Source organism: Lepus europaeus, chromosome 15 (genome assembly GCF_033115175.1).
Source record: "Lepus europaeus isolate LE1 chromosome 15, mLepTim1.pri, whole genome shotgun sequence".
In the NCBI taxonomy this organism is placed as follows: domain Eukaryota; kingdom Metazoa; phylum Chordata; class Mammalia; order Lagomorpha; family Leporidae; genus Lepus; species Lepus europaeus.
The window spans coordinates 20,536,767-20,825,124 of NC_084841.1; the positions used below are offsets into that span (position 1 = coordinate 20,536,767).

At 37.3% G+C, this 288,358-nt stretch overlaps 1 pseudogene; it reads left to right on the forward strand.

The window, feature by feature from the left end:
* Positions 1 to 29,139: 29,139 nt before the first annotated feature.
* On the forward strand, positions 29,140 to 202,707 carry LOC133774255 (chromobox protein homolog 3-like; annotated as a pseudogene).
* The last annotated feature ends 85,651 nt before the right edge of the window (positions 202,708 to 288,358 follow it).

Genomic DNA, 288,358 nt, shown 5'->3' on the forward strand with positions numbered 1-288,358 from the left:
TGTATCAGCTCAGCTCCGGCCTTTTCAGCCAATTGGGCAGTGAACCAGCAGATGGAAGACCTCTCTCTCTCTTTCCCTTTGCCTCTCCTCTCTCTGTGTAACTCTGACTTTTAAATAAATAAATAAATCTTTTTTTTAAAAAAGGGAAATGTGTTATGGATTTCTCTACATTCAAATTTCATGATTCCCAGATTTGTTTGTCGTGCTGTGATGTCATTCACTGCGATTTCTGTATATATCTTCATCTCACTGCTATTTATATAACATCCAGTCATGATGTTGTGAGGTTAAAATTTCATGTAGTTTTGCTCAAGAGTGAACATAATTCACTTGTTCCTTAACACTGTGCTGAGATAGGCAGAGCTGGGTTGTTTGCTGTCTTGCACATCTCTGCAGCTGCCTGCCCGTCTTAGTGGGGTGGGAGAAATACAGAACCCCCACAAATTAATTCAGAATACAGTTGTCTTTATCATCTCAGACTGATACTTCTTTCCCAGAGTGCCACTGGCATTCTGTTATTTTTTGTTTGTTTCCTCCATTTCTTATTCCTTACCATATAGTACGCCCATGAAATAGGCTCTACTGGAACAATTTTCTTAAAGATTCTTTCTTTCTTTCTTTCTTTCTTTCTTTCTTTCTTTCTTTCTTTCTTTCTTTCTTTCTTTCTTTCTTTCTTTCTTTCTCTCTCTCTCTCTTTCTTTCTTTCTTTCTTTTTCTTTCTTCCTTTCTTTCTTTCTTCCTTTCTTTCTTTCTTTGACAGACAGAAAAGACAGTGAGAGAGAGAGACAGAGAGAAAGGTCTTCCTTTTGCCATGGGTTCACCCTCCAATGGCCACCGCGGTCGGCGCGCTGCGGCCGGCACATTGAGCTGATCCGAAGCCAGGAGCCAGGTGCTTCTCCTGGTCCCCCATGTGGGTGCAGGGCCCAAGGACTTGGGCCATCCTCCACTGCACTCCCGGGCCACAGCAAAGAGCTGGACTGGAAGAGGGGCAACCGGGACAGAACCTGGTGCCCTGACTGGAACTAGAACCCAGTGTGTCAGCGCTGCAAGGCGGAGGATTAGCCTATTGAGCTGCGGCACCGGCAAAACTTATTTATTTCTTTGACAGGCAGAGTTACAGAGAGACAGAGGCAGAGAGAGAGAGAGAAAGGTCTTTCATCCACTGGTTCACTCCCTAAATGGCCACAATGGCTGCAGCTGTGCTGATCTGAAGCCAGGAGCCAGGAGATTCTTCTGGGTCTCCCATGGGAGTACAGGGGCCCAAGGACTTGGGCCATCTTCTGCTGCTTTCCCAGGCCATAACAGAGAGCTGGATCAGAAGTAGAGCAGCCTGGACTGGAACCAGCGCCCATATGTGATGCTGGCACTGCAGGGGGCAACTTTATCCTCTATGCCACAGTGCCAGCCAGCCCCTCTATTGAAACATTTAATATCTCCTAAAAGTTATCTTTGATAATTCTACTTTTATTTGTGAAATGCAAAGCCAACATTTTATTGTCCTTCTCTAATTCAATTCTCTGATTCAATTTGTCACTTGGAAACATGACAGATCCTAGTCTTTTTGGTAGGAATGAAACAGAAGGAGAAAATATAAATATGCATTATTAATATTTCAAAAATTTAAGATGTATAATATTGAGGTTATTAACTGAACTTTATTTCTCATCAGATGGTAAAACTATCAGAAAAATCATATCTTTATGTTCCTAATATTTGCAAGTAGTATCCCAGAGCTGCACGACAAATAAATTTTAGAATTTAGTGATAAAACATAACAAAAGTAGAGAAAGAGAAGAAATGATGATAAAATAAAAGTATCTTGGCATAGAAATTCCCAAGGATTACTAAAATACCTTCTCTTTAGCGTATGTCACACAACTTCAAAATCAAACAGGTCAGTGCTTCTCAAATACCAAAAGCACCTTCCATTAATAAGTGTTTCTATGAAGTTCTCACAATTCTGCCATTAAATTTCACATTTTTTATTTTTAAGATTTATTTATTTGTTTATTTGAAAGACAGTTACAGAGAGGCAGAGAGAGAGAGAGAAAGGTCTTCCATCTGATGATTCATTCCCCAATTGCTGCAATGGCTGGAGCTGCACCAATCTGAAACCAGGAGCTTTATCTGGGTCTCCCACGAGGGTGTAGGGGCCCAAGCACTTGGCCCATCTTCTGCTTTCCTTGGCCATAGGAGAGAGCTGGATTGGAAATGAAGCAGCCAGGACTCTTAACAGCGCCCCTATGGGATGCCAGCACTGCTGACAGTGGCTTTGCCTGCTATGGCACGGCGCTGGTCCCTAAACTTCACATCTTGCTCTTTTATTAGAGGTCACAGCAGCCACAAACATCATGCTGTGTTCTCTCTTTAATCATTTCCTTTAGCTTATCCACTCCTCACTGTCTTCTCCCATGAGTTCTCACTCTACTTTATGGATTTTGGTGGGATAAACAGTAAGAAAAATCTAAAAAATTTCTCTGTCCACTCTCCTGATTGAAAAATTGTACTACCTTGAGAATGTTTGTCCTGCAAACATCCATGTGAAAGGTTTCCATTTTTTCTTTTAGTTTACATTGTGGGTCTCACAATCCTTGGAGTTAAAGTTAACATGGGCCTCCTCGCTCTTCAGTGATATTTCTAGAACATTTTTTTTTCTACTTTTAATTATACAACCACCTAAACTACAAGAACAACAAAGCACTCATTCTTTAAATTGCATTTCAAGAAATACCCTTTTCTTCTTCACCTTCTCCCCCTTTTTATTACTAAATTATGATCAATCCCTATCATTCTTTGACCCTAAGTCTTTTCAGAAAATTTATTTACTCATTTAAAAGGCAGAGCAACAGAAAGAGGAGAGAGGCCGACACAGAGGCAGACAGAGAGATCTTCCACTATTGGTTTACTCCCCAAATGGTCAAAATAGCCAATTCTGACCCAGACTGAAGCCAGGAACCTGGAACACTATTTTGGAATGCCACAAGAGTGGCAGGGACCCATTCTTAGGCCATCTTCCACTCCCTTCCCTGGCACATTTGCAGGAAAGTGGTTTAGTAGTAGAGTAGCCAAAACTCAAAACTACACTGTGAAATGCAATGTTGTTGTCCCAAACCATGAACTACTGTGTCAGAATGCCAGGCCTTCAGAGTTCTTCACTGCCTGAAATGATAAACTCCCAGACAATTACACTTGCATACGTATGGGGACGGACATTGCTTAGCCAAGCTGTATCAGGATCTACAGAACACTAATGATATTTTCTTTCTTTTCACCAAAGACACTTTTATTTTAGTCTGGTTTCGTTTTTCACTTACAATATGTAATTATATTTGCTTTTTATTTATATTAGAAAGGCTGATAAACACACACACATGCACACACACACAGAGAGAGAGAGAGAGAGAGAGAGAGAGATAGAATTGCCATATGCTGTTTCACTCCCCAAATGTCCACAATGGCTTGAGTGAGCCATGATCAAAGCCAGACTCAATCGAGGTCTCTCATTTGGGTGGCAGGGGTCCAATCACCTGAGACATCAATCCTTCCTCCTTAATTCTGAATTTAGTGGGAAGCTGAAATCAGGAAATGGAGCCCAGTGTTGAAACCAGTCTCACAGGTATAGGTTGCAGGCATCCTAACAATCTAATCAAATGGTCTTCCTCCAAATTAAGTAACTAAAACCTGTCCACTGTGTCCCTTTTGGAACAGCTACCCCTATGGCATCCTTTCAATCATCAAGTTTTCCTTTTGTAACTTTCCTCTTGGTCTGGCAGAGAGCGTATGGCCTGTCACTATAATGACTAGTTTCTAAATACCTCAAACTTATTTCTTCTTTCTGTCAAATTTGCTAGAAAAAAAAAAAATGCTCTGTTGTTTTGCATTGATATCACATTTTAAGTGTAGCACACACATCTTTTGTCTTCACTCTGAAATTAATGCATTACTTATAAATGATCCTTGACTGAAAAATACAGCTTGTTTTACAGAACTATGATTCAATGCATTTTAGTAAACACACAAACACACACATGGACTTTAAACTTTGTGGGAAAATAGATATAAAATATGATAATTTGATTCAAATATTTTACACATAGTTTTTCATAATACACACTTTTCATGAATTTTTTAAATCCCTCTTGTGTCTATACATGCAATAAATATATATAATATCTAAAATGTCATTTAAATTAACATAAAATTATACTTAAGGATGAATAAAAATTCTAAAATACATGAAATATACACTTATTGGATAATAAATATGAGATGACAATTGACAAAACAAAATAGGTTTCTAACTAAGTTAATAAATATATCCAGTATTGATCTTAGATGCATTAAGCAAACAAATCAATTACATTTTAGATAGAACAGTTAACTTATATTAAGAAATGCTAGTAATTCAACTGAAAATCTCCTCCAGTAAACAAAATGATTCGTGTTGATGAATTGTGCTTGTTTATTTTCTCCCAAACTTTATTTTACTGCTTTATAATTCATAAATTTATGTTTCTTCATGGCTACCGCCACCACCACCACCATTTCATTTCCTTGTAGCCAATTCTGTCATTCACATGCATAATTGCATATTGAAAATTCTCAAGCCATAACAAGTGTAAGATTATTAGACTATACACATGAGTTTTAAAAAATACTCTAGATTGGCTAATTTGTCAAACAGTCACCACTACTTTTCCAGTTGCAGATCTCAGCAAAAACATATGCAAATGGGAAATCATCCATTTTCATGAGTAAATAGCAAATGCAATGAGATCTCTTACTGTTCACTCCTTCTCTTCCTCATCACCTCAATGCTATCCTTCAGCATTTCAAAGATTGCTCTGCACCACACAGCTTCCATCACAGGAGCACGTAGGAGACTACACTGGAACAGAAATAAGGTGAACTCAAAGAAACCGGTGTGTAGGAATCATTTTTCAGTCATTTGCGAGTTTTTTTAAATTGAAACATTGTCTGCAGATGTTACTATTAAAACCCACAGACAATATCAGATTACAAAACATGATTGCTAATATATATTGATTGATTTAATAAGTGCAAAACATAAAATGTATACATAAATAAAACATATTATAGTGCAGGAAAGGCTATGTGTTTCCAAATACTCTCTTCATTCATTCATCCTTTAACTCAAAAAACTTTGAATTCATATGCACTCTTCCTTTTGTTCTATGCTGTGCTAACATAGAAATAAACAAGGCTTCAAGTTCTGCCTTCAAAGGGTTGACAATCTGGAGAGATCAGCACAAAGCCATAAATTCATGTTATGAATTTTAATCTTAATAAGAACTTTTATTAGGTACTTTCTTTGAGTTCAGCATGTTTTTTTAAATGTTTATAATACTGCTTTAATTTAGGTACAATTTTCATCCTCATATTTCAGAAGACACAATTAAGACACAGTTTCATTTTCCAAGAGTCACACAACTGCAGATTGAAAACGAGGAATTGCAGGCAATTCATTTAGAATTTAAAAATATGCACACAGCAATATATATATTAGTATATATAACAGTGTACATATAATATCAAGTTATTGGAGCATATAAAAGCAAACTACCAGGAGAGCTTGTGATGAATGAGGCTAAATGGGTCAAATTCCCAGAAACGTCTGAAGTAAGAGAGTTAACAATGGGAAGAGAGTCGAGAAGAGCTTCGAGGCTGAGGAAACAGCATGAGGGAAGCTGCTGGAGAGAAAGTCAAGCAATTTAGAATCATTGGAGTATAGAAGTAGAGAAATGGAATGAAGGCAGGAGAGGGGGAAATTCTGTCAGAACCGGATCTCAAAGTTTCCATTGCCCAGATCAAAGAGCTCAGCACTACCTTGAAGAAAATAGGGAGCCCTGAAGTGTTTTGTTTCAAGAGGAGACACTGTCACACTGGGATTTTAGAATTTCAAACTGGCACTTTTGTGAGATATTTCAAGGAACATAAGAGAAAAAAAGAAAGCCTTTACATATTGTTGTGGTAGCCCTAGGACACAGGAACATGGAAACTGGTAATGCAATGTAGGACATGGATTGAATGTGGATAAATTTAGAGGTGCCAATTGTGAACCTTATGAGAACATGTATTTTCACAACATAGTCATTAAAATAATTTCTAAGCTTTTTTATGATTCAGGTATAATCCCTACAGCTGAGATTAAGACAAAAAATTGTGCTCAATATATGGGGTTCTGAGAAGAAATAATTCTTCCTTCTTACATGGAAGAATGGCACTCAAGGGAAACAATAATCTATACACAAAAACAGTGACCTCATTGTGGGCAAAGATCATATAATAATTGGGCAAACACTGGAAAATGACATCTTTTTTTCTTTAAATAGGAAGTAAACTAGGTGTGGCTTAGTGGGAAAAAGGAATGAAGAAAAAAAGACATTGGAGATAGTTCTGTCAAGATACATTGTGCAGAATGGATAAAGGTTTGCTACCTCATTAGGGAATTATTGTATCTATCCAGTTATTTCAGATTGTATAGTTTCAAGTAACTAATACAAAATATTTGGAAATGTCTAATTTATTTGTAAAGATTTATTTATCTATTTATTTATGTAAAAGGGAGAGGGACAGAGAGAGAAAGATGTCATTTATCTGCTGGTTCACTCCCCCAAATGACTGCAATGACCAGGGTTGGTGCCAGCCAAAGCTAGGAACCCAAAATTCCAACTGAATCTCCAACACGCGTGGCTGGGACACAAATACTTGGATCATCATTTGCTGGTTTCCCAAGTGGGGCTCTGGATCAAAAGCAGAGCAGATGGGACTGGAACCCATATGCCAATATAGGATACTGGCACTGCAGGCAGCAGCTCAGCTCTCTGGCTCACTCACCAGTTAAATTTGTAAGAATAATATCTTTTAAAAATTATTTATTTATTTTTTCTTCTATTTGAAAGGCAGAATGACAGGAAAACAGAGAAAGAGGAAAAGATTCCCCTCAAATTCACCCAACAACCTGGTTTGCGCCAAGAAAAGTAGATGCTAAGCACTCAAGTCATCAGCATTGCATCCAAGGGCACTTTAGCTGAAAGCTGGATCAGAAGCAGAGCAGCCAGGACTTAAACTGGCCCTCTGACATGGGATATGGACATCACAAACAATGACTTCCTCCACTGGGTCACAACATAAGCCCCTAAGCATAATTTTTGCATGTTAAAAAATAAAAATCACTTTTTGTAGAATAGCTAGAGATCAAGAATAATCACAATATATATGCAAAGCTGTAATTTTCATTCTGTGTGGGAGATTTTATATTTACTACAAATAAAATAAAACAAAATAGTCTACATATGAAGGCAAATTAACATGTGAACAGTAAATAAATGAGAAAACTCTTATTTACATATATTTCATAACTGCCCATATACTTAGAATAAAAGCAAAAAAAAAAACCCCACAATATTCATACCATGATGGAATGATAGGTTCCAATGGAAGATGATACTTGAAAGTGAAGGGATAGCTAGATTCTGATAGGAAGCCAACCCAATGGGGTGTCATTGCCTCACTGGGAAGGTGAACAGTTAAGCTGAATGATGGAGGATGAGAAGGATTATGCTATACAAAGAATGCAAAAATATATACTGTTAAGCAGCTATTAGGCAAACATGCGAGAGCCCTAAAGTAGAGAAGAGATTGGCATGACCATGGGAGGGCAAAAAGACCTCTGAGCATGGGGCATGGCATCAAAATGTAGAGGAAGCAGAAGGTTGGGAAAATGGGCATGGGGAGAGATTGAGAACCTATATCCTATATAATAGCCAAGTTTTTAATGTAAGGGGAGTAACATTCTCAAAAATCTTATATTTGAAAAGAATCAAGGGGTGTAGTGAAATTTCCTTGACATAAAGCATAAAAAAATTGTCATCCATATCATAGTTAGACTCAAAGGAGGTGCTATGCATTCTCAAAACTAACAGGCTATTTTTGTTTAAGTTATCATTCTTTTTACTTATTAGTTTTTTTTGTTTTTTTTTGTAATTGAGATTTACATATGACATTTTCCCCTAGGTGTGACTTTCATCTGTTACTGGCTTCATGCCAGACAATCAGGACATATTTGTGATGTTACAGCAATTATTGTTGGCAAGAAATTTCAAGAATAATGAGCTTCAGCTGAAAAGTAAAAAGTTTTGATGATATATCATTTTACTTCTTGTTATTTAACTAAAACCAAGAATGAATGACCACTTTGAATATAGTCATCATTACTCCAAAGTAATAGCTTCTCCAAATATTGTTTTAAAGTTTGGAATGACTATGATAAGATTGCCAAGAGCTGCATTTCAAAATCAATATACTCATAATCCAAAATTTTGTAATAACATATTCTATTCATAAATTTTCTCATTGTAAATGATGAGGTTTTTACAGTTTAAAACGGTCATAATTAAATCTTACTTCTCTAAAGTGTATTGGCTCTATGAAATTCTCCTACTGAGCATGACAGCAAAGGAATAAATCTAATTTCTTAAAGTAGATTAAAAATAATGTTTCCTAAGTTTTATTAGAGCTTTATACTTGCTAAGTAAAATTGTTCTGTAAGTAAAACGGATATTATATTAAAATAATTTACATTTTAATAACACAATCTTGAATGTGTTTTATTCCCTTGACAAAAGTTATTTTCTTTTTAAAAAGTTATTTTATTTATTTATTTATGATACAAAGATATAGAGAAGAAGACAAAGAAGGGAGGAGTAGGGGATGGGAGAGGGTGAGAGAGATAGAGAGATGCCGAGAGTTTCTATCTATTGGTTCGCTCCCCAGTATCCATAACAGCTCCCAGTTGGTGCTGAAGCAGAGAGCTAGGAACTCAATTTAGGCCTTTCATAAGGATGTCAGGAACCAAAGCGTTGAGACATCACCACTGCCACTCCAGTTCTAGGAAGATACTAAGAAGCTAGAGTTATGAGTTGGAACTGGACATAAAAAACTCACATATTCCAGTATAGAACATAGGCATCTTAAATAGCATCTTAACCAGCAGGGTGAGTGCCCAACACCTGTTTTTAAAAAAGTATTTTTTCAAAAGATTTATTTATTAATTTGAAAGCCAGTGTGACAGAGAGAGAAAGAGAAGGAGAAAGAGATCTTCCATCTGCTGGTTCACTACCCAAATGGCAGCAATAGACAGAGCTGGATCAATCTGAAGTCAGCAGCCAGAAGCTTCTTCTAGGTCTCGCACATGGGTTCAGGGACTCAAGTACTTGGGCCATCTTCTGCTGCTTTCCTAGGCACATTAGCAGGGGGGGTAGATTAGACATGGAGCAGCCAGGTGCCCATATGGTATTTAAGCGGGCTTTACCTGATATACGCCACAGCACGAGCCCCTGAATTAACATTTTTTGTAAATGTGTTCACTTGATAGACATATAGAGAGAGACACAGAGTCATTTTCTTTTAGAGAATATTTTGTATATTTTGGTATAGTTAACATTAAAGGTTTTTTTATGTATATGTCAGTTATTTAATTCTAATTGTGAGAAGATAACAAATACTTCCAAATAAGCATATTTTGAAGGTAGTCAACTATCTTTAGGAGAGAAAGAGACAATGTAGATCTAGCTATTAAATATCCCAATGGATCATTATAAAGTCAGCACATTCTAATTAGATTATCAGATAAAAATGTTTTCTATTGGTTAAACAAATGTCTTATTAATTACCATCATGGATATTAGAAATGGGTTTAAAGGTTCAATTGTGAGCATTCAGGGAATATGGATTAACTAAAATAGTTTAGAACAGCCTTTCCTCTAACTTTCAGAAATAGAGTGTGTAAGTCGGCACAGATAGATTTCCTGACCCCTCAGGGAAACTGCCTTAATTGGTCCAGTATCAAGCATTTTGTTTAAGCAGATTTCAGATTTGCGTTTTATGAGAGTGAATGGATCTGCAGCCATTGTCTCAGGTCAGAATCCTAATCTAAAATCATTTATTAAGGAACTTAGAACAGCTACTGGCATAAAAATGAATATTAAAATTTAATTAATTATTTATATTAATGATTACAAATAAAATGAGTAACATAATGATTTGTAATCATTTATTGATGGTCCTACTCACTACAAATTAGAGTTTTATTGCAAAAACAATTGAGTATTCAAACATACGAAAACATGTATAATTTGGTCTGATTTTTTTCTTCCTCACATGCATTTTTTCCTTACTACATTTCATGTAGGCATTCATTTTCTTTTCACATTCTGCTTTGTTCAGTTTACTATGTTGAAAGAAAGAATTAGCCTTTGCTTCCTGCATCATGAGCCAAAATGCTGTAGCATAAGAAGACTTAACTTACCTAGATTAAATTTAAAGTCTACAAGTAATGTAAAAAAATGAAAAACATATTAAAGACCAACCTGCTGCCTTTTTTGAGACATATGAACTGTAAAAAGAGTAACATTTCTTTCTTTCTTTTTTTTTTTTTTTTTTGACAGGCAGAGTGGACAGTGAGAGAGAGACAGAGAGAAAGGTCTTCCTTTTGCCATTGGTTCACCATCCAATGGCCACCGCAGCCGGCGCACGGCGGCCAGTGCTTCGCACTGATCCGAAGCCAGGAGCCAGGTGCTTCTCCTGGTCTCCCATGCGGGTGCAGGGCCCAAGCACTTGGGCCATCCTCCTCTGCACTCCCGGGCCATAGCAGAGAGCTGGCCTGGAAGAGGGGCAACCGGGACAGAATCCGGCGCCCCAACCGGGACTAGAACCCTGTGTGCCGGCGCCACAGGCAGAGGATTAGCCTGTTGAGCTATGGCGCCGGCCAAAGAATAACATTTCTAAGGCTAATAGACCTAAGGACAGTGATCACCTCTGAGGAAGTGGGTTGTTAATTCAAGGTGGCCCAGGGATTCAGTTACAGTTTTGTTTCTTGATTTGGTTACACGTTATATGAGTGTGTTCTCTTTAAGGAAATTCATGTATCTATACCTTAGCATTTTCTATATGCTCTTAATATAATTTTAAAATAAAAATACAGTGGAGAATAAATGATTTAACCTGTGGGCTTGGTTTAATAGTATAAACTTAGACATATAAGTATGATTTTTAGGGGCTGGCACTGAGCTAAGCAGGTTGAAGCTCAGGCCTGCATGACCAGCAACCCATATGGGTGCCACTTCCAGTCCCAGTTGCTCCACTTATGATCCAGCTCCCCGCCAATGCATCTGCGAAAGCAGTAGAAGACCCATGAGCTTGGGCCACTGCACCCACGAGGAAAACCCAGAGGAACCTCCTGGCTCCTAACTTCAGTCTGGCCCAGCCTTGGTCATTGTGGCCATTTGGGGAGTGAACCAGTGGATGAAGACCTTTCTCTCTCTCTCTCTTCTCTCTCTCTCTCTCCCCTTCTCTCTGTAACCCTGTCTTTCAAATAACTAAAATAAATCTTAAAAAAAGAATGATTTATAAAATGTGGAAAATATAATTGTAATAAATGTAGCAAAATGAAATCTCTAGAATCAAGACAAAGAGGTATAGTGTGTGTGTGTTCAGATATGCAGACATTTGTATAGGACAACCACCCACCCAGGTTTCAATTCAGAAACCTGAGTTTTGGTTTTCCACCTTTGACCTTACCTTTATTAATCAATCCACCCTCAAATTTCTCTTGTTTTTTTCCTTAATATATCTTGATATCTCTCTACACACTTCTCTCAATCCCATTTCATTTCTGAAGTATGCTAATGCAATTATCTAGCACTAGGAGTTGCCTAGAGATTGTATGTATCCAACCATTTCCTGTCTTGCTTTCTGTTGACTCATTCTGAATACTCGAACCAAATGACAACTGCAAAGTGGAAGTCTAATCATATTTCTAAAACCTGTTCAATCATGCTTATAGCTCTTGTCAAGAAGCCGTAGTCTTAATGGTAAGGTTGGAGTATCCTTTACTTAGCCTTGTTTCATTCTCTGGGGGTTGTGTCCTTCTACATCTCCCTTGCCCATGCTACTACCTCTGCTTTAGAAATGCCCCTTCTCCTGGCTATGGTTTTGGCTTCACCTGTTTTCTTCATTCTGGGATGAAATGTGAGTAAACGATCCGTTTGATAACTTACCAAATTTTGTGCCCAGGAGAAAATGGCCATAACCACAAATGACTTTTAAAACCTTTACATGTATAGATTATCAGCCACCTCTGCTGAGTATTTTGATTCCAAACCTTGCATAATTTTCTCATAGAGAAAGGGGTAGAAGAGGCCAAAGAGACAATGGAATAATACAAAGCAACACAATGTCATGTGTGAGTATGATTTGAAATGTTCACAGAACAGGGAATTTAGAAAGGAAATTTATTTTGGTGCACATTTTCAAATCCATGCACAGTTTGAACATAGCATGCATTTTTCATGAATCTTTTGAAAATCCTGCATATTTCATTCCACAAGCTTTATACCTCTGATTTGACCAAAATGTAGCAGATGATTAGAGAGAGATATGAGATGTCTCTACTCTTTGGCACATTAGTAATTTTTCCTTACCAGCACCAAATTAATTGATTGATTTTGACTGTTAGGTATCAAAAGAGAGGGACAAACTTAACGGACTGCCAATCTATTTATTTCTAAGACAAGACATGATCACACCATCATTTTGATGGTGCGATCAAAAATGATTAGATCACCACCATGAGTCCATTTTAATTATTGCAACTCACACTAGCTTCTCTAGCAGATAAAAAAAGTGCCTGCAGAAGACCTCAACAGATGCTGAAACGTTCTCCCACTGAAAGTATGTATCAGAACTTTGGTAAAGAAAATATTTCCCGGTTCATTTTGAAGACAATACTTAGCAGTTAATTGAGCAGAACAAACATTTTCAGAAAACATTTCTCTTTTCTAAGACATTTATATTATTCCTTTCTGCCTTATGGGATGCGGCATCTGTCATTGTGTGTGCTGATATTTTAATTACCTTAGTCCTACCTTGTGTAGCTTGGAAGGGCCTGGTCCCTGGGTTGATCCTCCCCAGCTGTAAGCTGTGCTTTCTAGTTAGTCTAGGATGTCATATTAACATTAATACTTATGTTTTAACATGAATTGAAAGGGATTGAGAAATATGTCTCGATGATTAAAGGATATTTCTTCATATTTATTTATAATGTACATATTAAAGTCAGTATTTTATTAACCAAAGTTATAATAAAAATCATAATTGGGCAACTTACCATTTGAGTATCTGTATGTGACTTCCAGTTATTCAATCCTGAAGAGGTGAAAGGTGTAGAAGTTTTTTTTTTTTTTTCTTTCATAGAATATGTTTTAGGTTTGCTCCTAATTTGAACTAATGATGTTGTAATTTATTTTATGTGCGTGTTTGTGTGTACATGTTTGATCTTGGGTTTGCTCTAGAATGAAAGACATCATCAAAAAAATTTATTGAGTAGCCTGCGTTATAGGGCAGAGGTTAAACAAACACTTGTGGAACTAGCATCCTATTTGGTCGTTCAGTTTTAGTGTCATCTGCTCAGCTTCCAATTTTGACTCCTGCTAATGTGCCTGGCAAGGACATGGATGAAGGTCCAAGTACCTGGGCCCCTGCCGTATTTGTGGGAGACGAGAATGGAGTTACTGGCTCCTATAGTTGGCCCGGTCCAGCCAAGAATGAACTAGGAGATGGAATATGTCCCTCTCTCTCACTGTCACTTTGCCTTTCAAATCTTAAAAGAAATAGCCACAAGAAGAAGAAGGAGGAGGAGAAAAGAAATAGTCACTAACATACAGACTCATGACTCAAGGGGCCACTGTTTCCAAATGATCACAGTCAATACTAAATATTTCCTGCAACACGGAGTACCATGCTCATCGAATTTCCTATCCTGACATACTAAGAAAGTGCGTATAATCTACCATCTCATCTGAACAATTTAATTATTTCTAGATCCTCTGTATTCCTTTACAGTTCCTTTCCCAAAAACACACTCTTTAATTGCTACTTATCTACCAGTACAATTATGATTGTAAACTATATGATTTCCAATATTAAATAAAAAAGAGACAAAGAGAAGTAATTTAAAGTAAGCTGAAAGGTAGATGTAGAAAACAAAAGGTGTTTGGAAGAGGTACCATTACAAATTCCAGCTACACCCCAAGTGAGTGTGTCAAATAGTTCATGGGATGAATGCAATGACGAAAATTAGCATTTCATGTGTCAATGCATCACCTGTTGAATTTAATCTACCTTCCAAAATTTCCTATACTATGGCTTCAAAAATCCCCATAATTCAAGATCTTAGAAAGAAAGAAGTGGATTAGTAGTGTCCTTAGAACTTACATGTTCCCTGGCTACCATGGGGAGAAGAAAGAAGTGATCTAACTACTTGGGACCATTTAAAGAGCAGCTGAGCTATCCTTCATGAGAAGAGATACAAAATGAATATCTAAATAAAAACAAAAGAGAAAGAAGAGCTGTGTTCTCCAAAGCAAAAACACCAAATGCAAGCTGACTTTAAATTAAATGCATTTAGTGTTTTGATGTACAAAGTATATGGCATGAATTGGAAATCATGATTATTTTAGGACAAATATGGAGAAACAATCAAAGATGAAAAATTAACCTAATTCAAAACTCTGTTTATTTGTGTGAAAATCTAAGATACCCATGCCATGCCAGAATAGTCACTTGGGCAATAGTTATGAAGCAGGAGGGAGGAAGTTAGTAGTTTAAATACAGCTTAGAAAAATACAATTTGGGAACAGAAGGTAACTGGAAAGTCACTTTTGTAGTTGGCTGTTTATTGAAGCATGATGTCTTTTGTTTTGGTATTTTGCCAAGCTTGGTTATGTTTCTCTCTGTCTCTGTCTCTGTCTCTGTCTCTGTCTCTCTCTCTCTTACACACACACACACACACATGCACATACATAAAAAAAATTCTTTGTACTCAAAAAGTCAAAAGATCCTATGGCAGCCAAGCCTTTGTATGTAAGTTCTTGTTTTAAGCTCAGATTTTTTTCTTTATGTGACCAATCAATTAAAAAACTTATACATGTATCTAGTTTATTTTTATCACATGAGTTTAAGCCACTTTGTTTATTTTAAAATATTTATTTTTTATTTGAAAGCAGAGTGACAGAGAGAGTAAGAAAGAGAGAGATCACTTTCTTTGCATTAGTTTGAAATGTATTCCACTGTATTCAAGGATATATAAATAAACAAATTGCTTTTGCATTTTACTTGACAACAAAAAGTCATATTTTAAGTACATTTATTTCTTTGATTATTCTAAATTCCTTTAGACAATTGCTCCTCATTATCAGGTTCATTACTTTTATTTCCAGAGGTAGTGAATTATTTTATTGTCTTTTGTGGAGTTATAAACAGTTTCATGTCATGATTAAGTAAACATTTTCTTTTTACTGGCTCTTTGTTTTTATTTTACATTTCTCCTTTCATTAGTTCAATATTGCATAGTGATACCAGTTTATCTGATGAAATTAGAGCGTGCAAATCAGTAAATATAAAAATGAATTTCTCCACCACATATACTCATTATGGAAGGCTCTTGTCGGATGCTTAAGTGTTTGAAAGTGCATGGCTGTGTGTGGATATGAGTGTGTATGTGTGTATTCGTAACTATGCACTGTTCTACACCAGACAACCAAAGAATTTCAGTGACAAAACTGAGGTCTATGTTTAGTTCATGTTTTTAAAAAAGTGGGATTTTCTGTTCCAACCATAGGTTTATTGCACGGGTCTAAAGGGAGATTCCCAATCCCACATGTGCTAGGTGCAGTCAACAGACGGCACACTCTGAAGGAAGTTGTAGTCAAGGCCTCAGCTTCCCTGGCAGGCATGCTTTTTCACAGGTTTGCATTTCTAGCCTACGAAAGCATTATTTCTACTTCTCTGAGATCCTGGGCCAAAGCTTTTAGATGCTTGTAGTGAGGACTCCTTATAAGAGAAGAAGGGAGAAAAATCAAATAATTTTCCCCTCTCTGAATCCATACACAGTATTTTTCCACTGCTAGCTCTCCCTCTTGGAAATTTACCCAATCCTCAAATCCAAAAATCTCTTAGAGACTGTATTTTGGAACTTCTCTACCCACATAACTTTTCATGAGTTAATATGAAACAGGGGAAATTGGTCTCAGCCTCTTGCTTACTTTCTACACAATTCTAGACTTTACGGTTACTTTCATTTTCATTCAATCTTGCTTTTCTTAGCTATTCTACAACCCAGTAGCTCGGCTCTCTCCAATCTCCATTGAGCTTTTTGACTCTGACAAATCAGACTTCTTGATTTATTCCAAAAAGGGAGACTGCGTATTTGAAAAATTGAGAATTTCTCATGAAGCAAAGGAAAAGCATAGTAATAATAGGATTGAGATGAAAGATTCCTTATTTGAAATTTAAATGGAGAAATATTTTGATGGGACAAAGTAATAAAAGACTATTTTATAAAGGGTCAATATCAAGTTTAGACTATGAAGTAAACTCAGTGTACTACATACTTGAAACAACACAGTTGAAATTATTGTGGACTATTTTGTGCCCTTGAATTAAATCAAGGTTAATTCTCTGTGTTGATGTGACCAAGATCCTCCAGGCTAGAAAAGGGTATTTCAGTTTCATGAACAAAATTAGAGACGTTAGTATTGCTGATCACCATTAATTTATAGAAGAGATCACAGTGATGTAGAATGTAACAAAGTCTGGACATCTGATGATAGCTTATAGCCATAGTGTCTTGAAAGAAACAACATATGTATATATGAATCATGTTTATGTCTCTATGTGTTTTTCATATGATTTGATAAAACCAGGAATATCTTTTTTTAAAAGATTTATTTATTTACCTGAAAGTCAGAGTTACACAGAGAGAGAAGGAGAGGCAGAGGAGAGAGAGAGAGAGAAAGAGAGAGAGAGAGAGGTGTCTTCCATCTGCTGGTTCATTCCCCAGATGGCTGCAATGGCTGTAGCTGCACTGATCAGAAGCCAGGAGCCAGGAGCTCTTCTGGGTCTCCCACGCGGGTGCAGTGGCCCAAGGACTTTGGCCATCTTCCACTGTTTTCCCAGGCTGTAGCAGAGAGCTGGATGGGAAGAGGAGCAGCCAGGACTAGAACTGGTGCCCATATTGGGTGCCGGCACTGCAAGTGGCGGCTTTACCCGTTACACCACAGCGCCGATCCCCCAGGAATATCTTTCCATGCCAATAAATATACATTATTACGTGTTTGATAGACTATTGTAGAAAATGGCTGTTTTAACTTACAGTTTTGTATATTTTTATATTTAAATAGGAATTCCTCTATAAAAACATTTTATCCTTTTCATTGATTGCAAGAGATTAAATTTCTAGAGTTAGAATGGGTGGAGAAAGCATGCATGTTGCTAGTTTATGGCATATATAATAAAGTGAATACCAGTTTACATTTCCCCCAGCACTTTTGCACTTGTGCCTTAATTTGGTTGTTGTTGTATTTGCTTATTAGTTTTGATGTGGCTGGCAGAGTAAAGCTTCTGCATAGAGGCCCACATCTTACTTCTCCAAATATGTGAATTTGTTACATGATAAACAAGACTTTGCATATATGATTAAGTATTGAACTGGGAGATTATTTTACACTCTCTGAGTGGGTCACATGTAGTCACCAGGGATTTATTTAGAAGAAGGAGGCAGGACTTTCAGAATCAGAGAAGATGGAAGACAAAAACAGATGTTAGAAGGATGGAGATTCAGGAACCCAGGAATATTGGCAGCCTGTAGAACTTGAAACAGATGGGAAATGCAGTCTCCCCTAGAGTCTCCAGAGGACACTCAGCCCTGGCCAGCCATTTTAGATGTGTGGACCATAGCACTGTAAGATAGTCCATTTGGGTGGCTTGAAACCATTAAGCTTGAATATATTTTGTAGAAGCAGTGTAAAACTTACATGAGACTAAAATGTTCAGTATATCTAGAAACCACATGGTTTATGACATGTCTTCAATTTTTCTTTTTAAAACTTGGCTACCAGGGTCTGCGCCTTGGCTCACTTGGTTAATCCCCCACTGTGGTGCTGGCATCCCATATGGGCGCCAGGGTCTAGTCCCGGTTGCTCCTCTTCCAGTCCAGCTCTCTGCTGTGGCCCAAGAGGGCAGTGGAGGATGGTCCAAGTGCTTGGGCCCCTGCATCTGCATGGGAGACCAGGAAGAATCTCCTGGCTTCAGATTGGTGCAGTGCCAGCCATAGCGGCCATTTAGGGGGTGAACCAATGGAAGGAAGACCTTTCTCTCTGTCTCTCTCTCTCACTGTCTGTAACTCTACCTGTCAAATAAATTAAAGAATAAAAATTAAAAAATGGCTACCAGCATAACTAATATAATTTTTATCCATGTTCTTAATTATTTGTCCTTTGATATATCATCTTTAACATATGTTAAATTATTAAGATGTGAATCTGTGTACATTTGACATATCTTTTTATTTGCCATCTTGCTAAAAGGAAATCATGATAGAAGAAATTATTTATTAAATTGCAAATTTCTAACTAAGTTCAACAGTCAAATACCACCATTGATAGGAGCATTCCTACTGATAGCTAAAGCAAAGTTTAAACTACCGCCATTCATTCATTCAATACTATGCATTAGTATGGAAGTGAATAAAACAAGTATCAGAGATGTGAAAATGTGATCTCTAAATGCAATATGATTATTTCCCTGGAATGTAAGACAATCACGCTGATAGATGAAGTTAATATTAGAACATTACTAATTTTCCTAAGAACTTGGGTCATCATCTAGTGCTTCCCATATTTGATGGAAGCTGGATCAGAAGCAGAGGCAATACTCTGTCCTAGCTACTCTGCCCGTCCAAAAACAAAAAACAAAAAAAATACATAAACCTAACTTTGAATCTGGATATTTTACTACTTTACATTGCAGTAATCAATCAATTTGCTAAGTAGCATGTATTAACTTGCATTCAGTCAGGGCTGAATGAAATATTTCTTTTTAGCCCATGGGAGCAAGAATTTGAGGTTGTTTATTTCAAAAAAAAACTATTCCACAATGTGAATCTGCAATTTTTTTGATTATGTTTATCCCTGTTCAGATGGGCCTTGAGACCCCAGAAATGAGAGACCAAATAGACTCCATCTTAAAAACTTTGCTCCTGATTAAAATCCACCATTTCAAGACCCCTCGTAGGATTCAGTTCCCACCAGCCTAACAGAAAGAGTCCTCTGAAAGACATAAGAATCCCTTCCCACAACTCATCACACGTCCCCCGCCCAGCAACTACAGCAATCACAGCAGAGTCCAATCAGCCTTAGCTCCCTCCGCCTGTAGAAACTAACCTATGTAAATAACATAAGTCCCCCTAGGCTTAGTCTCTGCTAACCCCTCTTTTGCTGGGAGATATTCTATTCTTCTACTCAAATAAAGCTTGCTTTGTCTTCTCACCTTTGTTCATCAATCTTCCACATGTAATAGCCAGAGAATGCACCCTGGTTCATTACTTCTTTCGATATAATAAGGAAAGAAAGAGTCTGGGTCGAAATGAGAGTTTCTTATTAGGCGAGTGAGAGAACAAAGGAACGCAGGAGAAAGCAAGAGGAGAGGAGACCCTAGCGCTGGATGCCTGGTAGGGGAGTGATTGCCTAGGTCTTTATTGGGAAATCTAACTTACCTTTCATCTATGTTACCTAGTGCGGTAACCCTAGTGTGGTAGGTCCGGTCTTTGATTAGGCTGGGATCTGCCGGGGATTCCAGAAGGATTTGGGGCCGGAGGGGTCCAGAGGTTCCTGATCCCTTTCTGAGTGCAGAAGGGGGGCGTTATTGGTCAGGTCCTAGTGGGTGAGCGATGGGAAGCGTGGAAAATGAGGGAGAAGAGAGGGGGTTCCCCAAGGATGTCTGTCCCTGCCTACACACTGAAATCCCTACACACTTCTGGATGAAACACAATCAGAGCTCCTCTACACTGTCAACTCTAAATGATATTAAAGACCATTGGACTGTTAACTCTCACATCTATTCAAAGGACTTTAACAACAAATGCATGCTTCCAATGGGTTTCCAGTAGAATCTCTTTTAATAACCCGGTTGTATCACTTTTATGGGAAACATCAGAAACTGAACAGTGATTTGTGAGTCTTCAAAGTCTTTGAATTGGAGATTAATGTGAAAATCACTTAGATTGGTACAAAATATATCAGTCTGATTTTGTAATATAAATCAAATATTCCTTATGAGCATAAAATAGTGTTTTCTTTTAATTTCCATAAATAAAAGAAAATAAATGCATCAAAATATAATCACAGAAAAAAGGATATGATATTTAAAAGTTCACGAATGGGCCAGCGCTGTGGCTTAACAGGCTAATCCTCCGCCTTGCGGCGCCGGCACACGGGGTTCTAGTCCCAGTCGGGGTGCCGGATTCTATCCCGGTTGCCTCTCTTCCAGGCCAGCTCTCTGCTATGGCCCGGGAAGGCAGTGGAGGATGGCCCAAGTCCTTGGGCCCTGCACCCGCATTGGAGACCAGGAGAAGCACCTGGCTCCTGGCTTCGGATCAGCGAGATGCGCCGGCCGCAGCGGCCATTGGAGAGTGAACCAACGGCAAAAAGGAAGACATTTCTCTCTGTCTCTCTCTCTTACTATCCACTCTGCCTGTCAAAAAAAAAAATAAAAAAAATAAAAAATAAATAAAATTTCACGAATGAAACTGAAAACCTTTGGCAATTTTTTTCAGCAAAGGGAGTGAGATAAGAATCGTGATAGAAATCTAGATTCGAATTTGGAAAAACAGAAATATTATGTTTGTTAGAACCTATTGGGCCGCTGAGGCCTGATGGAATCTCTTAGGTCACATACTTGAACCACTAGGCCCAACGATAGTAAACACAGATGACATTCCCTGGTGAGATGTTTATTGCTCAAGAAAGCCCTGCACCTGGGATAGAATGAAATGAAGAGAAGTGGCATCAAAAATTTTCAAAAGCAAGAACCAAAAGTTGGCTCAACTAGCAATTTTAAAGTACCTATTTAACCTACTCCTAATTAACCAGGGAAATAAAGTGATCAATGCTACTCTAAAAGTTTCTTAAATCTGTAGGTTAACCTGAGTTCTGGGGAAAAAATAAGTCTAATTGAGTACACTTAAATTGCTATTTAATAAAAGATCATGAGAGAAATAAAGTTAGATAAAACTTGACAAAGCAAGAATATTAGGGAGGAGATGGAGTAAACTCAATTCCAATTCTGAATTATGGTTTGGAGGTGGGAGAGTCTCAATGACTCAGTCTTATTAAAACAAAGTCAGAAAGGAGGAATTCTCTCTCAGTCCACCTTTTGTTTTAGTCATATCTTCAGGCATGAGATCTACCCATAATGGGCGAAAGGGACATTTGCTTTACTCAGAATATTTATGCAAGCACAAATCTCATCCAGAATAACTCTCATGTACACTCCCAGAATAAATTTATCCATGTGTCTGAGGACCTCATAGAATAATAAAATTGAAGCAGAAAATTTACTATCACCAACATTATTTAATATTTAGTATTTTAATTTCCACTTATTTCTTTGAGATGCTGAGTCACAGAAGTGGGAGAGAGAGACATTGAGAGAGAGAGAGAGAGAGAGAGAGAAAGAGAGAGAGAGAGAAAGAGAGTGGGAGAGAGAGAGAACTGGTAGTTCCCATCTGGTTTACTTTTCAAATGCCAGCAAAGTCTACTGGCTGGACCAAACCAGGGGACTAGGGACTCAATTCAGGTCTCCTAAGCAGGAACCCATTAACTTGAGTCTTCACCACTGCTTTCTAGTTACTAATCATTAGGAAGTTGTATTCAGAAGAGGAGCTGGGTATTAAAATCAGATGTGTAAAATGGATTATGGGTATCTTCACTATTAAGCTAAAGGCCCACCCTATCATCAACATTTAAGTAGAGTGGTGAATTTATTTGATGAATTTATAATTAAACAATGCTTTGAAACATTTTATCATTTTCCTGAATTTAAAGGTAGTTGTGATAGGCTTCAAAGCACTAGAAAGGCATTTCCCAAAGTTTCATAGATGCTTTATTTCCTACTTAGTAGAAGTTTACTTACTATTGAATGACCTTTAGAGATTCAACAGCAGCAGAACAAAATATAGAAAAATCCCCCATGTTTTTCTCATCACAAAGAAAAAAGTAAAATGCTAATTGTGCTTTTAATGCAAAATGTCTTACAAAATATGAGTCTTGACATTTAAAAGCAGCTGAATGAATAGCTTAATGCTTGCAACGTACCTCTAATATTATAACATTTTACATCAAAACCATGAAGAGATATCCATATTTAAATATGCATATAATCATTTACTACCACTGTATTTTGAAAACAAAAAAATTGAGATATAGAAAAATAATTTTTTTTTGTGGCTGGCGCTATGGCATAGAAGGTTAAGCCTCTATTTGCAATGGTGGCATCCCATATGGGCGCCAGTTCAAGTCCTGTCTGGTTCACTTCCCATCCAGCTCCCTGCTAATGCACCTGGGAAAGCAGCAGAAGACAGCAAAAGTACTTGGCCCCTGCACCCACGTGGAACGTGTGGAGGAAGCTCCTAGCTCCTGGTTCTGGCCTGGCCTAGCCCTGGCCGTTGCAGCCATTTGGAGAGTGAACCAGTGGAAGGAAGATCTCTCTTTCTTTCTTTCTCTCTCTGCCTTTCAAATTAATGAAAGAAATCTTTTAAAAATTATTTCCATACCAAATAAAAACAAAATAAAGAATGTCCTCAATAAAGCTTTCCAAATAATAAATAGCAATTATTTCAAAATTATTTCTATTAGATAATTCAAACAATCAAAAATGTCAAAGGAATAAAAGTGAGTAGAAAGTTTCTTCATTTTGTGACACTTACTGACCTGAATTTTAATTTAACAACTCAGTTTAAGGTACTTTTAAAATCAAAACTTTAAAAACTAACAAGTCAAGCATCATCAGGTAATCCCAACACTGCTGAAATATCACACATCGTTTAGGTCCTTGAGGTTCTCTTGGAGGAAAGTAAACTGGGAAAGTACTCTTGAGTGACATTTAGTAATGATTGTCAATGTCCACATTGAACCCATCTGGCATTCCTCTTGAAATCATCTCTTAAACACATGCCCCATATGTTCATTTCTCGATTTCTAATATTATTATTAATTTATGCTAAAATATTTACTGACATCCATTGTCATAAGTGTTTTTTTAGCTGCACTCCTTCTTGCACTGTTTTCCTGCAATATGAAGCTGTTTGTGAATAACAGACTACTGCAAAACTTAGGAAATTTAATAAAAAGGTGTTTTTTTTACGCTCATGAGTCTACCTAACTTCGAGGTGCTTCTGGCAGTCTTGAGTGGACTTTCCTGAGAAGTTCTTGCTCTTGGCTTTTGCTCACTCCCACGTCTGACAGTGAGCTGGCTGCTGGCTGATATGAGTTAAACTCAACTTGACCACTGGCTCTGTTTTGTGTATCCTCTCATCTATAGCAGATTAGCTTGGGCAATTTTTCATGGTGACCTAAGGAGTCCACATTTCAGAGAAAAATGTAAAATGTCTCATGAAGGATGTGCTCAGATCTGAAATGCTTTCACTCCCACCATATTCTAGCAGCCAACGTTTCCAAGGACCACCCAGATTAAATGGATGTAGAAATAGAAATGATGAGCATAGCTCGAAAATCACATTCCAAAGGATGTCATATAAATCAGGAGGTTATAAGATGGGGTGGTGTGTATAGAATGAAATTAGATTTAGTCAGTTGCTCAAAAATTCTAAAATTTATTTCAAAATTATGTCCAGATTTATGTTTTTATAATATAAATAATTTTATTTCTCAAGTAAGCATAGTGGTATATTATTATGCTTATCAATGACTTATATTTAACATAGTATAATATTCATATATATATTATACATAAAACATTTTCTAAAATATTATTGTACTTAATAATTTTTAATATTACAAATAGATAATAATTTCTTTAACATCGTAACAGATTTCACAAACCTTATTAAGGCCTACAATTTCCTTTTGTGATATTTCTGCCTTTGATTTTATTTTCTACTACAATTAGCAAGGAACTTTCTTCTGAATTTATCAATACACATATTATATATACTTTAAATATTCATTAATGTTTGCTAAATAAATGAATAGATAAACAATTAATAATACTGTTACAGTTAGATACCACTAGACAAATGCAGTCTAAAGTGATGGAAAGCATACTTCAAGAGTGTAGTAAATCCTCAGTCTCATAATGACTTTCCTTGGGGTTAGAATGTGGATATAAGTATATAGGGGTAAATATAAATGTTGGAATATAAGCAGTCTGTATTAATATTTTCAACTGTGGCTTTCAATTTTTCTTAGATTAAATATGCATCAAATATGTGCTTTTGCACTTCACAGATACAATAGTAAAGCAATTTATGACAAATTTTTGTGAATTGAAATCAATCATTGCATGCATAATTTTAGTTTAATTTTACTGGTGATATAGAGGGCAGCTTTGAAATTTTATTTTCTGTTTATCATCAATCTCTTTTCTGTAGGTCTATAACTAGCATGTGGCATGTTTTTATTTTCCTGGCCACTTTCCTCAACTTAGATGCTTCTCTAGCATCATTATCTGTCTTATATTCTTTCTTCTTTTGTCTAGCTTTATCATGTTCAGAGACTTCCTTAACCTATATCATATTAAAAAAAATTTCCTTTATCAGAAAGATTCTACCATTAACCCCTATGACCCAAATATAACAGGAGGAACAGTTGGGAAGCCCAGCTTGGAAGTAAAAATCATATATTGCTGACCCAATTTTTTTTCTACAGGTGATTAGAGTGAACAGCATGACACAAATGTCCACTTGATATGAAGATCAGATATAAACACTTTTTGATCCTCAACTGAGGGAACTGGAGCAGAGCAAGATAAAGTGCCTAGTTTTTATGCCAAATCAAGATGATGTATAGCTGAGTCAATAATAGAATTACTGGTATGTAACATATGTGCCCAAGGCATCTTCTGACCCATAAGAAAAACTTTGAGTTTAGCCTATGACTCTTACAATAAATCTAAACATATGGCTTGTATTCAGCCATAAAGCTTTCACTAAGTAGGGCTTACCTAAAAGAAAAAAGAATCTACTTGAGCCTTAATGTGGTGTTTGTTTTAATTTTCCCAATGTTTTAGTTTTTGAAATGTATAATTAATTAACATGTAGATAGTTTTCTCTGTAATCTTGCAAAAATTTAGTAACTTTTTTTAAAGAAAAAGGTATAATTGACAGTATAGTTTTAAAATGATTTTTAAATCATCATGGTGTCTTTTATTTAGAATATACTTATCATGGTTATAATATTAAATTGTATTCAATATTTCAGTCCTGTAAATTGTATAATCAAGGCTTTAGTTCTCAAAATGGTAACTACTTCTAATTGTTGAGATGTACAATTGCAATTACAAAAGCATTGAAAAACCAATGGTTCTCTGAGACAAGAGAACATGTGTTCTGCAGTTTTAACTATACTGTCAAGAAACAATATGGCACTCAACCTACAAACAAATAACTGGATAGCTCACACTATTCTTGATCCTCTTTGGTTGTGAAACTGGGAAACTTTTTTAAAAGATTATTAGAAGATAATCAATATGAAAATATGCTTCCAAAGGTCCATGGGAAGGCCAAAGTTTTTTTTTTTTAATGTTCTATTTATTTATTTTCATACTACTTGAAAAGGGAAAGAGAGAGAGGGGGAGAAGGGAGAAAGGGAGAGAGGGAGAGAGGGAGGAAGAGAGAGAGAGAGAGAGAGATCTTTCGTTGGTGAATTCACTCTCCAAATGCCTGCAACAGCCATGGCTGGGCCAAGCCAAAACCAAAACACAGAAAATAAATCCAGGTCTCCCACATGCATTACAGAAACCCAAGCACTTTAGCCATTATCTGCTGTCTCCCACAATGCGTTAACAGGAAGCTGAATTGGTAGTATGGCAGCTGGCCTTTGAACTGGACACTCCAATATGGGATACGTACATACATCCATGCCAAGTGGCAGCTAAACCTATTACAACACAACTCCTGACCAAGCTAATGGCCTTTTCACAAGATAATTCTTTTAAACTCTTTGAACATAAGACAAAATGTTATTGGGCTCTGCTAAACATAACCAGGATTTCAATGGAAAAGTAAAACAAGTACATGTTCTGGATCCATGGTTGTGAAATGACATTGTCTTCACTGAGAGTTGATTAATTTGGAATTGTGTAATCACAATATATTTTTTAATTGCTGGAACATGACTAGATGTTGGGAAAACAACAGATTAGCATTTGAGTTTTATACCTTTTCTGAGTTGAAGATTGTAGACTTTACCAGTATTTATCAAAACCTGGTGCACTTCTTCTAGGAAGCATAGAAAACTGTGGTTTCAAGGCCTGTTGCATTTAGGTAGAATCTATAATTTTTGCCAAAAATAACACAAAACAAAACATTATACAGAAATGACAAGAATGACTTCAAGGCTGAGTGATAATTTCTTGTTTTCTTGCAATGCTGAAGTGATGTGGAAGCTACACCTTGCAATGATATTGCCATATTATAGAAATTGACTGAGTTTATGAGTCCCTGCCAAAATAACTATCTAAAAGTGCTCCTAGACGGCAGATTTTGTCAGATCAGTGCACAATCCTTTGCTGTGTTAAATCAGTGGGGCTTCTGGTCAAGGTCACTCTGGTGTAAAATAGCGAACATTGAATAATGTTGGGACTTAAATCTACTAGAAATTTATGCAAGATAAAATAGGGAAAGAATTAAATACAGTGCTTTATTTAAAGCTTTAAATACATGGATGCTATTTCCAAAATCAGGGACTGCATTGTTACACAATGGCTTAAGCTGCCACTTCTGATGGTAGCAACCAACATCAGAGTGCTGACTGAATCCCAGCACTTCCATCTCCTACAAGCTTGTTTCTAGAGCGCCTGGGAGTCACCAGAAGATGGCCCAAGAGCTTGAACCCTGCAACCCATGTGGGAAACCAAGATGTGTTTCTTGGCTCCTGGCTTTGGCCTGGCTCAGATCTGCCTTGTTTGGCCATTTGGGAAGTGAATCAGCGGAGAGGAAACCCGTCTTCCCCTTCCCCTTTCCCTTTCCCTCTTTCTCTTACTCTCTATTTCTTTTTCTCTTTCTCTTTCTCTTCTCCCTCATCTCTCTCTCTCTCCCTCTCTGTCACGTTGCCTTTAAATTAAATAAAATATTTTAAAATAAATTATGAAATAACTGAATAATAGGACTAGATGCTTGGACATAAAATATATTTGACTTTTCAAAAATGACCAGAGAGAGAACTAAAAATTATTATTATCTGACAAAACAATCTTATTTCTTCCATAGACGTGCTGTTTGGTCTGACAAAAATATATCTAATGGTTCATCTTTACTTCAGAGGCTGCTAATTTTAGTACATTCACAAGTTCTTAAAATATGAGTCTCTGTTTTTGGATGCCTTTATCACAAAAACATGCTTATTATTACTTTTCAAAAATACGTGTATTTTTTTGTTCCTGATTGTAAAATAGGGATATCAATTTCCCATATTGGAAAATTGTTTTAATATTAAATGAATTATTGCATGTATTGCTGGTTGGGTCCCCTTAGTTGCAAACTCTGAGATAAAATTTAGCTTGTATGATGTTTTAAGGAATGTTAGGTTCATTGACTAAGAAAGGGAGGAAAAGGAAGCTGAAATAGCCAAAGCTTTGTGCCCCACAATAATCAAGTCCCTTGATGTGTCCTCAAGGTATAAGAAGACAGGAACTGATGCCCTAACCTCTTCACACTCCACCAAATGGGAAAAGTAGTTAAAGCAGTGCTAAGTACATCACAAATGTTATCTAACTTTCATAGAGTGAGAAAAAAACATATAATATCCATATTCTATACACTTATTACATTAGATAGCATGTATTAAACAAATTAATTGCATTTTTGCAAATATTATTTGTTAGTGATTTTAAAAAATCCTTATTCTCACTAGAAATGAGGAGCATATAGCAGAGATGTAAGACATTATAGTTGCTTTCTTCTGCTTGTAATTCCATGAATCCCTAAACTCACTAGTTGCCTTGGTAGTCGCTCTTGTGTTGTGGGCAAGGGAAACGTATTTTAGAACAAAAGGGACTAAAATACACACACAGTTCATGTGCTTAAAGTTTAGCTTCAGGACTATTTCAATGAAAGAAGCATGAGGCTGGTTTTTTCACCTGTGGAAACTTCAGTGCTCTGGCTTGATTCAATCCCTTTGGATGTCCCAAAAGCAGGTACTCAAGGCAGGGTTCATCTCATCTTGTTGACATCCCAGTTTTCAATACACCTTTGCCCCTGTTTCCGGCAGTTTATCCCAGAGATAACTTTATGTGGTAATTGTGCCCCTCCAGGCAAGACTTTGTGGCCACATACTTTTAAAAGTTTACTGTCACACTTGGCTTCCAGGGATTTACGTAGGTATTGGAAAAACTCAAGCCTCCTGGCATTGAAAGCTCTGAAACTACAGGTCCCAATTCAGTGCTCTCTCTTTTGATTATGCTGTGTCAACTCCAGCCAGCCACTCATGTTTGGAAGCTGTCGGTTCTGAGATGTCAAACATCATGTAAGAAAGGCATTCGTGTCTCTAGCTTCGGTGTCACGTGCCACCCTCTTCACGGGTTTATAGTTGTGAGAACAAATGCCACCCTTACCATAGGAGCATAATATGAAAGAAAACGTGCTTATCTATGTCTCCTATATACTGAGTTTGATAAGAGTGAAACCATTTTGGAGACACTTTTCATAGCTGTGTCTTCTCTTTATTTTAATGATTTCTTTATATATTTACCAAAATACGTTTTTCTATCACTTAAAAAATTAGCCTGTGATATATACTTTCAGCAAAAATGGTAAATCTACACACACACACATACAATCTATTTATCAGTCTACACAGTTTTTCAAAATATACAATTTTGATGGACTTTTTAAAGACACATGTGTGTATCAATGTTCATATAAATTTGAATAAATGTTCTTCAATATTTTTGACATTAGATAATGGCAAACAATAAATTCTGACAGAAATGAAATAACTGATGTGACTGCATGATTTTTTTCCTTGTGAAAGTTGTTGGGCCATGATGCCGGCAGGGAAAACCCAGATGGAGTGGATCTGTATTCATGAGGTGAAAAGACAGAGCTGTCGAGGTGTGGAGGTCAAAGCAGCTGGAGATTACAGCACAGTGTACGAGGATGAGAGAGCTAAACAAAGCGAGAGCTCCAGAGATCCAAACAAGGTGTCTTTATATGAGTTTGCAGCTGATGTTAGTCAGAATGTAGATGTGAGACACTGTCTGAGAATAAGGCAAAAAAGAAAAATAACACCCAAAAAAAGGAATGAAACCAAACCCAAGGTCCGCATGGGACTAGGAATAGTGCTTGTTTCATCAACAAAAGCTAATAAATTTATAAAGCATGGGGCATTGGGTAGTGTGCCTAGAAGAGTTTTATTTCAGTATTGGGCAAAGTTCATCTTAAAATAAACACCTATCTCATCCAAGCTCACACGGCAAGCCTCAGAAGAAAAAAAATTGTTCTGAAGTAGCTTAATTTTGTCATAGAAAACACTAAGAAATACATACAGGAATAAAAATACATATTGCAAGATAAAATATATTATGTAAGATATCCAATTAATATTACCAGGGATGCAAAAGTGAAAGAACATATAACTACTAATGAAAAAAAAAATAGTCTCTCAAGATATGCTACAAATTACATAGATAAGGCACTTAATAGAAGTTTTTAAGGGTCCAGTGCTGTGCCCTGGCAGGTAAAGCTCCTGCCTGTGGTGTCGGCATCCCATGTGGGCGCAGGTCCAAGATCTGGCTGCTCCACTTCCCATCCACCTCTTTAGCATGACCTGGGAAAGCAGTGGAAGATGGCTCAAGTGCTTGGTATCCCTGCACCTGTGTGGAAGACCTGGAAGAAGCTCCTGGCTCCTGGCTTCAGATAGGCCCAGTTTCAGCCACTGAGATCATTTGGGGACTGAACCAGCAGATGGAAGACCTCTTTCTCTCTGCCTCTGTTTCTCTGTAAATAAATAAATAAACCTTAAAATAAAAGAAAAGCTATTAAAACAATTATTACAACTTAATTAACTATTTTCAAAAAGTCAGAATAAAGATGAACCTGTTTACAAATATGGGATGCTTTAAAAAGGAATAGAGCTTCTGGGTAATGAAAGTGACAGTGTTTGCAACAGAAATTAATTGATAGAATTATATATTACAGGAGAAATTGTTAGAAAACTCACTGATACAGCAATATGAACCACCTTCTGTGGAGCACACAGGGGAACGAACACTGAAAAGTTAACAGAGTCTCTATGACTTCTTAATTAACACTGCTAAGGAAAGCAAGTAAGAATATAGACCGAATATTTTACAAGCTTGACCAAAAAAACTAGAATTCTACATATCCAGAAACTCAAAGAATCCCAAAAACCAGAATCATACTAGATCATACGTTGTATCATACTAGATACAAAGGCACAATATAATCAAATTTCTTAAAAATACTGTTAAAAAAGGAGAAAAAAGATAAAAACAGAGAAAAAGAACACAGTAAGCACTGAGAAAAAGATGAAATTGCCATCAGATTTCTTATCACGAGCAATGCAATGCAGATTCAGTATCAATTTTATTTTGTTTTGTTTTGTTTTGACAGGCAGAATAGACAGTGAGAGAGAGAGACAGAGAGAAAGGTCTTCCTTTTCCCTTGGTTCACCCTCCAATGGCCGCTGTGGCCGGCTCACCGTGCTGATCCGAAGCCAGGAGCCAGGTGCTTCTCCTGGTCTCCCATGGGGTGCAGGGCCCAAGGATTTGGGCCATTCTCCACTGCACTCCCGGGCCATAGCAGAGAGCTAGACTGGAAGAGGGGCAACTTGGACAGAATCCGGTGCCCCGACCGGGACTAGAATCCTGGGTGCCGGCGCCGCAGGCGGAGGATTAGCCTAGTGAGCTGCGGCACAGGCCCAGTGTCAATTTTTAAATAACTATAAAGAGGCCAGTGCCCTGGCTCACTTGGCTAATCCTCCAGATGCAGCGCCAGCACCCCGGGTTCTAGTCCCAGTTGGGCGCCGGATTCTGTCCCGGTTGCCCCTCTTCCAGGCCAGCTCTTTTCTGTGGCCCGGGCGGGCAGCGGAGGATGGCCCAAGTGCTTGGGCCCTGCACCCCATGGGAGACCAGGAGGAAGCATCTGGCTCTTGGCTTCGGATCAGCGCAGCGCGCTGGCCATAGTAGCCATGGTGGGGGGGGGTGGTGGTGAACCAATGGAAAAAGGAAGACCTTTCTCTCTGTCTCTCTCTCTCACTGTCTAACTCTGCCTGCCGAAAAAAAAAAGGAACTGTCATTCTGAATTATATTACCGGGGTGAAGTGGGAAAACATAATTGAAATTAAAGCGATAAGAGCCATTTCAGACTGAAAATTGGTGGAAAATAATTACCTAATGAACAAAGCTATCAGAAATATTAAAGATAGTCCTTCAAGCCTAATAAAATAGTATCAGTAAGAATTCTGGATATTCATAAAGGAAAAAATAAAACTACAATTTATGCAGATAAAAATAATAATTTTTTTTTCTTATTGTATTAATCTATTCAGACATTATCATAGTCTTAGAATCTTTCAAAACTAAAGGAATGCAAGAAAGATTAATTAATGTAATGTAGCATTCTGGATTATATCAAAGGGCAAAGCAGACATTAAATAAAAACTATGGAAACCTCAAGAAACCTTGGAGTTACTACTAATGGAACAACATGGATTTATTCATTTCTACAAATATATCCTAGGATAATTTTTAAAAATTTTTTGTCAGAATTAGACAGTGAGAGAGACAGAGAAAGGTCTTCATTCCGTTAGTTCACCCCCCAAATGGCTGCATGGCCGGCGCGCTGTGCTGATCTGAAGCCAGGAGCCAGGTACTTCCTCCTGGTCTCCCATGTGGGTGCAAGGCCCAAGCACTTGGGCCATCCTCCGCTGCCCTCCCGGGCCACAGCAGAAAGCTGGCCTGGAAGAGGAACAACTGGGACAGAATCAGGCGCCACAACCGGGACTAGAACCCAGGGTGCCGGTGCCGCAGGCAGAGGATTAGCCTAGTGAGCTGTGGTGCAAGCCAGAATAAAAAAAATTTAATAATAAATGATATTGTGTTCATGACAAAAACTTTTCAGTTTTTTCCAATATTTCTGTAAGTCTAAAACTTTTACAAAAGAGTATCATATCATAAAAGAAGACATAAAGCTATCCTGTACTTTATATGTTATTACTGTTGATATAAAAATATTCAATTCAATCTACAACAAACCTCTTAGAACTAAGAAAAGGAGGACAATAGAAGGATATACAACATTTGTGAAGTTTTAGGATATAAGAATAATATAAACATCCATTGATTTTTCTGTTCTCTCACAGCAAAATTCAAAATTGAAATTTGAGAATGGCATTAAAATATGGTAAAAAGAGGCAATACTAAGTGACCAATCCACCAAAGCACTTATAAAAATGTGGAGGATCATCCCAGGGCATGCAGTGGAGTGGGACATGCCCTAGCTAAGGGCAATGCAAATGCCCCAGTTCTGCCCATAAAGGAAAATCACCCAACAGGAAGAACCCATTGAACCACAGAAATCTCACTCTATGAATAAGCGGTGGTTGTAGGTACACCTGTCAGATTGCAGTCCACGTAGTCCCCTCTGGTTGCCCTGCCTGCTTGCTGTTCTCTTGCTGTGTGTTCAATGAATCTAACACTGTTCACTTTATCTGAATGTTCTAGTGATTCTTTCACCGCCAGTGATGCTAGCTTCAATTGGACACTTGCCCAATAAAACATCTCTTACAAAATTAAGATGACCTAGATAAGTGGAGAGAGATAATCTGTCAATGAGTTGGAGAACTTAATATTTTTAGATACCAGTATTTTCTCCAATTTATATAGGTAGTGCAGATCTAACAAAATAACATCCAGCTTGTTTGTAGAAATTGACAACTTTCCAGTAAAATTAAATTATAAATAAAACAAAACTAGATTAGCTGAAATATTTTTGAAAAAAGAAGGTGGAGAATCATCTCTACTTACAGGAGTTATGTGACCTCAATATTCAAGATAATATGTTACTGTTGCCAATTGAGACACATGACTTAGTGGATCAGAATTATGAATCTAGAAATAAAGCAATTTACAAATATTCATTTGATTTTCAGTGCAGTTACAAAAACAATCAAGTGAAGAATATATGTATGCACACATATTTATGCACACATACATATACATAAATATTCAAAACATTTATTTATTTGTTAATTTGTAAGGCAGAGAGAGGGAGGAAGAGAGAAAGACAGAGACAGAGAGAGAAGGATGCTGAGTAATATCTTTCATCTGTTGATTCACTCACCAAACGGCCCCAACAGCCAGGTCTGGGGCCAGGCCTAGGTCAGGAGTTAGGACATCGTACTTTCCTGCATGGGAGGCAGGGGCCCAAGTACCTGAGCCATCTTCTGCTGCCATCACAGGCATGTTAGCAGAAGGCCCAACTGGAAGTAGAGCAACAGAGACTCAAACTTGGCACCCTGATATGGAATGAGTGCAAGGGGTGGCTTAACCCATTGAAATACAATGCTGGTCCCACGAAGGTTTGTAATCTGAACAAATTGGAGTGAACATCTGTCTATCCATTTGCAAAGTAAAGAATTTGAAATCATAACTTGCATCTACTAACTATAGCTATAAAATTCAAAAATATAAAACTGTATAGAAGAAAACACAGATAATGGATTCCTAAAGTATGAAGTGGAAAGGCCAACTCATAAAATTATCAGAATTTACATATTTGATTTCATTAAAATTGGGAATCTCTGCTCTTTGGAAGACACTGCTGAGAGTGAACGAAAAGAGAAAAAAGATATGTGTAAGTCACATACTTGATAATGAAATTGTATACAGAATATATAAAAAACTCAACAGCTCAAATTAAAAAAAATAATGCACTAACATTTCAGCACACACTTAGCAAAATCTACAGATGCAATGTAAGCATATGGAGAGGTATTAACAACATTAATCATCGCAGTCAAAAAATTTAAATGGCAATCAGATGCCTTCATCTACCTATTGAAGATTTTGTGGAAACAATGATATCTCACATAGTGTTTCAGTGCTACTTGGCTCACTCAAAGCAAGGTGATCTTGAGGGTCTGGCATTGTGGTGCAACAGGTAAAGCTGCCACCCACAGCACCCAACATCCCATATGGGTGCCTGTTCATGTCCCAGCTGATCCACTTCTGACCCAGCTCCCTGCGAATGGCCATGTTCCTGACTTTGGCATGGCCCCACCCAGGCTATTGCAGCCATCTGGGGAGTGAACCAGTGAAGTGAAGAACTCTTTCTCTCTGTCTCTCCCTTTCTGTCTCCATAGCTCTGCTTTTCAAATAAAGTAAAACATTTTTCTAAAGCAAGGTAGTCTTGAGAATCCAGAATTCTGATATGGTGGCTCCACATTCTGAACATTTTCCAGCAAAAAGGTGAAAGCTCTATCAACATTTATGAATGAACTTTGAAAGTCAGTCTGGTTACCACCATAGTCTAGTGATCAAAGCAGTCACAAGCCCACACTTCCACCAACGGAAAGTGAATTAGACACTACCTATTAATGGGAGATTGGCAAGGAAACTTTGCACAAAGAATACATGTGATCAGAGATAATGTTGCACCAAATCTTGAAAAAATACTATCTACTACAATGGAAACTGCATATTCCTGGCTACTGTAATATTTTCCATACAAATTATTTACAATTGCAGAGGAAATATCTGCCTTTGAACTTGGAAGATGGATATAAATGCCTACCAAAGAGAAGCGGTTAACAGGCCAACCTCTGTATACAAATCACAGTTCACCAGGCAAAGATTATCTTTTCTTATTATGCAAATGTGGGAATAGGGACAGGTAATATCCTTGAATTATGAAGTTACAGAGAGGTTAAATCTTTTGTTCTGATATATGAATATATGTGGCATACAAAGAGTGTTCTTGCAGAAGAGATAATTTAAAATATCTAACTACAAATCCCCATTCCCTTAATACCAAGTATGACACTATTTTCTCTCCATGCTGCATATCTTTATACATAGATAAGCTATAAAGCAATACATTACTGCCTTTTCCGTTGGACTTGCAATGTCACCTCTTTATTTGAGGTGAGCATCCAGTCATTTTCTTCCCTCTCTTTACAAGTCCATTTTTACTTCAGTTGTCTAGATAATTACCTCTTTCTCTTTTATCACTCTGCTTTTGGCTGAGTTCCACATCACCCCCAGTGTGAGGTAATATGAACTCCTAAGTAAATGATAGTCTTGAGAATCTTGACCAGAAAATTCTCCAAAATTAAAGGAGTTACAGAACAGCAATGCCTTAGTAACTCCCTTGATAACATGAAGAGTGCTAAACATGAATGCTTTTATTTAGGAAATTTATAAACCCTGGATTATACTTGTCATTCTGACAGAATCAAGCAAGGAATGATGCTCTATTTTTTTTATGCTACACATAAGATCAATTCCTTCTCAAGGCTATCTGTTTTTATGAGCTTGGTTTCCAGTCAATCTTGCAAAATAAGTTTAAAATGTTCTTTGTAATTTTCTAATTCCTCTGAATAGATCACTGAACTAATTAAATGTAAAGATTTCATTTACAAATCCAGGTGAAAACAGGATACAAATATCACAAATCACACTTGACAATTCAAGATAATATATTTTATAGGAACCTAATGTTATATATGACCAAAATCCAGATTAGGTCATCTATACATTGAGGGTATGGTAAAAAGAGATGAAGAAATTAGAAAGTTGACACTGGACCGTGCATTTGGCACAGCAGTTATTTCATACCTTGGGATGCTGACATTTCATATCAAGCCCTTGGTTTGAATCCTGGATGCTGGCTTATGATTCAGCTTCCTGCTAATTCACATCCTGGGAAGCAGTAGTTGGATCCCTGCCACCCACTTGGGAGACTCAGATTGAATTTCAGTCTCATGACTTTAGCATGGCCCAATCTTAGCAGTTATAGTCATTTGGGGAGTGAACCAATGATGAAAGTTCTCTGTTTATACCTCTTGCTCTCTCTTTCTCTCTATGTTTCAAATTAAACTAAAATAAAACTTAGAAATAAAAAAGTATGATACATCTTTCTTTAAACATGAAGAAAATAAAAAGATAATATTCCATCTTATCTAGGATAATAGAATAATGATTATCACTTGTTAAAAATCATTTTAGGGACAGAGATACAACAAGGAGACTGAAATGTTGATGGGGTGGGGAGAGAGAGACAGGGAAGAGGGAGGAAGATAGAAACGGAGAAAGGGCTCCCATCCTCTGGTTGTCTCACCAAATGATCACAATGTCTGGAAATATGCTAACCAGAAGCCAGAGATCAAACTCAATCCAGATCTCACAAGTGAGTGGGCAGGAACCCAACTGCACTATGGATGCCTTCTGTGGCCTACCTAAGCAGGAAACTGGAGTCAGGAGCTGCAGTCAGGTTTTGAACCTACATACTCCATGATGTGGGATATGAGCATCTCAAGCAGCACTTTAAATTCCCAGAAAAATATAAGCCTCAAAAGCAAGACCATTTCTAAATGGCATTGTTGAAAGTTTTGGTGGTGGATGAAACAGATTTGAAAAAATATGGATACAGAAATATTTACAGTTCTAACTGGACACATCAATAAGAACCTGTATCTTTCATAAGTTTTTCTCCAGTTCTGTCTGTGTGTATTATATATTGCTGAACATAACGGTTTTTTGCTTACTACCCATCACCTGCTGCCTCACAGCACAAGCACTAGCACAAAGCTGGAATCAGAGGCACGGCCAGAACCAGAACTCCAGACGTCTGTTGATATGGAATACAGGTGTCCAGAAGCAGTCAGCCACTCTGTCAAATACCTGGCTCAAGTTACTCTAATTTTGATACTGAGGATGTTGCTCCACATAGGGCTTTACTAATATATTCTAAATTTCTCATATACTTTCCATATTTTAATATGCTTGGTTGATATTGGAAATTACATCTCAATATTATTTTACTTTTCATTGATCCACATTAATTCACTTTTTTAAGAGAAATACTGTCCTGTGAATTTTTCCATATGTTAATGGAAAAAATTCTGCTTTTTAATCCATTCTCTTTTAATTCCCAGTCACTATCTATTACTAAAGGCCACCTATAAATGTAACCTTTTTCTAATATTTTCCCAATGATTGATCCTTTGTCTCTTGAGTTTTATGTAGTCAAATTTATCAAATTCCCTTTCTATTTTCCTGATAGTAGGCTGCACTTTAAATACTTTCTCCTATAATGATTATAAATCAATGTTAGTCTATTTTCTTCTAATAAACTAGTGTTTTTTGTTTGTTTGTTTGTTTTTGTTTTTCCTGACATGCACATTCTAATCCCTTAGGAATCTGTCCTGGCTAACACTATGAGGATTGGTGTACTCTTCTATCAGTGTTAAAGTGACAACAAATGTCTAAGCACTATTTACCAAACAGTCCATTTTAGGATCCTGACTTAGGATAGCTTTTTGCCATACAATAAGTTTCCTTATTTATTTGGGTATTTTTCTAGAATTTCTATTCTAGTCCATTGTTCATCAGCTTAATCATGTTATAGTATATTTTCTCTTAAAAAAAATCTTCGAAGTTTTAAAATATCAATATTTGGCCAGATTATTCACTGTTCACTATGCCTTCTTTATAGAAATTATATATCTTATTCTTAACAAGTATTTATTTATGGGACTAGAGATGTGGCATAGTAGGCAAAGCCTCTGCCTATTGTGCTGGCATCCCATATGGGCGTTGATTCTTGTCCCTGCTGTTCCTCTTCCGATTCAGCTCTCTGTTATGGATTGGGAAAGCAGTAGAAGACGGTCCAAGTGCTTGGGTCCCTGCACCAACACAGGAGACCTGGAAGAAGCTCCTGGCTCCCGGCTTCAGATTGGCCCAGCTTTGGTTATTGAGGCCATTTGGGGAGTGAACCAGCAGGTGGAAGACTTTTCTCTATGTCTCTGTCTCTCTGTCTATAATCCTATGTCTCCAATAAATAAATAATATCTTTAAATATATATAGAGAGACATATTTAAAAAGAAGAACAAGGGAGAGAGAGAGAGAGAGAGAGAGAGAGAGAGAGTGAGAGAGTTAGTTTTCCGTTCAATGATTCATGAACAAAATACCCACAATAGCCAGACCTGGTTTATACTGAAGCAAGGAGACAGGAACTCCATCCAGGTCTCCTGTGTGAGCAGTAGGAGCCAAAATACTTGGGATATCTTCTGTTACTGTCTCAGGCTCATTAACTGGATGTTGGGTTGAAAGAGGAGTAACAGGGACTAGAACTGGCACTCTGAAAAGGGATGTTAATATTTCAAGTGGTGGTTTAACCTGCTGTGCAACAACATGCCTACGTAGATGTTTTTTCAATGTATTTCTTTTCTTTTTTCACTCAGATTATTTGTATTGTTGATGTTCTCTTAATAAAACCAATAACTAGTGCATTTGTTTTCATGTAAGCAAGCTGATTCATTGAAATTTCTTATAGGAATGTGGCTGCTAAGTCATAAATAATTATGGAAAGAACTTAGCCACAGAAATGCTTAAGAAAATATAACATATAATGTTAAAATTAGTTTTACTTTTTATCATAAGTTATATATTTAACACTCATTTTTCTAAGGTAACATAATAACATTGAAATGGGGGCATTTTCCTTTGTTTTCAAGACATCGTTTATATTTAAAAATCAACATTTGGGAGAAATGGATTTTTCTTATAAATGTAAATTATTCAGCAGCAAACAAAACATACCTTTGGCTCTAATTGCTAGACATGAACCTACTGACTTACACCTTGATTTGCATTTCTCAGTTAGAAATCTTAAGGACAAAAGAATATCTGAGAATAATGAGAAGCAAAACTGTACACATGAATTATGGCTTAAACCTTGTCATGTTAATGAAAGGTGACAGGAGCATATTATGCTGCTAGATGAAGCTTCAGCATTTATTACATGAGTTGATTTCATTGAGATCTATGGAGATAAACAAATATTTAGTGACAGGCAATTTTTTAAAATCATCTTCTCCTCAGAAACAGATCAAAGAATGCAGATGTATAGTTTATTGTACCTCACATCATAATATAACTTCTGAATATTTGCACAATTGAATCAGTTTCTTAGTTTCTGCAGTTATTTCTCTATTAAAATTAGCAACTCATATACTTAGATCAGCAAAACCTCCAACAAATACGTAAATATCCTTTGAGTTATAAAGGGTATGTATATGCCATTGAAAAGTAAGCGGGACAAATATTTTACTATGTACTGCCTCCAGCACAAATGGAGTTAGTATTCTACCAATATGTCCACTTTACTGTATTCATGACTCAGCTTTAAACATCTGCTAAATGACACCCATGGCATTATAGTCATGATATTTCATTGATTTTTATCTTGGGTAGTTCTGCTTATGTATTCAATATGTATTTAATTTCTATTTTTTCAAAGCCAGGAATATCCCATTAGTAACATGACAAGAGTGACAACCTATACTTCCTTTTCAATATTCAAAATTATTAAATAGAAAAAAAGTTCTTCCTCTTCAAACATGAGTCATAGGATTCTGGGCCTGGAAAATTTTTTAAAGAATATCTAATATAATTTTAAAAAGCTGGCTTCAAAATCAGATAGAAAATATTGCTTTATTTCCATATTCATTAAATTTAAGTTTAAAATTCCTTTCTACTCTAATGTATCTATACATCAAAATGATAGGGCCACCAGAGTGCCTGGAAAGGAAAGGAAAATACAGGAAAAAGACATGATATACCTCTGCAGGAGCCATGAGGGAGGGAGAGGCTGGAGATGGAAGAAACATACCACATAATCTTCAGGTGTTGTTGAGTCTGCTGAATGGACTTGAGTGAACATGCTTCACACTTCCATACAAAACAGGTTACTCTAACGTCAGTTGTATGATTGGTTCAGATCACATACCCTACTAGCATATATAGGCCAATCAGAGAGAACTTCCTGCTTCAGGAATCCATGGAAGTCTGAGCCAGTCATATCTGTGAAGCAGCTCAGAGCAGGGAGTCCTTTGGGCCAGGTCCTCCTGGCTGTCAAAGAGCTTTCTCACTCCACCCTTGTCTGTGTGCCTCTGTGTTCAAGAGACAAAGACTCAAGTACAGAAGCGAAGCAGCAACACAGAAGGCAGCAGTATTCCTGGGCAGAGTTACCAGAGAGGAGAAGCTACAACTTAGAGGGTGGCAGTCATCAGTGAACCTGGCAGAGAGGAGAAAGCTGCAACGAGAAGAGCTATACCATAGAGCTGTGCTGCTCTTCCAGAATCCAGCGAGATGAAGAAGATGCAGACCTGAGCCACTAGAGTAGTGAACCCTTCCTGTCTTACTCGTGTAATGACTAATTTCAGAACACAGGTAACGTATTCGGAGACTCAACTAAGATTGCTGGAGGGATGAGCAAAAGCGAACTAAGACATCATTACTAATCCCTACCTGATGATTGGTTGTTACACTGGCCTACTGATGGTTGAATCTGTTCTTGTTTCTCATGGAGGTGCCAGAAAGAGCCACTTTGTATATAAAAAGCCTGCATTTATGAGCTTCTATGGCAACTTCTCCCTTGGAGCCCCCCTCCTCACTGTTGTGTAAGAAGGTTTATTCTTTCTTTCTTTTTTAACTTTATTTAATGAATATAAATTTCCAGTGTACAGCTTATGGATTACAATGGCTTCCCCCTCCCATAACTTCCCTCCCACCCGCAACCCTCCCCTCTCCCGCTCCCTCTCCCCTTCCACTTGCATCAAGATTCATTTTCAATTCTCTTTATATACAGAAGATCAATTTAGTATAAAGATTCAACAGTTTGCACCCACATAGAAACACAAAGTGAAACATACTGTTTGAGTACTAGTTATAGCATTAAATCACAATGTACAGCACATTAAGGACAGAGATCCCACATGAGGAGCAAGTGCACAGTGGCTCCTGTTGTTGACCCAACAAATTGACACTCTAGTTTATGGCACCAGTAACCATCCTAGGCTGTCGTCATGAGTTGCCAAGGCTATGGAAGCCTTCCAAGTTCGCCAACTCTGATCATTTTTAGACAAGGTCATAAAAGACAGGGTGAGGATAGTAACCAATGATCCTAAGAGTGGCATTTGTTTGAACAATTACACAGCATTAAGTGGGGAAGAGGACCATCAGTACACCCAGGTTGGGAGTATAGCCACTGGTGGTAGAGTAGAGGTTATGATTACAAAGGAATGAGGCCCAAGTGCACTAGACAGGGCCTAGAACAAAGGACAGAGTGATTATTAGAGGAGCTAAGAAAGGTGCTGTCTAAGCTACAAGTAATTTTTCTGATTGAGAGGCAAATAGAACCTGATAGAAGGGGCTTGATAATAATCTGGTGGGCTTTAGGCCTTGTAAATTCAGAGGCCCAGACCTATCTATCTCTTCACATGGGGTATGTCCTAAGGGAGGTGTGAACCTCCTAGGGGAAGGCACTCTGTTGACTTTCATTACTTGGCTGGCCTGGGAGGAGAGCTGGCCAGGTAAAGACAGGGGGCATCTCTAACAAGAAATTTACAGTTCTGCCTGCAATGTTGCTGACCCTACTTGACCATACCCTCAGCTTCAGTGGTCACTTTGGAAGATGGGCTGAGTGAAGGGCTTTTCAGCTTAGAGCCAATAAGATCTGTGGCTCTGACCTGGGCATCCTTCGACTCCAGAGCAGGTCCATTTCCAGTGATCCAACTCTTGGCAGAGCTGCCAGGGCTCGTCACAAGCTGACTTCTGCTGAAGCCCAGGCTTATCACATTGAAAGCCACTGCAGTGGACTGGCCTGTTGGGTCTCCTTGAGGGCAGATCACTGTACAGATCAGCTAATAATAGGTCTGCCACCCATTGCTTCTGATGCCTAGCTTTCTTTTCCTCCTGGTTTGTGTTAAAAAAAGACCAGAGGATGCAAGTAAAGGGAGTGCCCGTGTCCCATCTCTAATCTTCAGTGGCCTGAACTACAAGACTATAGTCACAGGCATGTTCTGTAGTCGTTTTTCTAAGGTAGACAATGCCCATGAGGAAAATTATATTCTCACTTTGAAACTTTCTTTCCCTTTGGTCTGAAAGGGAGGTTTTTTTCTACTTCCTGTTTACTTCGCTGATGGCAAAGTAAATCTAGCTATTTGATTATAATTTAAGCTCTTATTTTGGCTATGCTATTACAGAAAAATGTTAGCCATCTCTTTTATAAGGTCTAAAGATTAAATTGTGCGTCCCACAGATTCCTTGTAATAGAATTAGTTTCCTACCTTGAAGAGAATAGAGAAATGAAAGAACAAGTTGGGCTTAGAATAGAGAAATGAGGGAGCAAGTCCTAGATTGCTTGCTGACAATAGCAATATCACATGAATACTTAGCAAACAGTTTCACCCATTAGATAACAACTTAAGAAAACATTTACCAGAAGGTCCAATGCCTTCTATAAATTTTAAGAATCATGTATTTGGAAACACCTCTTAAATATCTAACATGGTATAGTTTGTTTAGCCAGTAAACTTAAGCACAACCATCTAAAATGTTTTTAGTTTCTTTCTACCAACACGTTTAAAACATATGATACACAGATTCAGGTCACACAAATTAAAATGTATCTTTGATTGATTTTAGCAGCTTAAATTTATGGACAATCTTATCTATAAGCCATTTAAAATAAAACTCTTAATAAAATTTCCCCATGTGGACATACAATATGTACACACATATAACATAGCATAATAGACCAATATAGCAATTTTAATAATAGTTTTTAAAATCTTTAACTCTTTTTGTAGATTGCCAATTAATTTGAATTGCTTTTTCTTTTTAGTAACCTCAGTTAACCATACTTTCTCTCAGTTGGTACTGTTAATACATTATTGGCTTCATCTGTTTACAGAGCCATCCCAAAGTACTGAATACAATAGAAGTGGCTGGAAAAAGTCCATAGGAACCTATAGGAGGACAGCTAAACACAGAACCAACAACGCTTTAGTTTTATGAGCAGCACATCATATATAACTATGGTTGACAAAAGACTTTAAGTCGCCATGTTTAAAATTATAAACTCCTCAACCAACAAGAGGCACTTGCTTACTTCACAGTATTTTTGAAAGCACCTGTAGGATTTTACAAGTATTTAACCCTTTAGGCCTCTGGGGCTTTCTCATTAAGATAAATATCATGTCTAGTAACACAAGATCATTAGACTTTTTAATTCTCAAACATTTATATTAATAGCATTTTCCATTATAGAAACTTAAAGTCTGGTACCACATCACATCTTGACAGTCCTTCTAATATAATCCAAATAGACTGATTAGTTGGTGTCTCTATAAGATGAGAGACATAGGTCCTTCGATTTTTTCAGTTGGGCCCAAACGGGAAAACCAAAGTCCAGGATTTACTGGAAATTTTAGAGACCAGATTGTTTGAAACTTTGATTTTTTGAATGCCTGTCAAGAATGCCAAGAAGGCTCAAAATCCAAAATATCTGGTTGAAATAAGATTCCTTAAAATCATGACATAACATAGACCAAATTTGATCATTGTTACAAGGTGATTATTCAAATCTTAGAAAATAAGCACATATTTAAATAACCCATAGCTCTTAATAAAAATTCAGCTGTTTTTGAACAATTAGAATTTAACAGACATCAAGAGAACCTAATAGATTACTTTAACACATTGATCTAACAGAGCATCAGAGTTTAATTCTATGTCAAATAGAAATTGAGCTTCCTGTGATCTTTTGCTGTGAGGTTTCCTTCCTTTACCTTCTTTCATATTGGTGACCATGTTTCTGTGTTTCTGTGTGTAAGACATCTTTAAGCATCTTTTGCAGGGCAGGATGAGTGGCAACAAATTCTTTCAGTTTCTGTTTGCTATGAAAAGTCTTAATTTCACCTTCATTCACAAAGGAGAGCTTTGCAGGATATAGTATTCTGGGCTGGCAGTTTTTCTCTCTTAGTACCTGGGCTATGTCTCGCCATTCCCTTCTAACTTGTAGGGTTTCTGATGAGAAGTCTGCTGTGAGTCTAATTGGAGATCCTCTAAGAGTAATCTGATGTTTCTCTCTTGCACATTTTAGGATCTTTTCTTTATGTTTCACTGTGGTGAGTTTGATTACAACATGCCGTGGTGAGGATCTCTTTTGGTCATGTTTATTAGGGGTTCTATAAGCTTCCTGTACTAAGATGCCTCTGTCCTTCTCCAAACCTGGGAAATTTTCTGCTAGTATCTCACTGAAAATGCCTTCTAATCCTTTCTCCCTCTCCATGCTTTCAGGAACTCCTAGAACCCGAATGTTGGTTTTTTTAATAGTATCCTGTAGATTCCTGACAATATTTTTAGATTTCTAATTTCTTCTTCTTTTCTTTGGTTTGCCTGTTTCCTTTCCTGTTCTCTGTCTTCTAAGTCTGATATTCTCTCTTCTGCTTCGCCCATTCTGTTTTTAAGGCTCTCTAATGTGTTTGTCATTTGATCTATTGAATTCTTCATTTCATTATGATTTCTCGTCACTATCACAGTTTCTTGTTCCACTAGTTGTTTCATTTCATTTTGATTCCTCCTTAATATTTCATTTTCACGAGAGAGATTTTCTATCTTGTCCATTAAGGATTTCTGTAGTTCAAGAATTTGTTTTTGAGAACTTCTTAATGTTCTTATCAATTTTTTGAGATCTGCTTCTTGCATTTCTTCGATCTCATCATCTTCATCATCTTGAATTGGGGTGTCTTTTTCATTTGGGGGCATCATAGTGTCTTCCTTGTTCTTGTTAGCTTGGTTTTTGTGTTTGTTGTTTGGCATGTTGGAGATATTTGGTTTCTTCGCTGTGGTGTTTTTTCTTGTTATACTATGGCTCTATATTAAGTGGACTGTCTGCTTTCAGTGGAGCCTTAGAGGCTTGAGATGAGTGTGGACTGAGAGCTGTGTTTGGTTCCTCAGGGTTGAGGGTGTGTCAAAGATGACACTCCCAGGTTAGGTGTGGTAAATCTCTCTTTCTTTTTTTGATTCAAAAGGGAAGTAATTCCGCACAGCTGAATGTAATTGGAGGTAGTTAGCAGGCAAATGATATACCCACAGGAGCCAGAGATTGGAAGCTCTCTCCCAAGGACCACACAGGGAATCTGTGCTGCCCTCAGTGTGGGCTCCAATTCTCCTGCAGTCTCCCACTGGGTTGCCAAGTTAGATGCTAATCTCCTGTTATTTCACCCTTCCCCCCAGAGTCAGGTTTTTCTGCTAGGCTCAGGGCTGGTGCAGACCTGAGGTCGCCCTGCTTATGACGTATGTCCAAAATGGCGCCTGCTCTGTCTTGCTCACCTTTGAGAGGTGAGCGGAGAGAGAGAAACTTGTGTCCGTATCGGTCACTTTTTTTGTTTTTTTCCTCTCTCTCTTCTAGTTAGCCTGGTGAACTTTTCCCCACGGAGTTTCAAGCCTCGTTCCCTCTAGCCTCCTCTTTCCGTTTGCCCGCTGGTGTCTCGGGCTATTGAGGTTCAGCTCACCTCGCATTCCAGCTCTGGTGTGTTGAATCTGCCGCTGGTGTCCCGAACTTGGGCTCCCATGCTCTCCACGCAGGTATACTGTGAATCACTAGTTCCGGAAGCATTTCCTCTGCTGTTTCATCCCCTACTCTTCCTTGACCCTGCAGTATCTCCACTTATATTAAACTGTCTCTCCCCCGGACTAATAGTGTGCTCCCTGCCTATTCCGCCATCTTGCCGCTCTCTCTCGAAATCAGAAGGTTTATTCTTTCAATAAACTTTGTTTTGCTCACTGTCATTGTCCACATGAAAATTCTTCAAAGACAAGAATTGAGGGGCCAGTGCCTTGGCACAGTGGGTTAATTCTCCACTTGTGGTGCCGGCATCCCATATGGGTGCCGAGTTTGAGTCCCACTGCTCCTCCTCCAATCTAGCTCTCTGTTATGGCCTGGGAAAGCAGTAGAAGATGGCCCAAGTCCTTGGGTTCCTGCACCTGCATGGGAGACCGGGAAGAAGAACCTGGATCCTGGCTTCAGATCAGTGTAGCTCTGGCCATTGCGGCCATCTGGAGAGTGAACCAATGGAAGGAAGACCTTTCTCTCTGTCTCTTCCTCTCACTGTCTGTAACTCTACCTCTCAAATAAATAAACAAAATCTTTAAAAAAAAAAAAAAACAAGAACCAAGATCACACTCCTTGTACCACAAGAGACTTAACATTGCGTCTTTTCCTTTCCAATGAATCACTTATTTTCAAATGTCCTCATGTAGCCGGCGCCGCGGCTCACTAGGCTAATCCTCCACCTTGCGGCACCAGCACACCGGGTTCTAGTCCCGGTCGGGGCACCGATCCTGTCCCGGTTGCCCCTCTTCCAGGCCAGCTGTCTGCTGTGGCCCGGGAGTGCAGTGGAGGATGGCCCAAGTGCTTGGGTCCTGCACCCCATGGGAGACCAGGAGGAAGCACCTGGCTCCTGCCATCGGATCAGCGCGGTGCGCCGGCCGCAGCACGCCTACCACGGTGGCCATTGGAGGGTGAACCAACGGCAAAGGAAGACCTTTCTCTCTGTCTCTCTCTCTCTCACTGTCCACTCTGCCTTTCAAAAAAAAAAAATCAAATGTCCTCATGATATTTGTCATTTCCTTGTAAAATACTACATTCTTACTTTCTTGTGAGACTAGAGACAAAATTATGTCCAAGGATCTCAGAGATGATCACAAGATTGATCCACATACTACTGCAGGAAACTGGATGCAGAGCAGGAGCAAAAAGATATGTGATACATTATGCAGTTGATTGAAATTGGTCTTGCATGACTGGGTTCCTTCTAAAGCTAGCTGGAAGATATGTAATAAAGCAGATATATGCTTTCTCAAGAACTGAGGAGCAAGTGATGGGAATTGACCATATGCTGACCCCACTCATTCTCAGTGCCTCATGTACCCTGCAGGTGCTATCATTCTTGTCTCTTCTAGATTCCATATCTTACAAATCAAATAAAATACAACATGTTCAAAATTGCACCACAATTCACTTCCATAACATAATCCATATTTTTGATTCTTCTTGTGATGGAGTCATAATGGATTTCAGGCATCATCAGTTCCTACTTCATCCTGTCATCTATGTTCATTCTTACATCTTCCTAAGGCTTTTAGCTAGACTTGAGCATAGATTTAGAAACTAGTGAATTAATAAATTTACATTTGTATGGTTCATAATTTAAGACCTGGTATAAGCAAAAATAAATTTCAGCATCCTGAGCCTGGCAGGAAATGATGCAAATGGACTTTGACCTTTGATTCATCCCATCTTGCCTAAGAACTCAGGAGTTTAATGGATCTGTTAGTACTCAATAATATCTACCTAGTGAGCTGGCTGACATGAAACTAATGACTTAGATACTATTGGCAGGTATCAACAAGTTAGAAAATACATATGATAATGGAAAATGTATTATCTCATAGGACTTTTATCAGGCAATTCCTTTGGCTTCAATGGTTCTTCATGAGGAATTGCAAGCCAAGAAAGCACATATCATGAAAATACTACTGTGTAAGACTTTTGTGGAGCCAGCTATCTTCTAATGGTGCATTATAGCCTCACTAAGTATGAAAGAACTTATGTACTTTGATTCGTTCTGCTGTTTTTCAATAATCACTCTCAGCTCTGTAATACTCCTTCACCATACATGTAGTCAACATCAGTGAAGTAAATTCAAAGTCTTTTTTATTAGTTCCATCTTGTTTTTTAATTCATTTCATGGATTGAAAACCAAACTAAATAAAAGCAATTAATCTTTTGCCTAAAAGGTATTTTCCGGATGAGTTTCTTCCCATCTTTTTTTCCTAGATTATCTTATGAGATAAGGAGATTCTACTTTTATTACATCAAACAACATGGAAATAAGAAGTGGGACAGGTAACATGTAAAATGATGCTTTAGGACCCAGTGTTTCAGTTAAGAGCCCAGTTAAGATGACTAGGTCCTATATCAGAGTGCCTGGTTTTCAGTACCCATTCCACCCCCAATTCCACCTTACTGCTATTGCACACTCTGGAAAGCAAGACATAATAACTCAAGTACTTAAAGTCTGCCACCAATGTGGGGAATCTGGATTGAATTCTTGGCTCCTAACATCAAACTTTCTCAGCCACAGCTGTTGTGGGCATTTAAACAGTGAACTGCGTTGTGGATGCCTGAAATGCCAGCATCCCATATGGGCACATGTTCGAGTCCTTGCTGCTCCACTTCCAATCCAACTCTCTGCTGATGGCCTGGGAAAGCAGTAGAAGATGGCCCAAGTCCTTGGGCCCCTGCACCCTTGTGAGAGACCGGGAGGAAGTGCCTGTCTCCTGGCTTCGGATCAGCGCAGCTCTGGCTGTTGCAGCCATTTGGGGAGTGAACCAATGGACGGAAGACCTTTCTCACTGTCTCTCCCTCTCACTGTTTGTAACTTTACCTCTCAAATAAAATAAATAAAAATTAAAAAAAAAGCAGTGAACCATGGGATGAAAGATATCTTTTCCTCCCCCTCCCCTCTGCCTCCCTCCCCTCCCCTCTGCTCACTTCTCCTCTCCTCTCCTCTTCTTCCCTCTATCAATCTCTCTCTCTTCCTACTTTCTTTCCTTCCTCTCTCCTTCTCTAATAAATATATAAATTTATTAAAAAATTAATTTCATACTTTACCCTCCATACGGCAATTATATTTTCTCCAAATGGTAACAATTATATCTCCAGTTTTCTATTTTTTTTTAGGATTTTGATGTTTTGCTATCAAATGATGGAATACAGTATACTTCAAAAGTTTACAGACGCTAGAATTAAAACACAAGTTTATTTTGATGCAAACATTTTTGAAATTCATGCATAAGTTGCATCTTAAACAGTTAATAGAATGTGTTACTTATTTTCAAAAAATCTTGGCACCCAAAACTCATTTTTTAATTTCATTTTCAATAAATTTTGGAAGCACCTTCATACATGTGCCTTGCTTTTACACTGTAAAAGAAGTGATAAAATACGTTATCTGAAGATAAAATGTAATACACTTATTCCTGGTTCTCTCCCAAGCTGCTCACTTTTGAAAATCAACCACCATGGTGTTAGGAAGCCAAATACTCAAGGAGGTGTCATATCTGACAGTCTTTTTGTGGAATCCCAGCCACCAGCCAGCATCAAACCATCAGACATGTGAACGAGTGAGCAAATGGTTTCATTCACCAGCTTTCCTTAGAGTCAACTTTGAGGTGGTGCTACTCAAAGCAAAACAATATATTCTCCACTGATCCCTGCTGTAATTGCAAACTTATAGTTTAAAAAAAGATTGTCATTGGCTTATGATTCTAAATTTCTGAACTTATTTGTTATAAAGAGAATGCAGTTTTCACAGGTCATTACACCCAGCTGTAAGTATATTTCTCTGTGGGTTAGTTAACTCATACTTTCTGGTAGTCAATTTTGTGGTTATTCCAGTTTTGTTTTTATTGTTGCACCATTTTATAATTCTAAATCTCCCTACCATCACAAGAAGCAAAAAGTGACCAAAACCATACTTTGTTTCCAACAGACTATCACAATGGTTGCTTTGTCTTTCTTATGTGGTAAGATTGATTGCTAAAAATGTTCTTAGATCTGAATATGAATATAGGGTTCAAAGGATTTCTTCATTAGGCACACAGCATTAGTGTACCCTAATAGAAAACTCTGAATAAAATATATGCAGTAGAATTGGAGGGACATTTGAATAGTCTGTTTAAACTCCTTGACAAATAGTCCAAATTCACACAAAGTAGTTGCTATATAAGTGGATAATTTCTTGGATTTTTATCTGTTACAATTCATCTACATTTATTTATCTAAACATGGAAAAACTATTTAGATATTTTCTTGATTAAAAATATATCCCAGTCTTCAATATTAGTCTGTTCTGATGTTAGACTTTTTTTGGGGGGTGGGGGGGACCTCAGGAGTATATTTAGAAATAGGGCTTATGGTGCCATAATGATAATGTTACAGAAACGTCAAAGCAGTGTCATGGAGTTTTCATCCTTTCCATTTCACACTGTTTAACCCTTGTCATTGACCAGTGCTGAGGTTGACAAACTTTCACTGCAAAAGGTCAGATGGAAAATATTTTCAGTGTTGCAGTCCATATGTCTCTTTTGCAACTATTCAACCCTACTACAGCGGAACAAAAGCAGCCATGGACAATACATAAAGGAATGGGTCTGGCTGTGTTCCAGTAAAACATTATTAATAAAAGCAGATGGCAAACTGGATGTGGTCCATGGGCAGCAGTTTGCTAAACTCTCTACCAGAGAGGAAGACTATAGAAATTTTTCCATTAAATCTTTGGCATCTCAGCTAAGTCTGTGCTTATTTATTATATTAGCATTCACCATTCTACTAAGTGGTTAAGCATTAGGATATTAATTAATATTTTATAAGATTTTAACAGGATATAAATGATACTTTTGATGAATAAACATTTAAAAATTCATAAAAACATTCTATAAACTTGTAACAAACATTAAAATCCATAGGACTTAATAAGACTCTGTATTGATAACAATTCAAAGATTATTCCTTGAGTGATGGTATGAAAGTCCCTTAAGCTAAACACCTAGATTCATGAGGGAGAAAAGCAACTTCATTTTGCAGACAGAAAATGCTTTCTCTGGGGTTTAGTTCTAAATAGGCAGAAAATATTTCTGAACTGAAAGTACAATATAGGTATACCCTGACTTTCTAGACTACAAATAAATAATAAGATAAATTTCAAAATAAAGTTAGTGTCATTCAAAATTTATTACTCCAAATAAAAGATTTTGTGATGTATGTTCATTCTATGCTGATTTCCAATTCAGCACACTGTGTCTTGTGATACAATTTTTCCTACTTGCAGTAGTCTGTGACACAAAGCATTCACAAAACAAATTAAGCAAAGCCACATTATTACTGATAGACAGGAAGCAAGAATGGAAGTAGTCAGATTCCCAATCAGTTGTTCTTTCAAGATTCAGGACAGCTGCCCAGGGCAGATAAAAATCCCATCTGAAAAAAACCCCATTTGACTCTAAAAACAGGTCATCTGAATTTTATACCATGAAGCGAACAGCAGATGATGGGCTAACTGTCCTAGAACATCCTGTTATAGGAGATACTGGAACGTATTCAAGTTTCTCCTGATCTCAGCATAGTGCACTTCCAGCACATTCTACAATGGTTCTAGACTGCAAGTGAGCAATCGGGGAAGAAATGGGTCACCAGGCCAGTTGGGGACTAATCATACAAGCTGATTTCTGATGTTTAAATATAGTTTCAAGGGCAACTGTTATGGTATAATCTCATTTCCCACGAGAATGCCTGCTTCTGATCCAGCCTCCTGCTAATGCACACCCTGAGATGCAGCAGATGAAGCCTGAAGTTCTGAGGTCCCTGCCACCCACATGAGAACTGTGAGTGGAGTTTTGGGATTCTGGCCTTGTCTTTTCCAGTACTGACTGTTTTGAGCATTTAGGGAGTGCACCGCAGGATACAAGATCTCTCCCTGTCTTTCTGTTTTTCAAAAGTGAAAAATAGATAAATAAAAATGTTTAAACAATTTAAAAATTAAAAAAAAAAATTAAACATATATAGTTCAAGTTCTTAATTGATAACCACAAAGGTATTTTAGGATCCAAGTATAAATAGGAAACCAAGAAAACATAAAATATTTGAGTTTCTTGGTACAAAAATATTAATTAAGTATAAGAAATGGTGGATAATTATAAATATAAGACATAAAATAAAACAGGGTGAATTTTCAAGGATTATGGAGAGGGAAAATGCAATTTGAAGCTGAGTGTCATGAGAAAACCTGAAGAATGTTTAATGACTCTGAATTGGGGAGCTATGGGAGAGTTTTTGTTAGTTTGTTTTTGTCCTTGTTTTTAAGATTAATTGTACGTGTTTGAAAAGCAAGATGACACAGAGAAAAGGAGAGACACAGAGAAAAAGAGAGTTTCTATGTGCTGCTTCACTCCCCAAATGGCTGTTATAGCCAGAGCTGCATCAGACTTAAGCCAGGAGCCAGAAACTGCATCGTGTCTCCCACATGGGTGGCAAGGACCCAGGCATTTGGGCCATGTTCCAGTGCTTTCCCAGGCACATTAGTGGGGAGCTGGATTGGAAGCAAAGCAACTGGGACTCAAACCAGCCCTCTGATATGGAATGCAAGCATTGTAGGTGGCAACTTCACCAGTTTTGCCACAGTGCTGTCTGCAATTGGAGAGTTTTGGGTGGAAAACTGAGATAACCACTTCCCTCAGAAAAATAGATCAGGTAGATTGGAAAGGGTGAGGAGAGCAGGGAACATGGGGAAGTTGAACGATGGATACCAAAACACAGTCAGAGAGAAGCAAAAGTTCTAGTGTCCCACAGTACAATGTGGTGACTTTAATTGACAATAGTACATTACATACTATAAAAAGAACAAGAAGATAGGGGCTGATAGGCTCCAAATACAAAGAATGTATGAGGAAATGAAAACACTTGCTGCTTAACTTTGATTGACTTACACTTTTATATTTGTTGAAAATTTGCATTGTATCCCATAAAAATGTATAAATATTACATGTTAACATGAAATACTTAAAAATAAGATTTAAAATTAACTTAATGCAATAAGCACAATTGGTTTCTAATTACTCCTATGTTTGTCTATCGCCTTAATACTTTGGTTTTGCTTAGACATTCTTTGAAAAAAATTCTTAAAATGGTTGACAGTCTATCACTTACCAGCATATATTATTTTTTAATGAGCTAAGTATTTAAGGATTTTCATGTCCCTCTAACCCAAATTTTAGGGCATCTCACAAATATTGATATGCCACATTTTCCTAAAGTTTCGTGTTTCTGATTCTGGTTTCCTTTTGACTCTCAATTCATTTTGTAACTCATTTTAAAGCATACCATTTAGCTTTCAAATACTCAAGGATTTTCTATTTATCATTAATTTCCATTAAGCAATATATTTTAAAATCTCACATAATGCTTGTAAATTTATTTATTCCTTTACTTTTCACAATATTTTGTTTCTAAAGCTTGAATCTGTTCAATTAAGTATATGAAAATTTGAAAATAATTGAAGAATTTTGTAGAGATAATCCTTTTGTTCTTTTTTTAGCAATTAGCCTCTTTTTTATTTATTTATTCAAAAGTCAGAGTTACAAAAAAAGAGAGAAGAAGAGGCAGAGGGAGAGAGAGAGAGAGGGAGAGAGAGAGATGTCTTCCAACCGCTAGTGCACTCTCCAGATGGCAGCAATCGCTGGAGCTACACCAATCCGAACTCAGGAGCCAGGAGCCTCTTCTAAGTCTCCCATGTGGGTGCAGGGGCCCAAGGATTTGGGCCATCTTCCACTGCTTTCCCAGGCCATAGCAGAGAGCTGGATCAGAAGTGGAGCAGCCGGGATTTGAACTGACTCCCATTTGAGATGCCAGCACTGCAGGCAGCAGAGGCTTTACCGGCTACACCACAGTGCTGGCCACTCCATTTATTCTTAGGAAATTTCCCTTTTATCTATACATAACCTCCTTAGAGTCCAATTTTTCTTTTTACTTTTTAAATCCATATAAAGGAACAAACTTCTTGTATTTCATCTATATAGTTTTTTTTTTTTTTAACTTTCATTTAATAAATATAAATTTTGAAAGTACAACTTTTGGATTACAGAGGCTTTTCCTCCCATAACCTCCCTCCCACCGGCAACCATCCCATCTCCCACTCCCTCTCCCATCTCATTCTTCATCAAGATTCATTTTCAATTATCTTTATATACAGAAGATGGTATATACTAAGATTTCAACAGTTTGCACTCCCGCAGATACACAAAGTATAAACTACTGCTTGAGTAGTAGCTTTTTTTCCAATTTTTTTTTTTTTTTTTGACAGGCAGAGTTAGACAGTGAGAGAGAGAGAAAGATAGAAAGGTCTTCCTTTTTTCATTGGTTCACCCCCCTCAAGTGGCCGCTAGGGCCGGCAGCACATTGCGCTGATCTGAAGCCAGGAGCCAGGTGCTTCCTCCTGGTCTCCCATGGGGGTGTAGGTCCCAAGGACCTGGGCCATCCTCCACTGCCCTCCTGGGCCACAGCAGAGGGCTGGATTGGAAGAGGAGCAACCAGGACAGAATCCAGAACCCCAACCGGGACTAGAACCCGGGTTGTTGGCGCCACAGGCAGAGGATTAGCCTATTAAGCCGTGGCGCCCGCCTGAGTAGTAGTTTTACTATTAATTTGCCTACTACAACACATTAAGGACAGAGATCCTACATGGGGAGCAAGTGTACAGTGACTCCTGTTGTTGATTTAACAATTGACACTCTTATTTATGACATCAGTAATCACCCGAGGTTCTTGTCATGAGCTGCCAAGGCTATGGAAGCCTCTTGAGTACACAAGCTCTGACCTTAATTTGACAAGGCTATAATTAAAGTGGAAGTTCTCTCCTCCATTCAGAGAAAGGTACCTCCTTCTGTGATGGCCCGTTCTTTCTGCTGGGATCTCACTCACAGAGATCTTTCATTTAGGTCATTCTAGGTGGTTTGTTTGTTTGTTTGTTTGTTTTTGCCACAGTGTCTTGGCTTTCCATGCCTGAGAAACTCTCACGGGTTTTTTAGCTGGATCTGAATGCCTTAAGGGCTGATTCTGAGGCCAGAGCGCTGTTTAGGGCATCTGCCATTTTATGAGTCTGCTCTGTATCCCACTTCCCATGTTGTATTCTCTCCTTTTTAATTTTATCAGTTATTATTAGCAGACACTAGTCTTGTTTATGTGATCCCTTTGACACTTAATCCTATCATTATGATCAATTATGAACTAAAACTGATCACTTTGACTAGTGAGGTGGCATTGATACATGCCACCTTGATGGGATTGATTTGGAATCCCCTGGCATGTTTCTAGTTTTACTATTAGGGGTCAGACAGTTTTAAGAAACACAATGATATTTTTCACCCCAGCATCCCCCTCATTTCCATCCACCTTCCTTCTTGTTATTTTTCATTTTTTCACAACCACTTACTTTCAGTTTACTTTATAATCACATGTTGTCACAACCTTCAAACATGACCTTATTTTGGAAAATTTTGAGAAGTTTTTTTTCATAATGTCATTAAATAGTTTTCTTTTTGATATACCTAGGTTCCATCTATGAATATTTATTTGAATTATGCTCCTAATGTATTGCAACTTTCCTCAAATATATTAGTGAATTTTGGATATTGTCAGTTATGGTGTTATCAAATACTTATTCTAATACAATCAATTCCCAGTTTTTCTTTGAAATTTTTGTATTATGTATCTTACACATTTTGCATGTATTTTTATCATTTTGATCTCTGTGATTCTGATTAAGCATTTTCAATTAACCTAAATTTTATTCAACTAAAACTCTCTCTTACTGTGTTTAATAAATGTTTCACCTGTATTTTATGTTCTTAATTTTAAGTATTTCACTTTTAAGTTTCATATTTTAATTTTAACTTTTCCTGCAATTTTGGTGGTTTTTGTAATATTCTGCAATATTTTTATTTTTAATGAATAATATTTATGTTATTTACAATTTTAAAAGGGTATTAATAGATCTGCTTGTATTTTTTATTTGTTTGCTTGAATCTGTTTCATATTATCTCTTTAAATTAAAAATCAGACATTTGTTAAAAACTGTGTTGATTTCAATAGGGCTAAAATAATCAAAGCAAGTAAGCTTAATTTAGTCAAAATCTGAGTTCATTGGAAGACAGAAATTGTTGTTCAAAGCTCTTTTTCCCTCTGCTTCTTCCAGTTTCTACAGTGTGCTGATTAATTCATGCCTCACTTCCTTTGAGGGTCATGAAATTTGATTTTTTAAATTCTTAATCCCCTAGGACTACAGACAAATCATTTCTGATGATCACAAATTTTTTGTTAAGTTATTCATCTCTTTCTCAAGAAGAGTTTAAGAATTCAGTAGATGCTCAAGAGGGAAACGGTGTTCAGATTCTTTTTTTACAACTAACCTTCGTCTTTGGAATCTTGGTCCCTTTTGCTCAGCTATTATGGGAGACTCAAACTCCAAATGCTTTTCTTGCTAAAATCTTCGCTGTTTTCATCATTAGCAGTGCACTAATATCTGGAGTTTCTGTCTCTTGTCCTTCATTGATAGTATACAAACACAAAGTACTTGTATATTCTTGATGTAAACGGTAAAGCTACTCAGTGAGTATCATCCTCATCTCTTTCAACAAAACTTCCTGTTTATTCTGTAGTCCCTTATTTGTGTGTGCCATCAAAACTCTCAAATGCTGTCACAGGGAATGTTTTTAATATAATGCCTAGGTTTCCACATTTTATCAAAGAAACTTACTATGCCCTTGTATTTACATGAAGGGGTTATGTTTCCACAGGAAGTCAATTGCTCAACATAGACCTTAGAAAGAAAATCCATAAAACAAGAGTAAGCACATGAAACAAGAGTTTTGGTGTAATACTATAAAATACATTTAAATAGTGACTAAATAAAACAAGTAGTCATTAACAATAGAGCATGAAGGAAATATATCAGTACAAGAAGAAATATAAAAAATATAAAGGGAAGAGTTTGCAGTGCAGGATGAGATATGTTTGAGGTGAGAGGGCTTCTAAAAAGGCAATATCACAATTAAAATCTCACTGTTTATAGAATTATGAATGAAAAAGAACCGCGGCGGCCATTGGAGGGTGAACCAACGGCAAAAGGAAGACCTTTCTCTCTGTCTCTCTTTGACTGTCCACTCTGCCTGTCAAAAATTAAAAAAAAAAAAAAAGAAACGTGATACATTTGACAAAAACAATTTCTAAAATCAAGAAGTTAAAAGAAAAAAATCTATGAGATACAAAGCTTGATGAAACTAGGAAAATAAGTAAAATAGGAACAAAATAATCATGCATATTTTTCAAGAAAAAGAGCTGTATCCTGATACAAGTAAAATCTAGAGGAAGGTACACCCATTTTCAGATGGAAGAAAATTTCTTGAATTTTAATGGTAAAATAAGCATCTGATTTATAATGATCAAGATTTATTTAGCTCAACAAATCTTGGCAGTTTTTTTATTTTTATTTATTTATTTATTTTTTATTTTTGACAGGCAGAGTGGATAGTGAGAGAGAGACAGAGAGAAAGGTCTTCCTTTTGCCGTTGGTTCACCCTCCAATGGCCGCCGCGGTAGCGCGCTGCGGCCGGCGCACCGCGCTGTTCCGATGGCAGGAGCCAGGTGCTTCTCCTGGTCTCCCATGGGGTGCAGAGCCCAAACCCTTGGGCCATCCTCCACTGCACTCCCTGGCCACAGCAGAGAGCTGGCCTGGAAGAGGGGCAACCGGGACAGGATCGGTGCCCCGACCGGGACTAGAACCCGGTGTGCCGGCGCCGCAAGGCGGAGGATTAGCCTAGTGAGCTACGGCGCCGGCCCAAATCTTGGCAGTTTTAAATTCATTAGTGCAATGAAAAACTCACACAGAATTTTGAAGTCTGTATTTTTGTGGCTCTGTAATTTATAGAAATATTTTTTCCTATTTCTAAGATTAAAATTTCAGATAATAAATTATTATATTTGCATTACACTTACAATATCTTAAGAAATAGCTCTTGAATATGTGTGCACAAAAAGGAGAGAAAAAAATGATAATTTTAAAGCTTTAAGTAAAAACATACCAGTGACAAATGCCTGCCAATAAATATTTTTTTTTAAATTGTAAAAACCAGAAATATTCTGGAAAGAGATGATCTGAACGCAGAATGATTATGCTGTAAATCCAGAGAAAATTACCCAATCATTTAAACAAGATAGACAATGGATGGTTAAAAGGAAAAACTACAAATGCACCACATTTATTTTATAAAACAGGTGATATTCAGAAAGTACTAGGGTGCTCTATATTTGAGAACTGCTGAAAACTATATTTGAGAATATATAAGAAGTTCAGATTATGTATAAAGGAACATTTTTAAGGTTTCAAAGTGTCAGTTAAAAAATGAGAGAGGAGAACAACTACATGAGCCCCAACCAGTCATGTGGGTCAGATGATCAAGAAGGGAACATGATTATTTTATATATGTGTAAATATAAACTAGCTAAAGATTATCTAATTTACTGCCGTTTTCTGACCTGTTTGGTGCATGAGCGAATCTGGCTATTTAAACGGACATGATTAGAAACTACAACCCTGGCAATGTTTGGTTCTTTAAAATAATAGTATCTGTGCCATTTAGTATGGCTGCTGGCTTGAATTTTTAATGACTACTTTTTGCATGAAGCATTCATCCCAAGGATTTTCACTAGGGCCTTTTTGTTATGGGTCAGGGATTCAATATGCACTCCAGCTGTTGAAGACGTCCTTTCAGAAATATGCTGCAGGACTGAGTTAGCAACAGTGAGAAGGGCAGTCAGACGGTTCTATCTACTGCAGCAGCATGCGGCCTGTTAAGCATGACTCTCTCTGCCTCTGCTGTGCCTCTGGAATCATGCCAGACCTCTCTAAGACCCAGGCCTTGTTTCAGCACCCCACCCCCGCTTTAGTTTCTAACAACAGTTACCCCTGTTGCAGAGACAGACACATTTCCCAGTTAGTAGAGCCTTCCCTCCCCATCAAATTTCGCAACCTTTTTGAGGGGATGAAGTCCTCCTGGCTTGTCAATGCTGGGAGTGAGCGAATTTCACATTTACAAATCTCCTCACATTTTCCTTATCCCTATGCATGGTACACGCACTTTGCTCTAGGCTGACATTTCTGGATTCCTGACTTTGTAAACAACAAAACAGTAACACTGAGTGTATCATATAGAAGATAGAATTTTTAAACAATTTTGTAAATATTTTCATGAATGTCAATATTTGGTAATTTTTACAAAATCAAGAATATAGTTTCCTGTTTTGTAAGAATTTGGCAATATAATTTTCCAGAATGCTGTGATTTTCCTCAATATCATCCTTTATATTGTTTTTGCAATTAGTTTTTGAAATAGGAATCCATATACCTCTCAAGAAAAAGATTAATTCTTAACGACAGCACAATTTCCTTCTTAAAGTTTTGCCTTTATACACTTTCTTCCCTAAAGCTCAAGAAAGATGGTTCGATACAAACAATGGCTGTCTAAAACCGCAGGTAGTACTGAATTCTACATAAATATTAGGCTGCATTCTGAAGCATACAAAGTACTTCAAAACATTCATTGAAAAGTATATTATAAAAAGCAAGGATTTGGAGGCCAGAGTTGTGGTGTAGCAACTAAAGCCACCACTTGCGATGCCGGCATCCCATATGGGCACCAACTTGTGTCCTGGTTGCTTCACTTCCATTTTGGCTCCTTGCTGATGTACCTGGGAAAGCAGTGGAGGTTGTCCCAAGTGCTTAGGCCCCTGCACTCACATGGGAGACCCAGAAGTAGTTTCTCGCTTCTAGCTTCAGATCTGCCTAGCACAAGTTGTTGCAGCCATTTGGGGAGTTAACTAGGAGATGGATTTCTCTCTCTGTCCCTCCCTCTCTCTAAAACTGACTTTTAAATAAATCTTTAAACAACAACAAAAAAAAAAAAAAGAAAAGAAAGCAAGGATTTTAAACATTTTTGAGACAAAATAAAACCAATAGGCCAGCGCCGTGGCTTAACAGGCTAATCCTCCGCCTTGTGGCGCCGGCACACCAGGTTCTAGTCCCAGTTGGGGCGCCGGATTCTATCCTGGTTGCCCCTCTTACAGGCCAGCTCTCTGCTATGGCCTGGGAAGGCAGTGGAGGATGGCCCAAGTCCGTGGGCCCTGCACCCGCATGGGAGACCGGGAGAATCGCCTGGCTCCTGGCTTCGGATCAGCACGATGTGCCGGCCACAGCGGCCATTGGAGAGTGAACCAACGGCAAAAAGGAAGACCTTTCTCTCTTTCTCTCTCTCACTATCCACTCTGTCAAAAAAAATAAATAAATAAAATAAAAATAAAACCAATAAATTAAATTCTATTTTCCATGAACTTTTTGAAATATTCACTTGCATATATATGATAAAGTTGAACTTATCATTTAGAGCAATTATAACTAAATACTGCAATGCAAATTATTTGAAATTTACAAATTATGTCTTTGTTGACTGCTCCATTTAATATTCCCAGTCTTCAATTGATGGAAGTTAACTGAAAATGCCAGAAGGGAGATGGTAGATACATAGAAATTTTAGAACAATAGAAAAAAAAAGAAGGGATATGAAAGCATCTGTTTAAAAAGAAAAATTAATTTTCAGAAAGTAGAATAGGGTGAGTGCTTGTCACAGTGGTTAAGACAGGTTGGGATGCCTGCATTCCATGATGGGATGTCAATGTTCAGAGTCCAGCTCTTTTTCTATTCCAGCTCCCTGCTATGCATATGGGAACTAGTTCAAGTACCAGCTGTTCTACTCCCCCATCCAGCTCTCTGCTAATGTGGCCGGAGTGCTTGGTCCCCTACACCCAAGTGGGAGACCCAGATGAAGCTCCTGGCTCCAGGCTTCAATCTGGCTAGCCCTGGTCTTTGTGGCAATTTGAGGAGTGAACAACCAGATGGATGATCTCTCTCTCTCTCTCTTTCTCTCTCTCTATGCCTCTGCCTCTCCTTCTCTGTAACTCTGCTTTTCAAATACATAAATAATTCTCTAAAAAATGGAGCGCTTGGGACACTCAAGATCAATTCTCTCTCTCTCTCTCTCTCTCTCTCTCTCTCTCTCTCGTGCACACACACACACACACACTCCCCCCACCCACTTCATTACTCTGTTTTCAAAGAAATAAAAATGAGTAAACATTTTTTAAAAACAGATTTATTTAATTCTGGTTGGGGAACATTATATTAATGTAACTCAAATATATACATCATCAATACCTGCTAAGAAGACAATAGCAAGAAAAAGTAATACTAGATAAATACAATAAACATTCAAAGTGTATGTTTTTTGGTTACATCACATGTGTTTTAGTCTTTTAAATGAATTATATGAGATTCCAAAACTCTTGAGAGTAAAATTTCATGTAGCATGAATCCTCAGATAACAACATAGATGGTGCAACTTTAGGACATTTTCTATTTTAAAAGCATTTCAGAGATTATTGGGCAAGGAGTGGGGAATCCTCAGGCTTCTTCAGATTTACCCAGTCTATAATCCATTATCCATAAAAACCGTGTAATGGCCTGACTCAGCCTCTTTAATGATCTTAGTTATTCTCAGGGGCTGGTGCTGAATACTGAATTTGTTCTCTATTTCACTACCTTTCACATCAGTGTTGTATCACTGCTCTGCATCATGTTTTAAACTATACATTCTCTTCAACATTCAGTTTCTACTCATAAATACTTTAACCTTATATTTTGCATTTTCAAAGATTTCTATGAATATTTTCTGCACAATTGTATATACACTATCCTTGATATTTATCGGTTCTCACTATGCATCCATGAGTACCACTGAGGATGTTTAACTTACACAAACAAGAAAAGAAAAAATTTGAACATGTACTTTTTTTTAAGATAAGGAGTTTTCAATCCTGAATTTTTATTAGAAAAACATAACAGACTTTCAAACGTACCGTTGCTCAGGCTCAATCAACCCACTTAAACAAGTTCTGCTGGTTTGGGGCAGGCATTTTGGTATAGTGGGTTATAAGCCGCTCGCTGCCTGTGATGCTGGTATCCCATGTGGGTACTGGTTTGAATCCTGGCTACTCCACTTCTGATACAGCTCCCTGTAAATGCGTCTGGGAAAGAAATGGAGGATATTCCAAGTGATTGGACTCCTGCCACCCACAAAGGAGACAAGAATGAAGCTCCTGGCTCCTGGCTTCAGCCTGGTCCAGCTCTTGGTTTCAGCCTGGCCATTTGGGGAATGAGCCAGGGTACGGAAGATTTTTCTCTCCCTCTCTCTCCATTTCAAATAAATAAATAAATAAATATTTTATGTATTGAGCCTTTCCACAGTATTTTCTTCTTTTTTTGTTTAAATTCCCAGTGACTTTTAAATGGAATATTTTCTTTGTTAAATTTACTTAATTATTTGAGATGCAGGGAAATGGAAAGAAAGGGAGGGTGGTACTCCTTTCTACTCACTTACTCACCAATAGCCCTCAAGTTCTGAGGATAGGTCAGGCAGAGGCCAAGAGCCAGGGACTCAATCCAGATCACCCACCTTGGTGGAAGAAACAAACACGTGCTGTCTCTTATGGTGCAAGATAATGAAATGGGAAGATAAGTCAGAATTCAAAACCAGGGGCCCTTTATGGGATGTGGGCTTCCAATTTGATGACTTAATTAGTAGGCAAGCCTCCTCTGTATGTGGAAGGCTATCTATTAAAAGCTCCCTCATTGGTTCTTTTTTTTTTTTTTTTTTTTTCTATTTTTTTTTTAAGAGGAGCAACCGGGACCAGAACCTGGCGCCCATATGGGATGCCAGCGCCGCAGGCGGAGGATTAGCCTAGTGAGCCACGGCGCTGGCCCCGCTCATTGGTTCTTATATGCAGCTATGATTAGAGCCACTGGCATAGCAATATATGCTCTGACTTATTTCAGCAGTTGCACGCTCTTTGGTCTCAGAGTCTCTCTGAACTCAAACATTAGACTCTTAAAGGGCTTTCATTCAGATGAGTGCTACAGATTAGTATTTACTGTGCTCATAGATGAAAAAATGATGATAGACTCATGGGATATATTAAAATACATTAAAATTTTTATTAGTAAGCTTCATTTTATCATACTTGTATCGTAAAATCATAATTTGTATACACAGCTTAATAAATGAAAATATTTAATAGTAATGTTTGCTTTTATACTATGCATTCTTTTGTATTAAAATTTCATGTCATTATTCATTGATTAATTTATATTCTTAGAGTGTACTACTTCAGCAATAATTTTCCTTGTTGAAAGGATAACAATTTGTTTGCAAAGGACTTATTTTTTAATTTCGTAAAGTACATTTCATAGTAACATTATGCTGACTCTCAATTACTTGACTTCAGTGATGTATAATCCATGATCAAGTATTTTATGTAAGCTACCACAGGTAGCACTGATCTGATTTGACTTATTAGGTAATAAAAGTACTAACATTTAACTTTTTGGGCAAAAATAATTTGGCTAAATAACTAAACATACTCTCACCAAGAACTTAGATTTTTAGATAAGGAAACTGAAGAGCAGAGAAATAAAATAATTCATAGAATTGGAAGGCTATGTTCAAGGAAAGATGAAACAAAATGCCAGGTTTCTGTCTTGTGCAAATGCATTCCTTAGAAAACTGTGGTCAAAATTCCGTAGGCAGCCCTGCATTGTAACTGCTTATCAGGGTTATTAGCATGGATGTATTTCTTCCAGAGCACTTATTCACAACTACAATTGAATAAAAATGACTACTTCTATTCTTGTTTATTTAATGCTGACTTAAAAGCTGCTTGAAATTAAGAGTTCCTTCTTTCTCATGTTTTTAAAATATCTCCTTTATTATTGGTAATTAATAAATTGCTACTGAGTTAATTAATTGATTAATTAATTTACCAATAACAATGTGAGGAAAATGAACATAAAGCCTTGCCTGCCTATTTCTTTAACATTGTGTCATACCCTCCTGCCAGCCACCTGTCAATAATGCTCTCTCCAGGCTGAAGGAAATTCTTTTCTTTGTCAACATTAAATAAGAATGCATAATTAGAGAAGTGTTCAAGATGTCACCAAGGACTTCTGTTTATTACTCCAAATGCATATTTTGTAGTTTGGAAAATTTTGTTTGTGGATTTTTCAATAAAAATATGTTCAAAAATTTGAATGTTGTTCAAAAATCAGGATACTTTGAGCATGATCACTCACAAATGTTGTTTGTTCATTTTATGAATTAAGCCTTTAGCTTTTTAAAATGTATATGAGAGATGAAAAGTTTTGGTTCAATCAGTTATTTATCTCCTAAATAGCCAACATCCATATAGGGACTCTCATTGCCTAGATGCAAGGAATCTTCAAAAACTTCATGAAAAAATGTATTATATATATATTTAAAACCTGTGTGAGATTCCAAAAGCCTTTCTGCCAAAATGACCTTAATTTTAACTCAACTTTCCATGAACAATTTGAAGTCATAACCTCATAGTTTAATGATCATTTTGCTTCATTCTTACATTTTTATTACTCTAACACTCTTATCAATTGCTGATGGAATAAAGAGTGGTTTGTTTTCAGTGTGAGAACTTTCCATGTTTTATCATTAGTTAAACTTATGACACTTATAATTATTAGAAAATAATACTCAATTTGTGTTTACCAAACTCAGTTATAGAGTATGTTGTAGAGCTCCTTAGGAATAATTGAGGGGTCTGCGCTGTGGCATAGCAGGTAAAGCTGCCACCTGCAGTACCAGCATCCCATAAGGGTGCAGGTTTGAGTCCTGGCTGCTCCACTTCCAATCCAGCTCTCTGCTATGGCCTGGGAAAGTAGTGGAAGATGGCCCAAGTCCTTGGGCCCCTGCACCTGCACGGGAGACCTGGAAGAAGCTTCTGGCTTCAAATTGGCATAGCTCCGGTGGTTGTGGCCATTTGGGGAGTGAACCAGCAGATAGAAGACCTCTCTCCCTCTCTGCCTCTTCTTCTCTCTCTTTGTAACTCTGACTTTCAAATAAACAAATCTTAAGAAAAATAGTAATTGAGCATGAATGATTCATTGCTTTTCTCACTGAAATATAAAAGCATATGGATAGTGGTATGATGCTTATATTTACAATCAACATTCATTAATGCTAATGTGAAGATAATTCCATCAATAGCAATATAATAATGTGTATTAAATGTATACAATGTTAAGATACAATTAAGCTATTTAAGTTTCTCTGATATAATTTTATTTTAAATAGTAATTTTGTTTATTTGCTCAAAATTAATGTTTATTTTTGAATCTAATACAAATTGCTGAGATTTTGTGTTATTCAAAAATATTAAAACTAATCGTGATGTGTTCATGCTGTCATTCTTTTCAATTAGTATTTTTTTCAGCAAAGAAAAAGTCTACCATGTGAAAAAAAATGTTTAGCTATTCTGCTATCACCAACTGCTCTAATTTCTTAGTCCCAGAAATCTGACATGTAACAATTTTATAAATTGTGCTTAGGAACACTTAGTTGATGTAAACTAATTCAGCATCATCTTTTATGCTTTCCTCAGAAGAGCTTAAAATCATTAAATGAAAATTGATTCACTAATGAAGAAAGACATTGAAAGTGAAGGTTTATTGTACTTTTAATTTTAATTGAAGCGATTGGCAATCTCTAGCTACTAAAATTGACTTTTTTCACAGGAGAAAAATGTTTTCATGTCAAGTTAAGTCTCTGAAAGGCGAATGTCAGATTCCTAATGCAATAAGAATCAGATTAGGGTTGCATAACTCTTAAATAAATTCTAAGCAAGGTAATGCATAGAAAAGGACCAAGCATATTTAAAAGACATATTCAATATATAGGACACTCAGTCATTCAATGAAAGCACTTGTCTTTTTGAGGCACTTCTCTTGAAAAGCAACAAAATAAAGGTGACCTAAGAATTCTCTTCTAGTTTGTTTTAAAATTTTAACTGATTGATAGTAACTGACAGCAAAACCAAAAAGAAGTTCTAAGCGATTTCTCTATAAAAATAAGTGCACCAAGATTGATGTTTGCTGTGAATTAAACTTGTTGAACTCCCTGACATTGTTTTCCTACAGTATGTATACAATATTTATTACTGTTGAAATTATATTAAAGAAAGCCTGAGTATTGTATTTTTCTCACTGTTACTTAAACAAGTTCATGACTACTCCAGTTGTGACACAGATGGAGTTGTGGAGTTGTTTATTTTTCCTACATGAATATAAAATGTCATTGATTTTATGTATACTGCCATCTCTACACAACCTTAAAGAATCACAGAAGGCTTTATTTATTTTTTCATATGAGATAGTATAATTCTTCCACTGAAAGTTGCTTTTAAAATAAATTCACAGGGTCAAACGACTGTTCCTACAAAGAGCTGTGAAAAGACAAGGTTACAACAAATACAGTTACAGACACAGTTGACTTTTAATTTCAGTTCATGGTAGGGCAGCTTTCACTGTATAGAACAGAATGTGAGTCCCCAGTGGACAATGGGAGAGTAGGGGCCTGGGTGAGGTGAGGATGAAGAAACCCAACAGCAAACAAAAGCATCCGGATGAGAGCCAGATTTCTTCTGGTTATTTATTTGGTATGGGTTAAAGCAGAGAGTTATCTTATTTCAGACTTGGGGAAACTGGATTCTCTACGTTTAAGGAAAAGTTAGTCTGTTAAGGGATCTATCTGCTTCTTTAAATTTTCAGTTTGATTATACGGCATGGAAGATGAGTGACTCCACTTGGTTTTGCTCTGGTCTAGAACAAAAGCTCCGTCCAAAACAGCGGCCTCCCATAATTTTGTACGTGATTTTTACCACACGATTTTCCTAAAGTGTTCCATTTGAGAGAGAGAGAGAGAGAGAGAGAGAGAGAGAGATTCCAAAAGCTTGCTGAATACGTAGGAGAAGAACCTCTTTTGCTTTATCAACATTCCTACCATCTGCAACAATTTTGCATCAATTCACAATTGGGACTTATTACTATAATTAAAGCCATAAAAGATGTATAAATAGTTATTGACCATTTTTAGTTTAATTATACAAAATAGCTATTATACAGAACAGATAACCTTGGTAAACCCTACTTTGACCTGTAAATAGTTCATTACATTATTTTTTAAAAAATAGGGAATCATGAGTGAGGTCATCAAATTAGAACGCTTATCAAAATTTCCTTCATCTTCTTTGAGTCAACAGACTGATATCCATGTGCAAAACAGAAGAAACATATTTTTACTTGTTATATTAAAATAATGACAAATATAGGGATAATGCTGCAGATATAATGTCTCTCCTTAGCATTTTTAAGGAAAGAAATATTACTATTTAATACTGCATCCCAACTGTGACAAAAACATAAGATCTTTCTCCTTGATATTAAGTATTCTTAATTTAATGTGAAAAGTATTTTCTGTCAGTGAAAACATCATTAAAATCCCACTGCTAATATAAATATATATTACAGAAAAACAAATAAGCTATAAAGCTAAAATGGTCTTAAAATAAGAATCCCCATGTGCTTGCATTCCAAGTCATAACCTCCTGTTAATACTAGATTTATGATGTATATGGACATGTATATAAAAGATTTATAAGGAAAGAGGGGAAACAAAACAATATATTTAAATGGAAGGCAATGAATTTGTAGAACATGCATTCCCTTGCATTATAAAAAGTAAATTGAAGTGTTTGATTTTGGTATGTTTGCTAAAATATTATCAACTAATAACAATAAAATAACTCTATTAAAATTATATAGAGACCTTAAACACCATCTTATGTTTTAAAAACTGTAAAGTACGTACTTTGGTCACTCTACAGGTGTGCCGTCATCTTTGGCGTATTCTAGAATTAATTTAATTATTGTGACTCTGTCAGGTAAGGCATTCCACTTTGCAGATCAGGAAACTAAGGCACGAAGAGTTTCCCCTCTGAAGTTATAAAATCCCTCTACAGCCATTGGAGGGTTCAGCTGGAAATCTAGTCCCCGAGCCTCGCTTCTGCTCACTACGTACATCATCTCTAGTTATTTTATATGATATTTTTTAGAACTCAATATGACTTGAGTATGCTAAAAAGCGCATTTGAATTTTTATAAGACCCAGAAATAGGTAAATAACATGAGAACATGAGAATTTATAGATGATTAACATTTACTCTCTTAGCCAATAAAATTAAACAAGATAAAAATATAGAAAAATTTTTATTTCATTTCCAACTAAATCTTTTTATTTATTTATTTATTTATTTTTTTACAGGCAGACTGGACAGTGAGAGAGAGAGACAGAGAGAAAGGTCTTCCTTTGCCGTTGGTTCACCCTCCAATGGCCGCCGCGGTAGGCGCGCTGCGGTCGGCGCACTGCGCTGTTCCGATGGCAGGAGCCAGGTGCTTCTCCTGGTCTCCCATGGGGTGCAGGGCCCAAGCACTTGGGCCATCCTCCACTGCACTCCCTGGCCACAGCAGAGAGCTGGCCTGGAAGAGGGGCAACCGGGACAGGATCGGTGCCCTGACCGGGACTAGAACCTGGTGTGCCGGCGCCGCAAGGTGGAGGATTAGCCTATTGAGCCGCGGCGCCGGCTTCCAACTAAATCTAACCTTTACTCACCTAAACAGTAATGAATCCATGAGGGATCTAAAGTACCCAATGTGCAAGTATAAAAATGACCATGAAGATATTCAAGTCTCCCTTACTAAAGACAGATTCCTCTATTAATAAACAATGAAGAGCAGGTCAGCTTTGTTTAGATTTGTGTTTCTACATAAATAATAAATGTATTGTCATAATGTTTAAAGTTTAAGAGTTGACTCAAACAAGGAAGTTGAGGGAAGTCTTGTTCTTGTTATTTCTCAAATTTTGCTTTCTTTATGTTAATGTATACATTAATATGCAACTTTTCATCCAGTGCCTTCACTACAATAGGATGCGGGTTTGTAAATAAACAGGCATAAGTTTTGATATTTACGTGAAGTGTTGTTTTTGTAAAATTAGTGTCAAGGAGCAGGCATTGTGGTATAGCAGGTAAAGCTGCTGCTTGCCATACCAGGATCCCATATGAACTATGGTTTGTGTCCAGGTTGCATCACCTCCTAACCATCTCCCTGGTAATGGACTGGGAAAGGCAGTGGAGAATGGTTCAAGAACTCGGGAGGGGCTGGCACTGCAGTGCAGCAGGTTAAAGCCCTGGCCTGAAAACCGGCATCCCATATGGGCATCAGTTCGAGACCCGGCTGCTCCACTTCTGATCCATCTCTCTGCTACGGCCTGGGAAAGCAGTCGAACATGGTCCAAGTCCTTAGGACCCTGCACCTGCATGGGAGATCTGGAAGAAGCTCCTAGCTCCTGGCTTCGGATCAGCACAGCAACGGTCATTGTGGCCAGTTGGGAAGTAAACCAGCTGATGGAATCTCTCTCTCTCTCTCTCTCTCTCTCTCTCTCTCTCTCTCTCTCTCTCTCTCTCCTTCTCCTTCTCTCTCTGTGTAACTGTGACTCTCAAATCAATAAATAAAGTTACATTGTGTTTTAATTCTTTTTTTTTTCAACAGTTTTCCCCCATATAGCAACACAAAGTGAAAGAAAAATACTGTTGGAGTACTAGTTATAGCATTAAATAAGAGTGTACAGCACATTAAAGACAGAGATCCTACATAATATTTTTTTAAAAAATTAATTTTCTATGCCATTTACAATTTAACACCAGGTTTCTTTTTTTTTTTTTCATTTCCAATTATCTTTATATACAGAAGATCAATTCAGTGTATAATTAGTAAAGATCTCATCAGTTTGTACCCACGCAGAAACACAAAGTGTAAAAATACTGTTTCAGTACTAGTTATAGCATCACTGCACATTAGACAACACATTAAGGACAGTTCCCACATGGGATGTAAGTACACAGTGACTCCTGTTGCTGACTTAACAATTTGACACTCCTGTTCATGGCGTCAGTAATCTCCCTAGGCTCTAGTCATGAGTTGCCAGGGCTATGGAAGCCTTTAGAGTTCGCTGACTTTGATCTTATTCCAATAGGGTCATAGTCAAAGTGGAAGTTCTCTCCTCCCTTCAGAGAAAGGTACCTCCTTCTTTGATGGCCCCGTTCTTTCCACTGGGATCTCACTCACAGAGATCTTTCATTTAGTTCTTCTTCTTTTTTTTCTTTTCCATGGTATCTTGGCTTTCCATGCCTACAATACTCTCATGGGCTCTTCAGCCAGATCCGAATGCCTTATGGGCTGATTCTGAGGCCAGAGTGTTGTTTAGGACATCTGCCATTCTATGAGTCTGCTGTGTATCCCACTTCCCATGTTGGATCTTTCTCTCCCTTTTTGATTCTATCAGTTAGTATTAGCAGACACTTGTCTTGGTTGTGTGATCCCTTTGATTCTTAGACCTATCCGAGCCATTGAATGTGAACTGAAATTGATCACTTGGACTAGTGACATGGCATTGGTACATGCCACCTTGATGGGATTGTATTGGAATCCCCTGGCACATTTCTAACTCCATCATTTGAGGCAAGTCTGATTGTGCATGTCCCAAATTGTACATCTCCTCCCTCTCTTTTTCCACTCTTAAATTTAACAAGGATCACTTTTCAGTTAAAATTTAAACACCTAAGAATAATTGTGTGTTAATTACAGAGTTCAACCACTAGTACTAGAACAACAACAACAACAACAAATACTAAAAAGGATAAAGTATTACATTGTACATCTAAAGTCAGGACAAGAGCTGATCAGGTCATTGTTTCTTATAGTGTCCATTTCACTTCAACAGGTTTCCCCACAGAATGGGAAAAAATATTTGCAAACTATACTACAGATAAAGGGTTGATAACCAGAATCTACAAAGAAATCAAGAAAATCCCCAACAACAGAACAAACAACCCACTTAAGAGATGGGCCAAGGACCTCAATAGATATTTTTCAAAAGAGGAAATCCAAATGGCCAACAGACACATGAAAAAATGTTCAAGATCACTAGCAATCAGAGAAATGCAAATCAAAACCACAATGAGGTTTCACCTCACCCCTGTGAGAATGGCTCACATCCAAAAATCTACCAACAATAGATGCTGGAGAGGATGTGGGGAAAAAGGGACACTAACCCACTGTTGGTGGGAATGCAAACTGGTTAAGCCACTATGGAAGTCAGTCTGGAGATTCCTCAGAAACCTGAACATAACCCTACCATACAACCCAGCCATCCCACTCCTTGGAATTTACCCAAAGGAACTTAATTTGGCTAATAAAAAAGCCATCTGCACATTAATGTTTATTGCAGCTCAAGTCACAACAGCTAAGACCTGGAACCAACCCAAATGCCCATCAACAGTAGACTGGATAAAGAAATTATGGGACATGTACTCCATAGAATACTATACAGCAGTAAGAAACAATGAAACCCGGTCATTTGCAACAAGATGGAGGAATCTGGAAAACATCATGCTGAGTGAATTAAGCCAGTCCCAAAGAGACAAATATCATTTGTTTTCCCTGATCGGCGACAACTGAGCACCAAAGGGGAAACCTGTTGAAGTGAAATGGACACTATAAGAAACAATGACCTGATCAGCTCTTGTCCTGACTTTAGATGTGTTTTAATTCTTAAAAAAAAGAAAAAAGACTCAAAAATTTTTTGTTTCATACATTTCAATTTTTCCACAGTAATTAGCTAAAGCAATCAATATATTTTCTATTTATTTATTTATTTGACAGGCAGAGTTAGACAGTGAGAGAGAGAGACAGAGAGAAAGGTCTTCCTTTTTCCTTGGTTCACCCCCCCATGTGGCTGCTATGGCTGGCGCGTTGAGGCTGGTGCGCTGCGCCGATCCGAAGCCAGGAGCCAGGTGCTTCCTCCTGGTCTCCCATGCGGGTGCAGGGCCCAAGCACTTGGGCCATCCTCCACTGCCTTCCCCTGCCACAGCAGAGAGCTGGGCTGGAAGAGGAGCAACCGGGACAGAATTGGTGCCTCGACAGGGACTAGAACCCTGAGTGCTGGCGCCGCAGGCGGAGGATTAGCCTATTGAGCCGTGGCGCCGGCCAAATTGCTGTATTAAACGTGAATTTTAATTTTGACTATGTAAGTGAAATTAAAGGATTTTGTATTTATAATAGTAAAGATAAAAAAGTTCCCTTTAAATGAGAATAGCTGTGTATGTGTGTATGCATATAATATGTTCAAACACATATGCACACATGCATGCATATATATAGACATGCATTCATATGTACACAAATATATTTTTAAATTCAAGCACTGAAGCTATTATTACATTTGAATTTATGCCAGTATGGATTTCACCCTAAGCAGTCAACTTTCTGATGCTTTAAAATTAATTAATAACCTAAGTAAGTTCATTATCATTTAAGTTCTATTTTAGCTACACTTTTTAATATTCTGTTTTTGTTTCAGAGCTATTTAGACACAGCCATTCATGGATAATAAGTCATTTATTCCTCATTAACTGTTAGGATGGATGTAGATATTCATTACAGCCAGACAACAGACTCATTTAACTGCATACAGTGTGTGATTATACACTACATCGATGACTGGAATGCAAATTCCAGCTCACATTTGTTTCATTTTACTTAAGTGCTTGCCAATGGCTCAGATATTTTCCTTTATGAATTTTCTTCCAGGAAAAAAATAATTGTTGAAATTTTATTTTTAAAAGCAAGGAAGGAAGGAGAAAAAAACGAATGGTGTGAACAGCAAGAAGTGTATTATTCCGAAGGATGAATCTCTCTGTGGTGAAGCACATGAAATTTGTGTATGACATCATGCTTTCCCTGGTGTAAATTTATGCCATAGTCAACTTAGCCTTAAACCAGTTGACTTTCAACTTTTAAATACAGAAGACCAGAATAAATTATGATAGAACTGGTCAGAGTTGGGACTTCATTCAACTTGCAGTAACTCGTAGATAATTTGCTGTCCCTTATCCCAAAGAAACCATATTGTTTTAAACTGCAAAAAAGAAAAAAAAAGAAAATTATATCTGCAACCGATTTTAAAATTATCATTTACATTTAAATTTTCATATTATTTTATTTTACTATATAACTATGCTGCCCTTCCTCAGTTTTATCAATAGCTAACTATTTTGCTAGCCGAATATGCTGAAAATACAGTTAACACTGTAGTTTCAAGTTTGGAGTGGTTTTATAGTTGTGTAGCTTACATATTTGCTGGAGTAACAAAGTTTATAAGGAGTAACAAAGTTTATAAGTAATTATGGCAGCGTATGTATAATTCAATTTTAATTCTATTAGACAGCATACTTAACACACTAGTGTGTGGGATTACAAAGTCATCAAAGAGAAAAATGCGAATAAAATCTTCAGTGTAGAAACTACATTATAATGAAGATTGAAGGAAATGTAAAATATGCAAATATAAAAGGAAAAATCCAAATAAAGAACAGCCTCAATACAATTGAAATCAGTGATTCGCCATAACCTGGTAAACAAGTTAATCACCAGACTATTTCTATGTCTAATGACAGAAACTTATTTTCTAGTAGAATAGGACAAGTTACAAATAAGTAAATATTATTTCAACAAACCTTTGCCTAATATGACTCCTCTTCATTAAGATGTAAAAGTACATTTAGGTCTAATTACACCATCAACTATAATGAAGAACTGAATGATAGTTATCGAAACCATTCTAGGTATTTTAAAATCTAGTTTGGGGGCTGGCATTGTGGCACTGCGTGCCATGCTGGCATCTAATGTGGGCACCAGTTTGAGTCCTGTCTGTTCTCTTTCTAATCCAGCTCCCTGCTAATGGCCTGGAAAAAGTCAGGTAAGATGTCCAATTGTTTGAGCATGAGCTACTGGATGAAGCTCCTGGCTTCCGGGTCCTCACCTCAGCCTAACCATCACTGGACATTGCAGCCATCTGAAGAGTGAAACAGCAAATTAAAGATCTCTCTCTCTCTCTCTCTCTCTCTCTGTCTCACCCTCTCTCTGTGTAACCAGATTTGCAAATAAACAAATAGATCTTTTAAAAAATATTTTTATGTCAAATATAATTCATGAACAAATAATTCTTTTGTAACAGAGAATTCTCTCATAGTTTAATAAAAATATCATCCTTGCAGGGATGAGGAAACTTTTTCTGCAAAGGGTCATCTGGATACTTATGACTTCATTCATGGGCCACACAAAATTACCTTATCAACTTAAAAAATCAGCCTGAGTAAATTAATTGAATTTTATGTCCTGGCGTGGTTGCCTTGGCAGTGCCAGGCCAAATGATTTTCTAGTCCTATGTGTCCTGTGGGCTGGTTGCTGCCCACCCCTGTATGTGTGTGGGATTGAAATAGAAGAGATAATATTGGTACCATTTTTTTTTAAGAATTCACTTATTTTATAGAAAAATCTTGACAATGCACATTGGACATTCTATGTTTGCTGGTAAAAGAGATAAAATTCAGACCATTTAACCCTTTCACTCCTTGAAGAACGCAAAATTATTTCATTTTGTTTCATATTGATCCAATAAATGTTGTCAGAGTTTTTCTTAATTCAGTTATTGACAGTCATTAATTAATTGAACAGAGTAAGCATATGGACTGAGACCTCTATGCTGTGTCTTCTCTTGAAAATGTATCTTATACAATGTTGATTAGACATACTGAGACAACATCCTTGTCATATTCCTGGTCTTAGGGAAAAAACTTGGTATTGTATGGTTTCCAGTGTTCTTACTATTGCTGAATTCTACTGTTATTCCATTGTAAGAAAATTTACTCAATATGATTTTCACCTTTTAAAATTTGATGAGACTTGTCTTGTGGCCCAACATATGGTCTTCACTGGAGAATGTTCCACATACTCTTGAGAATTATGTGTGTTCTTCAACTATTGGATAGGTGAGTATGTTTAGCCCATTTGTTCTCTATCAAAGTTTCTTTCTTATTTTTTTGGTAGTCTCTCTATTGCCAAAGTGGGGTGATGAACCCTCCTTGCAGCCTTGTATTGCTGTCTTCTGCTTCCTTTCTTGTAATGATATTTATTTTAGATATCAAATATTACTGTGTATTCTTATTTCCTCATTTTTGGAGTTTAAATCAATGCAAAGATAGAATATGTAACAACCTTTGCAAAAAATATGGTTAAAAGGTCTGTGTGCACTGTTACCTCACAAAGTAACCCATTCACTTTATGAATATACCACAATGTACATTCAAATTATATTGATGGTGATCAATTATCTCCAATTTGGGGCTTATCAAAATTTGAATACTTTACAATCTTGACATAATTGTTTGTATTTAAATATATATGATTTTTTCTATGTATCTAGAGGTATATATCCTCAGTCATAGCTATTTATGTGTACATCTTTAGTGTGTAACTGCCAGCCTGTTTTCCAAAATTCATATGTCAAATATACTTCAAACAATATAAAACAGTTACACTTGGTCAATATATTTAACAACACTTAATATTGACATTTTTGCTGCACATTTTGGATTTAATTTGCATATTCCGTATAACTTTCCTTTTCATACTTATTGACCATTTTAATATTTGCCTTCTAAACTCAAGGTTAAAGAATTTTCCTAGGTCATTAACAATTGACAAAATGACAATTTCTTCATTGTCATTGATTTGTAGAGCTATTTATATTCCAGGTATCTCATATTCAAGTATACATAAATTCATTGTACTATACCTATATTCACCCACAGTATGGTTTGCCCCTTTTCTCATTTTAATGGTAACTGATTAACAGTCTTTCTTAATTTTAACGCGGTGTCATCTGTCATGTGCATTTATAGAGTTTATCCGTATAAAATAGTATTTTTTAGTTCTTACTATTTCTGTTACTGCACACAGCTTGATTTTCACTTTTTATCTAGGTTGCCATGGGTACATTTGTTATTATATGAACATCTTGCATCCAACTGGCTTTTATTTCCCAAGATTGCATCTGGTTGCTTTTCTGTTACAATAGAATATAATGAAAGTACTTCCATTTGTCCACTTATAGATGTGAATAAGTTTTTTGGGATAGGTGATATACCCCTTAAAAATGGAAATGATGACTTCTTTGGTGATTTGAAGAGTTGATTTGACTAATCCTTGCTGGATTATATTCTGGGATGACCATATCATGTGCACTTCTATCATTATGATGGTAACCATTTCCCAAGAGTTTATTACTAGTTTTGTTATCCATCTATTTAGTTTTGCCAATAGAAAAATTTTAAAATTTTATGTAATTTTATGATTTTGATTTTCAGTTCTAAAGCTGAATATGTATACTTTATCATGTTAGTTACCCTTTTGGATTTCATTTCTTTTAATTTCCATATTTATACATTTATTTTTTATCTAGAGTTCTACATTTCTCATTTTTTAAAAATCTTTAGAATGATTTTACTGCCGGAATATTTGTGAAGGTAGTATAAAGACATTACACATAACTTTATACCATGTCTCTTAGACTACTTTCCACCTTTATGACATAGTCGTTATAGCCAATGAATAAGCATCATTTGTTTCTCCTATTATGAGCATCTTCCTTTTGAATGATATATTTACAAATTTAATGACCAGATACTAGCTCTTCATTCATAATTGAAGTATATATGTTATCTCAATTTTCTTAGTTTTTACCTAATGTCCTTTTTACTTCTGTTCCAAAATCCCAAGTGAGATTCCAAATTTTACTATTAGTCAAGACTTCTTACACTTAGCTGTGATAGTTTCCCAAATATTCCCTTGATTTATGTTCTCACAGTTTTGAGTCCTGGCCAGGTGTTTTGGGGAGTATCCATCATTTGTGATTTATATGATTATTTTGTCATTATTTAACCAGATTTACATGGTTAGAAGAGAAACATCACAGAGGGAAAGTTCCATTTTTATCTCAATATATCATATCCATTTGCTGTCAATAAGAGTTATCCTGGTGAGTGTGGTATTTTATTTCTTAGCTTAATTTTGTACAGGGTTTTTCCATTGTGCAATTAATCTGACGTTCCTTTTTCCAATTACAGTGTTTGGAGGAATCATTCTGTGAAGCCCACATTCAAGAAGTGCAAAATTATGTTCCATCTTCTTGAGGGTATATCTACAAAAACTATCTGGAATTTTTCTACCCAGTAAATGTGCCTATCTTTCAACATTATTTGAATTTGCATCAAGGGCTTTTTTCAGTAAATTTATTATTTTTTAAAAAGATTTATTTTATTTATTTGAAAGAGTTACAGAGAGAGGAAGAGACAGAGAGAGAAGTCTTCCATATGCTGGTTCATTCATCAGATGGCCACAACGGCCAGAGCTGCGCCGACCAAAGCCAGGAGCCAGGAGCTTCTTCCGGGTCTCCCACGCAGGTGCAGAGGCCCAAGGACTTGGGCCATCTTCTACTGCTTTCCCAGGCCAGAGTAGAGAGTTGGATTGAAAGAATAGCAGCCAGGTCTCGAACCGGCACTCATATGAGATGCTAGCGCTTCAGGCCAGGGTGTTAACTCGCTGCTCCACAGAGCCGGCCCAGTAAATTTATTATTATTTTAAATAAATTAATTATATTTGAAAAGCAAAGAGACAGAGCGATCTCACATCCTCTGGTTTATTCCCCAAATGTCAGCAATAGTCATAGCAGCATCATGCAAATTAATTCTCTCATCAACATTATGACATCATTTAGTCCAAAATGTTATACAAACATAATCTAGATAACAGAATGGGAAAACTCAAAATTCATATCCATTGCAGTAGGACATGACATCTGAAATAATATCATTGGAAAGCAGTAAGAGACATAATTTATTTCTATATGACAGTAGTAGTTCTGAAAGTTACCAATTTTCTTCATAGTGCTTATACGTGGTTGCAATATCAGGTGGAGGAGTAAAAACGGATAAATCCTGCCAATTTTAGACTCTAGTAAATATTATCTCAGTAATAAATAAAAGTAAAGGCAAAAGAAAAAAGAACCTCTTCTATACAAGTTTCTAGCTATTTGAAACTATATCAAGATATTATTCTGACCTGTTAAATATAGGCCTTCATAAAATTTAGTGAAAGGAATTTATCTGACCTTTTGTGAAACAATATATTATGACTTACAAAAGAAATTTATTTATAATAGATTAAGTTCTGCTGAGTCACAACATTTTTTTTTTTTTTTTTTTTTTGGACAGGCAGAGTGGACAGTGAGAGAGAGAGAGACAGAGAGAAAGGTCTTCCTTTGCCGTTGGTTCACCCTCCAATGGCCACCGCGGCTGGTGCGCTGTGGCCGGCACACCGCGCTGATCTGAAGGCAGGAACCAGGTGCTTCTCCTGGTCTCCCATGGGGTGCAGGGCCCAAGGACTTGGGCCATCCTCCACTGCACTCCCTGGCCACAGCAGAAAGCTGGCCTGGAAGAGGGGCAACCGGGACAGAATCCGGCGCCCCTACCATGACTAGAACCCGGTGTGCTGGCGCCGCAAGGCGGAGGATTAGCCTGTTGAGCAACGGCGCTGGCCTGCCACAACATTTTAAAAATATAGAAACGTACTAGTAAGTGATTTCCAATCCATGTTTTAATATTTTAGCCCCCTTTTGCACTTTTACTCTGTTTTACTTAATTATCTTTTGAAATAATGAATTTACTTTTCTAAAAACACCTAAAAGAAGTTTTATCACTGTTACCGAATTTCCAGACCAAATGAAAATGTGCAATTATTTCATCTGCATATATCTAAACTTAGTGGGAATATTTTCAGAGAATTTATTAGGTAACAAGTTATTTTTTAATTGATACTTTAAGTTTCATCTAGTTCTTCTTTCTGTCATTAATGTAGAGCAGGGGCCGTTGCTGTGGCATAGCAGATAAATAAATACGCTACCTGCAGTGTTGGCATCACATATTGGTAGCAGTTAGAGTCCCGGCTGGTCCTCTTCAGACCCAGCTCCCTGCCAATGTGCCTATGAAAGCAGTGCAAGATAACCCAAGGCCTTGGACCCTGCACTCACGTGGAAGACCAGGGAAGAATCTTCTGGCTCCTGGCTTCAGCCTGGCCCACCTCCAGCCACTGTGGCCATTTGGGGAGTGAACCAGAGGACAGCAGATTTCTCTTTTTACCTCTGCCTCCCTCTAACTTGCCTTTCAAACAAATAAATAATTTTTTTAAAATTAGAGCAAAACAGTAATTTTATTGCTACTTTGAGATATGAGTTTTGAACAATACAAAGAAGCCAATGAGCTCATGGCATTGTTAATGCTAATTATAATGTGATAATCTGCAATATGGATATAGATGGAAAATACATATTGTAAAAAAAATGCTTGAACAACGAGAGGTAAAGAAAAACAGAAAGATAGAGATTTAGATTTGCCATGTGCTGTTTCCCTCTCCAGACACCCACAGTATCCAGGGATGGGCCTGGCCAAAGCCAGATTCAGAACTCAATCCAGATTTCCCGCAAGTGTAGCAGGGACTCGACTACTGGAACCATTACCTGCCGCCTTGCAAACTTCACAAGAGCAGGAAGCTGTGATGAAGAGCAGAGCTGGGACTTGAATCCTGGTCTCTGATCTGAGGTGCAGGCATTCCAGAGGCTTCTGGATCACTATGCCAAATGCCCACCCATGTACAAATAGTGTTATGCTAGTGCTGATCCTTATGTGTTTAACATTTTTAAAATTTTTATTTATTTGAAGACAAAGTGATAGAGACAGAGAGTGAGAGAGGAAGAGAAGTCAGAGAAGATCTTCCATAAGCTCTTTATTCCCAAACATCAGCAATAGTTGAAGTTTGGCATGGCGAAAGCCTGAGGTCAGGAACTCCATCCATTTCTCCCACACTTGGTGGCAAAGAATTAAGTACTTGATACATCATCAGCTGGTCTCCCAGGGTGTCCATTAGCAGGAGTTTTGATCAGAAGCAAAGGCAGGCATCAAGCCAAGGCATTCAATTATCAGACACACAAGCCCAAGCTGTGTCTTAACCTGTGCTGTCACAATGCCTATCCAGCTTATCTTCGTCTTTATATAGTAGTAGCCATGGTAGAATTGTCTTAATACTGTAATACCAGCACCATAACAAACAATTAGCATGAGAATATTTCATGACACTTTAATTTAGACATGTTTATGTGTGTATTAATAGAAAATAAATGAAAAATATTCAAAAATTAGAAAATAACAGTGTGGTTTAAGAGGAACTGTTCTAATAGTATTTGCATTTTAAGATTCAATTTGGGACTGATTTCTAACTAAGATTGAATCAGCACATTTTATGCAAGTAAATTCTCAGGGGCAGTGTTGTAGTGAAATGATTTAAGCTGCTGCTTCTAATGCTGGCGTCCCATGTCAGAGCACCAGTTTGAATTCCCGCTGCTAAGCCTTCCAATTCATCTCCCTGCTACTACACCTGAGAAAGCAGCAGAACATGGCCCATTTGCTTGGGTCCTTGCTACCCACATGGGTGATTCGAATGCAGTTCCTAGCTGCTGGCTTAAGTATGGGCCAGCCTGGCTGTTGTGGCCATTTGGGTAGTAAACCAGTAGGTGGAAGATCTCTCTTTCTCTGTCTTTAAAAAAATCCTACATAAAATTTGAGGTGATTCTTTTGTATTAATATGATGAAAATGATTCTGTACATGACAAACATACACATAGGTTTTTACCTTCTAAAAATAAATATAATGCTATACTTTAACATTGGTATAGTATGAGATTTCCTTGGACTTTGGTTCACAATTTTATATAAAATTAATTATAAAAATAATACAATTAGAATGACTGTATACTGTAATATTCTCCAAATTCTTCCCATAAAAATGTCAAATCTTTCAAAATTCTCTATTCTTCTTCATTTTTAAATAATGTAAGTAGTTCTCTACTGTTATATTTACCTAGGCTGTCTTTGTTACTTGAATTTTATATTTTAAGCAGTCATATTCTGATGATATTCATATATAATATATTTTCTATATAAAAATAAAATATTTGAACTACAGTTATACATGGTTATATGCATGTGGGAGCATATTTTCGCTTATATTTGTTTTTTTGTATATATGTTTTTATTTGTGTGTATAAGTGCATCTTTATTTTATTTCCATGAGTTCATTTGGGCAGGATTTTCAAAAAATGTCTAATTTAAGGAGTTTAACCTAGATATCATCTCATGCCACCAAAATTAAAGACATCAGGAAAAATATAAGAAAAAACTTGGACCTCCAGTGATGGAAGCATCAAAGCAAAGATGAAAATTAACTTGAATTATCAGTCGTACTTCATTTTTTTTCCAATGATGATTTTTTTCATTCTTTTTGCTGACAGGAGAAAACGTGCTTAGTTCCAACATTAAAGAACATATTTTATTTATAGCCAGGCAGCCTCAAAATTCTTCATTTTAAATCCCTGCTGAACTTTAGAGAAACCTTTAAAAACTCAATTACATTTATACTAAGCTTTTACCCCAGCCTTCAGAGTCCAGAATTCTAATGCTTAGGGAAAACTAACCAGCCCTAAAAAATCTACAAGCCCATACAAAAGTCTTAAATGAGAACTGTAGTTAAACTTTGATGGCCAAAATATGGACATTTATCTTGGGAGAAAATGTTGGATGTTGCTCTAATGAAATTGGTTACTGATTTTTACCACATGAAATAATTCTCTATTGGACTCTTTTAGTCAATTTTAAAAAAAGTTGAGTATTGAGAAGTCAATTAATCAGATTAGGGTTTTTTTGTTTTGTTTTGTTTTGTTTTTTATGTCTGTCCTCAACAGAATTAATCGAATTAACAGTATGGGAGAAAAAACTTAGTAGCTAGTTTTCTATGTTAAGTATTTTGTAAAATACTTCCTATAGCCATAGGGCTGTGTAAAGGTATATATTGTAATTTTATTGTATTTTTAACTTAGAATATGAAAAATGCTCCTTAGTGATCTTCCAAAGAATGTAATTAATTACACAACTGGGCATTCTTTTCAAGATTTTATACACTACTTGTTGAAAATGTTAAGAATCAGTTATATTTATTTTGCCTCTAAACACAGTAGACAAGGCCTGCAATGTCTGTGAAACAAAGAGGTGTAAATAAATAAGCAGTAATTAAACTCCTGGAAAATAAATAGTTTATCAGGAGAAGACATGTTATTTACTCAGAAGATACATCTATGCGCCGGCATAAGTTAGTTTTATCAGGTGTTTCATTGTAGTAATGAAAAGCTGAACAATACCAACCAGAAAATCGATGCCCAACTCCAAAACAGAAAGGAAATTCAAAACTTCTACGTTTTGTTTAGTTTAACCACTCAAAAGATTGGATGAATCCCACTCAAGTTCGGAGCACAATAAGATTTGTAAAATTTGATTAAAATGCTAATCTTTTCTGGAATCACTTGGGAAACACACACGGGGAATAATACTTCACCAACTATTTGAAAATTCTTTATTCCAATGAACTTGACATAAAGTTAAGCACTGAATCTTGATTCATTACTTCATGAGTATAAGTAAAATTTTAACTGTATGAAAAGCATTGATTTTAATCACCAGGTTTACTTCAATTAATCTTAATATAAAGGGAGATTAAATTATACTCATATTAATTTTTTTCCTCAAAATTAGCAATCAATATTATTCCTGATATGCAGTTTTTATAATTTGATTACATATTCTTTTCAGAAACAGACAACCTACAAGGATCAGGCATTGAGTAATTTAGAATATCAACTGAAATGAAGCCTATCCTCAATAACCTATGATTCTGATAGATAATCAAGGTACAGTTTTTTAGGTACAATTTTTTGGTACATCCAAAGAGTATCTGAAGATATCCCTCTGGAAAAGTGAACAGAGATGTGAAAGGGTATCATGTTAGTAAAGGTACGCAGTAGAATGTGAAGACATAGATGTATCTGCAGAGATTAATAGGATTTGGCTTAGAAAAATATCAGACAGTTGAAGTACTACAAAAGTCAATTTATGGATTTGAGAAACAAAGAAGTGTATAGAGAACTAAAAGTTGTCTAGTGTGAGAATATAAAATGTCCGAAAAAGTTTTCAGAGATAAATCAACAATTGTGGGTAACAAAAAGTTTGTCAGACCCTTGTTTAGAATGCAGTTAATCCCATACTTCTCAAGAGACTTCTGGAGAATATAAAGAGAATAAAGTTATTTTTAGAATATTAATTTATTCCTCTATAGCTACTCTAAGGATGGTTATTTAAAGGAAACAAGAAAAAAGAGAGAAATTTTTTAAAAAGATTTATTTATTTGAAAGAGCCACAAAGAGGAAGAGCCAGTTGCAGAGAGGGAAAGGGAGAGAAAGAGAGAGAGAAAGTATTCCATCTCCTGAGTCACTCTCTAAAATGGACATAAGAGCAAGGGTTGAGCCAGGCTGAAGCCAGGAGTCAGGATCTTCATCAACATCTCTCAGGTGGGTGCAGGAGTCCAAGATCCTGGGCCATCTTTCATTGCTTTCCCAGGCACATTAGCAGGGAGTTGGACCAGAAGTGCTGCATCCAGGACTTGTATTGACATCCATATGGGATGTCAGTGCTGCAGGCAGTGGCTTTACCCACTGTACCACAATGCCGGACACAGAAACAGAGGACTGATCAAACAAAAGGTATGTCTTTACAAAGGGTAAATGAACCACATTGGGAAGTCTTAGAAATGGAGAATGCACATTGTTTCCGAAGTTATCCATTACACCATTCTCTTTTCAAAGAACTCAATGTGATTTGAGCATTTGAAAAATTTAATTTCATTGGAAATAATATTATTTACTGAAGTATAATTTTATCTTGATGTAATTGTGGTAGACATTGTCAACCAAATCACCCAATTTTTTGGCAGGCCTTGCTATATAGTATAACTTTATACGTTACAGACTTTGTATTTCCAGAATTTTTCTACAGATAGTCTTCATGATGTGATTTGGATTCTATCACATTTGATTCTCCATGAGAATTTAATTCAGGTCCAGTTCATGTGGAATGTTTGGAAAACATGTGAGAATCATCTTTTGAGGCTGGAGGAATTAGTTTTGGGTCCAAAACACAGCAGTGAGTATCACCTTCAAGATTATAAACACCTCAAGGCCAGAGGTTAGCTAAGCGAATTCTGATTAAAGCAGAGTAGTATTTTATTTTGCAGGCTGTTGATCTGAATATTGTTTTGAAGATCATCTCAGAAAAGAAAGATAATACCTAGTCCTCTGGAATCTGGTTATTTTTATAAATAAAAAGTCATCTACATTAAATCAGTATGTCTTATTACAAAATAAACAAAATAGTTTATATTACCCATAAATGGATCTTGAGTAACATGGTGAAGCTAGGTTTTTCTTTATAAAATGAATTCCAGGGGTCAGCTCTGTGGCATAGCGGGTAAAGCCAGCATCTCCAATTTTGGCACCAATTTGAATCCTGGTTGCTCCATTTCTAAAATCCCTGATAATATACCTGTTAGGGCAGCAGAAGATGACTCTATAGCTTGGGCCCCTATCCTCACATGGGAGAACCAGAGGAAGCTCCTATTCCTGGCTTCTGATTGGCTCATCTACAGTGACTGCAGCCATTTGAGAAGTGAACCAGTAGATGAAAGATCTCTCTCTCTCTCTCTCTCTCTCTCTCTTTAGCTTTGCCTTCCAAATTAAAAGTAAATCTTTAAAAAAATCAATTTTATTTGCACTAGCATTGCATCCAGCTTTAAAACTATGAATGCAGAAATACAATTACCATAGGTTCTCTCTTTGTCTGTGTATGTGTGTGTGTGTGTGTGTTTTCATGTTTGTTAAAAATGGTTGATTTGAGCAATTGAGATTAATAGAGTGATTAATAGAGTTTGGGAAGGTTGAAGAGAGGTTGTATGGGGTTGGACATTAACTAGCAATAAAGTAGCAGTGCAAGGTCAGATGTAACAAGGTCCATTGCTGCATAGCATAGCAGGGTAACTATAGATCCCAATTAATTATTACTTACTATATAACGAATTGGAAGAGAGAAGTTGCTTCTCTACATACTCAAAGTAAAGAAATGGAAAGAGTAGTTGTGTTGTTTGATTGGCTTATGCTGGGTAATTGTATTGAAGCACTTTACCGTAATCCATAAAATATAGAGTATTCATGTCAATGAAAACAATTAAAAGTAAAATAATTTTAAATGTCCCATTTTTTTAGCCTCCCTTGTAATTATGATAGCTCTGTGATATGATGTAAGCCAATCAGGCACAACTGCAAATCTGCTGAGAGACTCAGCAGAGTTTTGAGATCCTAAAATACCTGTCTTCTTTCGTTATGTAGTTTAACCTCTTCTCCTACAGGAAATTTTATCTTAATGGCAGGATCTGTAACAAATGTCAGGTGGCCTCACAGGAAAAGGCTAAGAGAAATGCAGAAATCTGACGGTGGCATCTTGGGGTCACTGAATCAATGTAGTAATCTTTTTCCTCTGCAATTCTTGTTGACAGCAGAGTGTGTGTGGAGGGACAGGGGCATAGTAGTTTTTAACCCAGAGTTCTATACATTTCCAGATTTTCTATCACGCACACCTCATAGCAAACACAATTATTTAATGGATGTCATATTTTTCCAACTGATGCATGCCCCTATTGAAAGAAATTGATCAGAAAAGGAAAACAAGTGGATGAGAAAATTGTGACAAATGGAAAGCAAGCTTCAGAAACTATGCTTAAAAAAAAAATACAAAAATGGCTAACAGAAAACACTGATGTTTTTGTTTGCCAAAGACAGTGTTTTGTCAAGTACTCATCTTGAAACCCACAGGATACTAGACTTTTATTTGCCAAAATCAAGGCATCATCAAAATCAAGTTGATCATCATCTACACCAAATGATATGAAGACTGTATCAATTGAATCATTTTCAAACTTAAATTTGGAGTATTTCCAATGTGAGAGTCTTCTGTTAGAAAACTAGCTGACAATGATTCCAGGAATTTCTAATTCTGGGTTTTACTTTAGTATTCAAGGCCATAAAGTTGTGAATTTGTCAGTTTAAACTATATCCATTCATCTGTGTATTAGAGACATGGTAGATATTCATGATATTATTTATGATTCTTTTACTTTAGATTTACAATAATTCTTGTGATCTGATTTGTTTTTAAGTTAAGAATAAAATACTTATTATTAATTCATGGTCTTAAAAATAATATTTGAAATCTGTTTGTAATGCATATACTCGTAAATTATGAGAGAAACACTCATCCACATAAAAATGTATACATAATAAAAATGAACACAAAGATCTAAACTCTTAGAAAAGCAGTATGATGTTTCAAGCTCTTGGGTCTCTGTCACCCATGTGGGAGACCTAAACTGAATTATGGAATCAAGGCTTCAGCCTAGCATAGCTCTTGTATGCTGTGAGCATTTGGGGAGTGAACTAACAGAATCTCTCTCTCGGCCGGCGCCGCGGCTCACTAGGCTAATCTTCCACCTTGCGGCGCCAGCACACCGGGTTCTAGTCCCGGTCGGGGCACCAATCCTGTCCCGGTTGCCCCTCTTCCAGGCCAGCTCTCTGCTGTGACCAGGGAGTGCAGGGGAGGATGGCCCAAGTGCTTGGGCCCTGCACCCCATGGGAGACCAGGAGAAGCATCTGGCTCCTGCCATCGGATCAGCACGGTGCACCGGCCACAGTGCGCTACCAATGGCAAAAGGAAGATCTTTCTCTCTCTCTCTCTCACTGTCCACTCTGCCTGTCAAAAATAAAAAAATAAATAAATAAAAGAAAAAGAATCTCTCTCTCTCACTCTATCTCTGCCTTTCAAATAAAGTAAGACTTTAAAAAGTATTGAATATTAAAAAAAAAAAACCAAAGAAATAATAAAATTTAACTAATACGTAATTGAATTTTCATTGGTGACTTGAATTCATTATCAACCAACTCCATTAAGTTAGAACCTATTGGGATAAATATAGGAAGAAAATAGTTGTAATAATTCTTAAATATAGCATCGCTCATGGAAAATATTGATCATATACTATGACCTCAATCTGAAATAAGAGGATGTGGTTTAAACGTAAGAGTTGGCTTAATGTTGATAAGGAAATGAATACATTCACATGTCTAGTTAAAATATATTTGAAATACACATTAAATAGTTAGAAATAAAGATTTGTAGTATAAGCTTTATATATCTCTGAATACATGCTGGTTTAAGCAACATTTTAAAGTCCCATATTGAATGATGATTTGATCAAATAAAAATTTGCTCACTAGTACTATCAAACAGCAAGTAAAATTGATATAAATTCCCCCAAATATGATGCTTTTATATTCATGTTTGATTGAAATACTTAAGATTGCTAAAACCTATAATTATGTTAAATGTTTTTTCAAATGTTTTTATTTTTAAATTTTACTTTCTGATGTTACTATTTTAGGGATTTAAAATTTTCCCAAACCCAAGGATTAATGTGAGTTAACATATTTAGCCATACACATTTATGTCACAGGGAAATACCATCCGAATGTATGTTTTGTATGTAGTCTTATAAAAAATGGCCTGGAATAAAAATATTTGATGTGGAAATTTGAAGCTAATTTGTCCCTTATAAATATACAGTAGTGGGTTCTTTTAATATACCCCTAAGGAAAATTTCTAATTTGATTGGAGATACAATTTTACTCTAACTTTGTACCAGCAATGAGTTTCCATCAGTCAAATATCAAACTCCTCAATTTTTTTTTTCGATAAAAAGGGCACATCAATATGACTATTTATATATAAATGTGAGGATACACTTTCAAGAAGCAATCAACAATATTAACTGTACACAATCTCTAGAGAGTCACATCAAGCCTATATACTTTGGATTCTATCAGTGATGCTATAAAGGTCACATCATATATGCATAGAATTGTACTTTATGATTTATCTCCCATCATTTACCCTCCAATCTCAACTTTTGCCTGATGAGGAGGGCATATTACTACAGTGTTTTTATTTATTTATTTATAGTCTTTTTAAAGATTTTAATTTTTATTTGACAGGCAAAGTTACATAAAGAGAGAGAGACAGAGAGAGAAAGAACAGGAGAGGGAGAGACAGAGAGAGAATCTTCCTTCTGCTGATTCACTCCCCAAATGGCTGTGAATATGGCAAGGTCAGGACGAAGCCATGAGCCAGAAGCCAGGAGCTTCTTCCAGGTTTCCCACATGGGTGCAGGTGTCCAAGAATATGGACCACTTTCTATTGTTTTCCCAGGCATGCTAGCAGGAAGCTGGATCAGAAGTGGAGCAATTGAGACTAAAAATGGTGCCCATATGGGATGCTTGCGTCACAGGCAGCAGCCTTAACTGTTACACTGAAATGCAAATCCCATGATTAAAATAATTTAAAAATAATATTTAACAAACATGTATATATTTATGAATCGAATATGTTAGTTTAAGGTACATGAAATTACCAAATATATTAGTTTGAACTGTATGGAATTACCAAAAATCAAAGATTAAAACATATAAAAAGTAAATGTATATTTTTGTGCTTCCTTAATATATTTAAGTGACATTAACTTTTTCTTCTCCTTAAAGCTGTGTGCTTTTTAATTTAAAACTATTTTTGATTAATCAATATCATATATCTACTTATTTAGAATAAATTCACATGTTTTGTTAGCTATAAAAATTATTTTTGCTACATAATACTATATAAATATATATTATTTATACAATTGATAATTTATGTACATTTATGCTATTTTATAATTCTTTTGATATTGGAAATGGTTCTACAATTATCTTTATGCATGCTAATATATGCACATATGTGTAAATAACTCTAGGGTATTTCAAAGAGACAGAATTGTTGCAAATACTTAGTGCTTTTTTAAATTGTATCTTTGAATTAAGTTTCACCAACAGAAGGCTACACATCTGGTTTGTATAATTCCAGCCCCCTGCAGAATCACTTCACTGAATTATGATTACTCCTTGTGCCCACTGTTAACTTTACTCTCTAGTATAAAAAAAAAAAGAAAAAGAAAGATGTAATACATTGAGTCATCCACTGTAAAAGTGTTGTCCATTTCTTGAATTATCTTTGATAACAATGCATAAAATTCTATAACAAACTGAATATTACTTCAATGGTAGAAAAGATTTAATTTAATTGCTTCCCTTTTCTTTGCCAATCAAAATAACAATTGGAGTTGACTTAGAAAATTGTGACACCTGAGACATATATTTTTCCTTTTTGTTACTGCTCCTGCCTTTACTTTTCTTACCTAATTTATTATTTTTGTTAAATCCTTCTGTATTTATAGAGTATTATAAAAAGCTAAAAAATAATTGATAATTCCTGTTTTTGAACAAAGTCTTTATTTTATAATTCTTTTTCTTTTCTTCAAGTCTTAAACAGCATTTTATGCCTATTGAATATTTTATATATATATATATAATTTAAGTGTAAAATAAGAAAATGCCATTTTACCATGAAAATAATACTGAAAGCAATCAACATAGATGAGTATGAGCAACCTTCCTGCATGCATAAATTCACCGCAAGTGAAGTGCAGCAAATGTGTCACTAATGAGAAGGTCTTGTACTCCAGTCTTCTCAAAGATTCATCAAATCTAAATGTAAATTAATAAAAATGAGAAGGATCTTGGAAATAATTTTCATTTAATAACAACAACTATACTCCCTGACATATTCATTTCAGCCTAAATAATAGAAAATTCAAGACAAAATTTGAATAACAACTCCCCAGCTTTATTTAAAGGAAAAAGACTCTCTGAAAGACAGAAGAATTTTGAACATTAGAAGTATATGTTCTCTCTCTCTCTTTTTTTTTTTTTTTTTGGACAGGCTGAGTGGGCAGTAAAAGACAGAGACAGAGAGAAAGGTCTTCCTTTTCCGTTGGTTCACCCCCCCAATGGCTGCTGTGGCTGGCGCGCTGCGGCCGGCGCACCGCGCTGATCCGTAGCCAGGAGCCAAGCGTTTCTCCTGGTCTCCCATGCGGGTGCAGGGCCCAAGGACCTGGGCCATCCTCCACTGCACTCCCGGGCCACAGCAGAGAGCTGGGCTGGAAGAGGGGCAACCGGGACAGAATCCAGCGCCCAACCGGGACTAGAACCCAGGTTGCCGGCGCCGCAGGTGGAGGATTAGCCTGTTGAGCCATGGCGCCAGCCAGAAGTGTATGTTCTCAAGCTCTCCATGTTTTCCTAAGAAAAACTTATAACAATGAACTCTTCCAAATTCAACTATATATTCTGAGTACCTGAAAAAGCACTTCCGAGTATTCAAAATTGCATAATTTCAATTAGTGGTAGAATAATCTTAAAAATGGCAATGTTAATTCTAATTAAGTATAAAAACAACCAAAATAGAAACAAAGACAAATTCGATATCAGATATTAATGAACTGATCAATACAAACATTATAAAGTTGTATTTGTTATTTTTATTTATCTGAAAATTAGAGCAATAGAGAGAGATGGAGAAACAGGAAGCCACAGAGAGATACAGAGACCTTCCATTTACTGTTTCACAACGCAAGTGCCCACAACAGCTGAGGCTGTTCCAGGTTAGGCCAGGAGCCTGAAGCTCCATCCAGGTCCCTCACAAGTTGGCAGGTTCCAAATATTTAAATATATTTGCTGCCTCCGAGGTGCACATTAGTAGGAAACTAGATCAAAAGAACAGAGACTTGAACCCAGGCACTCTGAAGTGGGATATGGGTAGCCAACACAGCATCTTAACCTCTGAGCCAAGAAACCCGCTCCTCATATACATGTTGTAAGGTTGACCTTATATATCTGAAGCTAATTGATTTACACTTCTGAGTGTCAGACGTTGTTTAGAAAACAAGATATAGGACTGAAAAAATCAAGGAAAACCTATTCCTTGGGTGGGCATTTAGTACAGCACGTACTATGACACTTGGGAGGCATGCATCCTATATTGGAGTGCTCCAGTTGCAGGAGTCTGCCTTTTAACTGCTCCGGTTCTTGTCCTGTGATCAAAATGAAAGAGGAGCAGGAACAAGAAAATACAAGCAAAGAAGCAAAATTCCTTGGAACAAGCGAGAGCTCCCACATGAGGGAGGGGTCTTAACACAAATGCCTTTAATGAGAAGTTGCCCAGGGATTTATTTTCTAAGGGCTGTGTGGAACCTTATGCAGACCCGAGTTTCGTATCTCTTGTGCCCTTTGTGCTTCTCACTATCTACCTCAGGTCTCAAGGAGGCATTTTCCTATCTCTATCAATTCCCCCCTCTCAGCAGGTAACTCTAAGTGCTATTAGAGAAAAGGGATAAGGACCACTTCAGCTGTTTTTGCCAAGAAGGAGTGGCAGAAGGACCCTGGAAAAAGGGACTGTTTTCTTGTGGGTCTGGGTGCATTTCATTTATAGCTGAATCGTCTGTAAGTGAGAGGAAATAAAATGGGTAAGCCAGTTTACACAAGCGCCAAAAAGCAGAAGTATGAACATGGTGGCCAGTGGTCTTAAGAGGAGAAACGGCCAGGAAAGCTGAGATAATATAGGAGATGTCTTTCACTCTTTATTGAGAGTATGTAGCCAGGTGGCCTGTTTATAGATCTCTCTGATGTTGGACTCAGCCTGTCTGAATTGTTGGTTTAGGAGCAACAGTTTTTATTCATTGCAGGGCAAACACCCCTTACTCTGTTAGTTGTAGTCTATGGGGAGGCAATCATCCATGACCACTCCTTCCAAGAAGTCTAATGATCAACATTGTCCAGTGAGAGCATCTCCAGTGCTTTGTGATGTCCATTCTAGAGACTGAGTTTGGGCTTGAAGAGTCACTTCAGGATATGTGACTTCCCTCCAGGGTTAAGGAAAAGGGTGGCTGTCATTGCTCCAGCTGTGGGCAGGCCAATGGCCATCCAGATCAGTAGTGGCAGTTAAATGACAATGCCTCTTGGGACTAACTTCCAAAAGATGAGTCTCCTCCTGCATGAGAATAATTGACACAAACACTTCCTGGCACTGTTTGGTCCCATTTTCTCCTGTAGGATTACATTTCAATGACTTTTACCTTTGGGGCCCAGGGCTGACTTTCTGAGCAGGGAAAGCAGCTAGTGGCTTGGGCAGCACAAAAGCTCTTTCCCTCTTTGGGTCAACTCTGTCCTATTGCTATTGTGTCCTATTCACAATTCTTGACTTCTGCACATGAAACATCAGACATTTACATAAGAACAGCACATATTGGTCATTGCTCTGTTTCCAAATGTTTAAAACACTTGGTTAAAAAAGTTAATCATGCTTTAAACAAAGCTGTGAGTCAGATCTAATTAAAGATATCAGACATTTTTAAATAGGCAGATCATGCTGACCCCTTGAGGACTCAATTAGCACATGAGATTAGCTTATGCTAAGAGGTAGAGAAATATTGAGTCTTGTTTTATGTATACTTAGTTCTGGAGCAAACTTTAAAATAAGTTCCTTCTATTCTCATCTATCCCACAGAATTTAACTCCCAGAAACCTTCCACAAAATACTTTTTTCCCCTCATTTTTATCTTCCTTAACTTTCCCCATCAATAATACATTCTTGGCCTGAGGCGTGGCTCACTAGGCTAATCCTCCACCTGCGGCTCTGGTACCCTGGGTTCTAGTCCCTGTTGGGGTGCTGGTTCTGTCCGGGTTGCTCCTCTTCCAGTCCAGCTCTCTGCTGTGGCCCGGAAAGGCAGTGGAGGATGGCCCAAGTGCCTGGGCCCTGCACCTGCATGGGAGATCGGGAGTAGGGGCCTGGTTCCTGGCTTCGGGTTGGCGCAGCGCGCTGGCCATGGCAGCCATTTAGAGGGTGAACCAATGGAAGCAAGACCTTTCTCTCTGTCTCTCTCTCTCACACACACACTCTAACTCTGCCTGTCAAAAATAAAATTTAAAAAAAATTAAAAAAAGAATACATTCTCATAACTTTCTCCACAACTTTTTTTTTTCCTACCTACTGCTTCCTTTAAATTATAGCCTGCAACTGTCCTCAAACATTGCCGAATTAAGTGAAAAACATATTTTATAACATTTTTACCCCTGGTTTGCTTTTGCTCCTGTGGGGAAGTTGTTACTTGGGACAAACAGACCCAGTGCTTGGAAATGTTTTGTACTGAGAATATAATTTGAAATGTTAACCAGGGAGTTAGATCTCCTGGAGAAATCTCCTGAGAAGGAGCAAGCATCAACAACTACTGTAAGAGGACACAACTCATCTGAAGGTATTAAGAGACTAAGCCCAAATAAATTCTAAATATCTGACTAGGAGCTCCCCTTAGATGCCTCTCATAGTGATGCTCATGAAAGAGGAGAGACCCAACCCAGGAGGAAACCAACTTCCTTCTCTTCAACACCTAGGACCAACTGGAATTCCTGACTGCTGATAGTCTGGGTCCTAGGAGGTTGTAGGGGAAACCCTGGGCCTCTTCAGGCCTGTTGGGTTGTTCAAGAAGGCGAGCCTAACCCTAGAGGCCTTCATCGTCAATGGCAGTCAGCCCTCCAATGAGACCCATTGCAAACTGGACAAGGTCAAGGGGATTTTTTTCCTGGAGATGGGGATGTGAACATTTCTTCTTTTTTTATAAATAAGATTCTTTGCTATTTTTTAAGATTTATTTGTTTGTTTATTTGAGAGATAGAGTTATAGGGAGAACGAGAGAGGGAAAGACAGAAAGAAAAGTCTTCCACCCACTGGTTTACTCCCCAAATGGCTGCAACAGCTGGAGCTGGGCTGACCCAAAGCTAGGAGCCTCCACTTTTTAGTCATCTTTCACTGATTTCCCAAGCCACAGCAGAGAGCTGGATTGGAAGACGAGCAGCCAGGACATGAACAGGTGCACATATGGGATGCTGGCACTGTAAGTGGAGTCTTAGCCCACTACACCACAGTACCAGCCCCAACATTTCTTCTTAAAGGATCCTATCTGACCACAGCCATAACACTTTGGAGACCACAAGAGATCCTCAGGTCAGTGTGGCCATAAGGCAGCTACCAGGGTTGTGGTATTTTTCTTATCTCTTCTCTAATATTGTTGATTGTCCTCTTGGTCCTGATTGTAAAAGATCAAAGTGGACACCTCCAGGAGATTTCTAAATGTATTTATAGGTCCAATAGCCTGCTTGTGGATTTTTATTCTAATATATGAGACTGAGTAATGTAGTTATCCTTTAGGATTGTCTGTCCTTCCACTGATGTTAGGAGATGTATCTCTCTTAGTCTCTCTAAGATGGCCAAGGGATTTTGTTCAGGGCCTTAGTATATCATGGGTAAATTGGAGTAATTAAAGTGCTTGCTCCTGGTCCTCCCCAGTCCCTCCAAGACACAAACAATGAAATACTTTTGCTTTCAGCCTCTATAGGATCACAGGTTTCATAGTAGTACTTTGTTTCCCTTGTCAGGTAAGGATGTAAAAGTCATAAAAGTTCATCCCCAAAAGTTTCTGTAGCCTGGGGAGCAGACTGTTTTTCTGTTCATGATGGAGTCTGATGTAGAAGCAAAATTGCATCTCTCTAAGGAGGATCATAGGCTTGAGTTAAAGTCTCTGAAGCCTCTGTGTCCTTATCAAGGTCATCTGAAAATCTGCTCAAGTTCACCTTTGTCTATCTAAGGTGCTAGAGAAAAGTTTGCCTGGACATGCGTGTGGCTCTGGGAGCATACCGTCATGAAGACAGGAGCAGAGCAGAAGTGATGGTCTTACCTGTACCTCCATCTCTTCCCTTAATTCTCTGGGGTGTGAACATGCTTTCTATGTCCCTTATGGTCTTCCATAACTGGAATCTAGGATCTGAAACCAGGCCTGCCAAAAAAGTTTTTCAACTAGGAGTCTAACAGCAAAAGTTTTCTAGGAAAGTGAGCTTCCTTTGTGTCAAAGTGATAGGACCAGCCTACTAGCAGTAGTAGGCTCTCAGTAGGAGGAAAGAAAGTAGTCCTAGTGGGCTGCTTCTAAAAGGTGGGCTATAAAGAGAACCTACCAGATGTGGGTCCAAAAATAAGACCAATGCCAGACAAATGCCACCCAGCAGCTGACAGAACGAAAGGGTAAGTACAGTCTCCCATATCTCCACAGAGTTGGGAGACTGGCGTTTCCGAAGACAATTCAAAGCAACGAATCATCTAAGCTTACAGGGTGGACACCTGAAGATTTGTTAGGGGTAAATAAGGTGCCTCAGGGCAGCCTGATTAAGAGAAGGATGCTGGATCATGAGAACTTGATGGAGGAAGAGTGGAGAGGTTGCAGGGCACAGGGAGCCCCCAGAAGCCATGAGGAGAGAAAGGCTCAGAGACAGGAGTAAAAGTGTGAGAAAGTTGTCAGGTAGGAATGAGCTGAGAGAGAAGAAAATGAAGGTTGCAGTAGGATGGGCAGTAGGAGTCTGAGTCCCATCTGTGACCCTTCAGGCCATGCCAGTGTGAGGTCCCATCTGGAACCTTCAGCTGCTTCTAGACTTTATCCCAGTCTTATGGGCAGAACAGATCTCCATGACAAGAAACCGAGGCAGAAAAAGAACAGTGTTTGCTATGCCAGAAGGCAGAGAGTGATTAATCAAGTCTGCCCCAGCAAGCCTATCCTCTGAGCCATTAAGACTGGCAGTCATGCTAGCTGCCTTTAACTGGCTGCCAGAAGTCCTGTATTTTTAATTGATAGAGGGCTGTGGTGGAAAGAGAGGAGTTCTGAAAAAAAAAAAAAAACAGACACGAAAGCTGTCTGTCTTTATACATTCTTCTGACGATCACAGATGAACCATTGAGATACATTGCAGTAGTTTGTAGTTCAAGCCACTTGGCTTGCCCAATGAAATTAGTAGCATCCTGAGATTGAACATAATAAAATACAGAATTGCTATAATTTTTCTTAAAAATATGTATAACACAATGTTTTGTACTCCATTGCTTTTGGAATTCCATGATTATATTTAAAACATGAATGTGATTAGTTCATTCATGCAGTAAATATTTATTGAGCATTTCTATGTCTCATTTTCTGAATAAATTCATTGTACTATAGATTGGCTCATAAAGTAAACTTCTTAGCTGACCACATTCAGATTTTAGAAATAGATATACAGAAAACAAAAAATTCCACAATGATTATTAAAGCTTATTAAAAATCAAATCATATTTACTAAAAATATATGTCAAAGCCATAATCTACAGTGTCTCATAGTGTTACCTTTGTTGTAAATATGATTTTTGAAGAAGTAATCAATTAAAGTCACATTATTAGAGTGGATCATAAACTAATATAGCAAGGATTCTTTATAAAGGAGAAATTTGAGCAAGAATAAGACATATAGAGAAGAGGATTTGTAAAGAGACAGATCTCGGTGTGAAGTAAGACAAAAGGCAGAGATACTGCTGCTGTAGCCAGGGGGTGTTGGTTCAAGCAGAAGCTGCAACAATGAGCAAGGATACTTCCCTGTCATACATCAGAGGGAGCATGGCCTACTGATGCCTTGATTTTGGAATTCTGGACACCTGAACTATGAAATAACAGACCTTTACTATTTTATACCACCCATCTTTGATTGCTTTGCTATGGAAGCTCTTATTGTAATAGAATGCCCCATTTAAAAAGACAATCTTACTTGTTCCTCTAGATGTGAATTGACACACTGTTATCACATTACTTCATGAGATATAAAACATTAATCACTAGATTCAGAATCTCTAGATATTTGCGTAATTTCAGCATCAGAATGTACCCATCTGGGCGGTCAATATGCAGCATTTTTTTTCTTATTTCTATTTATTAATTCAGAGGGAGAGAGAGACTGGGAGACAGAGACTGACTGATTTAATGCACATTGTATGGTGGGAACTTTTCCAGATTTGGGAGAGAAAACAGAGAACGCAATAATAACTATTATTGTTACTATATTGCAATTATGAAGAGTTAAGGATTTTTGGAATCATGGAGCTTTCATTAAATTTGATTCAATGATAATCCAAAAGAGATTTATAACCAAGATGGTAAGTAAAGTAAGGACATGCTATTTAATTTTTGTACTGAATATACATGAATTCTCTCAATTCCTGTATATTACTCCTATCTCTACTTAATTTTTAAAATACTATATATATATATACATATGTATATATATATTACATGTATATATATATATATATATATATATTCAAAAGGAAGAGTGACAAGACAAAGGAGGGGGGGAGAGAGAGAGAGAGAGAGAAACCTTCCATCCCCTGGTTCTCTCCCTAAATTGCTGCAACTGCTCGGGCTAGGCCAGACCAAAGCCAGGAGCCAGGAGCTTCATTCAGGTTTCCCACGTGTGTGCATGGCCCCAATGACTTGTGTCATCTCCCACCATTTTCTCAGGTGCATTCTCAGGGAGCTGGATCAGAAGTGGAGCAGCCGCTCGAGCCAGTGCCATACAGAATTCTGCTGGCATTGCAAGCAGCAGTTTATGCGTTATTCCACAAAGCCAACTTCTGCCAATAGCAGTTTAAAATTGATTTTTTCAATAATCAGAAACTAAATTTACTCTGTGTAATAGAATTGCACTAAGATAAAATGAAAGTAATTTTAAGAATGAAACACTAGAGACAACCAGAAATCATGTTTATGCCATTGTGAACTAAATACATTTATATTAATTTTATGAAATCAAAAGCACATGACGTAATCCATGTCTAAAATGTTAAATATAAGCAGAATTTTCAGTTACTTTTGTATGTCTAAAAACAAATTTTGTTTTTAAACTTAGGGATATCTTCCTTAGACGTAAACAGTTCAAAATTTTTCTTTTAACATTTTAACTTAAGACAATGTATTCTTTTTTATGACCTCTGATTGATAACATCTTGGTCAGTAGAAACTTTAAATTGTATTATCAAATTAGATAGTACTTTTCATTCCCTCCCAGTCACCAGGCATTATCCATTGCAGTGTGTGTATGTGTGTGTGTGCAGGCAGATGGGTGTTTTTGTTCATATTAACTTCATGTTCAGATGACAACATGCTGTTTTATTTCTCTACTAAATTAAATACTACTTGTTTCTCTTCTAAATGTCTTAGAAAGAGCATAAAGTTGGCTTTCCCACTATGGAAATTACTTCAAAATAATTCCTTCTAAATAGAGGGAAATAATAAACCCTTCTTTGTTCTTCTACTATAAGAAGGAGCCAATGTTTATATTTGATAGAAGTTAAATATCATGATGGCTATTTAAAATATATTTTCCTTACATGATACAGGAAAATAGCTTTCAATAAGTACTATGAATGAAGTTTTAAATGTTCTGCCAAACAAAGCCCAAGTGCAAGAAAGCTATTCCTTTTTTTTTTTTTTTTTGTAGAATAGGAATATCTTCAGTTAGATTTGAATTCTATTTCCAATAATGAAATGTGTTTTTTTTTAACAAAAAATATATGTATCTATTAATGGCATGGCTTATATTTCAGAACTCACTGTGACAGGTTCAATTATTTTTTGTCAGAATAACTTAGGATTTATCATAGCATACTTCTTTTACATTCCAATCATGGAAAGGCATTTTTATAATGTGTCTATTTTGGAAGGACAGTAATACTTGACATTTTACACTTCCTAGGCCAATATAAATAAATATCAAAATTGATTTTTATAGTTTTCCCTTATAGAAATTTGTTTCTTGTCAGTGAGAAGCAGGTCACATTTAGAGTTTAAGTGAAACTTCTAACCTGAGGAAATCTATTTGATTAAAAAGATTTTTGATTCACCACATTTTTTTTTACCTCTATCTTTCTCACAAAATGGGAGTTTCACTATGTATGTGTATTTATATATAAAATAAACAGAGACACCTGCAAAGTCCATGTGAATTAAATATGAAATCCTTCTAATAAACCTTGACTGGGTAGGAAAATTAATCTGTTCCTTGAAAAATTAGAAAACGAGGTCTTGCATTTAGCCTTGTGACTATGCTTCTTTGCCTTTTTCCCAGGTAAGAGAGCCAGGACTTGAGACCCAGCTCTGCTTCTGAATCCAGCTTCCTGATAGTGTGGACCTGACAGGCAATGGTGATGGTTCAAGGAACTCTGCATACCACGTGAGAGACCCTGGCAAAGATCCAAGCTCACAGCTCTGGCTTGATACATCTAGGGCTGTTGGGGCCATTCAGGGAGTGAACCAGAAGATGAGAGATCTCTCTCTGTCTCACTGTCTATGTGTCTAACTCTCTGCTAATGTAATTCAATAAATAAATGAAAAATGTAGAAAAAGATAAACCAGGTTACGTAGTACACGCGATATATTATACTTTCTGTCAATATTAGAATTGAGTCAAAACATATACTAAGTACCAGTACTTATGTGCCTGTTGGAGTTACATATTAAGAATGTAAAAAACAGCTTTTCTCATACATCAATTCAATCTCTAAATGCTAAGGAAATACAATTGTTTAGATACTGAAGAACTATGGGGAGAAGCCCATCATGTTGATATCCAAAGTGTAGGTAAAATGAGGAACAGGCTATGATCAGACAAAATTTCTACTTGGGCAAAAATAAAATAGTTTAGGTAGAATTCATGGTAAGATGGAGTTGACGACTGAACAATTGACACCTATGCAGGAGTTAGAGAAGATGCACCTAGAGAATAGGAAGAGAGATTTTAATATGGTGCCGTTGAGAAACAATAACAACAAAAACAACAAAAAAATCCTATACTCTGTTGCTGATATTTGAATAGCAGAACAAAGACTTTGCAAAATTGAATCTTGCCCTGAGGCTGTATAATTTGCTGCTGCCATACCATTGTCCTGGATTATATATTGCCATTTTTTTTAACTTTTATTTAATGCATATAAATTTCCAATGTATAGCTTATGGATTACAATGGCTTTCTCCCGCATAACTTCCCTCCCACCCGCAACCCTCCTCTTTCCCGCTCCCTCTCCCCTTCCATTCACATCAAGGTTCATTTTCAATTCTCTTTATATACAGAAGATCAGTTTAGTATATATTAAGTAAAGATTTCAACAGTTTTCACCCACATAGAAACACAAATTGAAAAATACTGTTTGAGTACTAGCTATAGCATTAAATCACAATATACAGCACATTAAGGACAGAGATCCTACATGAGGAGTAAGTGCACAGTGACTCCTGTTGTTGACTTAACAAATTGACACTCTTGTTTATGGCATCAGTAATCACCCTAGGCTCTTGTCATGAGTTGCCAAATCTATGGAAGCCTTTTGAGTTCACCAACTCTTACCATATTTAGACAATGTCATAGTCAAAGTGGAAGTTCTCTCCTCCCTTCAGAGAAAGGTACCCCCTTCTTTGATGACCTGTTCTTTCCACTGGGATCTCACTCGTGGAGATTTTTCATTTAGAGTGTGGTTTGTTGTTGTTGTGTTTTTTTTTTTTTTTCCAGAGTGTCTTGGCTTTCCATGCCTGAAACACTCCCATGGGCTTTTCAGCTGAATCCGAATGCCTTAAGGGCTAATTCTGAGGCCAGAGTGCTGTTTAGGACATCCACCTTTCTATGAGTCTGCTGTGTATCCCACTTCCCATGTTGGATCTTTCTCTCCGTTTTTTGTTCCATCGGTTAGTATTTTCAGACACTAGTCTTGTTTATGTGATCCCTTTGATTCTTAGTCCTATCATTATGATCAATTGTGAACAGAAATTGATCACTTGGACTAGTGAGATGGCTTGGTACATGCAACCTTGATGGGATTGAATTGGAATCCCCTGGTATGTTTCTAACTCTACCATTTGGGGCAAGTCAGCTTGAGTATGTCCCAAATTGTACATCTCTTCCCTCTCCTACTCCGACTCTTATATTTAACAGGGATCACTTTTAAGTTAAGTTTCAACACTTAAGAATAACTGTGTATTAGTTATAGAATTAAACCAATAGTATTAAGTAGAACAGACAAAAAATACTAAGAGGGATAACATATTAAGTTGTTCATCAACAGTCAGGGCAAGGGCTGATAAAGCCAATGGTTTTTAATATTCAGTGATTCTGTATTAGTAAGATTTAGCACAGTGGCAGGGCAACAAAGTCAACAAAATTAGTGCTAAGAGCTTAGGTGTAGAGTCAGGGGTGTTGACTTTTAAGAAAATCTATCAGTAGGAATTTGACACAATGAAAAGTTGTTAGTGCCTAATATGTCAGTGAATAATGCTTCCTGCTTCCCTAGCAGTAGCTTTCTACATGCTTACCTTCAGAACTGAAGGGACATACTTGAGAGGTGTCTATATTGCATTATAAAGAAACCGAATTATTTTATGCATTTCCTTCATTTGCATAGTGAATTCATGCCAGTCTTATTTCAAAATAGCATTTTGATTAAAATATAAATGAATATATTCACATCTCAAATATCTTAAGGAGCAATATTTGATGTTATATCTTGCTGTAGAAGTAATAGTTAAAACAAATACATTTTAAATACACTTTTAACATTTCATAATTGACAACTTGATTAATGTGCATCCATCACTATGAATGGCAACATAAATGCCATGCTGCAAGTCCTACAATTACTGTGATCTTTCTTACAAGAATTAGAATGAAAAGAAAGCTGACAATTTTCCTCCGGAGAAACTTGAAAGTGTAAGATACATCTTACCAGATTCAAATTTGGATAACATGATTGTTTGTATTTATTTAATGATGGATTTATTTAATGTGATTCACAGAACAATACAGGAAATATTAATATATATCACCTTTTCAGAATATATTAAAATATTAAGATATTTAATAATATTCAATTTTATTATATTAAATAAAATAAATTCCATTTGTATTCTAAACTCAAGTAAGTGGAGAACAGAAATTAAATTCAGATGTGTTGATAATACAAGTATAGTGTGATAGGTAAAGATTATTAGAACTAACATAATAATAGTGGAAATACAATTACTCATAGAATTTTCTACAATAAGTACTATTGCTATTCTAATATTTTGAAAGCAACTAATATGTAATCTTAAAGACAGATACTTTATCTTTGAAGATGGGAATCTAAAATAACATTAATCACAGAACAAACAAAAATTAAATAATGGTTACTAATGTTTAATTTATATTATTCTAACAACTATTCACATTATTTCCAAGTAAATAATTAGATTTAGTATTATTTGTGCTCAAATTTTGCTGTAAGGTCTGAGTATACTCTACAGTATTTAAACTCAAATTTCCATATTATAATCAAAGGAATAAAAAGCTTAATACCCCAATATTCTTTTTCCTTTCTTTTTCTTTTTTTTTTAACTTTTATTTAATGAATATAAATTTCCAAATTACAGCTTATGGGTTACGATGGCTTCCCCCCTCCCGTAACTTCCCTCCCGCCCGCAACCCTCCCCTCTCCCGCTCCCTCTCCCCTTCCATTCATGTAAGGATTCATTTTCAATTCTCTTTGTACACAGAAGATCAGCTTAGTATATATTAGGTAAAGTTTTCAACATTTTGCCCATATAGCAATACAAAGTGAGAAAAACTACCATTGGATTACTAATTATAGCATCAAATAGCAATGTACAGCACATTAAAGACAGAGAACCCACATGATTTTTTTTTTCAAATTAATTAACTTTCTATGCCATTTCCCCTTCAATACCAGGTTGTTATTTCTTTTTTTTTCATTTCCAATTCTCTTTATATACAGAAGATCACTTCAGTATATCATTAGTAAAGAGCTCATCAGTTTGTGCCCACACAGAAACACAAAGTATAAGGATAAAGTATTACATTCTATATCTAGAGTCAGGACCTAAGCTGATCAGGTCATTGTTTCTTATAGTGTCCATTTCATTTCAGCAGGTTTCCCCTTTGGTGCTCAGTTAGTTGTCGCCGATCAGGGAAAACAAATGATATTTGTCTCTTTGGGACTGGCTTAATTCACTCAGCATGATGTTTTCCAGATTCCTCCATCTTCTTGCAAATGACTGGGTTTCATTGTTCCTTACTGCTGTATAGTATTCTATAGAGTACATGTCCCATAATTTCTTTATCCAGTCTACTGTTGATGGGCATTTGGGTTGGTTCCAGGTCTTAGCTGTTGTGACTTGAGCTGCAATAAACATTAATGTGCAGATGGCTTTTTTATTTGCCAAATTAATTTCCTTTGGGTAAATTCCAAGGAGTGGGATGGCTGGGTTGTACGGTAGGGTTATGTTCAGGTTTCTGAGGAATCTCCAGACTGACTTCCATAGTGGCTTAACCAGTTTGCATTCCCACCAACAGTGGGTTAGTGTCCCTTTTTCCCCACATCCTCTCCAGCATCTATTGTTGGTAGATTTCTGGATGTGAGCCATTCTCACCGGGGTGAGGTGAAACCTCATTGTGGTTTTGATTTGCATTTCTCTGATTGCTAGTGATCTTGAACATTTTTTCATGTGTCTGTTGGCCATTTGGATTTCTTCTTTTGAAAAGTGTCTATTGAGGTCCTTGGCCCATCTCTTCAGTGGGTTGTTTCTTCTGTTGTTGTGGATTTTCTTGATTTCTTTGTAGATTCTGGTTATCAACCCTTTATCTGTAGTATAGTTTGCAAATATTTTCTCCCATTCTGTCGGTTGCCTCTTCACTTTCCTGACTGTTTCTTTCGAAGTACAGAAACTTCTCAATTTGATGCAATCCCAAATGTTAATTTTGGTTTTGACTGCCTGTGCTCCTGGGGTCTTTTCCAAAAAGTCTTTGCCTGTACCTATATCTTGCAGGGTTTCTCCAATGCTCTCTAATAATTTGATGGTTTCGGGCCGTAGATTTAAGTCTTTAATCCACGTTGAGTGAATTTTTGTGTAAGGTGAATGGTATGGGTCTTGCTTCAAGCTTCTGCATATGGAAATCCAGTTTTCCCAGCACCATTTATTGAATAGACTGTCCTTATTCCAGGGATTAGTTTTGGGTCTTTGATCAAATATAAGTTGGCTGTAGATGTTTGGATTGATTTCTGGTGTTTCTATTCTGTTCCATTGGTCTATCCATCTGTTTCTGTACCAGTACCATGCTGTTTTGATAATAACTGCCCTGTAGTATGCCCTGAAATCTGGGATTGTGATGCCTCCGGCTTTGTTTTTGTTGTACAAGATAGCTTTGGCTATTCGAGGTCTTCTGTGTCTCCATATGAATTTCAGTATCATTTTTTCCAGATCTGAGAAGAATGTCTTCGGTATCTTGATTGGTATTGCATTGAATGTATAAATTGCTTTTGGGAGAATAGACATTTTGATGATATTGATTCTTCCAATCCATGAGCATGGAAGATTTCTCCATTTTTTGGTATCCTCTTCTATTTCTTTCTTTAAGGTTTTGTAGTTTTCATCATAGAGTTCTTTAACGTCCTTGGTTAAGTTTATTCCAAGGTATTTGATTGTTTTTGTGGCTATTGTGAATGGGATTGATTTTAGAAGTTCTTCCTCGGCCGTGGCATTGCCTGTGTATACAAAGGCTGTTGATTTTTGTGGATTGATTTTATATCCTGCTACTTTGCCAAACTCTTCGATGAGTTCCAATAGTCTCTTAGTAGAGTTCTTTGGGTCCCCTAAATAAAGAATCATATCATCTGCAAAGAGGGATAGTTTGACTTCTTCCTTCCCGATTTGTATCCCTTTAATTTCTTTTTCTTGCCTAATAGCTCTAGCTAAAACTTCCAGAACTATATTGAATAGCAGTGGTGAGAGTGGGCATCCCTGTCTGGTACCAGATCTCAGCGGAAATGCTTCCAACTTTTCCCCATTCAATAGGATGTTGGCCGTGGGTTTTTCATATATTGCTTTGATTGTATTGAGGAATGTTCCTTCCATACCCAGTTTGCTTAGAGTTTTCATCATGAAAGGGTGTTGTATTTTATCAAATGCTTTCTCTGCGTCTATTGAGAGAATCATATGGTTTTTCTTCTGCAGCCTGTTAATGTGGTGTATTACGTTGATTGTTTTGCGGATGTTGAACCATCCTTGCATACCAGGGATAAATCCCACTTGGTCTGGGTGGATGATCTTTCTGATGTGTTGTTGCATTCTATTGGCCAGAATTTTATTGAGGATTTTTGCATCTATGTTCATCAGGGATATTGGTCTGTAATTCTCTTTCAATGCTGCATCTTTTTCCAGCTTAGGAATTAAGGTGATGCTGGCTTCATAGAAAGAATTTGGGAGAATTCCTTCTTTTTCGATTGCTCTGAATAGTTTGAGAAGCATTGGAGTTAGTTCTTCTCTAAATGTCTGGTAGAACTCAGCAGTGAATCCATCTGGTCCTGGGCTTTTCTTTGTTGCGAGGGCCTTTATTACTGCTTCAATTTCTGTGTCAGTTATGGGTCTGTTTAGGTTTTCTATGTCTTCCTGGCTCAATTTAGGTAGGTTGTATGTGTCCAAGAATCTGTCCATTTCTGATAGATTTCCCTGTTTGCTGGCATACAAGTCCTTGTAGTAATTTCTGATGATTCTTTTTATTTCTGTGGTGTCTGTTGTTATGTTTCCTTTTTCATCTCTGATCCTATTGATTTGGGTCTTTTCTCTTCTTTTTTTAGTGAGTTGGGCCAATGGGGTGTCAATTTTGTTTATTTTTTCAAAAAACCAGCTCCTTGTTTGGCTGATTTTTTGTAATGTTTTTTTGGATTCAATCCTGTTGATTTCTTCTTTGATTTTAATTATTTCCCTTCTTCTACTGGGTTTGGGTTTGGTTTGCTGCAGATTTTCTAGATCCTTGAGATGACTTGAAAGCTCATCTATTTGGTGCCTCTCCAATTTCTTGATGTAGGCACCTATTGATATAAACTTTCCTCTTAACACTGCTTTTGTTGTATCCCATAGGTTTTGGTATGTTGTGTTGTTATCCTCATTTACTTCCAGAAAATTTTTGATTTCTCTTTTAATTTCTTCTATGACCCATTGTTCATTCAGGAGCATGTTGTTCAATCTCCATGTGTTTGCACGTGCTCTGGGGATTCCCGAGTTGCTAATTTCCAATTTGATTCCTTTGTGGTCTGAGAAGCTGCATGGTATGATTCTAATTCTTTTGAATTTGCTGAGACTTGCTTTATGGCCTAGTATGTGGTCAATCCTAGAGAAGGTTCCATATACTGCTGAGAAGAATGTAAAGTCCTTAGATGTAGGATGAAATGTTCTGTAGATATCTGTTAGATCCATTTGAGCTATAGTGTCATTTAAATCTGCTGTCTCCTTGTTGATCTTCTGTCCTGATGATCTGTCTATCTCTGAGAGTGGAGTATTGAAGTCCCCCAGTACTATTGTATTGGGGTCTAAGTCTCCCTTTAAGTCCCTTAACAAGTCTTTTAAATAAGCTGGTGCCCTGTGATTCGGTGCATATACATTGATAATTGTTATATCTTCCTGTTGAATGGATCCCTTAATCATTAAATAGTGTCCCTCTTTGTCTCTCCTGACAGTTTTTATGGTAAAGTTTATGTTGTCCGATATTAAGATGGCTACGCCTGCTCTTTTTTCATTTCTGTTGGCATGGTATATCTTTTTCCAGCCTTTCACTTTCAGTCTGTATGGATCATTGTTGGAAATATGAGTTTCTTGTAAGCAGCAAAAAGATGGGTTTTGTTCCTTAACCCAATCCGCCAATCGGTGTCTTTTAACTGGACAGTTCAAGCCATTAACATTCAATGTGACTATTGAGAAGGAGTAACTTTGCCCTGCCATTTGCCAAAGATATTTTCTGATATCTGGTTTGAGATTCCTGTGTTCTTTTGTTGTGAGGTTTCCTTCCTTTACCTTCCTTCATATTGGCTACCGTGTTTCTGTGTTTCTGTATGTAATACATCTTTAAGCATCTTTTGCAGGGCTGGACGAGTGGCGACAAATTCTTTCAGTTTCTGTTTGCTGTGAAAGGTCTTTATTTCACCTTCATTCACAAATGAGAGCTTTGCAGGATATAATATTCTGGGCTGGCAGTTTTTCTCTCTTAGTACCTGGGCTATATCTTGCCATTCTCTCCTGGCTTGTAGGGTTTCTGATGAGAAGTCAGCTGTAAGTCTAATTGGAGATCCTCTGAGAGTAATCTGGCGTTTCTCTTTTGCACATTTTAGGATCTTTTCTTTGTGTTTCACTGTGGTGAATTTGATTATGACGTGACGTGGTGAGGTTCTCTTTTGGTCATGTTTATTAGGGGTTCTATGAGCTTCCTGTACTAGGATGCCTCTGTCTTTCTCCAAACCTGGGAAATTTTCTGCTAGTATCTCACTAAAAAGGCCTTCTAATCCTTTCTCCCTTTCCATGCCTTCAGGAACTCCTAGAACCCGAATGTTGGGTTTTTTAATAGTATCCTGTAGATTCCTGACAGTGTTTTTTAGATTTCTGATTTCTTCTTCTTTTCTTTGATTTGACTGTTTCCTTTCCTGTTCTCTGTCTTCTAATTCCGATATTCTCTCTTCTGCTTCACCCATTCTGTTTTTAAGGCTCTCTAGTGTGTTTGCCATTTGATCTATTGAGTTCTTCATTTCATTGAGGTTTTTTGTCACTATCTCAATTTTATGTTCTACTAGTTTTTTCATTTCATTTTGATTTCTCCTTAATATTTCATTTTCACGGGAGAGATTTTCTATCTTGTCCATTAAGGATTTCTGTAGTTCAAGAATTTGTTTTTGAGAATTTCTTAATGTTCCTATCACTTTTTTGAGATCTGCTTCTTGCATTTCCTCTATCTCTTCATCTTCATAATCTTGCTTTGGCGTGTCTTTCTCATTTGGGGGCGTCATAGTGTCTTCCTTGCTTTTGTTACCTCGGCTTCTATGTTTATTGTTTGGCATGTTGGAGATAATTTATGGTTTTTTTTTGTTTGTTTTTTTTTTTGACTCAGTTGGGAGTGGAGTTGAGGGTAGTTGAAATCTGGCCTCTGTGAGTATTCGTTTGATCTACCTCTGGGACCACACCAAGAGTTTATTCAGCCCTCAATGTGTTCTCCAGTTTTGCTAAAGTTATTGAGTTTGGCTGCGCTTTAGATATGTAAAATCGCAGTGCTCTTTGTTTTGCTTGTTGAGTGAAGGGTGAGGCCTCTGTTTCCCTCCCCCCTCAATGTCTTGGATTTCTGAGGTCTTACCCTCCTCCGTTGGTTCCCGCGCTGGCGATGTTCTGTGGCACGGCTCCCGCCGCACACGGCTCCCGCCGCACACGGCTCCCGCCCGGCTGGCTCCCGCCGCACACGGCTCCGCTTCCGCCGCCCGGCTGGCTCCCGCCGCACACGGCTCCGCTTCCGCCGCCCGGCTGGCTCCCGCCGCACACGGCTCCGCTTCCGCCGCCCGGCTGGCTCCCGCCGCACACGGCTCCGCTTCCGCCGCCCGGCTGGCTCCCGCCGCACACGGCTCCGCTTCCCTTTTCCTTTCTTTTTCTACATGAAATCAAGAAAGATCATTGCTTGCATTCCCTATCTCCAAAAAAAAAAAAAAGAATAGATCAACTTATACCTGCTAGCTGAATCTTAAATTAATGTTTATCAAAAAATTAACAAAATTCTTAACATAATATATATTTATGCAATATTTTATGTTAAACCCAAAAGAGGAAATAAAGACCCTAAATTATTTTTTAAATGACTTAATACTTTGGGAATATTAATATGACTTCAAGCTGCTGAAGTTAGAGAAAAAACTGACAAATTATATCCATGAAATGAAATTAGTCACATCTGTAGATCACATTTCTTACCATAACTCAGTCACATTAATGGTGAGGATATTATGAAATAATTTGATATCATTAATGTATGTTAATTGTTCTTGAAAACTACAAATAAAAATTGACAATATGGATTTTATATATCTTTGGGAACTCAAAATATAAATCTGAGCTAGAGCTAAAACTTTTGTATATTCTACGGATGGTTAATAGTTGAGGTTGTGTACAAACATAAAGGTATTAGAGAATAAAAAAATGAGGTGCATATCTGAGTCTAGGTCCTGAATGGCATTCAGTGCTCTGGAGAGGAGATTGAGCTGGTAAAGGAGACTATAAAGGAAGAGTATCAGTAGGATAATTTGTTAGGTGAATACATTGAAGGAACCTGTTTCAAAAGAAGACTAAGATCAACAAAATTAAATGTTGATGGTAACTACCTAAGTTGAGAAATGAAAAAAATAAAAGTGTGTTATAACATGTGTTGCATTGATGTCATTAGAGAAAGAGGTTACAGTACTAAAATGAGTTTCAGAGCAAGAACAAGTGCACTAAATCAATGCAGATAATTGGTTAATCAAGTGATGGCAAATCAGAGGCCAAATGCAGTGGTGCCAACACCAAGATATAGAAACCAGAATATTGCTATCATCCTCAGGCTGCAGGGAAAACATTGTGGGGAGAGGGGCCAGAGGATGCTTTCCTGAGCTACAGAGCAGGGTCATATGGTGGAATCACGAGCCCAATCAAGGGCTTTTCTGGTGAGAGCTAAAATGATGGAGAAGATAGCCACTGCCAGGTTCCTTTGTGTTGGTGTAGAGGGAACACTATCACTCTTCTCTGGCTGGGTACCTCGAGGGATACACAGTGAGACACATGCATGTCTTAGATGGACAACCTTGGTGAATGGATTAAGGATTGTATCCAAAAGATAAGAATTCCAGAAACACTCTTTAAAAGTTTCAAGAGACCCAGTAATCTCTCTCTTTCACTGAAGCGGTTACCACCATAACATGAACTTGGGCAGGAATTTGATATAGTGTTTAAGATGCCACTTGAAATGCCCACATCTCATATCCAAGTACTTAGTTTGAGACGTGGCTCTGCTTACAATCCAGCTCCCTGCTAATGTGCCCCCTGAGACAGAGACAGATGATGGCTTAATTGCTTGGGTTGCAGCCATTCATGTTGGAGACTTTGATTGAGTCCCTGGCTCTTGGCTTCATCCTGGCCCTGCCTTGGCTGCTTTTGTGGATATTTGGGGGAGTGAATTAATAGATGGAAGATCTCTCTCTCTCTCTCTCTCTCTCTCTCTCTCTCTCTCTCTCTCTCTTTCTCTCTCTCTCTTTCTCTCTCTCTCTCTCCCTCTCCTCTCCCTCTCCCCTCCTTCCTCCCTCTTTCTCCCTTTTTCCCCTTTCTTCTGCTTTCAAATAAAAATTAAAATAAATAAATATTTTTAATATATACTTAGTTTGCTTTATCTTTTCTGTTGTTTCTTCACTCCTGCCTCCTAGAATATATTCACAAATAAGCTATTTGCTCCTAAATATATGATCTGCTTCACATACTACTCTGTTTTTAGGGCAATTCAAATTAATGAAGTGCGTGCTAAAATCAGCCTGAGAGAAAAACTCTCAGGATAGAATCTTGCATCTGAGTCAATAATGGGTCAAGAATCCCGTGGGTGCTGAAGTGCTACTAACCCCTGGTCTGCTGTGGCATCACTATGATTATTTACATAGGGCATTATATCATGAATCTGAAGCACAGAATGTGGAGAAAAATCATGTCCAGATGTTGAAGCAGTAATAAAATAAATGTACAAACTTGATAGGTTTCTATAGCTAAGATTAGAGCTCTGAAATGGAAAGCTTTAGAATCCTCCTTGCTGGGTTGAAGATTTTTGAATGGATGCCCCTTAGAGCTTGGGAATTCCTCACATATTCCTAAATTTCTGAGACATGAGAATGAGCTCCCTCCCCTTGCTAGAGATCAGCCTCTCCTTGCCTGACAACTCTGCAAAGGTACAACCCCAAGTCAACAGAGTTCTTGATGTTAGTCATCCATCTACTCTCATGACTGCTAGGCAATAATTACGGAGCAGTTTGAGCATAACATAAGGATACAAATGTAACCTGATGCACAGAAAAAATAGTTGACAAAGGCAGAACATGACTTGGCTAATATTACTTATGGAAAAATAATCTGCATAGAATCAGATGTTCAGGTGTTAGATTGAGATAAAAGCTAATTGAATTTGGTAAATAGGAAGCAGTAAGTCGAATTGGACAAGATAATTTATTGTCCACACATGGACACAGGACACCATTTTTGTATTATTCATTTAATAGCTGATAATGTGGTCTATTATATAGTTGAGCCTAATAACTAATTATATTCAATAATATTATAAAAGTAGGTTTAATTCTAAATAAAATACAAACACTCACACACAAAAATATGTTCCATGTTTCAGTATGTATCTGATTCAATTAAATCGAATGCATATATTATGAATGAAATAAAAATATGTTGACAGAAATAATTAAATTATATATTTATTCCTCACATATGCATGCATGCAATGTATATTTATCCTATAATTTCACTAGTGTTTTCTGAAAAAAGAATCATTAATGTGGTCTTATTTCTAAATTTATATTAATATCATCAATATTATTCTTGAATTTGTAAGTTAAAATCAAATTGCTCTTTTCTATATGTGTATTTTAAAATGAAGAACATACTCTTAGGGTACAGAGATACCATGTATGCTGAGAGTAAATTTTGTGACATGGAGAGTGCTTATATTCTCAATTCCAACATTCTTCATATTGAAATGTTTAAGCATTTAATTTGATTATTTCCATAGAATTTTCTTTTTATCTCCATTCGCACACTTACAACAATTTTAAGTATGTTTCTTTAAAGAAAACTCCTGAAATAAATTGATAACATTCTATTATTTGATTTTACATTCTACAAAATTGTACACATATCCTATTTCATTCAATGGGAATTAGGATGAATGTATTCAATTAAAAGAGCTCCAACATTAGGTTCTCCTCATAGGCAATTTATTTCAAAACACAATTATAAATTTCATTTAAAAATACTGTACCCTGTTACGAGTTATTTTAATTCATCTCTTACCAAAAAAGTATGTATCTCAAGCTTTGTTTTATTCTGTACTCTTTAAACTTTTCCGTATTAGTTCGGATGCAGCACTTCTGATTTCCAACTCTGTTTTCATTTGTAGTTTTTCATTTTTTTTAATTATGTTGTCAAATGCTTACCTCCTGTATTTTAAAAATAAACCTGCTGCTGCATTTATCTTCTATTTTGTTTAGATTTATATTTACCACTACTGTGTTGTCAAGGAAAAGAATATGAATCATGCATATAGTGCTTTGGGTAGCTTGGGTTGTGAGGTTATATGACCCTAGGATATAAGTCCATGAATAGTAGCATAGTGTCTCAGTAGATAAAAGTGTGTCTCTTTTAAATCCTTAGAGGAACAAATAGCACATGAATTATACATAATGTTAAGCTCTTTTGCAGAGATATGAATAATTGGAAAGCTGTGAAAGTATAGCAATTGATACCTTGCAAGTGTGAATATCTTCAGGTTGTTTCATATATTTGGGTAAATTTGCCTATAGTTAGTTCCTCTTTTCTGAAGGATATAGAGGAAAGGGGTTGCATTGTATCAGACTGAACATTTTATACCTGTAGCCATATTTTTTTAAGATATATTTATGTACCTTAAAAGTCAGAGTTACACAGAAAGGGGGAGGGGAGAAAAATGAGAGAGAGAGAGAGAGAGAAAGAGAGAGAGAGAGAGTGTTTCCATCCACTGGTTCACTACCCAGAAGGCCATAATGGCAGGGGCTGGACCAGACGAGGGCCAGGAGTCTGGAGTTTCTTTTGGGTCTTCTGAGTCTCCTTCATGGGTGTCAGGGACCTGGTATTGGGTTATTTTTAAAAAAAAGTTTATTTATTTATTATTTGAAAGGCAGAGTTACAGAGAAGCAGAGGTGGAGAGAGAGAGAGAGAGAGAGAGAGAGAGAGGTCTCCCATCTGTTGGTTCACTCCCCAAATGGCCACAACGGCTGAGCTGGGCTACTCCGAAGCCAGGAGCCAGGAATTTCTTCCGGGTCTCCCACATGGGTGCAGGGGCTGTTTTCCACTGCTTTCCCAGGCCATAGCAGAGAGCTGGATTGGAAGTGGGGCAGCCAGGACTTGAACTGGTACCCATATGGGATGCCAACACTGCAGACAGCTGCTTTACCTGCTATGCCACAGCGCCGGCCCCAAATGGCTTTTTCCAGGCCATTAGCAGGGAGATGAATCTGAACATGAAATGAACTGGTGCCCATACGGGATTCTGGCATCACAGGCAGTGGCTGTATCTGCTATGCCACAATGCCAAGCCTGTCGTCACATATTTTGAGCTTCGTTGGACAAGGCATTTGCAGACAGAATCTGAAGATGCTTATAAAAAGAGTCATTTAAGATACAGTTGGGGAAAGGAATGAAATCTGGGAAATGAAAGCCAAGAGGATTTACATAGGCCATTCAGATGATAGCACATGGTATAGAATAGAGAGAGAAGTCCATTTCCTATATACATAGAAAACAGCTAGACTGGTGGCTTAGTCAGCTTTTTTTTTCACTATTACAAAAACCTGAAAGAATCTATTTAGGGATGAAGTAGGTGTATCTTGACTTTGAGTTCTGAAAATCCAAAGTCAATGATCGAATAGCCTCATCCATATGGTGTTCAATGACTGACCTAGGTAGGGAAAAACATGCCAAGGAATGATTGCAAGGCAAGCCAGGAAGCAGTTGGGCCAACGATAATACTAATCTGCATCTATGTGTTCTCTCTGATGTGTTAACTCTGTGTAAAGTCACTATGCGCTGGTGTTGCAGCAAGTAGATTAAACTGTACTTTATTATGCTGACATCCCATATCAGAGTGTCAGTTTGAGTCTGGACTACTCTGCTTCTTATCCAGCTTCTTCTTAATATGCTTGGAAAGCAACTTCAGAGGGTCCAAATGGTTGGGTACCCGTCACCACACACAGGAGACTCATATTCAGTTCCTGCATCCTAGCTTTGATTTCATTTGACCAAGCTCTTGTGGCCATTAGCAGAGTGAACCAACAGATGGAAGATATCTCTCTTTCTTTCCCACCTCCCCCTTTCTCTCCTTTCTCTGCCACTCTGCCTCTCAAATAAATAAATACACCTTTATTTTTTAAAATCACCATTATTCAATCATGGGGATTCACTACAGCAACCTAAATGAGTCTAATTACTTCCCAAGCTCCCACATTCAGACAATATAATTGTATGAAGGTTTTACCATTAATTCCTTAAACATTAATATTGATCCATTAACTGTCAACACTAAGATGTTGGCAATCAAACTAATGCTTGGACCTCTCTGTGAGACACCCAGGCTCATACTGATACCATAGCATCTAACATCTCAAGGAACTTCAGAATTAGTTTGTAGTGTACAATAATGAACACTGTAGGAGAGAAACAAATATATATATATATATATATATACATATATTTGAAATATATGAAAGAGCAGAGAACTATAGTAAGTAACACAGAAATCCAGGAAAGAGCAAAAGTGATGGTCAATACATAATGACACTCTTTTATCAAAAGTCTTTGGAACCAAAAACAAAACAAAAATTAACAACAAAAGATAAAAATGGAAGGAGAAATTGCAAGTTACTTGCTAGCTTAACCATTGAAATGAGATCTTCATCATTCCTTCTTCAGTTTGGCCAATGTTTTAGTTAATCTAGCAACTTCTTTGATTAACACAGTGTGGCAGAAGCAGTGCTAAGTGACATACAAAGAAAGGTTAGAGAAGGCCTTGTAGCTTTTTTGTCTGCTGGCAAGCCTGCATAATTTGTCTCTGGATGGGCTTTTGTGATGTTCCTTCTATGGCTCCTTTGCTAGGGTATGAGATGTCCAAGCCATATAAAAACACCGTGTAGATACCCTGACTGATAAGCCCAGCTATGTCAAACCTGAGAGTAATCACAACACAAGCTCAGAAACATTAGAGAAGAAGCTGTTGGTTATTTCCAGGCTCCCCTGTTTGTGTACTTCCAAACATCTGAGGTTTCTCAGATACAAAAGAGCAGGTGCATATGCCCACTGTTGTTTCTTTTCTAAGTTCCTGATAAAGAAACTTCATGGCCATAACTGTTCTGTTTTCTATCCTAACAGAATGGAAAAGTTTGTTATTCAACAAATGATGGCCAGAATGAAACTCACAAACAAACCAGGAAGAAATAGGCTGAAGGTAGAAAGTATGAAAGAACAGGAAATCTGCATTATTAGTTCACATACTAACACTCTTTTATCATGTTTGTAATTTTGTGATATGGGTAGATAGATGAGTAGATGTTATGCATAAATATGCATAGACATGTATATGTATACACATACATAAATATACAGCAATATTAACTCTTTGCATATTTACATGTAAAATAAATAATTTGTAATATATTAATGTGTCAAATATTTGCTGTCATGTATCCTATAGATATTTTTATTTTACTCTATGTGATAAAATCGAAAACCAAATGACAATTTCCACTTAGGAAGTCATTAGGTATTTTAAGAAAAAATGATAAAAATCTGCTGTATTCCTTTTATTTAAAAGTGCCAGAAATAGTGCTTGCTCAAGAAAAACTTTATTGTGTATGTAAATGTATTTTAGTAAATAATTGTCTTTTTTAACAAAAAATAATGTAATATATTAACATTGTGAGTAGCTTTAAATAACGTTAAAATGTTTTGGCTATTCAATAGTCGATTCAAATATATATTTAATTTTATTCTGTTGTTTTCATAATTTCATTAAAGTAATTTAAGTAGAGGCCTGGTGCTGTGGCATAGTGGAAAAAGGCGCCACCTGTGGAGCTGACATCCCATATGAGTGCTAGTTTGAGTCCCAGCTGATCCACTTCTGATTTAGCTCCTTGCTAGTGCACCTGGGAAAGCAATGGAAGATGGTCTATGAGCTTGGGTACCTGAACCCATATGGAAGACCCAGAAGAAGCTCCTGGCTCCTGGCTTTTGATCAGCCAAATTCCAGCCATTGCAGCCATTTGGAGAGTGAACCAGTGGATTGAAGATCCCTCTGTCTCTCTCTCTCTCTCTCTCTCTCTCCCTTTCTCTCTTAGTAACTCTGCTTTTTGAATAAAAAAGTAATGCTTTAAAAATAAAGTACATGTTATATTACACATGAATGATACTTTAGTTTTATTCATCTTTTGCATTTTCAAAATTGAAAGTACCTCATTATCATCAGTAAGTGAAGAGGCAGATTTCATCCATCATCCCAGGGAATTCTTTCATTGTATTTTCCCATAAATGTCTCCACCATCACAGATAATCATTTACTAATTTCAGTTGGCATAATTAGTCTGTTATTGTATGTTAAATAAATGGAATTACTGGTATGGCAGACAGCCTGTAACAGCGACACTGTTGATTTCTACCCTTTCATATTTGGGCTCTGATATAATTCCCTATCTTTGGTATGTGATGGACCTAGTATTTACAGCTAGAATATGGCAAAAGGGGGTCATTTGCAAAAGCATGTTATTAAAGAAAGACTATGGTTTCTATATTGTGAGCACTCTCACCTCTCTGGAAGCCAGCTGTAACATACTAAAAGACCCTTATGGCAAAGAATTGAAGTCACAGGAATGACGTGGATGAATTCTGCACTGTGGTTGGAATGTAAAGTGGGAAACATAATGGAGTTTCCTCCACAAAGCAGAAGTACAACTACCAGATGGCCCAGAAATTCCATTTCTGAGTATATCCAAAACCCTAGATTAATATCTGAAAGAGATATCTGTACCCTAGTATTCATTGCATCACTATTTATAATACCCAAGATATAGAAACAGCACAAATATATATCATCGGATGAATGGCCAAAGAAATATACACTATATGCATACTGTGGACATTATCAATTCTTTAATAAGCAGGAATTTCTCATTTGTAACAACATTAGATTAACACGAAGGACATTGTACTAGTGGAATGATGTCGTCAGAGCACAAACAGTGGAGGACTTTATTTACATGAATTTGCTAAAGTAGTTGAAGTCATTTAAAAAGAAAACAGAAGGCTGACTTCGGAGGCACAGAGGAGGGAGAAATGGGGATTATTCTTCAGTGTAGATAAAATTTCTGCTACACGAGATGTTATGGACTGAATACATCTCTTCAACATACATGTATTGAAAATTTTTAAAAAGGATTTGTTTTTATTTACTTGAAAGGCCGAGTTATGGAGAGAGGAGAAGGCACACACACATACACACACACAAACAATAAGAGAGAGAGAGAAAGAATCTTCCCTCTACCAGTTCACTCCCTAGATGATTGCAATGGCTGGGGCTAGGCCAGACCGAAACCAGGAGCCAGGAGCTTCCTCGATGTCTCCCATATGGATACAGGGGCCCAAGCATTTGGGCCATCTTCTGCTGCTTTTTCAGGTGCATTAGCAGGGAGCTGGATCACACGCAGAGCAGCTGAAACTTGAACCAGCACCCATATGTCAAAGGTAGAGGCTTAACATGCTACAACACAATGCCAACTCCCATGTATTGAAACTTAACCACCAATAAAATAGTTTTAAAAGGTGAACTCTTTAGAAGATGGTCAGGTTATAAGACTGGTGCCCTTGAGTGGTATTAGTGACTTCAGGGAAGAAGTATGAGGAAACTGGATCTCCTCTCTGCCCTTCTGAAATGTGAGGCCACAGAAACTAGCAACTGTCTTGGAAGCAGGGTCGGGGGCAGGGGAATCCTCAGACACAATCTGCTAACATACTAACCTTGGACTATCTGGCCTGCAGACCAGTGAGAAATAATTTTCTGTTATCTATAAACAACACTTTCTGGCATTTTACTCTATCTGCAATAGTGAGTTAAGATACAAGATGAATAAATTCTCAAATGCACTGAACAACATAGCAATTATAGTCAACAATACAGTGCTGTGCAATGTAAAACACATTTAGAAGACAAATCTCCAGTTAATTGATCTTAGCCAGACAAAAGAAGCCTACAAAAGAGCACAGGTAAATTCTGAAGCTGATTGATATGTCAGCTTTGCTCTGACCATTCTTTTATTTGTTTAAGATGTGGTTTTGTTTTTGTTTTTTTTTTTTTTTTTGAAGGGCAGAACGAGAGAGAGAGAGAGAAAGAGAGAGAGAGAAGGAAGTATTCAAATAGAGATCTTCCCTCTGTTGGTTCACTCATCAAATGAGCACAATGGGTGGGGCTGGACAAGCTGAAGCCAGGAGCCAGGAGCTTTATCTGGGTCCTCCATGTGGGTGGCAGAGGTCCAAGCACGTGGCCATCTTCTGCTGCTTTTCGAGGCACAGTTTCAGGAAGCCTGATTGGAAATAGAGAAGCCAAAACTCGAACCAGTGCTCATGTGGGATACTGGTTGGTATCAGAATCAGTGGCTTTGCCCACTATGGTACAAAGCTGGTACCCCAAAGCTGTTCTATGAATGCTAATCAAAAGATGACTTTGTTTTCACAAAGTATTTATTTATTTGTTTATTTGAAAGAGTGATGGAGAGAAAGCAGAAGGTGCAAAAGGAAAGGGTGAAAGAGAAGGGGAGGGGAAAGATGAGAAAGAGGGGGAGAGAGAGAGAGAGAGAGAGAGAGAGACATATTCCATTTGCTAGTTTATTCCCCAAATGCCTGTAGTTTCCAGGAATAAGCCAGGCCAACACCAGGAGCCAAGAGCTCACCCAGGTTTCCTCTGTGGATGTCAGGAGACTAACACTTGGGCCATCCTCCACTGCCTCCCAGGAACATTAGCGGGGAAATGGATCAGAAACACAGAGTGGCCAGAATTCCAACGGGGCGCTCTGATATGGAATTCAAGCACCCCAAGAGGTGACTTAATCCACTGCAGCAAAAGCATCAGTCCCAATGAGTTTATCCTTAATGACCAAGAATTTCTTATGGTCACATTATTTAGATTCAGAACTAATATCTTTTCCATTTTGTGTAATTTTGGGTAGAAAATAATTTGGAATGTTAAGTTTGGTCTTCTGTGTCTGTACAAATATCATGATCTTCCTTCTGTGTACTTTTTTTTTTTTTTGATTCCTTGAAATAAAGGAAAAAGTTACCACTTTAGAAATTCCATGGACCTTTCTCTCCTGCTCCGCTATCCAATCTGGACAGAAATATACTGTCATGTAATATGCTTTTCCAGTCCAGTATTTTTTTTTTTTTTATTGACAGGCAGAGTGGACAGTGAGAGAGAGACAGAGAGAAAGGTCTTCCTTCTGCCGTTGGTTCACCCTCCAATGGCCGCCGCGGTAGGCGCGCTGCGGCCGGCGCACCGCGCTGATCCGATGGCAGGAGCCAGGGGCTTATCCTGGTCTCCCATGGGGTGCAGGGCCCAAGCACTTGGGCCATCCTCCACTGCACTCCCTGGCCACGCAGAGAGCTGGCCTGGAAGAGGGGCAACCGGGACAGGATCGGTGCCCCTACCGGGACTAGAACCCGGTGTGCCGGCGCCGCAAGGCAGAGGATTAGCCTAGTGAGCCGCGGCGCCGGCCTCCAGTCCAGTATTTGAGTAAGTTTTTCTTTTTCTGATTCTCATCTTCTTGTCATGTGGAAATAAGACCGTGTTTGGCATCAAATTCTTATTTGCCTTCTGCGCATTTTACTTTCTGCACAGTGCACAGAGGAAACTAAATGTTTCCACAGAACAGAGAAGAAGGTGTCAAAGTAAAGATATTAGAAACACAACATATTATACCAGTGACAGTCCTTCACCATAAATCTTCTAGCTACTAATAGAAGTTCACTTTTAGTGTGCCTTCCTCCACAGAGAATCTTAATTGTGTTTGTTGTAATAGTAAGGTTTACCTGTGAAACAGCATCATAGTAAAAAAACAAAACAAACTATTTTCTGCAGTCTCGAAGTGTTTGAAGAATAAATCTAGATATTACCTGAATATTTGCTTCTCTTATTTCTTATGAAACTTACCCCAGGGACAGATGGAGTCATACCCAAAACAGGATGAGTCCTTCTGCAAGAAAATGCCTGAGCAACTGAGCTGTTCAGTTTACAGTTTTTGCATGGAATCTTCTGGTTCCCATTCCCTCATGCTATCCATAAGCAATGTTTCGTCATTTCAAGCATTATTCTTCAGGCACCTATGGACCTAATAAATAAGAAGTTGACGTTCAGATTTCCACAAAAGATGGAACAGATTGAGTAGAAACTGCTTTGTCAGCTGGAGTTACTTAGTGTTATAATGAGGTGACATTTATTTTCTAATTCTCTTCACACCCTTGGACCAAATATGCCTGGCCAGGGAGTGGAACTTTGTGCTTGTTGGAGTGGCATTGAACAAATTTACTAGTTTATGTACCTAAACCCCTATTCATTCATTTAATTTTGCATTAGTTTTGACCTTTGCAGATGTGAGAAATTTTAAATGGAAATAGTTATCAAGAATTCTTAAAGAAGGACCAGTGTTGTGGCACAACTGCTTAAGACACCAGCTGTAATACCAGCATCCAATATATGCACCTGGTGCAGTCCTGCCTGCCCTGCTTCTGATCCAATTCCATGCTAATGCACCTGGCAAAGCAATAGAAGATGGAGCAAGACGGGGGATTTGGAAGGAGTTCAAGGCTCTTGGATTTGGCCTGGCTCAGCTTTGGATGTTGTGGCCATCTAGGAAGTGAACCAGCAGATGGAAAATTTCTCCCTCTCTTGCTCTCTCCCTATCTGTAACTCTGATTTTAAATAAATAAATAAATATTTTTTTTTGACAGGCAGAGTGGACAGTGAGAGAGAGAGAGAGACAGAGAGAAAGGTCTTCCTTCATCATTGGTTCACCCTCCTATGGCCACTGCGGCCAGCGCGCTGTGGCTGGCGCACCGCGTTGATCCGAAGCCAGGAGCCAGGTACTTCTCTTGGTCTCCCATGCGGGTGCAGGGCCCAAGTCCTTGGGCCATCCTCCACTGCACTCCCAGGCCACAGCAGAGAGCTGGCCTGGAAGAGGGGCAACCAGGACAGAATCTGGCGCCCTGACCGGGACTAGAACCCGGTATGCTGGTGCCGCAGGTGAAGGATTAGCCTATTGAGCCGTGGCGCCAGCCAATAAATAAATAAATATTAACACAAATGAATACTCAAAGAAAAAGCTCATTCTTTTTTCCTAAACTCATAGTGGACGTAAGAATTTAAGTCACTACACTCCTGGCTAATCAACTGTAAGGAATGTTTTTCTTTGAACTTTATATTCTTCCATAGGACTTCATCTATACCTCTAAACTGTAGTTTGCATTCAAGTATTCATAATGTAGTTGATTATAGGAAATGCCTAATGAAATGTGACAATTAATTCATGATGGAATATGACTCTTTTGAAGTGAGATAAATGTTGCCAACATACAGCATCCTCAAATGGAGAAAATAACTTAAATTTGTAAATTCTATTCCATGCATGGCAGGGCCTCAAGAATTTTGACCATCCACCACTGCTTTTTCACATGCATTAGCACAGAACTGGTATGGTGAGCAGCCAGGACGTCAATCAGTGCTCTGATATTGGATGTTGATGTTGCTAGCAGGACGATTAATCTGTGCCACACTGCCAGCCCTATGGTCAATTAATTTTTCCAGTTACCAAAACCACACAATGGAGAAAGGAGAGTAGCTTCAAAATTATTTTGAAAAATTAGATAACCATAATCAGAAGAATAAAATTAAATTCATATCTCACAGGGCTGGCATTGTGGCATAGAGGTTTAAGCCTCTACCTGCAATGCTAGCAGCCCATATGGGTGCTGGTTGGAGTCCCAGGTACTCTACTTCAGGCCCCTGTTGATGTGTCTGGGAAAGCAGTAGAAGATGGTCTAGGTACTTGGGACCCTGCAACCATATGGGAGACCCGGAAAATGCTCCTGGTTTCTGGTTTCAGCCTGGCTCAACCTGACATTGCAGCCATTTGGAGAGTAAATTAGTAGATGAAAGATTCCTCTTTTCTCTCTCTCTCTTTCCCTCACTCTCTCCCCTTTTCTCTCTGTATTGCTGCCTTTCAAATAAATAAATAAATAAATAAATAAATAAATCTTTTAAAAATTGTTTCTCACAATATATACAAAAATCAGTTCAATGGTCTGGCATTATGGCAAAGTGGGTAAAGCCACCACCTGCAATGCCAGCATCCCATATGGATGCCAATTCAAAACCCGGTTGCTCCACTTCTGATCAAGTTTCCTGCTAATGGTCTGAAAAAAAGCAGCAGAAGATGACCCAAGTGCTTGCGTCACAGTACCAATGTGAGAGACCTGGAAGAAGCTCCTGGCTTCTTGTTTCAGACCAGTCTAGCTCTGGCTGTTGCATCCATTTTTGGGGAGTGAATCAGAAGATGGAATCTCTCTCTCTCTCTCTCTCAGTCTCTCCCTCTCTGTCTCTAAAAGTCTGCCTTTCAATTAAATAAGTAAGTCTTTAAAAAAGCTTAATTCAAAATGTTTAAAAGATTTAAACATTGCACTAGAAATGTAAAGCTATTAAAAGAAGAAAATCAGCTCCATAAAGTGATCTGGGCAATGATGTTTTAGATAGTACACCAAAAGCATAAGCAACAAAAGCAATAGCTATGATCTGGAAGCCACTTACCTAAGTGTTCCTGTATTGATTAATGGATCAAGAAAGTGCAGTATACTCACACAGTCTTTAAAATTGAGAAAATTGTCATTGGATACACCATGGAAAGAGGACATTAAGTTCAGTGAAATAAGACAGGTTCAGAAAGACAAATGTTGTATGATCTCACTTACATGTTGAGTCTAAGTTGAACTCACTGAAGCAAAAAATAGGGAGTTAGATACCAGAGACTGGAGAAAGTGAAGGGAGAAAGTTAGGGAAGATGCTGATCAAAAGGTATAGAGTTTCACTTAAACTATTGCCTTGCCTGGTGTTAATATAGTCAATAATGTTTCAAAAGTGCTAAAAGAGCACATTGTACCCCATAAATAAATAAAATGATTACTTGTGAAGTAAAGCTTCTGAGGGAAGAGTCATAGGTATAAATACATTAGAAAGATTGTAACTTCATTTATACATAAGATGGTAATACATATAAATGGGTTAGGAGGTTTGTATGTTCATATGTGACAATTCTCATTCATTCAAATTAACAAATGTGTATCCTCAAATTAAATGAAAATCATTCTAGTTAATGCTTGAAAACTCTTCCCTATTGAAAGGTGTAAGCTAGTCTTTAAATGACAAATAAATACGATCCTAATCAAATATATTAGCAATTACATTTCACATTGAAAACATTTGACACTGTTCTATCAAGAATAAAGATAAGACCAGTTGCTCCTTTGATTAAACTGAAAATGCGTCAAGGCTATCACACTGTATTCATCATTTACATATAGCCTACTAACAGTTCACAGCTCAAGACCCATGCACAAAGATAGTAACATCATGATTCAGTGCTAATTAACTAACTGCTTTTGTTGAATGTCTTCCCTATTAGTAATACCATATCAGCTTTAATATTTGAAACATGTTCTGCAGAGGATGCTTTAAACAATTTCAATTAATCTATAATTCTAGTAGACTTATTAAGTCTACTAGATAAACAAAATGCTCATGTAACCTCATAATTCATGCACATCCTTACATATAATATATAATCACATCAAAAGAAACATGTGTAGGACTTCAGAAAGTAAACATTATTAGTTAAAATCAACTATATAATTGTGCAGATAATAAAATACTCAAGTTAGAAAGGACTCTGTTATGGGAGCATTATTAACTTAAAAGTTACGTTTGGTTTGTATACACTGATGTGATGTCAGGTTGGTAAATGTATTGTTTTATTTTTCCTCACAAGCCATAGTGGTTTGAGTTTCCCTTCTATTAAAGAAATTTTAAGTGAAACTGTGAGGCTGATAACTTAATGTGAAAATCCTTTGTTTAGACTCTGAACGTTGACACCAATGAGTGTATTTACTCATTATATATATATATATGTATATGATGTTATGAGTATTGTCCTATTAACCATTCATTACATGTCTCATAGTTTTATGAAAAATCCAATCCTCAAATTAAATAAAAATTTCATCGGTAATGAGAACAAAAAGTTTCCATGATATTCTGAGATATTCTCCATTTCCTTTCGGTGATTTGTTCATCAGCTTCAATTTTCCATTCATGGCCTCCAGTTTGCAGAGCATCTGGTTGCTAACAAAATGCTACATCTCTCAGCATCAATTCTGAGTCAAAGTGGGGAATCTTCACAATGAAAACTTGTTCAACTGTCTTAACTACATGAACTTCTCTGTTACTGAAAAACCATTACATTTAGATAGACATGAATGTGCCCCCCACACACACACACATAAGCTGGTATGAATATTTCAACAGACAGTGAAAATTTGTGAATGTCTTCTTAGAGATAGGAGGGATTGGAATAAAACTTTCCTTCAGTGTTCCCAGAAAGACAGCACCATCCCAACTTCCAGTACCAGTTAAGGGTTCCCCTTCAGTTACTATATAAACATCAAGCATTAAGCGGGAGTACATGTTTTGCACAGCAGTTAATATGCCACTTGGAAAACTCACAGTCCATAATGGAACCTGGGTTCGAGTCCTGGCTCTGCTTCTGATTCCAACTCCTGGTAATGTGCACCATAAGAGGCAACTGCTAATGTCTCATGTAGTTGTGCCCCTGCCACCCATGTGGGAAACCCAAATTGAATTCCAAGCTCTTGATTTTTGACCAGGCTCAGCCATGAATTTTAGGCATTTAGAGAGTGATGCAGTGGTTAGGGACTCTCTGCCTGCCTGTTTCTATCTCTTTCACTTTCTGTCTGTCTTTGAAACAAAATGAAGGGAAAGGTTTACTCCAATGTTTCCTTTTTCTGGTATACTATATTATCCAGACAAATGTCTCTCATTTGGGTCTGAAAATTGTATTTTACCTCCAATATTATGGCACATACGTCAGTTGGACACTGGTTTTAAATATGAAATTATTTAAGATATCCGCATATATCTCTATGGACAAATAATTTAAATAGTTGGAAGAATGAGTCAGTGATGCAAGTAACAATTTTCTTTTGCCTATTTACTTTTTTTTTATTTGACAGATAGAGTTAGACAGTGAGGGAGAGAGACAGAGAGAAAGGTCTTCCTTCTTTTGGCTCACCCCCTAAATGGCTGCTACTGCTGGAACTACACTGATCCGAAGCCAGGAGCCAGGTGCTTCCTCCTGGTCTCCCATGTGGGTGCAGGGCCAAGCACTTGGGCTGTCCTCCGTTGCCTTCCCGGGCCACAGCAGAGAGCTGGACTGGAAGAGGGGCAACCGGGACAGAATCCGGTGCCCATATGGGATGCCAGCGCCGCAGGCGGAGGATTAATCAAGTGAGCCACGGCACCGGCCTCTGCCTACTTACTTCTTATAAAGCACCTAAATGTGAACTTATTTGCAATGTTAAATTAAACAACCTCTTAATCATGAAATTCACAACTTGACCAGAAGACTAGAAATTTCTAAGCCCTTCTGGACCCTGATCCTTTGTTTCTCCTCTAGAATGATAGTTGACTATTCATTCACTTATCAATCCATAAATACATTTCCACACCACACTTTAATTTCAGAATATACTAGAACACATGTTCCATGTTAGCTGTTTGCAAATTAATATACAAGATATTCATCATTATTATAAATATTCCACGGTAATATTAAAGATCAAGCAGTTTTGGGCACAGAAGCTCATTCAGGGATGGGTACCCTTTCGCACAAACAAAACTCAGGGAGATTTTTAAGCATTTTTTTCCTGAATCATATATTTGTTATTTTCTGATGTAGGCATAGTTTTCTCCAAACTATGGCTCCTTCTTTATTTCCTAAGTATCTAAACAGAAAGTAAAATAAATGTACACTTGAAAATTTCAAAAATTTATTATTGATATAGCTGAACTCTTTAATGATTGAATCATTAAACTGAAAATTTAGATTTGTGAGAATATGCTATCACCATCTGGTGGGGAACAACTGAGAAGAGACAAAGCAATTTTATAGATTTTTGTTGAATGTTCTACATGAAAATTTAAGGACACTTCTTTTACTTCTCTGTATCATACTTAGTCCACATTTATTTAGCATAGGTAGGTACAAAGTGACAGAAACAAAATGAAAAAACATGCACTGATTTTGTTTTTTAAGCTTTGTTTGAATTAAATAATACAACAAAAAGAAAGCTTATGTGAAAACAATATACATACTATTTTTACACAATGTTTAGCCCCTAGAGTTCAAAAGAAGGAATAGAAGAACGTTTGTTATTCCTGTTAGAAGGCAGAGACCATTCATTTCTATGAGTGGTTGTCTTTAGGATAAGTTACAATTTAAAATTCCCTACTGTGTTAATAGCAGGTATAGACACTTCAACAAAAAGAAGTAGCCATAATTACTTCTTCCCAAAGTAAACCTTTTTTTTTTCAGTTCAGCAATATTCAAATGTTGTTCTTTTCATCGCAAGTTCGTGTTTGTGCCTCTAAGATATCCAAAACCTGTGCCATAATGATTGGTTTATTTGAATATGTAAAGTCATATATTTTTATAAATTGAGTGTCTTTTTGAAAATGCATAAAAACGTGACCAATATAACACACAGTGATGGGGTTTCAATATCTCTGCCTTCTAATGAATAGGTCAAACATGTGACAGATTTCTCTGGATTTTTTTTCTAGATTGAACTGGGCTGGGTATAACAAAGGCCACGGTTTAGTGAAATAGGTACAATCCAAGGAACTGTACAAAATGGCACATAGTCCAAGCTTTTGATGAGTTGTGTAAGGTCGTTGTCAAGTATTTCATATATGCACCATTTTAATCTTTAGGGATAGCCTGTAGCTTCTATTAATATGACATCTAGCAAGTTTTATATTAGCATTTTTGTTTGTTTCTCTGCTCCTTTGATGATATGCTTGACTTGCTGCTAAGACCCAGCTCATTGGCAATGCGGCTTCCTCTTCCATTTGATTTTTGCCCTCCAATGCCCAGCCTGCTCCTCTAACACTGCTGCATGCCCACTCTCTGTCCTCACAATCCTTTCTAATAATTAGAGTAACATTTTTCTCTTGCTGGCTGTTATTTCACTATATTTTATGACAACAATTTGGAAACTACCTTAAGCACCAATTATCTCACAATTAATTCAATTAATTGCTTATTTACTCATTCTTACTTATTCCTAGTCATCATCTTAGGATTCTGGGCATGAAAAGTGATAGAGACCCCAGGAAAGATGATCATCAATGCAGTAAGAATCATGGAGAGCTAAAAACAAGCAAACAAATAAATAACCACAGCCCTGGTTAGCTTTGAAGCCTATGTTCTTCCTCCCTCAGAAGTGAATATCTCACACTACTGAGTCTTGTAGGTTTCTCAAGGGAATAGAAGTATATGTCTTTTTTTGTTTTTTGTTTTAATTTAATAAATACAAATTTACAAAGTAGAGCTTTTGCATTGTTGTGGCTTTTTCCCCCATGACCTTCCTCCCACCCACAACCATCCTATCTCCCACTCCCTCTCCCATCCCATTCTTCATCAAGATTCATTTTCAATTATCTTTATATACAGAAGATCAACTTAGTATATACTAAGTAAAGATTTCAACAGACTGCACCCACACAACCGCACAAGATATAGAATATTGTTCGAGTAGTAGTTTTATCATTAATTCTCATAGTACAACACATTAAGGACAGAGATCCTACATGGGGAGCAGGTGCCCAGTGACCCCCGTTGTTGATTTAACAATTGACACTCTTGTTTATGGTGTCAGTGATCACCTGAGGCTCTTGTCATGAGCTGCCAAGGCTATGGAAGCCTCTTGAGTTCACCAACTCTGATCTTACTTAGACAAGGCCATATCAAAGTGGAAGTTTCTTCGTCCCTTCAGAGAAAGATACCTCCTTCTTTGATGGCCCGTTTTTTCTGCTGGGATTTCATTCACCAAGATCTTTCATTCAGGTTGTCTTTGCCACAATGTCTTGGCTTTTCATGCCTGTGAGACTCTCATGGACCTTTTAGCCAGATCCAAATGCCTTAAGGGTTGATTCTGAGGCCAGAGTTCTGTTTAGGGCATTTGCCATTCTATGAGTCTGCTGTGTATCCTGTTTCCCCCCTAGGATCATTCTCTCCCTTTTAATTCTATCCTTCATTATTTTCAGACACTGGTCTTATTTGTGTAATCTCTTTGATACTTAACCTATCTTTTTGATCAATCATGTACTTAAACTGATCATTTTAACAAGAGAGATGGTATTGGTACATACCTTCTTGATGGAATTGAATTGGAATTCCCTGGCACATTTCTAGCTCTACTATTAGAGGTAAGTCCCAGTGAGCATGTGCCGAACTGTATATCTCCTCCCTCTCTTATTCCCACTCTTATAGTTAATAGAGATCACTTTTCAGTTAAATTTAATGCCTAAGAATAATTTTTATTAATTAAAGAGTTCAACCAATGGTATTAAGTAGAACAAAAAAGAATACTAAAAGAAATAAAACAGTAAGTTGTTCCTCAACAGTCAAGACAAGGGCTGATATGGTCATTGTTTCTTATAGTGTCCATTTCACTTCAACAGGTTTCCTTTTAGGTGCTCAGTTAGCTGTCATTGATCAAGGAGAATATATGACATTTGTCCCTTTGGACTGGCTTATTTCACTCAGCATGATATTTTCCAGATTCCTCCATTTTGTTGCAAATGACTGGATTTCATTGTTTTTTTACTGCTGTATAGTATTCTGTAGAGTATATATCCCACAATTTCTTTATCCAGTCTTCTGCTGATGGGCATTTAGGTTGATTCCACGTCTTAGCTATTGTGAATTGAGCTGCAATAAACACTGAGGTGCAGACAGCTCCTTTTTTTTTTTTTTCAAGTTTAATTCTCTTTGAGTAAATTCCAAGGAGTGGGATGGCTGGGTCATGTGGTAGGGCTATATTCAGGTTTCTGAGGACTCTCCAGACTGTCTCCTATAATGCCTTTACCAGTTTTCATTCCCACCAACAGTGGATTAGTGTCCCTTTTTCTCCACATCCTCGCCAGCATCTGTTGTTGATAGATTTCTGTATGTAAACCATTCTAACTGAGGTGAGGTTTTGATTTGCATTTCCCTGATGGCTAGTGATCCTGAACATTTTTTCAGGTGTCTGTTGGCTATTTGGATTTCCTCTTTTGAAAAATGTCTGTTAAGGTCCTTGGCTCACCTTTTTATTGGGTTGTTTGTTTTGTTGCTGTGGAGTTTCTTGATCATTTTATAGATTCTAGTTGTTGATCCTTTATCAGTTGTGTAGTTTGCAAATAACGTCTCCCATTCTGTTGGTTACCTTTTCACTTTCCTGACTGTTTCTTTTCCTGTAAAGAAACTTCTCAATTTGAGATAATACCATTTGTTTATTTTAGCTTTGACTACCCATGCCTCTGGGGTCTTCTCCAGGAATTCTCTGCCTATTCCAATGTCTTTAAGGGTTTCTCCTATGCTCTCAATTAATTTCATGGTGTTGTGGCATAGATATAGATTTTTGATCCATGTTGAGTGGATTTTTGTATCTGGTGTAAGAGGTCTTGTGTCATACTTTGACATATAGACATCCAGTTTTCCCAGCAGCATTTGTTGAAGAGGCTGTCCCTGTTCCAGGAGTTGGTTATAGCTCCTTTGTTGAATATGAGTTGGTTATAGATGTTTGGATTGATTTCTGGTGTTCCTATTCTGTTCCATTGGTCTACCCATCTGTTTATGTACCAGTACCAGGCTGTTTTGATTATAACTGCCCTGTAGTATGTCTTGAAGTCTGGAATTGTGATGCCTCCGGCTTTGTTTTTATTGTAAAGCATTGCTTTAGCTATTCACAGTCTCCTGTTTCTCCATATGAATTTCAGCATCATTTTTTTCTAGGTCTGTGAAGAATGTCTTGGTATTTTGATTGGTATTGCTTTAAACTTGTAAATTGCTTTTGGGAGAATGGACATTTTGATGATATTGATTCTTCCAATCCATGAACATTGCAGATTTTTCCATTTTTTGTGTCTTCTCCTGTTTCTTTCTTTAATGTTTTGTATTTTTCATCATAGAGATCTTTGACATCATTGGTTAAATTTATCCCAATGTACTTGATTGTTTTTGTGGCTATTGTGAATGGGATTGATCTTAGAAGTTCTTCCTCAGCCATGGCATTTTCTGTGTATGCAAAGGCTGTTGATTTCTGAGCATTGACTTTGTATACTGCTACTCTACCAAACTCTTCTATGAGTTCCAATAGTCTCTTAGAGGAATTTTTTGAATCCCCTACATATAGGATCATGTCATCTGCAAATAGGGATAGTTTGACTTCATCCTTTCCCTTTTGTATCCCTTTAATTTCTTTTTCTTGCCTGATGACTCTGGCTAACACTTCTAGGACTATATTGAATAGCAATGGTGAGAGTGGGCATCCCTGTCTGGTGCCAGTTTTCAATGGAAATGCCTCCAACTTTTCCCCATTCAATATGATGCTGGCCATTGGTTTATCATAAATTGCCTTAATTGTATTGAGGAACGTTCCTTCTAACCCCAATTTGCTAAGAATTTTCATCATGAAAGGGTGTTGTATTTTGTTAAATGCTTCCTCTGCATCTATTGAGTAATGATATGATTTTTGTTTCTCAATTTGTTAATGTAATGTATCACATTTATTGATTTTTGAATATTGAACCATCCCTGCATACCAGGGATAAATCCCACTTGGTCCAGGTGAATGATCTTTCTGATGTGTAGTTGGATTCGGTTTGTCAGAATTTTGTTGAGTATTTTTGCATCTATGTTCATCAGGGAGATAGGTCTATAGTTTTCTTTCTCTGTTGTGTCTTTTCTGGGCTTAGGAATTAAGGTGATATTGGCTTCATATGAAGAATTTGGGAGGGTTCCCTTTCTTTCAATTGTTTTGAATAGTTTGAGAAGAATTGGAGTTAGTTTTTCTTTAAATGTCTGGTAGAATTCAGCGGTGAAGCCATCCGGTCCTGTGCTCTTCTTTTTCAGTAGTGTGTTTACTACTGATTCAATTTCTTTCACAGTTATGGGTCTGTTTAGGTTTTCTATATCTTCATGGCTCAGTTTAGGAAGATTGTATGTTTCCAGGAATCTATCCATTTCTTCCAGGTTCTCCAATTTGCTAGCATACATCTCTTTGTCGTGTTTTCTGGTGATTCTTTTTATTTCTGTTGTGTCTGATGTTACATTTCCATTACCTTCTTTAATTTTAGAGATTTGGGTCTTCTCTCTCCTTTTTTTGGTTAGTTGAGCCAATGGCTTGTCTATTTTATTTATTTTTTTCAAAGAACCAGCTCTTGGTCTTGTTCATTTTTTGTATTTTTTATTTTTGGTTTCAATTCTGTTTATTTCTTCTCTAATCTTTAGTATTTCTTTTCTTCTGCTGGGTTTGGGTTTGGTTTGCTGCTGTTTTTCTAAATCCTTGAGGTGCATGGAGAGATCATTTGTTTGGTTCCTTTCTAGTTTCTTAATGTAGGCACCAATTGCTATAAACTTTCCTCTTAGCACTGCTTTTGCTGTATCCCACAAGTTTTGATTGGTTGTGTTGTCATTTTCATTTGTTTCTAGAAATCTTTTTATTTCTCTTTTGATTTCTTCTATGACCCATTGTTCATTCAGAATCATGTTGTTCATTCTCCATATGTTTGCATATGGTGTAGAGATACTTGAGTTGTTGATTTCAAGTTTCATTGTGTTATGGTCTGAGAAGATGCATGGTATAATTTCATTTTTTTTAAATTTGTTGAGGCTCCCTTTATGGCCTAGCATATGGTCAATCCTAGAGTACATTCCATGTACTGGGGAGAAATATGTCAACTCTGTGGCTGTAGGGTGGAAGGCTCTGAAGATATCTACTAAATCTATTTGGTCTATAGCATCAATTAGCTCTGTTGTTACATTGTTGGTTTTCTGTCTGGTTGATTTGTCCATTGGTGAAAGTGGCGTGTTGAAGTCCCCTGTTACTATTGTATTTGAGTCTGTATCTCCCTCCAAGTCCTTCAGTAATTCTTTCAAGTAGCCAGACGCCCTGTAATTAGGTGCATATACATTTATAATAGTAATGTCTTCATGTTGGATTGATCCTTTAATCATTATATAATGTCCTTCTTTGTCTCTTTTAATAGTTTTTGTGTTAAAGGCTATTTTCATCATTTCACTTTCAGTCTGTATGCATCTTTGCTGATAAGGTGTGTTTCCTGAAGGCAGCATATAGATGGATTCTCTGTTTTAATCCTATCAGCTAGTCTGTGTCTCTTGGTTGTAGAGTTGAGGCCATTTACGTTCAGTGTGACTATAATTAAATACTGTCTTTTTCCTGTCATGTTTCCTAAAACGAGCTGTTTATGTAGTTTGAGATTTGTTTGTAGCTTAGTTGAGTCATTTTCTACATTCGCTTTTTTTTTTTTTTGTAGTGAAGTTCTTGTTTTTGTATTTCTGTGTGCAGCACGTCTTTGAGCCAGTGTTGTAGGGTTGGACGCGAGGATACAAATTATTTCAGTTTCTGTTTGTCATAGAAAATCTTTATTTCCCCTTCATTCATAAATGATAGCTTTGCAGGGTATAGTATTCTAGGTTGGCATTGTTTGTCTTTTAAAACTTGGAATATATCATGCCATTTTCTCCTTGCCTGTAGTGTTTGTGAGAAGTCTGGGGTGAGTCTGATTAAATTACCCCTGAATGTGATTTGTCGTTTCTCTCTGGCACATTTTACAATTTGTTCTTTGTGTTTCGCTGAGCTGAGAGTTGCCACAATGTGTTGCAGTGAATTTCTCTTCTGGTCTAACATGTTGGGGCTCCTGAGTATTTGTTGAATTTGGTTGTTTTTATAAATCTGCCTCTGTTGGAAGTTTTCTGATATAAGTTCTTTGAAAGCGCCTTCCAATCCATTCTCTCTTTCCACACCCTCAGGGACTCCTAGTATCCGAACATTACAATGCTTGATTGAATCTTATAGGTCTCCAACCGTATTTTTTAATTTTCTAATTTCTTCTTCCTGTGTTTGATATGACTGTATTATTTTTGGAAGTTTGTCTTCGAGTTCTGATATTCACTCTTCTATTTAATCTGTTTGATTTTTGAGGGATTCCACGGTGCTTTTTATATGGTCAATTGAGTTTTTCATTTCCAGTATTTCATTCTGGCTTCTATTTAGGATCTCTAACCCTTGGGCGTGCTTTTCATTCAGATCTTGAATCTGTTTCTCATTACTTCTAAGTAATCTGATTATTAATTTTCTGAATTCTTTTTCTGGCATGACTTCAAATTCTTCTTCTTCAGCCTCTATGATGGATGGTTTAGTCTGCTCCATTGGCGAGTACATAGGTTCTTCTATATTCTTATTCAGGATTTTTCCTTTATTCTTTGGCACTTCTGTTTGGCTTAATTTTCAGGTTGATTTCCTTCTGCTACAAGTTGCTATGGGTTTGTACCAATAGCCAGTGTAAGCAGGCAGCTCTACCTTCTAGTGTTTGTTTATTTCTGGTCAGAAGTACATGTCTTATTGGCTTTCATATAAACTGAAATGTTGGTCTTAATGTTCCCTCTATTTTTTTGAATTTTATAAAGCTTTCTTCTGAATATGGGCACTAGTTAGTGTCCTGGCTGCTCCAACTGGAATCCAGTTCCTTGCTAATAGCCTGGGAAAAGCAGTGGACATACTTGTGCTACTGTACCCATGCGGAAGACCAGGAATAAGCTCCAGGCTCCTGGATTTTGCCTAGGTTGACCGTGGACACTGTGGCCATCTGGGGAATGAATCAGAAGATGGAAGATATTTCTTTCTCACTCCCATCCTCCCCCTCTAATTCTCTCCCTCCCTTTCTGTCTGTAACTCTGACTTCAAATAAATCAATAAATTTTTAATATCAGATACAAGTAATTGGATTTAGAAAGTTACTGACTCCTTAAATTTACTATGCCAAGTTTTCTCAAATTATAACATAAGCACTCTATGTTAAGTAGAAAAATGATTTTAATGATTAATTCATTCATTGACTTTTTTCTTAGTAATTAGTAAAACAGAGAAATAATGTATATGCTTCCCTTTCCTGTGCCTCTTCACATGCTCTCACCCGAGGCTACAGAAGAACTCTCCTGGGGAGAAATTGTCAGCTCTGCCTCTGGGAGCACAAAACAAATATGATGATTAGGCCACAATAGGCACTGCTACCAGACAGACGACCTTGCAGCCATTACAAAGCTGTGCTTCTGCTAATTTGAAAGCTTGCACAATTTCACTGTTCATGGCTGCATAAAAAAGGAAGAAGTTTTATACTCAGTTTCTTTCCTCATGCTATTTCTGATATTTCCTCCAACCTGGGAAAAAATATACAGCAGAAAAAACACATATAAGCAAGGTAAGATTATCTACTCAAAAAGGTAGAACTATTTGGTGAGATATTTCTCATGCTCATATTCTATTTTAAAATATTATGTTAGATTTTAAACATATATAACCTTTAAAGTCAGTCAACTGAGGTATACTCATCTTTCTAAAGAATTTTTAATTCTGTGTAGGGCTGGTGTGCACTCCGTGTAGGGCTAGTGTGAACTCTGTAGGACTAGTGTGCACTCTCTGTAGGGCTAGTGTGTACTCTCTGTAGTGCTACTGTGCGCTCTGTTTGGTGCTAATGTGTATTCTCTCTAGGGCTAGTGTGCACTCTGTGTAGGACTAGTGTGTACTCTGCATAGTGCTAGGCAGTGTGGGGATACAGAAACTAAGGAATCTAACATTTTTAGACATGCATCATACTTCAGAATGATCTTTTTTTATTTTATATTATCTCTTTATTTTCACAACTCTGAAGCTGGTTGTACTATGGTCATTTTCTGACTGATACAGAAAAAACTGTTTAATGCATTCAAGGGCAAAATATTTTCTAATTCTTCACCATTCAAGAAACGAAGCTATCAACTGTCAACTGACAATTTATCCTTTCAAACAGTATTTCTTAAAGACAGCTTGCAATCCATTCCTCTTCTTTACTATTTATTCAAAAGCAACTAATAAATGTCCATTTACGATGTCATGTTGCCCTTGCTCCACTCTATTAGACAGCTGGCTTATAAATTCCCTTCTGTAATTCCTGATCTTATAGGACAATGTGCCTATTAATCTAAAATTTTAACTGTCTATCAACAGATGCTTGAATAACAAAAACAAACAAAAAAGAAACAACTTGACTATATAGTTAGGTCACTCCAGTTTTCTGAAGAATTTTTTCTCCAAATCTCTGATTTTCCATTTATATACAAACATATACAACCATACATACATATTTCTATTGCTATAACAAATTATTGCAAACTTGTTAGTTTTAAAAAATACAAATGTGTTACAGTGAAGTATGAAATCAGAATTCCAAACAATTTCAAGGAACCCAAATCAGGGTTTTATCAGTTCACACTCTTGAGAACTGTACACAAGAATTTGTGCACTTGCCTTTTGTAGTTTCTATTTTACTTATTTTTAAATATGTTTTTGATGCATCTGTACATTTTCTGGTTTTCAAATAGAGTAAAACTAGCTACCTCCTCAAATACTTTCATTTATTTTTGGTTAAAATATTCAAAATCCTCTCCTGCAGCTTTTTTAAAATTCCCATTATTGGTAGTCATCCTAACTGTGCAATAGAACATCAAAACTTCTTTTTTTCTATATAACTGTAAGCTAGGACCCATATATCAACTTTTGCCTGTCACACTTTCCGCAAACTCTCTTGATCCTCTGGAAACCACTATGCTGCTCTCAACTTTTATGCAATCATTTTTTGTGGAAATGATGTATGCGATCCCATGGGACCTGCCTTCCTGTTCCTGGGTAATTTTGCTTAACACAATGACTTCCAGTTTCCTACATGTGGTCATGTATGACAGGACTTTATCCTTTTTATGATAAAATAGTATTCCAGAGTGTGGGTGTACCATATTTTCTTTATCCATTCATCCACTGATGGATGCTTAAGTTGCTTCCAGTTATTTGCTGTTATGAGTAGTCTTGCTATCAGCTTGGGAGTGCAGACACCTCTTTGATATATTGATTTCACTCCCTTCTTCCGTTGCTTGTGGCCTCTTCTACCTTCAGATTCAGCACTGGTCAGTTGTCATTCTTGTAGACATCATTCTTACTTTGGCTTTTGTTTTGTCTCCTTCTCCATTGTGAAGAACTGCTATGACAACGTTGGACATATAGGTATAAGCTAATAGGACACACACACTCCCTTCTTATCGTCATCACATTTGTAAGGTTCCTTTTGTTATGTGAGGTGACATATTCATAGATACATGGATTCAGATGCATTTTGAAGGAAGATTCCTCCTCCTCCCTCCTCTTTTTCCTTGTCTCTCTCTCTTTCCATCCCTTCCTCCCCATACCTCCCTTTCTCCCTGTCTCTCTCTCTCACATGCACATACATATGCACTTAAATACGAATCTGAAAATCGGTGGCATTAAATGGGCTATAATTTTTGCGTGGGAAACCTAACAGTCTCTGTTCAGGGAATCTAACTGTTGTCTGAAAGTGAAACATTTGAAAAAGCCTGTTTTATTTTAAATTCATAGGTGCAATTTAGTAAGTAAAGTGAAAATCACCCTTCACTCTAGTGAAATAGAAAGCACCCTTTAAATAAACATTGGTTTTTTCTCATATCATTAGAATGCTAAGAGACAAATTATTAGAAAACTGTGCTTCCAAGTTGAATAATAAAATTAAGTATATTTGAGATATAAATACTGGTCTGACAGAAAACTCTACACTCAAACATGTTTCACTTAATATTATGTATTCCTATTATAATTTTCAAAGAAAAAATAGATAATCTGACAATTCTTGGCATTACAAATAAAGACATCCTACTTGTTTATATATGTATTTTAATATCTTGGAATATTTCAAAGACAAGGAGTACAATATTCTTTTATGAAACATTTACTTTTATCTATATATTAAAATAAATTAATAATTGTCCAAGTGTTCTTTATTAATTCATAACATTTGACAAAAAGTGTGGCTCAACAGGCTAATCCTCCGCCTTGCGGCGCCGGCACACCAGGTTCTAGTCCCAGTCGGGGCTCCGGATTCTGTCCCGGTTGCCCCTCTTCCAGTCCAGCTCTCTGCTGTGGCCAGGGAGTGCAGTGGAGGATGGCCCAAGTGCTTGGGCCCTGCACCCCATGGGAGACCAGGAGAAGCACCTGGCTCCTGGCTTCGGATCAGTGCGGTGCGCTGGCCGCAGCGGCCATTGGAGGGTGAACCAACGGCAAAAGGAAGACCTTTCTCTCTGTCTCTCTCTCTCACTGTCCACTCTGCCTGTCTCTCTCTCTCTCTCTCTCTCTCTCTATATATATATATATATATATATATATATATATATAAGAAAACTTATGTTCATTGCTATTAAAATAGTCATGGCTATATAGGATTATCCTGGGACAAATATATATTGAATTATAATCAGTTTTTAAATCAAAAGGCAAATTAAGGTGAGTAATTTTAGAAAACTCCCAAATGGAGTAAAGAAAATACAGCAACCTAGAACCTGTCAAGCCAAAGTAAACAATTTATCTAACCATCAAATTAAATAATAGCAAACTACAGATCACATGGAAACTTACCCATTTTGCATATGTAATTATTTGTTTTGTGCAACATTAGATAAAACTTGAAGTTTAACCTCAGAATTTGCCTTTCTATTCTGACCAGATTATATAAACATTTGAAAGGATTGTGTTAATATTGTCAAACCCTAACTTTCCTTTGAAAAACATTGTTTCTTGACTATTATTTTTCCTTTCCATTAGGAGCAATGGATTCATCTTGTTTTCTCTCATTTCTCAATTGTGTTCCACCTTTTTCCCAAGCATGTTCTAACCTCTTTTCTGCATTTGTTATTGGTCACTCTGTTAAGGGAATTTTAATACTGACTGTTAAATATTTATGATCACAAAATACTTTAGACTAACAGCCATAACGATTTGCTGCATATTTATTTAGTGATTCTCAAACTCGGCTGCAATTTATAATGACTTGAGAAGTTTTTAAAAGATTTAATGCTATAACTAGTACTCCAACAGTGTTTTTTTTTTTTTCACTTTGTGTTGCTATATGGGGACAAACTGTTGAAATCGTTACCTAATATATACTAAACTGATCTTCTGTATATAAAGATAATTGAAAATGAATCATGATGTGATTGGAAGGGGAGAGGGAACGGGAAAGGGGAGGGTTGTGGGTGGGAGGGAAGTTTTAGGAGGGGGAAGCCATTGTAACCCATAAGCTGTACTTTGGAAATTTATATTCATTAAATAAAAGTTTAATTAAAAAAAAGATATAATGTTTAGGTATCCCTCACAGATGTTTTAATTTAATTAATCAAGACAATGGCTGGCTCAATCTAGCAATGTAAAATGGTTTGCATGCTTCTAGTACATTCCAAGGACAGAAGCATTGTAGAAAGCCATGACTTTCTGAAGACTTAGAAATTATCCTTAATTCCTTTCTGTGCCAAGAATCTTGTCAGTTGGTGTTAAATAAATAATGTTGAAATCTCAAAATGATTGTATAATTTAATCCCCACTTTAAAGTGGAAGCACAGCTGTATAGAAGAAGTAAGTAAATGTTCAGAGACATATCAAAAATTTTAAAGTATAAGATTAAAATAAATTATCTCAGCAAAGTTTTCTATAACTAGCACAATTGTTGAGATTTAGGGGATATATATAGATATATAGATAGAGATAGAGATATATCTCCTGTTATTCTCGAACTTGTTTGTGTTAATAATTCTAATTTTAGGCAATATTTCCTTGCCACTGAATTCTACTCAAAATACAGGTGTTCAAATATGGAATAACACTGAAGACTTAGACTAAATTTAAGGGGATGCTAACTAGCTTACTTATGGTTAAAGAACAAATTAAGCCATATGTGCAACAAAAATTTTTTGACAGATATCACATTACAGAACTTCCATTTCACTTATTCAGTTATGGATTTCTACTTGATTTTCAGTCATTTTCATGGCATTTAAAGCATATCAGCATCCTTTTAAGAGATATGTATTCCAGGATTTCTACTTTGTTTTATATTTATGATTATCTTAATTCAAAAATATAGCTTCACAGTTTTCTCTAATTTTATTTGAATGTAAAGAAATCAAAATTTTAATTTGTATTTAAAAATATAAAAAGTTTTTTTCTGAATAATTACTAATATTTACTTCAGTTGGTTACAGATTGTACTAAAGTTGTAGAATGTGAAACTTGGAAATGTTTGCTATGTTTATTTACTGTATTGTACTATATCATGCGATCTTGAGATGTAGTTTCCTAAACCATTTGCAGGATCACATTTTAAAATAAACGTCAATGGTGAAGGCAACCTATACAAGCAGTAAGATCAGTAACCTGTACTGAGTAGCAAGATTTTCAACATGGACATGACACTATTGTAATGACATTCATGATGCATCTTTTTCCCATGCATGTTGAAAATTCTTTTTTTACTCCCAAAGCATATGATTCTGACTTACTAATATGAACAGAGACTTGCAGCATTCTATTTATTTTTTAAATAAAATAAATGGGATATTTAAGAAGAAAACTAATTTAAACATAACCGCAATGATCATTATTTCAGTGCTGGAGTGCATATAACAAGTTAGCTCTTTTGTAAATTCACAAACATATTATTGCCCTTTGTATTCTTGTTTCCAACTTCATGCAAGAAGTTGGATTTACATATCAAACAAATGTGATTTTCTCTTATTTAAAAACTGATAATGGGTATTGATAAAAAGGAAGGATTAAGAAATTCATGAAAATTAGAGAATTACAAAAAATAATGGTGAAAAATAAAGAATCTTGTCTGACTATAGTTAGTAGCAATCCAGCATTTGCTAAGATTTCATTTAAAAAAGAGACTAAACAGACATTTTTACTACATGTGGTTTTAATCAGTGTGACATAATTTTCAGTTCCTTTGATTAATGAGTACATTCTCAGCTCTTAGGTGTTACCTATTTGTTCAGAAGCCATAGAAACACCCTGACTTAACTGGCTAAAACACACTTTTTTGACTTACTTAATTAGTTTCTCTGGGGTTGCTAATAACCATACAGCCTTGACTGTGAACCATGTAATTATTTTGACATTACTTCTCTCACTGGGAGATCTTATTCTTGATGTCATCAGTTCTCCACTTCAGTTTTTGACTAGTGATTTTACAACCATAATAAAACTACAACTAAAAGATACAAATATATATATATATATATAATATTCTAACATTTTTGTGGGATACTTGGTGTCAAATTTCATTTACACTGTGATAACAACTATGTGCTGTACACTATTTGATAAACTATTTAACAAATTATAAACCTACTTAAAACAAAGATGAATTAGTGCTTATCCCACCAGACAATATGCATATGAACTTTTTGTTTTAATGATTGATTTATGAGGGAGTTGAAGAATGATTAAATAAATTTCTGGAAAGTTGAAATTGCAAAATCATGGATTTGATATATTTTGTCAATGAAGAAAAATGCTTATTCTTTGTTAATTTATGTTTGAAGAAAGGAAAAAGAAGAGAGGGAGAGATACTGTGAGCATTGATATCAAAGAAACAGTAAGATAATGGCTTCATATGGCAGTTCAATGCGCATCACAAATTTTTCTTACTCCAAATATTTTAATTCTAAATTGAAGAAGACAAAAATGTATTAATGCTGATCATACACCAAAAATAACCAATGCTGATGAATAAAAACTTTTTTGAAGCAGAGCAGAGCAGTGTTGCCAGTCTGAGTTTGTCATCCTATCCCTATTTTAGGAGTAGTCAGAATGTATAGTCATAAATGCTTTAAATTCTCATAAATACTCCCAAGTGCAAGGAAGAAATCGGCCATCTGAATCGCCTTCCCTTCCCCCTACAGCACTAGAACCAACCCAACTTTCCCGAGCCTTCTTCTTCCAGGTTGTCTAGAACGAGCTTTGCACCCACCAGACAACAGCAACAGAGTTTCAGCACATTCCTGTAAATCTGACATCCTCAGATGCTGTCAAGGCAATCACTTTACTTGGGTCAAACTTGTATCTCATGTATTCCTCTACCTTCACTGATAGGAGTTCCTGTGCCCTTGAATAGGATTAAGTCTGGGATGGACTGCAAATCTCCACTTCTCCTGCCTCCCAGGCACTCACAACTCTGTCTTGAATCCTCCATGAGCAATGCATGTTTCATCCTTGTTTACATGGAGCCCCTGCTTCCCACTCATGGCCTATAACCTCCTCTTACTTCAATTTATTCTACTTCTAGTCTGACAATCCTCCCCACACCCCCCAGTTTCTGATTCCATTTGTTCAGTTTTTGCTTTCTTGCGCAGATCAAATTCAACAGTCATCATTACACTCATTCTTATCTAACTGTAAAGATCACAGTTTTAAAATCTAGTACTTCTATTATTTAATTTTATTTTTCTTTTCAAAATATGTATGACAGACAAGTAATGTTGTACATTTATGGGTTACTATGTGATGCTTTGATAACGTGTTTACATTGTACAATGCCAATTGGTAAATATATATATATATATATATATATCCTCAAATATTAACACTTGTGGAAGTATTCAAGATCTTGTGTTTAATTTTAGTAGAGAAATATGCAGTATATTGCCATTATCTATAGTTACCCTACTGTGGAACAGAATCCCAGATATCCTTACTCCCATCTGGCTGTAACTTAGCAGATATTAGTCAACAATCCCCATTTCCTACTCTTCCTCCACAACCTATGGTAACTGCCTTTACACTTTAAATTTTATGACTTCACCTTTATTTTAGAAACACATATGAATGAGATCATGTGATAATTGTCTTTATATTGCTGAATCACTTCCATTGCATCTTCATTAGTACTGATCTTTGGCATTGTTGAAAAACTAAATTTAGTTTTTAATATTATGATGAACTTCCATGTGGCAACCATAATGGTCACCCCAATTTATACTGCCACCAAAATTTTACTAGGGAGAATTCCTTTTTGTTTACATTCTTGCCAATGGTTGTTATTTTTGTCTTCCTGATGAACTGCTCTCACTGGAGTAAGAAGCTAGCTCATTGTGATTTCCATTAGTGTTGTTGATCACTTTTCATATATGCATGTCTTGTCCTGTGAGGCCCACACACTGGTGGGATTGTAGGGTGATGGTGTTCTTCAACAAGAAGCACTGGAGACAGTTATGGTGGACATATCCATTTATTAGCAGTTAGGCATGAGCTTTTATAGGGCAGGCGAAGGGGAGTGGCTAACTCAGGGTAGCAACACTAATTCTATGGGATAAAGCTGATATTGGTGCCACTATGCTCCTCCAATCAGCTTGAAGGTCACATAGTCCACATAGCCTTCCAGGTGATCTTATAGGTCTGGACCCCATCCAGGAGTTGTTTATCTAGCTAACAGTTTTAATGCCCCTGAGCAGGAAGTGGGGGTGGGGTAAATGTGCCCGGGGCCCCTGCCGCCTGCCAACATACAGGTCATATATGGGTCTCAGTGTACTGAATCCTCAACCAGGGTTTTTCTCTGGGGGGTATGGTGTGCCATGTTCTTTTGACCTCCTTCATGGGCTAGGCAGGCAATCTTCCAGCCAGGCACAGGATCACCCACAAGTGTATCTACTGGTATTCTTTATTTGTATACCTTCTTCTGTGAAGAGTATGCTCATGTTTTTTGTACAATTTTAATCTGGTTCTTTGTTTTCTTGCTTTGAGATATTTGAAATGTAGGTCTATTATATCAAAGCTTTATCAGAAATTGATCTGGGCAATGACTTTTAAGTGTGACTCCAAAAGCACAGGCAACAAAAGCCAAGACAGATGACTGATATCACCTCAAATTGAAAAGCTTCTACACAGCAATAGAAGAATAAAATCAACACAATGAAGAGACAATGTGAGGAATGAAATACAATACTCACAAGCACTAAGCGTGATTTGTTTTAGTGTGTGTCTCATTCATTATAGTGGGAAAATTTTAAAACAATAATAAAAATACAAGATTATCATTTGAAACAAGATACATACAGAAAATTAATATTGATATTGATACTTTTATTTACTACATATGGTGAGTATATTGGTGAATATTCCACAGGTATGTCAGAATAATAAGTGTGATATTTTAATTAATAGACAGCATAAGGGAACTAGATGTTATTTACAATAAATGAATAATAGAATAATACAACAAAGGGTTGCTAAATCAAGAGGAAGAAAAAACAATAGTTCTACTTTTATTTGCAAAAACTATCCTGAAGAACATACTTACATTAGCATAAGTGCAATTCAACTGCATTATATTTGTGTGCATCTCAATTTTTATTATAATTTAATATAATGTGTTGTTTATAAAATAAAAATGTATTTATTTATTATTTGTATTTGAATCACTTATTTTAAAGATTTATTTATTTATTCAAAAGTAAGAGTTACAGTTATATAGCAATGAAAAAATGTGTTAATACAGATTCTGCCAATTTCTAAGATATGTAAAAATGATCACTTATTGAGAATTGATGATTTCTAAATAATGCATTTCTGTTAATGCAGAGAGGGTTGAATGATTAAAAGGCATAGCCTAATGCCTAGTGTATATTAGCCACTAAATAAGTAAAATGAGCCAAGAATAAAAACCTTGACTTTCCTACTTTGGATGAGTTGTTGAAACTCTGGGTCTCACTATCTTTCTATTTTTTTATGATCATTTATTTATTTGAAAGACAGAGTTACACAGAGGCAGAGGCAGGGACAGAGAGAGAGAGAGAGAGAGAGAGAGAGAAGTATTCCATTCTATGTTTCACTCCCCAAGTGGCTACAATGGCAGGAGCAAAGCCTATCTGAAGCCAGGAATCAGGAGCTTGTTCCAGGTCTCCCATGCAGGTTCAAGGGTCCGAGGACTAGGTTATCTGCTACTGCTTTCCCAGGCCATAGCAGAGTGCTACATCATAAGTGGAGCAGCCAGTACTTGAACTGGCGCCCATATGGGATGCCATGCTGCAGGTGGCAGCCTCACCCGCTATGCCATAGCACTGGCACCAAGGTCTCACTATCTTATACACAAGAAAAAAAAACAGTAAGGTGATGGAATTTCAAAATTGTTTTAAGGCTAAAAATTTCCTATTTCCTTGGTGAAATTAAGTACCATATATTAAACTAATTTTATAAAACTAGTAAAACTTATTCATCATCAGAAACTGCACTTAAATCTAAAAAGAGTCCCAAGTATTACAACTTATATTAACTATAATACAAATACATCTATATAATGTAGATGTAAAATATCTATATTAAAATCAGCCTGCATTAATAAGAGCTTTATGAACACTAATTCCTTCAATTCTCACAATTCATTTAGTTTTGCTTTATGTATACTAGGTCCTAACAGCCCATAGATATTTGAAAGAAAAGCGATTTGGAATAAAGTAAATAATTTCACATGTTGTCGGAGGCCACCCGACAAACCACACGGAGACACGCAGCACTCAGTCAATTCATCACCACGTTTATTGCCTCGTCCTGTTCCAAGCCAAAGTAGGGGGCCTGGCGATGAGGGACTGGAGGCAGTCTCCCTGGGGAAACCCTTCAGTCTCCAGCCAGGAGCACCAAGAAACACAAGGATATATACCCCAGGCCCCATACAGATAACATTCATTGTGTGCAATCATGCATAGCACAGGAAGGAAACAAGTTTACAAGGTAGCAACGATCAGGGTACAAGCTCTGCAGATAGAGCAAAGAACATCATAAACCTTCATCAGAAGTCACATCCTGCCTGCAGGAATGTGGGATGAAAAATCTTGTGCCTACAGAACAAAAGCACAGGAAACAGGATTAGATAAGGGACAGCCTCAGCCTGCTGCATCTCATGTCGGGCCAGGGCCACTAGCCCCGACAACATGTATTCTAAAAACCTATGCAAGACTGCATGGAGAAAAGCTTAGAAATCATATTTGTGGTTCGTATACTCATACCAAGCTCTTGTTTGTGTTACTTAAATTTAATCTCCATTGCTTCACCTTGTATCGGAGACACTAACAACTTACAGATACTTTGGAAAGATCATCAATTATATGTTTAATACCGGTGATGGGGCCCAGCAAAATGTTGGTGAAATGCATAGATACATTTTTGTGTCAAATTTGGTATAGAACAATCATTTAACTTAAATTTAGATAAATGTACAAATACAACATAGAGATAGCAAAGTCATTACACATTGATTCTAGATACCCAGTTACACTATATTTCCACAACTGAACTGAAAAAGAATCATGCATGAACCACTTGTTCAAGATTAACTTTAAGATATACCACAGAAAGGAATGATATAAGGAAATTTTCAAAAGCAGAGGTTTTTTTTAATCAATATAGACATTTTCATTTTATAACTGAAGTGCCTATAATTGCTCAAGGAAGAATTCCTTGAAAATTTTTGAGTGTACTGTGTATTAACACACATGACAGCAGGAGCTCCACAAGATAAATTCCTGCTCCTACCAAAAGTGTCAGGTCATATTACACAGCATTGCAGTAATAGATTTTGTAATAAATTTAACTTTTCTTACTACTATATCTCAAGTAACAAAACTTTACAGTTTTAATACTTAATCAACCTTTTTCAATACATGTTGTTAGCAATGGAAAAATAATATTTTAGACAAAAGGTCCCAAAAGTCACTTATTTGATAATTTTCCTTATAAACATTATACCTTCTGGACTTGTGATCATATACTCAGCATGTTTCATAAAAGAATTTTGGTATTCATTTATTCCAAGACCTGAACTTCTTCCAAGCACTTTTTTTTTCTAAATACAGTTTGGAAATTTCTTTGTTAATGTTGCCAGTTGCTAAGCAACAGCCCTCTTTCCTTGTTGCTATGGTGACTCTTGAATCAAGCAGGACACAAAGCCATCTGTTTAAACCAACACTCTCCCTTTTTTTAAAGTATGGCCAGTTCTCTCACCCAGAGGCAAGAAGGAGTACATGAAATATAACTTAAGATCTTGGTAGCTGTGAGGGTAAAACTCTAAAATGTAACATTTCATTTTTTTTTGTTTGTAAAGTAATCACTTCCCAGTAAAAGACATAATTACTACACTTACAAATACTAAATTTATAATACATTAAAAGTACGATCTGAAATGTCCTGCCATCGGAATAGCGCGGTGCGCCGGCCGCAGCGCGCCTACCGCGGCGGCCGTTGGAGGGTGAACCAACGGCAAAAAGGAAGACCTTTCTCTCTGTCTCTCTCTCTCACTATCAACTCTGCCTGTCAAAAAATTAAAAAAAAAAAAGTACGATCTGAAATGAAAAAGAAGAAGCAGGAGTAAAACTAAACCAACCAATACAGCTTCAGATTTCTAAACTATCAGTTTTATTTCCTTTACTGTGATACTGTCTGTAAGTGCACATCCTAAAATAATACTTTAAAGAAGGTTTGATTATGTAAAGAGAAAAGCCAACTTGTTCAATCCCACAGAGTCTTTGGAAAAGAAGTGAACAAGTTGGCATTTGCACAATTTTGAATATAAAGTGAAATTTGCCTTACATTTCCATAATGCAAAACTAATACCATGCCTTTAACTACTTTGTGTTGTGAGAATATGCCTAGGGGTATAACCTCATTTTACTTACAAGTTCTATCCAGTATTATTTATACATATCTAAGCATGCATCAGAGGGTTGATATTCCCAACCAACTGTTCAGAGTCTGATAAACAAAGTTAACTTGCACTCAATGCTGAGTGAATAGGTTTGGAGTTTACTGGAGTATTTTTTTTCATACTAAATGGGATAAATGCAGCCATTCACATCCCTGCAATTACAATATTGGCATAGTTGTTATACCACTGATTTTTAGCTTTGCCCTCTTATTTGTTATTTCAGTATCTCAATTTTATTATTTACTTTTATCTTTGAGATTATAGATATATATACATATATATACATATACATATATATACATACATATATATACATATATATATATACAAATATATATATATATATATATATATTTGGACAGGCAGACTGGATAGTGAGAGAGAGAGAGACAGAGAGAAAGGCCTTCCTTTTTGCCGTTGGTTCACCCTCCAATGGCCGCTGAGGCTGGCGCGCTGCAGCTGGCGCATCGCGCTGATCTGAAGGCAGGAGCCAGGTGCTTCTCCTGGTCTCCCATGCGGGTGAGGGCCCAAGGACTTGGACCATCCTCCACTGCCTTCCCAGGCCATAGCAGAGAGCTGGCCTGGAAGAGGGGCAACCGGGACAGAATCCGGCGCCCTAACGAGGACTAGAACCCGGTGTGCTGGCTCCTCAAGGAGGAGGATTAGTCTATTAAGCCACGGCGCCGGGCAGAGATTATATATTTTTAATTTATATTATAGCCGAAGTCTTAATGCCCCACCAAATAAAAAGCACAACAAGTAAAAAGTTAAAAGACCATACATTTCATCTGTTTTCTTTCTTTCTTTCTTTCTTTCTTTCTTTCTTTCTTTCTTTCTTTCTTTCTTTCTTTCTTTCTTCCTTTCTTCCTTTCTTCCTTTCTTCCTTTCTTCCTTTCTTCCTTTCTTTTTCTTTCTTCTTTCTTCTTTTTTTTTTTTTTTTTGACAAGCAGAGTGGATAGTGAGAGAGAGAGAGACAGAGAAAAAGGTCTTCCTTTTTGCCATTGGTTCACCCTCCATTGGCCGCTGCAGCCGGCACATAGCGCTGATCTGAAGCCAGGAGCCAGGTGCTTCTCCTGGTCTCCTATGCGGGTGCAGGGCCCAAGGACTTGGGCCATCCTCCACTGCCTTCCCAGGCCATAGCAGAGAACTGGCCTGGAAGAGGGGCAACCGGGACAGAATCCGGCGCCCCAACTGGGACTAGAACCCGCTGTGCCGGCGCCGCAAGGCAGAGGATTAGCCTGTTGAGCCATGGCACCGGCTTATTTCATCTGTTTTCAACAGATGAATATTTTTCAGTAAAGTAGGGAGCTCTCTTTATTTCCCTTTCAAAATACTTCTGTTTGCCCAAATGTCCACTAAATTGCTTTGGAAACAGCACCTAAAATGATTTTCTTCCTTCCTAAAATAATGCTTGTTGTTCAAAACCAAGCACTAGTACTTAAAAATGCATAATTAGATTATACATCCATACATAGTGTGTAAGATGAGTAATACCTACATTCATTCAACACAAGTTAGTTGTGTTTGTCAGTTCCCATGAAGGAAAGAAACAATGCCAACCTAATGATCTTGTAGTAATGAAATAAGGTTGGCATTATGATTTCCTGCTTTTATTAGACATGAATGTGTTTTAACTCACTATGTATTTTTTTTTAATTTTATTTATTTATTTAATTTTTTTGGACAGGCAGAGTGGACAGTGAGAGAGAGAGACAGAGAGAAAGGTCTTCCTTTGCCGTTGGTTCACCCTCCAATGGCCGCCGCGGTAGCGCGCTGCGGCCAGTGCTTCGCACTGATCCGAAGCCAGGAGCCAGGTGCTTCTCCTGGTCTCCCATGGGGTGCAGGGCCCAAGCACTTGGGCCATCCTCCACTGCACTCCCTGGCCACAGCAGAGAGCTGGCCTGGAAGAGGGGCAGCCGGGACAGAATCGGCGCCCCGACCGGGACTAGAACCCGGTGTGCTGGCGCCGCAAGGCGGAGGATTAGCCTAGTGAGCCGCGGCGCCGGCCAACTCACTATGTATTTACCAAGGAAAAAAGAAGGCAATTATTTCAAGTGAAACTGGACACCAAATAAACCTGTTTCCTCATCTACTTTTTTTTTTTTTTAAGGAACTTAATTAACTTAATTATTTTTTCTTTCTTGGTTTTTCTTTTTTTTAAAAAAAAGCTTTTATTTAATGAATGCAAATTTCATAGGTACAACTTTAGGAATATAGTGGTTCATCCCCCCATATCCACCTTCCCACCCCCACTCCCTTACCCCCTCCTACTCTCTCTCCCACCTCATTCTTCATTAAGATTCATTTTTAATTAACTTTATATTCAGAAGACCAACTCTATACTAAGTAAAGATTTCAACAATTTGCATCCACGCATACACACAGCGTATAAAGTACTGTTTGAGAACAAGTTTTGCAGTTTATTCTCATGGTGCAACTCATTAAAGACAGAGGTCCTGCATGGGGAGTAAGTGCACAGTGACTTCTGTGGTTAATGAAACAATTAATACTCTTATTTATGATTCCAGTAATCACAAGAGGCTCTTGCCATGAGCTGCCAAGGCTATGGAAGCATTTTGTGACCACAAACTCCATCGGTATTTAGACAAGGCCATAAGCAAAATGGAAGTTCTCTCCTCCTTTCAAAGAAAAGTACATCCTTTTTTGATGGCTCCTTCTTTCTACTGGAGTCTCACTCACAAAGATCCTTCATGTAGGATATTTTTTGCCAAAGTGTCATGGCTTTCCATGCCTGAAATGGTTTCAAGGGCTTTTCAGCCACATTCTAATGCCTTAAGGACTGAATCTGAGGTCAGAGTGTTACTTAAAGCAATTATCATTCTATCCTCATCCTCTTAATACCTCAAGACTCTCCTCAGATTCGCAGCAATATTTTCATGTACCATATTCCATAATTGAATTTCTTTAATCAGTAGGATGCAAGGTAAAATAAAATACAATCTGTTCAGAATTTTTTTTTTATTTTCATATCATTCTGTAATCTTTTTGTCTATTTTAAGGGTTTTGTTAATATCTTAGGTGATAGCATTGGGCTTTTGAATGCTATATATAATTTACTTCACAAATCACAAATTGCCAGGGGCCAGTGTTGTGGCACAATGCATCAAGCCGCTGCCTAAGACACCAGCATTCTACGTCAGATTGCCTATTCTTGTCCCAGCTACTCTGCTGCCAACCCAGTTTCCGGCTAATGCATATGGGAAGGCAGCAGAATATTGCCCAAGTACTTGGGTTCCTGCCACCCATGTGAAAGACCAGGATGGCATTCTAGGCCCAAGATTTGAACATTATAGATGTTTAGAGAGTGAATCAGTGAATGGAAGAGATCTCTCTCTCTCTCTCTCTCTCTGTCTCTCTTTTTCTCTGTCTCTCTCTCTCCCTCTCTTTCTCTCTGCCCCATCATTCTGCCTAATAAATAAATAAAATCAAATATATCTTAAAAATATGGATCACAAGTATCTTAACAATTTTTTCTGATCTTGAAACATTCCATACTAATGTAGGCTTTTCTATTAGCAAAAGACTATGCAAAATGTTTACATTTTCAGATTCAGAAACTGTCTCACTTGATATTCTGTCAATTGTTAATTGTTTGTTTCGTTAGCTCTTTACGTGTACATTAATATCAATTTAAGTTTTTGTGACTTGAACAAAATTATGAGGAATGTCATATATATATATACATTTATAAATATATATCTTGTTTATAATTTGGGGGAAAAGAATGTGTTTGGTTAAAAGGTAAGGTTAAGCTGATACATTGCTCTTCAAAAAAAGAAATCATTGCAAAGGCATTTGATCAATAAGTTCTTTTGATAATTTATTCCATAGATGTAAAAATTATTGACTATCTTTTTTGTTCTTGAATGCACTTAGCTTTCAAAGAATTTGTTATTTTAATCTACATTTTCAGATTTATTAGCACAATAGTGTTAATAATAACCCTTTATCTGCTTAATGCCTACAGAATACCAATGAAACCAACTCTCTTGTTCCTGAAATGTGTGATAAGTGTATTATTTCTTAATTGAATCTCACTAGAGGTTGATCAATATTAGTAAACTTCTAAAAAAAAACTTTTTAAAAATATTTTAAAAATGATCTTAAAATTATTTTTAAAATATTTAAAAAATTATTTTAAAAATTATTCTCCAATTTTCTATTCAAAGAATTTCTCTTTTTAAATGTCATTCTGTTCTCCTTGGACTTAATTTGGCTTCTTTTTCTTTCTAGTTTCTTACAATAGGAACTGAAAAACTTGAGATTTTTCATGCTTTCTAATATAGACACCAATGTTTTTCATTTTTTCTGAATTACAGCCTTAGTAGCACATTTTATTATGTTTTTGTTTTCATTTTAATTCAATATCTAGTTAATTTCTTGCCTGAATTTTTTAACCTGTAAATTATTAGAATTATGCTATTTGTTTCAAAGTATGTGGAAATTTTCCAGCTAGATTTATGTTATGTTTAATAACACTATGATAAGTAATATATTTTATTTGTTTTGAATTATTTCAATTATTTACTGAAAGTTTTTCTATGGTTCACAATACAGTCTACTTTAGTAACTTATTCATGTGGTGCTTTAATTAGTGCATATAAAACACTGTGCCCCTTTGAGAGAGCATATTCATAAATATCTACTAAGTCAGTTTGACAGGCTTGGTCATGTATTCAATATCTTTACTGATGTCCTGAAAATATCTTGTTTAACTCATATGTTTAGAGCTCTAAGTCAGCTCCAATACTATTTTAAGGACATCCCACAAATATTGTTACAATGAATAACAGGTCTTCAAAAACTTCATGGATAATACATATTATGGAAAAGTTATAGAGTTTTTAAATGCACCAAAATAAATTTACATTTTAGTTCCAAATTTCCATAAACTTTTGAAGTATTTGTATTTCCGTTCAATTCAAAAAACTTTTGTCTCCTGATTTTTGTCCTCATTGTAGACATTGTAGAGGTATTTTGAGATATACTTTCATCATTGAACTCTCTGTTATTCCCAGTATTGCATGAAACCTTATGAAATTGGATGAGACACGATTTGAGGCTATCCAATCAAATGATTCAATTAATGGAAGCCTCTGAATTTATTATAGATTTTTCATTTTTTATTTTTCTCATTTCTTTTATCTATTGTGCTTATTTGTTCTTGTGTTACATCTAGTTAATCTCAATTTCTAAAGAATTTCTTTTTGTATCTAACTCTTCTTGAAGTTTTGTCATTTCAATCCAAGTTTTTCTAATTCTACTTTATGCCATGCTTTTATGTGTTTGATTATTTTTGTCTTTTAACTTAGTTGAAACAGTCTGTAACCCTTTCAATCTTTTTATTTTCACATCTTTTGGCATTTCTTTTATTATTTACAAGGAAGTAATTTTTCCGTTTGAAGTAGATCTTTCCCTATTAAAATGAGACTAGATGCAGAGAATATTCCTAATGTCATAGACCTTATATTTGTTTTGTAAAGTTTTTACAAATTTTAATGTCAGCATCCTTACATTGCTTGGTTCTGCTACCTAATTCCATCTTGACGATCTCTTCTGTACAGCTGGGAGCTCTTGTGCTTGAGAATTCTAAAGGATTGCACTTGTCCAGCCCTTCCGATCCTTCTTCCTGTAAGCCTGTTTAACTCATCTTGGATTGGAAAGGTGAAACCCTCCCATTTTCTTTTTTTTTTTAACTTTTATTTAATGAATATAAATTTCCAAAGTATAGCTTATGGGTTACAATGGCTTCCCCCCTCCCATAACTTCCCTCCCGCCCGCAACCCTCCCCTTTCCCGCTCCCTTTCCCCATCCATTCATGTAAAGATTCATTTTCAATTCTCTTTATATACAGAAGATCAGTTTAGTATATATTAGGTAAAGATTTCAACATTTTGCCCATATAGCAACATAAAGTGAAAAAACTACCATTAGGTTACTAATTATAGCATTAAATAGCAATGTACAGCACATTAAAGACAGAGATACTACATAATTTTTTTTTCAAATTAATTAATTTTCTTTTTTTTTTTTTATTAAACTTTTATTTAATGAATATAAATTTCCAAAGTATAGCTTATGGGTTACAATGGCTTCCCCCCTCCCATAACTTCCCTCCCGCCCGCTACCCTCCCCTTTCCCGCTCCCTTTCCCCTTCCATTCATGTAAAGATTCATTTTCAATTCTCTTTGTATACAGAAGATCAGTTTAGTATATATTAGGTAAAGATTTCAACTTTTTGCCCATATAGCAACATCAAGTGAAAAAACTACCATTGGATTACTAATTATAGCATTAAATAGCAATGTACAGCACATTAAAGACAGAGATCCTACAGAATTTTTTTTTTCAAATTAATTAATTTTCTATGCCATTTCCTTTTTAACACCAGGTTGTTTTTTTTCATTTCCAATTCTCTTTATATACAGAAGATCAATTCAGTATATAATTAGTAAAGACCTCATCAGTTTGTGCCCACACAGAAACACAAATATATAAAAATATATAAAAATACTGTTTCAGTACTAGTTATAGCATCACTTCGCTTTAGACGACACATTAGGGACAGATCCCACATGGGGTGTAAGTACACAGTGACTCCTGTTGCTGATTTAACAATTTGACACTCCTGTTCATGGCGTCAGTAATCTCCCTAGGCTCTAGTCATGAGTTGCCAGGGCTATGGAAGCCTTTAGAGTTCGCTGACTTTGATCTTATTCCGATAGGGTCATAGTCAAAGTGGAAGTTCTCTCCTCCCTTCGGAGAAGGGTACCTCCCATTTTCATCTGCTTTATAGTGAATACCTATTAACTAACTTTGGATCTTCATGTCCTCTGGCCCACATACCATGCCCATCTTGGGATTTGGCAATTTTCCATCATCTTCTTGTCTGTCGGGTATATAAGGATAAATTTACACCTAATTTGTTCCCAAGAGTTTGTTATTTTGTATTTTGAAGAATATGAGTATTTATAGATTTTTTAAAAATATACTTTCTCCTACCCCAAATCACCTGCAAATCACTTTTACCATCTTGCTTTGCTTTTATAATTCTTAGATTTTGAACTCTAAATTCCATCTGTTTTGGGGACACTCATGCTGCTGAGTTCCATGTTGTTTTAGATAATTTATTCCATAAATAATATCATATTGACTTAACAAGATTAAGAGCATTTGGCATAGTGTTAAGACATCACTTGGGATTCCATTTTCCAATATTTGAATGTCTAGGCTCAATTTTTGGCTCTACTCCAGACACTAGTCTCCCACTATTTGCACCCTGGAGGCAGCAGTGATAGCAGATGTAATTGGGTCCCTACTGCCCACATAGGAACCCACACTTAATTCATGGCTCCTGACTTCAACTGATCCAGCCTCTGCTGTTTGTGAGTATATGGAGAGTGAACTAGCAGACGGCTCTATCTGTCTCTTTCTCTAATATTGAAATAAATAACAAAAACTAATAACAAAATGTATTAAATTTTATTCCTAGTAAGTCTTGACCAGAGCAGAGGGTGATTAACAGCTAAAGTTCTGGAGAGGGGTCATGTTCCTCTGAGCATCATTAGAGAAAGACAGGAAAGTCAGAGTAGGGTTTTGATGAAGGAATGGTCCATCCATTACTCAATTTCATATCATTGCTCATCATTAATGCAATTATGGCAGCCTCATAAATTTCCTGGGATTCCAATTTTCTCTCAAATTTTTGTTTTCTTCCTATTCATATATCCCAGCCTCCTATCAATGAGTTTCATAGATGACTGAAAAGTTTTCCAAACCCTAAAAAAAAAAAAAAAAAAAAATCATCTCTCTTTTTTCCACCTTATGTCACTTTGTCTATGGAATGGTAAACTTTTTACTCTTGTTGAAATTTATGGTTAGTGGTTTATGATTATAAATTTAAATTATGTTGTTGCAAAAAGTTAAAGGAAGATAAAAATAAAGGAAAGAAGAGGAGGTGATTGACAGAGGGAAGAAAGGTGGCAGTATAATTATTTTATTATAATTTTATGAGGCCAGCCTCATGGCTCACTAGGCTAATCCTCTGCCTGTGGTGCCGGTACCCCGGGTTCTAGTCCCAGTTGGGGCGCCGGATTCTGTCCCGGTTTCTCCTCTTCCAGTCCAGCTCTCTGCTGTGGCCCGGAAAGGTTGAGGATGGCCCAAGTGCTTGGCCCTGCACCCGCATGGGAGACCAGAAGGAAGCATCTGGCTCCTGGTTTTGGATTGGCGCAGCACTGGCCGTAGTGGCCATTTAGGGGGTGAACCAATGGAAACAAGACCTTTCTCTCTGCCTCTCTCTCTCTCTCTCTCACTGTCTAACTCTGCCTATCAAAAAATAATAATTTTATCTATGAAATACATGAAACATGTTCTGTTTATATTAATAAATATAGAAAAATTTAATTTTAGTTATTATGATAATGTGCCCATTGTTAAGGTAGAATAAAAATTATGTGTTTCTTTCCCTAAGATGGATCTTGAGCTACAAGAGAAAGAGTCAGACCATTAAATTATCAGAATTAAGTCAGTGATTTAGCAAGAATTGGAAAAAGAGTTCTCTGATGGGGGAGTGGAACTTATATGAAGCTGTAATTGCACATAAAAAAAGGCAAAAAGAGAGAGAGAGAGAGATGACAGGCAGAAGATAGCATCTGACGGTTCACTACCCAAATTGTCAGATCTGATTTAGGTTTAAGTCAGGATCCAGGAATTTCAACACAATCTCCCACATGGATGTCAGGGGTCCATGTATACAGGTCATTTTCTAATGCCTTCCATGGCACAGGAAGTTGGAAGCAAGGCAGCCAGGGGTTGACTGGAAATCCAGTATACCACATCAGTATCACAAGAAGTGGCTTTTCCCACTGCATCACATTGCCCAGCTCCCAATTCATATATTTTACATATATTCCATAGTGGTACACAGAGAAATTACTACTAAAATATGGAGTAATTCAAAGCATCTGTAGAAAATTGTATTAGGGGGTGTTTATTTTGGTACACAAAAATCAAAGGCAATTTTTTTTTCATAATACACATTTTATGTGAACTTTTTGAAAATTCCTCGTATATCTATGCTATTTTATAGGAAAGACATATAAAATTAATTAGTAATACAATCTGATAGGGAGATTTCACCAGGGATTTCAAAATTTATAAATTACATAGCATATTTCAGTTTTCTTTGGCTACATATTCTCAAGTGTGTTTAATCAATTTAAAGTTATTTTCTTGTAGACTTTAAATTTGATAACTTGTTAAAAAGTGACATTGTACTAAAAATATTTTGTTCCCAGAAGACTTACTGATAAAGTTAATCTAGCCAACATTTTACTCAAATAATTGCTGCTAATGTTTCCAACTCCAAGATCCTTGGCTGAGTTTAAATAGAAATTAACAAGAAGCCAATGTGGGATCCAGAAAATATTTAAGGGGTTTTATACTCTAGAACAAGGGAGACAGGAATGTGCTCTGCTCACTGATTGCCCATGGAGTTGAATAGGTGATTTATGGGGTTGAGGAAGAAGCATGGCAGTTTGTCCTTGGCACAGGTCACCCTGATTTGCACCCTGCCTGTAGTTCTGGCTCATTCACATTGGCACAGGACTCCGGTTTGAACCCAGTTCGAAGTCCCTACAGGCACTATTGGTTTTCGGCATAAGACACACAAAACGGTGGTGTTGCTCAGTATCACCACCCCAGGGAGGCTACATATGGGTCATATTGTGCTACCTGGGTCAGGCTCAAGCTAGGGAAGTTGCTAAGCAAGCGGTAAGGAATCTTTTGGGGTCAAGGTTTGAAAACATCTTGCTTCTGATCGTTTGGGACTGGAGATGCATACATATCAGGTTGAAAGGGGCTTGACAAGGCAAATTCTATTCCTGTTCTGTGTCACTAGTCATTTTGTATCACCCATTCTTTGACACAAAACTATATCATTAAAATAAAACGTGAAAAAAAGGCAAATAAATCAAATAAATGCAGAGTGGACAGTGAGAGAGAGAGACAGAGAAAGGTCTTCCTTTTTCCGTTGGTTCACCTCCCCAGTGGCTGCTGCGGCCGGAGCACTGCGGCCAGCACACCGCGCTGATCTGAAGCCCAAAGCCAGGTGCTTCTTCTGGTCTCCCATGCGGGTGCAGGGCCCAAGCACTTGGGCCATCCTCAACTGCCTTCCCGGGCCACAGCAGAGAACTGGACTGGAAGAGGGGCAACTGGGACAGAATCCAGGGTGCTGGCGCCGAAGGCAGAGGATTAGCCTATTGATCCGCGGCACTGGCAACACCTTAATTGAATTTTAATCATTTTTGCTGGGAAGGTAGTTGAAAAGACAGCTTTTTTTATATAGATTTTTTTTATCTGCAGATAAATATGTGTGTGTGTGGGAGAGAGAGAGAGAGAGAGTAAGAGAGAGAGAGATCCGCTGATTCACTCCCCAGATGGCCACAATGGCCAAAGCTGGGCCAGGATGAATCCAGTAGCCAGGAGCTTAATCAGGATCTCTCACATGAAGTCAGGGGCCTGAGGACTTGAGCCACTTTATACTGCTTTCCCAGGCACATTAGCAGGGAGCTGCATCGGAAGCAGAGCAGCCGGGACTTGAACCAGTGCCCACATGGGATGCAGCTGCTGCAGGCAGATGCTTTATACCACAGGCTGGCTCCACACTCCCACAATACTTTTAAAAGCCAGGACTATGCCAAACAGACCAACACCAGGTATCCAGACTCAATCTGTGTCTCCCACATGGGTGGCAAGGACCTGGGTACTGCAGTCCAAAAGTGATAGCTTAGATAAATCATTTTGCTAAATGTTCCTTACGTGTTACAGTATAGTAAAAATAAATTCCAAATAGAAAACCAAACTAAACACAAATAACAATCAAACCAACACATGCAATAAAATAGTTGGCCTTGTTTATATATGCTATGCTTCAACCCTATAGGAGACATGTTTTTTGCTATGATGGAACACAAACCTAAGAATGTGAATACAACGAATTACTTAAGCAGTTATACAGGTATAAGGAAAAACTTTAAAGCATTATGAGTAAATGTATAAATGGATCCAAATCTTGAGTGAGAGAACAGTGTTGATTTTTCTGAGTAGGAAAAATGCAAAACAATAGGAGAAGAAAAGTGGACACTGGCAAATCAAACTCCAAAGTTAAAGCCATACACAGAAGAACAAAAGGAAATTAAAGGAAGGGAAAGGCCAAAACTGAATAAATCATGTTGAGAAATGCAGAAGAGAAATAGAAACCTCTGCTGCATTTAGAGATATTAAAAGTAGCTACATCAAAGACTCTCAGCTGTATTCAAAGAACAAAGTGAAGCTGTTGGTGCCTTGAAGAATGATAGAATTCACATTTTAAGAATAGAACAATAAAATTTCTGCCCCTGGAACGTTCTGAATAAAGTCTAATTGGATGGACTTTTGTACATATGAAAGCTTTAAATTCTAAACAATATACAAAGTGACTCCCTGCAGCCATTGTATGGTGAATAAACACATATAGATTCGAGTGGGCAATGTAAGATCTCAGGCAATGAACTCTGTATGATGATTGGAGTTTTTAGGGATTTTATCCCAAGTAGTAATTCATAAAGTGAATATCATATGCATTAAATAATATATCACAGGTAAAATTGTCTGCCATAGATATTCAATGATTATTGGTATTGAGATAATATGAATAGAGTTACTTTTTTTAAAGATTTATTTATTTATTTGAAAGTCAGAGTTACACAGAGAGAGGAGAGGCAGAGAGAGAGAGAGAGAGAGAGAGAGAGAGAGAGAGATAGAGAGCTTGCATCTGCTGGTTCACTCCCTAATTGACTGCAACAGCCGGAGCTGCGCCAATCTGAAGCCAGGAGCCAGGAGCTTCCTAAGGGTCTCCCATGCGGGTGCAGGGGCCCAAGGACTTAGTCCATCTTCTACTGCTTTTCCAAGCCATAACAAAGAGCTGGATCGGAAGTGGAGCAGCCAGGTCTCAAATTGGCACCCATATGGGATTCCGGAGCTTCAGGCTGTGCCACAGTGCCGGCCCTTGCATTGAGTTTCTTTATCCAAGACAAATGCTTTACTTTTAATAAGGTCTTAATTTCAGAAGCCCCACCACACATTTAACCCTACATTATGAATTTTGTTCATAATTTATACCACACATTCTACTACATCAGGAATTATGATATATGTTTTATATATATCATTGTAATCTTTGAAATACCTCTAAAATATATTTTGTCCTTATGTTATTATGTATGAAACACCAATAATCACAAAGGTAAGTTATTCAGTGTGACTTAGTGACAACAAGCATCAAAACTATGGTTTAAATATGCATTTTCATACTCTAATATACATGCTGTTAAAATTACAGATTCATTGATGAGAAACATGAAGTTTGTTTTTAAAATATCTCCTACATTGATACAAGTAAACAAACAAAACCAGTGTGTGAATTAAATGAACCAATAGCTTTCTAGAAAACTCATATACTAGTGTACGGTTCTTGGAGTCAAGTTGGATCAAGAACCTCAAGTCTAAATGAGAATATGGAATATTTATTTATTGTTCAGAAATTGACTCTAGTTACTTCTAAGAAATACATATTCTGAATCACAGTTTGAGTTTTTCTCTATAATTTTAAACCATATCAGTTTTTGTCTAATTTCTACAGTTCTGTTTCTTTCTAAAATGTTCCATAATTATTGTTTTAGTGAGTTGTATGTTAGAAAATTGAATTAGTGACACATATTTGATTGCATACATAACTATACTATGTTCATTGATACCAAAAATCACTTTTTTTCTGTTGAAACTATTATTAGTAAATCAATAAATTTTAATAGATATCCATCTTTCTTAGTTCTGGGCTAGCTATAGATGCATTAAAAACATGAAAAATATGGCCTAGCATTTTGGCACAGCAAGTTAAACCACCACTTGCCACACTGGCTAGGACTGAATTCTCTGCTTCAAATACCGCTTCTTAGGAAGGAATCAGACGGTGTCTCACGTATTTGGGTTCCTGCTATCCATGTGGGAGATCAGCATGGAAATCCAGGCTCCTGACTTCAACCTGGCAAAGTCCTGTATGTTGCAGCCTTTTGGGGAGTGACCTAGTGGATAGAATTTCTCTTTCTCATTTCTCTCTCTCTTTCCCATTTCAATTGTTCTGCCTTTCAAATAAGTACATAAATAAAATAATATTTTTAAAAGAGGACATGATATACCATATATATCCTTAGTACAATGAAATCATATCCAAAGCAAATACAGATTTACATAAAATAATTTACTTTTAATGTGTTGATGTGCCTCAGACAAGATTTCAAAGTGCAAATGTTTCATGTGCAAATATATCCAGCTCTGAATAATGCTAGATGATTACTGAATAAGTACTTACAGAGCATTACAATTCAAGAATTAATTGTGCCATCACTTCCATGCAAAAAAATAGACACATGTATGTTCAAAGTCCCAGGAACTGAGAGCAAAAGATTAGCATTAGGCAGGCATATTTGACCAGAAAAAATGTATTTCTCACTTTCATTGGCAAGTGAAAGATAAATGAAAAGCACTAAAGGAACTAATTCAGTGCAACAGGTGTTTCATCAACATCGTCAAAGTAATGACTCGACTGTCATGGAAAAGTTAACATCCTGCCTTTATGTGCATGTGACATTATAATAATTATTTTCTATGCTCAGGTTTGAGTTTTTAAATCCTTTAGAGGATATATTTATATTAAAGTTAAAGTTGTTATAATCTTATATTTCATAGGAATTTGACAGGGTCTAGTGTTGCCAAATCTTCAAATAATTAGATCCATATCTAATCTTAAAACTAAGCACTATTTTTCAGTTTAAGACTTCAGTGGTTTGGTTTCAAAATTAGCCTGAGTTATTTTTAATTATTTCCAAACTGATGTCTCTTAATTACTTGGTTTGGCATTTAACCTATTTAAACTTTTATATTGACAAAGATTATGAAAAATACTTATTCAATTAATAGAAAAAAGAGAAGCAATCATTCAGGCTTACTGTCTTGACATAAAGATTTAGCTAAATCAGTGATCAATCAAGAAAATGCATGAGTTACTACATTGGGTAGATGCACAAATATTAAAGAATTGAAAAGATGCCTGAAAATAAGCAGATGTTTGGATGTATGCACTTTAATTCAGATTGTCTCTTTTTGTAGAGTAAGAAAAAAGATTGAAATCCTGTCTTTTGCAAAAAAATGGATGCAACTGGAAACCGTTATGCTTAGTAAAATAAGACAGTCTTAAAAAGACATGTATCATGTTTTCTCTGATATGTGGCAGCTAATAAAGAATACAAAAAATGCATAGGAATGAAATGGTCACTTTGCAATATTGTTGTCATTTTTAGCTCTTGCTTATACTCTTATGAAACTGTGGTCTTCCCATTTTTAATTGTTGAATATTATGATTACTGATAAATTAAGCCTGTGGATATAGAAAGAATTAAAATTATGTCCTTGCTAAAATGATGAAGAAAATGGAGGAAGGAAGGGGACACAGGAGTTAAGGAGAGGTGGTTGCCTTCTTGGAACTGCACATATGGGATGCATAAAATCTCTTCTCTTTATGTAAATAACATTTTAGCAAACTATACATGTTTATCTGAGACCAAAGAAAATGACTTAAAAGAGGATTGCAGACTGTGAGGCAAAAGGAGCTCTAGGCTGTGAATCTTCTTCACTGGAATTTCTCACCTGCTGTTCAGATGCAGGGCATCATGGCAGAGCTTGTTGATGGAGGACTGATGAGAGAAGTTCAAGGAATCTACATTAGGTTCAGTCACTTAGACTTGTGGACAATTCAATGGCACATGGAAAGTTGGAGGGCACAGCGTAAACCAGGAAGAGGGATTTAAGAAGAACAAAGAGTAATTAACTAAAAATTTTTCTTGATGCTAAGTTAAATAAATGGATTAAGTAGTCAGTGATTCAACCAATTTTTCTTTTAGGTGAAAAAAATGACATAAGGAGGAAACTATGTTAAGTGAAAAAGCCATGCCCGAAAAGACAAATGCTAAATGTTCTCTCCCATACATGGAAGCTAAAATTTGTCATGTTAAAGTAGAAGAAAATAGGAAAGTGAATACTGGAATTTTGGAATAGTGGAGGGGATGAGAAATAAAAGGAGTGTTGACAACTGGTGGCAATATTCAGGAGATAGGAGTAGTATGAGGGCCGGCACTGTGGTATAGTGGATAAAACCACCAAATGTGGTGCCGGCATCCCACTTGGGCACCAGTTCGAGTCCTGGCTGCTCCACTTATGATCCGGCTCTCTGATGTGGCCTGAGAAAGCAGTAGAGGATGGCCCAAGTCCTTGGGCCTCTGCACCCGCATGGGAGACCCCGGGGAAGCTCCTGGTTCCTGGCTTCAGAACTGCCCAGTTGTGGCCATTGTGGCCAACTGGGGAGTAAACCAACAGATAGAAGACCTCTCTCTCTCTCTCTCTCTGTCTCTGCTTCTCTCTGTGTGTAACTCTGATTCTCAAATAAATAAATAAATCTTTAAAAAAATAAAGGAGTAGTATGTTCTGGTGTTGCACAGCACAGCAATGTGACTATAATTTACAAAAACTTATAACTTATTTTGAGAAGAAATAGAAGATAAGAGGTCAGAGCCTGTAAACATTAAAAAAAAGAAAATGATAAGAGAATGAAGTGCTAATCTGATCAGTTAATTGTATGTAGTCAATTAGAACTTGCTACTTTATATACAATACATTAGTACACATTATTTAAAATACAGAAATTAAATAATGAGATAACTTGAAACTGTATAATCTAAAAAAGGCAATAAGTAAGTAAACATTGTAGAAACTAGAGAGAACAGTGTGTTAAAAATCTTCTGAAATAATTAATAGTGAAAGATGATAAACAAAAATAACACAAGAAGGTAACCTAAGGAGGCCATGTTCAAGTAGAAATTTATTCCGTGGTTTCTTTGTAGGCGAAGAACTGGTAAGCAGTATGGACTCAGTGCGATGACTTAGAAATAATGAGAGCTGCCATATAGTTAGGGATGATATACTTTAGTTAGAATCATCATGCTGTCTCCAGGGTGTATTAAATTTTTTCCTGGTCATTAATAAAAATCAGCATACATTCACTTATTAAACACCAAGAATGTATTTTGTTATGAACCTTGTATGTTCTCACATTTAGATATAAGAAACAATCAATAAAACCCTTCCTGTGCAAATATTATAAACTTATTTCATTTTAATAAGTTGACACTAAATATTCTTAAAGGTGTCATTCTAATTCTAGTTTAACTAGAGTTAATAAATTATAAATAATTCTTTACTTGATCAAATTCAGTGCTTGATCCTTCAAATATATATGGAAAGAAGGAAATCCTTTGACAAAAGAGTTGCAGTATTGAATAAATGTTTGCATCATCATTTCCTTTTCCATCATTTGCTAGCTATGCTTAGGTTCTTTAGCTAGCAAATTGGAATAAAGTGTGAAAAGAAGACAAAAGAAGTTAAAGATGAGTATACAAACAAAAAAGAGAAGATGAAATAACTTCTAATCTATACAAAGACCTAATATTAACCACATTTAGAGAAACTGTAGCAAAGAGGATAAAAAATTCACAGTAATGAAGAGTGTGTGACAAAGATGGACAAAACTGTAAGGACTGTATTGCTCTGCTGTTTATTATGTGAGCTCCCTCCTTTGCTCTCTATGGTATAACTAGCATCACTTGCTAAATTCTGTGTTCTTATAAATGTAACCTATCTGGATTTTCCATCATATCCTATTGATTTGAGCTGAGCAATGTTAAAGGAATAGTAGAGAGCACATTTAACTAAAAACATATTTATTTGCCATCTTGTAATTAACTAGAACAAATCTTATGTAGTCACTTTCTATCAAAAAAAAAAAAAGCTTATTGTTTTGGTCCTTTTAAACCCCTCAAATTGAGAATGATAGCTAAGGAAAATGTAAAAGAAGAAAACCGCAGGATGCCAAACTCTGTTCCATGAGTTCCATGAAATCCACAAGTTCCACTGAAAACTCAAAAACTTTAAACTTCCAAAACAAAGGTTGAATGTATTTCCCTTTTTAAATTATTTTTTCTGCTTTGAACAAAAAGACAAAATGGAAATTAATAGAAAGATGATAGGAGGGGAATGGAAGGAAATTCTACTAACCTAATAGTCAGGCATGCATATCTTCTCTTGGTTTATCTTAATATGTATCAATTAATAGGCAAGCATATTGTGATTAGCAGTTTCAGGATGTTGTTAGCTTTGCTTTTCCAAAGTGATCTCTATACTATCTTATGTTTCCCTTCTTGTGTAATAAAAATGTCTTCCAGACACACATTAAGTTTTAATAAAAGATTTAAACTGAGCAAATTCAAATATTTTTATAATAATTTGAGTAAAATTGTGTGATGTAAATGCTCCTAAATTCTCAATGTCATGTAATATTTTCTAAGAGTTGTAAAATAATATTTCTTCCCCATAGAATTTTAGGAACTTTGCCACTTTTCCTTGAAGGTAATTTCCTTTGCTTCCCACTTCTTTGATGGGTCTTTCTGACCAACTTAGTCAATATTGTATGGCAAATTTTATGTTTTTGAATCTTGGAATTTATCATAAAAATATCATGAAGTTCTAGATTTTGGCTTTCCTTAGGATACCAATTCATTCAAGGAAGCAACAATTCTATAAAGAAATTAAAATATTCCATAAAGAAAGGTCACATGGAAAGAATAGGAATGATAGTGAAGGCTAACAGTGTGGCTGAAGCACCAGCTGCTGGCACACCTCAATGTTGATACAGGTGATTAAAGATGCCTCCAGATGATTTGGGTTCCATGCTGTTGAGTCACATGACGGAGCAAAGAAAGAATTCTTTGTCTGTCTGAATTCCTACTTGAAGAATTCATAACAATAATGAAATTTTGATTTCTGCAACCAGATTTCAGATTTTTTTTTGCATGTGAGAATAACTGACATACTTTCAAATAAGAAAGTTTTATTTATATTAACAGTGATGTTGTCATAATACTAAAAGCAGGTTATCCAAAACTGACCCTGTATTGTCAGTGTGGGCTATCTGGATAATAGTAATTGTGTAATCCACCTTCTTCTTCACATAATCAGAGAATGGACAAACATCTGTTTGCTGTGTGTCCTGTGGCTTCCCCCATACCGATAAGATTCTACAGGGCCCCATGCTGATTAAGACATTCAAGATGTGGACGCCTCTGAAGCTAGGCAACTCCTGTGAATTTCTGGTACTTGATACACAATGACTTTTGCCAAGTGAATCTAATAGAATGTTTCATGCATGTAGAAACACTCACAATTGCTTATTAGAAATTATAAGGAAAGCAATATGGGAAAGAGTTAATATTGTGATAAATAAGAATTTATTGTCTGACAACAAAATAATCTGAAACCCGACACTCAATTTTTCAAATAATGGAAAAATTGTAAATCTGTACCTCTTGTTGAACTGAAGTTAGTTATCTCTTTCCCCCTTTGAGGTATTTCTTACCACATGATATATGACAATGGGAAATTCATCCTAAGCTCTGCTTTATATAAGAAATAATCTAGAACTGACTCATTTTATATGAAAGTTATGAAGTCAATTTTCATTCAGTTAGATTTGAATATATTTCAATTCATTATTACATTTTAGTGCAACTTAAGTAATGTGACTTCAAAGAAACAAAGCAATTTAAGTTTTAGAAAAGTTAAACAGTTTATTGATGTTCTGATACTGAATATTTAGGAATATGCAATATCATATATCAAACTAGCACTAATCTATTCTCAGATTACAATTGTTTTTTGGGAATTGCTCAGTTTTTAGATCTGCGTTCTGTTATTTGCAACAAATATAATTTATAGTACCTATTTGGCAGTGTATATTCCAACATTACCACTATTTATGTACTTGTTTCTACTGTCAATTTTGCTATTTAAACCAAAAAGATCCCCTAGCTTAGCTGTGTTACTAGCGCTGAATTATTTATGTTCTCTGTGTACAACCTGCCTAAATTTTTCAAATCTAGAAATGCTCCAAAACAAACTTTTTGAAAGCCCACTAATCTCCTTTCCTAAGAACTGCCATGCTCTGTTAAATATTTATGGTAGTCAACAAAAGAATATTTGAGCTTCCAGTTTCATTTAGAAGGAAGAAGTTCCACAAGAATATATCTACTGATGCAAAGCATGAGTGTCAAAAGTACTCACACGCATCTACACTGGTCAGAGATAAGAGCATCTGCAGTGATGAAGCGGCAAGAGATCAAGTGTATTTTTGAAATTGCAAGGACTCATTGGGGTATTTGAAGAGTTCTACTCTACTTCTAATGACAATGTTTCATTATATTGTTTCTGGTGTCCAATCAAACTACACTATATACATGTCAAGCAGGTAGAAGAAGTCTTTGGCCAATAAATGGATCATAGTTTAATCTATATGCTTACTATAAGCCTGGGCTATATTTATTGTATTCCTGTTAGTGTAAATGCCTGTGTCATTTATTTTTCTCTTTAGATTGGAGCCTGACATCTGTGAAAGGGTCCAAACTTTTTTCACTTAACACATGTCTATGAAATAAAAGTCTATATATTTTAGACACTCTCAGAGGTTTACATCTTGTCTTTCCAGCTGAACAGCAAAGAAAAATAACAGTATGCTGTCTGCACAAAATTATTTTAAGAAGGAACTTTCCCATAATTCATAAAAAATTCCTTTTTAAAAATTTTGTTTATTTATTTGAGAGGTAGAATTACAGACAGTGAGAGGGAGACACAGAGAGAAGGGTTTTCCATCAGCTGTTTCTCTCCCCAAATGGCCGCAATGGCTGGAGCTGGGCCAATCTGAAGCCAGGAGCCAAGAGCTTCTTCCAGGTTTCCCATGTGGGTGCAAGGGCCCAAGGACTTGGACCATTTTCTACTGTTTTTCTTGGCTATAGCAGAGAGATGGATCAGAAGAGGAGCAGCTAGGACTAGAACCAGTGCCCATATGGGATGCTGATGTCGCAGGTGGAAGATTAACCTGCAACACACCACTAGCCCACCATTTAATTTCATGACAGTTATAAAAAGAATATATTATGGATTTTTACATTTCCTAAATTTTATAATTATGTCTGTATTCAGTGACAGGTGTATTATGAAGCAGAAAGAGACACAACAACTTAATGCCTACACAAAACCTGGTGGAAAATTAGGTGGAAGCACACTCTATTTTATATCTGTAACACATGATTTTCTCATGTGACTCTATATGTCATCTAAAAAACTAGGCTTGGTAGTTTTCTTTCATTTTAACTGACCAAAGTTGGAAGGATTCACTCATGGAATACGGCAATGAATGAGTCCCCATTTGATTGTTACTGTCATAAAAAAATATTAATCTGTGTGTGTGTAAGGGAGACAGAGAGGACATTGCCATCCACTGGTTCACTCTCAAAGCACAGAGTCCAGAACTCAATCCTAGTCTCCCACATTGGGGAAAAAAACCACCTACCTAAGCCATCACTGCACTTCTGCCTCAGGCTTTGCATTAGCAGGAAGCTGGATCACGTGTAGAACAGAGTTTAGAACCCAGGCATCTGATGTAGGATGCAGGCCTTTCAACTAGTATCTTAAATACTAGGCTGAACACGTATCCCCCACTTGACACTCTTAACAGAGAAGATCCTTATTGCTCAAATATGTGAAAACAAGTAGAGGAAAGGAAAGCAACAAGCATAAGTCTGATGGAGCACATTTTGAGTGAAAGGAAAGGTATTTCCTTTTTTTTCTTTTTTTTTAATTTATACTCCTCCAAATAAACTTATCATTTAAGGAATACAAACTTCATGCATTCTATAAATAAAACTTTAGGAATATAGTGCTTCGTCACACCATATCCGCCCTCCCACCTACTCTCCCACCCCCTCCTCTTCCCTCTCCCAACCCCAATCCTATTTTCCACTAATATCCATTTTTGATTAATTTTCTACATAGAAGATCAACTCTATACTAAGTAAAGAATTCAACAATTTGCATGAAAAAAAAAAAACTGTTCCTCATCAGTAGAGACAAGAGCTGTTCAAAATCATTGAATTTGGAAGTTAATTTCATATTTTAAAAAACTTAATTAACTTTAAAGACACACACAAGAATGATACATATTTTGTCAGCACTTAGACATAGTTATAATACAATTCTTTGCAGACAAAGGTCATGTATGAGAAGTTAGAACACAGTGAATGGGCGATGCCGAGGCTCAATAGGCTAATCCTCTGCCTGCGGCACCAGCACACTGGGTTCTAGTCCCGGTCAGGGAACTGGATCTGTCCCGGTTGCCCCTCTTCCAGGCCAGCTCTCTGCTGTGGCCCCAGGAGTGCAGTGGAGAATGGCCCAACTCCTTGGGCCTTGAACCCGCATGGAAGACCAGGAGGAAGTACCTGGCTCCTGGCTTCAGATCAGTGAGGTGCGCCAGCCGCAGCGTGCTGGCCGCAGTGGCCGCTGGAGGGTGAACCAACAGTAAAGGAAGACCTTTCTCTCTGTCTCTCTCTCTCACTGTCCACTCTGCCTGTCAAAAATAAAAAAAAAAATTAAAACAAACAAACAAACAAACAAAAAAACACAGTGAATCATGTTGTTAATTTAACAATTAACACTTTTATGTATGACATCAGTGATCACCCAAGGCTCTTGACATGAGCTGCCTAGGCTAAAGCAGCCTTTTCAATCCACAAACTCCATCAGTATTTACACAAGGCTATAAGCAAAGTGGACGTTCTCTCCTCCCTTCAAAGAAAAATACATACTTCTTTGATGACCACTTCATTTCTCTGGGGTCTCACCCACTGAAATCCTTCATGTAGGACATTTTTGCTGGAGTGTCTTGGCTTTCCTTGCCTGATATGCTCCTGTGGGCTTTTCAGCCAGACCAGAATGTCTCAAGGCCTGATTCTGAGGTCAGAGTGCTATTTAAAGCGGTTGTCATTCTATGAGTCTGCTGTGTGGACTGCTTCCCAAGTTGGGTAATTCACTCTTTTTAAATTATATCTATCATACAGTGTTCTCAAATATTTTGATGGTACTGGGTCATAGATTTAAGTCTTTAATCCATTTGAATTGATTGTTGTGAAAGATGTATGGTAGGGGTCTTGATTCATACTTCCGCCTATGGAAATCCAGTTTTCCTAGCACCATTTGTTGAAGAGACTCTCCTTACTTCAGGGATTGATTTTAGTTCCTTGGTCAAATATAAGTTGGTTGTAGATGCTTGGATTGATTTCTGGCTTTCCTTCTGTTCCACTGGTCTATACATCTATTTTTGTACAAGACCAGGATGTTTTAGTTACAACTGCCCTGTGGTATGTCTTGAAATCTGATATTGTGATGTCTCTGGCTTTGTATTTATTGAATAAGATTGCTTTAGCTATTCGGAGTCTCCTATGTTTCCATATGGATTTCAACATCATTTTTTCTATATTTTCTATATTTCTGTGGTATTTTGATTGGTATTGCATTGAGTATGTAAATTGCTTTTGGAAATATGGGCATTTTGATGATTTTAGTTCTTCTAATCCATGAAAATAGAAGATTTTTCCATTGTTTTGTATCTTCTTCTATAATTCTCATTATAGAGATCTTTGACATACTTGGTTAAATTTATTACAAGGTATTTGACTTTTTGTAGGTATTATGATTATGGTTGATCTTAGAAGTTCTTTCTCATCCATGGTATTATCTGTATATACAAAGGCTGATGATTTTTGTGTATTGACTTCATATTCTATTACTTTAGCAAACTTTTCTATGGGTTTCAACAGTCTCTTAGTGGAGTCTTTTGCATCCTCTATATGTAGATTCATTGCATTGTGGTCCAAGAAGATATGGTCTAAGAAGAAATTTTTTTTTTAATTTTCTCAGATTTGCTTTATGGCCATGTAGTCAATCATAGAGAAAGCTTCATGCTCTTGTGAGAAGAATGTGTATTCTGCAACTGTAGGATCAAAAGTTCTATAGATATCTATTAGGTTCATTTGGTCAATAGTGTCCATTAACTCTGTTGTTTCCTTGCTGATCTTCTGTTGTTCTGTCTATTGCTGAAAATGTGGTAGAGAAGTCCCCATTACTAATATATTTGAGTCTGTCTCCCTTTAGATTCCTTAATATTTCTTTTAAATATCCAAGGATTCCTTGTAATTAGGTGCATATACATGTATAATAGTTACATCTTGTCATTGAATTGATTTTTTAATCATTAAATAGTGCCCTTCTCTGTCTCTTTTAACAGTTTTTGTGTTAATGTCTATGTTGTCTGATATTAGTATGGCTACCCTTCTCTTTTTTCGTTTCTTTTAGCATAGAATAACTTTTTCCATCCTTTCACTTTCAGTCTGCACGCACCTTTGTTGGTGAGACTATTTCTTGTAGGCAGCAAATAGATTTTTTTTTTAATCCATTCAGCCAGTCTGTGTCTTTTAACTGTAGAGTAGAGGCCATTTACATTCAAAGTGACAACTGATAAGCCATGACTTAGTATTCTGATTATTAAGTAAAATTCTGAGGCTCATATTTATTTGAAAAGATAATCATGGTGTTGAAATTCGGTGGGTAAAACCTTTGTCATTCTTCCCATCATCATTTTGTATTTTCATACATATTTACAAATACACTAAACTTTGTGGGGGCACACTGACACTATAAAAAAAAATAACTTTTGCCTTTCAAATGATGTGAGTCAAACTTCATTCCATATGGGGTATGACTAAAATAAAAATATAAATCCATCAAGGAAATGATCAGTGTATTTAATAATAAATCATAAAATGTAATATCAGATAATAAGTCAATAGCAAAAGCTAAATCTGTTATTTATCTAGTTGAAAACAATCCATTATTCCTAACTAAAACTGTATAAACATATTATCCCTGAGCAGAGCAGTAGATCAATTTATTATGTTAGTTAAAGGACATGTGCATCAAGTGGGTGAATAAGCGGGATGGGGGGGAGAAAGATATCTTACACCTACCGGTTCATTACCCCAGTAGATGTAGCAACCATGTCTAGGCCGGGCCAAAACCAGAAGCCAGGAACTTCATCATAACTTCACATGGTGGCAGCAACTCAAGCAGTTAGGCCATTATCTGCTGCCTCCCCTAGTTACATTAGCTGGGAGCTGGATGAGAAGCTGAGTAGCAGGGACTCCAAATCTGCAGTCTTGTATGGGAAGCCTACACTGTGTGTCTCAAGTCCACGACATTGGCCTCCTGGTTATAGCTATAGAAGTTGTCCTAAATAAGTAAGTCATTTTCTGTTGCAGAAAATGTTCTGTGCAAATTTTTAGAAAGACTTGATATTAATCATCAAAAATTTTTTAACCTTTTTTACAGATTTTTAAAAAAATAGAGAGAAATATCTTCCATCCCCTATTTTATCTCCAAATGGACATAATGGCCATGGCTGGGTCAGACCAAAGCCAGGAGTTTCTTCCAGGTCTCCCACATGGGTGCAAGGGTTGAAGCACTTGAGCCATCCTCCACTGCTTCCATAGGCTATAGCAGAGAGCTGGATAGGAATTGGAGCATCTGGAACTCAAATTGGCATTCACATGGGGTGCCCACACTGCAGGCATTAATTGGCTACACTGCAATACCAGCCCCAACAGAGGTTTTTTTTTTTTTTTATTGTTGCATGAATTTCTGAAGATTTATTTATCTACTTATATAGAAGACAGAGAGAGGAAGGGAGGAAAAGAAAGATGGATGAAGAAAAGGAGGGAGAGAGAAAGAGAGATAGGGAGAGAGAGAGAGATCTGGCATTCACTGGTTCATTCCCCAAATGCCTGTAAACCAACTGTGCTGGGCCAAACTGAAGCCAGGATCTCCATCTCATGTCTTCCAAATGGGTTGCAGGGACTCCAGCACTTCTCAAATCATCTGCTGTTTCCGAGGTATGTTAGCATGAAGCTGGATCAGAAGAGGAGCAGTAAGGGCTGGAATCAGCAATCTGATATGGGGTGAGGAATTGCAAGCAAGTGCTTAACTCACTGTACGAAAATGCAAGCCCCAATCATCAAAAACAGAAATAAATGAATAAAAAGGAAATTATGAAAATATAAATTCCCAGAATATCACAAAGCTAGGAACATGTAGAGAATATGTTGGAAGAAAATTTGTTAGCTCATATGCAAAGATCATTAACTTGGCACAAATGATCCCAGATTCATTGACCAGGTAGGTGTAGATGCAAAGCCTACAGTTCTCCACCTTTAGTTTCTTTGTTCCTGACATCTGCTCTAAAGACAGCATGATCTGAGCACCCCTGGAAACAACTGCAGATTATTTTCCTGAAATACTGAAGTCTAACTGAAACACACTGTTGTGCCGGCGCAGTGGCACATCAGGTAGAGCCACCACATGCAATGCCGGCATCCTATATGGGCACCGGTTCAAGGCCTGGCTGCTCTGTACTATGGCCTGGAAAAGCAGTAGAAGATGATCCAAGACCTTGGGCCCCTGCACGCGCATAGGAAGACAGGAAGGAAGCTCCTGGCTTCTGGGTTTGAATCGGCGTATCTCCCGCCATTGAGGTCAATTGGCAAGTGAACCAGCGGATGGAGGACCTCACTCTCTCTCTCTTTTTCTTTCTCTCTCTCTCCTTCTCTCTTCTCTCTCTCTGCCTCTCCTTCTCTCTCTGTGTAGCTCTTTCAAATAAAATAAATAAATCTTTAAAATCACAAACTGCTGTAAAAGCATTGGCACTAAACTGCAAAATAAAGATACACCTCTCATGTACAGAAGAGATACTAGAGTACCCATATAATCTTGGTCATTAAGATTGTGGGAAAACAAGGAAACATGAAATCAAACTAGAAAGATTGGTTTTTCAAGGATAGAGGGGTTTTGTTTTGTTTTGTTTTGTTTTTCTTTTATTTAATGAATATAAAATTCCAATGTACAGCTTATGGATTACAATGGCTTCCCCCTCCCATTACTTCCCTCCCACCTGCAACCCTCCCCTCTCCCGCTCCCTCTCCCCTTCTATTCACATCAAGATTCATTTTCAATTCTCTTTATATACAGAAGATCAATTTAGCATATATTAAGTAAAGATTTCAACAGTTTGCACCCACATAGAAACACAAAGTGAAACATACTGTTTGAGTACTAGTTGCAGCATTAAATCACAATGTACAGCACATTAAGGACAGAGATCCCACATGAGGAGCAAGTGCACAGTGACTCCTCTTGTTGACCCAACAAATTGACACTCTAGTTTATGGCACCAATAACCACCCTGGGTTCTCGTCATGAGTTGCCAAGGCTATGGAAGCCTTCCAAGTTTGCCAACTCTGATCATATTTAGACAAGGTCATAAAAGACAGGGTGAGGATAGTAACCAATGATCCTAAGAGTGGCATTAACCAGGTCTGAACAATTATACAGCATTAAGTGGGGAAGAGGACCATCAGTACACACAGGTTGGGAGTAGAGCCATTGGTGGTAGAGTAGAGGTTATGATTACAAAGGAATGAGGCTCAAGTGCACTAGACAGGGCCTAGAACAAAGGACAAAGTCATTATTAGAGGAGCTAAGAAAGGTGCTGCCTAAGCTACAAGTAATTTTTCTGATTGAGAGGCAAATAGAACCTGATAGAAGGGGCTTCATAATAATCTGTTGGGCTTTAGGCCTTGTAAGTTAAGAGGCCCAGACCTATCTATCTCTTCACATGGGGTATATCCTAAGGGAGGTGTGAACCTCCTAGGGGAAGGCACTCTGTTGACTTTCATTACTTGGCTGGCCTGGGAGGAGAGCTGGCCAGGTAAAGGCAGGGGGAATCTCTAACAAGAAATTTACAGTTCTGCCTGCAATGTTGCTGACCCTACTTGGCCGTCCGCTCAGCTGCAGTGGTCACTTTGGAAGTTGGGCTGAGTGAAGGGCTTTTCAGCTTAGAGCCAATAAGATCTGTGGCTCTGACCTGGGCATCCTTCGACTCCAGGGCAGGTCCATTTCCAGTGATCCAACTCTTAGCTGGCAGAGCTGCCAGGGCTCTTCACAAGTTGACTTCTGCTGAAGCCCAGGCTTACCACATTGAAAGCCACTGCAGTGGACTGGCCTGTTGGGTCTCCTTGAGGGCAGATCACTGTACAGATCAGCCATTAATACGTCTGCCACCCATTGCTTCTGATGCCTAGCTTTCTTTTCCTCCTGGTTTGTGTTAAAGCAGACCAGAGGATGCAAGTCAAGGGAGTGCCCAAGCCCCATCTCTAATCTTCGGTGGCCTGAACTACAAGTCTATAGTCACAGGCATGTTCTGTAGTAGTTTTTCTAAGGTAGACAATGCCCATGAGGAAAATTATATTCTCACTTTAAAACTTTCTTTCCCTTTGGTCTGAAAGGGAGGTTTTTTCTACTTACTGTATACTTCGCTGATAGTGAAGTAAATCTAGCTATGAGATTATAATTTAAACTCTTATTTTGGCTATGTTATTATATAAAAATGTTAGCCATCTCTTTTATAAGGTCTAAAGATTAAATTGTGTGTCCTACAGATTCCTTCATAATAGAATTAGTACCTACCTTGAAGAGAATAGAGAAATGAAAGAACAAGTTGGGCTTAGAATAGAGAAATGAGGGAGCAAGTCCTAGATCGCTTGCTGACAATAGCAATATCACATGAATACTTAGCAAACAGTTTCAACCATTAGATAACAACTTAAGAAAACATTTACCAGAAGGTCCAATGCCTTCTATAAATTTTAAGAATCATGTATTTGGAAACACCTCTTAAATATCTAACATGGAGTAGTTTGTTTAACCAGTAAACTTAAGCACAACCATATTAAATGATTTTAGTTTCTACCAACAAGTATAAAACATATGATACACAGATTCAGGTCACACAAATTAAAATGTATATTTGATTAATTTTAACAGTTTAAATTTATGGACAATCTTATCTATAAGCCAATTAAAATAAAATTCTTAAAAAAATCTCCCATGTGGACATACAATATGTACACACATATAACATAACATAATAGACCAATATAGCAATTTTATTAAAAGCTTTTAAAATCTTTAACTCTTTTTGTAAATTACCAATTGATTTGAATTGCTTTTTGTTTTTAGTAACCTCAGTTAACTATACTTTCTCTCAGTTGGTACTGTAAATACATTATTGGCTTCATCTGTTTACAGAGCCATCCCATAGTACTGAATACAATAGAAGTGGCTGGAAAAAGCCCATAGGAACCTATAGGAGGACAGCTAAACACAGAACCAACAACGCTTTAGTTTTATGAGCAGCAAATCATATATAACTGTGGATGACAAAAGACTTTAAGTCGCCATGTTTAAAATTATAAACTCCTCAACCAACAAGAGGCACTTGCTTACTTCACAGTAGTTTTGAAAGCACCTGTAGGATTTTACAAGTGTTTAACCCTTTAGACCTCTGGGACTTTCTCCTTAAGATAACTATCATGTCTAGTAACACAAGATCATTAGACTTTTTAATTCTCAAACATTTGTATTAATAGCATTTTCCATTATAGAAACTTAAAATTCAGTACCACGTCACATCTTTACAGTACTTCTAATATAATCCAAATAGCCCGATTAGTTGGTGTCTCTATAAGATGAGAGACATAGGTCCTTCGATTTTTTCAGTTGGGCCCAAACTGGAAAAACCAAAGTCCAAGATTTACTGGAAATTTTAGAGTCCAGATTGTTTGAAACTTTGATTTTTGGAATGCCTGTCAAGAATGCCAAGAAGGCTCAAAATCCAAAATATCTGGTTGAAATAAGATTCCTTAAAATCATGACATAATATAGACCAAATTTGATCATTGTTACAAGGTGATTATTCAAATCTTTGAAAATAAGCACCTATTTCAATAACCCATAGCTCTTGATAAAAATTCAGCTGTTTTTGAACAATTAGAATTTAACAGACATCAAGAGAACATAATAGATTACTTTAACACATTGCTTTAACAGAGCATCAGATTTTAATTCTATGTCAAAGAGGAATTGAGCTTCCTGTGATCTTTTGCTGTGAGGTTTCCTTCCTTTACCTTCTTTCATATTGGTGACCATGTTTCTGTGTTTCTGTGTGTAACACATCTTTAAGCATCTTTTGCAGGGCAGGACGAGTGGCGACAAATTCTTTCAATTTCTGTTTGCTATGAAAAGACTTAATTTCACCTTCATTCACAATGAGATCTTTGTAGGATATAATATTCTGGGCTGGCAGTTTTTCTCTCTTAGTACCTGGGCTATGTCTTGCCATTCCCTTCTAGCTTGTAGGGTTTCTGATGAGAAGTCTGTTGTGAGTCTAATTGGAGATCCTCTAAGAGTAATCTGACGTTTCTCTCTTGCACATTTTAGAATCTTTTCTTTATGCTTCACTGTGGTGAGTTTGATTACAACATGTCGTGGTGAGGATCTCTTTTGGTCATGTTTATTAGGGGTTGTATAAGCTTCCTGTACTAAGATGCCTCTGTCCTTCTCCAAACCTGGGAAATTTTCTGCTAGTATCTCACTGAAAATGCCTTCTAATCCTTTCTCCCTCTCCATGCCTTCAGGAACTCCTAGAACCTGAATGTTGGGTTTTTTAATAGTATCCTATAGATTCCCAAGAATATTTTTTAGATTTCTAATTTCCTCTTTGGTTTGACTGTATACTTTTCTGTGCTCTGTATTCTAAGTCCGGTATTCTCTCCTCTGCTTCGCCCATTCTGTTTTTAAGGCTCTCTAATGTGTTTGTCATTTGATCTATTGAATTCTTCATTTCATTATGATTTCTCGTCACTATCACAGTTTCTTGTTCTACTAGTTGTTTCATATCATTTGATTCCTCCCTAATATTTCATTTTCACGAGAGAGATTTTCTACCTTGTCCATTAAGTATTTCTGTAGTTCAAGAATTTGTTTTTGAGAACTTCTTAATGTTCTTATCAATTTTTTGAGATCCGCTTCTTGCATTTCTTCTATCTCATCATCTTCATAATCTTGAATTGGGGTGTCTTTTTCATTTGGGGGCATCATAGTGTCTTCCTTGTTCTTGTTACCTCAGTTTTTGCGTTTGTTGTTTGGCATATTGGAGATATTCTTTGATTTCTTCACTGTGGTGTTTTTTCTTGTTATACTATGGCTCTAGGTTAAGTGGACTGTCTGCTTTTGATGGAGCCTTAGAGGCTTGAGATGGGTGTGGCCTGAGAGTTTTGTTTGGTTCCTCAGGGTTGAGGGTGTGCCAAAGGTGACACTCCCAGGTTAGGTGTGGTAAATCTCTCTTTCTTTCTTTCCTTTTTTTTTTTTTTTTGGATTCAAAAGGGAAGTAATTCCACACAGCTGAATGGAATTGGAGGTAGTTAGCATGCAAATGATATACCCACAGGAGCCAGAGATCAGAAGCTCTTTCCCAAGGACCACACAGGGAATCTGTGCTGCCCTCAGTGTGGGCTCAAATTCTCCTACAGTCTCCCACTGGGTTTCCAGTGTTGCCAAATTGTAACGTCTCTGGAGAGTACTCACATGAATTCCATGAGTTCTCTCCCCCACCGTCTCTTTTTCTCAGTCTCAGTTCATTAGCACCACACATTCATTAAATCCTAATCTCCTGTTATTTCACACACACACACACCCCAGAGCCAGGTTTTTCTGCTAGGCTCAGTGCCGGTGCAGACCTGAGGTCTCCCTGCTTATGACGTATGTCCAAAATGGCGCCTGCTCTTTGTCTTGCTCACCTTTGAGCAGTGAGAGGAGAGAGAAAAACTCATGTCCATATTGGTCACTTTTTTTTTTCTCTCTCTCTCTTCTAGTTGGCCTGGTGAACTTTTCCCCATGGGGTTTCAAGCCTCGTTCCCTCTAGTCTCCTCTTTCTGCTTCCCTGCTGGTGTCTCAGGCTATTGAGGTTTGGCTCACCTCGCGTTCCAGTGCTGGTGTGTTGAGTCTGCCTCTGGTGTCCCGAACTTGGGCTCCCACGCTCTCCACGCAGGTCCACTGTGAATCACTAGTTCCGGAAGAGTTTTCTCTGCTGTGTCTTCCCCTACTCTTCGTTGAACCTGCAGTATCTCCACTTTCATTGAACTGTCTCTTCCCAGACTATCAGTGTGCTCCCTTCCTATTCCGCCATCTTGCCGCATACCCAATGATAGAGGTTTTAAGAAAGAACACTGTTCTTTTCCTATTCCAAACAGTAACCTCTGAAGCTCTTCTAAAGTGTGGGTATATACATTGTGAAGTATGTGAACATTAGCTTAATGTGCACATGTTGCTCCAAATACGTCTCTTTCACCCTCTCCTCTGGTGTTCAGCTCTCCAGATCTTTTCAGTTTATACGCTGGGATGGCAGAGAGCAGTCATCCAGCTATGAGAGCCAGGACTATGTTTATGGGAGTTGGCATTAAACATTACACAAATTTAAATTCAATCCTCCTTTCAGTTTTTTCTTTTACATTACAAATAATAATATATGTTAATGCTCTCTACTAACTGCTTTATTTTTGGTGCCACATTACAAGTTTCAATTACAGGGATCTGTTATAGCTGTAGGCTGGAATATGTTAAGCTCATCATAACACTAAGCACATCTTTAACAACACATTAGTGTGTATTTATTGATTTAACTTGAGTACTTTCGAAATGAATGTCTTTCATTGCCTCTTATTCCATGGAGTCAGTTTTGGGACTCCCATGTAGTTTAATTATCTATCGAGTTTTTTATTGACAATATTTATTTAATTTAGAAATTCAAATATTTATGGTTAGTGCACTATGTGTAATATATAGTCATTGATTTGGGTTACACTATCTTCCCGGAGATAATTTTTTATTACAGATGATACATCATCAAGATACAAATATGTATAAAGATGAATGTTAGAAGTCTGATATGGATTAATGAAATGGGAGAAGAGATAATTTTGACTTGGAAGATGAAAGAAGACTTACCGAAAGATTGATTTAAATTAGACCTTCAAAACCAAGGACATAAATATAAAGTAGAGGACATCTTGCATGGGTTCTATATTAGTTGAAGAAACAGATCTGAAAACCAAGATGTATGCTATTTGAGAAGTTGAATGCCAAACCAAGGATATGCCTGGCATTAAAACTAAATAGGCATTTAGTATATGTTTGTATTAGGAAAGCTTCCCTACTATAGGTTCACTTTTAAGGTGTTCTACAGAAGAGGATCGAACAAAAGCACTGATAAAGCTCCAAAGAGTCTAGAAACAGTGAAAATGTAAAAGGGTCTGGGATATGGGATAGGTCAATGTTAAAACAATGGGTAAAACTGGACTTGGACACTTTTTTATTGAAATTGGTGTTTGAAAAGTATCCAAGAAAATAATATAGAGATTATGACAAAAAAATGCCACCAACAAAAGTAAGTACTACAACAGCCAAATGAAAAGACAGGTTTACATTTTGGAGGTAGTTGCAGGAGTATGAGTTTGTATCAAAAGAAAGGCAATAAATACAAATTTTTGTAATTTTTAATTTTCCTTGTACTTAGCCTAAAAATAAGTATTGCCAACACATTCATTTTTATTATGTTAACTCATTTTTTTGTTTTTATTAATTATAAATGGAAGAAGTAATTTGCTCACATAAATTTCTTTGAAAGTTTTATTTTCTCTATTGTAATTACATTTGATTACATAATCATTTAATAAAAGGCAACATATTGCAAATAATTGAGAGCAAAATTAGCTAAGGTTTTTTTTAAAGTTATGAATATCTATTCAATTTTGATTAACAGTTATTTAATTGGAGGAATGTTAGAAAATGGTCGCCGGCGCCGCGGCTCACTAGGCTAATCCTCCACCTTGCGGCGCCGGCACACCGGGTTCTAGTCCCGGTCGGGGCACCGACCTGTCCTGGTTGCCCCTCTTCCAGGCCAGCTCTCTGCTGTGGCCAGGGAGTGCAGTGGAGGATGGTCCAAGTGCTTGGGCCCTGCACCCCATGGGAGAACAGGAGAAACACCTGGCTCCTGCCATCGGATCAGTACGGTGCGCCGGCCACAGCGCACCTACCGCGGCGGCCATTGGAGGGTGAACCGACGGCGAAGGAAGACCTTTCTCTCTCTCTCTCACTGTCCACTCTGCCTGTCAAAAATAAAAAAAAATAAATAAAAAAAATAAATAAAAAAAATTTAAAAAAAAGAAAAAGAAAAGAAAATGATTCAAAATTATTTTACCTACATCATGCATTTTTCTCTCTCTTCAATGATAAATAAGTTGTCCTCTGTTTATGGTTCAAACCTGGTTTGAATTTTCCTAGGGGCTTTGAAAACAGATGGTGTCATCTGTTTACAGCTACTGTGGATCTTAAAGTATAGAAGTAGTTAACCACTACTTAACGTTTCAATTCACTAAATATCTGTCCTCCATGTATTTAAAAATGCTTGAAAGTATCTCATGCTATCAAAATGTAAATGACACATAACCATTAAAATATATATAAAGTTGACAATTCATACTTTTCCTAATAAAGCCAAAGGTGGTTAACACAATTTGATTCACAAAAGTGAACGTTTTCCCCAAGGTTTCCAACACACTGTTTTCATAGTAACTGCCCTTTTCTTTTTTTCTCCTTTTTTTCTTTTCTTCTACAAGATAAATGTTTACTATTGGTACCTAATGTCATTCTTTTAATCACTTTTGCCAATACAACAGAAGGCACTACGAACATTAGTTGTTAAACCTGTACATTTATGGATCTACAGTAAATTCTGCATCCTGAAGGTCTAAAGAACAAAATCATGTGTTGCCAGGTCTAATAAATATAATACTGCCAGTCTGAATGTCAAATATAGAGATAATAATAGAAAATAATTACAATGCATATAAAGAATTATAGTCATGGGGGCCAGCATAGCCGGTAGGACCACCATCTGGAGTGCTGACATTCCATATGGGCGCTGGTTCAAGTCCTGGCTGCTTCACTTCTGATCTGGCTCTTTGCTATGGCCTGCGAAAGCAGTGGAAGATGGCCCAAGTCCATTGGCCCCTGTAACTTCACATGGGAGACTGGAAGAAGCTCCTGTCTCCTGGCTTCGGATGGGGGCAGCTCCAGCAGTTGCAGCCATCTAGGGAGTGAACCAGTGAATGAAAGACCTCTGTCTCTCTGTCTCTGCCTCTGCCTCTCTGTAACTCTGCCTTTCAAATAAATAAATAAATAAATAAATAAATAAATAAATAATTTTTTAAATGAAAGAGAATTATAGTCATGGTTTGAACTTCAACTTCTTTTGAACATTGACACTGGATGTTATTTATTCAGATTATCCTACTTTTTAAAAAAATGATTTATATATTTATTTGAAATGCAGAGTTACAGAGAGAGGCAGAGACAGAGAGAAAGGTCTTCCATCTGCTGGTTCACTCTTCAAATGGCTGCAATGACCAGAGCTGGATCAATTAGAAGCCAGGAGTCAGGAGGTTCTTCTGGGCTCTCTGATGCAGCAGTCCAAAGGACTTGGACCATCTTCTATTGTCTTCCCAGGCCATAGCAGGGAGCTGAATTGGAAGTGGAGCCACTGGGACTGGAAATACAGCCCATATAGGATGCCAGCACTGCAGGTGGTGGCTCTACCCATTATGCTACAGCACCCGGCCTCATGTCCTACTTTTAAAAGACTTAGGTCTTGACTCTGATCATATTTAGACAAGGTCATAGTCAAAGTGGAAGTTCTCTCTTCCCTTCAGAGAAAGGCACCTCCCTCTTTTTTTTTTTTTTTTTTTTCTTTTTAAGGGAAAGGGTTTATTGGGGAATACCCAAGAGACCGGAGTGAAGGGGCAGCGAAGGGAAAGAGAGAGAAAGAGAGTATAAGAGAGAGAGACAGAGAGAAGAGGAGCTAAGAGGGGGGAGAGAGCAGAGAGGAGAGAGAAGAGAGACGAGAGGAGCCAAGAGAGGCCAAGAGAGTGCAGGAGAGAAGGGCCAAGAGAGAAGAACCAAGAGAGCAGGAGGGAAGAGCTGAGAGAGTACGTGTTCAGGAACAGGCCCTTTTAAAACTTTGCCTGAGGGCGGCAGGGAAGCAGGAACAGCGAATCACCTTAGGATGGGGGTGGAGCCTGACAGCTGGGCCATGAGGCCACCTGGCTAAAACTGCCCCATTTTCCTAACATTTCCCCCCTTTTATTTTTTATAAAGCAGGAGTTGTATGGGATTACATTAGTCCCAAAAGTCCAGGAAGGGGTAGAGGGATGATGATCTGTCTTTAGAGCTTCTTCCTGCTGACATGGGGCAACGAGGTACTCTTCACTGGCATGGGGCGATGTCTCAGGCTGCTGTCTCCTGGGTGGGGAGCCGAGTATATCCTTGTAGCAGCATTTGGTTGACTGCCTGGTTGTTGAAGGCCTTTGTTTGTTCCATTATAACCTGCTGTAAACACTTAGACACTGTAGTATAAAAGACAGGGTGAGAATAGTAACCAATGATCCTAAGAGTGGCATTAACCAGGTAATGAGAGGATTTCATAGAGGAGAGGAAATGGGGGGGGGGGTCTCTGGACCCTTATGGGGACAGTTTGATGGATGTGGCTTAAAGCTGATTCCAGCCAAGACTGGGAGAAAAGTCACTCATCTTTTGTAGGTAGAGGGGTTTATCTGTAGAGAAATTCTGAACAATTATACAGCATTAAGTGAGGAAGAGGACCATCAGTACACACAGGCTGGGAGCAGAGACATGTAATATATTCTAAGAATGGGTAATAAAATGAGGAATATGCTATTAAATAAGGTGCTTATAAATTTATAAACAAACATCTCTGAAGCAAATACTTACTTGTGGACTCCTGTTGTATCCTGCCAATGATCTCTGGAAATAATTCTCTAAGAGTGGAATGCCCTCGTTGTATCAGCAGGTCATGTTTTTTACGTGCTGAAAACTGACAGTGTTATTGAGGTCAGTGTCTCTTTCAGTTCAAAGCATTTACATTTCCAATAGATTTTAATGATTCTTTAAAAATGTATCAGCAACTATATTCCTATATGAAAAATAAGTAGGAGTCAGTCGTGGAAATTCAAAGACATACCGCTTCTCAGAATGTCCTGAATAATTCTTCATGTTTGTGGGTTTGTGATTAATTTACCACATCAAATACCAAGTGAGAAACTTTAAAAATCAATAAATTTATAATGAAAAGCACTAACAGCACCAAAATTAAACCATACAATTACTGGTCCAAATTTCTGTTACCTAAGATATCTTTTATCTAATTGTTTTTCACTTCATAAAAAATTTAGAAAATAAAATCAAGGAAGGAAGACTTACTTAATTTTCAAAGGTGGAATAGTCATAATATCAGCATCGTAGCAATAATAAAGAAATGTAACTAAGCTTTTACATTTAAGTATCACTGAGTTATTTTCAAAATAATGCAGGACACTGGTCTATAAATTCAATATGATAATTAACCTTGTTAGTGCTAGCCAAAAATGCGTCAATTAAAATATTAATTTCTACATTTATTTCTCTATAATCAATCACTATAAGAAGCAGTATAAGTTAATTGAGATAAAACCTTGTACAACTGACTCAGGTATCTTTATTTTAGTTTAATGTCTCACTTGCTACCCATCCTCAACTCATTATAAAATTCAGTATTTCTTATTTTGAACAATAAGGTTATTAGTCATCTAAGAGAACTGTCTTAATGTTTGTTGCAATCTGGAAAGTAAGGGACAAAAAGAGATACAGAGACAGAAGTACAAAGAGGGGCTGGCGCTGTGGCACAGCGGATTAACACCCTGGCCTGAAGCGCCAGCATCCCATATGGGTGCCAGTTCTAGTCCTGGCTGCTCCACTTCTGATGCAGTTCTCTTCTGTGGCCTGGGATAGCAGTGGAGGATGGCCCAAGTCATTGGGTCCCTGCACCCGTGTGGGAGACCCAGCGGAAGCTCCTGGCTCCTGGCTTCAGATCGGCAAAGCTCCGGCTGCTGTGGCCAAGTGGATGAAAGACCTCTCTCTGCCTCTCCTCTCTCTGTGTAACTCTTTCAAATAAATAAATACATCTTTTAAAAAAAAGAAGTACAAAGAACTACTACAATTATTTTGATAATAATTATTGCAATTATTGTAAGCCATAACGTGCACCTTCGTAATTAATATCTGAAAAAAGTAAATAAACATTTAAACATTAAGATAGGTGCAGTGGATGCATAAAAATATTTCAAAACAGCAGTAGCAAAACAAAAGCCACAAACACAGAATAGATGTCAAAGCCTAATCCAATTTCAGTGAAAAGACACACTCGCTTAATTGTTTATCTACTGGGCCTTTCATTGACAAACAAATATTTGATCAATACCTACTATCTATCAGAAATTATGTTTGATCAAAGGGAAACAAATGCTATTAGTTTGCATAGTGGCATATATCTTCTCTTATTAAAGGAAATATGTAGGATAGAAGGAGGAACACCTGTTCTGGCTAACTCCCTAGTGCCACACAGATTCAAACAACTCCCTTCTCATCCTAGGATGTTTGCTAAGAGCTCTGAGCAGGGGAGAATACGTTCTGATAAAGCACAAGAAGCAAATAGCTTCCCAGGCTTGGAAGGAGATGATTTCGTAAGAAATCAACTAGAATAATTGGAGGATGAGAAAATGAACAAAAACCTGCAACTCCATTTTGATGACAAAAGCACATCTCATTCTATTTAATTTATTAGTCCTACAAATGCACGCACATGCACCTACACACAGATATATGGATGTACTCCACAAATATATATATAATATATATATTATATATATATATTTCTTTTATTTATTTAGTTAGTTATTTTTGACAGGCAGAGTTAGACAGAGAGACAGAGAGAAAGGTCTTCCTTCCGTTGGTTCACCCCTCAAATGGCTGCTACAGCCAGCACTGCGCTGATCAAGGGCCAGGAGCCAGGTGGTCTCCCATGCGGGTATAGGGCCCAAGGACCTAGGCCATCCTCCACTGCACTCCCGGGCCACAGCAGAGAGCTGGACTGGAAGAGGAGCAACCGGGACAGAATCTGGCACTCCAACTGGGACGAGAACCAGGGTACCAGTGCCACAGGTGGAGGATTTGCCAAGTGAGCCACAGCGCCAGCAAATACATATATATTTCAATGTATTGTTTTAAACAGTTCAATGTACTGAATTTTATTTCTGGATTTTTGTTTGTCACAGTACTGAAAAAACTACAGATACAATATGGAATTTGTTAAACTAAAGTAATGGAGAGGCCAGCGCCGCGGCTCAACGGGTTAATCCTTAGTCTGCGGCGCCGGCACACTGGGTTCTAGTCCCGGTCGGGCCGCCGGATTCTGTCCCCGTTGCCCCTCTTCCAGGCCAGCTCTCTGTGGCCCGGGAGTGCAGTGGAGCATGGCCGAGGTCCTTGGGCCTCGCACAGCATGGGAGACCAGGAGAAGCATCTGGCTCCTGGCTTTGGATCAACTTGGTGCGCCAGCCACAGCGCGCTGGCCACAGCGGCCATTGGAGGGTAAACCAATGGCAAAGGAAGACCTTTCTCTCTGTCTCTCTCTCTCTCACTATCCACTCTGCCTATCAAAAAAATAAAAAAATTAAAAAAAAGCAAAACAAAACAAACAAAAAAAACACTAAAGTAATGGAGAAACCTCAGAAATACATACTAAAATTGACTTTAAAACCAAGATTCAGTGTTGTGAGTAAAAATATATGAATTAAATAGTAAAATAAATAGTAAAAAAATTATATGAATTAATGGACAAAACTGTTATACTAGAAGTTGTTCTCTTCTGGTCTTAAAAACAATGTATGTACAGAGTAACATTAAAATATCTGCTAATTACCATTGCTTTTCTCTTTGGTACAGCTTTAATATTTGAGGGCCACAAAGTTATTTTTGTATCCACTAGAGATAAGAGATCACTCTCTCTCACCCCCCCAAACTCGCATCACTGTAACTTTCAAATAAATAAATATAACTTTTAAAAGAGGGTTATTGTTTTCTACATGTTACTTTATTTTTTTAATTTATTTAAAAGTCAGAGATACACAGAGAGAGAAGGAGAAAGAGAGAGAGAAAGAGAGAGAGAGAGAGAGAGATGTTTTCCATCCACTGCTTCACTCTCCAGTTGGCCACAATGGCCAGAGCTGTGCCGATCTGAAGTGAGGAGCCAGGAGCTTTTTCCAGGCCTCCCACTCGGGTGCAGGGGCCTAAGACCTGGTTTCATGTTCTCTTGCTTTCCCAGGCCTTAGCAGAGAGCTGGATCAGAAGTGGGGCAGCCAGGACTCGAACCGGCGCACATATAGGATGCTGGCACTGCAGGTGGCGGCCTTACTCACTGCGCCACAGCACTGGCCCCAACATACTATTTTAAAATTAAAATGCCTCCTATCAGAAAGGTATTAGCACTCATGTGATTACATTATTTTGAAAAAGTAAATTTGCCACTAAACTGTTCTTTGTATATATTTTTATTTATTTATTTATTTATTTATTTATTTATTTATTTATTTTTTGGCAGGCAGAGTGGACAGTGAGAGAGAGAGAGAGAGAGACAGAGAAAAAGGTCTTCCTTTGCCGTTGGTTCACCCTCCAATGGCCGCCACGGCTGGCGCACTGCGGCCAGCGTACCGCTCTGATCTGAAGGCAGGAGCCAGGTGCTTATCCTGGTCTCCCATGCGGTGCAGGGCCCAAACACTTGGGCCATGCTCCACTGCACTCCCCAGCCACAGCAGAGAGCTGGCCTGGAAGAGGGGCAACGGGGACAGAATCCGGCGCCCCAACTGGGACTAGAACCCGGTGTGCTGGCGCCGCAGGCAGAGGATTAGCCTATTGAGCTGCGGCGCCTGCCAGTTCTTTGTATATTTTGATACAGAGGTTTTGGATAAGTTTTGTTATGTGTTTCAGTTTTATGCACACACAGTGTGTAAAATTCTCACATATAATAATAATGCAGATGTGAAACAATATTTACTACATGGTGTCAATTTTACTTTTTCTTGAATTTGGTATGGAAAGTTTGACTTTTGTGTAGATAAAGAAAAAATATGATATCCACTGAAAAGTAAATAAAGCTATGGTAATTTTGAATGTGTAATGTTGTCTTAGGCAACTCTATGTAGCTGAATTTAAAATTTTGAAATAAAATATTAAGATATAATAAAGTCAATCTATTGATTGTATCAAAATTGACACTGTCAGTAAAATAGCCATTTTTGTATGAAGACAAAGCTATATTTGTCAGTGTTGATATGACTGAATTCATAAAAATATATTTGAACTATTTAGGATTTCATTTTCCTTATAAAACACAAAACTCAGAAAGGATGTTTAGCGCAGCTGTTAGAATGTCATTTGGGATGCCTTATCTCATTTTGAAGTCCCTTAATTTGAATACCAACTACACTTCCAATCCCAGCTTCCCTGCTAATGCACAGCATGGGAGACATCAGATGATGGCACAAGGTTTGGGTCCCTGACATTCATGTGGGAGACCAAGTTTGAGTTCTCGGCTCTTGATTTCATCCTGGCCCAGCTGCAACTGTTGCAGGCATCTGGAAAGTGATAGAGCAGATTGGAGATTCTTTCTTTCCTTCCTTTCTTTCTTTCTTTCTTTCTTTCTTTCTTTCTTTCTTTCTTTCTCTCTTTCTCTCTTTCTCTCTTTCTCTCTTTCTCTCTTTCTCTCTCTCTTTCTCTCTCTCTTTCTCTCTCTCTTTCTCTTTCTCTCTTTCTTCCTGTTTCTCTCTGCCTTTCAAAATTAAAATAAATAAATGAATAAAACCATGAAACTCAGTTTTACACTGATATAAGTCTTTCATGAATACAGCACTAGCCCTATAAGAAATTAAAAAAAAAATTGGGGATTGAGCAGCTTGGATATGTCCTGCTGCTCCACTTCCCATCCAGCTCTCTGCTAAGGCCTAGGAAAGTAGTAGATGATGACCCTAGTCCTTGGGCCAATGCACCCGCATAAAAGACCTGGAGGAATCTCCTGGCTGCTGGCTTCAGATCGACACAGCTCCATCTGTTGTGGCCAACTGGGGAGTGAACCAGCGGATAGAAGACTTCTCTTTCTCTCAATCTCTTTGCCTCTCTCTCTCTCTCTGTAACTCCTTTACATAAAGAAGTAAATCTATAAAAAAATGAAACCCATCTATATTCTGCCTACAATAAACACATCTCATCAGCAAAGATACATGCAGACTGAAAGTGAAAAGATGGAAAAAGATATTCTATGCTAACAGATACCAAAAAGTATAGCCATGTTAATATCAGACAAAATAGACTTTAACAAAAAACTGTTCAAAGAGACCAAGAAGGGCACTACGCTATGATTCAACAGGAGGATGGAACTATTATAAACATATATGCACCTAATTACAGGGCACCTGACTATTTAAAAGAAAGGTTAAGATATTTAACATGAGACTTATTCTCCAATACAATAATATTGGGGGACTTCAATACTCCATTTTCAGCAATGTACAGATCAACCAGACTGAAAATAATCAAAGAAACAGCAAAGTTAATTGACACTATAGACCAAACAGACCTATCATATACCTACAGAACTTGTCATAAAATAATTGCATGAAACCAATGCATAGAAGTTTCTCTAGCATTGACTTACATGCTAGGTATAAAGCAAATCTCAGCAAATTTAAAAAAAAATCAAAATCATGCCATGCATCTTCTCAGACCACAATGCAATGAAGCTGGAAATCACAACTCAGGAAACTCTAGAGCATATGAAAACACATGAAGACTGCACAACATGATACTGAATAAACAATGGGTCATAGAAGAAATCAAAAAAGAAATCACAAATTTCTGGAAACAAATGAAGATGACAATATAACAGATCAAAATTTATGAGATACAGCAAAAGCAGTATTAAGAGGAAAGTTCATAGCAATTGGTGCCTATATCAAGAAATTGGAAAGGTATCAAATAAATGAGCTATCAATGCATCTCAAAGATCTTGAAAAACAACAGCAAACCAAACCCATAACTAGTAGAAGAGAAATAATTAAAATTAGAGAATAAATAAATAAATAAATAAAACTGAAGCCAAAAAACAACACAAATGATTAGCAAAACAAAGAGCTGTGTTTTTTTGAAAAAAATAAGCAAAATTGATACACATTGGGCCACCTAACCAAAGGAGAGAGAAGACCCCCAATTAATAAAATTAGAGATGAAAAGGAAATATAACAACAGATATCACAGAAATAAAAAGAATCATCAGAAATTATTACAAAGAGCTGTAAGTCAACAAATTGAGAAACCTAGAAGAAATGGATAGATTCCTGAACATATACAACCTAGCTAAATTGAGCCATGAGGACAACCTAAACACACCCATTACCAAGACGGAAATTGAATTAGTAATAAAGACCCTATCCACAAAGAAAAGCCCAGGATCGCATGGCTTCACTGCTGAATTCTACCAGATATTTAAAGAAGAACTAACTCCAATATTTCTCAAATTATTCCAAACAATTGAATGGAGAGAATCCTTCCAAATTCTCTGAAGCCAGAATCACCTTACCTGAAAAAGGCACAACAGACAAAGAGAATTACAGACCAATTTCCCTGATGAACATAGTCTCAAAAAACCCTCAACAAAATTCTAGCAAATCTAATCCAACAACACATCTGAAAGATCATACACCCAGACCAAGTGGAATTTATTCCTGGTATGCAGGGATGGTTCAACATTCACAAATCAATCAATGTGATACATGACATTAACAAACTGCAGAAGAAAAACCATATGATTATCTCAATAGATTCAGAGAAAGCCTTTGATAAAATACAACACCCTTTCATGATGAGAACTCTATGAAAATTGGGCATAGAGGAAAATACCTTCAACACATTCAAGGCAATCTATGACAAGCACATGACCAGCATCGTAATGAATGCGGAATAGTTGTAAGCATTCCTACTGAGATCTGGAACTATATAAAGTTGGCCACTCTCACCATTGCTACTCTATATAGTCCTGGATGTTTTAGCCAAGCTATTAGGTAAGAAAAATAAATTAAAGTGATACAAATCAGGAAGGAGGAAGTCAAATTATCCCTATTTGTAGATGACATGATTTTATACATAGGAGATCCAAAAGACTCCATCAAGAGACTCTTGCAACTAATAGAAGAGTTTGGTAAAGTAGCAGGATATAAAATCAATAAACAAAATTCAATAGCCTTTGTATACGCAAAGCCACAGCTGAGAAAGAACTTTTAACATCTATCCCATTCACAATAGCTACAAAAAAAAAAAATACCGTGGAATAAATTTAGCCAAGGATGTCAAAGATTCTACAATGAGAATTACAAAACAATAAAAAAGAAATAGAAGAAGATACAAAGAAAAATCTTCCATGTTCATGAATGGAAGGAATCGATATCATCAAAATGTCCATTTTTCCAAGATCAGTTTACAGATTCAATGCAATCCCAATCAAACTACCAAAGACATTTTCTCAGACCTATAATCAAGTATGCTGAAAATAATATAGAAATCCAGGAGTCCTCAAATGCTAAAGCAATCTCATACAACAGAAACAAAGCCAGAGGCATCACAAAACCAGGTTTCAAGACATACTGCAGTTATAATCAAAACAGCCTGGCACTGGTACAAAAACAAATGGATAGACGAATGGAACAGAGTAGAAAAGATAGAAATAAATGCAAGCATCTACAACCAACTTATATTTGACCAAGAAGCTAAAAGCAACCTCTGGAGCAAAGACAGTCTCTTCAACAAATGGTGCTGGGAAAATTGGATTTCCACATGCAGAAATATGAAGCAGGACCCTTATCTTACACCTTCCACAAAAATCCATTTAAAATGGATTAAAGATCTAAATCTATGACCTGATACAATCAAATCATTAGAGAACATTGGGGAAACCATGCAAGACATTGGCATAGGCAAAGAATTCTTAAAAAAGACCCCAGAAGTACAGGCAATCAAAACCAAAAAAGCCAAAATTCACAAATGGGATTACATCAAATTGAGAAACTTCTGTACTACAAATTAAACACACAGGAAATTGAAGAGGCTACCTACAGAGTGGGAGAAATTACTAGCAAACTATGCAACTGAAAAAGGATTAATAACCAAAATATATAAAAGATCAAGAAGTTCAACCGCAACAAATCAAACAACCGAGTTAAGAAATGGACTAAAGACTTAAAAGAGACATTTTTTCAAAAGAGGAAATAAAATGGCCAATAGACACATGAAAAAACGTTCAGTCAGGATCACTAGCCATCAGGGAAATGCAAATCAAAACCATAAGGAGGTTTCAACTCACCGCAGTTAGAATGGCTTTCACACAAAATCAACAAATAGCAAATGCTGGTGAGAATGTGGGGGAAAAAGGTACCCTAATCCACTGTTGGTGGAAATGTAAACTGGTAAAATCATTACGGAAAACAGTTTGGAGATATCTCAGAAATCTGAATATAGACCTACCATAAGACCCAGCCATCCCACTCCTGGGAATTTACCCAAGAGAAATGAAATCAGCAGATAAAAAAGTTATCTGCACCCCATATTTATTGCAGCTCAATTCACAGCAGCTAAGAAATGGAATCAACCTAAATGCCCATCAATGGAAGACTGGATAAAGAAATTATGAGATATTTACACCATGGAATACTACACAGTAGTAAAAAAAAAAAAAAAAAAAAAAAAGATGAAGTCTGGTCATTTGCAACAAAATGGATGACTCTGGAAACCATCATACTTAGTAAAATAAGCCAGTCCCAAAGGGACAAATACCACATGTTCTCCCTGATTTATGATAACTAATAGAGCACCTAAAAGCAAATCTGTAGAAGTGAAATTGATACTTTGAGAAGCAACGACTTGAACAGCTCTTGTCTTGACTGTCAAAGAGCAGTTTTTTTCTTCTTCAACTATTTGTTGAACTCTTTACTTATAAAGTTAAGGCCAGCGCTGCAGCTCACTAGGCTAATCCTCTGCCTGTGGCGCCGGCACACAGGGTTTTAGTCCTGGTTGGGGCGCCGGATTCTGTCCCGGTTGCTCCTCTTCCAGTCCAGCTCTCTGCTGTGGCCCAGGAGTGCAGTGGAGGATGGCCCAAGTGCTTGGGCCCTGCGCCCGCATGGGAGACCAGGAAAAAGCACCTGGCTCCTGACTTTGGATCAGCACAGTGCGCTGGCCGTTACACACCAGCCATAGTGGCCACTTGGGGGGTGAACCGAAGGAAAAAGGAAGACCTTTCTCTCTGTCTCTGTCTCTCTCTTTCTATCTAATTCTGCCTGTCAAAAAAAATAATTAATATAGAGTTAAACATATGTGTATAACGTCAATTGAAAATTAAAAAAAACCTGTTTATCATTATTTTTCTTCCCATAATTATACATTTAAAATGTTGTGTCATCAATTATTGCCTGTTCTTTTCAATTGATTGCCACCCTAATAAAGTCTAGAGTTATTCAGATTACAAATACCTCTTTGTGAGTTTTTTATGAATTTATTTAAAAATAATTCCCCCTTTTCTCAAAATATCCATCTTTATTCAATTAAATTTATTCAGATTACATCTCATTTTCTTTTTATTTTCATCAGGATGTTCCCTGACTCATTGCTGACATTAGTACTTTGCAGTTTCCATTTTTCTTCAACAATTGAATGGAAAACTTACCAAAATATAAACTTTGTAAAAGAACGAACTGCTTAGATTCAATTTTTCTACAGTAATTGCACTAAATTCTTTTTTATTAATTTATGTCCTTAACTTTATGATTTCCAGCATTCTGCCTTTTCTTGTTTATTTTTCCTTTTTTCTTCTGATGAAATATTCATCATTGATTTTCTACCATGTTTCTTTACAAATACATGCACATGAATGTACTAATTACATACAAAAAAAAGTGAAAATGTATCACTTAGGTTTCCTATATTCCTTCTTTATCTTTCACTTACTTTCTAAAATATTTGTTATTTATCATAGATTTGTTATTTATCATAGGTTACTTAGCAATATTTTATTTTTAATTTTGATTTTTTTGGATATCTATTCCTAGGTTATTTCCATTATGGGCACTGGAACAATTTTCATCATTTTGGTAATTTATTATTTAGTTGTTTTTTTTTTTCCAGTTTGTTCCAGTAAATGTATCACATGCCATTGAAAACAACAGGATTATTTTAGTTGAGTATATTGTCATATTCTTTTTTTAAAAATACATATATGGCTTTAATAGATATTTCACAAAAGAAGATATACAAAAATCCAGAAAGCACAGGAAAAATATCTTGAACATTATTACTCATCAGGGAAATGCAAATTAAAACCACAATCAAAGGACAAGCACGACTGGATTAGTTGAATATATTATATATCTGATTTAGATTATCTGTTCTATGTGGGCCCATAGTCTATATTCTTATACATGTATACTTATATTTGCTGATCTGATCTTTCTAGAGCAATGCGCTAATCTTAAAATAAAGGGGTAGGTATATATCTAATTATTTTATGTTTAAAAGAAGACAACTTTTCAGATTAAAAACTAGATTTAATAAAGATAAAATATTTTTGGGTACATTAGGAAGGCCTAAAAATTAGTTATCCAGTTAAAACTGCTAATTAGTGAAACACCTTAGAGTAGTCTGTAAAATTTCTTAATACAATTACATATATTTTAACTCACACATACATAATTACATAATCAAAATCAATTGTATAACACCTTGATATAATATCTGAAAATGTTATATCTTAAAATCATTCCTTTTCAGAGGAGAAATCATTATTGAACTGAATTAGGTGAACTGTATTATGTGTTTAATAAGATAATGATTTTTAATAGATGACTGTATTCATAAAAACAGAAAGGTGATTTAATGTTTTTATAACAAAGTTTCTTCCCTATTTATTAGAAATCATAAGTTCAGAAATAGAATTACTGTTCAGGACTAAATGGTGGTCGGCATCAAGGTTGCCCCATTGATTCTTCTACTGTAGTTATTTTAGGACAAATAATCCAAGTCTTAACTACTCAGGAGGAATAATGCTGTGTTTCAGAATTTCTGGTTAATACTTTAAAGATATTTACTATTGGAAATCAATATATAATCCTAATTCAGAAAATATTAGCAAAACAAACTTGATCTCCCCAGATTGCTCATTATAACTAAATCTGTTCTTGATGGGCTCACGAGGTCATGATTGCCTAGGGAGCAAAGAGCAGCCACCAAAATAGACAAGCAAACAAAATATCCATGTTTGGCTATTAAACTAGAAATATCCTAAGATCAAAACGATTTCCTTTTGTATCACAATGTGTCTATTTCTGCTGCTCAGTATCAACATGTTTTGCAAAATTTCCAACCAATTTCGACTGAAATGCAGAAGAAAAGCTACTTGTTGGTGAGATTTCATCTCAAAATTTGAGTTTTATGAATGAAGAATGTTTTACCTGTGACTGTGTTTCGATGGTATTCTTTGTATATTACTGAAACTGAGTCTTAGGAAAGATCTTTCACAGAGGAACATCTGTTGGCAATCTAGTATCCTCACTGTTATCAAACATCGACGGAACAACGAAACTGTCCCTGAAGCCGGTGACTCATAATGGCCAAGACAGGTTTTCAGAAAACTGAGCAGGTGGAAAACATCATGCATGAATAGTTTCTAGTGTGTCATTGCTGTAAACCTAGATTCATGAAAAAGGGTGTAGGTGACAAATCCTACTAATGCAATTAGGAAGAAAACGATATTTACTTGGGGGCAACCAACTGAATGGACAAAGAGTGTTTAAAGAAATTAGCAGAAATTATACTTTGTTTCTTTAGTTTACTACCATATATGAGTCAGACACCTGAAGGAGGAAGCTAAAAAATGTCACAGAGAAAAAAATAATACTTTTTTTTTCCCATTACTGGAAAAAAAATTATGCTTCACAGCCATTTGGGTAGACATAACGTACATTTTCTAAGTACCTCAGTCAAGGCTTCTGATTACCCAAAGGCTACACATGTAAGCCTGGTAACTGCAGCCCCTTAACATGAAATTCAGGGTGTTAAGGGACAGATACACTTTACTAAGAAAGATCAAAAGTCTAATGAATCACGTTAGCATTTATTCTCAGGAAAAATGAACATGGAAAAAACCACTTGTGCTGACATTCAGCTGCTGTCTGGCTGCAAACTTGTGAACCCACTATTTTTGGTGGTATGGTAACTAATTCACTGAATAATGTACATAGAAGTTGATCAGAGTTACTCTGAAGTGATTGGTTATATCATCATCATCATGGGCTATTGTGCCATGTGCCCAAAATTTTTCTAAACACAAATATATTGCTCTCTCTTCACTGTTACCAAATACCAAGAAATTTGCTTTAATATTTTTAATATTCAATTTGCCTCACTGGTTGTGATGATTCCCAAACTGTTTGCTTATTTTCTTTTTTCATTCTCTAACCCTTTTGCTCCTTTGCTAGTTTGTTTCTATATAATTTGTTACTTCTCTGTATAGTCTGTCCATAGTAGCTCATCTAATTCTACACTTTTCAGGATGATTCATAGGGTGATTATATCCCAAATTTAATCTTATGCTTAAGTATCTGCATATCATTTCTTAATAAATTGTACTAAGCTTAATAAATATAAATATTAAAAAGAACACTGAATAAAACATTCAATACATATCCATTTGAATATGTTACTTCCCAATTTGGTTATCAATGCTCTTGTTGCCCAAGACCAGACCCTTATAGTCATTCTCAATTTATCTTTCCTTCACATGTCACATCTCCTCGCTAACAACCTAAGCCTAACCATTACCATGCTGGGGTTTCTGGATCTACTACAGACTTACTTTAGTCTGACCCATAGAACATTATGGGTCTAGTTTCCACAGAAACTAATAATATAACTCAAAATTACATGTTTTTTAAATGAACCAATGAGTGATTTTCCCAGTTGAGAACCTCTATACAGTCAAGTTTTATATCCCAGTAACTAAACTCTCCATACTACACAATGAGAACAGCTTTCCAGAGTTCTAACTGCATGACTTTGCTTAGATTGGTTTTAAATCAATATTAAAAGAATTATAAGTTGTGTATTATTTATCATTGGGGTTACTTTCCACAATGTTATCCTCTTTGCTGTGTTCTGATCATGATTTCTCATCCTACTCTCAGTGAGCATTTGGTTGGTTTTCAGTCACTTGTCATTATAAATAATGCTGCTCTGAACATTCTTGTGATGGTCCAGTATATATGATCATGCTTACATGTCAATGACTAAATTAAATCTGAAATGTCAAATGGTTTTTCCAAGAAGCTCTACTGATTTGTAATCTCACAAGCAGTATTTTAAAGTTGCAGTTGCTTCTCATATAAAATTCATTATTTTCAGGCCTTTAAATTTATTTATTCCAGGGCTGTGTATTGGTTTCTATTTTTTCAAAAACATTGCAATCATTTAATCATGAATTCACATTAATTTGTTTCAATTTGCATTAATGCAATTGTTAATAAAAGCGACACATTTTGAAATGTTTATTGGCTATTTGGATATCCTGTTTCATGAAGTGTCAGGAAAATTATCTTGTGCATTTTTCTATTTTAATGACTTTTTCTAATGATTTGTAACAGCTTTTTCTATGTTCTAGAAATCTACTTCCTTAGACTTCTTTAAGATTTATGTATTTATTTGAAAGGTGAAGTTACAGAGAGACAGACACAGAGACAGATCCAGAGGCAGAGAGAGAGAGAAGTCTTCCATCTGCTCTTCAAATGGTTGCAATTACTGGAGCTGGGTTGACCCAAAACCAGGAGCCTGGAGTTTCTTTTGGGTCTCCCACTTGGGTGCAGGGGCCCAAGGACTTGGGTCATCTTCCACTGTTTTACCAGGCACATTAGCAGGGAGCAGCATCGAAAGTGGAGCACCGGGACTGGAACAGGTATCGGTATGGGTTGCCGGCACTGCATCCCAGGACTTTAACCCACTGAGCCACAGCATTAGCCCAAAAAGTCTTAGTGCTTTCAATGTCATTGTAATAGCTGCCCATCCACTCTAAGCTGACTAGAGGCATGTGGATTGGAAGTGGAGCAGCCTGGCTCAAACTGGAGTCTATATAGGATGCCAGCACGCTAGGTGGTGGCTTTACCCGCTATGCCACAGCTTTGGACTATGACTTCCTTTTAATTCATATTATGACAACTTTTATGAAAAAAAAATTGTAAGTTTATTATCATTCAATCTGTTAACATTATATTTAGTGCTGTCCAACTGATGTTTACATGATGCAATCATTTTTCTAAAATACATGTACCTAGTTCCAAAACAATGCTCAATATCAAATCGTCCCAAAATTCACTGTGGTGCAGTTGATCGAGCTGCTTCTTGAGATGGCCACATCACACATCTGAGTGCTGGTTCGAGTCCTGACCCCTCAGCTTCTCGTCCAGTTTACTGTCATTACACCTATGAAAATAGCAGATGATAACACAAGTAACTGGGTCTCTGGCACCCACCTGGGAGAACCAGATGATGCACCTGACTCCTACCTTCATGCTGATTGGACTCTGATTGCTATGGGTACTTTGGGAGTGAGCCAGTGGATAGAAGATTTCACACTGTCTTTGTCTCTTGAGAGAGAAAGAGGCAAAGAGAGAAGAGGACAGTAATAATGCTTAACATGTCACATGTATATGCACAAAAAACACTATACTGAAAAGAAGCTTACAATATCATTGCATTTGGGTTTATTACAGACATTCCTCCACCATTCTTTATTCTACTCTTAATTGGTACCATAAGAATTTGCTATTTGTAGGGAATAATAGATTATGTGAACTAGATGTAAGCTGTTTAAAACATAACAATCTGAATGAAGTGTAAGTTTTTTTTTTTTCTATGTGAAAGGCAATGCGATAAGCTTGTGAAATTCTCTGATGTTTGATTACTAATTGGTGAATGGCATTTGTGTATGTTATAGTCTAAACACTGAAAATTCTGATCAAAACAGCAAGGTAATAGAGTGTACATATATCATGTGGAAAAGAGAAGTTATAAAAGGAAAATGAAACAAGAAGTCACAAAAAAAGAAAATCTAAGTGAGTGAACAAGTAAAATAAGATTAACCATAGCCATAGAACTAAATAGTTAAATCTCAGTTCATGTAAGTAAAACATAGGTGTGACTCTTAAAATCTGATTATCATCTTCCATGTAAATAATTTCATTTGATAGAACTAAATCTTTGATCGGCTATGCTATTTTAATAGCCACTTTTACCCTCTCACAATATATCCACTTTATTATTTCGTTAATTTGTTCAACATATTTGCAAGAGGTCTAACTTTTATCCAGCACTTTGAAAATACTGTAGATGCAAACAAAGCTCATTTGGTGAGGGCATTTAATTGTTATTGGAAAGCATGCATATATATTGCAAGCTGTAATAAAATTTGCTAAATGTAATTGCAGAGCTTAGAAAAATGTGCTATGAGGACACAGATGACTGAGCAATTATATTCTTAGGGAGTTGGTGAGTGCTTTAGTGAGGCGCCTTGTAGATGCCCTCTGAGGAATAAGTAAGACTATCTCCATGGCAATCAGGAATGAAGAAGATGGATTTTTCTAGGGAAAAGGGGAGTTCAGTCAAGGGCATGTAAAGTGAATTGGATGAGAAGCAGCAATGCCATCTTAAGCCGCACCATTTTAAAGTCCTCAGTGGAGAAGTTAGCAAAGAATATAATGAACCATAGTATGGTGAAAGTATTAATAACATGCAAAGCTCACATGTTTATGTTCTGAGATGGAGTACATTTTCTTACACTCTGGCCTTTTTATTGTGCCTTTCATTAGTTATCAAAGCTGTCAATAATGGTTTTTGAGAATATCTTAAAGTATTGTAGCTGCTCTAATAAAGAAACCACAAAGCCTCACATAGCATGCTCATCTCACAGAGTATTCTTATTAATCTTTTTAGTTCTTAAGAGAAATACATTAATTGAACCCAAGAAGTGAATCTAGACAGGAAATGTTTTCCTATTTGAAAAGGACAACTACATTTCACCATATGTTCATTCATATTTATTTCTTGCTTACTCACTGCTTCAACACATTATTTTTTAAGGATTTATTATCACGCAACTTATTATCCTAGGATCTGTGGAGTAAATAAAAAAGAATTAGTGAAACAGACGTTAGTCCCTACTTTACAAGGTGAATATTTAGGAAGAGATAGTGGATATTCATATAATTAATTATCTTTAACAAAATTGAATATTCAATTAGAATTGTGTTGAGTACTACAAAGGAGAAATCTATGTTGTTTAAGGAATTAGACATGAAACTAAACTTTCTAAATGGTCTGGGAATATTTTCCTAGGAAGATAAAATAGAGACTGATGTTGCCATAACCAAATACTCTTCCTGCAGCTGCTGTCATTAGTATTTAGCTCATGCCATTTTGCCTTCTTTATGCCTGATCAGTAGTCAGTCTGATGGCAACTAGTTAACGATTTGGACATTTTGAAAAGTAACTATGATATTGGCTGTAAATTCACTAACACTCTCTCTTCTTGGCTGACATCTAGTGGAAGAGACTATCAGTGAGAAAATCTTATGAGAGGGTGATGGTTAAAAGAAATGAAAATTGTGGGCAAGAAAGAAGTAAAGGAAAATAAGTACATGAATGGTCTTCTTGGATCCCTGTATTTTAAGAGTAAATGATTAATGCACGCATCCCATTCCTTGAGCTGTACATTCTATTACTGTTTTAATGTTTAGCAAAATTCTCTAGTGATTAGCTAACAATATGCTTTCCTGACATTGCTTCATGGGCAGAAAAATGGCTTGCTCCTCATTTGACTTTATTCTTCTGCTAATCCTGGAATATAGCATGCATAGATAGTTGAAGATCATCTCAATAGGATAATCCTCAGCCTGCGGAGCCAGCACCCTAGGTTCTAGTCCCCGTCAAGGCGCCGAATTCTGTCCCGGTTGCCCCTTTTCCAGTCCAGCTCTCTGCTGTGGCCCGGGAGTGCAGTGGAGGATGGCCCAAGTGCTTGGGCGCCTTCACCCGCATGGGAGACCAGGAGAAGCACCTGGCTCCTGGCTTCCTATCAGTGAGGTGCGCTGGCTGCAGCAGTCTTTGCGCAGTGAACCAACGGAGAAGGAAGACCTCTCTCTGTCTCTCTCTCTCACTGTCCACTCTGCCCATCCAAAAAGTAAATAAATAAATAACTAAAAATATGCAATCAAAAAAGTGACAGCAGAAAAAAAAATTGCAGAGATGTTGAAGAGAGATGTCAGAAAATTTTTGAAAATAGTTATGAAGAGACTCATTGAAGTGCTTTCGTCCAGGGACTTGTGCTCATCGAGCTTTGCAGTTGCACCTGCATGTGAAGGGAGTGGGTAGGGAGGGTCAGGGGAATTTCTCCAAGCCATGTGATCCATGCTCTAATGATGGCTGCTTAGATATGACTGCATGCTACATTTATTCAGGTTGTGGGAAACGGAAAGCCTTCTAGTTTTAAAATACATCTCTTAACAATGTGTTTATTCACTTATTATCTGCTGCCAAATCTCTGCCATATATTGATAATATTTTAACTTAAATATCCAGCCTTTTTGGGCTGCCACCGTGGCTCACTTGGCTAATCTTCTGCCTGTGATGCCGGCACCCTGGGTTTTAGTCCCTGTTGGGGCGTCAGGTACTAGTCCCGGTTGCTCCTCTTCCAGTCCAGTTCTCTGCTGTGGCCCGGGAGGGCAGCAGATGATGACCCAAGTGCTTGGGTCCCTGTACCTGCATGGGAGACTGGGAGGAAGTACCAGGCTCCTGGCTTTGGATTGGCGCAGCTCCGGCCATAGCGGCCATTAGGGGAGTGAGCCAGCAGAAGGAAGACCTTTCTCTCTGTCTCTCTCTCACTGTCTGTCTAACTCTGCCTGACAAAAAATTTAAAAAAAATAAATTTAAAAAAATCCAGCCTTTTTAGTAAAAAGAGCATATAAAACAAGCATTGTCTTTCTTATTAGAAACTCTAAGTGCTTTTTAATTGCCTAACATAATAATCATAGATCACATTAATATATCACAATTAGGACTGCATGGTTAAAAAAACAATAATTGTTCATTCAATTCTACACGAAACCTGCTCTTGAAAAAATAGAACTCCTTAGAAATTAGCATTGGTCAGTGCAAATGTCAAAAATAGATCATGAGAATGTTTCTCAATCGCTTCTCGGCTTTTTGGCAAGATCAAGTGTAGTACGAGAATGTTTCTCAGAAAATAGGTCATTAACATATATGTTGTATTTACGTAAGAATAAAATATAACATTTTAAAAAGGAGAATAATAATAAAAAAGTGAAAAAGTTTTCAGATTGATTTTTAAGATCAATTAAATTACAAACAATGAGAATGTATACTCATTGCTATTAGGAGTATTATGCAATGCTTAATATTAACTGTTTCCAGGGTCATGTGTATTTTTCATTAATTTATCACTATACTTATTGGAATGATAACGATTTAATTCTCAGAAGCAAGGAATAGCTAGATAATAAGGCATATATGAAATATGAATGATTATCCCATATATAAATATGAAGGTATAATTGAGTATATTTATATTTCAAGAAATTTATATAGTCCACAAGCAATTACTTTTTCCTTCTAAGCTGAATGATAGGCCATTAACAAGGGGTGTCAAAGTTCATACATGAATTGATTGCAGCTTTGATTCGTATCATATAAACTCTTCCTCATATTCTCATCTCCAAGAATTCTAGAATAGTGCGGCCAGGAGGGCACTTGGTCTAGCTGTTAAGACACCACTTAGGATACCTACGCTGCATAGCGGAGTGCCTCTGCTCTGCTCCTGAACCCGATTTCTGTTAATGCGCGCTCTGGGAGGCAGCAGGTGATAACTCAAACACTTGGGTCCCTGCCACCTACAAAGAAGAACCAAACAGAATTCCTGGCTCCTGATTTCAGTCTGGCCTTGTTCTGGCTGTTACAGGCCTGGGAGAGTGAGTCAATGGGTAGGAGATCTCACTGTGTCCATCTATCTGCCTCTCAATTTAAGATAAATAAATATTTATGAAATGAAGCATTTGATACAAACCCTTCCAGATTAATTAACATTAGCACACAGAGAGAGAGAGAGAGAGAGAGAGAGAGAGAGAGAATGAGTGAAGAGATACTGAAACAAGTTGAGTAGCTGTCTCAAAGTTTTAGTTCAGTAATGAATTTTGAGGATGAGGTCTCTATTGTGCATTTTTGTAAGTGTGTGCTTGCAAGGAGCAACACATTACAGGGCGTGCTCAACTTACTGATCCGAATAATAAAGTAGCGTAAATGCCAGAGAAAAGTGTGAATCATGGGTCCTGCAATCTATCCTGTACTAGATTATCCTATGTTAGCTTATTTTACTTCTATGAAAATATTATAACTGTTTATGAATTTTTGATTCCTGGTTAGATATGGTGTGTGAATCTTGGTATATTTGGGACTTCTGTTCATTTTGGTAACTTCTAATCAATGTGTTTTTCCTTCATTTTAACATTATAACTCCCCATCTCTCTATGTATCTACCTATCTATGATATATAGACATACATATCTATATATTAAGTACACATCTATATGTTTAGATACATACATATATATACATATATATATACACATATATATATATATACATATATATATTGATGAGGGCTCTTCAAAATTTCTTGGAAGGCTTGGAGCCTGAGGTGCGCAGAGCCACAGTTGCTGCAGACCCACGACCTGAAGCTATTTGAAGGTGGTGAATAATAGCTCTTCAATAAAAAATAATAAAATAATAGCTCTTGCAATGAAAAAAAGTCCTCCAGTAAACCTACATTGCACAAACTGGGAAAGAAACAGAATGGAAAGAGTAAAAAGGTTGAAGAGAGAGAGCCCAGAGAATTCGTGACAACAAAATTATTGAACCGACATGTGCTGAATGGGGAGGTAGAGTACTTCCCAAAGAGGAAGGAAATAACAGAGGCTGGGAATACTGGGAACTTTAAGAAAGGGTAGTTTGTCCAGTGTTAATTGAAACATTCCTTATTTATAAAAAAGCTGATAAAGGAAAAGATAGTGCAAAAAGAAAAAGTTTATCTGACAGTGAATCTGATGATAACAAATTGAGGAGGAAAAGACATGCTGCTGGTACACAAAGAGGATTTCCCAGAAGTCTTGATCCTTGATGAAGAATTGGTGCGACAGACAGCAGGACAGAATAGATGATTCTCATGACTTGGAAAGATTCACACAGGATTACTTGGTTCTTGCAAAAAAGGGAATATGGAAGGTCCTCAGATTGTAATTGTAATTGCTTTTAATGAAAACAGACTAACTTGACTAACCCAGTGTTGTCCCGATGAAGTTCAGTAATTGTTTTTACTGCTTTATAAGTCAACACACACACACACACACACACGCAACTTCTATGATGTGGGTCTTGGTTTTTGATTTCCTAGAGTGAAGAAATAACTACATTCTAACTAAAATCGAATTTGATACCTTGTTTATGAAAGTGTTAATGGAGGGGCTGACACTGTGATACAGCAGGTTAAACCAAGGCTTGCAGCACCTTATGGGTATCAATTAGAGTCTCCACTGCTCTGCTTCCAATCCAGCTTCCCGCTAATGCACTTGGGGAAGTCGAGGAGGGTGGCTCAAGAGCTTGGGCCCCTGAACCCACATAAATGGGAGACCAGAGGAGTCTCCTGGATCCTGATTTTGGCCTGGCCCAGCACTGGTCATTGTGGCCATTTGAGAAGTGAACCAGCAGATGGAAGATCTCTGTCTCTCCTTCTCTTGTTTTGTAATGTTGCCTTTCAAATAAATAAATGAATCTTTTCAAAAAAGAAAATATTATTGGAAGAAATATGTGGGTTTTTTTGTATCAATAGAACTGGTTATTTCTCAAACACAAATAAAAAAAAATTTCTGTAGTGCTTTCTTATTCAGGAAAGACATCTGCATATGGGTGCAGGTTCAGGTCCTGGCTGCTCCACTTTCCATTCAGCTCTCTGATACAGCCTGGGAAAGCAGTAAAGGATGGCCCAAATCCTTGGGTCCCTGTACTCACATGGGAGATCTGGAAGAAGCTCCTGGCTCCTGGCGTTGTATCGGCGAAGCTTCAGCAGTTGCAGCCAATTGGGGAGTGAACCAGCGGATGGAAGACCTCTCTCTCTCTCTCTGCTTCTCCATCTCTCTCTGTGTAACTCTGACTTTCAAATAAATAAATAAATCCTTAAGGAAATAGAAAAGATATTTGCAGCATTAAAGAACAACTTTTTCTGAATATCAAGAAAATTTCCTGTAGCTATTATTCAATCAGAACTTGATTTTTAAGTCACATGCCTATGTCTTCATCTAGGATTTTTATTTGTTTTTTATGTGTATAATTAAATGCTTTATATAAATGATTTCCTTTTTTTAACATTCACCAAAAGAAAAACCATGGAAAAACCCATGTTTCTGAGATCCCATCCTTCTGAGCAATCTAAGAAATAAGTCCCTTCAAGTAAAACTGAGAATTTTCCTGAAGCCATAAAAATACAAATGAAACAATGAACCTAAGACAATTGGACAGTTTAGACAGTTTAAAATAAGTCACATCAGAATATGCATCTCAATTCATAGTCATATAAATGCAATAATTTATTTTTGAAATTTAGGCAAGAAAAATTTTTATTGATACTATCAATACCCCAACCCACATGTGGAAATTAAATATCCAGTCATATTTTAATAAGCAAAGTAAGACTTAGATAAATGGGAATATAAATATTCTTCTAGCAAGGCATTTCTTTACAAAGGAGTAAAAAAATCCTTGTGGTATATTGATTGAAACTCATGACTGTGAATATTTAAGACTGGATCAGGGCCTGTGCCGCGACTCACTAGACTAATCCTCCGCCTTGCAGCGCCAGCACACCGGGTTCTAGTCCCGGTCGGGGCGCCGGATTCTATCCCCGTTGCCCCTCTTCCAGGCCAGCTCTCTGCTGTGGCCAGGGCATGCAGTGGAGGATGGCCCAAGTGCTTGGGCCCTGCACCCTGTGGGAGACCAGGAGAAGCACCTGGCTCCTGGCTTCGGATCAGCGTGGTGCACCGGCCGCAGCAGCCACTGGAGGGTGAACCAATGGCGAAAGGAAGACCTTTCTCTCTGTCTCTCTCTCTCTCACTGTCCACTCTGCCTGTCAAAAAAAAAAAAAAAAAAAAAGAAAGAAAAAAGAAAGAAAAGAAAAAAGAAAAAAAAAAAAGAAAGACTGGATCAGATGATTAGCAACCTTTGAAACTTAGAACGTGGTGTCATAAATGGGTAAACAAGGTGCTATAATTTAAATTATTTACCTGCATGTTTTTGTTTTCTTTTTCCCATCTCAATTCTTCCATGTAGGCCCAAACTTTGTAGTAATAAGGATGTTACCTAGAGCCGGAGCTTTGGTGTAGTGGGTTCAGCTGCCACCTGCAGCATCAGTTTTCCATATGCGTATCAGTTCAAGATCCAGCTGCTCAATTTCCAATCCATCTCCCTGCAGATGAGTCTGGGAAATCAGTGGAAGATGGCCCAAGTTCTCAGGCCTCTTAATCCATTGTAAGACCCAGATGAAGCTCTTCCCTCCTGACTTCTATCTGGCCCATCTCCAGCTGTTGCAGCCATTTAGAGAGTGACCAGCAGGTGGAAGACCTGCCTTTCTCTCTTTCTCTCTGCCTCTGCTTCTACCCTGCCTTTCAAACAAATAAAACTTAAACCTTTAAAAAAAAGTTATCTGACTATTGTTTACTTAATTGTGAATACTGGTAAACAGCAGTCAATAAATTCTTTCATAATAAAAAATAAATGCATGGAACATGCGTATTACAAAAATTATGCAAGGATTATAAATTTGTTGCAGCAGCATACACATCTACTCATTTTGCTTTATCTATGAACGTTTTAAATTACACTTGTGTGTGATTTAAGACTGTTTTTTATTATATCATATAGATGCTTAATTGTGTACTTCAACCATCACTCAATTTTCATCTATACTGTCCCCCAACGTTTAAAATTAGTTTTATAAAAAATAGTGCCATGAGGCCAGAGCTGTGGCGTAGCAGGTAAAGCCGCTGCCTGCAGTGCCAGCGTCCCATGTAGGCGCCAGTTTGAGTCTGGCTTCTTCACTTCTTTTTTTTTTTTTTTTTTTTTTTTTTTTTTGACAGGCAGAGTGGACAGTGAGAGAGAGAGAGAGAGACAGAGAGAAAGGTCTTCCTTTTGCCGTTGGTTCACCCTCCAATGGCCGCCGCGGTAGCGCGCTGCGGCCGGCGCACCGCGCTGATCCGATGGCAGGAGCCAGGTGCTTCTCCTGGTCTCCCATGGGGTGCAGGGCCCAAGCACTTGGGCCATCCTCCACTGCACTCCCTGGCCACAGCAGAGAGCTGGCCTGGAAGAGGGGCAACCGGGACAGGATCGGTGCCCCGACCGGGACTAGAACCTGGTGTGCCGGCGCCGCAAGGCGGAGGATTAGCCTAGTGAGCCGCGGCGCCGGCTGGCTTCTTCACTTCTGATCCAGCTGTCTGGTATGGCCTGGAAAAGCAGTGGAAGATGGTCCAGGTGCTTGGGCCTCTACACCCGTGTGGGAGACCCAGAAGAAGCTCCTGCTGTTGCGGCCAATTGGGGAGTGAACCAGTGGATGGAAGATCTCTCTTCTCTCCTCTGACTCTTCTCTCTGATTTTCAAATAAATAAATAAATTTTCTTCTATATTTATTTGCAAACACAATTCTAATAATAAATCTAGAAGCATGTAATATTAAAGAAAATGCAAACATTCCAAAGTAAAATATTTTTGCTACAGAAAATACTGGAATTTTAAAAGTAGAATATATTAGTGCTTTTGTATCTTGCAGTTTTTGCTTTACCAATGTTATATGTATTAATCTGAAATTTTTTAACTTTTGTTTAATGAATATAAATTTCCAATGTACAGCTTGTGAATTACAATGGCTTCCCCCTCCCATAACTTCCCTCCCACCCACAACCCTCCCCTCTCCCATTCCATTCACATCAAGATTCATTTTCAATTCTCTTTATATACAGATCAATTTAGTATTAAATAAATAAATCTTTAAAAAATAGTGCCATGATAAAACATTGCAATGATGGTTATTAGTTCCTTAGATTATATTCCCACGTGAAAAATTATTGTGTAAAAGGAAAATGTTTAGCCGGTGCCATAGTTCACTTGGCTAATCCTCTGCCTGCAGCACCGGCACGCTGGGTTCTAGTCCCGTTCCAGGCACTGGATTCTGTCCCGGCTGCTCCTCTTCCAGTCCAGCTCTCTGCTGTGGCCCGAGAGTGCAGTGGAGGATGGCCCAATTCCTTGGGCCCTGCACCCGTATGGGAGACCAGATGAAGCACCTGGCTTTTGGCTTCAGATCAGCGCAGTGCGGTGGCCAAGGCCCATCGTCCACAGCGGCCACTGGGGGGGGGGTGAACCAACAGAAAAGGAAGACCTTTCTCTCTGTCTCTCTCTCTCTCACTGTCCACTCTGTCAAAAAAAAAAAAAAAAAAAAGAAAAGAAAAGAAAGGAAAATGTGTAGACATCTCACCAATTTTGTTTTTTCAAATTTATTTCTTTAAACTCACATATAAATTGTATTTACTCTGTACAGCATGTTTTGAAGTGAATGTATATACATTATATGTAATATTTTTTATACATCAGTTATAACAGTAATTAATAACATATTGAAAAAGATAATGAATTCTAATGAAGTTTATTAGGTGTCATTTATTTTTAATAGAGTAAAATGAATTAGTATGCTCCTAGGAAGCCCCTTGGAAATTTTTAAAATACTTACTGAGGAGTCTTCCTTGAAAGCATCAGTTGAGTTTTATACTACTGTGTTATAGCAACCCTTTGGTTTTAATACTGGGTGTTGACATTACCCCACATTTATGATATGTTTCACAGAAGGCATATACCTGGTTTTTATTTCACATGACTCTTATTACCCCACAACATATAGCTTGCTGCTCAGTATGATGTAATTTCCTCAGTTTTTAATTTTTCTTTTGCAAATAATGTTCTAATTAATTTCATGTTCTTTATATCTACACTGCACATGGTCAATCCCATATTTATTAAGATACAAAGCAGTGAAACATCATTTGTAGAAATCCATACAAATACAACATCTTATTTCTTATTTTTTAAAATTTATTTATTTTGAAGAGTAAGTTTGCAAAAAAATAAGGAAAGATAGGCATAGAGAGAGAGAGAGAGAGAGAGAGAGATGATAGAGATAGAGATGATAGAGATAGAGAGAGAGAGAGAGACACAGAGAGAGAGATCTTCCATCTGGTTCACTTCCTTATTGGCCAGGCCAAATTTAGGAGTCAGGAGCTTCATCAGGGTCTCCTACATGGGTGGCAAAGGCCCAAAAACTTGGGTCATTTTCTGCTGCTTTTCCCAAGCCATTAGCAGGGAGCTGGACTGGAAGTAGAGCATCTGGGACATGAACTAATGCCCATATGAGATACCAGTATTGCAAGTGGTGGCTTCATGCACCATGCCACAACTCTAGTCCAGATTTCTGATTCTTAAAGCATCTATTCTCTATCAACTGGCTCACTCTCTAAATGCCTACAACAGCCAGGGGTAGGGCAAGCCTAAGCTAGTAGCCCAGCATTTAATCTGGATCTCCCATATAGATCTGGGTCTCTCAAATTGTGACTTATCTTCAGTTGCCTCAAAGGACACACATTAATGATGTTGGATTAGAAGCACAGGAAACAAGACTTGAACGTGGGATACAGGCATTCCAAGCAGTGATCAAACCACTGTGCCAAATGCCCTTCCCATGATGTCTGGGTTTTTTTTTTTAGCTGAAAAATATAACCCGTACATAAGAATTATAGGTAGAAAGAGATCTCTTGTATTTTTTTTCTGGTATTTTTATATTTTCACAATACTTAAATAAATGCCAGTGTAGAAAAAATGAGCAAATAGTCATCACACATTTACCTTCTCGAACACACTATCAATATGATTATTAATGTATAGGCACAGGTACCTTAACTTTATTAAATTCAATAGTCTATTCTGACATAAAAGTAAACCTTTATACACGAGGTATTTGCTGTGATTTGGTGGCTGTGGCTTTCCTTCCTTCTTCCCTTGTTTAGGCTCCCTAAAAAGCAGGTGAAATAAAACATATGACTCTACAGAATTTCATCTCCTAACTCTCCCAATTACCTTTTTGTATGTTATCCTTTGCCCATGATCCATCCACATCCCTAGATCTCTTCATCCTGTTTATGAAAAGTAGACTATGGATTTGGCTAGAGCTCTGTGAATCTTGAAAACTTTTCAAATTAATTTTAATTCCAGATGCTGTAAGTGCTTGTTTGAGATGTTTCTGTTTTATAGCTCAGGTTTCTGACAGTTTCATTGTCTTGTGTCCTTAAATACTATATTTTCAATCACTTGATTATCTCTTAAAGTCAATTAAATTAAAGTCAATTAAAACTTGACTTGCCATATTTGTGTATGTTTCTCAGTTGTGTTTTATTCCTTACTTTCATTGTGTCATTAGCATTTCCTTTATTTCCTTTATGATCCACTCAAATTTTTAAGGTAATATACTGTTTCTATTACTTATGTTATTTCTTGTTAATTTTCTTTAATTATTTTAAAGTTACTTACTTTTATCACCCTACAAATCAATTTCAATCTATCAAAAAGAGGAACTTTGGATGGTCATAACTTCTCTCCCTGCTTAACCATATTTCCATGATTAAATAGCCAATGGTTTAAATATTTGTTTCATTTTTACTGTGATTCAAACTCAATCTATGTATGTATGTATGTCTGGGTATTCTTTGTTACTGTATGGTCTCGAGAAGTTTTGAAAAAGCTGTTGATTTTCAAAATTCTATATTTATTAGATTCTTTTTTCATTCTTAACTTTTCTTTGTTTGTTGTTTTGTTTGTAGACCCTAACTTTTAGATTTCTCAATTGATGCTTGAAAACTTCACCGTAATGATTTTATGTATCCTTAAGCTGCTACGAAAAAATTATAAAAAAATTTTTTGAAATTAGCAAATATGATTGTTTGAAACAAAATGTAAATAAATCATTCAAGATTAAATTTGAGGATGCATCTATGAAATTACAACAGAAGAAGTAAAATTTTAAGACATTAAAATAATTACGGAATAGAAATTCAATAGCAAAAGATAGAAATAATTCAGTCCAATACGTGTTCTCTGACTTAATGTAAATCCTTTAGTTAAAGAAAAGTATAAAGCTTCATTTTGGAAGATCTTATGAAATGTGGAATACTTAGCACAGACAAATAGTATAATTACACAGTTAAAATATGTAATTTCATAAATAGTATTTTTACTTGATTTAATTACATTTAAAACTTTTACTTGCAAATAGGAAAGTGTGCTCCATACTGTGATGTCCTGGGGCAGAACAGCCATCTTTCCCCAGGGTATCCAGCTGTTTGAAACAACACGGCATTATAAAGACTTAGATACAGAGGAGTTTGTGCCAAACACCTGAACTAAACCTTAAAGATTAAATGGCCCTTGGAGAGCTTGTTTTGCAAAACCTTATCTTTGAAATAATTATTATCATTGCAAAGCAGCTCTTGAGAACAAGTAATATTTAGATTTACTAAATTCTTTTCATACAGCTTGTGATTGTTCTTTCTTTAGCATAGTTACAGATGATATAAATGGAATATTTAACTCTAAAGAGAAAAGTTACAGAGCCAGTGTTGTCACACAGTGAGTTAAGCCCTGCCTAAAACATTGCAGTCTCTTAAAAGACTGTTGGTTCAAGTCCTGCATATTCTGCTTCAGAGTCAGTGTCCTGCTAATGTGTCCAGGAAGGCAAAGATAGTTCCAGTACATGGATTGATAATACTTATTTGGAAGACCCAGATGGAGTTCTTGGCATCTTGCTTTGCGCTAACCCAGAACTGCGTATTATGGTAATTTGGGGGTGAGAGTGAGCCAGTAGATGAATGATTCTCTCTGTCTCTCTCTCTCTCTTTCTCTCTCTCTCTCTCTCTCTCTCTCTCTTTGCCTCTCTTCCCTCCCCATTTCTGTATTTCTGTCACATTGCCTTTCAGGTAAATAAATATGTCAATAAGTTATTGAATTTTAGTATAACTTTATCCCTTCATATGAAAACTAAGCAATTTGGTAACAAGACACATAAATTTAAAATTGTAAAAGGGGAAAATGTGAAATAACCTAAACATTAATTCTATAGGGCTGCCATACAAATTGCCACAAAGTAGGGGACTTAAAAAACTGATTTTTTTTTATTCTGAATTCTAGAGTTCCAGAATCCCAGTGTCAGCAGGTACGGTTTCCACTCTCTCCTTAGCTTGCAGATGGCCAAATTCTTAATACATCGCACATAACTTTTTTCATTATGTGTATGCATTCTGTGCTCTAATCACCTCTTCTTAGGAAGACACTGCTCACATTGGATTATAGCCCAATTGTATAACCCCATTTTATCTTAGTCTTCTATTCAAAGGACCTACACCAAGTACACTTGCATTCTGAGATTCTGGGAGTGGGGCTTTCAACATATGAATTTTTTTGAGAGATATAATTCAACCCACAACAGTATCTCAAGGAGAACTGTTAAACCAAGTGCATATATTGGCATAATTCACAGCCACTAACATGGAAATATTTGCATAATATTTCTGAATTTTAAAGTCATTCTTTTTAATGGTGAACTTCCATATTCTATATTTGTGTATATGTATAAACCTACACAGAAATACAGGAAAATTGGCAGGGGGAGAAAGTTGTATAATACCCCATATATTTCTAAATAATTTAAAGAGACTATGTAAAATATCTTTTACTGGAGCCGGCATTGTGGATTAGTGGGTAAAGCTGCTGCCTGCAATGCCAGCATCCCATATGGGTGGCAGTTCCTGCCTGGCTGCTCCATTTCCAGCCCAACTCCCTATTAATGGCTTAAGAAAATCAGCAGAAATTGGCCTAAGTGTTTGGGCCCCTGCCACATATGTGGGAGTCCCAAAGGAAACTCCTAGCTCCTGGCTTCAGCCTGGTACAGCACTGGCCATTGTGGCCATCTGGGGAGGGAATCTGGGCATGGAAGGGTTCTCTTTCTCTCTCATTCTCTCTTTCTCCTTCACTCTATAAATAAATAAATAAATCTTTAAAAATATATTTTATTTGTAAAGAGGACAAATTAACAGACAGGAATTGATTGAAAATAATAACTTGCTTCCTTTTAAATGTAAAAACAGTTTCTGTATCAATCCAACTAGACAGAGTGATGAATAAACAATGCGCGTTAGAGAACAGAGCCCTTCCAATCATCAAAGACTTCATTTTATCCTTGCAGCATTATCTGTCTTCTCATCACTTTCTGATCTTATTCTCACTTATTATCTTATTCACTTACATAACTAAAAGAAATTTGAAGATAGAGAGGTTAATTAGTATTTTAAACAAAGGTGGTCTGCATTTCAGGTTTTTTTTTTTTTCTCATAGTGACCCATCTTTCCCTTCACATAGCATCATATTTGAAGAAATGTATAATATTCTATTATAGGGCGATGCCATGATTCTTTTACACAATTTACAACTAATGATTCTGTGGATGCATTCTTTCCTGATTTGGAAGCAGCTGGTATATAGTCACATCCTGAAATACTGGGAACTAGCTGTTCAACAAATAGACTTTCAGAGGGTGGTCAAAATTCAGTTCATTACCGCATCTGTCATAAAAGCAGCATTATTACTAAGCAACATAAAATGAGCTTCAGGAGGTGAGTTAATTAATATGTTGATTTCTTATTTATTTACCAAATGAATAATTTAAATACTTAAAATATTACACAGTCAACCTGAAGTAGATATTGTATGTAGCCTACATGTGCACACATTAACAGATGATTCAACTTGGCAGATTTTACAATACTGCAATGCTGACTTCACAAAATAAGTCTGGAAAAAAGTATTTTCTTCCTTGCAGAATTTTAAAATACATAGTATAGAAATGCTTCTGAAAGGTGTCATTTTCTCAACTGTTAAAATTTTTTTATATTAAATTAAATATTACATCAGAGATATTTTCGGGGATTTCCATTTTCTGGGAGATAAAAAATCATTTGCTTAATTTTAACCTTTTATAAGCATACACATAATTTTCTAATATAATTCTATTTCAACTCTTTGAAAATACACTTACTAATTATATCCCCTTTAGAAAGTTTAATATTAGATTTTAAAATGTTTTCATTTATCATTTAATGTTATTCTATTTTCAGTAATTCCAACTATGCTCATGTTGAATTACCATTTGACAAGAATGATCATATATTCTATAATGATCATTATCTCTTTTTTCTTTACTTTTTGTGCCATTTCCTGAAATATGCTATTTACGCACATTTAATTCTCATGAAGTCTCTTGTTTCTATTACTGTATAGCTTTGACGTTAAGAAGTGAACTTTCTTTTTTTTAAAGATTTATTTATTTATTTGAAATGCAGAGTTACAGAGATGCAGAGGCAGAGAGAGACAGAGGGGTTTTCCATCTGCTGGCTCACTCCCAAATGGCTGCAAAGGCTGGAGCTGAACCGATCCGAATCCAGGAACCACGAGTTTCTCCTGGGTCTTCCACGTAAGTGCAGGGGCCCAAGGAGTTGGGCCATCTTCTATTGCTTTCCTAAGCAGGGAAGAGAGCTGAATCACAAGTGGACCAGCTGGGACTTGAACTGCTGCCCATCTGGGATGCTGGCACTGCAGGCAGCAGATTTACCTGCCAAGCCACAACACTGGCACTACCTTCCATTTCTTTATTTAATACTTATTTATATTTATAGCGTTTTGAAAACTGCTTAAATTTTCTTCTGTTTGCTTTTTTTTTTAATCCTTCCATTTTCTTTGTAATATCTAGCCATACATATACTTTCCTACTTAATGGTAATATTTCTTTTTTTTTTTTTTTTTTTTAGGTTTACTTATTTATCTGAAAGGCAGAGTTACAGAGAGCCAGAGGCAAAGAAAGAGATAGAGAAGTCTTCCATCTGCTGGATCACTCCCCCCGAATGGCTACAATAGGTGGAGCTGGGTCGATCCAAAGTCAGGTACCGGAGGCTTCTTCTGAGTCTCCCACGCAGGTACAGGGACCCAAGGACTTGGGGAATCTTCCATTGACTTCCCAGGCCATAGCAGAGATCTGAGTTAGAAGTGAAGCAGCTAGGATACCTATATGGGATGCCAGAACTGCAGGCTGCGGCTTCACCCTTTATGCCACAGCAGTAGTCCCTTGATATTTTGATATTTCGATAGACACAGATTTGCCTATTTCTATTTGTTTAAGGAAAACAACTATGCTCCAGTATGGTAGGAGGAGAAAGGATAACCAATAAGTTTAATTATTTAATATTTTCAGTAGGTTGCCTCTCCTCATGGAGGTCTTCTTTTCATGTGCCTCCCTGCTCTTTGAAACTCCTTTTGGACAGCCCCATCACTAACCAGAAATCATTATGCTGATGGACTGCAGTCCAGATGCTTTCTCCTAGCTGGTTTATAATACATTCTTCACTTTTTACTTTTTACTTTTTGGATCCCAAAGAGCAATTACAAAGTCATTCACTCTTGATCTCTTTGTTCTCATGATCTCACCTACAGGGTATTTTTCCTAGGGGAAAAAATACACCCAGCCTTTCTAAATATCTGAGATGTGGTAATATGTCAAAGTAGGAAAGTTCCATACACATCTGTAAACTGAAAACCCATCATTGTTCAGTTTTCCTTTTGTTGTTTCCTTTATGAATCATTTCTGTTATCTAAACTTCATCCTTTTAGATATTTGATAGATATTAGCAAAATGTACCTTTTAAGTCATGTGGTTTATAATTCAGTTGAATATTATATTCATTTGTTTTTAAAAAATATACAAAAAGACAAATAGGTTAAACAGTCTATATTATGCTATCTTCACTCAAATATTTCATATTATAATTTTAAGATCTCATTTTAAAGCAACTATAAACTGTGTTTAGCTTACAAATCCTGTTACATTTTATGAATATGACTAAGTCCATTGTTATAAAATAAGAGGTAATACTTGCTATTAATTCATAAATATAAGTAAAATCTACATATTTTTCATATCTGTCTTCCGCTTATCTCCTTTACTCCTTAAAACGCCCTGGAACTGTGCATATATTAGTGAAAAACATAACATTTCAAAGGCGTTTATTTGACAGGCTATACTCCATCTACTCTCCAACTGGCACTGTGTTATGGTGAAAAGAAGCTTTGAATGTTAGATCCTTAGACTGCATAGAAATATTTAATCTGATATATAGTAATACATGTGAGCAATCACTGCGGCAGTGACAACCATAGTAAATAATTCCAGAGGTTAATAACTTAGTTTATTTAGCTGTTCTTATTTACTTAATTACAAGTTGTAAAGAAGACAGAACAACAATTTGATGACAGATAGACAGATTTCCTAGTCCTGAATTCTTTGAACCATTATTTATTATTTATTTGATCAGAGAAAGATAGTTATCTGGAAGGATTTTTTTTAACATCTATTTATGTATGAGAGATAGAGAGAGAGAGAGAGAGAGAGAGAATTTTCCATTCATTAGTTCACTCCCTAAATAGCTGAATCAAACAGGTATGGGGCAGACCACACAGAAGCCAGCAGTATGGAGCTCAATCCTGGTCTTCCATCAGGGTAGCAAGGGCCCAAGCACTTGGTTCATCTTCCACTGCCTTCCTGGGCACATTAGCAGAAAGCTGGATCAGAATCAAAGCAACTGGCACTTGAACCAGCACCCAGATACGGGATACTGACATTGTAAGAAGCAGCTTAACCAGCTGTGCCACAGCACTGACCCTGGGGAAGTTTTATGAAGATCATTGTTGTTATGGCAGAAAAACCCTCATTACTTCTAATTCCTCCAAGACTGCATCCTCTGCACAACCAGAAACACAGTACTTGCAGGAAACAATCATCATACTACATGGAAAGCCTCTTTCCTGCCTGCATGTGTGCCTGCTACAAGCCATGTTCTGTTTGGAAGCTGGCTGGCTCTGATGAAGTGTTCAGAAAAAACCCATAACTTACCTGCAACTCCATGGTAGAAAATCATTCTTCCAGTGTACCACTCCTAGAGCTACCAAGACATACATGAATAAATTATCTCATTTTTCTCTATGTTTTTAATTATTATTAATCTGTTTTTAAAATGTTTTAACCAGAAACTGAAAAATATATCCATCTTTATTGTAGTACTGTGACAAGAGCCAACAAATGGAATCAATCAAGGTGTCAATCACCAGAAGAATGGATTTAAATGGACTACTACTCAGCCATGGAAACACAAGACCAACATTTTGTAAAGTAGGTAGAACTAGAGGACATTATGTTAAGTGCAATAAGCAGAACATAGGAAGAAAAATGCAACATGTTCTTCCTCATATGTGGGGACATAAAAAGAGAAAAACCTCAATATTAACACAAAATGTTGATCACCAGAGGCTCTGATAGTTGGGAGGGAGGGAGGGAGTTTGAATTTAAAAAAAAAAATAGAGGAAGTTGGGTGTAGTTTATGAATTTGACAAACATATAAATATAATGTGCTAACAATAGGGGAAACCATGTGTGGGGAATATTGAAACTCTTTCTACCGCTCTACACTTTTTGTTTTGTAAGTTTAAAAACTAGAAAATAAAAAAAAAAAATTGTAAAGCTGATATGAAATAAAAAGTTTAAAAGCACACCAACCAGCATAGAAGGAAAACTACAAAAAAGCCGCTGTGTTCATTGTTTTTTTTTGTTTCTTGTTTTTAAAAGGTGCTTTTTATTGATTTTAAAATCAGAGTGGCACAGAGAGAGAAGGAGAGGCAGAGAGAGAAAGAGAGAGAGGTCTTCCATCTTCTGGTTCGCTCCCCAAATGGCCGCCATGGCCAGAACTGGGCTGAACTGAAGTCAGAAGCTCCTTCCAGGTCTCCCACGTGGGTGCAGGGGCCCAAAGACTTGGACCATTTACTAATGCTTTCCCAGGCCATAGCACAGAGCTTGATTGGAAGCTGAGCAGCTGGGACTTGAACCATCACCCATATGGGATGCCAACACTGCAGGCAGCAGCCTTACCCACTATACCACAGCACCTGTCCCCTGTGTTCATTGTTAACATCCAACAGTTGTCAATCTTTTGACTACATTAATTGTTCTGTTTTTCAGGGTTTTGCAATTGTGCTAGCTAGCATATCTTAATGTCCAAGACTTTTGTCATTTTTCCTATAAATTTCTAAAATATGATAAGCTAACTGATAAGGCATTCATGATTTTCCCATGGATCAATGGATAAGTCATGTAATTTTTCCCACAGTTTTCCTTTTTACTTCTTTCTCTCACTCTGGTTTGGATCATCCTTATTTTATCGTTTCCTGAATCAAATTTCTAATGAGATTTTTCCTGCAGGATTGTTTTTCTCTATCCCATTTCTTAAAGGGCAGCTGCCCTGTTCTATTGAAAAGCTACCAAAGTTAATAACTTTTGAGAGCTATTACTTCCCAAATAACATGCTGATTCCTTAATATGTCTCATATAATCCCTCATAACCTGGTCCTGATCACTTCTCCTGTTTCTCATAACTGATAAAATTTTCACAACAAAATGTTCGTATTTTCTATTGTTACTCATTGGGTTTATAGACAGTATTCCTTGGCTGGAATAAATACCTCCCATTCTCTGGTAGTTTTTATTTATAGCTTACATATTCCTTCCTACAGGTTGTATTAATTGTTCTCCCAAATCCTGATTATCTGTCCTTTCCAAATGTTCACAAAGCTCCCTATAATTACCTCATCACTTACTGCAATGCAGTACAAGTTCCTGAGCAATTGCCTGTATCATTCTTGGTTTATTTTTAGTCCAATAACTAATTAACCAGTAGATTTGGCTGATCTTACCTTCAAAACAATTCCATACAGAAAGGTGTTAGGTTTTGTTGTGATAGTTACACTGGAAATATTTTATAAAATACATTTAGTCCCTTCTCTTTTAATACTTTTTATTATTTTTCTACTCTAAACAATGCTTTTATTAGCTTTAACTGTATACTCACATTCCCTCATATTTATTCAGAGGCTTATAGCTATTAATAATTATAAGACGCTCAGAAAGAAGAACCTATACTTCAAATCTCCTATTCATTTTCTGTCAAATTATTGCAGACAGTTTTATTTGTCCGTGTATTTTATACTATTGCCAAAAGCCATATACAGATAGATGATAGATAACTAAATGTATTGTATTAATCTTTCTGTCATTTTGGTTATTTGAAGATCTTTCAGTTGTTTATTCTCAGCAAGGACTGAGGGACTCTCGTGTGAGTGAGCAGTATATCTATGGTCTTTATATTTGAACATGAGTGTTGCTTAGATGCATCGTTAGTTCACAATTTATTTTCCTGAATATAATATATCTCTGTCTCCTGACATGAGTAGTAATATTGAAAAGTATGGCAACCTTCTAAGTTTGTTTTTTTATTTCATTTTTATTTCTTTAGTTAATATGATCTTTTTTCCTCTACCTGAAAATGGTACCTGGCATCCTGGCATGTCCTTTCAACAGTTAGCTTCACTTCAAAACTATTTTTTGGTGAATATTAGTTTTTAGCACTCATACTAAAAACAATATTTGTATAGTATTTTAGTATCTGTTTTGTTTTGTTTTTCTCTTTGGAGACTCAAATTCTTTAGTGTATGTTTGCTTATTCACTAACTCTATTTCTGCTCTAGAAAAATTATAATCTCTTTCTGTATTTCTTTTTATTAACATATTTTATTTAGTTTTTAAAAGATATATTCATTTGTTTGAAAGTCAGAGTTAGAGAGATAGAGAGATGGAGAGAGAAAGAGAGAGAGATCTTCAGTCTGCTGTTTTACTCCCCCAAAGGGCCACAGTAGGAGCTTGTAGCTTCTTCCAGGACTCCCAAGTGGGTGTAGGTTCTCAAGCACTTGGCCCATCTTCCATTGCTTTCCCAGGCATATTAACAGGATGCTGGATGAGAAGTGGAGCAGCTGAGACACAAACCAGCACCCATATGGGATGCTGGAGTCCCAGATGGTGGCTTAACCTGCTACTCCACAATGCTAGCCCTTTCTTTTTAATTTTTTTAAAGATTTATTTATTGATTTGAAAAGTAGAGTGAAAAGAGAGAGAGAGAGAATTTCCAACCTGTGGCCCACTCCACAAATACCCACAGCATGAAGGGCTGGGCCAGGACAAGGCCAGAAGCCTGGAACTCCATCTAGATTTTTTTAAAAAACATGTCAGTGACAAAATTCAATTTTATCTTCCTTCTGATTTAGTCTGATTTTCTAAAATGGTGCCTTTATGGATATGTATCAATTATTTCATTAGTTTTCACATTGATTCTGAGTGTTGCTAATTCTAATGTGTTTCAAATATTTCATGTAATTTCCCTTACTCCTGTCAGTACAATTTGAAATATTAAAGTGAAATTTATATTTTTGGGGGCCAATATTTGTTTGTTTTCATAACCTCTATGGAAAGTATCTGTCCCTAATTCCTCTCAAGATTCAAATTCTTACAACAAACTGGCATGAATTCTACAGTGGTTCCTTAACTTGGTCACTTTTCTGAGAATTCAATTGTGCTGGAAGCTTTAAAGAAGGTATACATCAAGATGGATTTGTTTATTTGTAGCTTAAATGGTGACTGCTAGAAAAACCATTATTTGGGAAACTACATTTTTTGGTTGTCTCAAACTATTTGAGATGCACCACAATTTTTTTTCCATTATTTGATCATTTAAGAACCTGTCTATTCTTTGTTCGTTTTAACCTTCTCTGCTTCCCTGCTCTAGTTCCAGTCATGCTCTTTAATGTAGGGGAGAGCCTTCACTGTTGTTTAAATTTCACAGAGCCTGAGCACAGCTGTTTTTCCTTCCTTGTCCTCTGCTACCTGTTGCTTAAGATGCCCCATGCTTTGTTCCTATCCAGGCATAAAGTGAGGGTTATGAGGACATCTTATTACAGGAGATCATAGTGTCCATGGCTTTTGCTATGTTACCACAATTGTTTGATACCTGTTATGGATTATTAGACACTCTCAAAGCTACAGCATAGCTGTTTTCCCTCAGAATCCATTACTTTTGTTATTGATTGATTGATTGATTTAGCATGTATTTAGTGAGTACTGATTTGTGGCCTAGTAGTTGGAATACATTGTGAGATAAACAATCAAATATTTTGTTCTTTTACACTGATATTTAACAGAGAAGAAGTGTTAGGGTTTGAATACGGTTTGACCCTCCCAAAACTCATGCGGGAGTTTAAAGCAAATTTTAAAATTCCTACAACATAGAAAATTTAATCTAACTGTGGTGTTTGCAGGTGGGAACTTCAGAAGGTGATTCAGATTATATAAGGTCCTTGTGACTGAAGTATGATGACAATAAGTGCAAAGGGAAAAAAAGAGAAAAGAAGACCAGGGAAAGGGGACTGTGAGTAAGTCATGGAAATGGGATGGACTTCTGGAAAATATTTTCATTTTTAATAAATAGAGCAAGATGGAAGGAGAATTCCAACACATATTGTTGCTTCTCTAATTTTGCCAAATATGTTAGTAAGGTGGGGGAATTTACAGGTACCATGTGACAAGGTAGAGACCAGAACAAGGAAGAAATCTCCTAGAGAGGGCAGAGTGGAAAACAGAAGGTGGTTCCAGATGGCCCCATGGAGGCACTACTTGGGACCTGGAATTAGTCACTCCAGACCTCCCACAAGCTATATCTTCAAATATCTCTATTGCAATAAAACATTGAAAAGGAGTTATTTAGTTGTGTGTTGAACCCAAAACACATTAACTATGGCAAATGTCTTGATATTAAAATGTTTTTCAGTGCTAAAATGTATGGTGAATTCTCCAACAATGTAAAATAAATCAATAATTCTATCATAGATATCTTCACCAAATTTACTTTCATCATAACTCTATTCAGAAAAGTGGATGGCTTTCATATTATTTATTTCATAAATATAATTTATATCATAATACAGGCATTTTAGCATAAACTTTTGTAGTTAATTTAAAAAGAATTTTAGAAGCATTTGACTTTTTTTTTTTGGACAGGCAGAGTGGACAGTAGAGGGAGACAGAAAGAAAGGTCTTCCTTTTTGCTGTTGGTTCACCCTCCAATGGCCGCCGCGGTTGGGGCACCGCGCTGTTCCGATGGCAGGAGCCAGGTGCTTATCCTGGTCTCCCATGGGGTTCAGGGCCCAAGCACTTGGGCCATCCTCCACTGCACTCCCTGGCCACAGCAGAGAGCTGGCCTGGAAGAGGGGCAACCGGGACAGGATCGGTGCCCCGACCGGGACTAGAACCCGCTGTGCCGGCGCCGCAAGGCAGAGGAGTAGCCTGTTAAGCCATGGTGCCGGCCAGCATTTGACTTTTTTAAAAAAAGATTTATTTATTTGAAAGTTATACAGAGAGAGGAGAGGCAGAGAGAGAGAGAGAGTCTTCCATTCGATGGTTCACCCCCTAGATGGCCGCAACTGCCAGAGCTGCACTTATCCAAAGCTAGGATCCAGGAGGTTCTTCCAGGTCTCCCACATGGGTGCAGGGGCCCAAGGAATTGAGCCATCTTCTACTGCTTCCCAGGCCATAGCAGAGAGCTGGATGGGGAGAGAGCAGCTGGGACTAGAACCCACATGGGATGCCAGTGCTTCAGGCCAGGGCATAACCCATTGTGCCACAGAGCCAGCCCCAAAACATTTGACTTTCAAGAGACCTCAAAGATACTAAGTTTGGGTAAAGATGAGAAAACAAGTCCATATGCCTCAGAATTTTAATATTCTAAAATAAATTTTATTATTGACTTTGTGCATTAAATATTTAGCCAAGAAAGCAAGCATAATTCCACGGAATACTGTAAACAATTGTGTCTAGTATTGTGCAGAGTCGTGTTCTTCCTTCACAGATTTGCTGAAAGCATGCAGTATCCACTGAAACAGAGCCTTCCTAATAAAATAAATATATCCACTTATGATATATTATTCTTCTTTGTATAGTTTCTAGTGTATCTATCAATAATGCTTCTTTTGATTTTTTTCACTTTTTTTTTTTTTTTGACAGGCAGAGTGGACAGTGAGAGAGAGACAGAGAGAAAGGTCTTCCTTTTGCCATTGGTTCACCCTCCAATGGCTGCCACGGCCGGCGCGCTGCACCGGGTGCACCATGCTGATCCAAAGCCAGGAGCCAAGTGCTTCTCCTGGTCTCCCATGCAGGTGCAGAGCCCAAACACTTGGGCCATCCTCCACTGCTCTCCCAGGCCACAGCAGAGAGCTGGCCTGGAAGAGGGGCAACTGGGACAGAATCCGGCGCCCTGACCTGGACTAGAACCCGGTGTGCAGGCGCCGCAGGCAGAGGATTAGCCTATTGAGCCACAGCACAGGCGATTTTTTTTCACATATTTTTTAAAACATCTTGTTCACTGACATTGCATCTCTCTGTGTTGAGTATAATATGCATTTGTTGAAGAACGTATTATTATGACCTGAATTTTGAGGATACATGGAGGTATATCTTCATCAGTCAATCTTCATTGACAGTGTTCTTCTATGACTGTATAAAATGAAAAAATATCATGAACTTGCAGAAAACAATAGAATTAGCGCTGAAGCTCTAAGTATTACTTATACATCTTTCAAATTAGGGAATACTATGTTATTCCCATCTTTATATTCTCTCTTTTTAATTTATTTATTTGACAGGTAGAGTTACAGACAGTGAGAGAGAGAACAGAGAAAGGTCTTCCTTCTGTTGGCTTACTCCCCAAATGGCCTCTGTGGCTGGTGCTGCGTGGATCCGAAGCCAGGAGCCAGGTACTTCTTCCTGGTCTCCCATGTGGGTGCAGAGGCCCAAGCACCTAGGCCATCCTCCATTGCCCTCCCAGGCCACAGCAGAGAGCTGGACTGGAAGAGGAGCAGCCGGGAGTAGAACCTGGCACCCAGATGGGATGCTGGAGCTGCAGGCGGAGAATTAACCAAGTGAGCCAGGGCACCAGCCCCTATCTTTATGTTCTTTTAACTAAGTCTCAATTATCCATCTTCATTTTGCTAACTGATGATTTTCATTCATTCCATGATTGTATGGGCAAGTGGAATCAATTATTTGTCCAAAAACCTCTACTATATTTTCATGCAAGTATTCCTACAGATAACCTGATTATGCAAAATTGTGCGTAAGCAGAAGAAGGAAGGGGAATAATCCTGAGAAATATTTCCCTTGGCATATGCAAAATAGACACTAATGATGAGAGTTGTAAACATGTGCATATCGCTACAACTTAAGCGCACAGCCCAGCATTCATGTGTCGGGAACTTAACTCCCAATGCTGCAGTGTTGGAAGGTGATGTCTACCGGGGGGAGTTTAGGAATAGACTAATGCCACTGTAGAATGAGCTCATGAGAGTGGCCTTGCTTTCTTGTGCTGTTTCTGGCTTATGCCACGTGATGACAAGCATCAGTGCCCTTGCCAGTTGGAGTTACCATCCTCCAGTGCTGTGAGCCAAAAATTCCTAATTCTCATAAGTTACCCAGTGTCATGAAATTATACTATAGACCGCCCCCTGAAAAAGAATGGACCAAGACAAAAACTGATGCAAGTGAAGTATCATTTTCCTACATCAAATGCTGAAATGTTGAAATAGCTTTGGGATTGGTTAATACATATGAGCTGGGAGAATTTGGAGATGCAGGTGAGAAAATGTTAGGAAACCAAAGAAGAGGAGAGCTGCAGTAAATGTATGTAATAGAAATTATTTAAATGGCTATGAATAATGGTGAGAGTATGGATAGTAGAGGTCATTTTGATGAAGTCTGAGGTCAAAATGAGAAACAAAGAATTGAAAACAAAAGGAAAAACCATTTTCATTGAAATAAAATGACAAAGATCTTGGCTGAACTATCTATATTTTAAAAGATTCGTGGAATATGGAATTTTGGAGTCATGAACTAAAATATCTGATGGAAGATATATTGAAGTAGCAAAAAAAAATAGGGGTTAAGCTTCTCTTAACCAAGAGTTTCATAAAGGAATCACTCAATAATGTTAGCATGACTGGAAGCAAGCTGGGTGCTATTTGTCAAAAACACTGGGAGAATTATCCTAAAAGTATTTCTGAGATCTATGGTGCTGTCACTCCCAGCAAGGTCTAGAATGTCAGCACCATGACAGTAGAAAACTGGTGAGACAAAAACTCAGGGAGCTGTTAAAGTCTTGGGTCTCACTGCTCAGAGCTAGTTCTAAGGTGCAAGCCATCAACTTTGGCCATGCCCAAGTGGTGCTAATTCCACAAGTCTGAATGATGCACAAGCTATGGAAGTGTGGCTGCCTCCACTTAGATTGAAAGAATGCCCAAAATCTGCCACAGGGTCATTGCCACCATATAGAACTCACCTGAACAATACTTAGTTCAGCCACAGAGATGATGCCACCCCCAAATAACCCAGAATTACAAAACACACAACCTGCAAAAATCTACATACAACCTGCATAGGGCTAACCCAGAAAACTTCGTATGGGGGAGACCAAACCCTATAAAAATGTTATCTGGGAGGTGGAATATGGAGTCAAAAAGACTATTCTCAAGCCTGAGGCTTTAGTATTATTTACCTTGTGGGGCTTTCTTTAAAATTATTTTATTAGAAATGCAGTGTTACAGAAAAAGAGGAGATATGCATACACAGGGAGAGAAAGAGAGAGAGAGAGAGGGAGAGTTGGAGGCAAAATGTTTTGGTGAATTTGTCCCTCAGAATTAATGTGTTGGGGCAGACACTGGCAGAGTAGCTTAGGTCACTGCTAGGTGTGCGCATGTCCCATATCAACGTGTCTAATGTAAGTCTTAGCTACTCTGCTTCTGCATTAGCTCCCTGTTAATACACCTCCTGGGAAGCCACGAATGATGACTCTAGTAATTGAGTCTCTGCCACCTTTGCGGGAGTCCAGCCTTGGCTCTTATAGTCATCTGGGCAATGAATCTGTAGATGGGAGATTTCTCTCTTTCTGTCTCTGCCTTTCAAACAAAAATGAAAATAAATGATGAAAAAATAACTCTTGTGTAAGATATTTAATGCCCAATGGCAATATGAGAAGATGAGGCCTATCGAGAGGTGCTCAGGCTGCCTCATAAATGAATATATTAATGCTATTACAAAAAGGGATGGTGGGAGTAGGCTTGCAGTCTTGCACTCTTGCCTTTTCACTTTCTGCTACATCATGAAGCAGCAAGAAAGCCCTCACCAGATGGCAGTGCCTTGACTATGAAATGCTAATGTTTCCACAGGGTGAACTAATAAATTTTTCCTTCAAAATATAAATTTAATTAGTTATTTTGAAGGCAGAGAGAGAGTGAGAGAGAGAGAGACTGAGCTCTTTCAACAGCTGAATCACTCCTCAAATAGCCACAGCAGCCAGGAGCTACGAAATCCATCTGTGTCTCCCTTGGCTGTGGCAGGAACGCAGGTACTTGTACCATCATTCACTACTTTCTGGGTACTTTGGCACAGATCTGGATAGAAAGCAGAGTTCCTAGCATTCCGACTGCACTCTGATATGGTTTGCAAGTATCTTACGTGGTGGCTTAATCTGTTGTACAACAATGCCCACCCCAAGGATTGTATTATAGCAGCACAAAACAGACTGAGGCATATATGCTAACTGATTAGTAGATGTATAAATACTGCATTGAATATGTCATTTTACTTCAAAAACCCTGAAATGCATTTGTAATTGTATGTCATAGAAGTTATACCTTGTTACTTATTATGAATTGGTGATTAAAGGAGTACATGAAATCAGAGAGCAAATCCTAACAGCAGGTCTGATGAGCTAACTGTTTGGTGTTTCAGACATGTTTTTGAGTATGTGTATGTGTATCGTTCTGTGTATTCCTAGGAGAGCAATAGTGCTCAGTTAAAGATCTTTTGTTCACCAAGTGGTTCTTGCAGATGAATTACAAAAAAGCGCATGTAAAAATCACCTTGTGTTCAAAAGATCCTCTTATATATCAATTATGCTAAGAAAAATTCAAGAACAAATATTTGTTCAGGAAAACACTATGAAGATTGGATTGTGTAATATTAAGGAATATAATATGAAATGTGTTGGAAAAAACCCTTTATTAAAAAACCTCCATGAAAACAAAATGCTGAAACAAGATGCTATCTATTTAAATTAGGGTAAGAAAATACAAACATAAAAGGAAACAGCTAACCTAAATATGTCTATGCATGCTAATAGTTTTTATTTATCTTTGAGTTTTTTAAAGCATCTTATTTTAAGTTTCTATTTTGCAAAATGCATGACTCATGCAAGAAATAAGAGAATTATAATTTCAGGATCAATTTTAAAGAAAATGATTTGTATCTGTATCTTCCAATAAATAGATGAATTTATTTATTTGTGGTTAATATAAAGTACTTTTAATGTAGTTCTTTTAATAATTTCTCACATTAAACATGTTAAGGGTACTGATTAATAGCAGTCCTCATCATATGAGTTTAGGTTCTCTACTGTTAAACATAATTAATAGTAGGTATTACAAGCCCGCAATCTAAGTAACAATACTAAACAAAACTCAATAATATTAAGTATATACAAAACTCAATAATATTAAGTATAGAATTAATCAAAATATGTATGTGTTACTTAAAATATGTCAATCTGTTTCATATACTTCATTATGCTAGTTCACTTGATTATTACAAAATCCTATGAAGTTGATGCCATAATTACTATTTTTGAGATAAAAACATGTTGAGTATCAGACAGGAGTTATTGTTTTCGTTCATAAAGCCAACAACAATTTACTCAAGATCTATTAAAGACGACTTTCTGATTTCTCAATTATAAAAACTATTTTGGTCAAAAATTATAATTTCTTCCAGCATTTCTAACTTATTGCCATTGATTTGTTTAACTATTGATTTAGAACTTTACAACTTCCCACTACTTTCTTGTTTAATTTGATTTTCACAAGTCTTTAAAATCAATTATATTGGTGTTTCTGGCAAACATGTCTATAATAAAGAATACAATTTTTAAAGGCATCTTAAAAGTTATAGATATATGCACCAAATACCATAGCAATGCTTTTATATAATAATATCAACCAGATATATACTAAAAGTAGAGTTTGAAGCATCTCCAGATACAAGGTGAAGGAAGTCATCAAAATATATGAATATGTAAAATGTTAGTGTAAGAATAGATCTTATAGGTAGCAAATTATGTAATCACTGTTAAGACTGCACACCCTCTCTAGAGATTGTCGCAGAAGATTATAGAAGTCTACCATATGTGATATTGCAAAGAGAGAAACTCAATCTTTTCTAGAAAGTTTGTTGAACTAGAAAAAAAATTTGAGGATTTTTTGAGCCTTTCTTTTGGGCATGGGTTGATGCCCATTCTCTTATTTCCCATTCTCTTGTTTCAATTATTTTATTGATTTGAAAGGTAATGAGAAAGAGAAAGAAAAGAACAGGTCGAGAAAAGAGTTCCCATCCAATGTTTGCTACCAAAATGAATGCACCACCTGGGGTTGGGTCAGGTAAAAGCCAGGAGGCAAGAACTCAATCCAGGTCTCCACAAGGGTGGCAACAGATCAATTGCTTGACCTATCACTGCTGCTCCCCAGGTCCTTGGTACCTGGAAGCTGGTCTGAGTCAGGAAGGAAACCGAGGCACTCTGATGTAAGATGAAAACTTCTTAACCAGCATATTAACTGTTAAGCAAAAGGCCAACTCATCCCCCTCTATGTTTTTGCAGGCATAATATTTTGCCACCTGAATTTGTCATAGAAGTCGTTCTATCAGTTTTATACAAATTTTCTATCTAATGTGATTCTTCTTAGTAATTTTGGAAAAATGTGACATTAACAAAACACTTAAAGTATATAAAGACTTTGTCCAGATAATTGTCTTTTTTCCCTGTGTATCAATTTAAGAAGTTACAGAGCATAGGGAATGTAAAGCCTGTGTGACACAGACTAAGAAGGAATGATTAATTGGGGAATACATATTGAAGTTTTGTAGACATGTTAGGTCACATGAATATCCAAAAGCATGTATGAGTTCAATGGAGCATTGCTATTCATTAATATTGAAAATTAATGGATTCTTAGCCTGCTCCGCGGCTCAATAGGCTAATCCTCTGCCTTGAGGCACCGGCACACAGGGTTCTAGTCCCGGTAGGGGCACCGATTCTGTCCAGGTTGCCCCTCTTCCAGGCCAGCTCTCTACTGTGGCCCGGGAGTGCAGTGGAGGATGGCCCAAGTGCTTGGGCCCTGCACCCCATGGGAGACCAGGAGAAGCACCTGGCTCCTGCCATTGGATCAGCGCGGTGCGCCAGCCGCAGCGTGCCGGCCACGGCAGCCATTGGAGGGTGAACCAATGGCAAAGGAAGACCTTTCTCTCTGTCTCTCTCTCTCACTGTCCACTCTGCCTATCAAAATAAATAAATAAATAAATAAATAAATAAATAAGAAAATTAATGGATTCTTTAGTTTACACTTAAAAATTAGACCATAAAATAATTATAAACTGCTAATGATTTTTCTTTAGATATGCACTCATATACAGTGTGCAGCTAATATCAAGAACAAAAAGTCACTTTAATTATTGAAAGACAATGACAATTGTTCTGTTTACCAGAAAAATATTTTGTGCTTCTTACACACATAACCTCATCAGCAATCTGCTTTCTTGTACCTTTGAGAATTTAGATTTCCTTTTTCAGTATTAAATTGGATTGCTTCATGAATATAAAATGACAATAAATAGTCCTTTCAAAAGGGCAGCCAAAGGAAATTTGGGGAGTTGGTTTATTCAGACACAAATTTCAATTTGAGAAATCATGTCTCACTGAGATTCCATTTAATTGTTTTTCTCCACAGATAAAAAAATTACTCCTTAAGGACAAAATGATACATTAAAAATGATGACTTTTATTTGAACAATTATATCACACAAATAATTTTAAATATACAATGTATTAACATAATATCCATCTAGCATAGGCTTTCTTTATCTTCACTGCTACTTTAAAATATTGTCTTTCAGAAGTACTGTAGACATTTGACTAGATGCAAACACCTTCATTTTTATTTAGCAGTAACCAATACAAAAATTTGCACTATAATTGAGAAAATTATTGGCAATATCAGATGCTTCTCCATTATTCATATGTTTTGAACATGCATAATTAGTTATAAATAGCTATATTTCAACGAGAAATAACATAGAACTATTTGTTATAACTGTTTTAAGGTGTATGAGTATTATCACTGAACAACTTTACAATGATCCTGCAGGCCATGCATTAACACTATTTTGAGAATGATGAAATTAATGTAATGAAACTGAACCAGAAGCGAATAAAGGAAGTGGGTTTGAGCTGGCCTGTAGTTCCAGCATTCATTGCATTATGCAGTTTATTAGTACATTCAAATTTGTACACTACTCAAAGGTAGATTTCCCTAGAAGAGTTTATTGAAAGATTAATAACTCTGTTGAAACAAATATTCCAGGTGAATTTTTAAACATTTTTATCTATTAGCTTTTATTCTCAAAAGAACTTTATCTGTTGCTGATTTTTGCATAATACTCTACAGGGAATATTTATTTGTAGATATTGTTTCTATAGGGAAATATGTGTTAAAAGAGAAATTTTACCACAGTAATTTACATAATGTCAACCTTTAAGAATTAACCTTTAAGATTAGTACACATTGTACACTGGTATCTAAGTATGACACTGAAACCCATAAATACGTATAATTATTGCTAATAAAATATAAAATAAAGAAAAATTGAGGGCTACTGTTGTGGTACACCTGTGATGCCAGCATCCTATATGGGTGCTGGTTCTTCTCCCAGCTGCTTTACTTCTGATCCAGCTCCCTGCTAAGTGCCTGTGAAAAGCAGTGGAATATGGTCCAAGTGGTTGGACCCCTGCTACACATGTTGGAGACCCAAAAGAAACTCCTGGCTCCTGGCTTTGGCCTGGCACGGTCAAGGCTATTGTGGCCAAGTAAGGAGTGAACCAACAGATGGAAGATCTCTCATTCCCTCTCTCGCTCGCTTGCTCTCATTCTTTCTTCTCTGTCTCTATTAATAGTTCTATTAATTTTAATATTTTGCTTTCATATAAATACAACTGTTTATTTTTAAAAATCCCAAGCTGCTTCACTAAACATCACAAAATTAATTTTTTATAAAATGAATTAAGATTATGACTTACAGATCCTAATTCAGTTTTCCAATAACAATCGCATTTTCTTTCATTAAGAACTGTTAAGCTTGTGGCTCAGTGGTTTAAAGCAACCTCCTGAGACTGGGAAGTCATATGGGAGCACTGTTTCAAGTTTTGATTGCTCCTCTTTCAATTCAGCTTCCTGCTAAAGCACCTGGGAAGACAACAGGGAATGACCCAAGTGGTTGGGCCCCTTTACTGGAGACCAGGATGGAGTTCCTGACTTCTAGTTTCCAACTCTGACTGTTGCAACCATTTGGGGAGTGAATACACAGGTGGAAAATCAACCTCTCTCTCCTTCTCTCTCTCTTTCTCTATCTCACCTCCCCCCCCCTTCTGTCACTCTGCTTTTCAAATATATCAATGTTATAAAAATAACTTCTGGGATTACTACACGTCCTATTAAACACATTGTCATTCCTCAGTAAACACCTTCAGGTTGACTTATGACATTCTCTCTCTCTCTCTCTCTCTCTCTCTCTCTCACTCTCTCTCTCTGGGTTTGTGTGTAAACACACACATGGATGCCTTTGCCATTTCTTCCAGCTTCATATAAGTGATTAATATGATTTCACCTCTAACATTTCTCTTCATTTTGTTTTATTCCTGCACATTTAGGTTTCTTTCAAAGTCATCCTTTTGGCCGGCGCCGTGGCTCAATAGGCTAATCCTCCACCTGGGGCTCCAGCACCTCGGGGTTCTAGTCCCAGTCAGGGCACTGGATTCTGTCCCAGTTGTTTCTCTTCCAGGCCAGCTCTCTGCTATGGCCCGGGAAGGCAGTGGAGGATGGCCCAAGTCCTGGGCCTTGCACCCGCATGGGAGACCAGGAGGAGCACCTGGCTCTTGGCTTTGTATCAGCACGGTTCGCCAGCAGCAGGGGCCATTGGAGGGTGTACCAACAGTAAAGGAAGACCTTTCTCTCTGTCTGTCTCTCTCTCATTGTCCACTCTGCCTGTAAAAAAAAAAAAAAGTCATCCTTTCATCTTTTTATTCTAACATAAATTAGATATTCAAGGAAAAACTAAGGTAGGTATAGAGAAGAAAATGAAGAAAGTTGGTAAATGTCATGGGAATTTGGCATTCATATATAGCTATCCAGGTAATCCTATAGCAAACACTAAAGAAGCAAAACTATTCAATATTATATATTGCAAAAAGATTTTTGAAAAGCCTATATAGAAATAAAATACTACAAATGTAATTAAAAGGAATAAAAATCTCCAGGAGTAGAATAATTGTGTATACCAAGAGATATATAAAGCATTTTCAAGGCCTCTGACCTTAAAACAAAAGCTAGTGGAACATACCTCAATGCTTCTGACAACTTTCTTACTATGTAATATTTTGAAGAATAAAAGAAAATCAGTTTTCACTATCACAATGATTTTGAAGTTTAAAAGGAAAAATATGTTTGTTTATGAAGAGCATTCTTCTCTTATAATGATAACAATCATTTATTTTTTTTTCTTTTTTTCTTTTTTTATTTAGTAAATATAAATTTCCAAAGTACAGTTTATGGATTACAATGGCTTTCCCCCTCCCCATAATTTCCCTCCCACTCGCACCGCTCCCATCTCCCACTCCCTCTCCCATTCCATTCACATCAAGATTGATTTCCAATTATGATGACCCTTATATTTTCTTTGAAGTGGACTGTTTTGTCCATATATCTCAAACAGTTTTCACAAATAATATAGACATAATATAGACTTTGTAAATTTGTGCCTTCAATATATTAAATCATTATGTTTATTTCTTGGTAGTTACATGTTCTTGAAGTACATGGTTTTTGGCTACTGAATATATAGAAATGAGGAAAGAAAAATTTTCCCAATATTGAGAAATACATATATATATATATATATATAATATGTAAAGCCATATATATATATAATATGTAAAGCCATATATATATATATATATATGTAAAATCATGGGCTAAAAAAGTTCATGGAAAGAATAAATGGCAAGTACAAAAAAATTATAAATTCATGTGTGTGAGGAGTCTGTACATTCATGAAAAATACATATTATGAAATTTTTTGTTGCACCAAAACAAGCATATTTTCATTACATTGCCATGAATTTATAAACTGCCCTCAGGTGTGTGTATTCCGAAGGTGACTTCTTTTTTTTTTTTTTTTTTTGACAGGCAGAGTGGATAGTGAGAGAGAGAGAGAGAAAGGTCTTCCTTTTTGCCATTGGTTCACAATGCGGCCGGCGCATTGTGCTGATCCGAAGCCAGGAGCCAGGTGCTTCTCCTGGTCTCCCATGCGGGTGCAGGGCCCAAGGACTTGGGCCATCCTCCACTGCCTTCCCGGGCCATAGCAGAGAGCTGGCCTGGAAGAGGGGCAACCAGGATAGAATCCAGCGCCCCGACCAGGACTAGAACCCGGTGTGCTGGCGCCGCAAGGCGGAGGATTAGCCTGTTGAGCCACGGCGCCGGCCTTGAAGGTGACTTCTTATCTCAGTAGTCCAAGCATTTTAACTAAACTTCCCTCTGCAATGATGTAATCTCCCATCCTATCTTTTCCCTGGTGTCATTTCTTCTATTTTCCTTCTTTTTTTCAGGTTCATGTTTCTCATTCCTATTCTTTGTTTCATCTCTGAAGTTTGGAAGTTTTATGGTTGTGTTGTCCATTAAAATTTTTTGATAATAAAAATGTTCTATAATCCATATTGTCCAATAAAGTAGCCAATTACTCTATGTGAATCCTCACCTCTTAAAGTGCAACTAGTGGTGCTGAGGAAGTGATCTTTAAAATCTCACTTAATCTCTAGTTACATAAATAGCTACATGTGACTGGTGACTGCTATAATGGAAAACAAAGGTGTAGAGTAATATCTTAATCATCCTTAACTTTTCAGTTAACATATATTCACCAGGCCACCTAATTAATTTCTATTGCTTATATATACTCATTTTTATTTTGGTTAAATTTAATACAATATTTCTTTTTTTAAAAGATTTTATTTATTTATTTGAGAGGTAGAGTCACAGACAGTGAGAGGGAGAGACAGAGAGAAAGGTCTTCCTTCTGTTGGTTCACTCCCCAGATGGCCGCAAAGGCCAGAGCTGTGCTGACTCAAAGCCAGGAGCCAGGTGCTTCCTCCTGGTCTTTCATGCAGGTGCAGGAGCCCAAGCACCTGGGCCATCCTCCACTGTCTTCCCAGGCCATAGCAGAGAGCTGGATTATAAGAGGGGCAGCTGAGACTAGAACCGGCATCCATATGGGATGCTGGCGCCGCAGGCGGAGGATTAACCTACTGTGCCGTGGCGCTGGCCCCTTTAATACAACATTTCTAAGCAAGAGTTTTCAAAATTTCAGTAAATGATACCAAGCCAAACACAAAATTATGTTTCTTGATTCTACAATTCCCCTTTATCTTTTAATTCACAAATTAACTTTTAGTGGACTTATTTACTTATTTGAAAAACAGAGCGAGGAGAGTAAGAGAGAGAAAGAGTGAAAGAGACAGAGAGAGAATGAGAGATCTTCCAATCACTGGTTCACTCCTCAAATGGCTGCACGGGCCAGGTCTGGGCCAGCCAAAGCCAGGAGCCAGGAAATACATCTTGGCCTCCCACATGGGTGACCTAAGCTCAGCTACTGGGGTAATCTTCCCACACACATTTGCAGGAAGCTGTATTGTATGCAGAGCATCCAGGACTCAAAAGGGTACTCGAATATGGACAAGGGCATCACAAACAGAGACCTAAAGCAATGCACTACAATGCTAGCCCCTCCAAATGTACTTGTTTTACCTTCTAAATGTTATTATTCCAGTTCTCCCATGCATTGCCATCACTCTAGAGCATAACAGTTTACTATGTAAATTCAAACGGGCCTTTCTGATTCCAATCTTGGGTCCATAAAACCATCTCAGTGATGTAACTGGAATTAACCATGTATTTCACACATGTGATGATTAAACTTCAATACACATGGTTCCTCATTTATGATTCCACTTATGATTTTCAACCTTATGATGACTTGAAACCTATACATTTCATTAGAAACTAAACTTCAAATTTTGAGTTTTGCCCTTTTCCAGAGCTAGTGACACATCGTATGATATTCTTTCCCCATGTTGAGTGGTGGCAGCAAACCACAGCTCTTAGGCAGCAAAATGATTAGGAACTAAATCACTGATATTTTATAGTGTATAGTGTTACTAGGGTTGATGGCCATATTAAATGCATTTTGACCTACTGACATTTTCAAGTTGTGATGAGATTATCAGGATGTAACCCAATTATAGGTACAGGGGCATTGGTATTTAAAACATCAATCTCACTTTCCCTTACTCTTAAAGCAATCCTACTTCTTAATGTATTTACTCATATCATTAAGGGTCACCTGATGATCACATCCTAAACTATTTCATTATTAAAGCATAGCCTACCATAGAACCACCCAGGCCACAAAAGAAATTGAGTCCCAGTTCAAAATTAGGGATATTTGTTCCTTTGCACCAAAAGAAACAAACGGTGCCATTGAAGTAAGATGCGAATATCCGTCCTTTCTTTGAAGACTTCTCTCAATATATCATGATGCTTTTCATTTCTTATTTTTTAATGTGGAATTCCATCAGGCTTAGGCATCTCATTTACTCATGATTCTGAATCCCTACACAAAAAGAAAATTCCAACAGTTTAGAACTGACACAGAGCTGAATCACTGGTGGGCAAGAAATTTGCTCTTATCAAGAAGGCATGGGAGTGTGAGGGGCTGTGCTCTCTAGTGACAGGGACAGCAATCATCATGTCTTACACTATTGCCTGACAGCCTGATCCCACCTACATCCATGACCAGGTCCCTACCCAGGGCTGAGTGGCAGAATCCACTGGATCAAGGCTAGGAATGTAAAAGTTCAGTGTGTAGAGTGTAAGTGGATTAGCTGCAGGGAATCTTTCTCAGGTAGGTAGGAGCCACTGAGGATCATATAGGCAATTACCTATTTTCTCATCAGACTTATGTGCAAAACATCAATTCAGAGATAAAATTAATCATCCTTAAATGGCACTCTCAAGCATTGAAATCCCTTCAAGAATCTATTCCAGGAGCCAACCTTACTTTCTGAGCTGGGTCTCTAAGCAAGTAGTTCTCTCCTTCTGTTTCGAACACTTGTATCTTCTTCCTTGCAAAAACACCTCTGTCATTTTATGAAATTTTGCTGTACTCTTACTTTGAGTTTTCACAAATGTTTGGGTTAAGTCATTATACTTTTTTCAACTATAAATTTCTAAGCATTTGAAACTCTGTATATCTGAGACAACATATGGTACTGCTGTAAATGAGGAACATGGTTTTTGGGTTGGAATAGCTATCAGTGTTAAAATGTCAGTGTGTAGTTAATCGGTATTGTAATGTAGTTAATCGGTATTGTAATGTTTTTCAAACAGTCCTTCAGTTTGTAATATTTAAATCATAATTGGATGCATTTCATAGAGGTTCATGCAACTACTATGTGAGGTATCTTATGGTAGTGGTTAGAATATTGACTGGAAAGAAGTAACCTCAATAAACATAACGTAGCAGTAGCAATGATGAAGGTAATAATAGTTTCTTTTATTGTTGTCACTTTTAACTTTGCATTCTAGTACTCTGTGGGTGTGCACATCCTCTGAAAATAACTATCAGAGTAGAAATAGACATTATTGGTCATTATATATCAAGTACCTATCATATAGTATTATATTTTAAAATGGATAATAAACTATCAAACATTCATAAATGATTTTTTCAGTGAACAAACTGATATGACTGATTAAATTGATTAATAAGTTTTAAGCTTGTTCTTTTTTTCTTTTTTAAAGCTTTATTTATTTATTTGAAAGACAGAAATAGAGAGAAGGAGAAAAAGATCTTCCATCCATTGGTTAACTCCCCAAATGGCTACTACAGTTTGGGCTGGGCTATTGGTCATCTATCCAGGCTCGTTAGCAGGGAGCTGGAGCACAGTGGAGTAGCCAGGTCTTGAAACTGGATACCATATGGGATACCAGCACTGTAGGCAAAGGCTCAACTTTCTATGCCACACTATGGATTCTTATTTATTTTTTTTTCTAATGAAACATTTTCTTTACTTATGAAAGAGTTACAATGAATTACTTGATAGTCCTTGCCTGTTTTCATCACACATATAAGTGGCCGAGGCGATGTCATCCATGCTGTCTTCTGGCTTCAGATCAGCTCAGCTCCGGCACTTGCTGCCATTTGGGGAGTGAACCAGCGCATGGAAGACCTCTCTCTGTCTCTGTCTCTACTTCTCTTTGTAATTCTGCATTTTAAATGAATATATCTTTTTAAATATTAAATTAAATATTAAATATTAAATTAAATAGTATATATATAGTATATATATATATATATATATATTTATATTTGAAAGAGTTACACAGAGCTGTGCCGATCTGAAGCCAGGAGCCAGGAGCTTCTTCCAGGTTTCCCACACGGGTGCAGGGGCCCAAGGACTTGGGCCATCTTCTACTGCTTTCCCAGGCCATAGCAGAGAGCTGATTTGGAAGTGGAGCAGCCAAGACTCAAACCAGCGCCCATATGGGATGCCAGCATTGCAGGTGGCAGCTTTGCCCACAATGCCACTGTGCTGGCCCCTAAAATAAATCTTTAAAAAAAAAAAAAAAAAGAACTCAAAGGGCTGCAGGAGGGTGCAGTCTCAGTTAGGGGATGGAACCAACTTACGTTTCTAGATTTCTTTCTTTAAATAAAACCAGCCCCAGCCGGCGCCGCGGCTCAGTAGGCTAATCCTCCGCCTTGTGGCACCGGCACACCGGGTTCTAGTCCCGGTCGGGGTACCAATCCTGTCCCGGTTGCCCCTCTTCCAGGCCAGCTCTCTGCTGTGGCCAGGGAGTGCAGTGGAGGATGGCCCAAGTCCTTGGGCACTGCACCCCATGGGAGACCAGGAGAAGCACCTGGCTCCTGCCATCGGAACAGCGCGGTGCGCCGGCCGCAGCACGCCTACCGCGGTGGCCATTGGAGAGTGAACCAACGGCAAAAAGGAAGACCTTTCTCTTTGTCTCCCTCTACTGTCCACTCTGCCTGTCAAAAATAAATAAATAAATAAATAAATAAATAAATAAAACCCTCACTTTCCTGTGTATTTCATTGAATAAATGCTAGAACCCTTACATGTCACACGCAGTTTGAAAAGATTAAAAAAACAAAAAAAACCTTCTGAACCAGAGTGAGATATGGCAAAAATACTGTAATTTTAAGCAAAGCAATTTAAGATAAACGATTAAAAATATAAGGACTCTAATGGGAAAAGTAGACAGCATATATGACCACTCAGGTAATGTAGTTGGAGATGGAAATCTAAGAAACCATAAAGTCCTAGATATCGAAAACAAAAGAGAAGGAAGAATGCTTTTTTGGGGCTCACTACTATACTAGTTAGACTGGGGGAAACAATCTCTGATCGGAAAGATATGTATAAATGGTTCTGGAACTGAACATCAGAGAATAAGACTGTCAAGTAAAAAAAAAAGGAATATAATATTCAAGAACTGTGAGACAACTACAAAAGTTGTATTATAAAATAACTGTGTTTTAAATGATGGTGCCCTCTCCAAAATTCATGATGAACGTTAATCATCAACATAAAAGAATTAAAAGGTTGAGCCCAGGGGTGGCACTGTGGCACAGCTGGTGAAAGCCACAAACTGCAGCAAGGCATTCCATATAGGCACCGTTCAAGTCCATGCTGCTCCACTTCCAACCCAGATCCCTGCTAATGCTCCTGGGAAACCAGCAGAGGATGGCCCAATTGCCCAGGCTCCTGAAACCAGGTGGGAGACCCAGAAGCTCCAGGCTCCTGGCTTTGGCCTGACCCAGCCCTGATCATTGTGGCCACTTGGGGAGTGAATCAGATATGTCTCTTGTCTCTCTGTAACTCTGCCTTTCATGTAATTCTAAAAAGAAGAAAAAAGAGAAGAGAAGAAGAAGGAGGAGAAGGAGAAGGTTGAATCCTTAGGAGGCCGACCTAATTAATGGAATTAAGTGCCCTTATAAAGAGGATGGATCCAGGGAGTTTTGCCTCTTTATGTCCTTTCTAACCTGTTAGTCATGTGAGGACACAGCAATCCTCCCTCTGAAAGATGCAGTGAAAAGTTTTGACCTTTGGAGCAGAGAGACTGGTCCTTCACAAGTGATTCCTCAATCTTGGACTTTCTGTCCTCAATTGATAAGATAAATTGCTGTTCTTTGTAAATTACTCTATCTACTGTATTTTTTTTCCTGGTACAAATGGACTAAGATAAGAGGTAGTGAGAATAAAATCTGATTTAAACAAAGTTCATTCTTAGTATCAAAATTTCTATATTAATTTAAGATTTAAAAGCTTTAAACATTTTTCCTTGAAATACAGTTTAAATTAAATAAAAATCTATGGAGGGACTAGAAATGTGGCATAGTGGGTAAAGCTTCCTCCTGCAGTGCCAGCTCCCATATTGGTGCCTGTTTGAGTCTGGGCTGTTCTACTTCCTATCCAGCTCCCTGCTAAGGAGAGCAGTGGAGGATGGCCCAAGTCCTTGGACCCCTGCACCCACTTAGGAGACCAGAAGAAACTCCTGATTCCTGGCTTTGGATAAGCCCAGCTCTGGCCATTGTAGCCATTTGGGGCGTGAACCAGCAGATGAAAGATCTCTCTCTCTTTCTCACTCAATGCCTCTCGGTAACTCTGCCTTTTAAATAAATAAATAAATATTTTTTAAAAAAATCTATTGAGAACTATTAAGCATATTAAATTCATATATATATATATATATATATATATATATCTGTTATACATCATGGGCATTAGTTTTACTTTTTGTTATTCAAACATGATATTATTTCAAATAGGTTTCATGCAAGGAAGCATATTTATTTGCAATAAAGCATATTTCCAGCATATTTCAGACTTTATTTTAATTCTGCCTTCTTCACATATAAACTAGACATGTTTTGCTGAGATTTTCTAGCTTTTGCAGGTGCAAGTGTGTTTAATAGTTAGATTTTTACAGTGAATATATTGAGCCCTAGAGCCACAACTTCAAATTAAAGAACAGCTGCTTGGCAACATTTTCTTACATGAACAAGAATCAAGATACAGGCACAATGCAGAATCATGAGTCAAGAGAAATATATTTTAAAATCAAAAGATTATCTTAAGAAAATTATATTCTCTTGGAGTTTAGTTAAATTACCTATATAGAATTTTGCAGCATTCATGTGGTTTATTCACAAAGGGATTCCACTTCTGTGTTTCTTCATGACTACTCATAATAATCTTTGGCTCTCTGTCCTCATTATGTATCTCTTACGCTTTATGAATCTATGTGATCCTCCACTTAAAACACACACTAATTAACACTTTAGTTAATGTCTTCATGTTGTAGCTGAGTCAGTTTTCACTTGCCAGATAATCTTAATATTTCTTTATATGTGCATATATAATATATATGTGGTATTAGAGTATCTGTAGTTTAGTAGAAAATTATTGATTTTAATTTTCATAATTGGAGTAATCTTGAATGGAAAGTTATAAATAGAGGCTAGCATGTGGCACAATGGGTAAAGCCACCACCTGCAATGATGGCATCCCATATGGGTGCTATTTGAGATTCCAGTGCTGCTCCACTTCAGTCCAGATCTCTGTTGATGACCTGGGAAAAGAAGATGGCCCAAGTGTTTGGGCATTTGGTACCCATATAAGCAACCTGGAAGAAGCTTCCTGCTCCTGACTTTGGCCTGGTCCAGCTCTGGTCATTGTAGCCATCTGGGTAGCAATCCAGCAAATGGAATCTCTCTCTCTCTCTCTCTCTCTCTCTCTCTCTCTCTCTGTCTTTCTCTCTCTGTCTCTGTGTAACTCTGCATTTCAAATAAATAATTTCTTAAATAATTGTCAACATTAATATATTGTCATTTAATTTCAGTAAATATATGTAAACTTTATGTGATACTATCACTTTACATTCAATTTTCTTCTTAATTTGTCACTATGTCAAATAATTCAACCAATTCAGCAAACATTAGCCAAAAGGCTGTATCTATGTTATATATTTGATTGAACTGTATTTTTACTTGCTTTACACTGCTTCATTACTTGTTTCCCCTCTTAAATATCTCAATGAAGTATTCTTTATCTAGTGATAATACATATATTTTATTTGCTAAATGAACAAGACTTACCTAGGGAAATATTCATGGCACAATATATCCATTCATAATAAATTCATTTAGATTAATAAGAACTGTGATTACCAAAGTTCATATTCCTCTTTCATTCTTTCCCTCACTCCACTAAATTCTATATATCTAAAAACTAAAAATCTAAGTTTTAATCTGTATCGTCCACAGATTAAAGAAGCTTGTAAGTCAAATAGAGGGAAGGATCAGGTTGTAGTTACAAATATTTGTGGCTCTGAATTCATGGATTGGGCTATGTATTTTGAATTTGTTTTATTATTTGTTTTTGTCATTTTTGGCTAGAGAAAATATTATGCTCTTTCATCTCTGAATATTGTACTTCCCTCCATGTCATGGGATTGAAAAGTCTAACTGAAAATACTGATTAAATTTTTTAAACCTTAAAAAGATTTCAGTTTATTACTAGAAAATGTTATTTCAGGGAACCATAATGAGAAATTCTGAATCATTCTTCTCCAGAAAGGTTTTAAATCTTGGGCCATTTCCTACCACACTTACAAAAATTAATTTTCTCACTGTTAAAAAAATTAAATATTAAATATTCTATACAAATAGTTTCAAGTATTTCACAGAATGTGGTAATTTCACAACAATCATTACAAATGATTTGGATGCTCATTAATATCATCAGAGCTACAAAGCATCAGGCAAAATTAAAATACAGATGCAGGGCCGGGGTTTGCCTAGCAGACAAGGTGCCAGTTAAGATGCCCACATCCTACAACAGAGCACCTGGGATCTCCACCAACTTTTGGCTCCTGGTGCCAAGTTCTACTAATGCAGACCCTCACAGGCAGTGGTCATGGCTCAAGTAGTTGGGTTCCTATCACTCACATAGGAGACCTGGGTTGAGTTCCTGGTTCTTGGATTTAAATTAGCCCCACTTAGCCATTCTGGGCATTTGGGGATTGAAACAAAGGACATGTGTTCTCTGACTGTCTTACTTTTTCACTCTATCGCTGCATAATAATAAATAAATAAATAAATAAATAAACAAACAAATTTTTAAAATGATATCCATTAATGATAAGGCTAAAAGTAACTTCTTTATTTTATTTTAAATATTATTCAAATTTAATTTCATCTACTTGAAAAGCAGAGTGACAGAGTGAGAGACACAGAGACCGTCCATTAGCTAATTCACTCTCTATATGCCTACAAACAATAAGGACCAGGAGCTGGGAACTACATCTGTATTACCATGTGGAGTCAGGGATCCAAGTACCAGACTTACCACTGCTTCCCAGGATGTCTATACAGGAAACTAGATCTGAAGCAAAGGCTTGGATGCAGGTGTTGTAAGCATCTTAGTCCATTGGGTTACAGTGCTCCCCATTCCCCACAGAGAACTTCTTTCTTACCATAAAGTCTTAAAAACTTCTTTCTTACCATAAAGTCATAAAACTTCTTTCTTACCATAAAGTCTCACAGAAGATTATGTAAAAATTGTGATTTCTTTTTTTTTTTTTTTTTTTTTTGACAGGCAGAGTGGACAGTGAGAGAGAGACAGAGAGAAAGGTCTTCCTTTTGCCGTTGGTTCACCCTCCAATGGCCGCCGCGGCCGGCGCGCTGCGGCCGGTGCACCGCGCTGATCCGATGGCAGGAGCCAGGTGCTTTTTCCTGGTCTCCCATGGGGTGCAGGGTCCAAGGACTTGGACCATCCTCCACTGCACTCCCTGGCCACAGCAGAGAGCTGGCCTGGAAGAGGGGCAACCGGGACAGGATCTGGTGCCCCGACCGGGTCTAGAACCCGGTGTGCCGGCGCTGCAAGGCGGAGGATTAGCCTACTGAGCCATGGCGCCGGCCCAAAAATTGTGATTTCAAATACTTTCATCCAACTAAGAAGATTAACTGACCTTCTCATGGAAAATGGTAAGAAAATACTTGGAGAAGAAACTGCCCTTGACTTTATCTAATGTCCACAAGATTAACCCAAGATGTAACTTTATTTAGATAAGTAGATACCAAAAGGGCAATCCAGAATGATTGATAGGTTTCCAGAATCTTCTTATAAACTGGTGACCACGATAAATTGTTCCCACTTGCCTAACAAGGAATAAAGAAAGAATTATGACAAGAACCAGCAAATATGGTTTATAAGGAGGTCTCTCCAAGTGACAATTTTAAATTTGAAGATAGGGAATATTTTCCTCCATCCTACTATCTGCTGTATTACCATATTCATAAAAACACATAAATAATGAATACTTATTATAAAGAGAGGGTTTTATATTATTGTTATAAAAATGGTGCTCTAAAAGCAAAAAAAAAAAAAAAAAAAAAAAAAAGATTTGCAGCGGGTTAGAGCCTCGGTCTGCAGGACTAGCATCCCATATGGGCGCCATTTTGAGTTCCAGCTGATCCAGCTCGCTGCTAATGTGCCTGCAAAACCAATGGAAAATTGCCCAAATCATTGGGACCCTGCACTCATGTGGGAGAACTGGAAGAAGCTCCTGGCTCTTGGCTTCAGATTGGCTCTGCTCTGCCTTTGTGCCATATGGGGAGTGAACCAGCAGATAGAAGTTCTCTCTCTCTCTCTCTCTCTCTCTCTCTGTCTCTACCTATCTCAGTAAATCTGTCTTTCAAATAAACAAAATAAATCTTTAAAAAATAAGGTATATAATTCTTAAAAAAGTTCATTGCTCACAAAAATTTAAACAAAGAAAGAACAAATGATTGTTAAAATATAAATAATGAGGAAGTAAATAAAGGTAAGCTTAAACTTACTTTTTCATATATTTGTATATTTAAATATTAAAGAATTTTTATTGTATTTATGTTCAATTGCAGCTATTGTTTCAAAAATCACTTAAGGTCTAATGGCAGAAGAATGAATTGCCATCATTTTTGCAGTACTCTTTGCACAACAGATCAATCATGTTTAAAATGTCCCTAATGGCCAGGTGACCACATGGCCCAACCACAGGTGTCAACCCAACTCCCATCCTAATAAGATGCCCTACTCCTACTTCCCTGCCTGCCCCACGGCAAAGTTTTAAAAGGACCTGTTCCTGAACAAGTATCTCTCTCTCTCTTTCTGTGTCTCCTGACCTCTCTCTATATATCTCTCACTTACTCTCTCTTTCTCCCTCTTCATCATGGAAAAATCTAAAAGAAAGAAAATCTTTGTGATCCTTATAACCATGGCTTCAAGTTTCCAAACAGAATACAGGAAACACAGCCAAACCAGAGAGATGGGAATGCACTCAGAGGAAGTCATACAAAGTGTTTAGCCAACATGTCCGTGAAGTGTCAGAGCTTTCTTACTTTAGATAGAAGTGTGTGTGTGTGCATGTGTATATATATATATATATATATATATATATATATATATATAGAAAGAGAGAGAGAGATTGAGATTGAGATTGAGAAAGTAGTCCAATGACTCAAAGTAAAAATACAAATAGCAAGGTAGATTCTAGGGCTCAGTGTTATCAGTTGCCTATCTCTCTCTCTCTCTCTCTCTTTCTCTCTCTCTCAGATTTATTTTATTTATTTAAAAAACAAAGTTACAGAGAGAGAGAGAGAGAGAGAATCCATCTGCTGGTTCGCAGGTTCAATCCCTAAATGGATGCCAATGCTGAGCCACTGCAGGTGGCGGCTTAACCTGTTGCACTGCCATGGCACAACTCAGGCCCCATCAGTAATCTCTTGATTTCTCTTTAGTCAGTTTGTTCTCTCATTTGTGTTGGCTTTAATCTCCAGTAGCCTCCTCCTCCAAATCAGCCTCAACGTCCTTATACTTTTAGTCCTTAAAGTGTATCACGTGTCTTAAATGTCCCAAAAGTCTGATTTACATTACTCCCCCTGCCCAAGTTGCTTATCCCTGTAGCAACCACTACTCTGGCGGAGTGGAATTTGAGATGACTGATGTGAGTAATATATGCATTCCCGCATCAGGCACGTTAAACATATGACTGAATATCTATCCAGTGTGAGAAGTTCTGTGAAACATGATACACAGGAAAAGATAAAGGCAAGGAACATTAATTACTGATGGTTATTCACAGGAACTGAGCATATATACAAGGAGATTTCAAAAGAGTCATGGAAAATGCATTTTATTGAAAAAAACAATGCATAGATTTCAAAACATTTTTCGCCAAATAAACCTATTTTTTAATTCTGTTTTTCCACAAACATTCTGAAATCTCCCTGTGTCCTTGCCCTTTAGGGATTTTTGAGATACGTTGGCAAGTGAAAGAAAGACGACCAGGTCTTAATTCTTTCTTGGCCCAAAAAGTTGTCTGAGTTTAGTCGCAGAGGCTTAGGCAGTGATTGGAAAGCAGTCTGACTCAGCAGCTTTGATAAGCTTCCCTGGGCGGCAGGACAGGATTTTGAACTGCTGCAGAGAATTCGAGTAAGATAAAGACTGAATAGTGCCCATTCAGATTTGTGACCAAAAAGCCATCGGTGACCTTGGCAACAAAAGCTACAATGGATTTTCAGGAAGCATGCCAGATGGCAGAGCATTGAGAAGTGTGAATGAGAAATGCGGGTAAAGGACAGGGGAGAAAATATTTTTTTTAAAAAACCCTACGTGTTTTTTTTTACAAAGCTGAGTTAATATGAAAATAGCAATTTTCTCAATTTAGGAAAAAAATAACAGTCATTATCACTATGTTGTAGAATTACAAGTAGCTATAATTTTGTTCATATTTTTCATACATTCTAGATTATTTCCAGTGAATATGTATCATTTATATTCAAAAATAAGCATTCTTTAAAAAATAAGTATTTTGACTAAACCCTAAAATACTGTAAGGCCAAAAATGCATCAAACTTACAATCCAGTTTCTGGCGCATGTCCAAGTAAAGTGAACATCTGGATCTCCTAAAGCAAGCAGAGAGTTGTGTGCTTGGCCCTGTGGCTGCAATGTAGATCCAGTAAATTCACAGCAGAGTTCAGGTTTGTGCCCTGGAGCTGTTATGGCAAACTGTACATCTAATTGACAGCTTTTCTGCTGAAAACATCAATAATCTTTCACTGTGGGCTCCAGATTTTGAGCAAGACTCTGAGGGCTCATTTCAGTAAGTTATGGCTATGCAGGTCACCTTTGCAGTAGATTTATATAAGAATCTTACAGTGGAGAGGAGAAGGTGGAAGGGTGTTTGGGGACATGTTCTTACTCTCTGCAAACGCGGGTTAAAGCTCTGCCTAAGAATGGAAACAAAACAAAGCAAAAGCACATCTATAAAAGTCTTTTTATGTCATTTTCAAGCCATTCTCGTGTAAAATGTACCGAAAAACACAGCCAATGGAAACATTAATTACTTCATTTTTCGTCACATGGTAGCATAAAACAAATAAAATTGTATAATAAAATTGTATAAGTCAAAATTTGATATAAAACATCTTGAAATTATTTTCTTTGTTCTAATGAAAGTTATTTGAATGTATTTACCTTTATTTCCTGAGATGACTCACACTTGAGACTTCTTATTGTCTAGCTCTGCTCAATCCAGCCTAGTAGCGACTATAGACATGGAGCTATTTATTTAAATTTAATTTACGTAAAATGAAACAACAATGAATATTAAGTTACTGGTTAACTATAACCATATTTTAGGTCCTCAGAAGGCAGATGGGATTAGATGTGCCCACCCTGAACTATGCAGAACTGTACTTATTTCCACATCCATGGACAGTGTGCCCATGTAGAACTGACACTGATTTAATCTTCCTGGAAGGAAGGAGTTGGATGGAAATGATCACTTTTTTAAAAAAGATTTTTTTTATTTTTTATTTATTATTTGAAAGGCAGAGTTATAGAGAGGCAGAGGCAAAAAGAGAAGTCTTCCATCCGCTGGTTCACTCCCCCAGACGGCTGCAACAGCTGGAACTGCATTGATCCGGAGCCAGGAGCCAGGGGGTTCTCCCAGGTCTCCAGGCAGGGGCGCAAGCATTTGGGCCTTCTTCTACTGCTTTTCCAAGCCATAGCAGAGAACTGGATCAGAAGTGGAGCAGCTGGGACTTGAACTGGTGCCCATGTGGGATGCTGGCACTGCAGATGGTGGCTTTACTCGCTACTCCACAGCACCAGCCCAAGGGAATGATCACTTGTTGTATTAAAAGACTGTTGTGGTAGTGACTGCCAGGTTGTTCTTCAGGTCAATATTTCATTCATTTGCTGATTTCTACTTCTCAATACTCCATTTATCATGTTCCTGAATGCTGAAAATGACAAATGACTAAATTTCAATAAACAGAAGATAGTCATTCTGTTTAAAGGCTTGCAGGAAACTTTCTGAAAGAGGAAACTAACAGTGTCTATGGTATTTAGTTTAGGGAGAATTCCCATGCTGGTTGCCAAAATGAAGGTCATAGCAGGAATGATAAAGAGGAAGTCAGAAAACAGCCAAATACACAAGACTCCTGTTGAGAAGAGGTGTTGACATAGTCATCCAGTAGCTAGTAACTCTAACCACATCTGTATCACGTTTAAGTCATTCCATTGTGTGTATTAATAACTCGGTCAACTCATATCACCAAGTATTGGTTTGTTTGGTGTGGTTTTCCACTTATCCAATTATTTGTAAGGCAGTGAAGTACCTGGGCTTCACTGGGGCAGGTGCTTCTAAGAGAAAGCTAGCTGACAACAGCTCTGTGTTGAGTACTGCGTAAATAGAGGTAGTTGTTGGCTCAAATTTACTTTGCCTGATATATTAATTGAGCAAGGATTCACCTGATAATAGATAACTCTGAATTTACAACCCCCTATTTCCTTGCAGCCTCGTTTCACCAAAAATATTCTTATGCCTGATGAAATTTAAAAAAAAATCTTAATAAAAAGGAAAAGACTCAGCTTTTGTGTGTCTTTTCTCCATTTCTCTTTTTCTGAGACAGAAATTGGAAATCGTATTCAAAGGTGAAGCAAGGTAGAATGACATCTTTAAGAACAGAAAAGGAAGGTGTTAAGATGCCACTTGAGACTCTTGAACCCCGTATCAGAGTGTACAGGCTTGTCACAGCTCAGCATCTAATTCCATCTTACAACAATGAGCAACCTGGCATACAGCAGGTGATAACTCAAGTACTTGGATTCTGCTACACATGTGGGCGATCCTAATTAAATAGCTGGCTCTTAACTTGTCTAATCAACCCTGGCTATTGTACCCACTTAAGAAGTAAACCAGCAAATATCTCTCTCTCCTACTCTCTCTCTCCTCTACCTCTACTTCTACATCTATATTTCTCCCACATTTCAAAAACTCAATAATTTTATTCTTACTACAGGTTAGTCTGTATACAAGGGTTTTTTTTTTTTTTTTTTTTTTTGTTTTTTTTGGTATGAGACTACCATATTTTTTACAAGGTTAATCAAAGATTGTATTAATTGTGATGAGTTTGTTAAAATTTAATTTAGAGAAATAATTTGATTTTTTTTTTGACAGGCAGAGTGGACAATGAGAGAGAGACAGAGAGAAAGGTCTTCCTTTTCCATTGGTTCACCCCCAGTGGCCGCTGTGGCCGGCACTGCCACTAGCACGCCACGCTGATCCGAAGCTAGGAGTCAGGTGCTTCTCCTGGTCTCCCATGCAGATGCAGGGCCCAAGCACTTGGGCCATCCTCTACTGCACTCCGGGCCACATCAGAGAGCTGGACAGGAAGAGGAGTGACCAGGACAGAATCCGGTGCCCCAACCGGGACTAGAACCCTGTGTGTTGGCGCCGCAGGCGGAGGATTAGCCAATTGAGCCACGGCGCCGGCCTAATTTGATTTATTAAAAGCATATATTAATCCATTACAAGTTACTAATGTACAAGTATTCATACTAGAATTAGATATTATCATAGATGCTTCCATTAAAATGTCAGCTCCTATGGATTGACTATTTGGTATAGTTGCATACACATTGGCGTGTTTGGGTTTGATTCCTGGCTTCAGCTCCTGATATTGCTTCCTGTTAATGCATATCCTGGGAAACATCAGTGATACCTCAAATAATTGGGTTTCCAGGAGCACTAGGTAGTGTTCCTGGCTCCCAACTTCTGCCCTGGCTCAGCCCTGAACATTGTGTGAATCTGGGGAGTAAACCAGTAAGTGGGAATTTTCTTTTTTTTATATCCTTGACCCACCCATTAATTTCTCTTCATAAATAAATAAATATGTTATTTAAAAAAATCTGTTCTGGGTCTGGCATTGTATTGTAATAGGTTAAGCATCCTCCTTTGGAAATGACATCCCATATGGGCGCAGGTTCAAGTCCCAGCTGCTTCACTTCTGAACCAGTTTCCTGCTGATGGCCTTGGAAAGCAGTAGAAGATGGACCAACGGGCCGGCACTGCGGTGTAGTGGGTTAATCCTCTGCCTGAGGTGCCAGCATCTTATATGGTAGCCAGTTCATATCCTGGCTGCTCCAGTCCAGCTCTCTGCTATGGCCTGGGAAAGGAGTGGAAGATGGCCCAAGTGCTTGGGCCTTTGCACCCACGTGGGAGACCAAGAGGAAGTTCCTAGCTCCTGGCTTTGGATAAGTACAGTTTCGGCTATTGGTGCCGTTTGGGGAGTGAACCAGAGGAAGAAAGGCCTTTCTCTTTCACTTTCTTTCTTTCTCTCTCTCTCTCTCTCTCTCTCTCTCTCTCTAGCTCTGCCTCTCAAATAAATTAATTTAATTTAATTAAAAGAAAAAAAAAAAGAAGATGGCCCTGCACCCATGTGGAAGACCCAGAAGAAGCTCCTGGCTCCTGATTTTGGATCAGTTCAGCTCCAGCCATTGTGGCCATTTAGAGAGTGAAACAGCAAATGGAAGACCTCTCTCTCTGTCTCTCCGTCTCTTTGTCTATAACCCTGACTTTCAAGTGAATAAATAAACTTTTTAAAAAATCAGTTCTGGGGATTCTGGTTTTATTATGATGAAATAGCTGGTATTGAAAAAATCCTTGCTGAACACTTATAAAAGGTGAAAAAATAACAATTGTTGGTACTGTGGTACAGCAGATTAAGCGAAAGACTGGGATACTCACATCCCATATTGGAATGCTGATTCAAGTCCTGGCTACTCCTTTTCCAATCTACCTCCCTGCTAATGTGCCTGAGAAGCAATGGATGAGGGCTCACGTAATGAGTTCCTGCCAACTATAAAGGATACTTGGGTGGAGCTCTTGTCTCCTGGCTTCAACCTCACCCACCCTGGGATGTTGATGCCATGTAGGGAGTGAACCAGCAGATGGACGTCTTCTCTCTCTCTCTCTCTCTCTCTCTCTCTCTCTCAAAGGAACAAATTAGGAAACAACTAAGGTGGCCAGAACAACAACAAAACACATAGTAAAAGTAAATCATGGTGGTTAAATACTCCAGAAAACTGCTGATTTGCACCATGAGTTCAAATTAAATGAGGCTAGAACATATCACAACTACCTTAGACTAGGTAAACAAAACTTACAATACAAAGATATCAAATAGCTAGTATATGAAGCACAAATTCTTGAAAAACAGAAAACTATAGAGGGGTCAGTCTGATTTGCTGTTTGTAATATCTCTTTGATAAAATAATTGATATCTAAATTTCACAGATACTTGGGTATGTGTGGAGAAACCAATGTAATAGATACAACTTAAAGGATAAAATTATAGGCAGTATATTTAAATATGTTATATGAAACCTATGGAATGGAAGAAAATATTTGCAGGCTATGCATCTGACAAGAAGTTAATAATCAGAATGTATATGGAACTCAATTTAGTTAGCAAAAATACAACTAATCCTGATTCTAAAAAAAAAAAAAAAATGAGCAAGAGATCTAAGCAAACATTTTCAAAGCAAGACACACATATGCCTGACAATACCCAACACTAATCATCAGGGAAAGGCAAACCCATACTGCCATGAGATATTACCTCATTCCAATCATTTTGGCTTTTATCAAAAAGACAAAAGGTAACAAATATGAGTGAGAATGAAGAGAAAAGGGGACACTTGCTCACTGGCGGTGGGGTTCTAAATTAGTACAGCTATCTTAGAAAACAGCAAGGAGGTTCTTACAAAAACTATAAATAGAACTACCATATTAGCGGAAGTCCAGCTACGGAGTATGTATAAAAGGGGATGGAGTAAGTCTGTCAAAGAGACATTTGTACTCCAATACTTATTGAAATAGCCAACAACAGAAAACAACTTAGGACCTGAATGTGATAAAGAAAATGCAATACATGTGTATAATGGAATACTATGAAGCCATAAAAAGAATGAAAATGTATGTTTTGCAACAAAATGGGTGGAATGAAAGGTCACCATGTTAAGGGAAATGAGCTAAGAACAGAAAGACAAATACTATATGGTTGGTGTCATATGTGGAGTCAAAGAACATGATATCACATAAGGTAAAAAGTATAATGCTGGTTATCAGAAGCTGGAGAGGCAAGGATCAAGAAATAATTGGAAAAAGGTTGATTAGCAAGTATCAATTTATAGTTCCATAGAAATAAGAATACCGTGTGTTCTACTGCACAGTTGGGTGACTATAGATAATGCACTATAAATTTCTCTGTTACAAACTAAAGGATTGGATGTTGTATGTTTTCACCATTGAAACAATTTAACTGTCTTTATTAATTATTGAACAATGTATATATAACATGACACTCTAAATATGTACAATGTTTATGTGACTGCTAATTTTAATTAAAAATGATTGACAGGAATTGGTTAATTTTTAAAAAGAAGGATAAATTCTAGAATCCAGATATATGATCAGGAAAAAATAATAAATTATTCATTTACATTTGTGTAAAATAACTGTGAAAAAATTAAATTCATTCTTAGTTTGCATGAAATAACAAGTGAATGATGACCATACATTTTGTTCTTAACTCAAGTTTCTTATAATTAATCTTCAATGATGACTGGCCCTAGGAAGGAATTCTCTTTGGGGCATCCACCAACGTTTCAATATTATAAATTCTTACCTGAGTGCATGTTAAATTATTAATTTATTAAATTTCATTGTAAAACTCAAATTTTTGGAGAATAGAATTAAAACAACAAAAATGATGATGATAGAAAAATATCTGAATACTGAAGCCATAGTCCAGCAATTTATAAGCAAACACTGTTTTATTTTTTTTGTTTGTTTGGTGTTTTTTTTTTTTTTTTTTTTTTTTTTTTTTTTTTTTTTTTGATAGGCAGAGTGGACAGTGAGACAGAGAGACAGAGAGAAAGGTCTTCCTTTTGCCGTTGGTTCACCCTCCAATGGCCGCCGCGGCTGGCGCACTGCGGCCGGCACACCGCGCTGATCCGAAGCCAGGAGCCAGGTGCTTCTCCTGGTCTCCCATGGGGTGCAGGGCCCAAGCACTTGGGCCATCCTCCACTGCATTCCCGGACCATAGCAGAGAGCTGGCCTGGAAGAGGGGCAACCCGGACAGGATTGGTGCCCCGACCGGGACTAGAACCCAGTGTTCCGGTGCCGCAAGGCGGAGGATTAGCCTAGTGAGCCGCGGCGCCGGCCAAGCAAACACTGTTTTTTACATCTAAGCTTAGCCCCATATAAAATCAAATTCAAGAGAAGTCACTGAGTGCAGTCATATGTAATACATTGCTTTCTTTGACGTTACAACAAACATTAAAAACACTAACGTGATAAACAATCCCATTTAAAATATTGCAATGTATTCAGAATAATGATTATGAGTCATGCTTTAGGCTGTCTGCTTAGTTTTTCTTACATAAAGCCTGGGTGTTCCTCTGATACTTATCTAATCTGTCACATGGAACAGTGTGATATTTAGTTTACTTTCTTGATACATGACTTACTTGATCTGGATTCTTAAGTACCTTTCCCAAATAGAATTTAGGTGGTGTTTTTAATCACCATTCAGTACTGACATTTTATTATACAAGTCCAGTGAACTCTTCCTTCTATTGGATAAGTGACATAGGAGGTTTTCTTATGGCAGAGAATGAAAGACTCTTTATAAATTTCATCTTCAATAGGAGACTCCTCTGTTAGTGTATGTTTCATATGGTAGAGAAGACCATCTGCCTTTTCTTTGAGCTCCCTGGCATTTTTCATTTGAAAATTGCTTTTGTGATTCCCTGTTTGATGATGTTATAATGAAAAAAAAATGTATACACATATATGGCATGATGGACTTTAATTTTCTCTCTCTTCTCAAACTATGCCTGCAGCTTAATATGACATAGAGCTTTTAGAAAAGTATTAACAAAAGAAGTAAATCACAGGAAAAAAAGCAGGATAATATGAAAAAAAGATTTATTTATTTATTTGAAAGTTGGAATTATAGAGAGAGAAATAATCTGATGTAAATGATAAAAGAACTTAACTATATACTCTACAAAAGAGTATATAGTCCAGAGTTCAACTTCTGTAATTTTTATAAATACTAGAACCAGTTACTGGTTCACTCCCCAAATGACTGCCATGGCCATGGCCAGGCCAGGTCAAAGCTAGGAACAAGGAGCTTCATTTGGTTCTACCATGTAAGTGTGGGGGGATGCAAGCATCTGTGACATCTTCCAATGCTTTCTCCAGGCCATTAGCAGCAAGCTGGATGGGAAGCATGAACAGGCAGTCACATGGGATGCTGTCTTCACAGGTAATTACCTTACCTGCTGTGCCACAACACCAGCCCTGTTCTTTGATATTTGATGTGAAAAATACTTCTTTACATATTGAATATTCAGCATGAAGAATCACTAGTTCTTTAACGATCTGTGGAAGTTCACCTGGTCCTATGAAGGATTACCATATTCACCAGTTATTTGATTTTAAATTGATAGCCCAGTTGTTTCAGGAATTTATATATTTCTTGGATTAATTTTTTTGTTATCAAAGGGAAATTTATTCGCACTGTCAAAACTTTGTCCTCCATCTGTATTTTAATTAAATGTATAGTATTTTAACTATTTTTGTTTAAATTAAGCTATCCTGAACTGTAACAAGGAGAAAGGAGTCAAGAGAGTTCATGAACGGCATCAGTTGTTGAATTGATTTTTTTAACTTCTACCATTAAGTGGGTCTTTGCTATAGAATTACTGACAATGTAAATAAAAGTAGAAACAAAATGGAAATGAATGACTGAATCAACAATCTTAATTTAATAGTTTACCCCTATTCAATAAATACTTCTTGCACTAAAGCTATGTGATAAGTGTAGAATATGGGAAAGAGAATGTCCCATAACAAAAAATTAAACACAATTGTTCTCCAAGGCATTGTAAACAAAAGTATCCATCCTAAAACACATTTGTCAAAAATTCTAGTATTTATAAAAATTACAGAAGTTGAACTCTGGACTATATACTCTTTTGTAGAGTATATAGTTAAGTTCTTTTATCATTTACATCAGATTTGGTTGTTTCTTAATTACTCATGGGAGTTACTTTATTAGTTACAGCTACAAATCCTTTTCAGATATACATATTAAGCAAAACTTCCCCATCTTTATGATCTGCATTTTCATTCTCCTAATGATATAATTTATTTATTATTATCCCTTTTTATTTAAAAGTCAGAGAAACAGAGAAATATTTTTAATTGCTAGCTCACTCCCTATTTTTTCTGGACCAGGCTGAGGTCAAAAGTCCAGAAGTATATCTGGGTCTCATATGTGGGTATCATGGACCCTAAAAGTGAGCCATCACCTGCTATGTCCCAGGGTGCAATAGCAATAAGCTGTAATGAGAAGTAGGGAAGCCCCAGAACTGAAATCAGATACTCTGATGTAAGAGGAGGGTGAGGCATTCTAAAGGGTGACTTAACCACTGTGACAAGTGCTCACACCCCTAATGATGTATTTTAATTTTTTCATGCAATTATAATAATATTTTTCAATTTGTGTATTTTTTTAACTTTTATTTAATGCATTTAATTTCCAAAGCACAGCTTATGTATTACAATGGCTTTCCCCCCATAACTTCCCACCCCCCTTCCATCCACATCAAGATTCATTTTTAATTCTCTTTAAATACAGAAGATAAGTTTAGTATATATTAAGTAAAGATTTCAAGAGTTTGCACCCACATAGAAACAAAAAGTGAAAAATACTGTTGCAGTACTAGTTATAGCATTAAATCACAATGTACAGCACAGCACATTAAGGACAGAGATCCCACATGAGGAGTAAGTGCACAGTGACTCCCGTTGTTGACTTAACAAATTGACACTCTTGTTTATGACATCAGTAATTACCCTAGGCTCTTGTCATGAGTTGCCAAGGCTATGGAAGCCTTTTGAGTTCACCAACTCTGATCGTATTTAGACAAGGTCATAGTCAAAGTGGATGTTCCCTCCTCCCTTCAGAGAAAGGTACCTCCTTTTTTGATGACCTGTTCTTTCCACTGGGATCTCACTCGCGGAGATCTTTCATTTAGGGTTTTTTTTTTTTGGTTTTTTTTTTGTTTGTTTGTTTGTTTTTGCCAGAGTGTCTTGGCTTTCCATGTCTGAAATACTCTCATGGGCTTTTTAGCTGGATCCGAATGCCTTAAGGACTAATTCTGAGGCCAGAGTGCTGTTTAGGACATCCACCATTCTATGAGTCTGTTGTGTATCCTGCTTCCATGTTGGATCGTTCTCTCCCTTTTTTGTTCTATCATTTAGTATTTGCAGACACTAGCCTTGTTTATGTGATCCCTTTGACTCTTAGTCCTATCATTATGATCAATTGTGAACAGAAATTGATCACTTGGACTAATGAGATGGCATTGGAACATGCCACCTTGATGGGATTGAATTGGAATCCCCTGGTATGTTTCTAACTCTACCGTTTGGGGCAAGTCAGCTTGAGCATGTCCCACATTGTACATCTCTTCCCTCTTTTATTCCCACTCTTATATTTAACAGGGATCACTTTTCAGTTAAGTTTCAACACTTAAGAATAACTGTGTTTTAATTACAGAATTCAACCAAAAGTATTAAGTAGAACAAACAAACAAAAATACTAGGAGTGATAAAGTATTAAGTTGTTCATCAACAGTCAGGGCAAGGACTGATCAAGTCACCGTTTCTCATAGTGTCCATTTCACTTCAACAGGTTTCCTTTTTGGTGCTCAGTTAGTTGTCACCGATCAGGGAGAACATAGGATATGTGTCCCTTTGGGACTGGCTTATTTCACTCAGCATAATGTTTTCCAGATTCCTCCATTTTGTCGCAAAAGACCTGATTTCATTTTTTTTTACTGCTCTATAGTATTCTGTAGAGTACATATCCCATAATTTCTTTATCCAGTCTACTGTTGATGGGCATTTAGGTTGATTCCAGGTCTTAGCTATTGTGAATTGAGCTGCAATAAACGTTAATGTTCAGACAGCTTTTTTGTTTGCCAATTTAATTTCCTTTGGGTAAATTCCAAGGAGTGGGATGGCTGGGTTGAATGGGGGTTACATTCAGGTTTCTGAGGAATCTCCAGACTGAATTCCATAGTGGCTTTACCAGTTTACATTCTCACCAACAGTGGGTTAGTGTCCCTTTTTCCCCACATCCTCTCCAAGCATCTGTTGTTGGTAGATTTCTGTATGTGAGCCATTCTCACCAGGGTGAAAATTTTGTATTTTTTTTGACAGGCAGAGTGGACAGTGAGAGAGAGAGAGACAGAGAGAAAGGTCTTCCTTTTGCCGTTGGTTCACCCTCCAATGGCCGCTGCAGCCGGCACGCTGCAGCTAGTGCACCGCGCTGATCCGAAGCCAGGAGCCAGGTGCTTCTCCTGGTCTCCCATGGGGTGCAGGGCCCAAGCACTTGGGCCATCCTCCACTGCACTCCCGGGCCATAGCAGAGAGCTGGCCTGGAAGAGGGGCAACCGGGACAGAATCCGGCGCCCCGACTGGGACTAGAACGTGGTGTGCCGGCGCCGCTAGGTGGAGGATTAGCCTGTTGAGCCATGGCACCGGCAAAATTATGTATTTTTATTTGAAGGTTAGAGAGACAGAAACAGTCAGAAACCTTCCATCTACTGATTCACTCCCCAAATGTGAAGTCAGGAGCCAGAAGCACCATCCAGGTCTCCCATGTGAGCTGCAGGGACCCAGCAATTTGGACCATCACCTGCTCCCTTCCATGGTGTGCATTAGCTAGAAGCTAATCTGAAGCAGAACCAATTACTGGGATGCAGGCATCCTAAGCATATCTTAATCACCAAATGTCTGCTCCCTCATGCATTTTGAAATTCTTCATTTAGGTTCATAATATCTAGATGGTTTGGTCTTCCTGAAAATTTGACCACTTTGTCATGACAAAATGGCTCTCCTTATTATGGTTAATATTGGCTTAACTGAAATATGCCTTTTTGCTCTGAATATAGTCATTGTAATTTTGTTTGATTACTGTTATTCTGGTCATATATTTCTCATCCTTTTGCTTTTAAAACATATTTCAGTCTTTATATTTGAAATTGTTGCCTTTTGTTTATACACATTCAGAGCCTTCTGGTTTTTGTTTTTGTTTTTGTTTTTCTAACTAACATGATAGCTTGTTTTACCTGAACTCATTTCACCTTCTACCTGAAGCTGAATGTATTAGATTAAACTAGTGTGTGCTGTATAAGATTTTGGATGAAGGTTGAGGAAAGAACTAGCCATTCCAAATTGAGAAGTCTTTGTGTGTCTTTTAGAAAGATTACATTTGTAATCATGTCTCCATTTTACCAAAACTCTTTTTATTGCTCCTCTTTTCCTCAAAGAAAAAATCTGCTGGGTGGACATTTGAACCAATTACATAAATTTAATCTTCAATTGTTACCTGAGTAAAATAAGAATATTTCTATTTAAAGAGATTTAATACCATTGGGTTTAACTATACAATCTGATCAGTTGCTTAGTGTTTGTCCCATCTGTTTCTTACATCCCTTTTTCCTACTTATCTTCTTTTTTTCTTATTCCACTTGTCTTGTTTTTTCAAGCTTATTGGCTTTGACACTTTTTTGTACTATTTTACTGGTCAATTAAGGAATCAGCATTTTTATTCTGTGAAGACGTAATTATATAACTTTTCCCTAATTTTTTAAGATGGGATTGACATCTCTGCCTCTTGCTCTGACAGAACATACTTCATTATAATACAGTCTTGAAATATTCTATGACTTCTGCATTGAATATTGCTAGAAACTACACAGTCTTCTGATCACCTTCCAAGTTTCTCTAAGTCACTTTTTAGCATCATGCTAAGATATTGTCATACATTACACATAAATCATATCAAACCATAGTATCTCTCCACAAAATATTCTTTCAGTTCAAAGTTAAAAAAGTAAAGAAAATAATCACAAGGTAAATAATATTGGATGATTTATTTATTTATTTGAAAGGTAACAAGGTACATGTATGTGTGTGTGTGTGTGTGTGTGTGTGTGTGAGAGAGAGAGAGAGAGAGAGAGAGAGAGAGAGAGAGAGAGAGAATCTATCAAGGCTGAAGCCAGAACCCAGGAACACCATCCTGATATTGAACAAGGGTTTGGGGGCCCAAATACTTGAGTCACCAATCATTGCTTTTCTATGTGTATTTTCAGAAAGCCAGGTGGGAAGTAGAGCAACCGGGACTCAAACTGCATCATAAGCATCATAAGCAGTGACAGACCATGCCGTTCCACAACACCAGCCACAATATTGAATAATTTAATAAAATACAGTCTCTGAGTCCATAACGTGGACATCTTCTAGAGCATTCAAGTTTCCAGAGTGCCTAGATTTGGTCACCATGAATGATTCTCTTAATATTCTCATAACCAAAAGATATAATGAAGTTTTGAACAATAAATGCTTATTGAAGTATAACATAAATTATGAACTATCTGTGCTATTTATCACTCATAAGATTATAGTAAACATCTACTTCCAAAGTGTTTTTCATTTTACTTACTTCACAATATCTAGTCTTTTCTAAGAACAAGTTAATTTTTCTACGTTCACATGAAACAATATTATTAATTAGGTTACCTTCCTCCATGTATTTATCCTCCTTGGTGTATTTCTACATTTTGAAAAGAAAAAGCTTGCACACTTGGAATGCTAACTTTTCATCAGGTGGAAGCTAGGATACAATTTTAAAATTATCCTCTTTTGACAGCCAGATGCATTGACACAAGGATGATGCCTGGCATACAGTAGAGAAATGTGTCAGTCAGCTGAAAAATGAAAATGCATTCAGTCTAGTAAACTCTGACAAGTGTTTGATAAACAGACTACAGGGTGACATAAAATTTAGGGAAATCAGTGAAAGGGAGTGTTCAGGAGCCCAATGGTGTTATAACCACCCATAACCCTTAAAGGGCAATAAGAGAGAAAAGTCACTGAAAACAAGACTAGGTAGCCGTGAGATAGAACTGAGGTTTCTGTGGAGTTTCAGGATGACGGTAGCAACCACAAAAGGAGTGAAGCGGGAGAATACACATAGTGACCTCAGTCTTCACTTGCTGTCTGTGAACTCCTGATGTTTTCTGTCATTCTAACCCAACAGAAGCCAGAAACAAACTTCCATGCTATCTCTGCAGGTTAGCATCACAGAGTATAAGACAGAGGAAGAATGTGAAGATACAATAGAAAATCTCTATCATAGTGCACTCCATTCATTCTCACATTTTATTCTGGTGAAGAAAGAAAAATTTGAATTACCAGAATCTACCACATCAGCATTGGTTGGTGTGAACTCATTTTGCCTTTTCCTGAAGCTGGATATTAGGTATGACTAGCGTTTTCTGTACAAGATTTTGAGTGAAGGTTGAGGAAAGAACCAGTCATTCCAAATGGAGAAGTCTTTGTGTGTCTAATTATCAGAAAGATTGCATCTGTAATCATATTTCCATTTTACCAGAATTCTTTTTATTACTTCTCTTTTCCTCAAAGAGAAAATTGACTGGGTGGACACTTGAACCAATTACATACATTTAACCTTCAATTACCAGATTTATTTTTTTGTTTCAGTGTACCTTACTCTTCCATTATCCAGGATTATTAATCAGGAAAGTAATAATAATAATTGCCTACATGCCGGCGCCGTGGCTCACTAGGCTAATCCTCCGCCTTGTGGCGCTGGCACACCGGGTTCTAGTCCCGGTCGGGGCACCGGATTCTGTCCCAGTTGCCCCTCTTCCAGGCCAACTCTCTGCTGTGGCCAGGGAGTGCAGTGGAGGATGGCCCAAGTGCTTGGGCCCTGCACCCCATAGGAGACCAGGAGAAGCACCTGGCTCCTGCTATCGGATCAGCGCGGTGCGCCGGCCGCAGGGCGCCAGCCGCAGCTGCCATTGGAGGGTGAACCAATGGCAAAGGAAGACCTTTCTCTCTGTCTCTCTGTCTCACTGTCCACTCTGCCTGTCCAAAAAAAAAAAAAAAAAATGCCTACAGTTCCCAAGGTTGACCTCTATTTCCTGTTTTGGTACCAGAAACCAAGATTCTCCTGGTGATTAGGCTGGAAATTCCTGAAAAACACATTTATCCTTCTATTCCTGCTCATCAAACCACAGAGTAAGCCAACTTGGCGAGAGGATAGTTACATACTAGCAATTCAATAGAATCAAGTTTTTTTTTTCAGTGTAAGAATCCTTTAATGGGGTCAAAGACTTCTAAGCCAACTCAGTATGAAGTGGTACAAATTTTAAAAATCCAAATCCAAATGATTACTTAAGAGTAATCGTATAATTGGTATGTCACTTCTAATCCTCAGTTCCCAGACCTCTGCACTCTGATTATGGAAATAGCACATCAGTTGTTGGTTTATTGCAATCGCTGCATCATATATAATGACATCCAAATTTTGCAAGGATTCTAATTCAGCCTTCATCATGTCACTCCATCCTCCCATCAAAATAGCTTTATCCTGGTAATGGAACATAAGAACCTGTTAATGTTTTGAGTATGAATCTATTGTCACATCTTCTTTGTTTTAAGCTGTGTCAAGGGTCAGAGTCAATGTTTTGTATGTGAAATCATAGAAATAGATAAGGTAATTGTCAGACATAAAATTCCCTCTTGTTGCTTCCTCAAAGATGAAATATGTAATTGAATGTCTGCCAATATTTCATCTATTTCTGGCAAGTGAATGGGAGCACATCAGGGATTAAACATTGACTTCCGCTCCAGGCATGTTGGGTACTCAACAGCAGTAACAACCAGAATAACCTTGATGAGATGAAGTCCACACTGAAGCTCATGCGTATCACCCATTCTGGCCTCAATTACAACTTTAGACATGAGGCCATTTCGTTAGCACTGGAGAATCTGGGAAAAGAGGCTCCTATTTGCAGTGCTTGCCATCTTATATGTCTCATAACTGGGTGTTTTGCTCTTTGATAACTATTTACATGCAACCTAAACAATCTCTACTTCATGTGTGAGTATTCACTCCCTTTGTCCTGAGATCTTTTGCACTACTTTTCTTCCATTTTTATGAGTTATTGAAGACACATGCTACCTAGCCAAAGAACTAGCTAGTTCCTATGAATTTATGTAGTACTCTATGTCACTAGGGCCAGAGAACACATACAGATCACTAGTGCTCATGGGTGTATATAAGTCTCCATCTCAGGCTTCCTTTCTTTCACAGACTTGAACAAGGAATACTAACCAAAGATCTGTCCACAAGTATAATTGGCTTTTTTCATTGTCTTTTAGAGCAACCTCTGTGTGGAGCTGTCAAGAAGAAGCCATTTACTTCTGACTGGTGTCAGCAAAATGAGCAGAGAGATTCACAAATCAAGTTCATGTGGTTCCCTGTTCTAATAATGTTGTGCAGAAGTCATATGTGTGAGTGTGGGGAAAAGGAGGAAAGCAAAAGGATATCTGGTGTGGGAATCTGTGACACCTGCTCATAAGAGTTTGCTGAGCCCTCAGGAACAACTCAGATCCAGTCTTCTAAGTATCATTTATATTATAATATTCAATACTGTGGTGCATATCCAGTTTATAATTTATTTATGTTTATGTAAACAAATATGTTTTCTGAGCATAGACAGTTATCTTTATGGATCAGATAAAAGCCAGTGTGTGATTGTGTGATGAGTAGCAGAGCTTAAATTATCATTTTATGCCTCATAGTATTGTTTCCTTTTAACAATGCAACAATTTTGAACTTAATTATGGGCATAAATTACACATTCTCTTATAGTTCTGGAGATCAGAACTCTATCATCAAGGTGTAGGAAGAACCATATTCTTTCTGGAGGCTTTAGGGAATGATCAATTCTCTTGCCCTTCCTAGCTTCTAGAAGACATCTGCATTCTTTGCTCCCAGTGCCATCCTCCATACCGTCTTCTAATATCTCTGTCTCTTCCACCCTCTCCCTGCTTCTCACATCCTGTTTATGTAACTTTATCCTACATCTTAGTCTCTTATTAAAAACTTTGTTATAATATTACAGCCAAATGGGGTGATGCAGGGTAATTCTCCATCTCAAGGCGCTAACATAATCACATGTGAAGAGTCCTTTTGTACTTAAGTAACATATTCACATATCTCAGGTACTGGAAAGTGAAGTGACCATCCTTGGGAGAAGGGAATATTCAGCTTACCACAGTCATGGAAAGTGGTTCCATCTCAATAAGGCACCAGAAGGCCCAGTAGTGTCAGATACAATATTTCAAATGGGGAATAATCTATCAATATAAAAAGGCATGATTTTCCTCCCAAATCCTGTGTTTTGAGACGCCTAATCTCTTACTGTGATGTGTAAAGGCTCAGTGAAAATTATCTCTCTGACACAGACACTCTCAGTCATAGTGGATTCCTGCACCATATGGTCCAACTGCCAGGGGATTTTGCACAGCAACCTGAATCTATTACATTTTTTCTCTTGCTCTGGGTCCAACCCAAAATTAGTAGTCTTTCAAGTTATCCAGCTCCAGATCACTGAAGTTGAACATATTTCTTCAGTTTTATATGTTCAAATGTTAAAGGGCTTGTCACCCCTTAATAACTGCATTTTTGCTAGGGTTCTAGGAATCCTATCCATTCAGAAATGATCATACAGTCAAGAACATAATGTACCAGCATCACATTTTGTGCAGTGTCAAGGCAATGCATGTATCTATTCCAGAATATTTTATGAAAGTGAGATGGAATGTTGATATAATGCTGAACTAAAACAGAAAAGGTATTCTCTTGTATTCCTCATGTGATGGAAAACTGCTTATGCTTTCTTTTGCTGGCAGAGATAGGAGGGGAAATGCATTGCTATTTCAATAGCAGTATACCAGGTGTCAGGGCCTGTGTTAATTTTCTCCAGGGGAGATACCATATCTGGAAATGCAGCTGTGATTGGAATCACTACCTAATTATGTGGATGATAATCGACTGTCATTCTCCTTGACACATCTGGCTTTTCACTGTCCAAATAGGCATGTTAAATGGGAATGTAGTAGGAATTAGCACTCTTGTATATTTCAAGTCATTGATGGTGGCACTAATCTTCGTAATTGCTCTAGGGATGTGATATTTTTGTTTAGTTTTGTTTTCTACCAGGCAAGGTTAGGCAGGTGCAATTCTAGTGTCTCCTAGTTAGCCTTTCCCACCATAATTATTCATGGATCAAATACACAATGTGGAAAATTTGATGGTTACTGCTTATATTTATATCCATTCTAAATTCTATGTTGAGAAAATAACTATAGTTATTATAGTTAAAATAACTATTAGTTCTCAGAAAAATATGTGAGATAATCACTACAAATTATTCACTTCTCTTACTCCTGAAAAGATGTGAAGGAAGATTGCAGGTATCAATATGTGATCATGTTGTTAGTTTATCTCTGAATAGATCATGGTTTCTCACTCAGTCAAGATGGTCTTGTGGTACAAACTGCCTTCCCTTTCAGAATGAGCTATAAGGACATAAATCTTCACTATGATGACTCAAGTAATATTTCTGCCTTCTAAATATTAAGTTTCCTTCTTATATTAGTCAATGAGCATACTTGGAGTTCTGTAATTGAATTATTTTCTAAAACTCCTGCAAATAAATTGCTTTGTACACTGTATCACTAAAGATATATAATAAGAAAAATAATCCACACTTTATGTATGTTTTATTAGTGTAATTTTTTCATATTATGTGTCTGATAGTTAAGTACTACTACTTGATCACCAACCTAAACAATCTCAAAGCTTCTCAATTGTGGTACCCCCACAAATCAACCGTATTTCACAGAGTTCAGGAACTACAGAGCTGGTGACTGGTAGTGAATGCATTTTCTTCAATGCTTTCATAAGTGTGAATCTCTTTAGTTTGACTCGCCCATGGATGGGAATAAATGGTGGCTGAGAAGGTTGTACAGTGTGCTTCTGCTCCAACATTTCCATCACCCTGAGCCTTGGGGACAACTGTATTGTATTATACAGGAGTATATTGGGATTTCAATCTCATTAATGAGAGGCCACCATTGGGATCAGAATTTAGTTCACCAATTCAGCAGATTGTTAAAAATGACTTTCCAACCAATGACTCAATGCATTAAACCATGAATTTCATGTGAAAAATTTGTTAGTTTTCCTTAATCAATCCTTCTTCTTTACCTAGAGCACTTGAGATTTTCTACCAAATATTCCCAGACTCTCAATTAAGTGGTAACATTTGTTCAAATCTTGCAATCTTTATGTATATAGTCTATAATGTACTGGAATAGGTCTTCTGCTTCTTTCTTTACTTGTCCTTCCAAGGTATGTTTTCATCTCTAATACAGTTGTGTTTTACTAGTATAAAACTGTTTTTAGAGAGTAGGATGAAGCTTTGGAGAATGATAAATATGCTTATAGCCTTGATGTTATCATCAAGGTACATACATTAAATTTGGATGGCTTTCGTCATGATAATCTCAGTAAATTAGTGCTAAAAATTCCTTCCTGAGCCATTTGTGAGACTCTGCCTAAGGGTGGTCAGTTCCTCTTATTGAGTATCTTATTAAGTCTACATTCAAAACTACCTCTCTTGTCAGATTCTCATATTCCATGCCGCCATACACATACCCTAATCACTAGACAACTATAGACAAATCTGCCCAAAAACCCATTAAATGTTCCAAATTAGCCACCCACAGGAGCTAGTTCCTGCCTGGTTGCAACACATACACTACTTCTCCAGTGTCACCAGGAGTAGTATCTTGAACATAAGGCCTGGTAAATCTTTTTTTGTTTGTTTTGATATATAGATAAAATTAGTTTCATCTTTCATTTGCCCTAGTGTCGGTGCTTTGGGTTCCACCATAAGACAATTCTTTAAAGTTTATGGAACATTCATGCTATGACCAGAATGGTGTGGCCATGACTGCTAACTGGACTAGTTTCTTAAGATTTCTCTTGGATAGTGAATGGCTCTAAACAACACCCACAATCTAAAGAAGAGCTATAATTTTAGTCTCGTGACCTGCTGCTCTGTGGTTGTCACATCTCCCATTACCCAAATGTCATCAGCATCAGAATATTCAAAATAAACAGAGCTAATATTTGAAATTCCAGGAACTAAATATATTTACTAGCCCAGGTTGAGGTCACCAAAATGGAGTAGGAGTGACAGATCAGTGAGCAACATTTCCCAGTCAGGCATTCCAGTGGTTTTCTGCTCATTCTGCTTGGCAGATGCCTACTCCAATGGCTTGCCATGTCTTTAACAATAATCTTTATTTATTTTTATTTTGGGAAGGAACATGCTTTTCTATATATTTCCAGTGGATCCTTTAAAGGAAGATGATTCTTGGTATCCATCATGGTGGGGAAATGACACCTGTTCCTCAGGCGTGGGTAGTGGTTCATTTTCTTTTATATTGCTGCCTACAGTGCTGTTATCTCCTGCAGAATGTGTGCTGTAGCCCTCACGGTTATTATGTGCGACATCCGTGAAGATGTTTACTCCAAAGGGCAGCTCTGGAGCCCTGAAAGCAGCCTCTCAAAATTGAAGGTTCTCACTTTCACCACAATACCTGCTGAAGTTTTAAAATGAATTTAAAAAGCAAGACCCCTAGCCACGGTACTCAGGCCTTCAGGAGTGCTCTGTCAACACATAAAGGAACTGATTCTTTGGACATGGGGTCTAAATGTAGTGTCCCAAGGAATGGCTGCTACTTTCTTTAAATTCAAAACTCAATCCCTGGAAGCAAAACTGGGAAGCCTTAGAATCAGCAAAGCAACTGGACTCCTTCCATTTTACTCTTTCCTTATAATAACTTAAAAAGCTCATGTAACTAATGACTAAATCAAAATCAAAATGCACACATTTTGTGGTTAGAAGTTCAAAACAGAAAAAAAAAAAATGGAAAAGAATCCAGTTGCATTGGCAATGGCATCCCAAGATGACATTCTGGCTGCAGTACACTGTTCCAAATTGAACAACTGATTCTGGATCCATGCAAAGAGTGTTATCAGCATTAGAAAACTTTTATTAGTAGCTTTCTAAACTGATGTAAGTTTTCAGCTGTATAGTTTCATTTTTTTTACATTTATTGATTGACTTAGAGTTATAGAGGGTGTGTGTGTGTGTATGTATGTGTGTGTATGGGAGAGAGAGAGAGAGAGAGAGAGAGAGAGAGAGAGAGAGAGAGTTCTTCCATCTGCTGCTTTACTCCCCAGGTGGCTACAAGGGCCAGGGCTGGGCCAAAGGTAGAAGTCAGGAACTTCATCCATGTCTAACAGGGCCCAAGTACTTGGGTAACCTGGTTCCTTCCCAGATCATCAGCAGAAGCTGGAAAGGAAGGGGAGTAGCTGGGACTGGAAACAGCTGTCAGGTATGGGATGCCAGTAACACTAGCAGCAGCTTAAATCACTGTGCCACAGCACTTACCCCACAAATTTTATTATAAATGGATTTTGTTTGTCATTCTTCTGAATTGAAGATTTAGAATCTTACTTCTATGATTGCATATTAATATAATATTCAGTCCTATTTTCTTGTGGTGCTTTCATAACATGTGTAACAGCTCTTAAATTTATGAATATTATAGTATGAGCTAGGCAATTAGTAAATTTATATACTAGTTCATAGTAGATAGCCTATGGTCACAAAAATTATTGAATGGTTCTTCACTTCCCCAGAGGCTTAAAACATAAGGTGGCCATTTTAGATGCCCTAAAACACAGAGGCATTTTGGAAATGAGGAGACTCAGAGGAAGTGATTCCCAATGGGTAATTAGTACCAAATGCATAGTGACAGTGACGGAAAAGTAATGAGTGTCATTGAAAGAATGGACAGGCTAGTATTCCTGGATCCAGAAAGCACACAATTTGCACTGATCATATTTATGAATTAGCTGAGAATTATATGCTAATTTTAAAGATAAAGAAATGAAAACTTATGGGGCCAGAGATGTGGTATAACAGAGCCACTGCCTACTGTCTTCCCATTCGGGCACTAGCTTGTGTCCCTGCTGCTCCACTTCCAATCCAACTCCATGTAATTGTACTTGGGAAAAGCAGTGGAGACATTTGGGGGTTGAACCAGTGTGCATAAAAGTTTTCTCTCTCTCTCTTTTTCTCTCTTTTTTCTTTCTCTACCAAATAAATAAGTAAATAAATAAAATTTGTTTATGAACAATACTAACACAAAGTTTTTTGTTTGTTTGTTTTTTGACAGGCAGAGTGGACAGTGAGAAAGAGAGACAGAGAGAAAGGTCTTCCTTTACCGTTGGTTCACCCCGCAATGGCCGCAATGAACCGAAGGCAGGAGCCAGGTGCTTATCCTGGTCTCCCATGGGGTGCAGGGCCCAAGGACTTGGGCCATCCTCCACTGCACTCCCGGGCCACAGCAGAAGCTGGACTGGAAGAGGAGCAACCGGGACAGAATTCGGTGCCCGGACTGCGACTAGAACCCTGTGCGTTGGCGCAGCAAGGCAGAGGATTAGCCTAGTGTGCCGTGGCGCCAGCCACAAAGTTTTGTTTTTTTTTTTAAAGATGTATTTATTTATTTGAAAGTCAGAGTTACACAGAGAGAGGAGAGGCAGAGAGAGAGAAAGAGAGAGGTCTTCCATCCGATGGTTAACTACCCAATTGGCTGCAATGGCTGGAGGTGGATGGATGCGAAGCCAGGAGCCAGGAGCTTCTTCCGGGTCTCCCACGTGGTGTAGGGCCCAAGGATTTGGGCCATATTCTACTGCTTTCCCAGGCCATAGCAGAGAGCTGGACAGGAAGTGGAGCAGTCAAGTCTCGAACCAGCACCCATGTGGGATGCTGGCACTGCAGGCCAGGGCATTAACCAGCTGCACCACAGTTTCGGCCCCATAGCACAAAGTTATTAAGTTGTCTGGGAGAAAATGTTGTCCACATATTTTCCAGGTTAATAGCTAAATATGGTCAACATCAAAACATTGCTAACTCTAAAAATTAATAAAATAAATATTCTCATGTTAAATTAGGCAGAGATTGTGGATATAGTTATCTGCAGAAGCACACATTACCAACATACATGGAGAAAGGATAAATTTCATTAATCATCAAGAAAATAAACTTAAACTATAAAGGATACATTTTTCTACTGGTAAAAATTGTGACTCTCCAGGCTGACAAGGTTGTAAAAAACAGGTGTTCATTAAGTAGCTGCTGCACACCAATCTTGGGTCATGATAATGATAGGAAGGTGAAGTTCCTTCTCTCAGTACCTTCCAACCCAGCATGAAGACAAATGCAAATTAGAACAGGTGATTTTACAGCAGAGATTTGGCCCAAGTTTGATGGAAAATCTGAATAGGTGGTTAATTGCTAGGGAAAATTACATAACATGAGAGGGGATGTTGAAGCTGAATACAGAGGAGAGGTGGGGCAGTTCTCTAAAAAGAAGCAAAAGCAATATCATTAATGTTGGCATCAACTCTGCTAGCAAATCCTCTACAAAGCCCCTGGATAGAGCAAATGGAAAATATTATGTAAAGTAAACATATGTTTCTCACTTTTGCATGCCTATTTTTGCTAACCAGATTCTTAGAATCAATTAGTATGCTATATTAAACATCAACAAGGTTCTTTGAATATATAATTAATGTTAAAGACCTGAAAACAGGGAGATACTTCATCATTCAAGTGATGATACCTAATAACATGAGCTCTGAAAAGCAAAACCCTCTTTAACCAGGTATGAAAGAAGGATGACTTGTAGTAACGGTGACAAATGCTCAAATAACTCCTCCTTTTTGCTAGAGATGGGCCTCATGGAATTCAATACAAGAAAGTGAAGCCATATGGATGATCCAAACCAACTTCTAGTGAAGGGCCCAATACTTGGTCCTTAGTCCTATGGTTATAAGCAACTAAATTCAGGTACAACCTGAAGAACATTTGAGACAGATTCATTCTGAGTCTACAAAAGAATCAACGCTCTGTCAATAATCTGATTACATCATTATGAGTCCCTAATAGGATGGGAGAACCCAGACAAACCGTACTTCACAGGATCTTCTGACCCATGGATGTACAGCATAATACATTTTTGTAGTTTTTAAGATGCCATAGTCATAGAAGTTTGTTATGAAATGAGAAAGTGATTAGAATATTATGTACATTTATAGGTGATTCATAGAACTAATGGGAAGAGAAAGAGAATATGAGAGTGAGGGATAAGCAGAGATGTTGAGAAATAAAGAGAAAGGACACAGGGAGAGACTGGTTTATAGGTAATGGCTGTTTCCACTTAAAATTTTTTACCTTCAGAGCTAGCTACTAAATTTTAGGTACTTATATGCACAAAACTTGTTCAATAGACACCACCTTTAAGGTTCACAGTTATCTACAACAGAAAATAAAGAGCTTAAAAGTTGATAGGAAGAACTCAGAGTTTCCAGGAAGGGCTGAGTCATTCCTACAAGGGCAGCAAGATCAGGGTCTGGGGTACTACCAACAATGGAACTGATTTTGTTGTTCATTTTTATCAACACTATCTTTTTTCAAGTCATTTCAATTACTCTCAGGGTAGGGTTACTGCTCAAAACACAATGATGGTGGTTCCACATGACCACACTATCAAACTCTGTAAAACATAGTTCCACTCATGAATGGGATATTTGATTAGCAATGCCTCAGGCCATACAGGCCTTTAGCACCAAGAATAGCAGTGACACTGAAAATGAGACACTTAAGCTCTGTAACTGTGACATATCCAGAAAACTGAAATTTCTATTAAATGTCAGCAATTTTCATAATCCAATTATTTTCATAAAATTATGCATACCCCCACCAGATTATTTTTATTTCCAACGATATGAAATTAATTATTAATTATTATTAATTTATTATTATTAACTTACCACTTTTGTAACGACATTTCAGAATACCTAAAGACAAATTGAATAAGTAAAATTATCCTAATACATGTTTGTGTGAAAAGAGTTTCCAACCAAAAAAACCTAGATGGTACATATCACAGAATTTTCAAAATTATCCTAAATTACAGAGCAATAAATTAGCTTAGAATAGGCTTAGTACCTAATAATTGTAATACCAAATTAAACATACTTTATGGAATTTAAATTATCAATTCACATGTTTGGGAAGGTGATAAAGGTGGCTCATATCTTGGATCTAAGTACAGAAAGAACAATCTCAACCTTTAGCTCTAAATGACCTTTTGCCTTTACTAACAATATGCATAGACAATCTCCTTTTTGAAATACAACTAGGTTAGTATCTATACAGTTTGCATCATACTCAGTGCATGGTTTTCAGAATCATAATTTCTAAGTATACTCTTTGCCTGTAGATTCCATTGAGAAAGCTCCTTCCCACCACACATCCAGGATGGAAACAGATAATTCGCTCATACCTCCAAATAATTAGTGATAACACTATTGAAAATATCTAGTGGGAAAAAATAGTACTCCAAAGTGAAATGTCCTAGGGAAAGGATTGGCAAGTTGTTAGTTAATAAGGACTATGTCCTTCATTCATTACTGCTAATGTGATGAAGTATCATCTATAATTTAATAACAAAAGTAGATTTTAAAAATGAAAGAAAAGAAAAAAGAAATCAGATGAATTTTAGCCTGGGTGAATCTCTGAACTTTCAGGATGATTGTTTGACTTATAAAGAGATGGGGCAGATTCCATATGAAACAAAGGAAATCCTCTTCAGGAATTTTAAAGAGAAATTTATGTAGTCTAGAAGAACAGGTAACGACTATATTTGCACCTGGTGAGAAGCCCAAAACAACTTACACTGCTAATTAAATACAGGAGCACATACTGTGTGTAACCCTTTTCAGTTCAAAATCTCAGTGAAAATGACTCAGGTAATCCAAAGAATGAGACAACATCAGAAATAACACATGATCTCTGGTAGAGCAATGATAAATGAAATATCACCAATTTTGTAAAATTACACTGTATAACTTTGAGATACAAAATAACAACAAAGAAAAAAAATCTGTTGGGCATAAGCACCCTCAGCTACATACATAACCACACAGTCAGATAACCTAGCCTTGTTATCCTCCTCAGATTCAGTACAGCAGACCCAATTCCAATCATCCCTTCTAATGACTACCAAATGAGAGTATTTATGAGTACCAAATGAGTACCAAATGAGAATATCTATATTCAAAAAGTTCATTCTAAGGACTATGAGCCTTAGAACCATAATTCTTTCTTATATAAGTTTTGTGCCTCTGGAAACTTGGTAATAATATCAAATTTAAGTTATCTACCCCTCCTACACACCAAAAAAAAAAAAAAAAATCCTGAATGGCAAGACAAAAGAATATAACAGCCCACTGTTTCATGAGCTGTGGTGTAAAGTTTAAGAGTAAAGATCTTTTTAAGTTGCCCTTTTGCTATCATCCATGTCAATTACACAAAAAATTCACTCCACTTTCTGTAGCATGCCTTCATTTTTTTCTCTATGTAGTTGTTCATTTATTTATAAATGCTATGGGGAAGACATTCTGGAAGACATAGGAGGCAAAACCAAAAACATCCAGCTCAGATGAGATTACTTTTTTAGCAGCAGGATGCATGAAAATATAATAATAATATATACGTGTGGACTTACTTTCTTTTAATGTATTAAATGGAGGACATTCTTATGGCTCATAAGTTATAGTTATGTCTAAGTGCTCTCAAAAAATGTATCATTCTAGGGTTCTTCTTTAAAGTTAATTAAGTTTCTCAAAAAAAAAAAAGAAGAAGTGGAATTAACTTTGAGGTTTAATGATTTTGAACAACTCTTGTCTTGGCTGTTGAGGAACAAGTTTTATTTTTTTTTCTTTCCATGCAAATTGTTGAATTCTTATACTTAGTATAATTTTGTCTTTCTGTGTATAAAGTTAATTGAAAATGGATCTTAGTGGAGAATGGGAATGAAGATGGGAGAGGGAGGGAGAGGAAGGGCAGGACTGTGGGTGGGAAGCCAAGTGTGGTGTGAAGGATCACTATATTCCTAAAGTTGTACTTAGGAAATGCATGAAGTTTGTATTCCTTAAATAAAAGATTTTTTGGGGAAAAATAAATATAGAGAAAATCTATTATAAAGAGAATTAAATGTTATAGATAATACTGTAGGTTTGAGGAGGACTTCTTTAAAAAATATTCATTTGAAAGGAAGGGAGGCAGAGAGAGACAGAGATCTCTCATCTGCTGATTTACTTCTTAAGTGTCCTCAATGATGGTTTGGGACCAGCCCAAAGTCAGGAACTTGGAACTCTGAGTCTCCCATGTGAGTAGTAGGGAACCAAGAACTGGAGCCATTCCAGGGTGCACACTAGCAGGAAACTGAAATTGGAGTCAGAACCAGGACTCAAGTCCAGGCAGTCTGATAATGGTTAGAGGTATTCAGAGCAGTGTTTCAAAACACTCACCTTAAGAAAGACTATTTAACGCTCATATACTCTATTTCTGGCAATTTCTTGTGTGCTAGACTAACAATAGCAAGGAGTACATGATACTTATTTTAAATAACTTACTGACATATAAGGGGTTCAGGCAATATCCTAATGAATACAGTGATGATTTACAGCATAAATTATTAGGGAAACAGAGGAACACCAGAAGTAGACTCTGACATTTTTTTACATGTGTGTAAATCACATTTCAGTTGACAACTTTCAAATATTTTCTGAGTCAATAGCCTCTAAGTAACGTTCTGCACTTCCAAGAACCTATGCTTCAATCACACAAAATCTGAGATGGGAGTACAAACCTATAAAAGTTGAGATTCCTATGATATCCCACAAGTCCTTGAAAAGGTGTTGTTTACATTTTTATTCATTTGTATTTTATTTGAAAATGAGGGAGAGGGAAGGATGAAGGGAGGGGAAGAGAGGTAGAGAGGGAGAGAGAGAGAGAGAGAGCGGGAGAGCAAGCTTCCACCCACAGGTTAATTTAAAAAAGGCTAGCAACAGCCAGGTAGGGGCTATAACAACAATCAAATGAAAAGACATTCAACTTCACTCATATAAAATAAAGCTTAAAATAGGGGGGGCAGAGCTAAGATGGCAGATAGTGAGGACGTGCGCCATAGTTTGGGAAAATAAAGTTTCATAAAAGTGGAATTACTGTAGCCTCAGAAAAAGACTCAAGAAAAAAGTTGCAGAGGAAACGCTTCCAGATCTAGTGGATGTGACACAGAGGACCTGCAGGCAGCCCACCGCGTGGAAACTCAACCGCGGGAGAGGAGCCGCAGTCTCTCACCAGCGCGGGAACGGGAAGGAAGTAAGACAAAGACAGCAGAAACCCAAGACATTGGGGGGGGGGGGAAGCAGAGGCCTCTCTTGTCACTCAAGGAGCAAAACAAAGAGCGCCATTTTACATATCTAAAGCGCAGCCACAAACTCAGTAACTTCGGAATTTGGTGAATCTTGAGAACACCTTGAGGGCTGCATAAACTCTTTGTGTGGTCCCAGGGGCAGATCAAATGAATACTCACAGAGGCCAGATTTCAACTACCCTCAATTTCACACAGCCATTCGGGATTACTTCCCAACTGAGTCAAAAAAAAAAAAAAAAAAAAAGAGAGAGAGAGAGAGAGCAATCCAGTAAGGAGCAAGGGAGTGAACAATCTGGGTGAATTGCTTTTTGCACAGCCTTAAACCTGAAGAATCAAGCAGAGCTCTCTGGCCACACCCATCACAGCCCCTAAGGATCCATCAAAGCAGACAGCCCACTTAGAGGCATAGTATAACAAGAAAAAAACACCACAGCAAAAAAAAAAAAAAAAAAAAAAAAAAAAAAAAAAACATAAATTATCTCCAACATGCCAAACAACAAACGTAGAAACCGAGGTAACAAGAGCAAGGAAGACACTATGATGCCTCCAAATGAACAAGACACGCCAATGCAAGATTATGAAGAGGAAGAGATAGAGGAAATGCAAGAAGCAGATCTCAAAAAATTGATAAGAACATTAAGAAGTTCTCAAAAACAAATTCTTGAACTACAGAAATCCTTAATGGACAAGATAGAAAATCTCTCTCGTGAAAATGAAATATTAAGGAGGAATCAAAATGAAATGAAACAACTAGTAGAACAGGAAACTGTGATAGTGACAAAAAACCACAATGAAATGAAGAACTCAATAGATCAAATGACAAACGCATTAGAAAGCCTAAAAAACAGAATGGTGAACCAGAAGAGAGAATATCGGAATTAGAAGACAGAGAACAGGAAAGGAAATAGTCAAATCAAAGAAAAGAAGAAGAAATCAGAAATCTAAAAAATACTGTCATGAATCTACAGGATACTATTAAAAAACCCAACATTCGGGTTCTAGGAGTTCCTGAAGGCATGGAGAGAGAGAAAGGATTAGAAGGCCTTTTTAGTGAGATACTAGCAGAAAATTTCCCAGGTTTGGAGAAGGACAGAGACATCCTAGTACAGGAAGCTCATAGAACCCCTAATAAACATGATCAAAAGAGATCCTCACCACGACACGTCGTAATCAAACTCACCACAGTGAAACACAAAGAAAAGATCCTAAAATGTGCAAGAGAGAAATGCCAGATTACTCTCAGAGGATCTCCAATTAGACTCACAGCTGACTTCTCATCAGAAACCCTACAAGCTAGGAGAGAATAGCGAGATATAGCCCAGGTACTAAGAGAGAAAAACTGCCAGCCCAGAATATTATATCCTGCAAAGCTCTCATTTGTGAATGAAGGTGAAATAAAGACCTTTCACAGCAAACAGAAACTGAAAGAATTTGTCGCCACTCGTCCAGCCCTGCAAAAGATGCTTAAAGATGTGTTACATACAGAAACACAGAAACACGGTAACCAATATGAAAGAAGATAAAGGAAGGAAACCTCACAGCAAAAGATCACAGGAGTCTCAAACCATATATTAGAAAAAATCTTTGGCAAATGACAGGACAAAGTTACTCCTTCTCAATAGTCACATTGAATGTTAATGGCTTGAACTGTCCAGTTAAAAGACACCGATTGGCGGATTGGGTTAAAGAACAAAACCCATCTTTTTGCTGCTTACAAGAAACTCATCTTTCCAATAATGATCCATACAGGCTGAAAGTGAAAGGCTGGAAAAAGATATACCATGCCAACAGAAATGAAAAAAGAGCGGGCGTAGCCATCTTAATATCGGACAACATAAACTTTACCACAAAAACTGTTAGGAGAGACAAAGAGGAGCACTGTATAATGATTAAGGGATCCATTCAACAGGAAGATATAACGATTATCAATGTATATGCACCTAATTACAGGGCACCAGCTTATTTAAAAGACTTGTTAAGGGACTTAAGGGAGACTTAGACCCCAATACAATAGTACTGGGGGACTTCAATACTCCACTCTCAGAGATAGACAGATCAACAGGACAGAAGATCAACAAGGAGACAGTAGATTTAAATGACACTATAGCCCAACTGGATCTAACAGATATCTACAGAACATTTCATCCTACATCTAAGGACTTTACATTCTTCTCAGCAGTACATGGGACCTTCTCTAGGATTGACCACATACTAGGCCATAAAGCAAGTCTCAGCAAATTCAAAAGAATTAGAATCATACCATGCAGCTTCTCAGACCACAAAGGAATGAAATTGGAAATTAGCAACTCGGGAATCCCTAGAACACGTGCAAACACATGGAGGTTGAACAACATGCTCCTGAATGAACAACGGGTCATAGAAGAAATTAAAAGAGAAATCAAAAATTTTCTGGAAGTAAATGAGGATAAAAGCACAACATACCAAAACCTCTGGGATACAACAAAGCAGTGTTAAGAGGAAAGATTATATCAATAGGTGCCTACATCAAGAAATTGGAAAGGCACCAAATAGATGAGCTTTCAAGTCATCTCAAAGATCTAGAAAATCTGCAGCAAATCAAACCCAAACCCAGTAGGAGAAGAGAAATAATTAAAATCAGAGAAGAAATCAACAGGATTGAATCCAAAAAAACATTACAAAAAATCAGCCAAACAAGGAGCTGGTTTTTTGAAAAAATTAACAAAATTGACACCCCATTGGCCCAACCAACTAAAAAAAAGAAGAGAAAAGACCCAAATCAATAGGATCAGAGATGAAAAGGGAAATGTAACAACAGACACCACAGAAATAAAAAGAATCATCAGAAATTACCTCAAGGACTTGTATGCCAGCAAACAGGAAAATCTATCAGAAATGGACAGATTCTTGGACACATACAACCTACCTAAATTGAGCCAGGAAGACATAGAAAACCTAAACAGACCCATAACTGACACAGAAATTGAAACAGTAATAAAGGCCCTCCCAACAAAGAAAAGCCCAGGGCCAGATGGATTCACTGCTGAGTTCTACCAGACATTTAAAGAAGAACTAACTCCAATTCTTCACAAACTATTCAAAACAATCGAAAAAGAGGGAATCCTCCCAAATTCTTTCTATGAAGCCAGCATCACCTTAATTCCTAAGCCGGAAAAAGATGCAGCATTGAAAGAGAATTACAGACCAATATCCCTGATGAACATAGATGCAAAAATACTCAATAAAATTCTGGCCAATAGAATGCAACAACACATCAGAAAGATCATCCACCCAGACCAAGTGGGATTCATCCCTGGTATGCAGGGATGGTTCAACGTTCGCAAAACAATCAGCGTAATACACTACATTAACAGACTGCAGAAGAAAAACCATATGATTCTCTCAATAGATGCAGAGAAAGCATTTGATAAAATACAACACTGTTTCATGATGAAAACTCTAAGCAAACTGGGTATGGAAGGAACATTCCTCAATACAATCAAAGCAATATATGAAAAACCCACGGCCAACATCCTAATGAATGGGGAAAAGTTGGAAGCATTTCTGCTGAGATCTGGTACCAGACAGGGATGCCCATTCTCACCACTGCTCTTCAATATAGTTCTGGAAGTTCTAGCCAGAGGTATTAGGCAAGAAAAAGAAATTAAAGGGATACAAATCGGGAAGGACGAACTCAAACTATCCCTCTTTGCAGATGATATGATTCTTTATTTAGGGGACCCAAAGAACTCTACTAAGAGACTACTGGAACTCATCGAAGAGTTTGGCAAAGTAGCAGGATATAAAATCAATCCACAAAAATCAACAGCCTTTGTATACACAGGCAATGCCACGGCTGAGGAAGAACTTCTAAGACCAATCCCATTCACAACAGCTACAAAAACAATCAAATACCTTGGAATAAACTTAACCAAAGACGTTAAAGATCTCTACGATGAAAACTACAAAACCTTAAAGAAAGAAATAGAAGAGGATACCAAAAAATGGAGAAAACTTCCATGCTCATGGATTGGAAGAATCATTATCATCAAAATGTCTATTCTCCCAAAAGCAATTTATACATTCAATGCAATACCAATCAAGATACCAAAGACCTTCTTCTCAGATCTGGAAAAAAATGATGCTGAAATTTATATGGAGACACAGAAGACCTCGAATAGCCAAAGCAATCTTGTACAACAAAAACAAAGCCGGTGGCATCACAATCCCAGATTTCAGGGCATACTACAGGGCAGTTGTCATCAAAACAGCATGGTACTGGTACAGAAACAGATGGATAGACCAATGGAACAGAATAGAAACACCAGAAATCAATCCAAACATCTACAGCCAACATATATTTGATCAAAGATTCAAAACTAATCCCTGGAGTAAGGACAGCCTATTCAATAAATGGTGCTGGGAAAATTGGATTTCCACGTGCAGAAGCTTGAAGCAAGACCCCTACCTTTCACCTTACACAAAAATTCACTCAACATGGATTAAAGACTTAAATCTACGACCCGAAACCATCAAATTATTAGAGAGCATTGGAGAAACCCTGCAAGATATAGGTACAGGCAAAGACTTCTTGGAAAAGACCCCAGGAGCACAGGCAGTAAAAACCAAAATTAACATTTGGGATTGCATCAAATTGAGAAGTTTCTGTACTTCAAAAGAAACAGTCAGGAAAGTGAAGAGGCAACCGACAGAATGGGAAAAAATATTTGCAAACTATACTACAGACAAAGGGTTGATAACCAGAATCTACAAAGAAATCAAGAAAATCCACAACAACAGAACAATCAACCCACTTAAGAGATGGGCCAAGGACCTCAATAGACATTTTTCGAAAGAGGAAATCCAAATGGCCAACAGACACATGAAAAAATGTTCAAGATCACTAGCCATCAGAGAAATGCAAATCAAAACCACAATGAGGTTTCACCTCACCCCGGTGAGAATGGCTCACATTCAGAAATCAACCAACAACAGATGCTGGAGAGGATGTGGGGAAAAAGGGACACTAACCCACTGTTGGTGGGAATGCAAACTGGTTAAGCCACTATGGAAGTCAGTCTGGAGATTCCTCAGAAACCTGAACATAACCCTACCATACAACCCAGCCATCTCACTCCTTGGAATTTACCCAAAGGAAATTAATTTGGCTAATAAAAAAGCCATCTGCACATTAATGTTTATTGCAGCTCAATTCACAATAGCTAAGACCTGGAACCAACCCAAATGCCCATCAACAGTAGACTGGATAAAGAAATTATGGGACATGTACTCCATAGAATACTATACAGCAGTAAGAAACAATGAAACCCAGTCATTTGCAAGAAGATGGAGGAATCTGGAAAACATCATGCTGAGTGAATTAAGCCAGTCCCAAAGAGACAAATTTCATTTGTTTTCCCTGATCGGCGACAACTGAGCACCAAAGGGGAAACCTGTTGAAGTGAAATGGACAATATAAGAAACTATGACCTGATCAGCTCTTGTCCTGGCTCTAGATGTACAATGTAATACTTTATCCTTTTTAGTATTTGTTTTTGTTGTTGTTGTTGTTGTAGTAGTAGTACTAGTGGTTGAACTCTGTAATTAACACACAATTATTCTTAGGTGTTTAAATTTTAACTGAAAAGTGATCCCTGTTAAATATAAGAGTGGGAATAAGAGAGGGAGGAGATGTACAATTTGGGACATGCACAATCTGACTTGCCGCAAATGATGGAGTTAGAAATGTGCCAGGGGATTCCAATACAATCCCATCAAGGTGGCATGTACCAATGCCATCTCACTAGTCCAAGTGATTAATTTCAGTTCACAACCGATGGCTCTGATAGGTCTAAGAATCAAAGGGATCACACAAACAAGACAAGTGTCTGCTAATACTAACTGATAGAATCAAAAAGGGAGAGAAAGATCCAACATGGGAAATGGGATACACAGCAGACTCATAGAATGGCAGACGTCCTAAACAACACTCTAGCCTCAGAATCAGCCCTTAAAGGCATTCGGATCTGGCTGAAGAGCCCATGAGAGTATTGTAGGCATGGAAAGCCAAGATACCATGGAAAAGAAAAAAAGAAGAAGACCTAAATGAAAGATCTCTGTGAGTGAGATCCCAGTGGAAAGAACGGGGCCATCAAAGAAGGAAGTACCTTTCTCTGAAGGGAGGAGAGAACTTCCACTTTGACTATGACCCTGTCGGAATAAGATCAAAGTCAGCGAACTCTAAAGGCTTCCATAGCCCTGGCAACTCATGACTAGAGCTTTGGGAGATTACTGACGCCATGAACAGGAGTGTCAAATTGTTAAGTCAGCAACAGGAGTCACTGTGTACTTACATCCCATGTGGGATCTGTCCTTAATTGTTATCTAATGTGCAGTGATGCTATAACTAGTACTGAAACAGTATTTTTACACTTTGTGTTTCTGCGTGGGTACAAACTGATGTGATCTTTACTAATTATATACTGAATTGATCTTCTGTATATAAAGATAATTGGAAATGAAAAAAAAAAAAAAACCCTGGTGTTAAATTGGAAATGGCATAGAAAATTAATTAATTTTTATATTATGTAGGATCTCTGTGTTTAATGTGCTGTACACTCTTATTTAATGCTATAACTAGTACTCCAACAGTATTTTTTTTTTTCACTATGTGATGCTATATGGTGGGAAACTGTTGAAATCGTTACCTAATATATACTAAACTGATCTTCTTTATATAAAGAGAATTGAAAATGAATCATGATGTGATTGGAAGGGGAGAGGGAATGGGAAAGGGGAGGATTGCGGGTGGGAGGGAAGTTTTGGGAGGGGGAAGCCATTGTAACCCATAAGCTGTACTTTGGAAATTTATATTCATTAAATAAAAGTTTAATTAAAAAAATTTTAAAAAAAGCTTAAAATAGTCACAAAATCACTAAAACTAAAGAAGTACATATCTCTATAAATTTGTTGGACAAATATTTAAAACAAAGTTTGACAAAGCACTATATACACAAAACTCATACACATGAACATTTCTTTCATTTTTTTTTTTAAAGTATCTTCCACATATAAGGGAGAACATTTGGCAATAGTCCTTCTGTGTTTGGCTTATTTCTCCTTTTCAATGAAGACAGAATTATATTGATAAACATCTGGTGAGGAAAAAAATACAAAGCTTAAATTCACTCCCCCTTGTTGACTGCTTTCAAACTTTGAAGAATTTCATTCGAAAAGAATCCTTGCTAGAAACCAGAGGTGATATTTTAAGCGCAGAGTTTAGCAGAAAATGAATTTGCAAGTTAGGTGACTGGTAATCGCGACATTTTGTTCTTTAGAGGGATTCTGTAGTAAATTGTGACCATGTTGGTGTTGAAGTTCTCGTGTTTCTCTACCAATATAACAGTCTCGTTTACACCTTCCAAAACACTTTTTGTATCTTCTAAATATCTGAAAAAGTTCTCTGCTTCCAAAACCAAAGCGGAAATTACTGGTTGGTTGAAAAAAGAAACAGAGACTGAATTAAATTGCTTTTATAAGCGGCAACAAAAAGTAATTACATAGTAAGGGGTTAATATCTGGAACAAATTTGGTAGGATATAGTACTTCCATGTTGCCCTCTAAAACCTACAACATTGAAGGATTAAGATAAAAGTAAGCCACTCATTATCTATAATTGGTCACTTTTTAGGAAATAAATGAGTGCTTTTTAAGTTATTACTTGGGTAAAGCTGTTATTTTTACCACCAAGTTAAAAAACGAATGCCACAGATTCTCAGTAAAAACAGGTTAACCCTGTCTTCTCTATATATAATTTTCCATGATGATACTTGGAGTGTAATTTCAACTTACTGTACCTTTTTTCCTGGAGTTGAGTATAAATATACATAAAAAATAAATTTTGATTTACTTCTCTAATTAGTCAAATTGCCAGTTGAACTTCATAACTAAATATTCTAATTCATCAGCCAGCATCTTATATGTTGAAACAATTTTAGTGGAAAGAGGGAAGAGGTAAAAACTGTTTTTTCAAGTTATCTCAGCTCTTATTCGTAAATTGCAATCAAATCATGTTCCAATTCCAATGGTCCTTGTACTGTTCTTTAAAAAAAAAAAGATTTGTTTATTTACCTATTTGAAAGTCAGAATCAGAGAAAGAGAGAGAGAGAGAAAGAGAGAATCTATCTTTCATCTGCTGGTTCACACCCCAAAAGGCCTGTTGGAAGCCAGGAACCAGGAGCCAAGAGCACTTGGGCCATCTTTGGCTACTTTTCCAGGCACCTTAGCAGGGAGCTGGATTGGAAATGGAGCAGCTGGGACTTGGAGCAACACCAAATTAGGGACTTGGAGCTTAACCTGCTAGGGTGCAGTACAGGCCCCATGGACCTCCTACCTTACTAATCGTCTCCTTGATGGTATGTGTATCATGATAGAGAGAACTTGCTCAAATAATTTTACCTCTGTTGAATTTGATCACAGTTGTGTCTCTGTGATTCTACAGTGAGGGATCTCCTTATGCAGCTATCATTACCAGGTCCTTTTAGATACCATGTTATATGCCAACTGCAGAAATCAAGAGTCTAGCCTTTCTTCTTTAAATATGAGGTGTCTGCATTTTATGATCGTATGCGTTGACCATCCACCAATACTTTTAGAATGCATGTTTCTGTCATGCAGCATAATGATCCCCTGCACACCAGGCAGGAGCTCTGGAAGATCGGAGTACCAGTTTGTCATTGCCAATATTCATCCTAAACTTGCGTTTTTCAATTTATACAACTTTCTATTAGAGTTCTGCTCTATGTGTTCCTGTATTTTCCCACACCTATCTGAGTTCCTTAGAGAACTTCCAAAGTCTCTTCACCTTGCTCTTATATTTTCTCTTGTGCTTAACCTAGTGGAAATACCTTCTACATTATATTCGCCTTTTCTCCTAACCTATGTCCTTTTTGTACCAATCAGAAATCATTCACACAAGTTTAGTGGTGAAGACACTTCATGGGAAATTGAAACTCAACTAGTGAGATTTATTTTTAACGTTAAAAAAATCATTACTCCATCTATATTCCTTATGTAAACTTTACATTTTCATTTGAAAATCCCCTCAAGATTATTAGGCTCTAGACTGGAGCCTTTGGTACAATATTAACTTCCTACTTGCGAAGCATGCATTCCATATCAGAGTGCCTGGTTGAGACTTGGCTACACTTCTATTTCAGCTTCCAGCTAATGTACACCCTGGGAGGCAGCAGATGATGGTTTAAGTATGTGAGTCCCTGACAGCACAGAGGAATCCTAAATTGAGGTCTTGGCTCTGACTATGTCTTGGCCCAACCCTTGCTGTTGTGGGCATTTGGGGAGTGAATAAACAGAAGGAAAATCTCTCTCTCTCTCTCTCTCTCTCTCTCTCTCTCTCTCTCTCCCTCTCTCTCACTTTCAAATAAAATGAAAATAAATAAATGAAAATTAAGAATGAAGATGTTATCAAGTTGTAGTATTTCACTCTTCTTATTACAGCAGTTTGCAACATTGAAAGGATAAGGGCTCAAAAAGGAGTTTGAGGAGCTGGTGTTGTGGCATAGAGGGATAAGCCAAAGGCTGCAACACTAGCATCTCATATGTGTCACAGTTCACATCCCTGCTCTCAACTTTCAATCCAGCTCCCTGCTAATGCTCCTGGGAGGGCAGCATAGGATGGCCCAAGTACTTGGATCCCTGCTATCCATTTGGGAGATCTGGATGAAGCTCCTGGCTTCTGGCTTTGGCCTGGCCCAGTCACAGCCATGGTGGCTATGTGGAGAGTGAATGAGCAGATGGAATATTCTCTCTCTCTCTCTCTCTCACTCTCTCTCACTCTCTCGGTATGTATGTGTATCTGTCTCTGTAACATTACCATTCAAATAAAATAAATAAATCTTTAAGAAATGGAGATGGAGACACATGAAATAGAAGAAAAAATACAACTTTCATTGTAATAAATTCTGCATTTAGAGAATAATAGTTATAAGCAAGCTACTTCTCTAAAATTCAATTTGCTTCTCCTGTGTAGTATATCTTAATCAATCCAGTTTAAAGAATATCAGATAATATTTCAACAGGTCTAATAACTCACTTGTAGACAATATAGGATTTTGTTAAGAATGACAGTTATGATTAGGCAATACATTTATACAATTTCCTGAAAACTAACAAAACTCAAATTAATAAATGTTAAAGTATTTTGTCTATATAATTTTGCAGATAACACAATCTTTATACTGCAGAATTGCTAGAATTCTTCTATAAGAGCAGATATAAATTTTTTCTTAATTTAATCATGATTATTTTCTTTCATTATTCTGAATTGCAAAAGGTAATGATCCTTTGAAACTCTTGTGCTCAAATGCAATATTTACTAACTCAGTTATTTCTTTGTATTAGTACTTTTGATACCAATCATCTAGCATGAACTCATACTCTACAATACATTGAATTCTCAAATTTCTAGAGCAAAGATGTTCTTTCCTTTTTAGTCCATATGCAATTCTGTGCATTACATGCAGAGCAAAAGGAGATATGGTAACTTCAATTCAATCTGAAAACTATTGATCACAACCACTGATTATTCAGAAGTTGTGTCCATCTTATCCACACACAATTGAATAAAGAAACCCATGTTGGACTATCATGTCCTGAATCTTTGCCATTTTCTGTCTCTCTACACTTTACCTGTTCAGAGATCAGAGTTTTCCTTATTTTTAATATTTTGAGCATAAGTGGACCTCATCAAGGATAGCGATAGGCTGCTGTTTTTGTCACTGACATCACTGCAGTAGAACCATATTTGGCATTCTCCCTGGCTCCAGAATCTTCAGCTAGATTGCGAGGATTGTTCACCCCATTCTAACCTTGAGTACCCAATATAGCTTGCAAAATTCTAACATTTGATATGTTGTCAGTCCTATATTGGTTTGTCTAACAAAATATGATTGCATTCTATGACAGTGAAATTAATTAAAGAATTTTAGCATTCAATTGATCAAACACATATTCCATAAAAGATGAGAAAATATTTTTTTATTTTTCTTTTAATTTTTGACAGGCAGAGTGGACAGTGAGAGAGAGAGAGAGAGGGAGAGAGAAAGGTCTTCCTTTTGCCGTTGGTTCACCCTCCAATGGCCGCCGCGGTAGGCGCGCTGCGGCCGGCACACCGCGCTGATACGATGGCAGGAGCCAGGTGCTTCTCCTGGTCTCCCATGGGGTGCAGGGCCCAAGGACTTGGGCCATCCTCCACTGCACTCCCTGACCACAGCAGAGAGCTGGCCTGGAAGAGGGGCAACCGGGACAGGATCGGTGCCCCGACCGGGACTAGAACCCGGTGTGCCGGTGCCGCAAGGCGGAGGATTAGCCTAGTGAGCCGCGGCGCCGGCCGAGAAAATATTTTTAAAAAAGGTTTATTTACTTATTGAAAAATCAGAGTTACAGAGAGCGAGGAATAGACAGAGAGAGAGAGAGAGAGAGAGAGAGAGAGATCTCCCACGCACTGGTTCACTCCTCTAGATGGCCACATTGGCCAAGGCTGGATGAGGCTGAAGCCAGGAGCCAGGAGCTTCTTCCAGGCTTCCCAAAAGGGTAGTAGGTGACAAACCACTTGGACCGTCTTCTGCTGCTTTTCTCAGGCCGTTAGCAGGGACCTGGATCAGAAGTGGAGCAGTTGGGGCCGGCGCCGCGGCTCACTAGGCTAATCCTCCGCCTTGCGGCGCCGGCACACCGGGTTCTAGTCCCGGTCGGGGCACCAATCCTGTCCCGGTTGCCCCTCTTCCAGGCCAGCTCTCTGCTGTGGCCAGGGAGTGCAGTGGAGGATGGCCCAAGTCCTTGGGCCCTGCACCCCATGGGAGACCAGGAGAAGCACCTGGCTCCTGCCATCGGATCAGCACGGTGCGCCGGCTGCAGCGCGCTACCGCGGCGGCCATTGGAGCTTGAACCAATGGCAAAAGGAAGACCTTTCTCTCTGTCTCTCTCTCACTATCCGCTCTGCCTGTCAAAAATAAAAAAAATTAAAAAAAAAAAAAAAAGAAGTGGAGCAGTTGGGACACCAAGTGGTACTCATATGGGATGCCAGCATTGCAGGTTGTAGCTGTACCTGCTATGCCACAATGCAGATGCAAAGAAAATCCTTTAAGTTGACATACTTATTTTCCCTTTTCAATTTTTTAAATGTTGCATACACAGTATTGAAGTAAAATTTTCCTGTGAATCTGCATTTAAATTAAAAAAATTACCATTTTTAGGACAACATACAATAGCTATCATTTTTAAGAAAATGTGATGTTTATATTTTGGGATCCTCTTTTCTCAATATTTGTAATTCTAATACTTCCTCCTTCATATAGATATGTTAAATTCATTTGAAACAAAAGAAATATAGTAATTTTAAATCAATAAGTGTTAACAGTAACATATAGAAATGTATTAATATATCTATTTGTAAAATTAAATTTTGACACTGTTATATCTAAAACTATATAAGGCAGTATCTGAAAGACTCATGTAAATTAATCCTGTGCTAACCAATTTTATCCCAAATCACTTTTTTATATCATTAATTAGTCTTAATACATTTATTAGATTATCTGTAACAATACAAAGCATTATGAAGCCAGTGCAATCCAGTGACAATTCAATATTATCACCATGAACTGCAATCATTCACTCAATACAGATTTCAGTAGAACAACAGCTTTAAGATATGATTTTCACATTCAAGAGTGCATTTAATTGAATTCAAATGTTGTAGCAATGCAAATTTAAAAGATTTGAAGAAAAAGACCCATGAGAGCATTTAAGGTATGAAAATCCAAGACACTGAGGCAAAACATATCCTACATGAAGGATCTCTGTGAGTGAGACCCCAGTGGAAAGAAGGGGCCATCAAAGAAGGAGGTACTTTTCTCTGAAGGGAGGAGAGAACCTCCACTTTGCTTATGGCCTTGTCTAAACACAGTCAGAGTTTTTGGATTCAAAAGGCTTCCATAGCTGAGGCAGCTCATGTCAAGAGCCTTGGGTGTCACTGACATCATACATAAGAGTGTCACTTGTTAAATTAACAGGAGTCACTGTATACTACCTCCCCATGCAGGACCTTTGTCCTCAATGAGTTGTATTGTGAGAGTTAACTGTAAAACTTGTTCTCAGTTTGTATGTGTGTGTGTGTGTGCAAATTGTTGGAGTCTTTACTTAGTACAGAAATGGCCTTCTGTGTATAAAGTTATTGAAAATGAATCTTAATGGAGAACAAAACTGAGAATGGCAAGGGGAGGAGGTGGAGGGATGGGAGTATGGGTGGGAGAGTGGGTTTGGTGGGAAGAATCACTGTATTCCTAAAGTTGTACTTAGGAAATTTGTATTTTTTAAATAAAAGCTTTCATTGGGGAAAAAAAAAGATTTGAGGAAAAAATACTGAAAGTTTACCTAACAGTTTGAGCTTACATGAAGATTGATTTATGTATGAAGTGTTTTTAAAATTTATCAATATGTATCTATTAAACTAAATTTCATATAATCTCTTACTGCAGGATTAACACAAATCTTTAAAACCAATCTTCACTATGTGAGCTATCACATTTAATAATTCAAAATAGGTTATAATAGGCTATAAATTTTATAAATTATTTTTCTCTGTTATGTTGATGCTTAGTGGTTATTTTGAAATGGTAGAAATTCTGCAGCAAATGATTCTTGTATAAAATGGAATCCTGAACCATTTTAGGAAATAAAAGAAATTCTACAAATGCAAGATAAAATTTTTATTGTTATGGAACAGTTTGCCCATATTAACATCTGTTCCTGTTTGGGGAGATTTTCCTCTTGGCAAAGGATGACCATGGCCATCTATTTGCTCTCAACCAATCCCAGGATGTGTGGAGAACCAGTAAAATAGCTCATCACTCTGCACCTGTTCAGACAGTACTGCCCAAACGTGAACTGCAGAGTGAAAGCAAAATAATGCAGACAAGGAGCTGTAATGCTGCAGAAAAGAATTCTGTTGTGTGTCTCTAGTTGTCAAAATATATGAATAGTCTGCATAATGTGATCAAAAAAGAAAAAATCATTAGAACTATAATGACAGTATTTAAATCTTTATAACTAAGTAATGCTCTTAAAATCTTCAAAAGTGAACTTTAACTGTAATTAATTGTTAACCTATGTCAAATTCTATGTATATCATATTTTCTGTGTATTCAAATTCATCATGTAACAACACCCCCATGCTTCTTCTAGGGAAACTGAATGCTGTTGGTAACAACTTTCTTGCAAGTCCTTTCACTTTGGCTACCTAATCAATCATAGTTTTATCCTTGGTATGGAGGCCTACTGGAATCAAGGAGAATGCTGTGCTAGAGCCCTAGAGTCAAAGGGAGCCGATTTGTCTATCTCACTGTCATGGGAGATGGGACCTAAAGGACTGAGCGAATCTGAAGTCTGAGAAAATGATGTTCTACTTCCATAAAGTTCAGAAACATCCACAGTTCAGTGAATTCTTAAAGGATAACACTGAACAAAAAAAAAAATATATAGAAAAAAAAAACAAAGAAAAAGAAAGAAAGAAAAGAAAGAAGTCTTCATGACTAAAGTATTCTCCTTTTCCCAAACCACTATTCTCATTCAGAGCATAAGGAAAGCACTGATTCATTCACTTTAAATGCTTTGTTATTCAGAAAAATGTAAATATTCATGAGAAATCAAATAGAGCCTATCCTTCTTGAGAAGGGATTTGGCTCCTACAAGCCACAGCAGTTGGTGACTGTTACTATGCATTATGATTTTTACAAACTGGGTTAGTAAAAAATAAAATAATAAAATAACTCATTAATTTCTCCACAGTTTGCTGAAGAAAAATACATCTTTCATGCAATTCAAGCAGAAAATTAATATCACCAATAGAAGAAGCCAACCAGTATCTCAGAAATCTGAAAATCGTTTCTACCAAGACTTATTTTCAACAAAAATAACTGAGAGCGAGTCATTACAGAATTCCCACTCTACAACCTTGAAACCTCGCCATATTAGATTGTGAGCAAGTGCGTCTCTCAGAGATGAAGTGAGTTGTATTTATGACAACTCCTATCTTGCCAACGGAAGCAACACTGGTGTTGCTGATGGGGATCTAGGTAGCATCAGAAAAACTGTATCATTGAGTCACCATTGAACTTTCTTTCAGTGGATGGAACATGACTACTGAGTAATGAGAACTTTATATCTATTGTCCAATAATAAAGCACTGTGTGGTGCACAAAGCTGATTTCATTCTACTGCTTCTTATTTTATCCTTTTTGTTGCCATTATTATTTCTTTAAAGATTTATTTATTTACTTGAAAGTCAGAGTTACACAGAGAAGAGATGCAGAGAGAGAGAGAGAGAGAGAGAGAGAGAGAGATCTTCCATCGGCTGGTTCACTCCACAGTTGGCAGAAGCAGCCAGAACTGTGCCGATCTGAATCTAGGAGCCAGGAGCTTCTTCCGGGTCTCCCATGCAGGTGCAGGGGCCCAAAGACTTGGGCCATCTTCTACTGCTTTCCCCTAGGCCATAGCAGAGAGCTGGATCGGAAGTGGAGCAGGCCGGGTCTCCAACTGGCGCCCATATGGGATCCCTGCGCCTCAGGCCAGGGCATTAACCCTCTGTGCCACAGCGCTGGCCCCTGTTGCCATTATTATTAGTAAGCGAACGAGAGATCACTGGACAATATTTACAACTGAAAGTACATGTAGCAACAAACATAATGAGATAATTGTAAATATAGGTTTAAATATGAAGGAATATTTTGACAAATCAACTATTTCCATAGAGTATA